General features: G+C 48.6%; 8 protein-coding genes across 23 annotated transcripts in view; 6 read left to right on the plus strand and 2 right to left on the minus strand.

Moving 5' to 3' along the window:
* stard10 (StAR-related lipid transfer (START) domain containing 10) overlaps positions 1-10,398 on the plus strand; it is a 12,196-nt gene extending 1,798 nt beyond the window's left edge. For both annotated transcript variants that reach the window (XM_048982220.1, XM_048982221.1), the window contains exons 3-7: positions 6,317-6,464; positions 6,571-6,674; positions 8,110-8,227; positions 8,611-8,663; positions 9,635-10,398. In XM_048982220.1, coding sequence (XP_048838177.1) covers positions 6,317-6,464; positions 6,571-6,674; positions 8,110-8,227; positions 8,611-8,663; positions 9,635-9,862 — 651 coding nt within the window. In that variant the 3' untranslated portion in view covers positions 9,863-10,398. The remainder of the gene's footprint in view (positions 1-6,316; positions 6,465-6,570; positions 6,675-8,109; positions 8,228-8,610; positions 8,664-9,634) is intronic.
* A 10,002-nt stretch (positions 10,399-20,400) lies between these two features.
* Positions 20,401-50,895, plus strand: LOC125712231 (arf-GAP with Rho-GAP domain, ANK repeat and PH domain-containing protein 1-like). 7 transcript variants are annotated; one of them, XM_048982050.1, is made up of 35 exons: positions 20,401-20,509; positions 23,044-23,782; positions 30,038-30,171; positions 30,541-30,629; positions 30,952-31,067; positions 31,491-31,652; positions 32,077-32,146; positions 32,360-32,480; positions 33,025-33,227; positions 33,549-33,655; positions 33,842-34,041; positions 34,324-34,409; positions 34,740-34,922; positions 39,356-39,530; positions 39,617-39,751; positions 39,843-39,978; positions 40,074-40,176; positions 40,497-40,692; positions 41,464-41,509; positions 41,963-42,126; positions 43,120-43,332; positions 43,544-43,649; positions 43,967-44,114; positions 44,201-44,284; positions 44,383-44,457; positions 44,877-44,994; positions 45,486-45,599; positions 46,168-46,313; positions 46,817-46,846; positions 47,136-47,218; positions 47,667-47,726; positions 48,707-48,770; positions 48,879-48,954; positions 49,578-49,615; positions 49,913-50,895. In XM_048982050.1, exons 2-35 carry the CDS (start codon positions 23,088-23,090, stop codon positions 49,925-49,927), a joined length of 4,491 nt encoding a protein of 1,496 aa, XP_048838007.1. In that variant the 5' UTR covers positions 20,401-20,509; positions 23,044-23,087; the 3' UTR covers positions 49,928-50,895. The 7 variants fall into 7 exon arrangements, with proteins under 7 accessions (XP_048838007.1, XP_048838001.1, XP_048838003.1 ...); XM_048982044.1 differs by having other exon boundaries at positions 20,402-20,509; positions 48,879-49,037; XM_048982046.1 differs by having other exon boundaries at positions 20,403-20,509; positions 31,494-31,652; positions 48,879-49,037.
* Positions 50,896-60,955: 10,060 nt separating this feature from the next.
* Positions 60,956-181,833, plus strand: LOC125712246 (cGMP-dependent 3',5'-cyclic phosphodiesterase). 3 transcript variants are annotated; one of them, XM_048982106.1, is made up of 31 exons: positions 60,956-61,084; positions 93,332-93,392; positions 145,924-146,013; positions 147,702-147,793; positions 155,130-155,239; positions 156,155-156,210; positions 159,313-159,372; positions 160,145-160,307; positions 161,976-162,028; positions 165,041-165,115; positions 165,260-165,301; positions 165,502-165,570; positions 167,321-167,451; positions 169,888-169,999; positions 170,683-170,722; positions 170,841-170,904; positions 171,034-171,115; positions 171,302-171,476; positions 173,381-173,493; positions 173,822-173,899; positions 173,983-174,105; positions 174,260-174,330; positions 174,747-174,869; positions 175,587-175,674; positions 177,069-177,116; positions 177,421-177,495; positions 177,677-177,776; positions 178,167-178,279; positions 178,632-178,670; positions 179,336-179,442; positions 179,541-181,833. In XM_048982106.1, the coding sequence occupies exons 1-31, from the start codon at positions 61,017-61,019 to the stop codon at positions 179,755-179,757; spliced, it is 2,838 nt and encodes a 945-aa protein (XP_048838063.1). In that variant the 5' UTR covers positions 60,956-61,016; the 3' UTR covers positions 179,758-181,833. The 3 variants fall into 3 exon arrangements, with proteins under 3 accessions (XP_048838063.1, XP_048838065.1, XP_048838064.1); XM_048982108.1 differs by lacking the exon at positions 60,956-61,084 and adding an exon at positions 90,109-90,297; XM_048982107.1 differs by lacking the exon at positions 60,956-61,084 and adding an exon at positions 92,903-93,071.
* A 1,246-nt stretch (positions 181,834-183,079) lies between these two features.
* mtmr2 (myotubularin related protein 2) lies at positions 183,080-192,590 on the plus strand. Its single transcript, XM_048982126.1, has 15 exons — positions 183,080-183,316; positions 183,709-183,799; positions 184,301-184,373; positions 186,109-186,203; positions 186,306-186,410; positions 186,651-186,755; positions 187,222-187,305; positions 187,403-187,552; positions 188,011-188,199; positions 188,880-189,065; positions 189,332-189,538; positions 189,646-189,738; positions 189,964-190,077; positions 190,176-190,352; positions 191,298-192,590. Exons 1-15 carry the CDS (start codon positions 183,237-183,239, stop codon positions 191,454-191,456), a joined length of 1,908 nt encoding a protein of 635 aa, XP_048838083.1. The 5' UTR covers positions 183,080-183,236; the 3' UTR covers positions 191,457-192,590.
* A 113-nt stretch (positions 192,591-192,703) lies between these two features.
* cep57 (centrosomal protein 57) lies at positions 192,704-197,186 on the minus strand. Of its 3 annotated transcripts, none has more exons than XM_048982162.1 (11): positions 197,029-197,186; positions 196,342-196,483; positions 195,614-195,781; positions 194,920-194,996; positions 194,639-194,755; positions 194,388-194,465; positions 194,133-194,237; positions 193,919-194,002; positions 193,579-193,832; positions 193,356-193,500; positions 192,704-193,257 (listed from the first exon to the last, which is right to left on the minus strand). In XM_048982162.1, exons 2-11 carry the CDS (start codon positions 196,463-196,465, stop codon positions 193,051-193,053), a joined length of 1,359 nt encoding a protein of 452 aa, XP_048838119.1. In that variant the 5' UTR covers positions 196,466-196,483; positions 197,029-197,186; the 3' UTR covers positions 192,704-193,050. The 3 variants fall into 3 exon arrangements, with proteins under 3 accessions (XP_048838119.1, XP_048838118.1, XP_048838117.1); XM_048982161.1 differs by having other exon boundaries at positions 193,919-193,999; positions 194,875-194,996; positions 197,029-197,185; XM_048982160.1 differs by having other exon boundaries at positions 194,875-194,996; positions 197,029-197,185.
* A 516-nt stretch (positions 197,187-197,702) lies between these two features.
* Positions 197,703-204,027, plus strand: LOC125712290 (protein FAM76B-like). Of its 4 annotated transcripts, none has more exons than XR_007383235.1 (11): positions 197,770-198,152; positions 198,522-198,586; positions 198,831-198,885; positions 199,028-199,183; positions 199,432-199,628; positions 201,100-201,147; positions 201,292-201,369; positions 201,485-201,620; positions 201,701-201,802; positions 202,385-202,538; positions 202,719-204,027. XR_007383235.1 is itself a non-coding variant. In XM_048982200.1 (10 exons), exons 1-10 carry the CDS (start codon positions 198,066-198,068, stop codon positions 202,472-202,474), a joined length of 1,014 nt encoding a protein of 337 aa, XP_048838157.1. In that variant the 5' UTR covers positions 197,774-198,065; the 3' UTR covers positions 202,475-204,027. The 4 variants fall into 4 exon arrangements, 2 of the variants coding, with proteins under 2 accessions (XP_048838159.1, XP_048838157.1); XR_007383234.1 differs by having other exon boundaries at positions 197,773-198,152; positions 202,385-202,568; XM_048982200.1 differs by having other exon boundaries at positions 197,774-198,152; positions 202,385-204,027.
* A 16,432-nt stretch (positions 204,028-220,459) lies between these two features.
* sesn3 (sestrin 3) lies at positions 220,460-233,492 on the plus strand. Its single transcript, XM_048982158.1, has 10 exons — positions 220,460-220,931; positions 228,069-228,134; positions 228,629-228,820; positions 229,140-229,322; positions 229,824-230,063; positions 230,148-230,295; positions 231,202-231,320; positions 231,396-231,586; positions 231,774-231,918; positions 232,083-233,492. The coding sequence occupies exons 1-10, from the start codon at positions 220,851-220,853 to the stop codon at positions 232,167-232,169; spliced, it is 1,452 nt and encodes a 483-aa protein (XP_048838115.1). The 5' UTR covers positions 220,460-220,850; the 3' UTR covers positions 232,170-233,492.
* An 11,624-nt stretch (positions 233,493-245,116) lies between these two features.
* Positions 245,117-264,012, minus strand: LOC125712242 (angiomotin-like protein 1). Of its 2 annotated transcripts, XM_048982095.1 has the most exons (15): positions 263,860-264,012; positions 260,724-260,846; positions 260,263-260,310; positions 257,677-257,823; positions 256,536-257,556; positions 254,829-255,063; positions 253,610-253,754; positions 253,294-253,371; positions 250,135-250,280; positions 249,725-249,874; positions 248,808-249,001; positions 248,534-248,659; positions 248,217-248,443; positions 247,334-247,591; positions 245,117-247,027 (listed from the first exon to the last, which is right to left on the minus strand). In XM_048982095.1, the coding sequence occupies exons 2-15, from the start codon at positions 260,812-260,814 to the stop codon at positions 246,924-246,926; spliced, it is 2,970 nt and encodes a 989-aa protein (XP_048838052.1). In that variant the 5' UTR covers positions 260,815-260,846; positions 263,860-264,012; the 3' UTR covers positions 245,117-246,923. The 2 variants fall into 2 exon arrangements, with proteins under 2 accessions (XP_048838052.1, XP_048838053.1); XM_048982096.1 differs by lacking the exons at positions 260,263-260,310; positions 260,724-260,846; positions 263,860-264,012 and adding an exon at positions 259,791-260,012.
* Between the last annotated feature and the right edge of the window lie 4,958 nt (positions 264,013-268,970).

Below are 268,970 nucleotides of genomic sequence, written 5' to 3' on the forward strand. Positions count from 1 at the left end.
AAATAAACTGACCTTTTTTTATATCCATCCACCCATCCACCCATCCATCCATCCATCCATCCATCCATCCATCCATCCATCCACCCATCCATCCATCCATCCATCCATCCATCCATCATCTTCCGCTTAATCCGGTTTTTATATACCTTTTTAAATTGCCCCCTCAGATTTCGCCTCAGCCCGTGTCTTGCGCTCTCCTTGGCTGGGCCAGTGGGCCTCTTCGCCGCACTCATTGCCAGTCTCAGCGCCTATCAGACCGTCAGGATTTGAAGTTGCCGACAGGTCCGGATATTTAGCCTGCTAGATATCTGACGGGCATTTGCGACTCCATCGGCATAACATTGTAAACAGTTCCCAGCCACCGCACACCAATTTGCTTCAGATCGGGGAGGTTTTGTCTGCAGTTTTCAAAAACTGTCGGCGACCGGAAAATCGGGGTTAAAATCGCGTAGTGTGAATTTAGCGTTAGATACGCTGGAAGCTGGCATTTGCGCAAACATACACCGATTCAATGGGAAAGTTGCACGAAGACAGAGCGAACTGGTACGTGCGCTTGCAGATTCATACGTATGTGAATGATTGGATAAAAAGGATAACGACCAATGCTTTGGGATGCCTACTGTGATCTAGGTTGTATGCCCAAACTGAGCAGGCGATTTCCTCGCGACTTTACTCGTCGGAGCGTAACGACCAGAGATTTCACCATAATTTTCATTGTCAACCATTTTGTTCACTTACGTTGTCGTTGCAATTTAGTCGAGAAATAAAAGCTCGTTAACAAATACTTGCCAGCAAGATTTTCATTGACGAAATCTTTATGCATCTACATGCAACGTAAACTTAACTGTACATATAGATAGGAAACGCCTTAAGGCTTTCAGAAGTGTATAATGTTGGTGTATAATGTACGAACAGCGGTCTCGCACGGATAAGTCATTGATCAGCCGCTGTCTCTGTGGGACCCTTCTGCTGGGGAGCCGTTAATAGACCAACAGCTGGAAATTGGTGGCTGGCTGATGCCCCCCCCCCCCTGGCAGCTCGACACTTGTATACTGTGTATGTTTCTCTCCACTTAAACAGGGGTGAAGCAATAACTTCTTGGCCCTGGGGCAAAGTGCCACCTTGGACCATCTCGATACATTCTGGGGGGGGGGTTCCTCCCTAACACGTTTCGTCAAACGGGAGTGGATCCCCCTCCATGAAATTCATAACTGTGTAACAAAAGTAAAGTTTTCTTTTATAGCTTAAGGCAACTTAAATTCAGCACTGTTTCCTGACCTGGGCTTGGGGGAACATACCCCACCCCTGGTAGACTGTGCTGGACTTAATACAAATGAAACGTTGTTATTAGTGTAAATATTTACTCTTCACCTGCATGACAGCATCAGCATGAGAAGTGTGATAACAGTCCAGTGACATTTTCATTCATTTTATTCTGCTGGTAAAATGCTGATAAATTTCTGTGCATGTGTGATATTAAATTTGATCAGATGCACTTGTTTTTTGACTGACAGGATTAAAAGTCCCCCCCCCCCTTTAATTGCTCCAATTAACTTAATATCACAACTGAAGATATCGTGGTGTTGACCGCCCTATTCCTGTGATGTATTTTTAATACTGTTAAATTCACTGGTTCCGGCTGCTTGCTTTCTGCAAGGGGGGTGTTCGGGGGGGCCTGACTGGGTAGCCGGCCTGTTTGCTCTCCTGCGTGTCAGGAGGCACAAGGTCACGGTCTCCGTAACAAGCAGCATAATCTGCCAATTATCTGAACGCCGAGCACGGCCGGTGGGAAAGCCTGACGCGTTTGCCAGGTTCCCGCTGGAGTCACAAGCAAGTCCTGCCTTCATAAGAACAGCGAGCTTTCGATTTGACTGTCAGCCACCATGCAAAACCAGAGACCTTGCTGTGGTGCTGGAGAGAGACGGACTGGTTAAAAATGACACAGATCAATGAAACCTTAATCAGCCTGGCTGGCTCTTGTATTTCCCCGATGAAACTGTTACATCGGTATATCGTACCAGTCAAAAGTCTCGACACGCTAAGTTGCCTACAAAATGACAGTGTTGCATCACATGACCTGGTCACCTGAGCTAAACACAATAGAAATTGTTTTGGAGGAGTTTGAGCAGGGGACGGCATGGCGGTGCAGTGGTTAGCACTGTTGCCTCACACCTCTGGGACCCGGGTTCGAGTCTCCGCCTGGGTCACATGTGTGTGCATGTTCTCCCCATGTCGTCGTGGGGTTTCCTCCGGGTACTCCGGTTTCCCCCCACAGTCCAAAAACATGCTGAGGCTAATTGGAGTTGCTAAAATTGCCTGTAGGTGTACATGTGTGAGTGAATGGTGTGTGAGTGTGTCCTGCAATGGGCTGGCCCCCCATCTTGGGTTGTTCCCTGCCTCATGCCCATTGCTTCCGGGATAGGCTCCGGACCCCCTGCGACCCAGTAGGATAAGCGGTTTGGAAAGTGGATGGATAGATGGAGTTTGAGCAGAGAGTGAAGGAAAAGCGGCCAATGAGAGCTCAGCATATACGTGGGACCTCCTTCAGGAGCTGGAAAGGGCCCAATGGTGGGGTGACCACAGGGATCTGAACCGGCAACCTTCTGAGTCCCAAGTCATAATACTTTTTTGTTTAATACTTATTAGGACAGTGCATAATTCCATATGTTATTTTATAGTGCTGATATCCTTATTCTCAAATGTAGAGAGTAGCGCAAATAACCCTTTTCTATGAGTAGATGTGAACTGTACGCGTTCTGCCGCAGTCTCTCTCTCTCTCTCTGCTTCGCTGAGTTTGACCTGAATCGGACCTAGACTGGTTACCTTCTAGGTTACCTTACTGACTTTCTGGCTGCTTCCTCCGCATTCTTGGCTGCGAACGTGCTGATGGTGTCCCAGCTCCTGTCTGCGCTGTCTGCGTCCCACGTCAGACGCTGCTTAAACGGCAGGTTATGCCCCTCGCTGGAGGTCACCATTAAACCACTGTGCAACCAGTGAGGCTTGAGCTGCCGTTTTGGACGTGAGGCGCTTCGCTCCGACGCCTCTGTCCTCAGGGTTCTCTGCTTCGGTGGTTTGTCCTGTTTCATTAAAGCTGGTTACGTCTCTATCGCTGCCGCCGACCACTTTACTGCTTTTCTTTTATGATTCTTGCCTTTTGTAGAACATGCTGCTATATGACTGTTGCTTAACACTTGGAGCAAGGCATTGTGGGTATGCTGCCGTGGAGCCATCGACATGCCGTTTGGACGCGGTTCTCCTGTGTCTACGTGTCACTGTTTGTTTTTGCTAGCAAGTTTAGATATGTAATTAGTCAGCAGATGTCCCGATTTGCATTTCGGGACGTGAGCCTGGGCAGTGGTGGGTGCCACCAGTATGGCCACCCTCATGCTGCAGGTGGCAAATGGGGGGGCTCCGTGTTGTTGGTGTCCAGCCTGGCAGAACGCTGCCTCACAGTTCGCCCTCATGAAATGGCATTTGTGCTGAGGCGAGCTGCTTTGGGCTGCTGTCAGCGCCGGCCGGGGTCACGTCTGCCAAGGGCTGGGCTCCAGCTTTGGGAAAAGCTCTCATTTGCTCCCATGAAGCCTCCAGCCAAATGAAAGGGGGACCCTGTAATTCTGCTTTGGAAATGAAAACGTGAAATGAAATGATGACGAATGGCGGCACATCACAGGCCGCTGTCTGGAGTCCGGACTCTGGACCGAAACGTGAGATGCTCTTGGCTGGGATGGAGCGGGATTCAGGCAGATGTAATGTAAGTGCTCTGTTGATAATGGCACCTAATGAGGTTATGCTCCCCCCCCCCATGCTGCAGTGATCTCCCAGGATGTACCGTTGACTTTGGATGGGGGTTATTTTTGTGGTTGATCAAGTATCAGAGTTTCTGTTTGCTTTTGGGAAAAAGAGGAACCGTAAGATAAGCCACCGAGGCCCAATAAGTTAATAAATAAGTTTCCCCTTGATTGTTTCTCCCCCCCCCACCTCCTTACCTTCTTGGTCACGTGACCGACCCTGTGCACAGCAGGGATACGGTATCCGGGGGCGGTTTGCAGAGCCGCCGACGGTTAAAGCAGAATGCTCACCGTGTTCAAGGCCAGTAAATTCTATGCCGCAGAAGCAAGCTGGTGAAAGGGTGATTCTCAGGGGAATTGTGGGAAACGCGGGGGGCGGGGGAGCTCATGGGAGCGCTGGGATGCTGGAGACCGGCTGGCAGCGGTTTCCCTGGCAACTGTTTCCGAACAATGAGGCCGTCAGCAGCACGGTTACTGTGGAGGAGGCGGCCTGCGTGGGTGGCCTGCGGAATCCTCCCCATGTGTCTGCCGGCGTCTCCCCTGAGATGGATCTCCCTGCTCTCCCTCCGTTCTGCCCCTTCTCTTTGGTATGAGGTGGGGCGGGTTGTCCTGGCTGCTGGATCAGGCCCCCTCTGACATCACCCCCCGTGCCCTCCCTCCCCCTCCTCCGGGGATGTGAACTGGCACTGTCAGTTCTGACTGTTTTGGGTCAGATTGCAGGGCTCTGCGCCCTGAGCCACGTGGCAGAACCAGGTCAAAATTTTCAATGTACCAGAAAGAACCGTCATACTGACTGTTCGCTTATAACCAAATAATTTTTTTAAAAGCCACAGAAGTCTTCTCCAGATGGGACTTTAGACGTGACTGATTCAGGGTTTCTGACTGACATCTGACATCGGCGAGAGCCTCTACCTGTGTATTGGTTACCTTTATGCATGTGGTGCTGTTTCATCGGAGAGTGAAAGCACTCTGCCAGTGAGAACCGGTTTCAGTAGCCCACCTAATGGGGGGGGGGGATCTCCAAGCAAGAATGCCTCTGCCTGCAGAAGGAGGGGCTGTCTGCTGTAGGCCGCTGCGGGAAACGCTCCTTATCAAGAGCCTAGTTTAAATAAACATTTAACTGGACTCTGCTGCTGCTTGCGTGGGTGATGAAACCTGCGTCATCTGGAAATGTCGGTACCCACAATTCCACTCGCTGCCGCCCGCTTACAGAACTTGTCAGATTAATTATGTGGGGTGGGCACGCTGAGGCACTCCGTGAGCTCTCACCCCCTCGCACGCTGAGGCACTCCGTGAGCTCTCACCCCCTCGCACGCTGAGGCACTCCGTGAGCTCTCACCCCCTCGCACGCAGGGCCACTCCGTGAGCTCTCACCCCCTCGCACGCAGGGCCACTCCGTGAGCTCTCACCCCCTCGCACGCAGGGCCACTCCGTGAGCTCTCACCCCCTCGCACGCTGAGGCACTCCGTGAGCTCTCACCCCCTCGCACGCAGGGGCACTCCGTGAGCTCTCACCCCCTCGCATGCAGGGCCACTCCGTGAGCTCTCACCCCCTCGCACGCTGAGGCACTCCGTGAGCTCTCACCCCCTCGCACGCAGGGCCACTCCGTGAGCTCTCACCCCCTCGCACGCAGGGCCACTCCGTGAGCTCTCACCCCCTCGCACACTGGAGCACTCACTGCCAACCACCAGCGCTTTACAGGGAGTGACTGTGGCCCCTTGTTTAACTGTTTGCTTTTGATTAGGCTACTTTTCAGGAGGGAAAAGCTGCCTTTTCCTCACTATGATGAGTGATTTATCCCCTTAGTTTCCTGCCTTCTCTAATTAAAGGGAAATTTTTAGGGATTCTTAAAGGTATATATTTATAAAGCTCCACTTTATAGCTTCATTGTAGATAATTTGAACACACTCCCTTAGGGAAGAGCCTCATTCATCAGGCCTCTGGTCGTAGAGAAACGGTTTCTAGGTGTCAGAAGTTGGTCGTCTTGTTAATTATAGGCATTTATTGTAACGCATAATAAAACTAGTGAATTTGGTGATAATCTGTGACCGGACTGTGTGTGTGGGAGTCGCACGGCGTGTAGGTTTGCTGTGGGTGGTTAGGGCTCCTGGTGGTTTATCCTCCCTGCCCTTTCAGCTGAGTTTATATAAAGTCTTTTATTATTCTTATGTCCTCAGGGACCTACAGCCACTCCATGCTTTTTGCTCCCTCTCAGCTCCTTTCCAGACTGTCCACATCACTGCAGAGCCGAGAGGAAGCAAAAACCTGGAGCATCTGGGTCCCTGAGGACTGCATTCTCCGGGCCAGTCAGTCCGGTGCAGAGGTGCACAGCAGGAGCGAGTCATGTGCACAGGATGTGATTTGATTAGGTGCTTCCAGAGTTCTCAGAATCTCCCCCGTGTCATTCAGGGACTCGGCGCCTGAGTCATGTGACCGCGCGTCTTCAGAAAGGTCAGCAGCAGGCTGCAGGCCGGCTGAGGAAGCGGCTGCAGAAACAGCTTATTGACGTCGGCCTGTTTCCTCTGCAGTGTCAGATGGTGTGCAAAGACGTCGCCACGGAGACCATGTACGACGTCCTGCACGACACGGAGTACCGGCGCAAATGGGACTCCAACGTGATCGAGACCTTCGACATCGGCAAGCTGACGGTCAACGCGGACGTGGGCTACTACTCGTGTAAGAGATGCTCGGTCACTCGTGACCATGGACGCTTGACCTGGAGAGGAGTGGGGGGGCCGGGGGGCTCCTGTTTTCTCATTCCGCATGTTGTCCGTCCGCACAGGGAAGTGTCCCAAGCCGCTGAAGAACCGTGATGTCATCACTCTGCGCTCCTGGTTGCCCATGGGACGCGATTACATCATCATGAATTACTCCGTCAAGCACGCGGTGAGTAAACACTACCCCACCTCCTTTGATGGTTTAGCCCTGACTTAGGGACCCCCATCCTTCACCCATCCACTGTGACCCTGAGCTCCTTGAGGAATGAGGAATTGGTTAAGTTAAGCAGCAGTCTGGGCTGGGACAGGCAAATTGAATAAGGCCCAAAGTGGAATGCCGAGTGTCCCCAAACCACGGAAGTGTCCAGGCTCTGTGCTGAGCAGCGCCTGTAACTGCGGCCTTTACCCGCGGCCTGTAACTGCGGCCTTTACCCGCGGCCTGTAACTGCGGCCTTTACCCGCGGCCTGTAACTGCGGCCTTTACCCGCGGCCTGTAACTGCGGCCTTTACCCGCTGCCTGTAACTGCGGCCTTTACCCGCTGCCTGTAACTGCGGCCTTTACCCGCGGCCTGTAACTGCGGCCTTTACCCGCTGCCTGTAACTGCGGCCTTTACCCGCGGCCTGTAACTGCGGCCTTTACCCGCGGCCTGTAACTGCGGCCTTTACCCGCGGCCTGTAACTGCGGCCTTTACCCGCGGCCTGTAACTGCGGCCTTTACCCGCGGCCTGTAACTGCGGCCTTTACCCGCGGCCTGTAACTGCGGCCTTTACCCGCGGCCTGTAACTGCGGCCTTTATCCGCTGCCTGTAACTGCGGCCTTTACCCGCTGCCTGTAACTGCGGCCTTTACCCGCTGCCTGTAACTGCGGCCTTTACCCGCGGCCTGTAACTGCGGCCTTCCAGAGGATCAGAAACTCCTCAGTTAAGTTGACATTAGAATGTAATTAGAGGCTGTGGGATCTAAAATGTTAATCCTGCTTGCGCCTCAGAATTATATTAAGACATTGATCTCTAAGGTCTGTGAGAACAAGTGACTGGCTTAATTGACAGAGATCAAACGCTGTGTTTAATCCTGTAGAAACTGTTAATTAAGGGCTGTGTGTAAAAGCAGTTGAGCAGACACTCTGCAGGGTTTGCATGTGGTGATAGATACTCACTGCTGTCTCTGTTGGGGTTGCTGTATATTGATGGTGCGTGTGCGTGCGTGTGCGTGCGTGTGCGTGCGTGTGCGTGCGTGTGTGTGTGTGCGTACGTGTGTTTACGTACAGACAGTTCCCTTCTCTAAAAAAATCTTCCAGTGCCCCCAGCCCTCCAACCACACACACACACACACACACACACACACTCTGCCTCAGTTCCCAGACCCATTTGATGTGTAATTAAGTCATCATTACTAATGAACCCCATAAGCTTCAGGGAGGCCGTGTCCTGGTACCCTTTGTTGGGTTTCTCAGCCTTGCTGGTTCTAGGGAAGGCAGAGCAGGTGGAAATGCTGAAACCTGCATGGGGCCATGTTATGCCCCCCCCCCCCCCCCCATGAAGATAGATAGCAGAGCAAGGAACAAGAAATATATAAATTCCCTTTTTTCTGCTCATATCCTTCCAGAAATACCCGCCAAAGAAGGATATGGTACGTGCCGTTTCCATCCAGACGGGCTATTTGATCCAGAGCAACGGACCCAACAACTGTACCCTGACCTACCTGGCGCAGGTGGACCCGCGAGGTAAAGAGCAGCTCGGCTCTGGGGCCGGCAGTGTGATGGGAGCCTGGTCTCCGCGAGCCTTAAGGGTCTTTCCATTGCTGCCAGTGTGATGTGTGACACATGCCACCTGTATATTAAGAGGTGCATTATAGGATTTATTATGGGATGGGGTGTATCTGGCGGGCCTTTACCCTGGGCAGAGGGAGGGCCAATGTGGGGGGGGGGGTGGTATTTTGTTGAGGATTTCATGTGAATCGTCTGTGTCAAAAGAGGCACCTGTTAGTTTGCCGCATGATGGCCGCCAGGCTGGATATACCCCCCCGGCCTGCTCCACTACTGCTTTCACCCCCCCCCCCCCCAAGCCCCTGTTGTTGGTCACTCTTCTTTTCCCGCCTCCTCCGCAGGTTCCTTACCCAAGTGGGTCGTCAACAAGTCTTCCCAGTTCTTGGCGCCCAAAGTAAGTGAGGATGCGTCCCTGTGCGGCCCTGTGCGGCCCTGTGCGTCCCTGTGCGGCCCTGTGCGGCCCTGTGCGTCCCTGTGCGTCCCTGTGCGTCCCTGTGCGTCCCTGTGCGGCCCTGTGCGGCCCTGTGCGTCCCTTGGCGCCCATGAGTGTGTCGCTGGGTGCTTAATCTAAGTGCTCATCATTACTTGGGGACTGATGCGTCTGCTTGGCAGTCTTCCTCTGCCCTGGCTGTTGAAATGCCCTCTTTGAGGTCCACTTGCAGTTTGAACAGCATTTTTTTTTGGGTGGGGGGGGGGTTCTCCATCTCACTTGGTTTGTTTCTTACATTCAGCTGTCGGTCACCTAACCATTCGCTTATTTAATAGCTCATCGTTTGAGCTTCCGGGGGAAGTGGAGGCATCCCTATGACAGCCTATTTTTGCCACGAATGATGGTAAACGTGATCTACGTGGCCCCGTCAGGCTCCAGTTATTAGAAGCTAGTGAGGCTGAACTGAAGATGGTGGCTTGTGCTGGAAGCAGGAAGGCAGGGGTGGGTGCATGTGTCAAGGGATCTGCATTTGCACACACGCGGTTCTCTTGATTGGCAGCCCACAAGCCCAAAGCTTTCTTTGACATAACGTTGGTGGAGAGCACCACCATGTGGTGACACATAGCACTGCAAGGGACTGGCTCTGACTTCTTCAAAATCAAGCACGACTGCAGGGGCCAGCAGACGATCCCAGGCTGTGCCGATCGAATTCTCATCCTTACCTTGTCAATGAAATGGGTTGACATCCCTTCGCTTGTGCCCAGCAGCAGTAGGAGGGGGTGGGGAATGGGGGAGGGGGCTGGCGGTTCAGAATTAAAGCAGTGAAACCAAAATAATGGTGCTAAAAGCCGTGCCCCTGGGGAGGATCGCTGCTGGTGCTGAGCATCTCCGAAGCCAGATTGGGTTTGATGGACAGTCTCATGTTCCCTCCACAGGCCATGAAGAAGATAAACAAGGCTTGTCTGAAGTATCCAGAGTGGAAACAGAGGCACAACCCTGGGTACAAGCCGTGGCTGTACCCTGAGCAGAACCGGCTGGCCAGCATCCCCGTATCGGAGCTGAGCATTCAGCACGCGGAGTCCTTGGAGAACATCGACGAGAGCAGCCTGAGCGAGGCGAAGGATGAGCGGGGCGAGGGCAGCGACGAGGAGGGGGGCAACTGAGGGACATTCACACACACACTCACACACACACACACACACACTCACACACACTGTCCACGCACGTTCACAAACGCAGCAGGTGTTTGAGCAGCCTCTGGAGTTGGGGTCTTTTTTTGTCCCCCCCTTCCCTTCCTCCCCAACAATCAAACCTCAAACCTGGACCCTCAGACACACGTGACACCAAACGTGCTGCAGGCGTGTAGCCATGCTTCATACGTGTAGCCATGCTTCATACGTGATTACATTACAGGTTTTGGAAAGGACTCCTAACACAACCAAATAACCACCGTTGGCCACCCTGGAGGCCTGACTTCTGCTGGCTGATCAGCACATACACTCAGTGTCTGTTTGAAGAACAATGACCAGTGTATTTGTCTGGTGTGACTTACGCTGGAAATATAGACCCCTAGTGACCCAAGCTGATATTGTGTCCCCTCCCTGTTCACCAGGCTTAATGTTCTGCCTTGTGAGAGTTTTTGTTGTGTGAATGTACGTTTAAAAACAAGTGAAAATACAGAGTATCTTGAAGGTTTTGAGATCTGGTCTTTGCTCTCTGTCTGTGAACATCTCTCTCTCTCTCATCTCTCTTCACACCGTGGTCTCTGCCTTTCGCACTGAAATGGCCGTTTCCGTCCTCACTGCTCTGAGGCCCTGTGAGGTCTCACAGTACCAGCCCATTTAACTACGATCTTAAGCGCATGCGACGTGTGAGCTGCTGCACACTCGTGAGCACTGGCCAGTGCGAAGGCTTGCACAGCTCCCAGGTGCCTCTTCCTGCGTGTTTTTGGGGGGGGGGGGGGGTGAGGGTTTCTTATTGATTTTTTTTTTTTTTTTGTTTCCTCCATGAAAACTCTGCCAATTTCACTGCGAACAGAGATGGTGGTACTGCTAGCGTTTCATACAGCATTAATAAATAGTGCTACTTAGCAGATTCCAGTGAGAGAAGTGCTAAAAATGATGAAACTACGATGACTACTGATACAGCTACTGCAGTCACATTTTCAAGGTCAGGCCTAAAGTTTGCTAAGATACCAGCTAATGCATTGCGATTGGCTTAAGGTCAAATGATTTGTATTGCCACAGTAATTGAATATGGACGTCCCTCCCCCCCCCCCCATAATAGGAGCAGGACGTCTCACACTTGTCTGCATGCTCACCACCTGAAACTGATCCAGCTTCCGGTATCATCTTGTCTTTAATGATGACAGACCTCAGTGTGGTCGCTCATGCCGTGTCACAGCTCTGCCTCCCAAAGCGTAGTGGCTCAGGTTTCCTCAGAAACAGAAGCTCTGCCGTTGCCTTCTCCCGAGCACCGTCCCTCACCTTTGACCTTTTCGGAAGGGTTTTCACAGTGGGTCAGGTGAAAAGCCAGCGACCCAGGGGGTCTGTCATCTACTGCGATAGTTTCTCTACACTGTGTACTTCTGCCTGTAAAAGGGCAGCTGGTTACAAAGCAGGTCTGCAGCCACTCTGACTGGTCACATAACTTCAACAGGTTATATTCATTTTGGGAAGTAACTTGGGCTGATTTATGCTACAGACAAATGGAACCATTTCTTTGGTTGATTAACCGCAGATGATGGATTTCTTCCTGTAACATACTGGTGAAGATGGGGCTGCATTTTAGTGCTATAGTTGTGTATCCTTCAAAAAAATGACTTCAGTGCGAATTAATGTTCATTTCCATTTTAACAGAGAAAAATAAAAGCACAGGGCCTATTTCAATTGGGTTTTAAAGAAATACGTTTATTTGTACCTTCTTCCACTAATATTTATATGACAAAGTAAGCTGGATCCACATCTTCCGCTTTCTCATTGCAACTCAGTGTTGCCAAGGCAACTAGCTTTTTTTTCTATGGACGGTTTGTCGTTGATTATTGTAGATGATGGGATCGCGAAGAAAGGGCAACGAGGGAGGAAGAGGTGCAGGGGCGCGTGAACCTGACAGCTTCTGCAGCGTAATGTCACCTGCGCAGCAGGAAACCCCAGGGTTCCACATCTGCGCATTCGAGATGTGGTTATAGCAGGGGCTACTTGCAAGGGGGTGTTACCAGTAAAGATATTAAAAAAAAAAAAAACACAAATGCACACAAGACGTAAAGAGTGCAGCCCATCACGCTTCTAGGAAAACGAGAAAAGCGTGTTTTGGACGTGTGTTTTGTAAGTGTTAAGTGGAATAAATATTATTTCCCGGCGGGCTAATAGTAGCTCGCGGTGGACGAGCTACAGGCAATTTGCCGTAAACCCAAACTGCGGAGTGACTGGCAACCTGTTTGGGGAGGGGGGGGAGAGAGATCTTTTCTTGGTATGCTGGGGTCCTCCGGGATTTACATGCACTGAGCCGTAGAAAGGTCGTGGGGTGCTTCAGTCCTCCTACATCCTACGACTGCTGTGGTGATGAAAATGACCAGTACTGTAACTGCTTTGTCTATTCAGTGCCGCTGGGGCTTCGGAGCCGATGCCGGAGGTTAGGGGTGCAAGGCAGGGAACAGCCCAGGATGGGGCGCCAACACATCGCAGCCGAACTAACATCAAAAAGGAATACATTTACACACAAAACAATACGCTATGCAGTTTCACATAAGCACAGTCCACCCTGACTAAATCACCAGGCTGCCGGGGGGATGCAAAACAGGTTCATCCATCGTACTGCTGGGTCGCATGAGTTGCATCCATCGGATAAGAAGGTCCGCTAAGCAGGGGAGTATAAACCCAGACGGCGTCAGCCTGACACTTTCGCGATCCCTTGTCTCTTTTTACTATACAGTCTTCGGACGTTCAGAGCTTTTTTTTTTTTGTCACGGTCCGGGCTGCGTTTCCCAAAAGCTCATGGTAGCGACGCCCATATACGGACCCAGTCATTTGCATGGTCCCACCAGTGTGAATTATCGTAAATGCAATCCCGTGTGAGATTAACTTCCGACAGTTAAAGACCAAAGATTTATTTGCAAAACTTTAGAAAGAAGTGTTATTTTTATACGAGCATGCAAGCAGAGCACTCCCGAAGTGGTGCTTTATATCTATATTTGTATCATGTAAAAGCTGCGTAATATCTTAGGCAAATCTATATTTTTTCAGTATAAACCTAAAGTTAGCAACATCAAAAGCGTTGGGATTTTTTGCAAATCCTACAGACTATTTATAAAGTAATATACATCTTACATACATGTAAATGCGTGCAGAGTTGAAAATGGAACTGAAAGTCTGACGCCAGCCAGCTGCTGTATTTCGGGATGAGGGAGCGCGTCAGTCGACGAATAACAAAAAACAAAATGCAAAGACAAAAAACTAAACAGAAATCTGAATGTACTACATGGAGAAACCAAAGAGAAGCGAAAACAATTGCTATGATATATCGTGTCTTCCATGAACACGGTTTTTCTGTAAGAATTGTTCGTTTTCCACGAAGACGGATTAATTCAGCCATGAATACGGTGGGTGTGATCGGCAGGGACGGCAGCGATTAGGAGGGCGCCCGTTCGCCGGTTGTCCCGTCCTTTGTCGCCTCCCTGCGGCGACTGCATTAAAAAGAGCATTATAAACTCCGGCAATTAAGTATATTGCTTATCTGCGGGCGCACAACAGTCTGTAACCCGACGGCGAAAAGAGCATCAACTGCATGGACGCCGCGCACAGCGGCTGAAGGTGCGAGGTTGCGGGCTTTAACACATGTTAATGCAGTCCAGCCACGTGACCGCCGCGGAAGCATTCTCTCTTTTTCTTTTCTTTTCTGGAGGGGGGGGTTGTTGAATTTAAATCATGTCATGACTAAGTGAGGTAAGAAACACTGCTGCTCCGGGCGAGTAAAGCGAACCAGACCGAGGAAACGCACAGCAAACACGGTACGGTCCGCTTTCCGCGCCGGCGGCACTTTGATTAAAGTTTTTTTTTAATTGTGTAAAAATGACGCCGCTTTTATGTATAGCCAAAAATATCTTTTCTTTGTCTAAGAGAACTTCAATCGTAACGCTGTGATGCTGTAGATAGTTTCCCCCAGCTCCAATGGATTTACGTAAAGAATTGCAGGAATCTGTGTTTTCTTACGTGTTTGTGTGTGGTTTGGGTTTATCTGATTTTGGTTTATCTGATTGGGAATGTAAATAAGTGTGACATTCTGTTTTTAAGTGCACGCTTGTTGATGGCGCTACCTGCCATACTAATAATTCGTATTTTCGCTTAATCAGTGCTTATAGTGGGGCGGTACTCACTGGTACATATACTTGTATATATACACACAAATATCTGTGCGTGTATTTATATATGCACTGTAAAGTTTAGAGAGAAACATTTAAAAGTCTTCCAGATTTTTTCGTAGTTTACATTGATTTAGCAGATGCCTTTAAATGTGCAAAGTGACATAAAAGTGAGACAAATCCGGTAGTACCGGTACCTCTGTTTTTCTCCAGAGTATCGGGAACATTTCTTACATACTGGCACCTCTCATAATCTAGCCACAGTGAATAATAAAGTTCGTACCATCACCTGCTTTCCACGCTTAGGTCACTGCGCTTCACGTCTCGGATTTGTTCACTTTTGCGGTCTCCGGCAGTAAATTTATAGCTATGGTGACTTGAAACGACAGTAATGATATTTCATAATTTACACATTTAACAAAGCATGTTCCACCTGCACACTACAACTGCAGTCTGAAACATTTGTATACAGTATAAGCTAGGTTTTTTTTAATTTTATTTTGGGGGGTGGAGGGGGGGGGGGGGTTGGTATTTATTTTACACCCTCAGGAGTTTAGTTAGGTGGTGCTTCCATATCATGGAGCCTATTATCTGATAATAATGCGCATCATTTATTTGTAGAATATTTATTTTGATTCCGCGACCATATAATGGTGATTCTTGTTTTTAAGTTTTTACAGGTGCATTAACTGCTTCTGTTTGGCATGAGATATACTGAAGCGCACATATTAAGTGTATTTCTGAATGTGGGCTTCCTGTTTGCGTTTTCTATTTAATGCTTTTTTTAAAACCGATCTAATCTTGAGTGGTAGTGTGGGAGGAAGTACCGGGGGCCCTTCAACTCGTAGCGCAGATGCCACAGTGGCAATCAGGGTGAAGGCGGTCGGCTTCCTTTGGGGGGGGTCCCCGCGCGACTGCAATCCCCAGTGGACCCCTGCTGGCTGCCGGGAAGCGGATAATTGTGCGCTGTGATCGGTGACTCGGTTTCCCATTTTTAAAACAGTACATTTGGAGCACAGTAGTACATGCGCGTATCCATGCGTGAAAAAGACTGTACGCTGTCAGCTGAAGATGATGCTTTACCGGCTCCTTACCCCCACACTCAGTGCTTTCATTTTACATCACGCTGTTTTTATATTCTTCACGTTCCCCTGTCTTCTGCATTTTCCCGTGGGGGTTTAACGGGCCATGCGGCATATCCGGATATAGTCACTTGGTTAATATTCTGTTAGTTACTTCAGAGATTCACCGCGTCCTTCTTTCCTCGCTCAGTTTTCCGGAAGCTGTCCTTCCCTGAAGCCCAGGTTTCGATACGTATGCATGCTGCTTCCCAAAAGGCCCCACCCCCCACAGGCTGCAGGGGGGGGGGGGGGGGGGGGTTGGCCCCCTGAACACTGTTAGGCTTCAGTTACAGTTAGAGCAGGGGGACAGCATTAAATGGCACTGGAAGGGCTTGGTTAGTCACAGCGGTGACGTGTGGCCTTGATGATGCTGTGGAGTTTGCAATTGCTTGAATAACCAGCAAGGAAGATGGAGCAACTGCTGATGAAGTAACTGGTTTAAATATTCAGAAAACACTTAAAATTGCATCCAGACATCAGGTGGTGATTCCATGCTGTCGCAGTTTTTCTGATAAATCTACATGAGATATTCGCTCTCCGGATGAGGCATGTCTGACGTTTACAGACGATAGCAGCTCGGTATGGAAAGGACTTTTCTAGAGGTTTGATATTTTAGTAGTAGTTGGTCTTGCAAGCCCTCTGGATGGAGGTTGGAGACGGCTTAGGAAACGCTAAACAGGCAAACGTAGGTGTGCATGCGTCTGTCAGATATACATTACTTTGTGAGGACCAAATGTCCCCGCGATGTGATAAAAAAATCTGTTATTTTGATCTTGTGGAGACTATTTTTTTTTTTTGGTCTCCACAAGGGGAAATTAAATTGTACAAAAATCTGTGACTGCAATTTAAAAAATTAAAAATGCCAAATGTTTTGTATTTAGTTTGGTTACTTATGGTTAGGGTTAGGGCTGGGTAGGGGTTAAGGTCCTCATAGTTGGGGTTAGGGTTTTGCCAGTATAAATGAATGAGCGGTCCCCACAAAGATCTGAGTACAGGTCTGTGTGTGTGTGTGTGTGTGTGTGTGTGTATTTGCAGCTATATACCATAAAGTGCAATTTTCAGTGAGATTTTTAAAAGCCTGCCAGAATTTCCTCCTAGTTGACATTTATTTAGCAGATGCCTTTATCCCAAGCGACATACAAGTGAGATAAATAGCACATCACAAGTACACAGCTGACAAGGAGCCGACTAGGCATAAGTGCAGCTATAGTGAGCTTGTGACATAACAAGTAACAAGACAGTTATGGTACCAAGAGCTGTACAAGTACAGAACACGAGGAGAATCTAGTGGGGATGTAGCCTAAGTGCGAATCAGAGATCTAGTAGGGCCGAGTGAAGCCGTCAATGGAGTTGGAGAACAGTGAAGGATTAATGGAGAGATAAGGGTGGTTGGGGTCTTCTCGGAGGAGACATGGGCCTTATGATGTTTCTTGAAGGGCATGAGGGACTCTGCAGACCAGGTGTAGTTGGGTTCCCTGTTCCATCTTTAAGGAACCACCCAAGAAGAACATGTAGTAACATTGTTCTTCACACAATGCAGTTCTGTATTTGGTTCAGCGTTTGGTGAGTTAAAATGCGTGTCATGCAGCTATGTGGATGGAGGTACCTGTTCTGAGTCTGGTCAAGCGAGTTACAGCAATCATCAGTTTCCTCTAACTTTCCTCGAGGGAAAGAGCATGCAGAGAGTCTCCGTAAGGCCGAGTTTATCGGAAACCCTCCTACTTGTAAATGAGCCAGCAAATAGCTGAAATGTTTTGCATCTGAATCGTCCAATTCCTGCTGCGGAGATGTCGGGGAAGTGCGAGGCTGCGGGGCTGGGTACGTGGCACGGCTACCAGCTCGCGCCATTCATGGAACATACTAGAAATTCAGATACCTTAGTTTGGATTATTTAAATTCCATCTCACAGATGCGACCATTTTTGGATAAAGTTTACCTTATTGAACAAACAAATTGTCAGTCAGTGCCTTTCCATCTCTTATTACTGTACTAGATTTTATTGCATCTTGTCGCATTCCTGTCCGCTTAGTGAAGACGCTGTCCAGCAGACAGTGAAAATTAGCTCAAGGTGTGATTTTTCGAGAAGCTGCAGCGGCTGCAGCGGCTGCGACTTTCAAATCATTGCTGGTAAAATGCGCAGACCTGATTGGCCGACGGTAAGCAACAGTATGAAGCTTATCACTCATGTGTGCCGACACACAATCGCTTCGGAAATGTCGCTGCTGTCCGGTGAACCACAGGGGCCTCCCAAATTTCACTTCTCTTCGAGAAGGTCTGTCTCCCTGCCTCGAGTTCCACGTCCACATGCAGCAGGGCAGCACCATGCTGAGCTTCACTGCTAGGCTGCTGTTCTCGTGTTGTTTTGTTTATTCGTGCATTTGTTTGAACAAATTTAATGGTGCCTGGGTTGTATAACTGAAACACTTCTAGTCGCAGGTGTTTGAGGGCTGTACCTTCTGCCGTTTTTAGTCAGTTTTTATTTTATTTTTGTTATTTTGCATTTATTTTAAGGGAATTAACTGTACAGCTACACAGTTCCCCCCCTTCCCTGGTTAAACATCTAACTGACGCATTGACTGGTTGTTCTGGCTGATTGGATGTAATCCTGACATTCCTGTACACTGTGTGGCCCCCTTTAGAAATTTGTTATGTAAGATAAAAGAAAGTTTATTGATCTCAGGAGGGAAATTCTTGTGAGTCGTCACCCTGAGTCCTGAGTACAGCTGAGCTTGATTCTACTCACTGAGAGAGCTGGAAATTCCCTCCGTGGGTGGATGCCCCCCCCCCGCTGTCCTTTGATGAAATCTTCACCACCTGCCCATTTCCAGGTCACCTGGTCCTCACATTCATTCTTTCTTGTGGGTGGACTATGGGGGTTGGTATTAACCATGTTAATCACGTTCAAAATGCTCGCTTTGGGCTCCTGTGATCGTCTTCCTCCTCATCCCGCCAGCTCCTTTTCAGATATTCACAGACCACGTTCTGCAGTGGCCTTCTGGACCTGTGGTGAAGACTTTAGCTTATAGATGCGCTTGTGTCACGTTAACCGTGGTGGTTTAAGAGCTGGTGGGGCTCCACGCAGACCTGGCTGCGAGGCAGGAAGGCCGGCAGAGAGGCCTATGTGAAGTGGGCAGGCCATGTCCACCATGCGGCCGCGTGCGTCAGGCCCCGCCCCCTCGCAGCCCCGCGCTTGCATCACGCTGGCAGTTTACGGTCTGAGGTTTCCTGCCGGCTAACGGTGTGATGATCATTCATAGTAAATAAAAGGCCACAATGGCGGGTGAAGCAGGCTCTTGGTGCTCGGGTTGCTCTCGCTCCCGGCAGCTCATCTGTGCTTCTCCGGCCGAGATTCTGCCTGTGCCAACGTCGGCATGAAACGGGATCGAGTGCATGTGAGCCAGCGCCCTGCCGGGGGGGGGGGCGCCTGCAGACCAGCCCCCCCTGTGGGCTCGCTCTTCCTGTGAAGGAGCGCAGAATCTCCATTTTCTGCATGCAGGTAAGACAGCGTGAGCTTTGGCTGCCATAAATGACCTCATGAGTGAGATCCTTGTGACGGCACCCAGCTCTCAGCACCTCTGAGCTGAACCACGTGCGAGTGCCTGCCTGCCCCACCCGAACCCCCAGACCCACTCCAGGGAAGTGATCAGCTTTGTTTAATGTGTCAGTGTCCAATTCCAGAAAATTTTGGAACTGAAACCACACATATTATGACAAGGTGATACGCACGCGTGCGCACTCACAGAAACACACACACACTCCTGTACCCATATCTTCATGGGGACCGTGCATTCATTTCTATGGCCAAAACCTTAATCCTCACAATGACACTCTTAACCCCCCCCCCCCCCAGCCCTAACCCTAACCATAAGTAACCACACAAAATACAAGAGTATTGGCATTTTTAGTTTTTTGATTTTTTTCATAAATTTTTATAAAATTGAATTTACCCTTGTGGGGACTGAAAGAATGGTCCCCACAATGTCGAAATAACTGGTTTTTATTACATTGTGGGGACCAAATGTCCCCCACAATGTAATGTATATGTGACACGCACACACACACACACACACACCATCCCCGCTTCCCCTTTCCTCCTGATCTCATTGCAGGGTGTGGTGAAAAGTAAAAGATGTACCGGACGTGGATTCTCACTGGACAGGAATGGGGGAGATTGCTGATGGAGGCCTGTAGGCATGGTGGGGGGGCACTGAGTGGTCCTTGTGCACTGTTTTGTTTTTTCTCCCCCCATTTTTTATGTAACTAATTTAGAGAGCTTTCCTGCCTGAGAGGAGCAGTGGAGTGGGGGGACTTGGGGATAAGCGGGGGCAGATGGAGCTGTCTAAATGTGTTGCTAGGCTGGTGCTGAGGTGCCGGGGGGGGGCACCTTTGTTTATTGTTGGCCTCATTTTTGTATGCTGCAGAATGGCTCATTGTCCACAGCAGCACAGAGGAATGATTATGGCAGGGTTTGGAGGGGGCTGTGATGATGTCACCGCTGTCCTGCCCACAGAGAATTGGAGGGTGGGCGGGGCAGCTGGATGACCAATAGGAAAAGCCCTTCTGTGTGTGCATTCACACGGGCATGTGCACTGGGGAGCTTGCTGCCTGTTTCTGCTCTCTGGAGGAGAATTGGCAGGGCCCCCCCCCCCCCCCCCGCTCTAAACGGGCAGCGGTGTGTAAATAGCTTTGTTGATTCCTGTCGGGTTACTCAATCCCTCTGAGAGCCGTCGGCCGAGAACCAACAGGACGAGGTGGAATAAAACGCACTGGGCATGTGCAGAGCGATGTTTGAGGAGGGTCCCGCCGTGCCGAGAATCTGTATGTTACGGGACGTACCTCAAAGCTCAGTACGCTGAAGAGAGGGCAGTTAGGGATGGCAGTCAAAGGGATGTAGAAGATTATCAGAGAATCAGTCACACTCAGCGCTGAGGAAACAGAGCGTCCACCGTTGGATCCTGTCTCTGAAGTCCATGCTGCCCTATGATTGCTGTTTAGCTGTGGGGGGGTTGGGGGGGGGAGTGGTCAACTGGAAAATTCAGGAGGCACCCCACTATGGCTCTGCCAGTGGCTGGCATGCAGTGAGCCTTTTCTACAAGCCGCGTTGTCCCCGTTCCTGCCCCCCAACGTTCCTGGCCTCATTACACATGCTTACATGAGCATACACACGCTGACACTTTTTGCATATGAAGTTCCTCAAACTTGAGAATTAGGAAGTTCTTTTTGACTGTGAGTAACCAAGCAAAGCTGCTGGGTGTCGGAGTCGTTAGTGCGGACGGAAGAACGAGGCAGTTCAAGTCGTTTCGGCACGTTCTGGAGTCATCTGCTGATCAGAGGTATAACTCGTGTGGTTTCTCTTTTTTTTAAGATTGTAACTGTCCAGGGCAGGTCATGTGACCTGTTGGTGGATGTCGGCATCCCTGCCTTGAAGCCTGGTCTGTGTGGCACCAGCGATCCCTGGGTGGGGGGAGTTTCAGGAGAGCTCGGGTGTGTTTGGTAGTCAGTGTATCCTGAATTGCGCATAACCAGGGCAACAGGAAAAGAGAAGGCAGAGATTGGCAAAGGTGCTGACCTCGGTTTCATTTTCCCAACAGGGGCATCAGTAAATTGCACTGGGACACTTATCGTTTTGTGTGGTTCGTGTTACACAATCGGCTTTCATAGACTCTTCGCATAATGATGTACCCGCTGCAAGGTACAGGGAGAATCATCTCACAGTCTCCTTTTTGTCATTGTTCACGTTACTATTCATGCCATTGAGTTGTTTTTGTGTGTGTGTGTGAGTGAGTGAGTGACTAGTTTCTCTCATTCGATTTGGTTCCTGAGAAACAGACCAAAGGATGTTGTCGTTCCTCCTGGTTAATATTGACCTTTGAGTTTTGAAACGACGCTGGTCTCATGTTGAGGCAGCCATTTTTAATATTTAAATTCTGTTAAGCCTCTGCAAGCAGAAAACTGTAGCAGAATCCTTGTTTTGTGTTGGGTGACAAGTCAGCCCAGTCGTCCACTCATTTACTAGTACAGGAAGCCAGTAAGCTGACTGTATCTGTCCTTGATCACTGATGTTTTCCAGTCCTTTGAGTGAGCAGCCTCTGCACAGGATGTAAAGTTGCAACCTATAAGCTTTCAGGTCCAGGCTTCTTTAGATAAAATTAGTCAGAATTAAGCCACTTCTCCTCAATTTGCAGGGAAAACATAAATAATTTTGTTCCTCAAATCCCGGACTCCTGCTACGAGCCGTTGGATGACGAACCTCTTCCAACTTGGTCACAATTTTCCAGAAGGGGGGAGTTTTGGAGAGTGACCCATTAATTAAGCGTATTGCAGCAAGATCAGAGGAAAGCTGTCGATGTGTAGGACGAGTTTGCCGCAGTCATAACTAATAATGAAGCTATAATGAAATGTTGCATAGTCACCTGATGCTATCTGCTAACCCATGACCTACATGCAACCTTATCAAGAACCACCAGGGTGCCATGTGCCACATATCGTCTCTCATTTGACCATCCACATCCACAGGCTGCTCTAGTGCAGATCTTGTGATCAGAAAGTTGTCAAGTGACTTGCAGTATGTGTCTTGTCAAGGCTATGAGTAATGATCTGGCCCTTTGCACAAACCCTGTGGGCTCTTGTGTCATGCCTGGGATGGGCTGCGGTGCCCTGTGTGTACAGGGCTGTCTGCCTTCACCCGCCTGGGAGGCGAATCATCGCCTGGAATCCCTGCATGGCGAAAAATGGTCCGATTAGCATGTGGGGCTAATGGCTGGGAACAAGTAAAAGAACAGGAGGGTAGATTGGGAGGCCAGGAGAAGCTGGATGAGGGCTGACGGTGTTCCCCACCCCAGCCCACCCCCTACACTCTGCTGAACAGCCTTTCCAGCTCCTGGGAGAACTCCGCTTGACCCTCTGATTGGCTCGGCCTGCAGTTTGAGTCTTTCTTTTACTTCACTGTGTGTGCAGAGGAAAGCAGAAATGAAAGGTGGTTTTTGTGCTTGTGGAATCAGGGATTGAGGGACAACAGGTGATCTTTGTTATTAAAGGTATATAAAGGTGAATATATACCAAATAACCGGCTGGGGATCGGGAGCTGGGTGACACTGGCAGCCTCACTGTGCGGAAATCACCGTCGACCTAGAAGATCCTCAACCCCCCATCGTTGACCAGGTTTCTTTGTGCGATGCTTTTTGTTAGAAATTAACTGTGAGCTGGAGGGGGGGGCGTGGCCATCCCAGGGGGTGGGGACAGGTGATGGAGGTTTGTCGCTATTAGTGTGGATTAGTTCCGCCTGTTCCTCGTACCTGCAGCATGTGTATCTTCATGCATCACGCTTCAGTCCCAGTAATGCCACTTGATTCCCAGTAACACTCCCAGTTCTCGCATGTGGTCTCCTGTTTGGTTCCTGACCCTCCTTGACAGAGCTTGTTTGGTTTTGTCTGCCGAAACAGCTTCCAAAAGGTGTCCTTTTGTAGGTCATTGACCCCACCCCCCCAGAAAGGGAAATTCCCATGAACTGTGATTCCCTGTCAAACCCTTGTGGCCCCTCGCCGAAGGCCCGTCCTCCGGTTCTGTTCATACCTTCCGTTTCCTGTGAGGTAACACTGGGGCTTCTGTTCCTGTTCACTGACTGGTTACGGAACCACCGGCATCTCCTCCAGAGTTTGTTTGAGCTGTTTGATTTATGACTCACAATCCATGTGCCGTTGAGTCAGTGTTTGTGGTATTCAGCTCAGTCCCTTGGTATGTAGAAATACAGTATTTCTGCGTGCTGAATTTTTTTGTGATTATCTGCTGCCAAATGAGATGCATGTACGCTATACGCTCTGGGCCAGATCCAGACTCGACTCTGATGGTCACCTTTCCTCCCCTCCAGGCCCCCGCCATGGAGTGATTTCCTTGCTCCGGTCACGTCACACCATGTCCTCCGGAGTGACACCGCAGCCCGTGTCTGAGTGGCTGGCCACGCTGCACCTGGAGCAGTACGCTGGGGCCTTTCAGGCCGCCGGCCTGGGCCTGCTCCCCGCGTGCCGCGGCCTGGACGCAGGGGACCTGGAGCGGCTGGGTGTGGTGCTGCCGGGTCACCAGCGCCGCATCCTGGCCAGCCTCCTGAAGGCCTTCCCTGTGGGCCCGCAAGAGGTGATGCCCGTACCACGCGAGAGGACCCGATTCCGTCGGCCACTTGAGTCTCCAGCAGGGGGCGCTGCTGAGCCAGGTGTTCCCTGTAAGATTCAGGAGAAGCCCCCTCCTCCCATCCCCCCAAGAGTGACTCTGAACCGGCCGCCGGTGAGATTCACCCCGACCCCCGTCCCCCGCATGCGGCCAGAGACACTGTCCCTAAAGCCTGTGGAGCCGCACCAGCAGCTGCTTGGTGTGACGGTCTCTCCGGTGTCCCCTGTGTCCCTCGCTTCCTCTTCATCTTTCTCCTCCTCCTCCTCCTCGGCCACCGAACAATGTCTCCCTCATGAGCAGTGCTCATCCCAATCACATAGAGATAAACCCACCCCCCCCCTGCCGCCGAAGTCCTACCCCCTGGGGTCTCCCAAGGAACCATATGCCCCCCCTCCTTTGCCGCAGAGGCCCCCTGTCCTGCCCCAGAGGCTGCCCTCCCCCAGGTAAGGAGGCCTGCATTACAGCCGCCGTCGAAATCACTTCTCGTATTCATACCACAAGAACCCCCCCCCACCAGCGTACCCTTGGCCGGGGGCCTTAACCTGGATTGGCCAAGGATGTATAAATCTGCTGGGGTATTTGATAGTGAACAATGCAAGATTAGTTTCCTGCGGCAGCTTTCACAAGCAAGAAACTTTGAGTTAATTCACAATTGCAGCAGTAATATCCGGTTAGAAAGAAAGAAAAGCCTTGAGCCTTTTGGAAAGAATAAAGGAACTGGAAAGGGGTAGCAAGCCGATGATCTGAGAGCCTGAGCCGTGCGTGATCTCTATGGGACGCTCCACACTCACAGCACTCTTAGCAGAGAGCGCCCCCTGCTGGTGTAGCTGTTTGCTGGCATTTAATCGCTTGACAGAATAGTGACAGTGACTTAGCTTGTTGGCTTCGCATTGGCAGGATGTGTTAGAGGCGTGACGCGACTAGCAGAAAGTCCTCAGAAATCAGGCCGATGCTCCTCAGAGTCGATCGGTCAAATCTAGTGGAAAATATTTGGAAAATACGGAATGTGAACGGAATGTGGCAGAGAGCTGCTGTGTTTCCTGCGTGTTCAGTGATGAACCGTGTGGGATCTGGCTCCTTGTCTGTTAGGTTTAATCGTTTGCTTCCTAAGCTGGGAATTCTGGGCCAAAAAGCAGTTGATGTGTTTGTGTGTTTAAGGCTGCTGGTAGAATGAGACGACGCTGGTTTCAACCCATAGCACACGGCAGAAAAAAAATATTTAGTAAATTTTAAGTAATTTTTTTATGTGTGTGTTTCATATTTTTATTTTGCATGTAAGTTTTAAAATTTACATTTAAACATCTAATTGATACAACAGCGAATACCCAATCAGCATTTGTGAAATGAAAATAATATCTTTTAATGACATTATAATATTTAATTTAAAAAATATACCCTTGCGTGGAACTGTGAGTAAAACTAAATGCATTAGCAATTAAATGAGAAGAAACGCAATTAACCATAAACTAGCTTAGCAAGTGATCATTTTAATCTCGAACAATCCTTGGTAAAGTTTTATTAGTCAAAATGAGTCGATGCAGCAAGTGGATTAATGCAGTGTATTAGCAGTCAGTATGCTATCTGCTCATCGGTATCCCTGTAAAATGCTATCGACAGTTTTAATGCCAGACAGCCCGGTGGGTGGACGCTGTTTTAGGTACAGTTTCGTAATACATAAACATACGTTATATATATACATACTGGGTATTGCGGAAAAAGCCTGTAGGGCCGATGTGCTGTGAAACAGTGACCGTCAGAGTTAAGTGAAAATAAGCAATAGCATGAATGAGCTAATATTCTGATAAAAAGATGACAGACTGCAGACCTGACAGCAGGTGTCAGTGTTGGCATCCAAACAAAGGGCTACAGTGGATTCCCTTCCTTTCGCTTTTCCTGAGAAAGTTTGAGGCGGCGAGTTAATGTGCGTCTCTCTTTGCAAGTCTTTTATGCGTTTTTGTTGAGTGGCATTTTACAGAATGGAAGGAATTCCCTTTGCATGTGGAAACTGCGACTCTCGCTGAAGCTGTGCTCTTCCCCTTCGTGCAAATGCAAAAAGATGCTGAGATTACCCATGGTGCATTGCTCAGGCTCGCGCTGAATCACACTCCAGCCTTCCGAGTGTCTTAACGGTTCTTCAGCTTGATATGAAGCAGCCACTTCCCTGTAGAATCTGGAGGTGAAACAACCGCAAGGACCGGACTCTTCGTGTTTTGGGAGTTTTAACCCATTTCAGCCGATTCAGGAAAAAAATCTGCACATTCCTTGTATCTCAGATTTATGCCATCAGCAGTTAATTTGGGGGAGGTGGGGGGCGGTGGAAGGACAGCACTTTGTCAGTACACTCATATTGTATTTTGGGAGAGTAGTATTGAGAGAGAGAGAGAGAGAGAGAGAAAGAGAGAGAGAGAGTGAGGGGCAGAGAGCGAGACACCGAGTGAGCAGGCGAAATACAGGAAGTTTCCCCTCGAGCTGCAGAGCTTACGTTTCTAAAAATGCTCTTGGCTTCCTCTGTGTGGACCGTTTAGCTGGGGCAGCCAGCAACCCTCACGGCTCTCCTCCTGCGGGAGAGCTGCCCCTCACCCCCCGTGTGTTAACCACGAAGGTTTCTCTTTGTCTCCGCTGATAATGGGCCTGCTGGACGACTCTCATCAGGTGAGCTCTGAACTTTTTCAAGGCATCTCCAGTTAATCCCCAATGGTGAATAAATGTTTTTTTTTTTCTTTGGTAAAGATGTGACAAAGTTTGTGTTGCAAGGGGCAAAGAACTTCCTTTGTGATCGTTTCAGGGAATATGAGAAGCTGAGGTGAGTGACGTTTAACATTTAATGTTGAAACTCGCATGGTGATGGAACATCGCTTGACTTTTGTCAGGGGACACTGTGGGGACTGAAGCTAGAATAGCCAGCAGTTTGGTTTCTCATATTATAATGGCTGGTTGTTACAGTGGAGCGATGCATTTGTAATTGATTTAATCAGTAAGCTTTTCGCCAAATTAGGTTAATGCCAAAACCGGTTGTGCACAGTGCCTTGGAGTTTGGTTCCCGGTCCTAAGTTCCTCTTCTTTTGGGCTACAAAGGGACGGGGGTTTCTTTGGCTGCCTTGCATTGTTTCTGCTGTTGGGGGGACAAGTACCTTACAGGGATGTGTTTTCGGCCAAAGTCCTCTTTCGACAATTTGCATTTCATCGTCCTCGGGGTCCTGTTGTGTCTGCAGTGCATTGTGGGAATGACAGTGACAGATTTGGCCAGATCACCATGGCCAGAAAAGGGGGAACGTATCGGCAGACCTTTAAGCCAGCGATGTTCTCCTGTCATTGTGACCGGTTCACTTTTGAGGATACTTCCCTGTCATGGTTCAACACGGAACTTGTTTTGTTCCACGTCTGTGGAGCTCAGTCTATTGGGGACGGCTGATCAGTTATAGGCATTTGATGCTAAGCGGGGCAGCTGCAGTTTACTCAACTGCCATGGTAAGCAAGTGTAGGTCATCTGATTGGCAGGAGGAAGTACGGTTGTCATGTGACCGAGTCAGGTGGGGAGGGTGGGAAAGACCCCCCCCCCTCCACGTTCATGCATCTGCTGGGTTCGTGGTCACGGCGAGGAGAGAATGTCATCACGCTACATGCCTTATTTATTTATATACATGCTTTTCGCACTTAATGACACACCTTATCGAATGTGTTTTCTTCGCGTTGTCGAAAGGCGTTGTGTGCCAGTGCCTAGTGGGGTGGTGATCTGACACGAGAGTGGAGCGCTGATACGTAACAAAGAAGGGCAGTAGTGTTCAAGCAGCCAACTTTAGAGACTTAAAAAAAAAGCAGAACTTGCAGAAGAGTTTGGCTGAAGGTCCTAATGCAACATTCATTTCCCCATCTCTCTCCCATTGTTCAGCCATTATCCCGAAAGTGGCCCGACTGACATTATTTACACTAACGGGTCAGCCTGATGAAGTTTGACTGAGTTTCTTTGCCCCCAGTGACTCATTGGCTAAGGGCTGGTGATCAGTCGCCATGGAGACGTGCTTGACCAGTCCCTCCCAGCCCCACACTGTTCCTGCCTGCTCATTGGCTCACATCAGTTCTTTACACAAGACCAATAACAAGTTGAGGAAACGTGTGAAAAATTGTATAGTTTTATCTTATGTTTTATCATTTAGCAATAACTAGAACTCAAATAGCCGTTAGTTTCCTTGAGCCGAAGACCCTTTTGCTGGAGTTTGAGGCCTTTTCCCCCTAAAGGAGCCTTGTATTGTGTCTCAGTTTATGTGCTAATACAACTGGCTGCTCCTGCAAATGTTTTATATACGTTTTATGTTATTTTATACGACTTATGGGAATCTGGTCTCTGGAGTTCAGGAGTCCAAGTTCTCCGCAGTGACCACTGACCTACGTTTGTGTCCGTGACTGAAAAGAGCCCGGAGCGGGCAGGCAGTTTGGGGCAGGACGTGCAGCTTGGGCCCGGATGTGGGGAGGTTAATTTTAGCCTGTGTCTGCGGCTCCAGAGCTGCCCTTTCCTGCTCATGACAATGTTCCCAGGTTTCTCTGGGGCATCAACCTGAAGAGCCGGGGGGGAGCTCAGGGCCTGGAAGTACACACGGTCAAGAAATGGGGAACTAAAAAATACCAAACTGAAGTAGACCTCTGGACACGTGGGGTGAGAGAGAGCCGTGGGGTGAGAGAGAGCCGTGGGGTGAGAGAGAGCCGTGGGGTGAGAGAGAGCCGTGGGGTGAGAGAGAGCCGTGGGGTGAGAGAGAGCCGTGGGGTGAGAGAGAGCCGTGGGGTGAGAGAGAGCCGTGGGGTGAGAGAGACCCGTGTGGTGAGAGAGAGCCGTGGGGTGAGAGAGAGCCGTGGGGTGAGAGAGAGCCGTGGGGTGAGAGAGAGCCGTGGGGTGAGAGAGACCCGTGTGGTGAGAGAGAGCCGTGGGGTGAGAGAGAGCCGTGGGGTGAGAGAGAGCCGTGGGGTGAGAGAGAGCCGTGGGGTGAGAGAGAGCCGTGGGGTGAGAGAGAGCCGTGTGGTGAGAGAGACCCGTGGGGTGAGAGAGACCCGTGGGGTTCGGAGGGCCTAGGGACCTTCTGAGGAATGCTGAACAGAACGTCCTGCAGCTTTCAGCCCGTCGCATTAAGGCGGGTTTGGGGGTTCTGGCAATTCGCCACTGCAATGATGCTTCGTTTGCCATTTGCAGTACAAGCGCAGGTTAGGGAGACAGGGGAGACCCTAGAACGAGAATTTAGTGATCAGTTGTTGTTGTTGACACAGCAAACGAAGTGTGTTCTCTGCATTTAACCCATATGTGACGATGTGACATAGCAGGGGGCAGCTAATTCAGCGCCCGGGGGGCAGTGCCTGGGGGGGTGGTACCTTGCTCCGGGTACCTCAGTGCTGCCTTGCTGGGCAGGGATTCGAACCTGCAGTCCATTAGCCATTAAGCCACCACTGCCCACAGAGCTATAGCAGTCTGAGAGCTACCATTCCCATTAAAAAGACTTGGATTTAGCTTTAGCGCTGAGTTCTTGCTGTGCGCTGACACACAACTTGGCTGGTGGAAGCTGTTCTCGGTACAGTTTCGCTGTATGTATCACAGGGCAGTGTAGTCAGTCTCCTATAATCATGCTGGATGAGTCTTCCAAGGAAACTAAGCAGTCAGAGCACAAGAGGAACTGAACTATTTAGCCCATGGTAGCCTTTCAATTTTAAAGTAGATTATAAAACCTGAAGTAGCCCACAGGGCACAGTGGAACGCTTTTCCTATATCCCATCATGCTCTTCTTTTAAAGACGTACACACACATAGAGGTGAGAATGAGGCTTGGGGTCTGACCCCAACTGCCATGTGACTATTCTGCCGAGCATGGGGTTCGAGCCTCCTTCTGATCACAGGTACAGAGGCTTAACCTGCTGATCCCCCCCCCCCCCTAAGCCTCACTTCCCCTGTTTGTTTATAACATCCTGGGAATCTCTGTGGGAGCTGCTCTGTGGGGGGGAGGGGGGGCTGCTGCAGATTCACAGGCAAGGATTAAAATATTTAATATATCTGTTATGAAAAACCAGTAACTATTCCTCTTTCCTGCAGTGGATGCTGGGTGATGCACGTCATATAAAAACAAGAATATCCGATTCTGTCTGATACGGCAAATACCAGGTAGTTCATGAAAGTTAGGGTTGAGCAGTTTTATCCATTTGAACATGCTGCTGAAATAACTGCTGTGTGTTAATTCGGCCCAGACGAGGGCAGTGGCGCTGGGTACGTCAGTGGGGACATTCTCACCAAGGCCAATGCTGCGAAACTGAAACGCTGACTCTGCGGATTTCGGTGGTCTGACCGCTTGCGCGGTTTGCTGGGCTCTCCGTCGAGGTCTTTCCTTCCATGTTCAGCTGCTGGTCTTTCCGGGTTCACAGCAGGTCTTTGTTGAAACTTACAAATCCCTCCAGATTTCTCAGTGGCTCCAGCAGACGGCAGGTATTTCCTGGTGAATGGCCTCAGGATCTGTTGTGCCCTGCGCTGATATGTTTTTTGCTGCTTAAAGATTGACCATCCAGTTTGTCACTGAAGACGGTCGGTTGGTGAAGCGTCCACGGACATGAGTCACAAACCGTTAGAAAATGGACATTCTATTCCTGTCAAACTGCATCAGCCTGACGCGCAGTGCGGTTGGGTGAATTGGTGAGATTTTTCAAGTGTCCTAATCCCCACCCTGCTGACAGCACATCTCCGGTTGACGACACTCCGGAGTCCGACAGGGTTCCAGATATTCCGCCCCGGACCGGGCTTCCCAGTCAGTCCCCAGCCCAGCCGCCCCTACCGAAGCGCAGGGTCCTGCAAAAGCCCCCCAAACCCAGTGAGTGACCTTTGCAAACGCCCAACATGCCCGATGTCATTGTGAGTTGTTGTTCAACTTCCTGTTAACAACGCTAATGGAATAATTAATGATTTGCAACTTGTACACTTTGACCAAAAGAAAATGCTATGATGACAGTATTAAAATATGCATGTGGAAATGCGGTTTCCTTGCGTAACCAGTTCTGTGAGGGTATTCCGATCTGCATCCTCCTCCTTGCCCATTTCCTGTTAGGGCACTTACTCATTTACTCACATCTCCTCTTACAGCCAGGCACCTGACTTGCTGTCCGTCCCGCATGTTGGGGCTTGTGTGTGTGACTGGTCATGTTTGTTTATTTTTGTGTGACGATTCATTCCTCTCTGTCAGGATCCATCTCCATCAGCAGCTCCGAAGATTATGAGGATTTGGATGCATTTCAAACCCAAGTGACTGAGTCTGCAAACATGGCAGAGAAGGTCTGTGTGTGGGAGTGTGTTTGGGGGGGGGGGGGATTTTGTGGATCTTTAACCAATGCAGTACGTTTAAATGAAAGACAAATCCAGTCAATGATCACATCTGTTCCCGAAACAGTCCGGCAGTGATTAATGTCACCCTCTGCCTTCACTGACATTTTAACAAGTTAAAGCATGAGCAGAAATACAAGTTTTCCTGCCCCTTGGACTCAGTATTACGCCTCTTTTCATTTGACTAAGAAAGAAAACGGGAAAAAAGCTTAAAAGCGATCTGGGGTTGAGGCTGTGGTGCGGCGCTGAGCCTTCGGCCTCATTTTATGTCCAGCAGGACGAATTCCTGACCGTGCCAAAGCTGGATCACCGGCGCCTGGACAGCCTGTACAGTGACGACGAGATCCTGGATGACGATGGAGAGGCGGCATCCGATCCGGCAAACAGAGTGTGAGTGGACATGAGCCGGGGGGGCAGGGATGTTCTGTACCGCGTGCCGGCATTTCCGACTGTGTTCATGCCTCCTCTAGGCAGTAGGTGGTGCTGTGCTTAAATAATTGAAATTGTAGCCGCAAGATTTACAAGATCTGAAATGATGTTGCTGGTCACTACAGCCCCGTTTAGCGACTGAGTTCCGTTCCAAGGACCAGGTTGTTAAGCAAAATGGTCACCAAGTAATAACCACAGTATCCTAGTCATGTCCATGGCTGGATCACTGGTTGGCATGTCTCGTTCAGATAAAGGTCCCGCGCAGTTACGTCAGCATTCCTCTCACCCCACCATACGTTGCTGTCAGGCATACAAAATTTTGTCTTATATGTATGAATTGGGCAGAAATTAATGAATGAGCCTGCGATTCCTCTGCCCTGCCAGCAGGAGGCACTCTTGGAAGGACTATGGTCTGAGCACGCTCCAGGACAGCGTGTACCTGCCCTCCTTCGGCCGCATCACCTCCAGTGCACGCAAAGAGGACCCCTCCCCTCCACTTTCCCCTGTCATTAAGCAGGGCTGGCTGGACAAGAACCCACCCCAGGGGTAAGTCACCCCCTCCTCCCCCTTTAGCTGAAACCCCCAGCACAGTATGTCCTTAATGAGTGTGCACCACAACGAAATGGGACAATTTTAGACCAGTGCACGGTGACGGAGGTTTGTATTTGCTGGACTGTCACAACGCTAGCGATCTTGGGAGACGTTCAGAATGTTTGGTACGATCAGCTCTCTTAGTCGCTAAACCTCATCTGTGTGATTCCGCCATGCTGATATGGGGTGTGTGCTCACACCATGCAGTGAGATGCCCAGGCCCTGTAAATGCTGCAAAAAAACCCCCATTCGTGTCATTCATTTTAACGCTGTTGTTTGCACAAACGCAGACTGTAATGACAAGCGAGGCTCAGTCCAACAACCTCTTATCTTGTTTTTTTTTTTTTAACCTGACCGCCCCCTACCCCCCCCCCGCCAGGTCTCTGATCTACCAGCGACGCTGGGTGAAGCTTGACGCAGACTATTTGAGATACTTTGACAGTGAGAAGGTGTGTTTCATTCTCTTGGCTTGTTCTCATGATTTAATTACCTGGAATTGAGGACCGTAGCAGGTCAGGCTTTCCGTGGTCCAAAGGTCCGTAGATAAATGAGTTTTTTTTTTTTTTTTTTTTTTTTTTACAAGATTTTAAGATCAGTGTTTGGAGGTTTAGGGCTTAACCTTGTAGTCTGGCAGAAGAACAAAGATTTTCCGGCTCTTTCAGGACATCTACTCCAAGAGGATCATACCAACATCGTCCATCACCAGCATATCCAATGTAGGGGAACAGAAGTTTGAGGTTGTGACTCACAACCGGACGTTCGCCTTTCGAGCTGAAAGCGACTGTAAGTCCTTGGGCCTCTTGAGTTGGGAAGCACCTGGTGCCCGTTTTGCAAAGTCATAATTTATCTATTTGTTTGTTTATACAGTGTTACCTGTGTATGTGACATCATCTACACTCTTAATAACCAAAATAAAAAAATTCATGTCAACAAGATAATGTATTAAGTAAAAAGTATAAGAAGTTAACAATGGTGGGTTGGCCTTTAATCTGCAGTTACTCATTCAGATGGATGGTGATGCTAATTGCGGTTTCGGAATGTAATTCTGCACCACTGGGCCCCATCCTCACTGAATGAAACGGTGGAGCCCTGGATACATTTAAATGGGGGTTACAAAGGGGTGAAACTTTCCAGAAATATTCCAAGATGGAAACTTTCCATGGAAATATATGGGAATTAATGGGAAAATGACCAGAGTTCTGTAACCTTAATGGGGACCAGGCTGGTTAAGATCCTGTGAGTTTTCAGATGAGGATGTTCAGTAAGACTGAGCACCATGGTCCACCTGTCATGACTGTCACCCACCCCACTGATGTCTGTCTTCCAGTGGAGAGGAACGATTGGGTGTCGGTCATGCAGGATGCTATGGGCGACCATCGCAGCATCGGAGACGTCGCGGCCCACTTGCTGGGTCCTTCCTCCGTACCACCCATAGCCGAGATGCAGGGCTACCTGGAGCTGAGGGGTCTGCGGTCTAAGCTCTATGTGGTGGTGTCTGGTGACAAAGTCTTCCTGTATAAAAACCTGGAGGTGAGCAGCAGTTTTGACTTGTGAATATGAGTCGTGTTCAGCCAGACAGTCCTGTAGATGCTATTTGATTCTCAAAGCTATATTCCTGACTGCAGACCAGTCAAAAGCGACGGTAAAACGTGGGGCTTGCCATGGTTACTGCTTCTTCTGAAACAACTTGTCCTTCACGAAGCAGAGTAGGACTCCCGTTTATGAGAAAAGGTTGTTTGTCAGATGTTTTCTGCGTGTGTGAGATTACCTGTCTGTGATGGTTTCTGCACCTCGTCCTGTGAGCACGTTGCTGCTCTCATCTAACATTTCCTCTTTTCTCGCTGGTGCCAGGATTACAAATTGGGCATCGGAATCACATCCATTGAGATGAACGTCGGCAACGTGAAGGACACCGACCGGAGATCCTTTGACCTCATCACCCCATACCGCATCTTCAGGTGAGGCTTCTGCAAGGCACTATCCTAGGGCCACTGGGGAAACCCCGATACACTTCTGGGGTGAGACACCACAGCCTGCAAGCCATTTCACATGCAAGCTTATTTTTACATTCTTGCGTTGGATGTCATACAGGAAGTTGACGGCCTTGAGGTTGAGCTTCAGTGACCATTCATACGTTCTTACAGCTTTGCGGCTGAGTCAGACCAGCTGAAGGAGCAGTGGGTGGAGGCCATGAGGGAATCTGTGGCAGAAGCTCTGTCCAACTATGAAGTGGCCAAGAAGATCTGGTCTGAGGAGTCCAACAGGTTCTGTGCTGACTGCAGGGCGACCATGCCTGAGTGGGCTGCCATCAACCTGTGTGTCGTGTTCTGTAAGCGCTGTGCAGGTGAGTAGCCCAGACTCTCACCCACTACGGATCATTCCGGAACATACCTGGAGTTAGTAGCACACTTTCATTTTTCAGTTTTACCATAGAGAGCTGAATGCAAAGATTTTATGTTCTTATGGCTTTGCTTCTGGTCACACTCCTACTTCCTGGATTAGGTCACCTTCCTGCTGCATGAGCCCAAACCTTTAGTTCCTCAGTATTGTGAGGCAGCAGTCTGGGTGACTAAGATCGACAATGCAGTTGTTACCTCTGCTAGTCATTTTGGACTTCTTCTCCCAGGGGAGCACCGGGGTCTTGGGCCTAGTATCTCTAAAGTACGGAGTCTGAAAATGGACAAAAAGGTCTGGACTGAGGAACTCATTCAGGTATGAGACATCAACTCTAACACACACTTACGTCTCTCTCTCTCTGCACTTGATTGGTGCAGGTAAGAGTGAAAGAGTGATGTGTGTTTATCTGTGTTTGTGGTTAATGCTAAAAGCCACAAGGAATAATGGAAATAAAACAATGAAGAGGTCACATGACCATCAAAGAGGAATTTGGTTCACTTAGGAAAGGTTTTTTTTTTTTAGTAATTATTAAGCAAATTATTCTGGGGTCTTTCCCATGAAGTGAAGTTAACTGATATTTTCCTCATATCTGTACACACTCAGGGGGTCTAAGGTTTGTGTTGCCTCTGTCCACCCCACCTGCAGCTGTTCATGGTCCTCGGCAACGAGCGAGCGAACCTCTTCTGGGCAGCGAACGTGCCCCCCAGTGAGGACCTGATGCCGTCTAGCTGCTCAGAGGACCGCCGGCGGTTCATTGCCGCCAAGTACCGCGAAGGCAAATACCGGCGTTACCACCAGCTCTTCGGCAACCAGCAGGAGCTGGACAATGTAAGTTTGGTCCAAGGGACCATGGCCGCCGCTGGGCTTGTCGTCATTTTACGGTGTTACCGAATTCGTGAAGGACCTGCAGCAGTCTAGAATCGTCCGATTGGCCTGATGTTCAGACGCTAAGTGCTACCTATGAGCAGGTGTCATTCCGGAAAGTCTGTCAAGGTTTCCAACAAGCGCTCACCACCTTCCACGTGTTTGCGTGTGGGTGTCATGTTTTTTCGGCCGTACGGCTGGGCCACCTTCCCACATCTCTCTTGGGTCACACCACGGCCACTCGAACCCACCAGAGGCTTCCTGTCAGAGACGGGGTGGCTGCAGTGACGATGGGGGAGGTTTGAACAGAGCGAGAGGCAGATGGCTGTAGGAGTTCTTCAACTCTGTACTGTTATTTACTTCCTTCCTTCGTCGGCGTGGCTCACAGCAGCTTTGGGGCTTTTGTGCTCATTGCTGTCTGCTGATGTAACCTGAGCTGCCGGGCGAATGCACTTGGGGGGAGGGGGTGGCCCCCAGAATGCTGGCCCCAGTCAGTGGGACCTTTCATTCCTCGCTTTGTCCCGTTTTGTTTTGTTGTGGGCTGCCGGGCAGCGGGCCGGCACAGGCTGGGCTGGACTCTGGATAACCCCTGACCGAGCTTTTCAGAATTCGGTGCTGAGCTAGTGACAAACATGAATCCGCGTGGCTTTGCTGGAACCTGAGGACATCTCGCACGCCACGACTCAGAACCTGTGTCCACGTCCTGGAGCTGCGTTTGGCTGTGCCGGTTCTGCTGTGCCGGTACTTTGGCTGGAATTGTGGGGCTCGAGATTCCCTGTGGCTCTGATGGAAATAAAGCGTATTTTTCTGCCAGTTCAGCTTAACAGGGTTTTTTAAACAGTTTGCCAGCCAGAACAGCAGAAATTTTCAGCTATTTTCAACCCAACTGGGACAGATTGAATTTCGAGATTTAAAAAAGTTTTCTTGGTGAATAATGTTGGATATTTGGGAAGGTTTTTTTTTTAAATTGATGTTAAATATTCCTCTGTTCCTTATATCCTGGATATTCTTCCTCTATCTGTGTACTGTGTACATTTTGATTTATTCTCACTGCCTGTTGTTTTGTCTGCATTTTTCCTTCCTCACTTCTTTATGCACCAGAATTTTCCCGTAGAATCATAAAAATAATCTTTATATCGTCATAATTTTTTTGCTGACTTACTCTGTTACTGTTAAGTTTCAGATTATTACATAACTACCAGCCCGTCGATTGCTTTAATCAACTTTAATCTGTGAACGTCCAAGGTCTTGGGGGCGGGGGGGGGGGGGGGGGGGTTGTTACATTAAAGGCTACTGGGAGAAATTAAATGTCACAACAAATTGTGAAATGAAGAGCAGATCTGTATCTTTAAAAAAAATAAAAAAACAAACCATCATCTGGCTGATCTGGCTGAATGTGGCCTTTGTTGTGAGACTCCGCCCCTGTGTCAGGCCAGCCTGCTCCTTGGACTCCTTCATTCCCGTTACCAGGAAGATCTTGCTAGGAAGTGCTTCCCTGAGCCCCCATGGAAAGAGAAATGTGCCCCCGCCTGCCCCCCTCCCCCCCCCCCAGATCTGTCTGCACGCTGGTTTGTTTTCCCAGCTGCGGTAGGCTCTGCCTCTCCCCGCCCCTCCTCCCGCCTCCTCCTCCCGCCCCCTCTGACATCACCAGCTCAGTGCAGGAATGTGCTGTGGGGCCGCCTCCCTGCCCCCACCCCCATTGTTTGGGTTTGGCTGTGCGGGGGCTGCAGCGGAGCCTCTCGCTCTGTAGCCGTGGGTCCAGGTTGTCGCTGTGTGACTCCGCGTGCGGGACGGTCCCAGGACGTGCCGACAGACGGTCTGCTCCTGCTTTCTGCTGGACTGTGAGTCGATTGCTCCTGTCTCGCTGATGGACTGTGTGTGTGTGTGTGTGTGTGTGTGTGTGTGTGTGTGTGTGTCTGTCTGTCTGTCTGTCTGTCTGTGTGTGAGGTTTGGGGTTTGGACAGATCCTCAGAAATGCTTTTGGTATGTTCAGGATTGTCAATGTCAGCATAAATGCTTGGTTTGCTGTGTGTGTTTGTGTGTGTGTGTCTATACACCCATGGGGGAGGTGAGTTCTGGTCCCTCAAGCAGAGAGTGGCTCACACCCCCGTCTGTGTGCAGTGTGTCTCTGTGAGAAAGTCAGACCAGTTTTTACTCTTTTGCATGGGAATAAATGAAATCTGACCTTTTTTTCCTGGGAAACCAGCTCAGCCTCTCTCACCTGTTCCTCTTCTAAGGTAGCTCTCCCTTTTACTCTATTACATTGTCCATCATTTATTGTACAGGCATTTAGCTTTATTGCCAGCGGTGTTTTTTGTCAGATTGAACGTACCGATCTTTAGACTCCACTATGGTGGGAAGCAGCATGATGGGAAACCCTGTACTGGTTAAAGTTTTGGACGCTACTTTTTAAACTTTATGTATGTGCTGGTCTCTGTTATGGTAACAGTGGTGAGTAAAGGCCTCAATATATTTGTGCAAAGGAGAAAAATGTATCGCCCCCCCGCTAAGATAATTTCTCGTGCGATTAGCAGGGTCTGGGGAACATTTGCCAGTGTCTTTGTGAGTGGGAATGGTGTGGGACTGTCACACATGGATCATGCTTATACATCCAGCTATCATTAACCCTCAGAGGACTCCAGGAATGTGCCCCGCTGTCCTGCTTTCGAACCAGGGGTGCAAACTGGCCCCCGGTTTAATGTGTCTGAGTGAGGTCATCCCAGAGCGTGATGATTACTTTTCCAGAGGTTTCTGGGTGAAGACAAGCTCTGCGTGTGCTGACCGCGTCTGTCCCGAAGCCCTTGGGAATGCTGCAGTTGGCGCGGGTCGCTCAGCGCAGCCGATTCCTCCTGGTGTCTGGATTTTCAGGCCGCGCCCGTCGCGAGGCGAGTTTGGCTCCAAACCCCGTTAAGCAGCTCCTCCTTTTCTCCCCTCAATGTGCAGCTTTGCGTCATTTTTTTAACCTCTCGCTGGTGTCGCGTGAGTCACTCTCGAGGGCAGCAGGCGTTACGAGCCCGGGCTCCGTGATCCTGCAGCAGGGCGTGTTTCGCTGAGCCCAAATCTCCTGGCAGCACCTCTCGCGGCTGCCACCCCCCCCCCTCCTGATTTGAGCCATCTTTGAGGGAGAATGCAGTGCTTTCCCAGCTGCACGAACTCCCAGCTGCACGAACTCTTACCTCGGCTCAGGCTTGTTTTCACACCGCTCTCCTCTCCCTGTTGGTGACATGATGGTGTCGTATTTAGTTCAAAAGAGAGAAAGTAAACAGCAACTCCTGTGGTCGGAGGCGAAGAACCTTCTCAGGGTGAAAGGCCGACTCCCTTGAGCGTGATGGTTTCACTGGGAGCCGAGTGAATCTTCTGTGTCGACTGTTCCCACCCTCCTCTCGGCCTTTTCCGGAATCTGATGGCTCAACAAGCGCTCATTCATTCATAGCCCCGTGACACACGTCCACATTGGTGTTACGGCTTGCGCTAGGAAGGCACGTTCGGTGGCCAGTTTGAATAAATCAGCACACTCACTCTTGGCTGTCATCTTTACCCTTATTGTGGGTATTTGCCCAGTGAAAGATTCTTATTGGAAGTTTGCCTTATTGACTCCATTGGGATGTGAGGCATTTAAATTAGCTGCTGGCAGTAAACTTTCATGATGTTTTTCATGCAAGCCTGGATCAGGAATTCCTTCTGGGATTCGAACTTACGGCCTGCTGGGATTCGTTGCATAACTATTGCTGAGTGCAAGGATTTATGGGCGAATCTTGGCATCAGTTAATTTATGGGCTAATAATCTTGGCATCAGTTAATTTATGGGCTAATCTTGCCGCCCTGCCTGATACTGCCTGTGACTTCGAGGTGACGTAATGAAACTTCTCTTTGCCATCCGATTTGCTTGTGGTGTCATAATGGGTGCATGTGCAGTACAGTGAAGACAGTGGGTCCGCAGCCGTGTGTGAGCTTATTGTGATCGAGTCGTAATCCGTTTGACCTGTGAGCTGCACTCACAGACTGAGGGGAAATCAAACATGAGCTTGTGTGCGTCACTCATTAGATATCGTGGAATGGAGGGAAGCTGTTATCACTCCACTTATGGAAGCATCTTACCCCTGTGGTTTGAATAAAGTCGCTTGAACAAATCTAGAAGCGGAAAGTGATTTGTTTACTATTGTGGGGGCCGTACATAATTCCCAGGCCCACGACACCACCCACTAGGGCCTTCTTGTCCTCCTCGATGGGCCTGAATATCAGTGTATGTCAAGTGTGTTTCCAGACAATTTTTTCCCATATTTTGTAGAACTGGGAGGTCCTGAGCGTGTACCATGCACTATGGATGCCGGGTAAATGTCTCTCTAGAGAAATGTGAGAAGCATCTACTTCAGGATGTGCCTGCTCTTCACCGCCAGGCTCTGTGCATCAACGTGCAGTCCGACGACGTTCTTGAGACCCTCTCGCTGGTCTTCTGCGGAGCCAGTGTGAACTGTGACACGGGCAATCCTGAGTTACCTACTACCATTAGCCTGGCCCAGAGCTTCAACCAGAAACTGCAGGTGGAATTACTGAGCCAGAACCGGAATACGGGTAGGTGGCCTTCATGATGCCTCTTCGGGTTTGTACGAAAGCTAAGTGATTGGTGGGGCGTGACAGACCTGTCTCTGACCTCACAGAGATCCCAAGGTCGGAAGTGGGAGGTCCCATGGACACAGTGCATTACATGGCCCCTCCCTCCATCACTCACAATGGGTTCCTCTTCAAGACAGCCTCAATGGCACGTCCAATCACAGAGCGGAAGTCCAAAGAAGGTGAGGCTTCCAGGAAAGAGATCCACCCTAGCGTGCTCTCTGCTGATTCCACGGTGAAGCGGAGTCTGTGATCTGTGACCTTCTCTCCCAGAGTTCAGCCGGCGCTGGTGCACGTTAAACGATGGAAGTTTCCACTACTACGAAAGTGATAAGAACGCCACTCCCAATGGAGGGCTGAAGATGAAGGAGATCGTCTGTCTTGCAGTGAACCCTCCAGAGAGACACGGGTACGGACATCCCCAGACCTCAAAGAGATCCCTCTGTTTTTTCAGAAAGGTTCTCGTTCCTGACTCAAGATGTTCTCCTCATTATCTTCTGTAAGGTATGACTACACATTTGAGATCTACTCTGACTCGGAGCGGCTCTATCTGTTTGGCGCGGACAGCCAGGAGGGCGTGAAGGACTGGGTGAAGTCCATCACTAAGGTAGCTCTGCCCTCAGCGGCTCTCACATTTTGTTGCTGTGTAGCTGGTTCTCTTGCTTAATGTCCTGGACGCCGTTGCTCAACATGAATGAAATGTGATGAAATCGGAAACATGATCCTGCTCTTTGCCTTTTGGGTCCTCATCTGTCAAAGCGTCGTTCGCGTAAAACCATGTCTCCTTTGCTCCTCATCCTTACAACTGTTTTCTGGGTGGTGGTTTTGTGTTATAAAGAGGTTTGCATTGAAGCAGCTCTTGCTGTACTCAGCTGTAGTACTATTTGATAATTGTCCCCTTCCTGTGTGGACCCACGTCCCCAAAAGTCCTTCATCCCAGCCTCCGCAGAAGACCTGTTGAACCGAGACTTTGAGCGGATCGGCAGACTGAAATACAAGGATGGCCTGAACCTGCAGAGCTCCAGGGTGGGCTGGTTCGCCCTGGTGGGCTCCACGCTGCATACCTGCTTTGAAGACAGCGGGGGGGAGGAGGTCATTCACCTGCGCAAGCTACAGGAGCTCTGTGAGTGTGGGGCTCTCGGGGGAGGAGTGACTGGAGTTTGGGGCTGAGAACGTGGGCTGTTGGGGTGACTGCTAGTGAGAGTCTCTACTGGGAAACAGCTCTGGAAAAAATGAAGAACCACTTCATATATATACACATACAGGTAAGAGGGCAGAAGCAACTTTGTAATGCCAGAGATGATCACCCACTAATCTGGCAGTGCCTCATAAATCAGAGGATGACCTCAAGCGACCTTCAAAAGGAAAGCTGCACTGCTAGGACAGTTCGTATCAGGCTTCTAAAAGAACCAAAGATCCATAAAACAAGGAAGAAGCCCTTCACTAATGAGACACAGAGAAGAACCAGGCTGCAGTTTGCAAAAAAAGAGACATTATTCACAGGCGTCCACCTATAAATTGAGAAATTAGTGAAACAAAAAATCGTGCTGTGGTCTCTTAATTTTTTCCAGAGCTGTGTACTTCATTTGATTCAGGGAAGGTAGGTCTCTCCTCTCCTCTCTCTGTCTCTCTCCTTTCCCGAGAGTATTCCTTCCATCTCGCCAAATGTGACGTAAAAGTGCAACTTAACACAGTATTGAAAAGCAGATTGTTCATGCCATCGCTCTAGGCTCTCCGGAGACAGCGGTGAGCCAGTGTCTTTTGGCTGGACGTGAAACAAATGTGATAATTTTCTGCTTCCATGTGGAGATGATGGCATCTGCCGGACCTGCTGCGTCCAAGGATGTCGATGTTCGAAAAATCGAGTAACGCCGCTTGTTTTCTCTTCTCACAGCTATCCAGCAGGAGAACGAGGTTCTCGTTTTGGTGGAACGAGGAAGGTGAGCTTCATTTTGTGTTCATGTGACCAGCAGCAGCTTGGATATTTCTGAAAACACAATGATTTGGTGATTTAAGGCCAAGGAGGTTTGTTCAGCAGCTCTAATTGCCAGGTGATGACGGATGTGGTGGGATAAAGGATAATGAATAGTTACCAAATGACCCTGAGAGATGTCATTGTAGAATAAAAGATTCTGGGTAATTATAAGATGGTGAGAGATTTGACAGTAGTGAGGAATGGGGTTGGGGTAAGAAGTAGGAAGTTCTGTGGGATGAGAAACCCATGGGGGGGGGAGATCATTTTTAGCTGGGGGGGGGCGAACCAAGCACATAGGGATGTGACCAGCCGTGATGTGACTGGCCGTGATGTGACCGGCCGCGATGTGACCGGCCGCGATGTGACCGGCCGCGATGTGACCGGCCGCGATGTGACCATCCTGCCCGTCTCCCTGTAGGACGCTATACATTGAGGGTGAGCGGAAGCTGGACTTCCTGGGCTGGTCAGCAGCAATCCAGCAGGCAGCCAGGAGCTCCGGTGACACGCTGTGGCAGCAGCAGCTGACCGAGTCCGACATCCCAGTCATCGTGGACCGGTGTGTGGACTACATCACCCAGTGCGGTGAGTGTGAGCACTGGGGAGGCGGGGAAGGCACACGCCCGTTCTGTGACGGCTGGTTTGGTGTTCTGTAAGTTGTGTATGGGGTTCAGAGACCTGAGCCGTCACCATTTTGGCAGAGAGGTGACGTCACCATAGCTGAGGGGAAGACGCCTCGAGGGCTAATCACACCATACTGATTTACCCCCCCCCGCCTCCCCTTTCCCGTGGACTCATGTGACCTTTGTGTGACCTCGGCTTGACAGAATGCCCTGCTGGGCTCCCGGCATCCAGGGCCCAATCAAACAATTTTCTAGCAATAAGCCGACTCTGTTCAGTCTGAGAATCACGCGCTGACTGGCTGCGTTGGGAAAAACAAGTTCGCAGGTTTTGACATGTAGATACTTTGAGAGGCAGGTGCTCGAACGGGGGGCATAGTTGACCAGTACTTTTTGCCAGGTCCCCTCCGTAAATTTACATGATCGGGGAGGGGGGGGGGGGATCTCCCTCTAAATTTTTGTGAAGATTTTGCATGATTGCTGGTTATTGAAAAGGGAACTTGGAACATCAAAGGAGGTTATTTTCATTCACTCAAGAGCATGTGCTCAGATTCCACCAGTCCTGCATGTGCTCAGGTCCCACCAGTCCTGCATGTGCTCAGGTCCCACCAGTCCTGCATGTGCTCAGGTCCCGCCAGTCCTGCATGTGCTCAGGTCCCGCCAGTCCTGCATGTGCTCAGGTCCCGCCAGTCCTGCATGTGCTCAGGTCCCACCAGTCCTGCATGTGCCTGAGGAAGTCAGATGAAATTTACATGTTTGGAAGTATAATCAAATGCACTATCAGTAATATAAAATGTTAAAACTCTCCTTTCTCACCCAACTGTGATATATAAAAGCATTGTGTTCAAAAAATTGCTACACTGCAACTAACCGTGGCATAAACGTGTGTATCACGCCTTTGGGTGACACTCTTCCCCCTTCCACGCCCCAACTGACGTTACGGTGCCTTCGTCTCAAGGCCTTACCTCCGAGGGCATCTACCGCAAGAGTGGCGTGAACTCCAAGATCGCCGCCCTGCTGGAGTCCTTCCGGCGAGACGCACGCAGTGTGCGGCTGAAGGAGGGGGAGCACCAAGTGGATGATGTGTCCAACGTACTGAAGAGGTTCTTCCGGGATGTGGAGGGGGGCATTTTCACCAGCGAGGTTTCACAAGACTGGCTTAGCACCACAGGTACTGAGAGGAGATTTGCTGGCCGGGCTTTTGTCCGTCTTTTCTCATGCTCCCCGCTATACTCATGGCTACGCTCAACAGCTACGCTCAACAGCTATGCTCACCAGCTGCTATTGCAGACAACTCTCTCTACTTCCCTATCCTAAGACCTCAACATAGAAACCACACCTGAGAATGATTCCTCTTTTGTCCCCTTGCTGGGCCCCAACAGGCCTCACTGATGAGACCCAGAAGATCAGCCAGTACCAGTTCCTCCTTGGCAACCTGCCCAGAGTCAACAAGGCTACCCTGCGGGCCCTAGTCAACCACCTCTACTGGTGAGATGCCCCTGTCTTCTCCAGGAGAAGAAGGCCTTCACTCGTCCTCTCCCTCTGGACCTCTGCATATTCCCTCTCCTGTTGTTCTCCTCCATCTCCTCTCCCCCCACCAAAGCCGACCTCTCCTTCTTCCTCCACATTCCTCCCCATGTAGATGTCATCACATTCTTGGTTGGGATTAACCTTTGGGGTGATTAATTGGTTTGTTTTCATGCAGGAGGGTTTCATCCTAAAGTAGTAAGAGCTGTTTCTCGTTAGTCTCAAACTAACGGCTCCTCGCAGCCACTCAGTTATAAGTTTGTTTTCTTCTCTCACAGCATCCAGTGCTTTGCGGACATGAACCAGATGAACCTTCACAACTTGGCCATCGTCTTTGGCCCCACCCTCTTCCAGATGGACGGGAAGGACTACAACGCCGGCCGCGTCGTCGAGGAGCTGATCGAACACTACGTGGCCATCTTTAACGTGAGCCCCCTGAAATGGTCGCCTAGCTAATGTTTCGAAATCCCAGCATGCACTGCTGCTTAGCCCTCTCCCTCGGTCATCTGCAGGTGAATGAGCAGCAGCTACAGAAACAGCTGGATGAGATCACGGTCATCATCAAGGTGCGAGAGAACCTGAACACCAAGGTCCCGGTGAGTGTAGCGTCACACATGCCTTCTGGAGGATTGTGGGTATTGTGGTTTCTGTGGTCTGATTGGGTGGTGGGAGACACTGATTGCCCTGCCTGCAGTCCTCTGGCTCTGGGGACTTCATCTGCACAGTGTACCTGGAGGAGAAGAAGGAGACCGCAGAGCAGCATGTGAAGGTAAGTTTTATGCTGCTGTTCCGCCTTTGTCCTGTGGGCGACAGTGTTGTGCAGTGGGCTGTATTTCAGTGCACCTCACCACACTTGCGTTTTTTTGTGTTTGTTGGTTTTATGTAATTTCACAACAGCATATATCTTGGAGACACTGTAATATGGTCATTTTAATTCTCTAGCTATTGTGAGTTATTTGCCTGTAAGCCTCTTGTCTTTTGATACAAAATATGTTTAATGTTGTGACAGTTTAATCCCAGCAGACCTCATAACATGTACCGTAATTTTTGGCCTTTCACTGCATGAAGTGACCTTTCCAGCACTGGGCACTTTACAGTTTATAGGATTTGTAAATCAATCAGCTATTTTTGTGTGATGGTATGTTTGGTGCGGCTGTGACACCCGACCTCCCGGTTGGCATTTTTCAGATCCCGGCCACCATGATGGCGGCAGAGCTGACCTTTGAGATACTGGATCGGCGGAAAATCTCCGTCCGCGACAAGGACTATTGGTGCTGTTTTGAAGTGAACGAGAAGGACGAGACAGGTTGGTGTGGCGTCGGGTTAGGATGTTGGGTTAGGGTGTTGGGTTAGGATGTCGGGTTAGGATGTTGGGTTAGGATGTCCCGCCAGCCCAATGAGGATGTGACCTCATTCACAGCTTCGTCTTTGAAACACTGCCTGCTTAAATGAAGGCTGGCAGGATAATGAGGGAGAGCTGTGTCTCAGGGTTAGGGATCTGTGTCTCAGGGTTAGGGATCTGTGTCTCAGGGTTAGGGATCTGTGCCCCTGTCTGGAAAGTTGTGAGCTTGAATGCTGAGGTGGGCATTGTAATCGTGTCACTATTGGCTCCTTGAGCAAAACGCCAACGGTTCCTGGGCTGTGCTCCAACCCACAAACCCTATCTCTCATGGAGGAATTTCTTTGTACTTTGTACAGAAGGCAAATGAAGTCTCTCTCTTCTTGTATCTAATGGATAATTGTGAATACAGTGGTTGAAAAGTGCTTGTGCTCAACTTGACTTCCTGTTTGACCTAGAACGACCTCTGCACTACCAGGAGAAAGTTCTTCCTGTCCTGCACTCCCTGGGCACGGATAGCTACATGGTGGTAAAGAAACACATCTCCATGGAGGCTATGTTAGTCTACTTAGGTAAGAGAACACAGTGGACCCAAGTGGTTGGGATCTTAATGTACAATTAGGAGGGTTTCTCCATTTTCGGTGCTGTAGTTTCAGGATGGTCACATCTCTCTGTACATTGTGGGTAGAGAATAGTAAAAAAACAAAAAAAACTTTTCTCTTATACTTTTTTCTTATTCGTTAAAAAGAAAACAACGCATCAGCCTTCAGGAATTTAATCTTTTCTTTTTGAAAAGACTATCCACTCTCATTCAGTGCACCCACTCACAGCCCAGGCTCCGTCCGGTCATAGTTTATGGCTGAAGTGAGAAAGAGGATTTCAAAAACAGACCAGCCCTTGTTGAAAATTCACACAAAGCCTGCAGTGAGAGGAACAGGAAGTCAAGAAGGTCGTCCCACCTGAAGCGTACAGATTATGTACCACAAAGCAGACGCTCCTCTTCCTGCAGGAGGGGACGCTTGGCTGGATGTGTGTTTATAACACGAGCCTCCTGTTAGTTGATTGAATGCCCGTTTGCTAGGCGACCACTCGAATGGTTCAGGCTGGCAGCGTTGACCTTTCCTACCCTCACCCCTCCAGCCAGCAAAGTGGAAGTGTCCAAGCATGGCATGATGAAGTTCCGCGAGGAGCGCAACCTCCTGGGCCTGGGCCTTGGGGCGGGCAGCTTCCATGACCGTTATTTCATCCTGACCAGCACCTCCCTCAGGCTGTACAAGGAAGTTCGGGTAAGACTTTGTCAGTGTGCGTGTGTGTCTTTGGAATTATTACTTTGTGGGAACCATATTTAGAATATGGAATTATAATATTTCCCCTCACTGTAATACAAATATGTGACTTTTTATCTTGTGGAGACATTTTTTCAGTCCACACAAGGATAACCTCAATTTGGTAAAAATCTGTAGAAATAAAAAAACTAAAAATGATGAATGTTTGGTTATTTATGGTAAAGGTTAGGGCTGGATAGGTGTTAATGTTGTCATTGTTGGGATTAGGGTTTTTCCCATAGAAATTATGGATGGTCCCCACAAACATATGAATACAAATGTAAGTGTGTGTGTGTGTGTTTGTGTGTATGTTAAGCGTTAGGCATAACAACACTAATTATAAGCACAAACATGAGTCCGGATGTTTCTGTGATACTGAATCATAAAGTGAAAACATCCTGACCGGCACCAAATTAACAAAAGGAATCTCCGAGTTGGTGATCTTAAATAATTTTTACTCACAGAGCCTACAAAGGTTTCCTCAGCAGCAGTGTGTAAGTACTGTTGGATTGTCAGTCTCTCTCTCCCCCCTCCCATAGGGGGCGCTGTGGGGTCTTCCCTGAGATCTCTTTAGTGGAAGCAAAGGGTTCATCTAGTAAATTAGATTATATTGGATAAACTTTATTGATCTTAGGGGGAAATTCTTTGCGTGACTCCTATGGGGGGAATCATTGTGCATGTTATCTTGTTTAAAGGAAACCTGTCCTCTTATCTGGTGGGTGGGAGCTGTGTTTTCACCCACTGCCCATCAGTCTGAATACCCCCCCCCTCCCATCCCCACAGAGCAATCGACCTGAGAAGGAGTGGCCTGTGAAAACCCTCCGGGTATACCAGGGCATCAGGAAAAAGCTACGCCCACCTACATGGTGAGAACTGGGACTGCTGGGTCCCTCTAGTGGCAGTACATGGGACTGCGGAATCTTACATCAGCCTCCGCTAACCTCCAGGAAAACGAGGGAATGGGTGAAGCTGGTCTGACTGGTGCTTTGGCTAGGACAACATGAATGTCTCGGATATTCACAGTGTGCGGTCATATCCTGTCAGACAGATTTCCTCTTAATACTTAACTGAGCAGTAAATGTACGTAATTGTTACAGTGGCCACATGGGGGCAGTACAACCAAGCTTTGCTTACCATTTGACTCTAAGAGAATAATGTACTTTGTTCCTATGATGAAAATGAGTAATGAGTGTATCTGCTTTACTTAATAACGCGTTGTGCTTTGTCCCATCGCGTACCCTTCTGCGATGCTGCTCCCGAGCTCTGGCTGCCCGTGCCGTGACCCTTAGCTAACCAACAGCCTCCTTGTTCCAGCTGGGGGCTGACTGTGGTACATGAGAGCGAGAAGCACGAGAAGCCCGAAAGGCAGCAGTGGTGAGTCATGTGACCTGGGCGGTACAACGGCGGCCCTATCGCAAGCCGGCGCCCTGCATGGCCTCCCATTGGCTGCTCATGTGTATTTTCATCTGATCATTTTTTGCTTCATGAAGCTCTCAGTCACGTACACACGCACACACACACACACACACACACACACACACACACACACACCGAGCCATAATCCCCGCAGACATAGGGTCCGTCACATTGGCCCATGTGCTCTTGCCCAGCTCCTTTAGCCCTTTAGACTTTAGCCCAGCTCCTCCAATCACAGGGAGTAGTATGGCGGGGGGTGATAGGTGGGGTGTGCATGACCAGGAAGCGCGTGAGTGTGTGAATGGTAGCCGCTCACCGTACTGCGGACCGGAAGCCATCATTTTAGTTTTACGGGGAAACTTATCTGCAGGTGGACAGACAGGGAGGTGGCGGTGAGGGCAGTCTGTGAAGAGTAAGCGATGATCTGGAATCGCTAACCTCAGTGTCGGGGTGGGGGGGAAGCTCAGAGTCGAGCAGCCAGATATGCGGTAAGACCGAGCGCTTATGACAAGTTCACGAGTACAGGAAGTAAGCCAAGCCGCATGAATATCTGAGAGTGACGTGGCGCGCGGTTCCTCGCAAGCGCAGAGACGCTCATCTGCCAGGGTGCCTGTCGACGCGCGGTGCACCGTTCCCTCTGAAGCACGGCGGCTCAGGGGCAGCGAGTCAGGGCTCACATGGAGGAGACTGTGCCGACATGCACTGTAAGGCCGCGCTCTTTGGGGTTTATCCTTACGAGTGGTGTGAACATGCCCCTTGGCCTGCAGTGGCCCTTGTGGTGGGAGGAGGGATGAAGCACTCAGACTAGGATGCCCCCCCCCCAGGGTACAATCAGCCAGATTCGGCCCCTCTGTCTCATCCCAGAAGGTCAACATTGTTATACTTGTGGGAGAAAGCCGAGAGAATGGCTCACCATGGCCCATGCCGTCTGCCCACAGGTACATGTGTTGCGACACGCAGGCGGACATGAGGGAATGGTTTGCCACCTTCATGAGCATCCAGGTGAGAATCCACACCGAGACACAAGCCACGGCTTCAGGAGACTCGCATTCTCGTGTCACCTGACCCTTTGTGTCCCCCCCCCCCCCCCAACCCCTCCATCTCTTCCAGCATGAGGGCAGCGTGTGGCCAGCGGACACCATGAAGGCGCGGGCAAACCGCACAGCCCCGCTGGACGTCAGGCTGGGTAACGTGTCTCTGATCCCGCTACGCGGCAGCGAGAACGAGATGAGGAACAGCGTCGCTGCTTTCACTGCTGACCCGCTGGCCGTGAGTCCAATCAGCCAATCAGAGAGGCTCTATACGGACAGGGTGGGCCGACCGCAAACGGAGCCCTTGGGCCTGAGATTATCAAGGCCGATTCGGCTCCCTGCATCTACTGACCTGTTGCTCCATATGCGCGGTCGGCCATCTTGTCAGTACAGAGCACGGCGTTAATGATTGATTGGGTGTTCAATGCATCCTGCAACTGGAGCACAGATTCTGCCAGTTGAACTCTGGATCCAAGAACACTGTGATTCCGAAACGCAAGCCTTACCAGTTGGGGTGTTATAGGTTCCTGTTATTACTGGCGAATCTGCTACGGAGTGATCCAATCCATGTATGTTTGTATTTACGTATGTATTTTAATATACAGATAAATACAACATACAAATACACAACTTTTGATCAAATGCTTCAAACTTGCACTGGGGAGGGGGTTGTGTTGGTTTGTACTTAACTTTAGGTCAGAAAATTCAGTTCCATGGGTATTTTGACAAATTTTTCAAGTTATCAGTTTGGTTAACATACCCTTCTTTTCACTCTTAGCTTTTCAGAAATGTATGACGGTACATTCAAGCCGTAAGGTAAGAGATTTGGGGTGTGTGTGTGTGTGTGTGTGTTAATAATAGCCCGAGAATACAGTCACCAGTCCAGAAATCTCCTTTACTGCAGAATTAATCTTTTGTATTGTATTTGACTAGGTAGGACAGGTACCCTCTAAATTGTCCATAATCTATGATCTTATGTGTGAGTATGTAGATGTGCCCTGCGATGACCTGGCCTCCTGTCCAAACCATATCCTTGCCTTGAGCTCCAGGGCTTCTCATGAATAAGTAGATGGAAGATGGGTGGATATTTACTATTTGACTCTTTCACTACAGGTCAAAGACCAGTAGAGGGCAGCTTTGCACAATGAAGACATGTGAAAGTCAGACCACCAGAGGCTGCACAGCCAGACTGGATCACGTCAAACTGCACATGGTCCCCATCCCCCATTAATGGAATCCTGGATCTCCGTACCACTGGGAACCTACAGCCTTTCACAGGAAGAACGGGATGGTCTCCGTTGGAGGAGGAGCTCGCAGCAGCTGTCATGGAGTATGTGAGGATGTCAGAGTGGTGACTCTGAAGTCTGTCCATCTGGACATGAGTGGCCACTGCAGGGTTTGTACTCCACTTAAGCTGGCCTCCGAAGGTCGCACTGCGTTTTCGTGTTTGAGACTCGATCAGTGAGCGCATTATCAGGACAGACTGTACTGGATGACTTCCCATTTTTCGCCTCACTGTGACGGCTACGGATTCGGCTAGCCTGTGTTCTTTTTGCTCACGTGACCTGCTCATTTCCCTGTGACCAAACAGTCCCCCTTATCTCAGACCGACTCTTTCACACACTTTAGACCGTGTGGGCTGAATGTCTGCGGAGAGCAACGCTCAAAGGTGCTTAGCTGAATTTATTTCTGCCAAAAGGCAACTCTTTAACCTTTTCGTTTTTTACTTAATTGCAGAAAACACAAATGGCTCCGTAGAGGAGTCCAAAGCTTGCGTGACTGTACCAGTTACTAATGTTAATGTCTAAAAGCATTTATTTTATGACAAGGAGTAACACTTTTATTCCTAGTACAATATTATTGCATCTTAACCTCCATCAGGTGTGCACAGCCTGCTCTTCTGTTTAATAACATTTTTTACAGAATATAAATTATTTATTTTGCACCAGCTGGACTTCATCCCTCTAGCATGCAGTTGAGAATTAAGATTTTCATATTAAAATGTGTTGAATCCTGTTTGTAAGTGAATATCACAGGTTAATTCATTTCTCAATGTAAATTCAGCATCAGGAAAAATAAAAACTTACTATTGTGAATTTCTCTTCAGAAAGAAATAAAAAATAGGTTAAACAAAGACAAGAAGGTTTTCACCACTTGGTCCTGAATTACACTGGTAGCATTTGTGTGCTTAATAAAAATGAAGGAAGATGGATACAGTTTCACATGTAGGTAAGACATGGCAGCGAAAGCTGTTCTTGGTCTGAATCTAAGGCTGCTGTAAGGTGAACTGACCTTTTTTAAAAACATTATGGACCGCAGGCTGTTTTCCTGGCTTCTCAGGCTTGTGTAGTTAACCTGTCACCGTGACCAGACTCTCAAAATTCACAAGCGCACCGTTACCTCACAAGTCTTCCGCATGTACCCTGTTTTGCGTGGTTAAAATGTACGATCCCGCAAAATGCAAACCCGAAAGCTGACATTTATATTCCGTTATTCCACTCATTTAGCAATTTCACCCATGCACACTCCTGAATATTTTCCCGGTGTATTCCCGGTGTATTCCCGGTGTATTCCCGATGAATTCCTTTACACCTTGCGTCCCAGCGATCACGGAGCAGAAGAGGTTCTGCAGATCAGCCCGTTCTGATCCCTGGGCTGCGTGCCAGTATCTGTCGGATTTTCCTACCTGGTCAGAATTTCCTACCGCATCATATATTTATATGGGCATTTATCAGGTTTTGCTGCCCTGTCAAACTGTCCTGCCACGGGTGTAGCTTACTGTAATTCCTGCTAGTTTGGCTTAGCAAGTAGAATGGTACCCAATAGCTCACTCTGCAAGTGTGATGTGCAAATGATACTCTGTAACTCTTAAACCATCGAAAGAGTATTGATATCACTATTTAACCTGCTTAGATATTGTAAATTATGACACTTCACTTGACATAAACCACAGGTAGCATATTATGATAGCCCAAAAACACGTATCAAATTATCCTACCCTATCCTTGAATTTAACCGGTTTATATAATCTAACCTTCACAGCTTCAGTTAAGGAAAAAATTTTTTTCCCCCTCTATTAAACTATAAAAAATACTTGGTGCTATACTTGCTGTGTTCCCATGGAACTACTTCAGACTATTCGTCTAGAAGCATGCGGTGGTAGCAAGAATTTATAGGCACGTAGCCACGGAAAACAAATATGGCAGCGCGCATGGCCCTTTGGTAGGACATTTCGATAGTTTGGTTGGAGATGATGGAACACTCAGTCCTTTAGACTCACCTGTCGAGTGGCCCTCACAATCGCCACTTCCCTGCTCGCAATCTGCTCCGCAACAGTAATTACTTTCAGCAGTACTGCACCAAAGGACTTTCGATCGGGAAATTAAGTTGATTAACGGGGGACAGGCGGCTCGGATCCGTCTGATTTATGTGCAGTCTCAGGTGCGTTTCCGCTGTGCCTGGATGTTCCGCTGATTAGGATGTACAGCCGTCTTCGCACGATAGCGCTAACAGTTAAAAGGTGGAGAGAAGGAAATGACAAACACAAAAAAACACGATACTCTGTGTGCGGGGAGCTGTTTGTTATCTGCTTGGATATGGGCTTTGCTGGTGACAGCAACCTTTTAATAGTTTGGCTCCTAAATCCCATCCTGACCATTTCCTTCATATTTACCATTCTATCTGCTCAGTAGTGGTCGCTTGATGTTCTCTCACAATTAGATGATTCTCCACCTGCCCATTGTCCAGGATCTGACCCAAAGCGCCTATGGGATGTTTCCGCTTGGCCTTTTAACTGCCACGCAGCCATTTCTCAGCCTGTTTGTTAGACGGCATGATGAACTTGGTGACAAACTCAGTAGCAGTCTGGTGTCTTTCTGCTCTTACTGTGAGATAAATGGATGTTTTAGCTCTTGCTTAATTGGCATTATGTCACCATAGGACTTTCCAGACTAAGTCACCTCTGGGCAGCTGGTTGAGCTTGTATTTTAGACCATGAAGCTTTCCTGAGAACACCTTCATCATCATCATCATCGTCATCATCATCATCAAACCAACAGCCTTGCACCGCTCGCCACTTCTATAGAAGTTCTTTTTGCCTTTAGGTGGAGCCCTAAAGGTCTGATCTTTCTACAAACTTCCAAGGTAGCTCTCAGCTAGCGGGGGGCCAGTTTGCACGAGACAGAGGGAGGGGGGCAGCTTCCTCAGAAAAACATCCCCAATCCCTCCGTGGGTCATGAGTCAGGTACTGGTGAGCTGTGTGACTGAAGAGTAGTACGCAAGTTACATGTTGATTTATTTTTTTTAATAGTCTCCTTCTTGTCTGCTTTGGGGACCCTTGGACTTACAAGTGAGGTTAGCTTGTTAGAACTTTGTGAAACTCCACATTAAGATGTGGCACAACCATACTCTCTGACTTTACTAATGATGAAAAATATCTTAAACCTCTTATACTGAATGTGACCATTCCATAAATTACTTTGAAATCCTTCATTGATAATCTGATAATTTGTCATCTACAGGAACGTGAATCGGGCCCTGTAACGTAAACACATCAGTTCTCTGTCATATAAAGTCGGTTGCCAGGCATTGTGCTCCTGTAGCGGATCTTCCACCATCACGCCACATTGCCATGGTGACGCAGCAGCCTATGTTGCTGCTCTGCCTCCTGGACTCAGCTCCCTGGTGGTGGGGGGGGGGGGGGTCTGGATTCTGGGGGGACTGAGTCACTGTGGCTCCCCTGATCGGCGAGTGCTGTGGTCATCCTGGATAGCATGCTAAGCCCTCAGGCTGCATGTGATGTCTCTGAAGGTGGTGGGAGGTGGTTTATATTGGTGGTGTACAGGGTTCTGAGCCTGGGGGAGGGTCCAGGGCGCAGTGTCTCCTGACTGTAAAATGTTGACACTTCCTGGTTCCAAGCTGATGCCCGTGGGTGGAGGTTTGAGACCTGTGTGGGATTGGCCTTTTGCTCATTCGTTTGGGGGGGGGGGGGCGCCTGGTGGACACCCCCGGTGGGCTTGAGCTGCTGCTCTTTGGTTCCTGCTGTCAGTTCTGTTGCTGGTGTAATTTGGAAGTGGAGTTCAGCCCCGGGTTCCTTTGGCTGCCTAACCCTAACCCTAACCTTAACCCTAACCCTAACCCTAACCCTCACCCTAACCCTGGCCCCATCCATACATTTCTGTTACGGCTGCATGTGCAAGAATTCAATGAGGGCAATCATACGCCATGTGTACGGCCTGCCAGCGGAATCAGGGTCCTTCTTACTTTTCAATACTCATTGACTGGGTGGGGTGGGGGGGGCTTGCCCTTTCTGCCCCTCATGCCCATCAGTGTGACTATTTGTTACGCTGGTAGAACCTGGTTCCTCTGAGTTGGGTAGATACGCACCATGACATGACAGGGATCTGACGGGAAGGGAGATGGGGGCTCTTCAGCGTGACTCCAATTCCCTAGCCTGGGCTGTGAAATTGCACTTTTTGTATGGGCTCTTTCAGTTTAGCGTCGTTACTTTCTCCATTTCGGTGAGGACGCAGTGAGCAATCGCTAGTGTTCCTATGGGAGGGGGGTAGCGGAACGGGTGAGAATTCCGAGTATTGAAATTCCGGAAGCTTCAGGACGGGTGTGTTTTGTTGAAGGTTATAGGCTTGGCGTACTGTTGATGAATCCTCTCCTACAATGTGTGAAGCAAAGTACTTCAGATGTTAGATACTCCTCCACTGAACAGTCTTCCTTGGATTTTTTACATGCTTATTATACTTAAATGTCATGATTAAATGAATTGTGGTACCATGAGATTGTACACAGCCTGCCGCTAGTTTGACAAAACAGTGGTTTTCCTGGTAAAAAAAAATTATATATATATATATATTACATGCATATACATCCAGCAGCTGAGTACCCCCTGTGTAGCCTTGGGGGGGGGGGGGCACTGACTACAATGTGAGGTTTGTGTGTTGGGGTGCTGGGACACCAGGAGTCACATGGTTCTCGACTTGGCGGCATGGTGGGAAATGCGTGGTAACTGTGGTGTGGGTGTGAAGCGTCTACCTGCCACTGACATGTCGACCAGAAACAGACCTGCCCCCTCCTGTGGCCCCCTGCTGGAAGCATGTGCTCCTAGGGCACCCCGTAAAAGCATTTCCATGGAAACCCCACCCTTCACTGCCATGGTGATGGGGGGGAAGGAGCCAATGAGGAAGCTGACGCACTTTGACGTGGTTATTAGTATATTTATTTTTGACCTTAGGGTGCCTCTTGCCCATGATGCAGCGCGTCTGAGGCACTGGTCAGGCCCCCCCCTTTCGTTAGAGCTGCTGCAATTACGGATGAAACAGAAGCTGAATGTGGGGAAAAAAAACAATCTTCACTCTTGTAAACAAGAGTTCTGTTTATGCACCTGCCTGAGGGGATGAAGGGGGTGGAAAATTGAACTTGTGTGCCCCCTACTGAGATTGTGTGGATACAACAGGCATTTAATTAAACCTGGTCCCTAGTGGTGTCACACCCAATGAAATTCAAACTCCATGTACTGTCGCAGAACGGGTCTCTTTTGGATCGGTTTGCTCCCTGTTTATAAACATAATGGAGCTTTTTTCGCTCCCCCAGGTTAGACCAACGTCCCTATTGATGTTATGTACACCCCCCCCCCCCCCCCGAAGCCTACGTTGTGCATGTGCTGCAGTGCTGCGTGTGTGGTACTCCCTTCTCCAGGCCTTGCAGCCTGTCCTGATGCCACGTGGATCTGAGAGGTAATGATAAATGTCACAGTGTCTATCTGCGAAATGATGATGATGGTCAAACTCTTCCGGCAGCTTCTAGAAGCAGGTATGATCTGCTGATACAGACTGCGGCACATTTCATCTTCCATGTAGGTTAGTGATGTAATTGTCACTGTCTCAAATTACACTACACTTTTTTTTGCAGTTCCTGTCAGAAGGGGCCACACAGTACTGCCCCGTTTATCTTCTCTTTCCAGAATATTCATTAACATAACACTTCAGAAAGGAGGTGAGAGTGGGGGGGGCAGCCATTTCTATATCCTACTAAATATTAATTAAACTTGACAGGTAGTGGGACTGAACACCAGCTCTGTCCAGGTATAACACATTTGCACAATTCTCCCTTTTGTACCCTGCCTTGGGTGACTGCCACTGCCCCCTACAGGCAGAATGACAAAAGCCTCCCAGAAATTGCACCTAACCTATGCATGTCACATTTCCTGCGTGGCTGTAAGCCTCTGCAACAGTTGTTCTTGCCTCAACATGGCCTGCCCCCCCCTTCCCCCACACCCCCCGCCGCCCCCACCAACTCTCCTGCACACCCACATCTGACCCACACAGCACTGATCTAAACTTTGCTTTTTCTTTTCTGACGCGTGACTCAGAAGGCGTGACTCCCCTTGCGAGTGCGTGTCGTTATGTGACTCACTCGTCTTTCTCTTCCTCCTCTGCCTCGTCCTCCTGTGGTGAGAAGTTCACATGAGCAGATGCATAAACACAAAAGCCCCCAGCAGTTAATAATGCGACGCAGACGCCGGAATTCATTGATTGCGCCGAGGCTTATGTTATGCGCATTTGTATATTTACTATCTGCGTTATGTAACGCATATAAATAACATCGTACTGCAGAATTCTGAACCTTAATATCCTCTAAACTCAGTCTTGCGTGAATCAGTTCAGTGAAAACGACGGGGAAAAGTAAACAATGAATGATACTGCATGGTCCTTTTGGAAATAACCTGCCTCATCTGCATAGTGCTCATTGACAGAGATTAAAGGTATTTTGTCCCTTCTCTCCGCCGTCCGAGTTAAGCGCTAAATCAGCATTTTAAAGCGGCGCGGCAAGGTGGCCGGTAGAGAGCCAGATGCTGCAGCCTCCTGTATGAAAGGAGTGAATTATGCGTGTTATGCAAGTGGTTCGGTGTGGAGAAGAGCTCCCTGATGTCTACTTCAAACACCCATGTTCAAATATCCAGAATACTTTGTCAGAATCTTAAGAAGGGACGTCCTCCACCGGCAAAAGAGAATCAATATATGGAAGGTGGAGAGTTTTGATTTGAACTTTAAGTCCAAGTGGGAGCCAAGATAACCACCAAACTGAACGTCCTATTTTGTATCCCTGTGGAGTCCCCCCCCCCCCCATGGAACAGTTTGCCACGATGTGTATTTTGGGCATGTAATCAGCAGTCTTACTGCTGCAGTTATTGCCAGCATAACGGATTCTAATTAGCACTTGATTGCTTGGAGTTTCTTAGGTGTTTTGTTTGGCTATTGAACTTGTTTATTTCCATTTGCACTGGGTTCAGTTGTGATCATTGCTATGATGTCGACTGGTTGGCTGCTCATAGGTTCCCATTCATTGGATGAAGACTTGATTGTCGCTAAGGATGGACATTTGAGCTCAGCTTTCTAAGTTGGGTCGCTGCTAGAATGCTGTCTTTTATTTAAGCGATGATGTATTTTGTCTGGTTTCATTTCACAATGCTTGTGTCACTGTGTGAAATATATTTAGTCAGAGGCAGGAAATGTTGGTGAAACGTACAGAAACTAAAAGTTAAAGTTAGCCTGCCACTTCCTATAAACGGACCCGGGGTGCTGCCTAAGCCACATCGTGCTGCAGAGACACTGTTACAGGCACCTCCGGGCACCTGAAAATAAACGGGTGAAACTGTGATTAACTTTTTTTAGGCATTTTTGTACCTTTGCCTCCATTTATTTCCAATGCTGCCTTTGAGCGATAGTGACACATGGCTCTTTCGGGGAAAGTGAGCACAGCAGTCATGGGCTATCAATTTGTTCAGCACGCTTGTGTTTTTTCTACTGCCAGGCCTGTTTCACTAGTACCTTCAGACGTCCGGTCCAAGGAAGGAGCAGGGTGATGCTAATAGCATCACCAGTATTTTACGAGCGTGTGACTAGTCCCCAGCTTGGGAGTTCTTCGACATTCCAGTTGATAAGAGGCTTGGCATATTTTGTAGAAAATTCTATATAATGTGACCCTTTCATCGTTCATCAGTATATGTTTGTGACGAAAAGGAAAAAATAAACCACAAGCACCATATTCCATCTGGGATTTTACATTAACTCGGGCCAGCCATAACCCTGCCCTGATATTTGCATTTTCACCATCAAACAGACTGTGGTGCAGCGGCAGGAACATAACACCGCTCCCCAATTTAGTAGCAGAAATCTTGGTTGCTCCAACACAGGTGTACAGTGTACGGTTTAATCAGACTTTGGGCTCTCCGCCATGCATGTGTCTCACCTGCATGGAAGGGGAGAATGAGGTTTGAGCATGGGATGAAAAACGGAGCAGACCACCACACACAAATAGTGTTTCAGAGGTGAGAGTTAATACAGGAAAGACAAACTTACTTATCACTGCTTATTAAACTAGTCATCTGCTATGCATGGAGTTGTCAGACTATTCGCTGATTATTTTAGGGAGAAGGAGGTGAAAGGCAAAAACTCTGAGATTTTAGTTTCACTTAGCAAAATGGGAGCAGCGTCTTTTTGTTGTCTAAATTGATACAGATTCACATCCCAGTCAGTTTCCACAGCCCCTGAGCAGGAGCAGTCACTGCATAAGCGTGTCCAGCTATCTACTGCAAACTGAGGCAAACTGAAGGTTACGTGGGATGACAGAGGACCTCGATAAGGAACTGGCAGGGAAAATGCCAGGGAATATGTATGTGAAAGAATCAACGGCTGTCAAAATGGGAAAAAAATGGAATAGATTGTCAAGAATCTAGAAGATATTTTATCATCTTAGATCATGTTATGAAAACAAGAATAATGCACTAATGTACATTTTAACTTTAATTCTTGCTGAGTGTACTGCTTTGAAGATTTTTTTCTGAAAGGTCCTCATTATGAACTATATGTCCTATATCAAGGAACACAGACACTTTAGCAATGTCTGGGGGATCCGGGATGCTAATGCCACAGCCATTTACTCAGTGGTGGTGTTTTAGTATAATGCATCAAATATATTGAGCTTGTTAGAGAACTTATGCAAAGAGAGTGATTTATTTTTTAACAATTTAATAATTGTTTGATGTACTTTCCTCTTCTGGCATACCCCCTTGTACATCCTTTATGCAATAATGAATTGAGGTTTACATGTCAGTTACACGCCATTCCTTTGCATAGTTAATGTTTGTACTACACACACCTGAGTGTCCGATTTCTTAAAAACAGCAGGTCTGCTGGACGACAGCCTCCCACGTGAACGTGATGTTTTGCAGCGATTTGGCATAGTGAATCCATTACGATCACCGCGGCACAGAGGGCAGAGAAGAGTAGACACTCTAAACTGGAAAAGCTTTTCCTCGAACAGTCCGAGTGCCGCCGAAAAATGCGGAAGAGGCCAGATGTGTGATAGCGTTCACTGGCACCGGGGAAAGTGGGTAATTTGTTTAGTATGGGGGAGAGCTCAGCGGTGAGAGCTCTGACTGGCAGTGCTCAGATGACAGACCTGCATCAGTCCTGTTGCATTTTTAGCATCTGATTGCGGTCGCCAACTCTACAGCACAACTGACTGACTGATTTAGAATTCGGACATTGCGGATTGCTCAGACTGTTAAACTAGGTATCTGACTCGCATGACAAAAGTACTGCCTGATCATAGAAACACGGTGCCTTCTTTAGCCAATATACATATATTTTTAGGTACCACATCAATACACTGATTAGCCCACGCATCATCCATCTGCAACACTGCCTTGTTCCATGAGCCTGTTTAAAATGTTGTTTTATTAATCGTATACTACCGATTATTACCGTATTATACTATTAACTGGGCACCCCTAAAAGCGGCCTAATAGTATAGTAGTTTATACAGCATTAGGACATGATTAATGCAGCACTGGGGAAATAGGCTAAAGTTTATGTAGTATTAAGGTCATTGTTAAGGCATTAGGGCATAGTTTATGCAGTATTAGGGTAATTATTGGGGTAGTCATAGATCAAAATCTTCATTAGCGTCGGAAGCTTGGGCAGCTCGTCACGCGCCTTACGAAACCTCTGAGGTGAAATACGTAAGAAAATCTAAAAAACCTTTTAATTTAAGTATGTAACTATAAAAATGCCGAATCAACGGCCGCTACACCAAAGCCATAAAAAGACCGTATAGGGTTAGAAATAACGACCCAACAATGTATATATACTTACTGAAAAAAGTAAGGATAGTATTTCATACAAGGCAAACACAGTAAGTGGTATTAAAATGTATTTAGAGGTGTCACGTACTGCAGTATTACACGGTTTTCAGACTGAAATGATATATAAATATCTACCACTGAGATTAAATATGGTACGTAAACATTTTTACTGCCTGAGGTGAATGGATTGATTCCTGAGCTTAGCGTCTTAATTCCTTATCGCTCACGATACCTAATTAACATATAAAAATGAAGACGGGTTAATATTCTATATTTTGTTAATATGTGAATTATTCCTACGGTTCCCCAGCACTGCTTGCCGAATTACCGCGGCGTCGTGCGCGTCCTTCGCGCTGCCCAGCATCAGACTCCGCTACATTATCACTCTTCATAATAAAGCGTAAGTAATCATCGATGACTCCACGGCACGTCGGCGCACAGTCACATATCTGACATGTTTGCCAAAGGGGAGTAAGTACCTTCATCATTCTCTACGCTGGCAACTGTTACCATTAAGTCGGTTATATTACAGTCTAACACCGGCAAAACGGCAGCTCCGTTATTCCATGAGACCCGGGGCAGCCGATCATTTGCTCTTAATGTGGTAATGATACGTGTGCAAATACGATCCACCACTTTGCCTCGTAACATCGCTTGTTTACTAGGCACAAATCCCAGTCTCTCATTATTATCCATCAGACGCCGGTACATGTGGCATATAAACAGCAATCGGCGCGGAAAGCTCAGCGCCCGTAGAGAATGAGCCTACCTTTAGTACACCGGCTTCGGACCGCATGGCCGTGACATGAGCCATTAGTGTCTATTACTGCTTTCTCATTCAATCCACTCCCCCTTTCCAGAGGGTAGGGGCAAAATAAACGCGCACACCCATACGATCGCCGTGGAAAACAAGTAGCCGGCTGCCCCCCCACCCCCGCTCCCCCCTAGCCTCCTGTCACATCCCACACCTGACGGGATCCGCTGCTGACTCCAAGTGTCGGTCCCGCGGATCGGCGTGAACTCCCTCCGGAACCGGGCCTCCGCGGGGCACCATGAGAGATGGGCCAGGCGTGCGGACACTCTTTCCTGTGCCGGAGCCAGCAGTATCAACCGGCGGCGTCGGAGATGTAAGTGAGTCCAGGCGTCTTTACCGGTAGGAATAAGTGCATAGCAGTATCAGAGGACCGGTGCTTGGTTCACGGCGATGAACGCGAGCAAACGTGCGCAAGACGAGATGCTCCTTGAATAGCAAGCAGTACAAGATAGATTAAGGGGGAGCGTTAACGCGGTATTAATGACGGCGTTTAGGGTGACCCCGCTGCTTACCCACGGATTTGTCTGCGTCGGGGCATAGCTGCGGCTCTCATCCCAACTTCAGCAGCGGTGCCTGAGCTGGTCTTGCTCCACGTGTGAGCCGCTATCTTTCTTTCAAGCGTACTTCTTCGTCTTCTTAAATAAAAAAAGACTCTCAGTTTAAATCACGGGTGCGTCGTGACAAATAAACGACAAATTGACGGCTTCCCTTGGAAACACTGAACTTGATGCCCGTTCCATTCAATACGTCACGTTTTGTTGTTTTAAATACGAATTAAATACTGTGGGGACACCTGTGTATTTATTAATTTGTACAAAACAGCGTTCAGTTCCGTGGAGAAACACAACAGCAGCAATATTTGTGGTTAGAATTAAATCATATTTTTTTTAGCTTTCCGGGACTATGGATTAGACACAAGGGATGGCTGGGAGATAATCTGAAATTTGAATAATGTGCAGGGATTCGGGGTTTTAAGCAGAGTGATTTTCTGTCGGGCTGGCTTGATGCCATGGTTGCAAATGAGCATAGCCGGCAATGCTTTACTGGACTTCAGCTGTAGAGCAGCACTTTCACCTGAGCGGCTGAGGAACCCTGTGTTGCCTGATGATAAAGTTTAATCAGTTGGCAGGCGCTGTTGCAGTCATAGTAACTTAGTGACCTTCTCAAGTGTTTTATTAAAGTCATATTTATGTGAGCAGTTAGCTTGTGCTGTTCTGGGTGCTGAAGTTTCAGCACTGAATCTATTCAAGTGTAGCACGCATATCCCATTTTCTAACAGTCCTTCTTACTACAGGTATGTTTACCTGTAGCTGTGGCATTAACAGTATTAACTACAACTCCGCTGAGCAGTGGTCTTGTGTGCTGTGTACTCTTCGGTCCAGTGAAAAGAAATAAAACCAAATAAACCCTGCATGGACTTAAAAACAAGTGAAGCAATCGATCACAGAAAATATTTGATGTTGAAAAATTCAGTTTGACGGGATAGCTTCAATCATAAACAAAATTGAGAAAGTTTGGGTTAATAAACAAATTATTTTCGCCTGTTGGAATGAGCAAAAGGATGCTGAACAAACAGCAGCTTTGTTTGTTTGGATGTTTTCAGTGCACTCAGCATGCTCATTGACATACAGTGTGCAGCATTACTTTGACTGATATCTCTGTCGCTCACCCTTATGTGACAGCCCACTGTCTTTGGCTCCTCTCTGTTAAAGGGTCCCCCCTGTTGCAGGTCTAATCCCTGCCAGCTGAGAGCCTCAGAGCACTGGGCTTCGGACACATTTTCTCTTCTGTCATCCAAAACAAGCTGTAATAAGTTGACTAGTCGTCCTAGTCTGCAGGTGCTTACTCTACTGCCATTTTTCCTCTTTAGGTTGATTTTAACGAAACGTACCTTCCCAGCTTTCCAGCTGTGATAAATTTTGCGTGTCGATAGGGAGACAGATTGGGGTCCAAACTCCAGATGTCGGGGCATGGCGTCACTCTTCCTGAGATGACCATGGCACCGCGGAAAGGGACTCGTGCGTTTGTCCGTCTGTTTGGCTCCTCTCGTCTGTGCAGCAGTATCACAGCTAATTGGCCGGGCAGGAGAGGAGGAGGAACTCCCTGGAGATGCTCTCCAAGGTAGCCGGCACCTTTGTAGCCGCCATTGCATGCAGCCAGCTTTCTGGCAAGAAGGTCTGCATCTCATGGGTCGCAGGAGCCCCTGTCCGCCGTGTTGGGTCCCAAAAGCCAGCCAGCCAATGGGTGGTTGGTTGGTGACTCAAACTGCACAGCTCTCTCAACAGCAAGGTTGACCATGCACCTGCTGCCTAGGCTGTCTGTCCTTTGGAAACATGTAGCACGGGGACCCCGGGATACCAACATATGATGCCTGGTGCTAGTTATTTAAATGCTTGCTATTCCATAACAAAGCTAAATTCTTATGTTTTGGCATCTGTAATTTTACCTCCAATTACTTCTTAGCAAACCATTTGTATTTGTTGCTACTAGCTTTTTTTCCCACAGTCTGTTTTTTGAAAATGTATTGGTAGTAAAGAGGAGCCTGTGTCGCACACATATTTATATGTGTAGTGGGGTGAAAGATAAGAGGCAGGCCCTTTGCTGCAGTTTCTGCAGTTCTGATTGGAGTGAAGAACACAGGCTGTAATCCAGAGCGATTTCTCAGTTATTGTGCTGCATGTTTTCCTCAGTGCAATGTCACTTTGCATGTGAGAATAAAAAGTAAATTAATAAAATGCGAGACGTAAAACATAGATCCAAAGCAAATATTGAACGTCTCAGGAACCTGCGGGCCCTTTGATTAAGGAATGCGATGTGGCAGCCATTTGGAAAGCAGTGTTCCAGTCTGTGCTGGTGACTTTTACTTGAGTGAAGCACTTGCCATTTCAGTGAGAAGGGTAAATAAGTGGCTCAGCTGGGAGATAATAGTTTACTCAGTATGTGGAGAATGCTGTCATTCTATGAGTCACTGTTCTGAGCTTCCAAAGCCTCCTGGGCTGGTAAATTACACCGCTATTGTCCAGGCCCTAATATGTGTTTATGACTCCTCCTACCAGCATTTTCACGGTCACAGGTTATGTTTGTCTGTAACTGTGCAGCCAGGCTTCTCCCAGTGAGCAAGGATGAGGACAGTGAACTGTAAAATTAGCTCCTTCAAATTAATGGAATTTAGTGGCACTACTCTTAGTTGACAGCAGATATATACAATTAAAATCATTGCGATTAAAACTGGCATGTTCCCTAACATATGCTCTAAAATGGTGTTATCCAAAAAAGTAGCAAACTTAGCGAGTAAATGTACAACATACTACATTTTTACCAATAGACAATATATGGATTTAGCTGTATTATTTAAAAATGTTACAACTATTCGTCTTGTAACTGTTTAACCCTCTCGAGATTGTGGGAATTTTTTTTATTGAATAATTCAGCACGTTTGTTTAATGTTAAATCACTGAGATCCTGCGTTGGTCATAATGCATGTTTTTGTTAATGCAGAGCAAAGATGTGGGTGGGAAAAGATTCTGTTGGCTCTTCAATTGGATTTATACAGAGAAAATGTGATATTTGCTGGTTGTTCACTGTGGTTTTTAGCATGTGATGGCAGCTACATTGGAAACTGAAACTATGTGAAGATAAAAAAAGAAACAGCTACTTGAAATGTAAGATTAGACAAGAGTGAGTTTTCCTATGAGGACAGAGCAATCAGTTGTATACAAAGGCATGAAAATACTACCACAGTTTTTTCTTGTTACCATGGGAATTCATGAAATACTGTTATAAAAAATGTATTTATTTGATATTCCTGTTCCGAGTGACTTTACAATTGATGCATTTGTTATAGGAAAATATATTTAATATTTCAGAACCAATTTTACTGGCAAAGTATTTTCAAACACATTGGGAATTTGTCTCCAGTTGTCTATTCACATAAAAACAAAGAGACGAGTTGGTAGCGGACAAACTGTATGCATCTGAAGATATGTTACATTTTTTCATGCTGCTTTTCTTCTGTCCTGTGATAGCAGAAAACTTGAGGCTTTCACGCTGAAAGCTCACAAATCACTAACATTAACGCCAGCAGTACAGTTAATCATTTCTCTGGCCCGCTCCCGTTCTGCATTGTGTTTGCTGCGTAGCTAAGTAGTCAATTTGTTAGTCAAACCATTGACCAAAAAGAATCCCAGAGGGCCAGCGGCATTTAAGTCATAAACTCAGCACTGGGTGCGTGTCACATGCACACTGTAAGTTCTGAGGACAGAGATGACCTGTATGCAAGCTGTAAGGCATCACCCGCTCCCTCTGAATGGGCTGTCCAGCGCTCTTTAATGGTAATATTATTCTTGGCTTGCTTGCTTGTTGAAAACTCTTGTATGGTTGAGTATTTCCGTAAATGCAGAATGCCGTGTTCTGGGGGTGCTTTTAGACCATCGTTACTGTGCTGGAGGCCGTACAGTTAGAAGGTTCACAAGAGTCACTCTTCTGTCTTCGTCTCTAAATGGAGCTCTTCCTGTAGGCGGAATATGTGCTACTCTGGTGTCCTTGTTTTTTATCCTTGCTGTGGTGACACCTCAACGTTCACGAATGCCACCTGAACAGGGCAGGAAGGAAACGTGCCTTAGGTCCAGAAGTGGTGGAAACACGGCCAATTTGATTGTCCCCAAGCAGTACAGGATTCAATCATTTATTTAATATATTTTTGCTTTCAAATTGGCTGTTTAGCATGCAGAAGTAGGTTCTCCAACAAAACGGATTAACGGTAAGTTCAATGCTTTATACAAGTCTTATTTTACAGTCCTGGGCATTTAGTATTCTCCTTTCATTTACGAGGTATATCTTCTCTTTCCGAAATCATCTCTTTTTGGCAACCTGAACTCCCTGCAGGATTTCTTTAAAACATCCGCATTAGTAAAACAGGCATGTAGGGGACAAGAAAGGACCTGTGTTTACACCGAGTCTTTATGTCATGAAGTGCGAAAGCCTCTTTCCCGTGTTTCATACGAGGAGACGTCTCTATTTAGTAGAGTGATGTATTCCATTTGTGCAACTCAAATCAATATGTCCGAAGTTCCTCGTGTGAGTCTCGTCGTATCCGTGTTTTCTTTATTTGCAGTATGACATCAAATGTGCCGGGAAAACAGCCATCTAAATCTTATAGCTTCTTCCTCGAGTGCTGGGGTTGATTGGTGTCAAGGGGGGACAGTTAAGGGGAGAGCAGAGAATATTATTCCCCAGCAGGCTGTAAGGTCAGATGCTCTGGAAAGGTCCATTTTAATGGTTCCGAAAAGGCACCTGCGGCAACCTGGTCTTACGGTCTTTCTGTCCAGCATCCTGTGCTTATTAATTATTAACTCTGCTCGGAATGAATACCATAGAGTGAATGAATACCATAGAGTGTGTACCCCAGGCCTGTGTCTTGGGCTGCCTAGGCTAAGCTCCAGGCTTCCCCCATGATCCCGACCAGGATAAGCTGGCAGAAGATGGACTGGTGTTTGTAATGAAATCATGCAGTGTTTATTGGTATTACGCCCATAATTACAGTATCCCCCTTTTCCCTCTCTACCTCTCTCTGACTTTCTCTCCCTCGCTTTTTCATTCTGTCTGTGCCCGTCCTTCTCTCCTCTCTGTGTTTTTTTGCTGAGTTAGCGTGTGTTCATGAATATTGAATGAGAGATGATATGATGCACTTTCTGGGGGCTGTGGTGAAATTGGCACTCGTGTGTTGGAGATTCGCAGCGCTGGCACGGATGACCCCTCTAGATAAAAACTCGGATGTTACCAAATCCATGACTGTCATGGTGGCAGTCCTAAGGGAGGTCGTACAGGTATAACAATCACGTCTTATCATGAAACGTACTACTGTCTGACTCTGTTGATGGAAAATAACAGTGAGGTAGACAAGAACAGCATCTTGGATTAACATGACAGCAGGAGTGGAAAGAAGGGCTCCCATTAGTGTGAAAGGGGGGAAATCCTCTGGCAGTATATAACACCCCCACGGAACAATTACACTGCAAAAATGTGTGGTTCTGGTTAGAATGGAGGGATAAGGAGTGAAATAACAGAAATGAGGAGGTTGGATGTGGTTCCCTTTCAGCTGGACATACAGAAACCTGTACCAACATCTATAATGTCTGCTTCTTCTGTCTATTATAATACAAAAGCCAAAGTTAAGGGGTGGCTGGGGGTTTGCATGTCTGTGTGTGTGTGTGTCTGTGTGTGTGTGTGTGTGCACGCACAAATATTATCAGGGTATTAACCAATGGATTTAAAGCTGGAAGTGACTGGTCTTCACAATCAACAGATCTGACGCACGTTTGAACTTCAGAGGGCAAAAATGTCTTGTTGGCATTTGCTGTGTTTCTCAGGAATCTATGTACTTCCCATTTCTTAAACTGTAACAATAAACTTCAACCAGGTGCCGTTTAACACTCATTTACTCATTTAGCTCATGCCATCGTGCCTTTATTTGCAAATCGCTCAGTTCAAACATAAATAAAAACCGTAAACCATGAACAATATGGCAATATCCTCAAAGATAGATTGGTAGATATTTGTATTTGCTTTATGGATAGTTGCATATGCTTGATGAGTATTACTTTATTAAACAGATTATTGTGTTTGCTTCATGTATAATAGTATTTACCAGACTAATACGTATTTGCTCCATACTCTGCTGTTCACCAGCTTGCTAAGCTTTAGTGTCTTCTGCACCTTCCTTTTTCCGTATGATATCTAATTCTTGAGCTGACGCTGTCACTGGCTGGCTGCTTGTGGTTTCACTTCTTTACCAGAAAGCCTTCCCAGAATTCCTAATTCCTCAAAGGATGTCCGGCATGAACGAGGCTCCATTTGGAGCCGAATAGGATTTCAGTCTCCCATCGTTTTCGCATCCCCTAAAATACAATGGTGTTATCCGTGTTCTACGGAAAACAGGAGGCTCCTGTTTTTTGCATAGGACTGCTTCTGGAAATGAGTGTTAGAGGCCGCCTCCCCAGCTGGGAAATGTGGGAAGCAATTACATTATCTTCATTCTGACTTACAGAAAATGAGGGAGAATGTCTAATGTCAAGACACCCAGGCCTGACTTCTTCCCATGTTGTTCCAGTCTTGATGATCTGCGCTCTTGCCTAATGCTGCCTACTCATTTTCTTACAGCATGACTTCCTCGGAACATACATACATATATTCCACATTAAGGACGCCACAAGAAAAGGGTCAGGGAGTGGGAGGATTATGGAGGTCTCTCCCTTTTTGATGCCTTTTCTCCTAGAATTAACCTGTTAGAGAAACGTAAAGAAGGTACAGGCAGGACCTGAACTTGCTGGCCTGCCTCATTGTCTCGTGAAAAGGTTTCTTCTTTGTTAATTCCTTGTATTTCTGGTTCTTGAAAAGATTTGTTAGGCCTATTACCTGCCCACGATCCTGAATGAGTAGTAGTTACAATCTTCTGATATAGCCAGCACAAAGTTATCTACTCACCTCTTAAGTTTGTAAAATGTGGTATTTTCACTTACTGTTTTACAGTGAGGAGCCAGTGTCTGCCTGACTCAATTTAAACCCTGTAACTTAACAGCACAATAAGATTCAGATGGAGGCCAATTTTGTCCCCCATTGTTACAGTGGAAGGCTGGGGGCTCCCTACAAAGCCTTTTAAAATGCCTATTTTTGCTCCATTTTTACCTGGGGCTTACCCACTCAGAAGGTCGGCTGCTGTCGTGACCATGCTCACACAACACTGTTTCATCTTTGTGCAGCACCTTGTGCAGCACCTTGTGCAGCACCTTGTGCAGCACCTTGTGCAGTACCTTATGTAGTACTTTGTTCAGTACTTTGTGCAGTACCTTGTTCCAGGGACGGGTTATGGGTTGTGTGGGCCCTTGGGCAAAACGTTCGCGAGGGCCCCCTTGGTAGCCAAACGCCCTCCCTATAGGGTCAGGGGCCCTTGTAGGCAGAGGATCAAAGAATGTAGGCCCTTTAAAATAGACAAACGAAAATACATTGTTGATAAGCGTTGCAAATTGTTTTGGGCTAGGGGCCCCACGCGCCCCCTGCACCCCAAGGGCCCCTGGGCAGCGGGCCCCGCTGGCCCGGTCCGTAATCCGTCCCTGCCTCGTGCAGTACTTTGTTCAGTACCTTGTGCAGCACCTTGTGCAATACCTTGTTCAGCACCTTGTGTAGTACCTTGTTCAGTACCTTGTGCAGTAGTTTGTGCAGTACCTTGTGCAGTACTTTGTGTAGTACCTTGTTCAGTACCTTGTGCAGTACTTTGTTCAGTACCTTGTTCAGTACCTTGTGCAGTAGTTTGTGCAGTACCTTGTGCAGTACCTTGTGCAGTACTTTGTTCAGTACCTTGTGCAGTACCTTGTGCAGTACCTTGTGCAGCACCTTGTTCAGTACATTGTTCAGTACCTTGTGCAGTACTTTGTTCAGTACCTTGTGCAGTACTTTGTTCAGTACCTTGTGCAGTACCTTGTGCAGCACCTTGTTCAGTACATTGTTCAGTACCTTGTGCAGTACTTTGTTCAGTACCTTGTGCAGTACTTTGTTCAGTACCTTGTTCAGTACCTTGTGCAGCACCTTGTTCAGTACATTGTTCAGTACCTTGTGCAGTACTTTGTTCAGTACCTTGTGCAGTACCTTGTTCAGTACCTTGAAGGTGTGTCTCCAGGTTTCTGCTGGCAGTTGACCTTCTGCTTTCTAGAACTTCTGGCGGTGACTTTTTTCCGAAGACGTTAGCCTCCCACTGTAAAACCGGCCAGTGCTCACATATCTCAGAGCTGCTGCCGTGATTTGTGAATGATGTATTTCTCTTGGAGCGGCCCTTTTGCCGTTCCCCTTGCCTGTTTCTATCCATGCTAGGGGGAGCATCACCCAGGTACTGGTCTCTCCCAAAAAAGAAGCTGATGTTACATATGATGCTTCCATAACAGCATCACACACAGACATCAGGGTCCCCTGGGAGATCTTCTGGGAGTCAAACACAAAGTGAGAATGCAGTTAATCTTTTCAGTGTTTTTGTAACATTGAGACGATTGGCTAGGTCTACAGAACAGTTGTATGGCAGGTCAATGCCTCACTATAAAATAGCTAATTGGCTTTCTTGGGTGACCATTCTATAATCATATGACAGGTTCCCTATCATGATGCCACTGAGGAATGGCTCAGAAACGCCGTTGCTAGGTTCCTCACACATTTGGTGCTCACTCAGTGCTGGGCTGCGCCTTTACATTTCTCATAAACTTTTACAGAGCCTTTCTCTGCGTTAAGTGCTTCTTGCTCAATAGAACCCTATCATCTAATAACCTTTATTTCAGACGGCCATCAGCTGTTAAGTTTCAGGCCCTGTGGAAATGGATTTCCATTAGCGTTATGCCGGAGGAGTGATTGGGTCGCTGTGGGAACGCTGCAATGCCTCCTCCTCAGCTCTCCCCTCCCCCGCCCCACATCCTGGCTTTAGGCTGCGATAGTATATTGGCAGCAATGTGGTGGTGTCCATGGCTGCGTGATTCTGGAACCTCAGGCCACTAGGGACAGCATCGTGTTTTGCCTAATCCTCTTGGAGGGGGCGGATATGTGGTCGATAATGACTGAAGGCATAGGTCCTTGGTGGTGGGGGGTGTTATTCTGTACATGAGTCTGTGAGTGGGTATCTGTGAACAGAAGTGGGGTTTTTATCAGCCTTTTTTTTAAATCCATATATCCTCCCCTCTCTTTTCATCTCATCTAACATTTAGTGCTGTTTAGAGCCAGATGTGAAAACGATAACCACTTTTAACATGAATTGACTACTGGCTGTATATTGTGCTTTGATCTATTAAAGATTGCTGCAGTTTCTCACAAATACACACACACACACACACACAGCTGTGGCTCCTGGTCATCAGCAACCAAGCATCTTCCTGACCAAACCCTGGCCAAAGAAAGTCAACAAGTGTACAGGTATTTGAATTTGAATCAAAGTTTTGCCAATGTTTTCTTTCTTTCCTGCTCCACCCACAGATGTGCCGATCAAGTCTATATGAAAATGTATAGAAGCCCCCTGACTTGGGACGTTAAAAGTTCTTCAACTCAGATTAATGAAGGCATTTTTTAGGTAATGATGTCCTGCTTCCTTTGATGGCAGACAACTGGAGGGAATAATGTTCACATTTCATTGCAGTATCTCCCTACACTCATTGTTGGACCTGGTGTATGAACATGCTGTTCCTCTGAACTTCTTAGTAGTGGCATGCAGTGAAGTGAAGGACCTCCTCAGCTCCAGGTGGTTTTTCTGTTATCCTGTGTGTGTCCTTCACCCGCAGGAGATGGAATGTCATGAATCCAGTGCTGTGTTCTGTGTCTTGTGCCTTCCTCTCCAAAAAATTGCATGACTGTGTGACGTTGTGATGTCATTGTCCTGTAAATCGACAGTCACTAAAAGTATGATTAATCCTCAAGCAAATATAAATACCTGCCAGCACAGTGACCTGCAGCGTAATCTTGGTTACCAATAATAAAGTAACACCAGTGTTTCACACCTGATAAACCTGTATGTGTTGGTGACCCCCTCACCCCAACACGTATATGCTTCGTGTTAATCGTGGTGGTGTGTCTGTTGTGATGGTTTGTCGTAATCCACCTGATTTCTTGTTTCCTATATTGTGACATGGAGAGCATTATATAAAAATAATTATTAATTTTGTTTTTCTGAGATTCTTTTTTTCCTTTGCATTGTGTAGCAGAGGGCTGGAGAATTGTAGCTCTGATTAAATCACAGCCCTGAGGTTATTTCTGAGCGGAGAGAGAAAATCGATGTGCGCCCGGAGTGTGGGGGTGCGGGGAGCCGGAGTGGGCAGATAGAGTTACTGGTCCTCAGAGGTCAGCGGGGCGTTTGGGTGGGTGCGTGCACGGTGCTTCTCATCCCACAGAGGCCCACTCACAATGGGTGGAAATGTTTCGTGGGGTATGTCAGAGTCCCTGCAAAGCCCTGTGCGCCAGAGATGGAACTCAGCAAGGCAGAAGAGTTAGTTGGTGTATTTTCCCTCACATTAACGCACACTGGTATGTAAGAAAGTTCTAGTAAAGCAAACATGAGCTATTGCTCTTTGCATAGTATATGCATATGACTCTGTGTGTGTATTATTGGCTTTAAGGTGATGTCCCAGGTCTTGTTCCTGGGCAGGTTTTGGTCCCTTTAGATGCAGTTCCTTATATTCCCGATGAGTACAATGTCAGCTGGGGGGTTAGGTGAACTGCTGACACATCAGTCGGGAATGTCCTGGCCACCTCACCTTGTCATTTTAGCTTTTGATGATGTGCACTATTCTGCAAATACTTACATGACTCAACTACATATCTCAATTGTCTAACGTCACTACAGTCAGTCCTGCTACAACATGGCCAATGCGTTCCGGTTGTGATGGACTTAATTAATACATCGATCGCGTTAAAGCGGTTTTGCGGTGGGTTATCACTAGCAGGACTGATTGTTCTTTGTATTTAAGGATAGGAATGCATTCATTACAAAGAGGCAATAGTTAGATCTGTCTGTAGTCAAACATATATATATATATATATATATATATATATATATCCGAATCTCTATCTGTATCACAATCTCTAGCTAGACTGGTATCTATATCTCCAGCTGTACCATAAAAAAATCTTGGTTTCATCTCCACAGTGTTGAAAATGAAGAAGCTTATTTGCTCAATGGAAATAGTGTAGCTTTCAATATAATCCAACTTTACAGTTAAATATTCACAGAAACCGCCCATAAGAGCTAATTATCTTGTGCATTCAAACGCATTGCCCCTGTTGTTCAGCAAACACATCTCTCCAAAGTGGCTTGCAGTTTTATATATTTATGCATCTGGAGCAATTCAGTTTAAGTACCATGTCCAAGGGTACAACAGCAGAGCCCCTGTTGGAATCTGTACCGCTAAAGGTGGTCTATGCGACTTTAATTCGATATACTCTGTGTCACTTCATCTAGCTAATTTCTCCGCACAGTGTGCTAGCTGTCCATTCTGTGTGTGTGCTGAAATAAAACCCAGTGTTTCTCTGCAGCCCCGGTTCTGTGAACGGGAAGAAAACAAAGTGGCTCGGACCAAACGGCACAACACTGTTCCAGCCAATCAGCAACGGGGGGCGTTCATGCTGATGTAGACAGGGGGGAGGGAGACAGGGAAGAACAGCCTGGAGAAGTGGAGAGGAGAATGAGGAGTGCTTTCGGAGGGGTGCCTGCAGCGAGGGGTGGGATTGTGCGGCTTCCGAGTTACTTTTTTTTTTCCTATTTACAGAGCCAGGGCTGCCCAGGAACACGGTTTTTGATGAGCTCACACACAGAACGGACAGCTAGTAGACTGTGAGGAAAAATATGCTGAATTTCACAAAAAGTATATCAGACTAAACTGGCATACGCTACCTTGAATTGTCACGTTAAAACTCCATCTCCTTGACCACCTGGCGGCCTTAAGTTGTGGGCAGTTACAGATGCTCCCTGCCTCTGCCTGAATCGTATGATAATTTTAATGCTGGTAATGAAAACCTTGCTTCTTGTCTGACTTCAATGCAAAGTTATCTGATGTCAGTGAGGAAGAACGGAGGCCTTAGTTTGTATCACTGTGTGATGTGAGATAGATATGCACATCACAACTGTCATTAGATTTATTAAAAGTGGTCATTGGCAGATATATATGTTATTTTGAGCAAACTATATAGTCTTTATTTGCCCTGTGTGGTGGGAGGAAATGCTAGTTTCTTAAAACATCAAGGATTTTCGACTGAAATGGTTCTCTGCAGATGGCAGATCTGAAAAGTCTGGTGTGGGCTGTGTGCCGCCTGATTCCATTACGTTTGTCTCCTTTTGTCATGACACACACAGGTGAGGCAATGAGGTTGTCAGGGTTATGCAGCTGACTTGCTGTAAATATCTGTGTGGCAGTGACACTGTACTGCACCAAGGAATTAATAATTGCGCTTTATGCTGCAACAGAGCATTAGTGGCGTGAGTGACATGTTCAGAGTCAGGGACCGTCGCGTTTGTGTATGATGTCTGCTGGTAGCCTACTGTTAATCAGATTCTGCTCCATCCCCTTCCTGAGGAAGCCTACCATCATTTTGGTCGAAGAAGCCTTTGATTTATCTGTGTACAGCGTTATGAGATATGGTGGCTCATTTGAGACGGGCCTTGATTTAAACATCGACACAGGATATGAACTACAGATGTATAAATGAACATTATAACAAGATGTGCATTGATAGCCATAATCCATTTAGCATGTGCACATATACATCACATAGCCTTTGGTGTGTCCTTCCCACTCAGCTCTGGGTGTCAGCAGTTCAGTGCTGGAGTTCTGACAAGTTAGGACACAAGTTAGTCATATACATTGATAAGCTATTAGAGAAACCAGCCCCAAAGGTCCACCAAGCATGTTGGTGGCTGCAGTGCGGGGGACAAAAAGGGAAGAAGATGCGGGGAATATGCTGGGGGTTGAAGCCTAACAGGACTCCATCGCTGTGGGGGGGGGCTGTATATGTGGCAGTGATGCTGCTGGGAACCATCGGCCATATTTCTGTGAGTTGCAGCAGGGGGCCAATTTATTCTGTTCCGGAAGAATACATTAATTTCCTGAGATTTAGAACTGTTATACACTATTTTAAAGATGAATGGGGCTTGCAAAGTATTTCACTCCCGAAGTCCCTAGACCATTTTACAGCATTTTCATCCTCCTTTTAAGATGTCCTGGCACGCTGTAAGAATTCTGGTCTGGGCTTCCTTAACAGAGCTGATTTATACCAGTAGAGGTGACATCATCAGTGCTGTTAAGTGTAGTTACACTGCCATTTCTTCGCTAATGTGAAAGTGTCTTCAGTGTGTATCACTGAAACTGGAACGTGCAGCCTGTGATCCACTAAACATGGTAATTACCCATGTGTCTACGCTGATGACGTGTAATTTGAAGTCCTCACTCCTGGTATGATAACTAGCGCGTGGAACGTGGTGCAGCCATCCACTGTTCCACCTCTGAGGGTTTGTCGAGCGTGCTGAAATCCTCATGGGCGAAATTGAATCAAATACAGATTACCAAGCGACCAATGAGATTAGCTGGAATTTGCTGAGGTAATTGCTTTTAAGTAATTCCTTCTGCTAGCCTAAAATCTAGTGTCACTAATGCAAAACAAATAGCTTTGTCAGGATAATGCTGCGATCACTGGCTCCATAAAAAAAAAAAAAAAAAAATCTTGATAAATGTCATTATATTTGGCATTGAATGAAAGTGTTGTCAAGGTGCTTATTTTAAAAAGTACTTGAATTTAAATTTAGTACTTGAGTGTTTAACTGTGTGCCATTTTTTCTAGCTTCGGGATCTGGAAGATCTTGAGGCTTAGCTGGACCTGAAATGTGCAAATATATTCAGAGTTACGAGATTATACGGAGGAAAGTGTTCTGTGGGAGGGACTTGTGCTGGAAATAATCCGGGGGGTCCTTCTGACATTGTGGCAGGTTGAACAAGTTCTTCAGAACATGTAAGCAGCAGATGGACTTCTGACTGTCATGTTTCACAACAGAGATGACAGGAATGTGTATGGTTGATGTTTAAAACAGTGTAGGAGTAGAGTGGGTCAAGAATTAATAAAGTGCTGTACTGGTAAGTGTATAAAGAGTGACTGGAGGATTTTATAATATATCCAACACTTCTTTTTGTTTATTTTGCATATTACTACATAATGTCATATGAATCCAGTAGAAATTTCTCTAGACTTTGAATAAAAATTTTCCCAGAAGTTACCATAAGACATTTGCTTTTGATATTAGATATACAAGGGCAGTAGTATTTGCCTGTGCTCATCCATTTTCCCTCTGGTCATCTTCTGTCATTTGCAGCATTAAAGTTGTTTCCAAAATCGTTTCAGTTTTTTAATCTTCAGTTTCCCAAGAATTTTTGGTGATGCCTAAAATATTCAACATCAGATTTTCGGGGCCCGGGGGTCACCTCATAGCACCGGCTTTAACCCCTGGCCACTTCTAGGCCTGGAGATCATTGGGTCACCTAGCTGGGGGTGCTATTAACATTATTGTCAGGGAATGTCTCCCCTCTGAGGGAGATTTCCCTGCCTTGACTGCGGAGCTTTTGGTCAGATTAGTTTCACCAGCAGTAGTGTGATATTACCTAAATGGTTTTGGCAGACAGTGGCCCAGGGAGGAATGATATTCGCATGCGCCTGGCTGTTGTTATCTTACTTTTCTAGTTTATGTGAATTTTGTTGTTAGCTCATGCTAACACTCCTCACAGCTGTCCCCTGGTATCCCGAGTCTGGTCATGTGTATCTACCCTTTGCATGTCTCTCTGTTATGCACAAATATTGTGTCAAGGTCTGCTTCAGTGCCTGCTGATCCTGTCCTGTTGTGTGATATCCAACTGATGTAACCGGAATGAGATCAGAATTTGTTAATAATGATTATAATGACAGATTTTCTGATCTTTCAGCACAATACAGAGATTTATACAATTATTCCATGTTTAGCTTTTGTTGATCTTCAGAGCTTTTATTCGCTTCAGGCTATCCGGCACCTTTTAAGAGGTCTGAGAATTTTGTAGCTTTCCCCATTTATATCTTTTGTTTTTCCATACCTGTGATGAGAAATACTGTAGATTACGGTGAAGAATTTAGCATGTACTTATTTCTGCACTGTGTTCAGCTACAATAATTTAACTGGTTGATTGCTGTTCCTCAAAGCAAATGTAGGCCTAACGCCTAATTTCTTTTCATGCTTGGGTGGGAAGTGGCCAGCTGCTTCCCTGCCCTGATGACCTTCTCACAGGCCTCTCTGACCTTTCCTGTGTTGCTCTTACATCTCCGGCATGACTGGCAGGTGGAAGCTGCCCCCTGCTGAGAGAGAGATGCTACAGACTTCTGTGCTACTGTGCTACTTTTAAAAGGTTTTCTTAACATTCACGGGACTAAGGATGGATCTTTGTGGTACTGGCACTTCCTTGGGAAACACTGGTATACTTTGGGGGCGGTTTGTCTGTAAATCACCCGCCAGGCAAAGGATATGCTCTGTGCCTGGTTAAAATTCTAAAGACAAAGTCGTCATCTCAGCCCATGCCTGTGTTTGCATACGGGGCAGTGTTGGCCAGGATGGCTGTTGCATGCTGTTTGTTCTGTAAATGTTAACTTGGTTTTGCTTTGAGGCTTCTTCTGCATAACATCCATCTCTGTATGTGTGCTCCTGCGTCAGCCCGGTGCTTTCGTGTTTGATGGGCCACGTTTGTGATAAATCCCTATCTCGCGTCTGTCAGGTAAACAACCGTAAAGCAACAGCCGATAGAAAAAAGGAGCCCCTTTTATCAGTCAGACGCCAGTGATTGTTTGTAGAGCTGAAATAATAGTAAAAGAACGAGGACAATGGCACCTGACATGTAAGCATTTCGTCTTCTGTGTTTCTTGGAAGCCCCCCCCCCCCCCCCCCCACACTCTCTTACCATCTTTAACTGGAACATGAGAAGCCTTCTGACTATCGAAGTGCAAACTGCTCTGCGTGCTCCTCTTCCGAACAGAATCAAAGGACTATTTGCGGACCCTCCTGTATCGCAAACAAGTCTTCTCATGTTTAAGCGGATGAATCATGGTAAATTAATTGGACTTTTATCCCGATACTGGAATTGAAAATGCATGATTGAATGCACATGATCTAATCAGTGCGCCCCAGTGCAACAATGGTCACACTCAAGAATATGTGTGTGTTGTCTTACTCAAGACAAGTGTGTGTGTGTGTGTGTGTGTGTAATCAATGCCTGATTAAAGGGAAGATTAATTGGGGCTGTTTAACACAGATGTTAAATACCAAGTTCTGGCAATTGGCTCCTTTCTCTCTGATGCGTCATTATGAGATTCTGCATAATCCTGCGACTTTGCAGACAGTCCCTGAGTCTGAGCCTGGTGTTTCATTACCTTTAATATGTCTAGTGTCTAACCTCGCTGGAGGCGAAGTGAGACCTGGGCCTCTGTTGTGGCTCACATTCACGTCAACTTATCGTCTATTCAATTATGTTGAAGACACCAGTCTGCAGATCATGATTTTTAATGTATTTTTAGAGATCAGTTTGGTTATATACATGGATGCCAAAGGATCTTCTTCAACAGTGATTTAGGTCCTTTGGTATTTACATTCCCGAAATAGACGCCACCATCATTCTGTTTCAAGCTTGCACCAAGAGTTCAGTTGATATTCAATCTCTTAATTCTTTTGATCGATGGGAAAATGGACGGCCTTCATCGCATAACATGAGATTTGCACGACAGGATTTTCTGCAGCGGAGTGTCAATAGGACTTTATGTCATCCACCATTCTGGATCGGGTTTAAGTATTTGTTACGCCTGTTGCTAATGGTTTACAGGATTGGAGGACCTGACATACAGACACAAGCTAAATTAAGATATTTCTTTTATTGTAGTATTTTTAAATAAAACTGAAAATATTAGCATAAATGGCCCGTTTGTGACTCATCTACTAATTGCCACAGCTGCCGTGAGAATTATCGGGAATCCCCTTTTCATTGGCCTTAACATAATGGATGTTGACTATGGACAGTTACCATATGATGGTCTTTCATTTAGCCCATAAATCACTGAAAGGTCGGGGATCTAATTTTAGTGTGTAGGTTGATTTATTTTCTCAATTTTATTTTCTTTGTCTGGCTGACCAACACCGATAACGATCTCATTTGGAAAAAGAGCAGCAGGGAAGCGAAGGCTGATCAAAAGATGTGTCACAGACGGTGATCCGGAGACTAGCTCTGCTCTGTCTTTGGGTTTAAAGGTTAGGTGTTAGAAATATTAAGACATCTGACCATCAAAGAATGTGAGTCTTCTCCTCGATTCACAAAGAGGAAGGGATCAGTGGAACAATGTAACCGCTGGTGCAGACGGACTACAGCCTGGGGTGGGAGAGTTAGGGATGTTGCAGTGATAAGTGTCGCAAAGGGAACCGTGGGACAAAGACGGGACAAGCACGTCACGAGGGGCCATGGCAGAGCGGCGTTATCTCGCTGAATCCCCAAAGCTGACGGTGCTGCTAGTGGACTTTAGCATTCTGCTCCCTCCCTGATATCCCCTCAGACCAGGGAACAAAGCCCAGCAAAGCTTGGGTGTGTTTGTGTGAGATAAAGCTAACGGCTGTTCGGGGAGAAATGAAATGCATGTCCTGGTGTTGGAGCACTACTGCATACTGGAGTGGTACCCGAAGCGCAGTGGTAGCATCGTTACCAGTGAAGAGAGTAGCAACAGTGTTAGTAGGTGTAATGAAGGTAGTAAAATGAGTCGGATTCGTCACATACTCGCAGAAGTAGTTAAATCTGGTTTGTTAGTAGTAGAAGTATTATCAGAAGCATGCATATGTATAGTACTTGTAACAGCAGTAGGTTTCCTATCAGTTACAGTAACACTGGCTGTAGTAGTTGGTCTTGTAGTAGCACTAGCAGTGGTTCACATGGTGCTATATTTCATTGCTGTGTTTCCATTCGTCTCATTCTCAGTTGCTGAAGGTGGGGGCCTAGTGGTGTGGGGGTAGCGGGGGTGTAGCATAGCACTTCCAGCCAAAGCTTAAAAGGCTTTTAGATGTTTTGCTTTTCAATTCACACAGAATCACAGAGGCTGCTTTCCTCCAGCCTCGTACTCTGCCTGGAGCAGGTTGTTGTTGCAGCAGAGTGAACTAAGATATAGAAACAGAAAACAGCTTTTTTGGTTTCAGTAAATGTCATGCGCTGGTGCAACAGCTTCAGCTTCAGCTCAAAGTGGCCCCTGGAACGGGGCAAGAAACGCTCGGAGCTTTAAGGAATTTGAAAACAGTCATTCTGAAAATTGCCGTTGGGAAATTGTTTAAATTACTCCTTAAATTATGAGTTCCAGTTCTTCCTCTCTATTTGAAATCAATATAAAATGTGAGTGTGTGTCCAAATGATAAGAGACAGAGGAAGAGGTGATAATTGTGGGAGAAGTCGTTGTGGTGTTGCCATGGTAATACCATTTTTATAGTTCTTTGTGCCTCCTCTTACTCTTTCTGGTTATTGAGATGTCAGGGGCTTTGTTAAGCAGCATAGTGCATCTTCACAGCTAAATGCATCACTGATTCGCTGAAGCAAATCACTGAGATGAGGGACCATGGCTTTCTGCCACACCTCTCTCCTTGGTGCGTACCATGCAGATGGGAGATTTCAGCGTCTATTCCATAGTGTAGCATAGTGCCTTCAGGGTCTCCCTGAAATTGATGTAAGGAAGGTGCCTTACAGAGTGTTATCTCAGCCGGACAGTCTCTAAGAGGCTAACTTTGTGCTTATTTTGTTTAAGAGAGAGCCTGAGTCAATAATTTCCACTTCAGGGATAGATCCATATGGATTTCCATTGTCGACCATTGGGCATCACATTCTCTCCTGCTGTACATTCCACAGTCCTGTAGTGCATTAGATATCGATTGCCCTGTCACTCATTCTCTCTGTGATCTGATTAACCCCTTAGTTTCCTTTTTGGGTGAGTGGGCGGTCGCTCTAGGAAAGCGTGCTGTGGCATGCTGGGAGATGTGTCTGTAGTTACGCAGCAGCGGATTCCAGTGTCAGGTTCCCTGTTGTGCTTCTCATTGTCATCTTTTAGGAACACAGGCTGGCACTGAAGAACCATACAAGTGCTGAATTCAGTCACAATTCTGGTTAGTCGTAGGAGATTTTCCATTAGTTAGAAATGCTTTATACGGGAAGTTATGCTGTGTCCCCTCAGTCAGAGTCTGCAGCAATTACAGGAGAACATTAGGACAGATGCTATTTTGACTCGTGGTATTAGTTTCATTAATTAAACTATTCAGTTGTATTTATAACTGTTGAATTTAAAAATGCGGTCGATGTGCTAATGCAGGGTGACTTACAATGCCATAAAAGTAAAGGACAGTAATTGATTTTAGTAGTAATAATAATAGTAAACAAGGGGGGTGATGTCGATAGAAACCATTGCCTAGACAAGCTGTGATGTCATTTCCAAGGACTAAATGGCATGTTGTGGCATTGATTTTTGCTGCCACTCCCAGACAATTAGGTGAAGGCAATCAACTTGATTGTGTGCTGTGATGTTTATTGCAATAACTGGAAATAGAGAAATGCAGGACCAATGGAAAGGTCAGATCTGGCCGCCATTATAGACCACCAGCATAAAATATTCACACATCAAAGACAGCAGATAAACCCAAAGGACCCCCCCCCCCCCCAAATGACTGGCCTTTCCCATTAGAAAGGCTGTGCTGGACTAACTGGCCTGATACCTCATACCAGTATTTCAGGATAATTTTCCCTATTTCCTCTCCTGCTCTGCCGTACATCTAGTAAGGTCTTACGTCATTGGCATATGGACAGAGGCACTCATTCCACTGGCCATTTTTGTCTAAAATGGGATTCCTAATTTCACCTAGAAGTGAGCACATGTAGCCTGGGACTGTGCATTTGTTTTTCTTTGATTAGGTCCTTTTTATACCTTGGACGTGACGTCTGTGCACTGTTGTGTCAGGAGTCAGTTCTGTGCCGCCAAGGAGGTGCTTTATGAGATTCGTCACCTTTTCATTGCTGTGGACCTCCAGAGGGGGAATTCTGGAGAGCACAGGGCCCCCTTGCTGTTGGGTGACACATCATATGAAATGATTGTTTTTGACTCATAGGCACCAGAGGCTGAAATGTAAGGGAAGAACCCATATAAAGAAACATCTAGTGGTTGAGCCTGAGCGTGGCTCATTCTCCCCATCTCTTGACTACTGTGTCACTCTTCTTCATGACAGTATCAGAGTTGTTTGTGCCAAACTCCTACATTTTGTCCCCTGCCCATTCTGCAAGAAGATTTATCCCTGGTCATTTCAAAACCTGGCTGAGATCATTATTTGTTCAGCTGGTTAGGTTGTTTTTTAAGTGCCAGAAGACAGTAGCGGGCCTGCATCACTCACACATAGGTCCTCCCAGAATGCACTGGTGCCTGTGCCACCCACGTGCTGCGCCTCATGTGAGGGCTCATTTTGCCCCCTTTCTGTTCTTAGTAGGTGGGCCTGTGTAGTTTGTAGGGATTGATTACCTTTATTCTTCACTTGGAGGAACTGAGGAGCTGTGGGTTTCAAAGCCAAACACTTCAGGACCATAACCATGGTAACAAAATGGAAATCGCAGCTTCTGGAGGGCAAAGAGAGAGGACTGGAATAGGGTGAGAAGATTTCTTTCCAAGTTTGCAGACCATCACATGTAATCATCACATGCCTGAAGTAACAGGAGTCCTGTCCCTGGTCTGAACTAAAAATTACCCTTGGAATAAAAAGTCCTTGCTGACAGATATATTTGCATCAGCTTTGACAAGCTTTTGTTATTGTCATTGTTGTACGATTTCTACAAGATTCTGGTGCCGTGTGATTGGACAGCAGTAGCCTTGAGCAGTGGCAGCTGTGTGAGGACTAAGGAACTTGAAGGCTAACACATCCATTCAGGAAATGACACTGAAATGGAGCACCGATTAAATTCATTTAGCCTCCCTCAAAGATGCAGCGACAATGAGCAAAAGGGAGCCAAACGCTGCCGATGAGAAGTGCCAGGAATGCCGTCGCATTCGGAGCAGAGTCACTGCGCGGCATGAGACGGACAGAAGGGCCCCGTATGAGGTGGAGGAAGCCTTGTTATGTTTGATTTATTTGCTGAGCGGCGAGGCAGCCTAATGACAAATGCTGTTGCAATTCCTGCTGCTTCATTAATTCTGCATTGTGCACTTGCAGGTGTGCCTGGAACAGGCTGGGAATGTCCAAGGAGCGGGCGGGTGTACTGGGAGAACGGCTTCGTGGCCAGTATGGAAAACAGCACCACATGGCGCCCTCTGCACTAACACCTTATTGTTTACAGGGACACTTGTGTCCAGTGGTCATGTGACTAGACTGCTGGGAAGTGTCATGTTAATATATGGATTCCCACCATGGAACACCAGTCAGTTATGTGTCCATACATTGCCAGTGGGGTCAGTCCACAGGCCCTGGCTCCTAAAGTTATTCATGTCCTGTTGTGTAGCACCTTTTATTGTAGGGGCTGTACAGTTAGTGGAGGGTTTTCGTGCAGCTAGATTTTAACCCTCCATCTGATTTTCTGAAGTTCAGTTCAGCATCTAAATAATGGGTTGTGGGGGCATTGAGGCTTTAAGTGTTTATTACGCCTGTTCACATCTCCTGTGCTGGTCTGCACCCTGAAACAGAATCGAGGAGGAAGTACTTTTTCAGTCTCAAAAGCAATGAACCCCCCCAGTTGTTTCTTCTGAATAATTTCTCATCCCTCTTTGAAAAGCAAAGCAATTATTATAATAACACAATTCATTTTTTAAGATTATGTAATGTTGTTTTTGCAACCGTATTTATGCATTAATTTGTGAATTATGTAAGTGAAAAATATTCACAGTGTTGTACTGTAATTTGAGTGCGGCATGAGGGCTGTTTCAGTGTGTTTGGTTAGAAACTCTCATATTTAACAAGCACTAATGCTGGTGTTAAAACTTATGTACTGTTTAAAATCAAAATGTCAAGTCCTACAATGAATGCTGGCCAGAGCATTCTCCAAAGCCTGACTGCGAAGGGCACCTCCTTCTTCCCAGAAGGAGGAGCAGTCCTGCTTCTGCAGGTGGCACTGCCTCTCACATGCCGTGCCTGCTACCCTGAAGGGCAAGAGGAAAGGGCTTGGACTAACGAATGCCCCATTTCAAGGCAGATTTGCCCAGGTTAGAGTTATGGATGTCTAAGCGTATTGCAGAGCTGGAAGTTAATATGAGGGTGAAAACTGGACACGGTGTTTAGAGGGAAACTTTCATGCATATTTTGAAATGACACCATCCACGCTTTGTTCTTGCTGTGTTCCCAGGTTTTCCAGAGAATGGATGCCATATGTGACAAGGCCTTTCAGGTTCTTAACTGGGTACTGTGAGCAGAAGTGGAAATCAAGCCCTATTAACTTGTAATTAATTGCCCTAGACAAATGGATTCGGCACCGGTGGAGGTGCTGCTTATTCACTGCAGGGATCCCGCACATGCTTTTATTTGGGGTCTTTCCAAAAGGATTGAGTCTTTCGCTATTACTCATGTGGGAAAAACATCCCTTCACTGTTACTTCACTGGGGAGTGAGTTACTTCACTCTGTATTTCCCTACACATACATTCCAGTGCTATGTGTTACTTAACACCACTGTGCAAGCTGGTTCATTGCAAATTCATCAGGGAAACTGCTAAAATTGCTAAAATAAAATTAATTAACTGTACAGAGACATTTTCCTGCGGGGCGGCTCTCACCTCGATAATATCCCTGTAATGAATTTGCAGACTCTAGCAATAACATTTTTCAATATTTTAGAGATGTTAGTACTGGAGTTTCAAAATCCATCCATCCATCCATCCATTTTCCAAACCACTTATCCTACTGGGTTGCAGGGGGTCCGGAGCCTATCCTGGAAGTAATGGGCACGAGGCAGGGAACAACCCAGGATGGGGGGCCAGCCCATCGCAGGGCGCACTCACACACCATTCACTCACACATGCACTCCTACGGGCAATTTAGTAACTCCAATTAGCCTCAGCATGTTTTTGGACTGTGGGGGGAAACCGGAGTACCCGGAGGAAACCCCACAACGACATGGGGAGAACATGCAAACTCCACACACATGCGACCCAAGCGGAGACTCGAACCTGGGTCCCAGAGGTGTGAGGCAACAGTGCTAACCACTGCAGTTTCAAAATCCAGAATTATTCTAAAAATGGAAGGACTATAATTTTAAAAAGTACATCATTTCTTTCCCTTTTTTTTCTTTATTCGTATTCATTTTTTTGTGTTGCTTCAAAGCCTCCTGCGTGTTCTCATGTTGACCACTAGATGGCATTATGAGCAAGAACAAGCTCATGGAAAATCATAGTCACGCACTGGTGCAACAGTGTACGCAAAGCAGTCTGCATGGTGCGATGGCCAGGCTCCTTCAGCCTCTTCCATGGGCGTCCCTGATGGTCCAACTTGTGGGAACAGCGATGCTCCACACAAGGCCAAGGGCTACTCTCCCCCACTGAGACCACGTTTGTGGCTCATCTCTTGTCCTTCAGATTTTCAGTGAAGGTTTTGTGGTGAACTGGGAAGCCGTGTAGTGCTTTGAAAGAGAACTCTGTCGTATGAGACAAAAATAAACGAATGGGCAGCATCTCAGTTGATTTGGGCATTTGAGCACTTTTCGCATTAGTTGAGTTTGTCAAGGTGCCGGGCTGCCTTTGTGACCAGTGGGGCTCAGTGCCTTCTCACCCCTCCAGGCCTTGAGCTGCTGCCTGGTGTTATTCCCCAGCTGTAATACAGTGGACCTTTACCTGGGGGGTTCACCTGGCTGACTTTCATTTGGCCCACCTGTTTCCACCAGCTGAGTGAAAAGCAAAAATAAAGATCTATTTTTATAGCTTGAAAAGAACATAATTCAAGTATACGTGAACCAACCTGGCCGAACATGAAGCCAACCGACACTGAGAAAAGTGTAAGCCAAAGAGAAAAAAAATAATTCACAAATATTGAACATATTTCACAAATAATGAAATATGAATGAGCTGAGGTATTAGGAGGTATTAGGATTTTTTTTGGGGGGTGGGGTGGGTCATATTTTGTCCTTAAGCTTCTTCTCAGAAGCTAACATATTGTCTCTCAGTCTCTTCCCTCTCGTCACACATGATGCAGCCCTGACCTCCTTCCTAAGAAACTGAATATTTATTGTTATATGCAATGAATATTAACTTCAAAGTGTATTCATATTACTTTGGCCAGTCACTCTCTCTGTTTCTGCAGATATGGAATACATTTTTCCATTTCTACTCTTTTCTGGTCTGAAAATCCCCATCTTCCCCCTTGACCCTCCAATAACCCTATCAGCCTTTGAACAGGCTCTCAAACTTCAAGCGCCTTACTGGCTCTGTTGATGTCCCGGCTGAGTTTCCAGTGTGGGTCCCGGAGACCAGTGTCCACTGGAAGCTGCAATCTGCAAGCAACCATGTAGTCGGGTTCTAGTGATTAGTGACTCGAGGTCTAAAAATAAAATGGTCTGTATGGAACTTAAACCACAGAGCAGGAGGTCTCCAGCTGTTAGAGAGGAATAAAAACAAATTCATTGGACCAAAGCCCCATTTGGCAGCATGTTCTGGGGGAATGTGGTATTTAAATACACATTTCTCTTTCATAATAAATGAAATGTTGACTTTTGCAGAGATATTAGTAGGTCCACAATGGATCGTTTTGGCCTAGTCTAGTTGGCCTTTGGCTTTTAGGTATTAACTACAGAAAACAAGAGCGGGTTTGGGTTTGTGATGAGGAGAGGGGAGCAGGAAGCCTGTTAATGCAGATGCTGTCCATGGCGCTCAACGTGGGCTCTTGGGTCTGTCCATTATAACAGCCTGGGTGTACTGGGGGCAAATGCAAACAGCTCATCTGTGCTCCTCAGCATGCTCAGTGATATGTGACCAGCCCATCAATAGTGCATTTTCACAATTTTCCATTCTGAAACGAACTGGATTATGAGTGTCGGGGAAGGCTGGTTGAGGCACTGTATTGGTGGAAGACAGTGTGAATGAGTGATTAAGTGCTCTGCACTATTCAGGGAAAAAGGGAAAAGAAAAAAAGTGAGCGCAGTCTCCTGTGGAAAAATGTCCACGATTCACCCAATGTAGAAGGGACCTGTGAGCACGGAGATATGGTGCATTCTGGGAAGGCCTGTGCCACGACTCGTGTGATTCATGCTGGAGCAGGAATTCGGGAGCTATTTGTCATGAATGAGTCAGTGGTATCCTTTTGATGTTCTTCCACGTTAATCTGCTAACCTGTCACCTTACCTTAAAAACAACTTTTTACTTTTACACAGTTGGGAACGATACTGGAACAGTTCAATTTGAGTACAATGCTCAAGGGTCTAACTGCAGACCCTGCATGGTCTTCACTCTCTGCAGCTTTCAGATTATGAGCCCCTACCCTTTAATCATTATACCTCCTGCTGCCTCTATCTGGAAGCAGTTATTCAAAGCTTTCAAAGAGAGAAGCTCAGAGTGAACTGGATGCAGGGGGCAGAGGTGTAGGTGCCCAGACCCGCAGTCGGCAGCCTGAGCCACTCTACCACCCATGGCTGCCCAGTCCACACCCACGTGCATTCGGAGCCCCACAGTTAACTTTGGGCACAGTGCTCAAGTGAAGCTCAACAGTTTGTCATGTGGGAGATGATTCCGTGTCCCTGTGGATGGGGGGAGGACAGGTGCACCTCACAAATACACTAACTTGTTTATTTTGACAGGATTAAATTTTCCCTTTTGTTACCTAGGAGCGTAGCACACAGTGACAGCCGTGCGGCGTGTAAGATGTGAGGAAATGCTAATGATTTGGCTAAATGGCTGCCAAAGTATGATCGGGAAATGCAATGCAATTTGCATGCTTCTAAACACCATGGCAACCGAGATTCTGTTTTCTCAATATTGTCTAAGCCCATCTATTTTTAAAAGGTCGAGAGTTACAAATCGCCTATAGGAGACCAGTCACAATGCGTGTGGTAATTACAGGGCACTGTCACCTGCGTTGCGTGTAAGCGAATGTGAATTACATGGAGAGCTGTGCCAGAGCTGTTTAGCGGTACCCTCCTGATTCTGATGGCCACTGGTGTAGCTTTAAAATTAACCAGAAGATGAGTGAATGCCGCAGCATTTGAAGGCGGTCTTGGACGGAGGCTGGGGCGGTCACAGCCACGTTTCAGGTGCGGTCTGTTTCTGCACTAAACAGTCTGTCAGCGATAACACGTTATGATAAATTAGCACTGATATGATAAAAAAGAAGCAAGATTTTGGCTGTATAAAGTCTTCAAGGAAAGCAGCAGCTCAGAAGCGAATCTCTGTCTCATCCGATCCACGGGCTACACACTTCAGCCAGCATTCTTTACACTCGGCAAGGCAGAAAAGATTGCCGAGAAGAACGGATTCATGCGTGGATCTCAGAACCCCGATCAGGTGCATTTTCAGCATCTGTGTGACGGCTCCCCAGCACATTTATGTAGAGACATCAAACACAAAACATCAAGCTTTGTGTCCGACTTAATTTCCATATCTTGCTTCAGCTTGTACACAATTTGGGGATAAATTGTTCTTTTCAGAAACTGTTTGGATTTTTGCAACTAATGTGTACAAATAGGAGACAGCTCAGTTTCTATCACCATGCCTTAGGATCGCTGTGCCTCATTCCCCGTTCACACAAGTTGAAACATATAATGTAACACAGTGTTTTTATCCAGATAACAAACCTTATTTCATACAGAAGTAAGACGTCCTAATTCAGAATCACATTATGAGCTTTTTTTGCGGGTTCTGTTGCTGTGCAGATCCATTTGGACATTGCTTTAAATGTGCACTTCTCATGCCGCAATCATAAATCAATATCAAGACATCCTGCAACAATGCAAGTATTTAGAGACATGCAGTAATCTTGCGATGCTCGTGTAATAATCTAACCCCCATAGTGACCACCTGCGCTCTTTATATGCAAAGTCCTGTTTTACATTTATTATTTTTTTAATTTCCTGCTGACGCATGTGGCTTGAAAGGCCTGCTACCTATTGTCATTAAGGCTTTTGATGCAGACACTTGTGCTCCTGTCCCAGTGGTAGTGAATCGCTGATTAGATGGCAGGCACCTGGGGAGGCCTGGGCAAGGTGGCTAGAGGAGACATACTACCAGCAGGTGTGCAAGGCTCCACACTGCATCAATTTAGTCGCATTTTGGGACCATTTTTGGATACGGTGCAACTAAATGCTACAACTAGGCACACCAGTGCAACTCGCAAATATGCCTCCCATTTTTAAAGCGTGAGACCCCGGCGTTGCCACGTTAGATCATGCCAGATTAGCATTATTGTCCATAATGAACACAGCACAGGAGTTTCACCCTGGTGACGAGTCCCTGTGCTGGGATCTGCCCTGAACTTGGTTATGCCTGAGGAAGTTAAAGACATGAGTCTTAAACTGGTGAGAGGTTCTGCTTCTCCAGTGCTGCAGTCGACAAGGAGCCCTTTCCAAGTCAGCAAGCGTCTCCAAGAAGGCGAAGGGCAGCCCTTCTCTTATAAAGTGGTTGCCTTTTCCAGAATCCTCCTGTGTTTGTTCTTTAGCTTAATTTCTATTGGCTTGCTAAACAGCATTCCAGCATTCTTCACGAGTGAGGGTAACGCTTTGAAGTTCTCCTGATCTTGCTCTTCTTTTAGCTTAGGTTAAGGCAACCTCTATGCACAAAACATGCATCAATAATAGGATACATTTCCTTCTTAATCGTGCACCATTGTAATGTGAACATTCCTAATATCCTTTACTTTCATTACTTTTAAGTCATATATATATATGTACACAATGTGTGTGATTGCATATATATTAGTCTTAATAAACATTTAATAATAATCATTCCTTTTATTCTTTGCTCCCACATGCCCAGATGTATAATATGATGAGGTCTAAAATTATTGTGAAGTACCTCACTGAGACAAAAAGCAGCCATGTTACAATGGTGATTCTGGGTGTCGAAGGTCGAGGGACGTGGATCAATCCATTATGCATGCTAGAACATCTGGAGCTTTAGTCAGCAGTGAGGTGATCACCAAGTGAGAGTGTCATGGTGTTGGGGCTGGATGAGTATGTGGTAAGTGATGTCTACCTGCCTTGGGTAGCTATCATGGAAACGGCACACTGAACTCAGCAGCTGGTGGGCAGCCTGCTATTCAGCAGTGACATCAGAGAAGTTTTACACATTAACTTTGTGAGGATTACAACCACACCCAAGAGGATTACCGAGCCAATGGCTTGTTCAGCAATACCTCGATATCAGCTCTGATACCTGAAGCAGGCTTATCTGAAAGCTGCAGTTCTCTTTTATGCACTGGGGCCCTTTCCTGGAGATGTGGATGAATCTTTGGAATGAGGCTTAGAGGATAGATATGAGGTTCTCCATTAATGTCAGACATACTGGTCAGCAGAATTTCATTGCAAAACTTTGTTCATGTGACTTCTTCTCCAGACAGCTTTGATTGATCTCCGGACACAGTATCCACTTCCTGTTGAGCTGTGGTGACTGACACCATGACCAAAGGAAGTGTCTGTATGAGGAGTGTAAGATAGAGAGAGAGAGAGGGAGAGAGAGAGAGATAGAGAGATGCTCTGTGTCTACGCTTGTGTTTGTATGTCTGTGAGGGAGAATGTGTCAGTGGGATGTAACTTCCGTCTTCCCGGTTCTGCCCTACCCTCTGCCCTTCCTTCCCTATACTTTCACACACACACGCACGCACGCACACACACACACACACACACACACACACACTCCCCTTGGATCCCCTGGACAGCGTGCACTCGCTTCTCCATCCCAGTCCTCCCTCCAGCGATCGCACACCACCGCCTGCAAACCTACCTCGGACACGACGCCACTGTGAGGCTAGTCACCTCCAGTCAGCCCAGCATGTCAGCGTAAGTGCTTCTGTCGCGTCGGGCTCTGGCTGTACCTCTCAGCCATAACCAGGTCTCTAGCCAGTTCTCAGATCACTAAATCTACACTGAAGTTCTCATTTGCCTGCTATTTATCTTTAAACTACTGCAGTCGGATTTTCCCACTTACACAGAATTTCTAATATGTGCAAAAAGCCAGTGAATGTGAGGAGCCCCATCATTCTTTTGTAGGGAAAACGTTTGGGAGTCAAGAATTTCTTGTTGTTTTGATGTTTTGTTTTCTGTTTACTTGCACCCCAGACCCAATTAGCTAGCTTTGCTTCTGCTTAGTGTCGTTTTGCGTTCTTGAGAAATTCCACAGGAGCCTGACTCACGGAAATAACGAGCCCATGACAAAATTGTCTGTCGGGAGGGGCAGGGGGCAGATCATGGAACAGTGTCACAGCAGAGCCACGATGTGTCTCAGTTGCAAAGAATCCTGATTGTGAAACGGCGACGTCCCATTTGTGGCGAGCTTTGCAGAACATTCCCTGCTTGTCAGGCAATTAACTGAGGATAACCTAGCAACCCCAGACCTCTTTTAAAGAAGGTGGGATGTCTTCTCTGCTGCGGGGAGATAGTGGTTTATTGAGCTGAGACCAGTATGGGATGTTTCTTTCGTTACGTGTTTCTGACTTGTCCCCACAGGAGAAGGACATGGCAGATAAAACCTACCACTGTTTCCTTGTCTGAATAAATAACACAGCAAGATCTGATAATCGAGAGGCAGGTTGTGATTCACCACATGCTTTTTGAATGTTTCCCTGACAACTGAATCTTTTCAGAGATAAGAATTTGCTTGCGAGTGTGAGGCTTCTCGTTAACACTGATCATATTGCTGGATGTTTTTTTGAAATGTGATTAATTGACACTGTAATCTCGTTACCGCATCGTATCCACTGTGGTTTCCTTACATTTTCAGTTAGACGCTCTCTTTCTCTATTTCTGCCTTTCATTCTGTTTTATATGTGTGTGCTCTTTGCCTCGCCATCTGTCCATATATGGTGAGGAACTTTGGTCTGACAGATCTGTCAGGTAACGGCTTGCGTTCTGAACCCCCGTGGGCTGCTGTGACACCGTCATTGTGCAAAACTTCGTCCCTCTTTTCTTCCACGCGCCACTTAATTTAATCCTTCCTCAGCTCGCTCATTCTTCATACGCTGTCATGGCATGTGATGATGGCCTCCTTATGTTTTGGTCTTTTGCAGTGATGTGTTTATGAAATTGTGGCTATTTTATTCTTTTCTTTGTTTAACTTTTGCCTGCTTATGGAGATAGAGGATAAAGCATCCTTCAGTAATTAGGGTACATGAGTATACATTCATATTTTGATTAGCAAACAAAAAACACCTGCAAGCCACTAATGAAATGTTCTGAGAGCTGTAGCACTTGGGCCTTTTCCATCAGGTTCTCTGGATCAGTTCTGCTTCCGCACATTTCTGTCCTTGAGCTCGTACAGACAGCAGCCATGTTAGCCCATGTCTTCTTATCAAACTGGGCCTTTTACGGCTTTGCAGATGTGTTTGCGGTACTGGTGTCTTTCCTCACTAATTAAGCTCATTTCCTACTCATAAAGGCATATTGACTCGTGTCATTAATAAAGTGCCTGTTCATCGGGGACTGTGCAGCTGTGAAATATGTTGTGGTGTCTGGAGACATATGGTGAGTGCTTGGGAGTTACAGTATGATGGCAGAATAGACTGTAATTTGACTGTAATTTCTCTTATTCGCACTTTGGGATGGAGTCTTGTAGGTGTAATTTGCTTGGTGCTTTTCTAGTCGCAGTGTGTTCAGTCCGCTCATTTTCTCCCTGCTGTAGCTTAAACCCTCGTTTGACTGAGCGCCTCCTAAACTCGTGCCTGACACAGCTGGCATATCGCGTGGTGGGGAGCTTCCTGGTGCAGCTTTGAGGCCTTTAGGGCGCAACGTAGCAGAGGAACATGAGGCTTTCCTACGGGAGATAAAGAGGCGTCGGGCATGGGGGACTCATGCATCTACCATTTAAGCGTTTGTACATTATCATTTTCAAAATACATTTTCAAGCACTCCTTAAAACGTCAGTTACGCTTCACTGAAGCACTGAAATATCAATTTGTGGTCTTTTGGCGTGTGATGGGCTGCCCCCCCCCGTCCTGGGCTGTTCCCTGCCTCGTGCCCATAGCTTCCGGGATAGACTCCGGACCCCCCGCGACCCAGAAGGATAAGCGGTTTGGAAAATGGATGTATGGATGGATGGTGTTTTGGTGATTTTTTTTTTTTTGTCAAAACAAATGAAGAAATATTCTATGGATGCTGTGACAGTTAAGAGGGAATGAGGACATCTGTGTAGGGATAGTTTGGCCTCAAATTGTTTCTTCAAATACTCCTGAAAGCCTCTTAATTGGGGATAGAGTCATTGCCTGAGAGTGGCCTGATCTCAAGGTCTCTCTTGTGGGTTAAACGTATCTATGCTTACGCCAGGGTGCCTCTAGATGGTTGGTCCTTGTGTCTACACTCAGAGCAATTGCAGGCTTTGAGACCCTGAGGAGCTCCAGCACAGACCCATGTTGGAGTGAGGGAGCAAGTAAGTGAGAGAGGAGGAGAGGCAATGAGAGAGAGGGAGAGAGAGAGAGAGAAGGAGAAGGTGTCTGGAGCGGCAGCCTCACTCAGTCCCTGTGCTTCTCACACACGCCTCTGACAGGAGGGAAGTCCCCATCGCGATGGGCGGCAGGTGGAGGTGACATGACAGCCATGGAGACAGGGACAGAGAGGCAGCAGTAAGCACCGGGGCGAGCCTCTGTGAAGCACAAACAGTCTCACACACATAGAGAAGGGGGAGGAGAGCAAGCAAGCGAGAGAGAGAGAGCAAGCGAGAGATAAGCGGGAGAGTGTGTGTAGATGTTGGCGCTTCTGTGGGCAGATACCCGGAGCACTAAGTGGGAGATACCGGCACGGGGCAGGACAGCTGTGAGGGGAACAGCTGAACCATGGTCCTCAGCCTGCAGCACATTCTAATTGCACTCATTCAATTTTTCAGAAGGGGGCAGCAAGTATTCCTGAGGGGCGAGGACCCATTGCCGCATTCGGACGCCTTTCAGGTAGGACAAGAGCCCGCTTTCTTCCCTTCGTTCTCAGCTCCTCTCTCTCTTTATATCCTTTTCTCTGTCTCATTCACTCTCATGCTTTCTTGTGCTGGCCTTGTGAGAAAGTTGGAGTAAACTTTCTGCGCCCCCACAGTGAGGGGCAAACGGCCCATTAAATGAGTAACGCCGTCCCGGGCTTGCCGATGGAATTGCTTTGCACTTGGAAGAGAAGGGGGTGAAAAAGTCCGCTGAGTTTGAAGTTAAAGTGGCAGGCAGCGTAGCAGGCAGCCGTTGGACTCTCCGCTGTTAACCTGTCTGTCTGCATTCCTGTGCTGTAGCGCATAGCACACGCAGACAGCACTTAAACCCCATTCAGAACATCTTCCACCTCTCAGTCTTTCCTACTATGATCCCTGTGTTTGATCCACTGATCCATCCCCTTTGACCAGGTGAGGGCACCTAATCTTTACGAAGCAAGTGGGGATCAGCGAGTTCGACGTGAACACGCTTTGTCTGCTGAAGTCAATCGGCTGAAGCACTGCTTGTTGTCTCCTGCTGGGCGAGGTGGCTCTTTGAGGAAAGGGCGTGTAGAGTGTGCTTTCTCGTGCCAGAAGGAGTGTGCGATTGATTCAGAAGTCAAATGCTTACAGGCAGTTTACAGGCATTATTTACAGGGGTAGCATTTCCAGGTAGGCAGGTACTGGGCGGTTGAACTTTGCTCTGTTTAATAGTACTTGCCGCCTTCTTTGACATATGTCAGTGTATCTGTGTGCTGATCCTCGCCGCTTGTGGGAAGCTGACATTGGGGGATTTGGGTTCCTGTCAGAGCTGCGTTCTTTTGGGAGTCTTATGTTATGCGTGATGATTCCTGTTGAAAGTAAAAGCCTGTCGGTCTAAAAACACCTCTAAAGGTTTCTGCTTTTGTGCCTCATGCCAGGATACTCACACGAGATGTTAGGAGCATAAATCTGTCTCCTGGCAACAGACACTTTTGGAGAATCAAGTCCTTATGAAGCTCCTTAAAAGCTTCTTCTTTGGCGAATGCTGGTGGTTTCTCTGCACCTGGGGAAGTGTGGAGACAATATTGCAGCATGTCCATCACAGCGGGATGTGGCTGCGGCAAGCGACCGTCATGACATTCAGGTGTTCGGATAAGGGTCGGGAAAATTGTGTGATTGAAGCTAAAATCGGGGAGGAACAGCCGTAGCAGTTTGTGAGTCCTGATGACTGTCCTTTGATGAAGACAGAGAGAATCCTTCATCTTGTAGGAATACTTTCAAATGTTTACTCCTGCTCTGAAGTGGTATGAAGTCTAGGTGCTCTGGGTTCATTATATTTCTCCTGATGTCTATATTCCGCCCAAAAGATGGCCTGGCCTTTATGATACGCATCCGGAATGTTGTTTCTCAGAACCTAAAGATAACTGACCAAGAACGTACCCAAATCGTGCGTGTCCTTTTGAGATGTGTTTCAGATACATTTCGGAACTTTCTTGTCCAAGTTTGGGAACGTTTATCCCCTTAATTTATTACAATTTTCTGCCTTCACGTTGGTGTTCAAAGTACTTTAAATCTTTTCAAGCATAGTTATGATACTGTAGCAAGTGTGAAAAAAAAAACTGCATTGAAAACGTGTGTAAATAAAAACAGTAACAGCTGTTAGTATCATTGACTTGATTACAGCAGCCTCTGAGCTGAAACTGGACCAGCAATGTGACGTGGAGCTTTTCTTTGCAGGAACATCATTGTATTACTCCATATTTTGTTTTATTGAACTGTACTGAACTCAGTTAAATCCTTTTTAGAGTTTTCATAGCTATCCGAGAAATCACAACCCCCCCTCCCCCCCCAGGAGGGAAGCTTGACTAGACCTGACAAATAGCCAGACCAAAGATTTAAAAGCACAACTAAAATGTGGATTCTCTCTTCAGAGTCTGTTCTCTAGCCATTTTGCCGAAGACCTCTCATGTGACTGTGTTCATCCTGCATCGAAAAGCGACATTTTCCTGCACGTTCATAATGCCATTAGCCTAACATTTCTTGTGAATGTGTGTAAAAAGTGTGCTTACGTAAAGAGCATTTCATGTTTTCTGGTGGAGAAATGAAAAGATGCTTCGTATCGCTTGGTGCTGAAAGCCGACAGGAAAATGCTTTTTGTATAATCTAATTAACCACCCCCCCCATCAAAGAAAAGAACAATGGCTCAACAGAAGTCTTAGAAAATTAAATTAATCTGACAGCTCAGTACAGAATTATTAATAAGAGAAATGTTTTGGCGGGTGACAATATGTGAGATATTCTGTGAGAACGTGCGCGTAATTGCCGAGCTCAATCTCAAAAAATAGTTCTATGCCATATTTCTCATTAGCTTTTGCCATTGAGTCGCAGGGAATAGAAACTGATGAGTAATAATGTGACACAAGTGTGCAAAAAGTAGTTTATGTAACATCTGTGAATCAGAGCAGTGACCCACTTCTGCATTGTTTTATGAAGGGCTTCGATCTTTGCTTTGTGACTTTTCGCACCAGATGTATTGGGGAGTCTGGAGTTTGCAGGGGAAGAATGAATTTGGAAGCCATTGTCAGAGCCGGTGACCCCTCAGTGTGCCACTTGTGGTCTCGTGGGTTTGTCGCACGTGCACTAAGCCTGTGGCCTCACGTCTGAGAGCTGGATAAATGTGGGCTCCCTCAAACATTTTCAGCATTTCAAATCCTCCAGCCCTCCTTTTCCTCTCTAACAACAGCTGTTGTGACACGGACAGGCAGCTGATTAACATACACAGTGTCTTCGTGCTGCTGCCCATTTTTCCTCCCTGTTGGGTGGCTGGGTGGGGGGGGGGGGGTCCTACAGGGCAAAGATTAATCCCCCTTATGGTGGACAAGGAGAAAGAATGAGGCAGCAGCATGTCTGTGTGGCTCCTCTTCATTAGCAATGAAAGGTTCAACAGGTGAGCCCCTTGAAAGTGGCACAGACTGCCCGCCGCAGGAAGCGCTTCCTGAGACATCTGCGCCCAGTGTCCCTCCTCCCACCTTCTGAAAAACAAACCCCTCCCCCATAAAGGCATTAAAGCATCAGGAGCTGCAGGCTCAGGAAAGGTGACGCTTCCCTCCCCATTCTAAAGCACCACTTGCTGCGGTTCTGTACAGCTATATGACGTCACATTTCCCCGAACACGTCTCCCACCAGCCGTATCTCTCAGTGTTTCTCCTAGTTGTGTTTGTGTGCGATTTGCTACCTTTTGCTTGTTGTTCAGTCCAAAGCTGATAGACAAACGGGTTTGTTTGTTTGACGTGCTGCTGATGTGTGGTATTTCGTTCCTTCAGTCTGCTGTCGCAAGCATGAAAGGTGTCTGTGGGGGAAGGGGAGGAGGGGAGGAGGGGAGGAGGAGAGGAGGAGAGGAGGAGAGGAGGAGAGGAGGAGAGGACTCGGGGGAATGAACTGCCTTTCTTGCTCTGATTAAGTTATCCTACAGTCGTCCTTTGTCCATCATTGGCAGTAATAAACTTTGAATCCTATGATTTCCGTTTTGAGATGCTGATCATGCCTTTTCTAAGAGAAGCAGGACCTGCACTGCACTCCCCTTCTGACATCTTCTCATTGGGGTGGTTTGCAAATACCCCCTGTCACTCTCTAACTGCCCTGTGGGGGGTCTGCCTCATGGCCGCTTAATACCCCCCATTCCTATTCAGTGGAGTGAGGGCAGATGTATTACCCCTGTGAAAGAATGGCATGTCATTGTGACTCTCTTGGTCCCTGCCATTCCCTAATTCTCATGAACTCATTTGTCGCCTAACAACGGTGTTGTGGCAAGTGCTAAGTTCATGGGCAGGATAAAACTGTCATTTTCGCTGACTTTATCCGGCAGCATGTCAGCTGTAAGTAAACCACTGCCTTATAATCCATGTGTCAGCAGCAGGCTCCTTCATCAATCTCCGTATCGACACCCACACTGTCACAGATGCTTAATGGTGACCACTTAACAACCACTGCACTTATCCCAATAGCCTCAGCTCTGAAAGGACTCAACGATGCCTGCCTTTGCTGTCACATGACCAGTGCTGTTTTGGAGGGGAAACGCCCCCCCCCCCCCGCTATAAAAAGGCTTATAGTGCACAAATATGCTAGTACTGTGACTCCCTGACCTGCCTCGACAGTGGAATGAGTCTTTGTGGTTCAATATTACAGGTTGTGGGATAGAGCAGGGAATGGGTGATATTCCAGGAATAATTATATTAGTGAGGAGTGAGCAGTGAGTGGACAGAATGTACAGTATTGATTGGGCATTGGGTTGTGAACAGTGGGCACTGAGCAGTGAGTAATTGGGAGTGCAAATATGTATAGTGAGTGGGAGTATGATTACTGCGAGATAAAGGTCTCCTGAATTTGTTTGTGTATGTGAATGAGATGGCACTGTGCCCTCCAGTTAATGCCACCTGTCCTGCACATATGCTGTCCTGTGCCCGCATGCCGGCACACCAGACATGGACGTGGTGCTGGACGACACTCCCCTGACGGAGAAAGCCTTGTGTGTAAGAACCATGTTTAGGGGGAGCAGTGAAAATGCAGGATCTGTGTGTACATTTGACTGACATCCCCGATTGCTCTCTGGTCTTGTTGAAAGGATGCACCGCGTTGTAGGAACACATCCGTGAGCAGAATACAAATCGCCAATCTGATGGAGCTTTGCCGCTGAGGGGGAGTGGCAGTCGGCCCCTCGTGTTCAAACCGTGGACCATGGAAGATGCTTAGGAAGGTCACAGTGACCTGCTGCTGAAGAGGGAGGGGAGTGTTGATTGGGTCTGCCCCTGACTCCACCCCCTCGAAGTCCCACCCCCTTCCCAGAAGTGCAATTACCTAACACTTTTATTTATGCCAGTCTCTGTCACTCACCCTGAACAGAGCGTTAAACAAATTGCTGTGCCACATTATCAGTCAGTAACTTCAGAGCCTGTCTCCTTTAATCAGGGAGTCCTTGGATCTTAAGGCGTCTTATGCGAAACTGAGTGAAAACAGGAAACATTCTGTTTTTCTGGTTTGTTTTTGTCTCTCTGCACACATAAGACAGTTGTTCGCTATAGTAGTTCTTCCTCTTTTTAGCTCCTGGAACACTGTTGAATGTAATCATCTTCACCAGCTGTGGGGATTGTAAGCGGAGAATTAAGATGCAGTCAGTGATGGGGAATGGTCACTAGATGCTCTGCTGCCTTCTGAAACTAAAGCATGTGTAAAATGCCAAAGACACGATCAGTGGGATATCGATTATGACGTCAAGCTCTCTATGCTCTGTGGTTACCCCCACTCCTCTGGCACTGCTCGGTCTTGGCCTGTACTGCTTTCCCAGACCTTTCTACTCCCTGACAGTGGGCATCGGCACCATTCTGGGTCCATGAGGAGGTTCTGCTTCCCCACGTGGGGTGGTTCTCAGGAGGTTGCTGAAGTCGGGAGTCATTATCCAAAGGTCCAGCTTCTAAGAGAGACGTGGTGAGGCAGCTAGGAATCAGCCCTCAATGCTATTGTCCAAAGTGAACCCTACGATGGAAGATTTCTTCACCTGAATCCATGGTGCTTTTGAATCCAGGTCTCTGGAATGTGCAGCAACAGGGGAGGTGTGAGAACATAAATGTTCAGATAAGCAGGTGCCTTCAAAGAAACCTAGTCACAGAAACAGCTTGATTAGTAACCTGGTGGTTTGAGAACAGAATGTCTTTTGCTGTGTGTCTGCATGAAGGGAATAATGTGTGTTTCTGTTTCTGTGTCTGCGTGCCGATGCCGAAATACACGCCCCTGTTTAGGGTTCAGGCCTGCCTTCCTAGTCACTCTCACCCTATCAGGTTTAATAGATCTTTACCAGGAAGAATGGTTAAGTGCAAAAGGAAGAGATGATTTCTAAGCCTAGCTCACTGAAAGGTCAACGCACCCCCTTTCTTTGACATAGTACATCCCAATCCCACAAATATATAGCCCTTCAATATGTCTGTAGTGTGTCTAAATCACTTCCTGACATCAGAAGCACCCTCCAACCCTCTCCCTAGCTCCCCCCCCCCCTCTGTGAAAGCAGAGTGGGAGGGTTAGGTCTGAAGGCAGGTGTAAATGCAAAGCGATGCCTCACTACTGCTGTAGTGTAGAAACTTAGTGGTGATGATGGGATCTGCTTTAATGTTGATTACTTAGTCAGCAAAACACATTAGTTTGCAGCTCCCCTCTCTCAAGGTCTGCCGGGGCAGTATGTGCTTCTAGGAGAAAACCAAAAAAGTCCCTAAAGTGGTTTAATTGAACAATCTGTTTGGCGTGTGACTGCGTCTCCCTGATTTGGATGTGAAGGACGTGGTGCCCAGCCCTCTGGCTTATCTTTAATAAGAGACATTGTTGGTGAATTAAGAGAAAGAAATGGTCATTGATGGAGCTCATGTGCACCCAGGGGTGGGGATTCTCATGACATCCAGAGTGTGCTGCATTTGATCCTTCTGTGCTGGGTGGGAGAGGCAGGGACTGAAGGAGGCGCAGCTGCAGAGCTGCTTGTGGATGCCGGGATAATGGTGTGATCTCCGTTCTGCCTCCTTCTGGTGGGGTCACACTGGCTTTCTGCGCCTTTTATACCCCTAGGCTCCACATTGACAGTTAACCTTTGGCCCTGGTCTCAGGTCAGGTCAGAGGTCATGTAAGACTTTGTGCTGTAGTGTTACGATGGAGAAGGTGGGGCAGGTAGCCAGGGAATGTCTCCCCTGCAGTGGGGGTTAAGCCCCTGCTGATGCACTCAGAAGGGGACTGTCAACTTGGGGGTGTCCCACAAAATCACAGAGGACAGGAAGTGGTGCCTCGCATTGCTCTGCTTGAGTAATATCCAGAATGTCACAGGATGCCAGTGGACCGGTGCCGGCTACGTTTACCCCCCCCCCCCCCATGCCCACATGCCGGCTCGCGGACTGGGGGAATTAAAACCTTCATACTGTGACCTTGGCTGATCTCAGCATGACGTTAAACACTGATGGTCTGGAACAGAGAACAGCTCCTGCAGGAACGCAAAATTACCACTAGGAATCTCTTCAGACAGTCCCCTGTCTCATCAAATTAGGACCCCCACTGGGACAATGGATCGTTTTTGCTTAATTAGTTCATCCTTAATTGGCAGCAGTGCCCTTTGTTTCTGGTGTTCATCCAGCTTGCTTCTCTGCTAGTTAATATTCAAACTAATTACACCAGTTGTCAGCTTTCCGTCTGTCTGATCATTTTGCTTAATGCTCATTTGCAGTAAACTGGCAACAGCTGGCTACAAAACACAAAGCAGTGAACAAGGACAGTGAGACACGATTCTTAAATTGAGTATCGATGCAGTGATACATATACGCGAATACATATCTGCATATTTGTTAAACAAAATGGACAGGAATTTGTGTGTTTTAACTGGAATCATGAATGTGTGAAAAAAAGTCATTTCACATCTGTGAGACCCTCTGAAAAGCTTGAGGATGGGAGCTTCCTTGGAAGACAGTCTTCACACTGCGGTCCTAAATGCGACAGAGCAAGCGGAGACGCAGCATGCCACAGCTGACTCTCTGCAAGGCATTTCTGTAGGTAAACACCTCGAGGCTAACTGACACGTCTGGGACCTGGACAATCTGGCATTATGAAGCGCTGCAATACCAGGCATTAAAATACAAAAATGGTGGTGTGGCGTGAAGTAGTGTAGATGCAATTGAGAGATTAATGACATTGTGGCATTGCCCCCAGTTAGTGGACACGGGGTGTCTGACTCTCTTGCAGGCAGACTTTTCTTCCTGCCGTGACCCCTGCAGCTGCTGCTATTTCGGGGAGGACGATGGTGGGTTTCTGCTCTCGAGGTGACGTCTCATTCTGCAGCTGGCCTAGTTAGGACTTGGCCCGGTCGCGTCAATATTACGTGACGTATCGCCATGAGGCACAGGGGGGTGAGGACACAACAAAGGAACAAGAGGCAGAGAGAAAGAAAATGAATAGAAGTGGGTTATTTTGCTGAGTATGTCTACAGATGTAAGTAACGGGTGTGGTAGGGGACCTCAAGGCCTGCAGTGAATTCATTCTGGGCCTCTTGCCAGGGGAAGCCCCACACCCAATTTTTTCCATGGCTGTGGGCCTACATCACTGATGTGGGTGGTCACGGAGTACAACGAGGGCCCCGGAAATTTCTGATAATGTGAGCTTGCACCCTGTTAGCGTTAAGGCAACAAACCCCAAGAGATTCACGCTACTATTATTGCTACCCTCATTGGCTTCCTGCGTCAGTGCCTCATTATGCATTCTGAAAGGTGGGGTGTCAAACGTGGCAGTGAGGATGGCTGGTGTGTGGTTCAGTGGGTTCGGTACTGTGCCTGTGAACCAAAACTCAGAGTAATGTCACTTTTGGGCCTTTGACCCACAGTTACTCCAAGGACTGTCTGGCACTGCTTTCAATTGTATGCTGCTTTGGGTAAAAACATTTACTAAATAAAGAAATCATAATTGTTTGCGGTGTCGGAGCTGTTGGAAGTACTACGCAATGTTAGTGGAAGTTCTGTTTGGATACTTTGTCATAAGCAGAATTAAATACAACTCTCAAAACTGCCCAGAAAGTATTTCCACAGGCAGGAGGTGAACTTCAGTCAGCGAGGCCTTCACTCAAGTAGAGGACAGGGAGTGACTGTCACTCAAGGAGAGGACAGGGAGTGACTGTCACTCAAGTAGAGGACTGGGGGTCACTGCCACTCAAGTAGAGGACTGGGGGTGACTGTCACTCAGTGAGAGGACTGAGGGTGACTGTCACTCAAGGAGAGGACAGGGAGTGACTGTCACTCAAGGAGAGGACAGGGAGTGACTGTCACTCAAGGAAAGGACAGGGAGTGACTGTCACTCAAGGAAAGGACAGGGAGTGACTGTCACTCAAGTAGAGGACTGAGGGTCACTGTCACTCAAGGAGAGGACAGGGAGTGACTGTCACTCAAGGAGAGGACAGGGAGTGACTGTCACTCAAGGAAAGGACAGGGAGTGACTGTCACTCAAGTAGAGGACTGAGGGTCACTGTCACTCAAGTAGAGGACTGGGGGTGACTGTCACTCAGTGAGAGGACTGAGGGTCACTGTCACTCAAGTAGAGGACTGAGGGTCACTGTCACTCAAGTAGAGGACTGGGGGTGACTGTCACTCAGTGAGAGGACTGGGGGTCACTGTCATTCAAGTAGAGGACTGGGGGTGACTGTCACTCAGTGAGAGGACTGAGGGTGACTGTCACTCAAGGAGAGGACAGGGAGTGACTGTCACTCAAGTAGAGGACTGGGGGTCACTGTCACTCAAGGAGAGATCTGGGGGTGACTGTCACTCAGTGAACGGACTAGGGGTGACTGTCACTCAGTGAGAGGACTGGGGGTGACTGTCATACAATGAGAGGACAGGAGATGACCGTCATTTGTTACACAATGAGAGGACAGGAGGTGATTGGCACAGAATGAGAAGACAGGAGATGACCTTCACTCATGGAAAAGACAGGAGGTAATTGTTGTACAATGAGAGGACGGGAGGTGGCCTACACTCACAGAGAGGACAGGGGGTGACCGTCAGAAATCTTCATATTTAATATCTGTCTACCTTGTCCTTCATTATTTCTGAACTAGAGGGAATGACAGAAAGTGTGAATACTATTCCACTAATCATAGCGTGTCGACACAATGGATAGACTGAGAACAATGAATATGGGCAGAAGGTGTTAAGAAATCTTGAAGGAAAAATGCAGACTGCCAAGGTAATTGCACGATAGCAAACTAACACGTGGCTCTGGCACTGAGCTAACACTGGCTCCTGTTAATAAGAATGATGTACAGTATGTTCATTGTAGAAACCATTGCCAAGTATCTGGACAAGATATTTTTGCTCTGTGATACAGAAACAAGTATCTCCACACACATGAATTATATGCAAGGCCGTCTGCAGTGTCACCCGGTGTTATTTTTAAATTGTCCAGACTGTTATGCTTATCATGTACAACATTTTACCATCATTAAACTACAGTTTTTCCACAATGATTATCTGATTTTTCCAGCAGATGTTCACAGGGCAGGACAAATGGCATTTTAAGTGAGTTGTGTGTCCCCTGCTATACTGTAAGTTGACATTGCGCCTATTTGGACAGCACTTTCCAACCGACTATTCAATTGCCTACAGCCATCATCCACTTCACGCAATGCAAAAATAATAATGACTTTAGTGGCCTCTGCCTCTACATGCACATTGGATTCCAGCAGTTCCGCCTTGGATCATTTTCAGTTTTGAGAAGCTTTTGTTCATGGCCTATTTACTTCTGCAACCCCTTGAAACTTTCCTATTACGCCCATCTCTTTCAGTTCAGAATGATAAGCTGGTGAATGGTCTGTGTGGTTGGCGATTTTTCTTAGCCAGTGTGCGGTTTTTCACAGCTCCTACGGTTTTTCAGTCAACGGCCTCGTTCAGCTTCCTGTGCTAATGATATTATTGTTATTTTGGAATCCCGTGGCTGGAAGTGGAGGCCTGCCTGGTAGGCAGGTAGATGCTTGTGTTGCTGATACCCAGTACCAAAAGACAGGAGATGTTTTAGGACATTGGATTTTTGTGGAAACAACACAACCGAGCCACTTCTTCTGGTGCCCGAAGGCCAGAATAGTATGGTTGTAGGCAAAATGGCCAACGTGACGTTGGTCTAGTGCTGCACATGCACATGCATGCATTGTAACTTATGCTTGTGGATTTGGGCTAGTGCTGTCTTGGGTGGCCTCTATTTTTATTGGAAGAGAGGAGATGGAACAAGGAAGAACTGCTGTATGATGTTTGTTTGGCAACGGAGGCTACCTGAATTAACAGGTTGGTTATTTGGTCCCAAGTCACTCATGGGCAAACTTAAGCTCTTTATGAAGATGGATTACCTCAGCCTGATCTGAGCAGTGGCACAGTGACAAGATTTAATTTTGAGCATGGAGTTTGCCGGGGGGCACCGTTGCCGAGCGGTGCTGACTCTGTCAAGAGGCCGCTTGCGTAAGGACTGGGTGGCATCTTGACAGCCTGCATGTTGAAGCAGGAGCGTTGACGTTGGTGGGTGTACGAAGCCGGAGATTCCCGCGAGGGAGACGCTCTTACCCCACTGCAGCTTTCTAGATACAGCAGTCAGGTTTTGGCCTTGACTGGGCGCAAAATGGCTGACTTGGTGCCGTCTGAACAGTGCTGGCAATCCAAGGCTGAATTAACCCGCATCAATCATGCCCTAAGGAAATGTGAATTAGACGTGCACCACGGCTGTCTGTCCTTAGCATCTAAATGGACATAATGCATTTGATGCATCTGCTGTGCATGCAGGGCTGCCTGTGCCCCTCTAAAGCCGCTGCTCCCGTCACAGGAAATGAGTCTGACAGTGTTTATCCACCAGCTTCAGCTTTGATTTACTGTTCCACTTGTTGCTTTGCCGCTGCATCAGGTCACATTTTTTCATGCAGTTATCTCCTCTATCTCTTCCCTGCTTTCCATGCTGCAGTCAGTGAGACGTTAACCCCCTGCTTCCTGTTAACTTCTTCTAGGGGACTGTGAAGCTGTCTCATTATATTTGAACTGGGTGAATTTTCCTGCTGTTTCCAATCAGTTCATTTGGACATCAGTTGCTTGAGGAACAAAAATGTATTTTAATTGATATATTAATAGCAACTGAAGGGATGTTTAGTCTGAAATCAACCCTGGGGCCATCGCACTCACAGAACAGACTCACACCAGCCACGGGGGTTAGGGTCTCTCTCTAGGCTGAAACTGTACCCACTGGGTTTGGTTCCGCCAGTTCTACCATCTGCGGTGGATCTGATTTCTGCGCTGCTCCACATGTAACTGTCACTGACTCCCCAGGAAACGTGGGTCTGGGAGGGACGACAGTTGCCCACGCCATTAGTGCCGATGCTAACTAGCCAAGGCTACCTCTCCTCCTCCTGCTGATAGCCCTCATAGCTATCAGTGCCGATGCTAACTAGCCCAGGCTACCTCTCCTCCTCCTGCTGATAGCCCTCATAGCTATCAGTGCCGATGCTAACTAGCCCAGGCTACCTCTCCTCCTCCTGCTGATAGCCCTCACAGCCGTCAGCCGTAGAAGGCAAAACATTACGAAAGAGTGTCCTAAAGACCAGCTGCTCAGACGGGAGAAGAGGGCTTGTGCCGTATCTTTGTGAGGAGCCGCCTTCCCTTAGGCGCTGACAAGATGACACATGGGAGTTATTTTTAATTTTAATCTTCTCTCCTTTTAATCTGATTGGGTTTTTGTTACGGTCCCCAATCTTGTGATGTGCCTCATTAGCATATCGACCGCAGCACTTGCTTGTGTGCCGCTTTGCCATTGATTTATCCAGCTGGTTTCTGAGCTCTCCCCGCCATTTGCATGTCAATAAACTAATTAATAACACAGAATGGGCAGAGAAACCCAAGAAGCTGAGGATGGCACCTCTTCAGATGCGGCGATGCCGGCGGAGAGGGGTTAGCGCGAAGTCAAGTGATGATCGCGCAATTAATATTTTAGTACATTCTGACAGGATAATTATTTTAATGATCATTGTTTTTCAGATTAAAAGCCCGCGTATATGCACTACTCTCGCCAGTTAAGAGCATGGCGCAGATAATAGCTAATAAATATGACAACGGCAGCAACGAGGGCTTAAGAAACACTTTCAGTGCCGTCGGCCGACAGTTGGGGTCTCCGTGAATAGAGCCTGAGCTGCAATTAAAGCTTCGCGCTGCGGATAATTGCAGACGCCTCAATGCCAAGGGCCCCACGCTGAATTTATCGCAGCAAGACTGTTGAATCAGCGTTGAGTTGTCCTGCAGTGCCAGAAAGAAAATTCCAGAATGCAGAATGCAAAAGCTGCTTTTTATGTGTGGCTCCTGTGACGAATACTGCAAGCTGAGGTAATTATCGCACAAATACCGGAGTGGAAAATGTCAAAATGGGAATTTGTGCGAGTCATTGGGAAGTTCCATGCTGATCAGTGCCCTGGGATTGATGCGGATGGCGCCATAACGGGTCATGTGTCATATTTAAAAGAATAATGCTGTTGTGATCCCATGGACACCTTGCCTGTGTCACTCTCTATGTCGTGTGTCCTTTTATAGAAGCTGCTGTCAGTCTTCAGGTGTTCAGTTGCAGGGCCCATGAATTCACTCCTTGTTGGGTTTTCTCATTGCCGGCTTCTTGGCACGAGCTCCTGTTACCCTTCAGTACAACACAGACAATTTGCTGCTTCCTTAGAGAATGTCCTGTGTGTCATTTTCTTTAAGCAGGTGCAGCAAGTGAGAGCACGAGGTTGTTAGGCTGTGTGTGTTATGTGAGCTGTGACAAGCAGGGAACACCATTACGAGTGTGTGTGTTACTTCACCTCTTACCTCATTCTGACAGTCGCATTTTATTAATGTCATTTTAATGTATCTGTGATTTTTTTTCCCATTAAATTCTTTCCCGAAATGATTTGGTGATACAGTTTCACTCTCAGAGCCTTTAACTCCCAGTGAGCTCAAAGCATTCCCTGCTTATGCCCTCCGGAGAGTAATGGATTATTTTTCTCTCCGTGTGCAGCATCAGACTGCAGAAATGTGCGGGTTTATTTACAAATGCGATGGGTCTCATCTCCCAGCCAGCACGCTCGGTCCTGGCACAGACTCAGATAACTCCAGGTATCACGTAATGAATAAAATGGATGTAAAATAACAATGCCCTATTCATACAGATATGGAGATAGTGAGGTCTCACAGAACATCCTTTAAGTGAAACATAGGATCCCTGTCACATCACAATTTTTAACAAAAGAATACTTTACTAATAGAACCCCTTACTTGTGAGACATAATCATGAGTTTGTCAGTAATGCTGCCAGTAGCCTAACCTCCAATAGACAGAAATGTAGTAGTGAAAAGATAATACATTCAGGGCCCCCGAGGTAGAATCCATGACCATCATGCGAGAAGGTCTAACAGAAACTGTCACACTGCCGGTGTAGATCCAATCTAACCCCAGAGAGCACCAGGCTGTACATGGCATTGTCAGTTCAGGCATCTGTGCCCACGGCAAGTGACATTATGAAAAATGGATCCTGGGTAATTCAGATAAAGCCTTTGGCCGCTTTTGATACAGCGACGTGATGTACTAAAGAACTGAAGGTCATGTGAGAAGTTTAGAAAATTGTAATGGGTTTTCACCGTGCCTCTGCCATTTTGCATGTGATCCCAATGCCCCCATGACACCTTGGTCCATCCTCTGTAATTTTTTTTACAGACCTTTCAGATTAGGCTGGTGAGGCCCGGCTGGGTTTTTAGTCCTGGTGCTGACTAGGTTGTCCGTCTCCCCCCACCAATGCTGTCTTGGGCAGAGCGCCCGTTTCACAGCCTGTGTGTTCGTCCAGGGCTGCAATATGCTAATGTGGCATGGCTGAGTCAGACGCCCCCATGGTCAAATGAAACGGCCGTACCTGGTCCCCAGTGCCCTGAAGAAAACAGCACCTCAACACACAGCCTGAACAAGCGATGTCATCTACTGGGATTTGCTCCTGGGCCTAATTTTGGACGGATCACTGTAGAAATGCTGCTGGTGTAGCAAAATTATGTCACAGAGGTAACCGAGCTTTGGAATGGGGGCAGAGATATTTATGGCTTCTTTTTCTCCCCTCCAGAACGAATTAAATTAATAGTCCATTGATTACGTTCGGATGTCCATTGGATCCTAGCAGAGGTGTTATATATGGGAAAGTTAATGGAATGGATGATTTTGTCCTGAGCTTTGTTCCCCAAAAGCCCGATTCTCACACCTTTTGGTAAAGTATATCCCAGATCCTGGGGCACAGTGAAGGCCAGCAGCACCGGTAGGTGTCCAGCTTTTTCGAGTAGAACTGTGTGTCTGCAATACTGTTTATTGTTAAGTTCTTGGGTTCTCTTTGTGGCTTGTCAAAGCGGTTCAGCGGGCCGAATGTTTCAGCAGCAGTGTAGACCCGTCGGTGTGCGTATGAACATAACTGAGGCTCTGCTCGCAAAAATGTGAATTAAAAGGCGTCAAAAGGTAAGTATGGAGATGGAGCAGGCTGATGGCTTCAAAGCGGGCAGCCCAGGAAGCAGTAGGACTGGGTGGCCCTAACCCACCTTGTGTTAAAGAATCAGTCTTAACAAGTCACCACTGACCAGTGTTTTTATTGGAACACGGAATATTGCAGCAATGGAGAGTGAAAAAAGTGCTGCCAGGAACCAAAGAAATTTACTGCTGCTCAGACACGCGACAAATTAAAGCAGCGTAACCAATAAAAACCTTCAAAACAACTAAAATCACCAGCCTAGAAGCCCAGCAACCGGTGCTGTGGCCCGACCTTCCACACGGCGTGGACGGTATGTCACATTTCTGCATGACACCCAGAACAGAGAGAACATCTTATCAGTGCTGCATTCCAAAGCATCCATCCACACTTGCTGCATGGTCGATATGAACTTACCCACCGATTCGAGCCCACGTGCTGCTTGGGGGGGGGGGGGAGGCTCCTGTGGGGGGGCTTTGTCCCAGTGGAGCACACAGAGAGGTGTTTATTATTATTAGGCTGCAGGTAGAAGTCGTCGTGCTGTATCCATGGCAACAGAATGAATTAAACTGATTTGTGATAAATGACACACAGAGAAGGAGGGAGGGGTATGTGATGGAAGGGAATGAGGAGTCTGGATAGGAAGATGACAAACCTTCAGTGTGTGTATATGTGTCTTTGTGTATATGACTATATGTGTAGTGGTTGACTGCTCTCAGCTGTAGATAAGGACAGGGTTATCCCAGGCAGGAGCAGAAACATCTCTCCCTAATGCCCCTAAGAGGTCTTTCAATGTTCTCATTGTTAATATTTTGCTGCCTAATGTGGGATTATATGCCCAGAGGATCACAGGAGAATGGTTTTCATTGGCACTGCAGACCTTCCGGTCGCCGCTGCTCCTGGCCAGGCACAATGTGCACTCTGGAAACATTTTACCGCAATAAAGACGGTCCATTATGCCTGTGTGACGGCACCCTAACGCCGCGTCTGCCTCGTGCCCATGTCTCCGGGGCCCTTGCCAAAGTCCACACAGCCATAGTGACGAGAAGGCAGGAGTCACTGTGATGATCACCAGGGATGCATCTGAGGTTACAGAACAAACTGACTCTGCATATGTGTGCATCAGTGCTATGTCTAGTTAACATATATATATATATATTTAAATGCCTTGAGCTTTAAACAAATCAAGCCCCTGAAACTGACACATGGATCTCGATGACAGACCTGAGACGCGTCAGTGTGTCTGAGCATCTTCCTGGTTCTGACAGTGTCTCTGTGGACTCCAGCGTAGAGTAACAGTACCACCACACTGAAATCCACAGTGGGTAGAGTTTACCACACATCTGTCAGTCACGGCCAGGTACAACTCAACCGTGACCAGGGAGCCTGAAGGCACATGACTCCCAGGACACGCTGTGTCTGTGTGGAGCCCCAGAGGTCAGCTGAGCTGGCCATGCTCCTGCTATGGGGGATCAATCAGCGGTTTTTCACAAGGCTGGGCCGTGACGTGACACCCTGTGACTCAAAGCCGGGCACTTCCAAAGAGCCCTCTCTGGAAAGCACCCGGCTCTCAGTCCTGCCATAACTACGTTCTTAACATTGGGGTTACGTTCTGGGATAATTAACATCAGTCACCATAGTACTCTTCACAGGACGATGACTGGCTGAGTCAATGCAACTGGAGGAGAAAACCATTTGCTTCTCCATATATCCCTCTTTATGGCCTTATGGATGTTAAAAGAATGTTACTTGCTCAAAAGTTCGGAAATAAGCTGCATGCAGCGATTCTCGGTGATCCAACATGCTGGCACCTTCTCTCATGGTGCCCTGCTGCTTATTTACTCTTGTGTCTCTAATAAAATATTTACTGACTTAAAATGGCAAATCGCATCATAAAAGGCTTGAAATAAAAGGCGCCGTAAATCAGCTAGACAGCTGCGGCATTTGTGGCTTATTTATGGGGACCAATTAGAGACAATTATGCGCAGCTTTACCTGCTGTTTGATGGTCTTCATGAGTTGCGTATGTTTGGGTCCACAGCTTATGAGAGATCATTCTGTAAAGTGTGTTGGGGGTTAATGTCTGTTATAAAAGCCGGGGCTGCACTTCTGCTAAGCTCTGTGCTGTGGGCTTACGTAGAACTGATAGCCACTTCCCTTCGTTCGACACCCGCTTCTCCGATCTCATCTTCGGCGAACATGGTGCACACTTGTTCTTCAAAGACACAGAAATGCGTAAAGCTCTTTCACCTCTCTGCACCGGTAGGAGCATCTGGACTTCAGCTCTTAAGAGGAGGCCAGAGAGGAGTTCGTCTCCATGGATTCATGAGATACTTGGAAATCTTTCCATCTCTGGGTGGGCGATGGGTTGGGGTACTGCTTAATAATGCATCTATTCGTTTACTGCTTCTTCTCACATGTCCCTGTTGAGAAGGAGGAGGCGGCAGGTGAAGATAGGTCTGCTGAAAGCGATTTCTCATATCAGGGTGGCGATGTAGCAGCTCAGGGTGTAACGCAAGGCTGGGGCAGTAATTTACAGCACTGACACCTCTGCTGTGGTTAGCCTTTGATACTGTAATTATCATTATTTATTGTTGTTACTATTTTGTTAACCAGCATCAAGTCTAGTTTTAAATTAGCCTTTACGTAATGGGTGGCAGTCGGAGTCAATGCCAAATGCATCTTTGTATCTTTTTTATACCTGCACTGAATAAATAATTCCTTCAGTAGGGTTGGGATTAAATAGGTAATTGTATTTTGAACTGAACTGATGTTATCGTGACTTAACAGTGAAAGGGTTTAAGCTTGACCCTCAAAAGCTCATTCAGGAAGCCTTCTCCAAAGACCATTTCATTGTTTGACAAAAACCTTGAAAATGATTTAAATGTTGGCTCCACATCCTGAGCACTGAAAGTTAGAAAATATGTTCGATCTGTTCAAAAATATTATTACATGCGTTTAACACGGCGGATGTGGGAGACGACAAAATGTAGCTGCAGCCTCCACTTTTCTCTCCGGAAGATAATTAAGCTGTTATTTTCCAACATCGCTGCGAAGTAATAACCGCAATTATACAACGTATAAAAACAAAGACTTTGGCACAGCGAAATAGGCCGTGTTAGTGTTGGCGACCTGCGGTGTCAATACAAGGTGCAATTTGGAGGTAAATTACAACATTCATACGTGCCTGGCCTTCCTGACCTCTATGACATTTGAATTAGTCAAATCAGTTTTGGGAATTTGGGTATTTATAAATGTAATCTTTTGAAGATATGTAAAAGACACCTTCAGCACAGTCTCACGCTGGCAGGACAGAATGCCCATCCATAAATTTAGCTGTGTGTATATGTGGGCCTTGACCGCTGTGTTTGCCTTTTGAATTTAATTTCTTTTAGACGTAATATTTTGCCAAACCCACTTCAACCAGGGTGGATGTAATGCAGGCTGAGTGCAATTAAGTTATGAAGTACTTCATTTACGAAATGAAGTCTGCTTGGTGCTGGCTGTACGATCCTCCACTGCTTGAAGATGACAGGGCGTAATGATAGTTCTTCTTTTGCAGTTGAAAAAAAAAATGTGTCAGAAAAGGCTTAGAGCTTAGAAGTTAAACCCTTTTATACATATTTTTTCATGCGAGCTGTTAGAAACAGACCTGCCAAATTCTGTACTGAATTAAGATAAACTGCTGAGTTTGAGCCTCTGATCACTTGCAGATTTTTTTATTTCCTCTTTGTTTTCCTTTCCACGTTTTTTTTGAGTGAGGCTCTAATTGTTAAACTCAAACACGCCAGGCGACTGTTAGCAGGATCCATCCTTGGTGGAAAATTAACTCAATTATTTGACTGAACCTTTTTTTTTTTACAATTTATTTAACTGTCTCTCCTCTCAGAAGACGGACCAGTGCTGCCATTTTGTGACATCTAACAATAAATAGAGCCCCCCCCCCCCCACATTGAATCCTTCAATGGCCTTTTGAAGGTAAGGGGTCTGTGTTGCTGAACTCAAAGGGTCACTGTTGTGTTATCACCCCGAGTGACCCTGATTCTCAGAAGTGCAGGCATAGGTTTGCCAATGCCTGCGACATCACCCCTGTTACCCGTTATTAAAGGTCAGCCAATCAATGCGATGGACAGCCCGAGTCATTCTGGGTATGATTCACATTCCAAGGGGAGCCTGTTCCATCCACACTAATTAAGAAGGCAGAGAGGTATGTCTGGTCTTTTTTGCGCCAACCTGTTTTGGCAGACAAAGCTTGCATGCTCAGTTCCAGGAGAATAGACGCTGAGAAATTATTTCAAAATAACCTTTTACCTTCAGCTGCATGTCATATGCCCATAAGTCAGGCTTATGATGACCAAGCCCATGAAGTTGCAGACCATCCAAGTCACCGTCTCCATTCCACAGCACGTCTGCATTGGCTGGATTAACAGTTTGAACAGAATAAACAAAGTGCTAAATACGGAGACTGTGTGATGCTAAGTGGTCGAGCAAACCGGCTGATTTAATTGTAGTGGAATCGTTGAGGCACAAAAGGCTAACGTGATAAAATGTATCGATTTTCTCCTTTCGAACGTGGGCTTATTGCTAATGTGATAATAGAACAAAAGCTCGTTAACAGGATCATCAGAATGACCATAGAAGGAGCTCAGTTCGTCTTTCTAGAGAAGATTGAAAGCAGAGGAATGCCTAATTGTTTTGCTTCTTTAGAGCCACGTATCAAAGGTGACCATGGAGATTGCTGGCTTTGACTGTTGGGTACCTTCATTGTTGCTATAGAAACATGGGAAAAATTATATACCACAGCTCTGGCTAGCTGGACAGGGTGAAAAGTACACCTTCTGTGGTTAAGAACACCCAGCTGCAGCTTTGATAAAGCCATCGCAAAATATACCATTTCAATTGTGGTTTTGTTCATCAAGAAAAAGTAATGACGTTGGAGGCAGTTTGGTAGAAAAATTAAGCAGGAACATTAAGCTTGTTCAGGCTGTTTGTGCACGAAGAGGGATAAAGATATATGTCGATGTGCAGTGATTTGTCTCTGTTATATTCCAGTGTTTCTCCAACAGGTCCTCTAGGTCCCCCGTCAGTCCATGTTTGTCTGCCCTCCTAGTTCCCAGAGCAAAAATGTGGACTGTCTGGCAGGGAGCTAGAAGGAAGCTGGAAGGGAGCTGGAAGTGTGCTGGAAGGGTGCTGGGAGGGTGTTGGAAGGGAACTGGAAGGGAGCTGGAAGGGAACTGGCAGGGAGCTGGAAGGGAGCTGGAAGGGAACTGGAAGGGAGCTGGAAGGGAGCTGGAAGGGAACTAGAAGGGAACTGCAAGGGAGCTGGAAGGGAACTGGAAGGGAGCTGGAAGGGAGCTGGCAGGGAGCTGGAAGGGAGCTGGCAGGGAGCTGGAAGGGTGCTGGCAGGGAGCTGGAAGGGAGCTGGAAAGGTGCTGGAAGGGAACTGGAAGCGAACTGGAAGGGTGCTGGAAGTGTGCTGGAAGGGAGCTGGTAGGGAGCTAGAAGGAAGCTGGAAGGGAGCTGGAAGGGAGCTGGAAGGGAGCTGTAAGGGTGCTGGAAGTGTGCTGGAAGGGAGCTGGCAGGGAGCTGGAAGGGTGCTGGAAGGGAGCTGGAAGTGTGCTGGAAGGGAGCTGGAAGGGAACTGGAAGGGAGCTGGAAGGGAACTGGAAGGGAGCTGGAAGGGAGCTGGAAGGGAACTGGCAGGGAGCTGGAAGGGAGCTGGAAGGGAACTGGCAGGGAGCTGGAAGGGAGCTGGCAGGGAGCTGGAAGGGAACTGGCAGGGAGCAGGAAGGGAGCTGGAAGGGAGTGTCCCCCAGGACAAGGTTGAGAAATACTGTTATATTTCTTACAATTATAAACCTTTATCAAACTGATTGTACTCTGCCACGAGGCACAATTGTTGTTCACAGCCCCCTTTTGGGTGCCGGTTGTCTCAGTCTCTTGCACCCAGTTCGCTTGGAGCTTTTGCCTCCGGCGTCTTATCTTCACAGGTGCTGTCGTTTGGGCTGCCTCAGGGATAGACTGGTCTGAGCACACAGCCCAGACCTTAGTCGCAGATCACGCCTTCAACATCTGAGATAATTCTACATGCACAAAGAGTCCATACCACAGAGACCCCCTAAATGTGGTTTTAAGAGCAAAAAATGGAAGACGCTGGTGAAACTAATGACAAAAACCATGATAAAACTGGTAAAATATCAGGGAAATACTAGCTTGAATAGGTTTTCCAGCAGAACTGTTGGGGTGTCAGTGCTGTACCACGGGGCAGCCCCAGGTTGTCACGGCTGGGGGCTGATAAAGCCACTCGGTCGCATCTCCCTGAGGCCTGGAGCTGTGCTGCCTCACTAACATATCTCCTTAAACATGCACAAAACATTCATCTCTCATCCATCTACTTTCTATGCAGTTTTATGTATTCAGGCTCTGGAATACACACAGATCCTGTGCTGAGCACATAGCATGTGGCAGGGCTTCGCCGCAAACATGGCTCTCGCTGGATTACATTAAAATCCATATTATTATAGGTTTACTTTTTAAATTTAGTTTTTAGCTTTATATTGTTTTCAGTTTTCATGCTGTTGTAGTTTTTTTTTGTGTGTGTGTTTTATTTCAGTTAATGAAAATGTTTTCCTGTGATGGGCTGGCCCCCCGTCCTGGGATGTTCCCTGCTTCAACCCTAGTTGAAACACAAGGGAGTAAAAATTCAACGTGTGTATTCAGCCGGAAGTAGGTTCTGTCTGTCCTCTTACACTGAATAAAGGTGTGACGAGTCCACAAAAATATCTGGGTTCGATGTGTCATGTCTGTGTTTAATGTCCTGACTCCTGTTAGCAGATCGTCAGAGATTCCTGAGTACAGTGACTCCTTCTTTGATTAATAGGTGCTTGGGACAGCACCAGGGCTGCCATCCACAGAGCTGCCCATTATCGTAAAGTGTACGCTTGACTAATTGGCAATGAGGTCATGACACATTCAGAGACTTTCAGATGCAAGATGTGGCAGTTCTTTTGATTTACCTCTGGAAAGTTCTCTCTCACTCAAACAAAGTCTCCCCTCCCATGAAACTTGAAGTTTGTGACAAATAGGGAGAGAGAGAAAGTGTGGAGAGGAATGTGAGGGGGAACAGCAGGAGCATCAGGTATGATTAAGGTAGAATCAGATACTAAGCTGCAAAAACAATCTTGACTCCGGTCAGCTAACTCAAGGCTGTAATCCTCCAAGCATTTGTGCTGCCATCAGTAAATCAGTGGATCAGAGGTGTGTTCTTTTCGGGGATGACTTTCATATCAGTATGAAGAGTGGGTAATTGTCCAGGCAAGATCCTTGAAAGCGCAACGGCATCTCCTCACGGAACGGCATCTCCTCACGGAACGGCATCTCTCACGGAACGGCATCTCTCACGGAACGGCATCTCCTCACGGAACGGCATCTCTCACGGAACGGCATCTCCTCACGGAACGGCATCTCTCACGGAACGGCATCTCCTCACGGAACGGCATCTCTCACGGAACGGCATCTCCTCACGGAACGGCATCTCTCACGGAACGGCATCTCCTCACGGAACGGCATCTCCTCACGGAACGGCATCTCTCATGGAACGGCAACTCTCACGGAACGGCATCTCCTCACGGAACGGCATCTCCTCACGGAACGGCATCTCTCACGGAACGGCATCTCTCACGACTCACACGCACATGCAAAACGCTGTCAGCGAGTGTCATTCCCATCTTTTATGAATTCAAAATAAAGAGAAAAGCAGAGAAAAAGAATGTCTGACTTGCCTTGCCCAAGCTCGAGGCCAAACACAACAACACAAGACGTTCTCCTCTCCGAAGAGGATTTTTCATGCTGCGGGCCGGACTTGACAAGGAATACTTTCTTTTCCAGGGAAGTCACTGTGACATCTCGGTTTAGCTGCTTTGCCTCGGGGAATGGATTCATTCTCTGAAACCGTATTTCATTGTAATGAGTGTGGAATATCTTAGCATAGTGATGTTATGCCAAAATTTTAACCCTTTGTCTGAACGAGAACGTGAATAAATGTTTCCGGATTTAGTTTAAGTTTTCATGGTCAGTTCTTTCTTTCCTAGTTACCCTGAAAATGTTTGAGACCAACATACTCATAAGAGCTAATGACAATCCCCCCTTTATAGGAACTTTGAGTATGAAATGTGATTCTTGGCAGAATATTGTCTGAATGATTGAGATGCAGAAATAACCCACTTAATGGACAGTCGTGGGAGATCGTATTCCAGGTCAGGCCATTACCGGTGACTCTTTAAACTTTATTGAAGAACCGTTAAACAGACACTGACAGGCACACGGAATTCTGCATGTTCCTTCTCAGATTTGGATGGAGGCTTACATAAACATACTACGTCTGAAACACAAGAAACCTTTTTTGGAAGTTCCCAGACAAACCAAGGAGCTTGCTGAGGGGAGTCCAAATTTGAACAAAAGGTCTGTTGATTGATTTTCCATTATTCTGCTAATTATTTTGCCAACAAGAAGAATGAAAATATCTGGATGGATTCTGCAGCCTTGAGTCGTCCCATTCAAAAGAATCACATTCACTGAACGTTCAAACAATGTTCTGCTCAGAAAGGAAAGGAAGAGGGATCTGTTGCCATGACAACTAACCACACACTGCAGCTATTTAAATATACTTTTGAAGTGCATTCAAAATGTACATTTTCTTAATGTATGTAGATATGTATCATTTTATTGGCCTTTTAATAATATATATATTTTTTAAAAACTTACTGACATTTTTGTTTTTATTTTAGTTTTTTTTGAAAGCAGACATCCAGAATGGCAGGTGTTTAGGTTGTTTAGTCTATCAGGGCTGCAATGATCACCAATGTTGAGCCTCCTCGCGTAACCTGGTGCACTTCCGCAGCATCAGCATGTCATCCTTATGCACCTGCATGTGTCCTGCTTGGGAGGCTGACACTCGGCATTGGAGCTCTGCCGTGCATTTGGCTCCAGTGCCATCGTACAGTTACGTAGCAGTGAGTGACCGACACGGAGGTATAGGGCCTCCCAGAGGATGCGTGTGTTTATTCTTTATGGAGATTTCGCCTTCCTGTTCAAAGCTTTTTTATTGAATTGCTGAGCGCCCAATGGAAAGGTCTCTGTAATTATGCCTTTTTGAAGCCCCACTGATCAAATCCACATAGACATTATATGCTGTTACTTCGGATGAAAAAGGGTTAGTAGGAGTGAGAGACAGGGGAAAGCTTCACCTTTGATTACTGTTACTATTATGGTGAATTTTCAGGTAGACTTTGAAGTCTGTTTGACGTCACGTAGTGATTGATCTATTCTTGTCCCGGATACAGTATTTAGAAGCAGTGTTCACCTGTCTGTGTGTTTACAGTGTGTGTCTGTGTGTGTTGACCTTTATTGGGGGGTTTTCCTGAAGGTCTCTCTGCCTTTGCTTGGACTTTTGTGTAGATAAAGTTCTGAGAGAGAGCGCTGATCAGTGGAACATGTGAAGATCAATAATTGCAAGCTGCAGCATTTGACAGGTTTATTAATTAATTCATCTGTTTCTGGTGGAATCTAATCATTCAAAATAGATAATGGGGTCTGCATCTCCTAGAGCAGATGTCCTGGCCCTCTTAGTGGTCATTAGTTTTACATCGATCGCTTTTCTATTCTCATGTCCTTGTCGTTCAAAGAAAGGCCTAAGTGGTAATAGTGTAGGGCATGTTATGTTGGTATTCTGAAAGAAAAATCAAGGTTCACTGCTAGGAATTATGAGTTTGAGAACACGGTTGAAGTTTGCGATCTGTTTCTAGTAATCTTTGTTCCTCGTCTCCAAGGAAACCAGTAACCCTCAGGTCAAAAAGTGCAGCGCAACAGAACCAACTTGCTCAGGTTTGCTCAGACATCATAAAACATTCAAACCAAATCAGGCACACAGTCTAGAAACCAGAGATGGGTCTTTATGGACCCTACGGCAGTACTAAAAGTTCATTCTGTGCAGACTGAGAACCTCCCTTAGTCTACAGAAGAGAAAAAAACTGTTTAACTTTCATCCCAGTAAAAACAGCAAAAAAGGAAAGACCCAAACTTTGGCCCCAGCCAAAACAGGCCTGTGAATTGAAGGCTCCCGGTAAAATGATTCTCTTCTCCATTTGCGCGGTGGCTTTGTGCCCACTCCCAACTCCAGGCGAGAAGACCGGCGGATATCTCAGTGGGAGATATCAGCTGCATCAGCTATTGTTTCAGCTAGATCACTATTCAGTAGACCAGTTAAGGAAGGGGGAAAATGGCAGTATCTCATCAGCTATGGTCCTTCTGCTCTTCCAACAAACTGATTTCCTCTTTTAGTGGGTTTATAAGAAATCAACCAAAAGATGCAGTTTAGAAGAAAGGATCTGACCCTGAGGACCTTCATGGTCTCTGAATTATATAGTTAAAGTATCTTGTAGAAGGTTCACTTTGACTTGGTCACAAGTCCTTGAGTTCCTCAGAGAGAAACTCATCAGCTCGTGACTTTGTCTCTCTCTTCTTTATGGACCTTTTTTTGAAAGATTATTCGCTCATTTTCCCGATATTTCTCTTGGCACTTCGTGGTCTCAAATCTGCTTTGAGAAAAATAATTGGTTTTGCTGTTTAATCAGGTTTTCGGAGTTCATTTTTGTTCAATACAAAGCAGTTTTTTCCTGTGAGCTTTATTTTTCCAGGTGCTGTTGTCGTCTATTATGTTGGGTACAGTTTTATTTTTGTAAACGAGCTATGGAGAGACCATTCAGTTGCCGTTGACCCTGACTGAGCACCGAGCATGTTCAGCAGACGCTGCCACCTGCGCCAGGCGCATTTCCATATTATGAAGTTGCAGCTGCCTTGCGTGTATGAAAATTGATTCCCCTTTGTGCCCACCTGTGTATCGCATTGTCTTCAGGGTCTTGCAGTACCAGAGGCAGGCCTTGTCTGGTAGATGCAGGCCTTCATCTCGGGAGGAGGGAGGGCGGTTGATCTGAAAGTCTGGCCATTTTTCCACTGGCGAACAGTTTTGAGCGATTATCCATGTAAAAATGGCTGCTTCATGCGTGTTTGTGCACCTTGTTTGATGGACAGACATTTGATCTGTGGCAAGGCTGACGCAGGCTGGCAATGAGGGGGGGGGGGGGGTCCTGCCGATACACGTGCCTTGGTTGAAAGTTAACCATGAATGACTTGTGTGAAGTATCTTGCTGAGTAGATTTAAGTGTGCGTGTGTGTTTTCCTGAATAAGGAATCTGAAACTTGGCTAAATGGGAAGTGGGTGCTGCTGGTGCTCACCTTTCCAAAGGACTCTCAGCTGCCTCGGGAACTCTGCAGCTTATAATTCAGACTGAAATTGCCTCTCTGCTCTTTCTAAGTAAAGAATAAACTGAATAATAATATCATAGTAGGCATTTTAAGCTCCTGATCGTCACCATCAGCATCGATCGGGCTCTCGTGGGACGGGTGTTGAGCCTGGGCTGAACATGAGACAGCAGCATTACGGCCGGGAATAGAGAGGAATGTGCAATGGGTGCCTGTTTTATGGCCTGGAGACCGTTACTAAGGGTGACTCGAAAGATGCGCCAAGCATCGCACTGACTTTAGCTGAAATCCAGGCTGACTCGTTCACCATCCAGTTGTTTACAGGATTTCATGAAGGTCCCTTGAGCTTAAAGAGAACACGTGTCTCTGGGTGTTTATGGCTGTACACGTGAGTCACTGTGTTTGTGTGTGACATGCCAGTGTTTGTGCAGGAGAATGTCACAGTCACTGTTTGCTGAATAGGGAAGTTGGTGTACAGTGTGTGTGTGTGTGTGTGGGAGTGTGTGTGTGTGTGCGTGCACGCGTTCTTGTGTGTGTATCTGGTTCCTCCAAATCCATCTTTGTTTGGTAACGATTTAGAATTGACTTGTATTTAAAATTTGTCTGTGGTTAATAATAGTCATGTCTCTCAATGCGTGCATTTTAGACAATGAGCACACGCTTAGGATAGCGTGTAGGAGATAATGCGCTAAAAGTCAGGCGTCCAGTGGACATTGTTTGCAATGATCTCAGCTCCTGTTTTTTTTTCAGCAGGAACAGCAGCACAAACATCCTTCTCCGTCAGTTCTCTCTCACACCTTAAAAAAAAACCTGCTCGCTCCTTGAATTCTCCAGAAACTTCCACTGGTACCGGAGAGTCTGTACAATTCAAACCAGCCTGTCATCGCGGTTTTAAATTTCAAATAAACACAGGTCTAAAAGTTCCGACTTGTGGATGAAATAAGGCGTGAAAGTATCTGGGTATATTTAACCTGCGATAGTTTTAGGGGTTAGTGTCCGTCTGTGTCACGTTTTTCATCTCTATGGCTTCGAGACTAAAAGCCATTATCAGCTGTTAATGAAGCTGTTACATGTTTAGCTGCAGTCCGTACAGTATGATCCCCACTGATACCTTGTGAAGCTGATAATTAAAAAAAGAAGAAACATGTTTGTTGTTGTGGATTTGTCACATCAAGCAATATATATACTACATGGACAGGGTTAGGCTTAGGCTTAGTCTTAGTCTTAGGCTTAGGCTTAGGCTTACTTCATAGCCTGCGAAGCAATCCGTACTCGTGACCGGTATGAAATGATCTGTGTCTGTAAGTCAGCTGAAAACGATAAACCACTGGCTTTTCCTGGGATACTGGGCTGGGTTAGGGGTTAAGGTTTTCATTGTTGGGATTAGGGTTCTGTCCAGAAATGAATGTATGTTCTCACAAAGATATGAATACAAACATGTGCATGTTTGTGTGTGTGTGTGTGTGTGTGTGTGTGTGTGTGTGTGTTTGTGTGGGGAGGGGGTAGAACTGTGTGAATGTATTATGTATATGAATGGGGGAGGTCGATGTGGGAGCATTGCGTTTGTTAGTTGTTTGCATTCATGATCACTGCCTTCCCTTCATCTGTGACGATATGGGCTCTCGCTGATGCTATGGAAACTGGCTGGCGGCGCCCGCTGTCAATGTCATTCTGTAATAACATGGTTAAGGCGGTTTTTTTGTAATGGGCTGATTTTTTCTGATTATCCCTGGCTAAGGCAGCATGTGAACTTCCCAATCCCCAGGGCTAAACGTTTACCATGGGAGCAGAGGGTGCGGGGTCACGTCTGCAGCTGCCTGGCCCAGTGTCGCGTGACGGCTTTTGTGGTTCGATATGCAGCATTCAGAGAATCGCTTTGAAGTTCATGTAGCATTAATGTTAAATGCGTTGAACGTCTGACTTTATTGTGTCTGTGATTCAATGGAAGTCGTCCACTTTCAGAACCGCGTCACGACTCGGCCTTTGTGACGACAAGTCCTGCGGAGTCCTCAAGGTTACCGTAATGCCTGGGTGTGTTTGTCGGCCTTCAGGAGATGGAGGTCTGCTGTGTGCTGACAGGATTTCCTGCCCGCTGCTGTTCTCGGTTCCTTGCGGAGGTCAAGCCCTTCCAAAGAAGCTTTACTTGACGCTCCTGTAAAATCCAGACCGTTACAAATGTTTAGCGAATCGTCCGTTTTGGCGCCGATTCCATCTGAGGAAGCGGAGAGGCAGTGTGACCCAACTGCTGGGACCCCCCCGGTGAGCAGCTGATAAACGCAGCCGGCGAAGGCGGGGTCTTAGGTCAGGCGGGTCATGGCTCCTTTACTTCATTAGAAATGGAAAAATCACACGGATGGGCCTGAGAAAATAGGAGATGTGTTGCTCACCAGGGATGGAGAAGGACGACACTTAAAAGATGCCGTGTGAATGAAATCACCATGTGTCATTTTTAAACTTATTACACCGGGCAACTAATAAAAGGGAGGATCTTTCCTGTGCTTGTTGGGATTGAAGATGCAGCATTTCCATAAAGCTACGCCGTAGATTATGGCCTTTATAAATCCGGCAGATTATCCGTCTGGTACTTGTACTACACACACGACACAGCTCAAGCCTTTCAGCAGTAAGTAATACACTGTCATTCGACTTCAAACGCTACATTTGCTCTTCTTTAGTGTATTGTATCAGTGCATATGACAGCACATTACTCTGTCAATATGACAATCTAATGTGAGGTTATTTTGTAAATGTCCTTTCTAGAAGAATTATGTGCTCCTGCCTGTATGACTCTGGAAAGCAATTTTGCAGACTCACTTATTCGAAAGGAGGTCATATGAACACACAGAGTCTCTATATCATTGAGTTGGCCTCCATAGTGAATATTCAGCATAATAATGTATTTATGAAATACAAGAATAATGTATGCAAAGAAAGTCAGTATAGTGGACGTTCCTACAAAGACCCCATAATTGCAGTTAATTACTGTTCTCCATGGAGATTTTCTGAAGTTGAGAATACCTTCCACTTTTTTTTTATAGAATTTTAAAACAAAGTGTAAAGTTAGTCTGCCAAGAAGAGAAAGTTTGGTTTGCTGCAGTCCCCCTGCTGACAGCAAGAAAACGGCACTGAGTGAAGCAGAATGGACCGACCGCTGCCATTGTCGCTCCGTCGCCAGGCAACCTTCCCCATCCCGTAGCGATAAGCGGGAGCCGCCACAGACATTAAAACCCGCATTTAATAACCTGCAGCGAGCCGCATCCCTGTCCTGAGGAGATGACATCACTCCGAGTGACCGTCTTCATTCCAGCATGAAAGCTGTCAGAGTGCAGACACCTTGAAGACCTGAACACCCACAGTTGCACATTCTTAGCACGGCTTTCGAAAGGGATTCAGATTGTTCTCTGTGAAGCCCGAGATTACAGGGAAAAATGGTGGATAGGCAGATAGTGGAACAGCTAATTAAGGTCGCAGTTATACTGTCTGACTTTTAATGTAGCATGGCTCGCTTCACAGAGGATGCCAGTTGGCTTAGTCATAAGGTGCACGGCTTCTCTCCTCCTTCCCAATGGAAAACAGGCCGTGGGCTTTTCTGGTTGGGTGTTGTTCTTTAGCTGACGTACTTGTGCAGGCAGGAATAGCAGACCGGTCATTTAAAAATGCTTTATTCTCTGTTTCATTCAGCTAATTCTCAGCTAATATCCGTTTCACACACACACAAAAAAGACCCCCCCGGGTTGCAGTTTAGCCATCTCTTATGGGTGCCCCCTGCATTTAGGCTGTGCTCAAACTGACAGCGACTTTGCTTAATCTGCAAATGTCCATTTTGGGAAAAAAAAAAAACAGGCTGGGCGTTGGAGAGGTCGCGCACCCACAGCGCAGCTCGCGGAAATCCTCATGGCAGCGGCAGGATGTCACCATATTGTGTTCTGGGTGCAAGCAGGGAACATCAACAGGAATCAGCCCGACCCCTGAGTTTATAAACACAATGAGCCGTCGGGGATGAGAGGAGCCCCAGGCACTGGTCTGCGAGAAACTCTGACCCACACAGTCCCCCTGGCCATGTGACTGCAAAGTGTGTAAATGGAAAAAATGTGGGAGGATCCACCCCACTGCTGACCTGAAGCTGTGTGTCTGTGCGCATGTTTGTGTGTTTGCATTTGTCATAGTAATGTATCTGTCTGTCATACCTGTGTGTGAGAATGTGTGCTTTTGCTGTATTTCTGGGCTTTGCCTGTTTTATTGCATATCTTGCATGCCTCTGTGCCCGTGTGTTCATGTGGGTCCTGCCCTTGCCTTGTTCTGTCCTCCTTCTGGTGCCCTGAACTTTCATCATTCATAGGAAGGATTATGAGTACTTGACTCAGCGTTTTAAGGATGATATGAGTACTTGACTCAGCGTATTAAGGATGATATGAGTACTTGACTCAGTGTTTTAAGGATGATATGAGTACTTGACTTAGCATATTAAGGATGATATGAGTACTTGACTCAGCGTATTAAGGATGATATGAGTACTTGACTCAGCATATTAAGGATGATATGAGTACTTGACTCAGCGTATTAAGGATGATATGAGTACTTGACTCAGCATATTAAGGATGATATGAGTACTTGACTCAGCGTATTAAGGATGATATGAGTACTTGACTCAGCATATTAAGGATGATATGAGTACTTGACTCAGTGTTTTAAGGATAATATGAGTACTTGACTCAACGTATTAAGGATGATATGAGTACTTGACTCAGCGTATTAAGGATGATATGAGTACCATGTATGCTGTCCCCCTTAACCTCTGACATCACGTCCCAGTTTCTTCTAATCACCTCTTCTGCTGGTCCTTTCAAAACTCAAGTTGCTCTGGACTTTAAAGAAGAAACATGAAAGAGGTGGATTGCATTTCAGCTGCTTGCCTCTGCTCCCCGGCAGGAAACTCCATCCTTTGGGTTATTGTATCTTGCTCTTCCTGAGCTCGCCGGCCGCCCGGCTTCCCGCTGTCACTCTGCACCCTGGAGTGCTGACGCCTCCATGTGGACCTGCTGCTTCTCAGTCTTGGGCATTTCAGGTCCAGAAGCTACAGATCCAGACCAAGACCAAAATGTTTGGTTTTACCAACCAGCTGAGCATGAAGCGTCACAGTCACAGAGGACTCAACTGGTTGGTAGAAACAAAATCTTGGTTTGGATTTGTAGCTCCTGAACCTGAAATGCCCAGCGCTGCTGCTCTAGAGTGTTAGAGTGCTGCCGCGGTCGTAACATCGAGATAAACGCTGAGCGATCCTCCCTCTGCACCTCTGTGAAGCGACATGTGCTGGTTTGACTTCAGACAGTACTACAGTATTACCCTGCCCGTCGTCCCTCCAACCCGGGAGAGAATCCGCACACAGCACCGTCCGTGTTCAGCATCTGGGGCATGCAGGGCAGGTAAAGAGGCGTTTCCTGGCTTCAGCTCCACAAGCCTGCGGAGAATTCCATTCTTTAATGGCATCCGGATTGCAGGTTAAGTATACTGAACAAAAATATAAACGCAACACTCTTGTTTCTGCTCCCATTTTTCATGAGATGGACTTAAAGATCTACAATTCATTCCAGATACACAATATTACCATTTCTCTCAAACATTTCTCACAAATCAGTCTAAATGTGTGATAGTGAGCACTTCTGCTTTGCTGAGATAATCCATCCCACCTCACAGGTGTGCCACATCAAGATGCTGATCTGACATCATGGGTAGTGCACAGGTGTACCTTATACTGCCCACAATAAAAGGCCACCCTGGAATGTGCAGTTTTTTGCTTTATTGGGGGTCTGGGGACTCAGAACCGGTCAGTATCTGGTGTGACCACCATTTGCCTCATGCAATGCAACACATCTTCTTCGCATAGAGTTTATCAGATTGTCAATTGTGGCCTGTGGAATGTTGGTCCACTCCTCTTCAATGGCTGTGCGAAGTTGTTGGATATTAGTGGGAACTGGTACACGCTGTCGTATACGCCGGTCAAGCACATCCCAAACATGCTCAACGGGTGACATGTCCGGTGAGTATGCTGGCCATGCAAGAACTGGGACATTTTCAGCTTCCAAGAACTGTGTACAGATCCTTGCAACATGGGGCCGTGCATTATCTGTCTGAGTGGCTGGTCTCAGACGATCTTGGAGGTGAACCTGCTGGATGTGGAGGTCCTGGGCTGGTGTGGTTACACGTGGTCTGCGGTTGTGAGGCCGGTTGGATGTACTGCCATATTCTCTGAAACGCCTTTGGAGACGGCTTATGGTTGAGAAATGAACATTCAATGCACGAGCAACAGATCTGGTTGACATTCCTGCTGTCCGCATGCCAATTGCACGCTCCCTCAATGCTTGTGGCATCTGTGGCATTTTGCTGTGAGACAAAACTGCACATTCCAGGGTGGCCTTTTATTGTGGGCAGTATAAGGTACACCTGTGCACTACCCATGATGTCAGATCAGCATCTTGATGTGGCACACCTGTGAGGTGGGATGGATTATCTCAGCAAAGCAGAAGTGCTCACTATCACACATTTAGACTGATTTGTGAGAAATGTTTGAGAGAAATGGTAATATTGTGTATCTGGAATGAATTGTAGATCTTTAAGTCCATCTCATGAAAAATGGGAGCAAAAACAAAAGTGTTGCGTTTATATTTTTGTTCAGTGTACAAAGACTTAATGACTGCGAGAGCTGTAGGGTGTTTACGCTGATGTGTGGTGGCTGGATGTCACTCCCCTGTGTGTCTGCATCTGTGCGAGTCCTGCAGAGACATCCTCCTTCCTTCCTTTTATTCCCGTGCTGTGTTTGCAGGAACTCCTGCCCTCGTTTTTCCACCTTTCTGCTCGCCTGAGGCCCAGAGGCCTGGTTTAGCTAATCCTTCCTGGTGTTTGGACGTGTAGTGGCTGCGGCAGCCAGCAGACGCGGGAGAACCATGTAGGGCCCAGGTGAAGGCGTCCATGGCCCAAGCCCAGAAGAGGCATCTTTGGTGTCCAGAGATGACACAAGCAGTGTCTCTTTGTGAAGGGAGCACTGAAGTGCAATGCTGTTCACCACAGTGATTACCTGTGGCAGCTTGTGCTGGTCATTTGGGTGGAGCACCGATCTTTTACCTGCGGATGGCGCTCCTTGCTGTTCACTGGTCAGTAGGGCAGTTGCCATATAGCTGAGGCAGAAACCATACAGCTGGAGGCGAGATTGGGAAATACAGCGAGCTGCGAGGGTCTTCCTGCAGAATTGTGCGAAACCTGCCGATCGACAGATTGCCTTTATCCGAATAACAAAATAACAGAAGTTTTGAAAGGCTCGCGAAAATGACTGTTTGCGCTAATTGGATTTCATTGATTGAATCAGATAGACACCCCCTCTGGTGCTGGGGGACGGCATGCGATTTGTCCCTGAGGAAATCTGAGCTCTTTTTTCAAGAAGAAGATGATGGGATTTAGCATTTTTTAACACACCGATGGAGTGAAAGGCCCCTCTTTATAAAGGCCTTTTCATTAATGTGAGCCAGCTGCACGCTCGCCTCCAGTCGTCATGGTGATGTCCAGGCTTTTAAGAGGCCTTTCAGCGTGCGTCCACAATGGAGCCTGATGGCGTTAATCACTTATAATAACCATTGTGTGCTCTCGCAGTTTGCATAGGGCCTTTGCTAATTATAATTTCACCTGTGACGTGAAATGCTTGTGAGATCGGAACACAGATACGAGGGAGGAACAGAAGAGCACCAAAGCGAAATCAAGGTAGGAGTCCTTGAAATATGGGGGCTGGAGAGCACTTGTGTTTGTAAAGAAATGCGCCGCAAAGCACGAGTTGCTCAGTGTTATTAAATAGCATTCCAGCAGGTAAATGCTTTGCCTCTTTCCATGAATACCCTGTATTACTTTCTGAGAAAATGTACGTATATATTTTTTTTAAAAAAGCATTCTGATAAAACAACTGCTTGTCATCAGATTTAATGGTACCCCCCCCCCCCCATACCCCCGACACTTTTGTGAGGTTCACGCACATCGCCTTTCCACATCTGTGCTGTCAGCAGTTACTGCCCTCCTCTCTGGGCTTGGTTGCATCAGTAATGGCCACATGGGCAGTTCTGCGGGAGGTAGGGGCACCCATGTTAATCCGCAACATGACATGAATGATGAGAACCATGTCAGTAGAGCCAGTCAGTTCCCATCATAGTGCAGACAATCACCCTCAGGCCATCTGCAGCTACACGATACCCAATGGGTTACACAGCATGATAGCCCTCGCGAGCCTGGAGGGTCCGGTGGATGCACTGCCGGCTTCTCAGACCACCATGCTGTCATGCCCACTACCCTGAAAGACAAAAATGTGTTACATTAACAAATGTGTTCACTAACAAAGGCTCCCTCCTCCGTATGGGCGAATGATCAGGCATGTTTTGGGCGCTCGTCATAATTACGTCCCCAAGATCAAGGCAGGTGGCCCTTTTAGGTATGAATATAATCATTAACATTCCCGGCACCATGATTTTAATTAACGTCAGGCAATAGATTTTGCTAATTGCACGTTGTAGTTTTAATTGCATTTGAACCCCCCCCCCCCCCCCACATAATTCCCAAAGATCGACAGTATCACGATTCCGGTGAATGGATTTTGTGTGCAGGTGTAGCACAGGCTAGGAACAGCAACAGGTGGCAACATTGTGCTTCCTGGTTATGTCTGTCTGTCTGTCTGTCTGTCTGTCTGTGTGTCTGTCTGTCTGTCTGTCTGTCTGTCTGTCTCTCTGTCTGTCTGTCTCTCTCTCTCTCTCTCTCTCTCTCTCTCTCTCCCTCTCTGTCTTTTCATCTCTTTCATTCCTGCCGCTTTCGCTTTCTCTCCTCTCTTATTCTCTCTTTTCTTCTGTTCCTTTCTGCCTTTCTCTCTCCCTCGTTCTCTCTATCCCGTGCTCCATCTCTTTCTCCTCTTCCTTCCGTCTCTCACATTCTCACGTTTTTCTGTCCCCTGGACAGTCTTCTTATAAGACGCAGTTTGGTCCGATGTGACGGTTCTCAGCCGTAATATTTGTTTATAACTGTTCCCAGCTGTAATAAATGCAGAGCGAGTCGGTTCGTCACACCTGCGTCCCCAGGCTCTGCGTCACTCAGTGTCCTGTTCCCGAACCTCCGTAACAGCCCCACCTCGTGAAAACATGTTTTCCAGAACATTCCATGGCCGAGACAAATTTAAGAAGGACCACTAAAACCTCCATATATCTCTTCCTGTTTTTCCTCCTGGGCACCATTTTTGACTGCCTGCCACCTTTCTTTCGGCAGTTCAGGAAATCTTCCTTCCTCTCCTCCACACTGGCGGCCCATCTGTGATGTCACGCCACATAACCATCTGATAAACAGAGGAATGGCATGCTGTCCCTATTTAAAATTCCTGCTGGCAGGAAAAGACTTTCTCTTTCTTGAATCATAAAATGCTGAACAGAAAATAAATGGTCACTTCTGTTTCATATATATGAAAAATGTGCTTCGCCCAAACCAGATTGCATCTGCTTCTTAATGGAATATCTCCAGCTTCCTGGGCAGTGACAACTCTGTAGCCCCCCCCCCCCCAACACCTTATCTAGGAAGGTTTTATTTGGGAGGCTTCTGTGGCTCAGCGCAGAATGTGTGAAGACGAGTCGATTAGAAACCATGTGGTTTCCGTATCTGGGTTTTTGAGGCTGCGGTGTTTCAGGTGACCCTGAAGGGGTGTCAGCTGAGATGTCAGGTGACTCTGAGGGGGTGTCAGCTGAGATGTCAGGTGACTCTGAAGGGGTGTCAGCTGAGATGTCAGGTGACTCTGAGGGGGTGTCAGCTGAGATGTCAGGTGACTCTGAAGGGGTGTCAGCTGAGATGTCAGGTGACTCTGAAGGGGTGTCAGCTGAGATGTCAGGTGACTCTGAGGGGGTGTCAGCTGAGATGTCAGGTGACTCTGAAGGGGTGTCAGCTGAGATGTCAGGTGACTCTGAAGGGGTGTCAGCTGAGATGTCAGGTGACTCTGAAGGGGTGTCAGCTGACATGTCAGGTGACTCTGAAGGAGTGTCAGCTGACATGTCAGGTGACTCTGAAGTCAGGGTGGGTGTTTGCAGAGTGGGTGTCAGGGTTTGCTGTCCCACGCCAGTGTCTGCGAGGTGATCTCCAGGTTTCTCTTTTGTAGAGCATATAGAAGGTAATAACACCTCCATGCTTCTGAGACATAATAATAGCATTGGCTTCCCACCCCTCCATGCATACATTCCCAGAACAGAGAAGGCACGATCACGGAGAGGCACTATCAGCGCCTGGTGGGTAATCAGCGGGTACAGGATCTGTTAATGAGACACCCGCTGTCTGGCTATTATATATTTTTTCCCTCCTTCCTTTCGATGATTAAAAATGTTCACCAGGTCCTTCTGGTGGGTCTGTGTGCTGTGTGAAGTTTGCTGCTTGTGTGGGTGGGCTCTGCCGCCTGCAAGCTGACTTAAGCCACACGGGGCTGCCTCGGTGAGATCTGATTCATTTCTCGGGTGTGGATAAATGCCTGGCTGGCCTCCCCCGCCCTCTGTGGGGCTGAGATGGTGGCCGGCGCTGATTCAGGACTGAGGATACCAGAATTCTGCATGAAGCAGATGTAGGAAATGCGCTCAACCGCTCCATCTGACAGCTTTGAAAAATAGATTCCTGCAAATTACTGATAAGTGAGCAGGCCAAATGCGCAGACTGCATTAATACCCTTATTTCTGTTCCCAAATGCTTTCTTTTCTGTCAAACAGGCAACTTTAGTGCAGATTCCACAGGCTCCTCTTGGCCTGACACAGAAGTGGGGAAATAAAAATGCGCCGGTAAAAACATTTGGTATCAGCAAAGCTTGCTTACATAATCTAAAAACCAGGCCGACGTTCCACCGCTTGGGTCACTGTGGAGAAGCATGCCAAGGAGACTCATCACTGTCAGAGGCCTTTCACCTGACTGCTGAAGGCACCAGGAGGGCGGGAGGAGTTTTACCCTGCAAGGGTAAATTTCCTATATTCTGTAGGTGACGTGAAGTAACAAGCTGTCTGCAGCGTCCGCCTGTTAGTCAGGGGTGTTTTCACCTCAAGCTGTGCGCAACGATTTTCCTAAATCAATATGGAGATAGAAAATACATCTAATTGTGTCTTAAAGTCCTCCAACATTCAGTTATAATTTGCTGATTTCTTTAGTAGATTTTCAGTGACTCTAAATTAGTTTCAGCTCAGTGTGAAAACTTTTGGCACAAGAAACATGTCAGCTGGAATATTCAGGTGCTCTTTCCTGACAAACTGTGGAGGAGAGCATTCTGGTCCGCGGTTTGTGTATATTTAACTGGGCACCTGTGGAAGTGACAGGATTGATCCCTTTTTTTCACAGAGCTTCGAATTTAATTTAGAAAGGAGAAACAACGGCCACCCGTCGCAAATTGCCAGTCAGCACGGCCGATTTTGTGAAGTCAGATTCAATTTCCATTCCTCTCTCCAGAGCGACACCAATCAACCTAGATAATCCCACATTCTGTGAGGAAGTGAGCAAACACAACTGCCTGGTGGAGAATAACGGCACGGTCCATTAAGCACGCGAGGTCTGGCGCAGTGCTGAGGGGGTCAGGAGGGTGTGGCACGGCTTCCGTGAGGCATCGGCTCCTTTCATTATGCGTGACTTAAGTTTTTCAAGGCAGAGTGTCCTACTGCTCCCAACTTTATTAAAGGCATTTTTCCACTGGGGCTCATGGGAAAGACCAGGCTGTCTGGTCCTGGTCCGTCCTATTTAACCAGCCGGGGAGGTGATGCAGTACATTAGCAGACCCCCGCAGGCACCAGCTTGAGGTGCTCCTGCATTTCTGAGTGGACTCCGTCTGACCTACTGCAAACCTGTGAGAAGAGATGAGAAGACTTGTGTTTGCTTAGGTTTTGGAGCCCCCCCCCCCCCCAGTGCACTGTGAGAGGACTGAGTTTATCGTCCTCCAAGTGATCTGGGATGAACTGTCTCTCTGCTGCACCGAGGGCGAATGGGACGGGCGAATGGGACGGGCGAATGGGACGGGCGAATGGGACAGGCGAATGGGACGGGCGAATGGGACGGGCGAATGGGACGGGCGAATGGGACGGGCGAATGGGACGGGCGAATGGGACAGGCGAATGGGACAGGAGAATGGGACGGGCGAATGGGAGAGGCGAATGGGAGAGGCGAATGGGACAGGCGAATGGGACAGGCGAATGGGAGAGGCGAATGGGAGAGGCGAATGGGACAGGCGAATGGGACAGGCGAATGGGAGAGGCGAATGGGAGAGGCGAATGGGACGGGCGAATGGGACGGGCGAATGGGACGGGCGAATGGGACGGGCGAATGGGACAGGCGAATGGGAGAGGCGAATGGGACGGGCGAATGGGACGGGCGAATGGGAGAGGCGAATGGGACAGGCGAATGGGACAGGCGAATGGGACAGGCGAATGGGAGAGGCGAATGGGACAGGCGAATGGGAGAGGCGAATGGGAGAGGCGAATGGGAGAGGCGAATGGGAGAGGCGAATGGGAGAGGCGAATGGGAGAGGCGAATGGGACAGGCGAATGGGAGAGGCGAATGGGAGAGGCGAATGGGAGAGGCGAATGGGAGAGGCGAATGGGAGAGGCGAATGGGAGAGGCGAATGGGAGAGGCGAATGGGACAGGCGAATGGGAGAGGCGAATGGGAGAGGCGAATGGGAGAGGCGAATGGGAGAGGCGAATGGGAGAGGCGAATGGGAGAGGCGAATGGGAGAGGCGAATGGGATTGCACGATTTATCCCACAGAAACTGCTTCCCCTACCAAGGCAGGTATGCCGACGGAGACTGAACACATCAAACAAAATAGATCTCAAGCTATTAGCGATCAATGGCTACAAAGACAGAGAGGCTTCCAAGGGCTTGGCGGGTTTAAACAGTGGTGTATCCCAGGCCCAAAGTCTAAAAGTATCTGGCTGGGGGGCCCTCAGGTCTGGCTGGGGGGCCCTCGGGTCTGGCTGGGGGGCCCTCGGGTCTGAATGGGGGGTCCTCGGGTCTGGCTGGGGGGCCCTCGGGTTGGCAGCATGTCTCTATCACCATGGAGACCACAGAATGGCTCAGCAGCAATTGCCAGAAAGAATGACTGAATGGGGAAATCGATGGCGGTAAGCTGGGCCACGCAAAGCCGCCGCCCCGTGAGCCAAGAGCCTTTACGCTAAGTGCCCCCACCTCAACGGAAGGCCAGGGCATTGCTAAGCAGACGGCGGGATCTGTGGATTGGGGGGGGGGGGTAAGGCAGTGTGACCATGTGCTCTTGGCTCCCTTGGTCAGAGTGCTGCCCCCCTGCCCCCCCCCCCCTTAACTGGGATTCCCTTGGTGAGAATGGATCAGTCAGATTTCCCTTGATCAGATTGAAGGGAAGGTGTGGACACCGTGGTTTCATTAGAAGGTACAGTATGGCACTCCCCACCCCCCGGAAGACACCCCAAGCCGCTCGCATTCAGACGGTTGTTTGAGCCCAGCTCTCGACATCTCGCCGTGACATAACAGGCTTTGAGGAAGATGGCGGTGAGAGCTGGTCCATCGCTGACCTTCCAGCCCCGTTTCAGTTTGAGAGCCTCCGTTGTCTTGGAAACTAATCGTTTGGACGACCTTGTCAAATGGGGATGAGCAAGAACCGGTTTTAAGATGCCACTGTGGTCAGAGAGATGGAGTGAAAAAGCAGAAAGCAAACTGCTGCCTGAACCTTTCCAGTTTTCATGAGAAAAAGGGCTGAAATAAGAAATAGATGATTGAAAGTCATCCATCTGTCTCTTAACCACACTAGGCTGTGGGTGGGGCTTATGGTAGGTGTACGACATAGATGGGATGCCAGTCCATCAAAGGACACACACACACACACACACACACAGCGGCAGAACACCCAGTAAGTATTCGTCAAAAATAATTTTAAATAAAAGCATGCGTTTCTGCACTGCCTGTGTTGGGCTGGGGGGGGCGCACTCTTCAAGGTCGAACCTGTGACTCACCTCCAGCAAGATCAGATCTGTAACTGTAGGTTGGTCCTGCTTCTGAGGTGCTTTATCATCGTAATTTATGGCGCGTCGCTCGGACAGCTTCTGCGGAAAGCCTCGCTCGCCTGGACAGGAATTCTTTAATGGAATTTATTGAAGCCAGAGCAGTAAGGAAATACAATTAGGCCACTGGTTGCATCTTCCTGAGAGCATTTCCATAATTGCGGAGACCCCTCTGGGCCCCTGCCAGCAGCAGATACCCACTCTGGGTGGTGCTGAGAGCACCAAGGGGGCTGCCTCTTACAGGATCTGCTCCTGGTGCCCACGGATCTCGAGCCTCTAGAGTAAGGAGTGAGCGCGTTCCGCTTGGAACAGAACGCCACCCATCCTCTCAGCTTCAGACGCACCGGCTTCTGTTTATCGCCAGTGTTTTCATTACACATTGGCTGTAAACATTAACCAGACAATAAACCTGTTAGATGGGATCGTGCCCTTGGGGAGATTGTTAGTTAATTTTGGCTCCGATGGGAATTCAAAACCTCTACATTCTGGCGAAGGGAGAAAATACAAATTGCTTTTCTTTATAAATCATCTATTTATTTGCAACCGCAGATGACAGCATATAAGCTCTATACAGTATATATACATAAATGCATAAACAAAAGGTGAAACATTAAGCCATGATTTTGCCTTTGTATGGTGTGTGCTTATGGTACGCAGTAGGAAAAGTGTGCCAGGTCAGTGAAGTGTGTCAGTGAAATGCAGTCCGTGCGCCTTCATCCGGCAGTGCGCACCCCGGACCCCATCCTCCAGCAGTCGGCAAGCAGAATTGCGGACTCGTCAGATCAGTTAGCTAAAGGCAGTGAGGCTGTGTGAGAGCCGCCAGCAGTGACCTACCCAAACCCCACCTCAGGATCGCGTCCTCGATTAGGCCTTTTGGGACAGTAAGGCTCCATGAAACCTTAAGAAGGCCTCCCTCTGTGATGTCAGCTGGGGTGAGCTGCAGTACTGAATGGCAAATATCCGGTCTAGTGATGCTGAAGACCAGCTGTCTATGCGCATCTGGACCAGTGCGGTTCCAGTCGCTTTTATTGTTAGCCAGGTCAATTTTGCATGTCCACACATGTGTCTGCCAGGCTGGGGGACCCTCCTGCTGCCCCGGGGTCTGACAGACCCCGGCAGCGCCTTTGCTACTGCTGCTGTTAGCATACCAGTCAGGCAGCGAAGAGCAGCTCCATCAGATGGCAATTTTCCAGCCGGCTCCTGCCTGTGTGTCGCATTTTGCATTTAATTTCCTGTCCTCTGCTCCCTGTCTCTTAACGGAGCTGACAGGTCTGAATAATAGAGGAAAAGGGTCAAACACTGTACAGGAACTTCATTCACCTCGTTTTTAGCCTCCCGCCACTCATTTTGAGGTAATAATTATTATAATATTTTTCATTTATGCAGCATGCATATCCTTCGTATTGGTCACATATCTTAGTGCAGTGTTGAGTGGAAGGTAAATGATGGGGGGGTGGGGGGGGATGGCTGAGCTGCTACCCCTCTGGCACTAGAGAAGTTGTTTGCAGTGCTGGCCAATCTATTAGGCGACATAGATGGCTGAGGGGACTTAGGCGACTTAGCAAACCAATTTCACTTTGCCTATCGGGGGGGGGGGGTTAGGGTTAGGGGGGGGCTGGCGCCAGCAGAGAAGCTTGCCAGTTGGGCTGGTCGTGTGCAACATGACAGGCAAAGGAGTAGCTGAAAGCATAAACTCCGCAGCAGCTGATCATTGCCTTAAACTCCTGCAGACAGCAGGCAGTGAGCAGTGGCGACGTGCAGTGATGTCGGACCCATCCAGTGGAGGGTCGTCGATGTTAAGCCTGAGGAAGGCCTGCGTTATGCTTTCAGGCTGCCTGCAGAACGCAATAAAAAGGCCTTATTGATTTATTTCAGGCCAAAGAGACACGCAATCTGCTTCTCTCTCCATCTTTAATACATGGTGCTCTTTCCTGTCCACTCTGTCCGCTTTGGCCACTCTTTCATTGAAATGGCTTTTCATAGTAGCACGTGTGTGGTGCTTGGAGCAGGGGGGAAGGCGGTGGGGGGGGGTTTATTTACGTGAGGCCCGTTGACGGGGGTCTTAACCTTGCCTCTGGCACTCATGCCCCTGGCCACCTGGGTCTCCAGCAGCTACCCGAGGTCTGCAGTGAAATCATATTCCAGGAATGACAGATCCCTCCCCCGTCACCATGGAGCTGCAGCTCAGACCTGTGGCCCCATCTTCTGCTCAATGCCATTAATATCAGAGGTGGGCTAATGGGGGGGCATGTAGGAATGAGTCTCTGATCAGCGGCATTGAGCTCAAGCCAAAGATAGAACTTGAGGCTTGAACCAGCAGATGTCGCTAAGGAGACTTCGGCCCGTTAGCATTAGCAACAGGTTAAAGGAAAATGCGATCGCAGAATTCCCCGCCCCGGTCTGTGAAGAGCGAGCGCAATGCCTGCACCATTAGCATGCGGCCTCTGTCACTCCTCTGGCTTGCCTGGACGCCCACGTGCAAGCCTACAGCCCCTCCCCTCTCCTTTAACAACAGCCTGCACATCTGCGTGGGTCACATGCACACGCCCTGACAAACGGGGAAGTGCGGTGGGAACAGAGACGCTGCTATTCACAAGACTGGATTTTTGCAGTTAGATCCAGTTATACCAACAATAGGCCGATGTCAAAGCTAGACAATTTTCATATATGAGAAGCTTCCAGATGAGCTAATGTTTGTTTTGTTTTATTCCTTGTAAAGGCCATTAAAGGTTATATAAATTAACACTTGCATATTTATAACAGTTGAGTTTGTGTAACTGATGTTTGCTCGGACAGGATGGAGATGCCCTTCCAGAATCTCTCGTCCGGTCTGTGTCCCTTCCTTGTAATTTTCTGTTTCAGCTGGTAGTAAACGTGTCTCTTTGGGTTTTGGTGTTAATGTCTCCTGCATTTCACATCCTCTGTGCTTCTGTGTGTTGTGAGCTTTAAAGCTCTGGCAGCCTATGGAACTGCCCCCTTACTCTCCTGGACCATCCAGCCATGACCCCCCCGGCCCCAGTCTCAGAGGAAGTTGTTAGCTGGCAGAGGTGTTTGTCCTGGTTCTCCCGGTTCACGCTCCTTCTTTTTTCAGTGGGGTCTTTATTCCATCCGTTCCAGGCGCGTCCTTGAATACCTTTCACTTGCCTGTTATTCAAAGTCCGAATGGGGACTTAACTTGAAATGGATGCAGTTGACTTGTATTAAAAATAAAAGTAACCAAGCGAAAACGTGTGTATCGACGCACAGTCCCTGCTGGAAAATGTAGCGTGTCGGCGGGCTGACCTTTAAAGTGCGCGCCGCTGTTTGCTGCCCGTGCTGGAGCCCGCCAGGTCCCGCCAGGTCCCGCCAGGTCCCGCTGCTCCCCGCGGCGGCTCGCTCGGCTCGCTCCTCTCCTCCTGCGCCATTAACAGCCTGTAAATCATGCCGTCCAAAGGCATGTTGCCTCCTCCGCCCGACAGCTGTCTTTCTCTCGCTGCCATTTTCTGCACCTCCCCACCGCCCCCCATGTGATGCTCTATTCCTCTGGTGCACTTGAGTCAGCAGTGCGTCTCGCTGCGGCCGTTTGGGAAATTGAGAATTCCAGCTTCTGACTGGGCCACATGCTAATGTGACTATCTGTGTATTTTTGCGCAACCTTCCATTAGAAGGAATAGATGGAGTAATATTTGATGTTTTCCGGGGGAAAACTCCCTGCGTTCCAGTAGCATTTACATACGATTAAAAAGGTGTGTTTCTGTGTAACTTCTAACAGAAGAGCTGAGCTAAGTCATCTCAGTCCTTCTCAGCCACTCCTGAAACTGGATATTTGAAGTGAGCTGTGGGAATGTCAGGTGTCTCTATATGGGTATTCAAGCCTGAGGCAAATGAATGTACAAGCAGGGCTTTGACCAGAATCATGTGGCTTCTTGTTAACCAACCCTTTCTGTGTTGCTGGGGAGCACGAGACAAACCAAGGGTGTTTGAAGTAAGCTTCTTGTCCTTGATTGCTATGGCAACCTCATAGCGCCTATTATATGCGCCGTTTCCTCAAAAAGACCTTCTTGATATTGGGGGATTGTGGGAGGTAAGAGCATGGGGAAGAGTGTCAGCCTTATCTTCTCCAAATTCCTTGTGTCGGTAGTCTGAGTGACGACGGTTTATGTCAGGGGCGGACAGTCTGTTCCAGGGGCGGATGGTCTATGCCAGAGGCGGACAGTCTGTTCCAGGGGCGGACAGTATGTTCCAGGGGCGGACAGTCTATACCAGAGGCGGGCAGTCTGTTCCAGAGGCGGACGGTCTGTTCCAGGGTCATACGGTCTGTTCCAGGGGCGGATGGTCTATGCCAGAGGCGGACGGTCTGTTCCAGGGGCGGACAGTATGTTCCAGGGGCGGATGGTCTATGCCAGAGGCGGGCAGTCTGTTCCAGGGTCATACGGTCTATACCAGAGGCGGACGGTCTATGCCAGAGGCGGACGGTCTGTTCCAGGGGCGGACGGTCTATACCAGAGGCGGACGGTCTGTTCCAGGGGCGGACGGTCTATGCCAGAGGCGGGCAGTCTGTTCCAGAGGCGGACGGTCTGTTCCAGGGTCATACGGTCTGTTCCAGGGGCGGATGGTCTATGCCAGAGGCGGACGGTCTGTTCCAGGGGCAGACGGTCTGTGCTAGAGGTGAACCGTCTGTTCCAGGGTCAGACGGTCTTTGCCAGGGGCAGACGGTCTTTGCCAGGGGCAGACGGTCTTTGCCAGGGCTACTGAAATGGCGGAGTCTGGACTCCCTAGCCCCCCCCCCGTGACACATTGGCTTGAACCTGCTGGACACATGGTTCTGGATTTTGCAAATAGGCTGCTATGAATGCGGTTTACAAGGCCTACAAGTGAAGGAACTCATGTGAAGGCTTTTAGAATAGAAGCCAACTGGCTGCAGGGAACCAGTCTGATTTGAATGTCCCATAAGTATGGTTCATTCTGCTTAATTCTGATGACCTGCATTGCTTGGTAATAAATAATTGCCATAATGGGAGACAGTATAAAGTAAAGATGTGATCCAATTGTTACACAGTACTAAGAGTAATAATATATAATTTTGGGGCTGCAGTGTTTACTGCAAACATACAAAACAAGATATTTATGACTTTCACTGTCATTCAGTCTTTTAGATGTACCTAAGGGGACTGCAGAGGCTCAACACATTCCTCTGTACTGCTGAGAGCAGAAGCAGAACATCAGAGAAGGCCTGGCAAGTGAGCCAAGCTCCTAACATGCAAAGTTCATGGCTTTGGGACGTGTCGAGGGTTCTTGTGTTTTGCAATGATTGGTCTAAGTGTGATCTTCAGTATTCAGTGTGTACTGTGTGTTCAGTGTGTGTCTCCAAAATCTACAGCCTGCTCTTCACCACGGTGCCCTAATTGCACTCTTGCTGTCTGGTATACTCCAGTGTCTACGCTCTCTCAGTCTATAGGATCTACAATCTGCCTTTCATCATACTACATGATCTATACTCCTGCTGTCTGGTATACTCCAGTGTCTACGCTCTCTCAGTCTATAGGATCTACAATCTGCCTTTCATCATACTACATGATCTATACTCCTGCTGTCTGGTATACTCCAGCGTCTACGCTCTCTCAGTCTATAGGATCTACAATCTGCCTTTCATCATATTACACGATCTATACTCCTGCTGTCTGGTATACTCCAGCGTCTACACTCTCTCAGTCTATAGGATCTACAATCTGCCTTTCATCATACTACACGATCTATACTCCTGCTGTCTGGTATACTCCAGCGTCTACGCTCTCTCAGTCTATAGGATCTACAATCTGCCTTTCATCATACTACATGATCTATACTCCTGCTGTCTGGTATACTTCACTGCCTATGCTCTGGCTGTATTCTACAGTGCATGTGTCTCCAGTGTTTATATGCTACTGGAGATGCAGCCCTGTTGGAATAACATCCAAGGGCCACAGCATCTGTCCTGGAGAAGCTGGGAAACACAGGCAGTCCGTGGTGTTCTTGAATATGTGTGACCCGTGTGTGTATATGTGTGTGTCATTCTGCTGAGGGCATCAGTCTAGATGCTGGTACTGCCAATGATATGCACTGGCAGCTCTCAGACGCGTTCAGATTGGGCCCAGAATTGTTGCCCGATTCCCCCACAACTGTAAAATCATTGAGGAAAACTGTTCAAAAGGAGCGGCTCCAGCAAAACGTATAGCTTTGTTACTTGGACCAATAAGCAAAGCAGACCCCCCCAAATGAAAACAAAGCCGACCCCCCTACCATGTCGATCACTATGTGCAGTGAAGATATTAGTGATTGTGGTGCATCTGTGATCCACGGAGGATTGGTCTGGCCTACTTGAGTGGGCAGATCTAAGCATAGCTGGCTGGCACCCTGTGAATAGCTTGATGAAGACGAGGTAAAGATGTCTCAATATCATTAAGAGGAGGAGGAATGCCGTGTGGCATTCTGGGATTACTCGTTATCTCTCTGGCTTGGCAGCTGGCTCCCTGCCGTTAATAGGACAGCTCTGCCCAGGGCCTTATTATTTGATGTTGAATGAGGTATTTGTGTGTATAAACCACTAAGAAAAATGAGCCTGCAGGTTTTCCATCCACTGTTTTACTGTCAGTAACAGGCTTGAGTTAATAAAACTGGAGTAAAGCTGCTTAACCTTGCTGGATGCAAGACAAATGGATAATTAGGGTGTTTTTGCAACAAAAAAAAAAGATGGATGCAAGCCAGACTCGGGCATAAGGATGGGCATCGAGAGCCTTCAACAGTAAGTGCCCGTCCAACAGGTGGCACCAGAGCAGCGGCACTGACTGGTGCGGATGCTGGCAGATTGGGGGAAATTGAAACTGGGGGGCATACCTGTTATCCTTCAGAGCTCCTGTTCCCATCACAAAAACACTCGGCGCCACTCGTCTGAAGGCGCGTGGCTTTATCAGACATGCCTGTTGTCATGGAGTCTCTCGTTTCCTAGGGGGGAGGCAAGGGGGGGCAGGGGACTTGTGGCTGCTGTTGTGACATCCAGCCCCCTCTGACATTTCAGTCCCCCTCGCTGCGTTAATTAGCAGAAAAGGTTAATAAACCCAATGGGCAGCTGAGGTTTTATGAGTTTTATTTATTCAAGTGCCAATATACGTCACCCCCTCCCCCTTCAGACCCCCATTGAGCTAGTTGTGTTTCTACCTTTATACATTTGCTCATCTGAAAGTCGATGTAAGCGTGAGCGATTTGGGGGTATTTAACCATGAATGATAATCGCTGAGTGTGGCGGAGGTGAAAACCCTCCCTCACATTTCTTGTCAGTGCTCGACTTGGTATATTTACCAGCATGCGGCTGCACCTTGACACCAGTAACGCAGAACGGCAAATACCACTCCACTGCAATTACCGCGAGACTCCGTTCAAAGCCGTGCGCTGCCTGTGCCGTCGCCTTAATTACGCTGTTTAGATTAGAGTGATGCATGATAAATCCATACCGTAGGCGCGCCGCGTCTTATGAAATATCGACTGTGATCGGTATCACGACGCACAGCCATGCAGGGATCTGCCCTGTGAAGGTGAAACCAGTTCCGACCATTTCATATGGGGGAAGAATATGAAGATTTCAGGGGAGATTAGGTCCTCTTATCGTTTTCTTTGAGGGCTCTTCCTCTCGTCTCTCTTCTTTCCTTGCCGAATCCCTTTGCCTCATTGCTCCTCCCTATCTGACGCTTCTCTGCCAGAGTCTGCAGGTGAACCTGCTTATCACACTTGGTCTTTCTCTCCCGCTCTCTTTCCCTCTGCATGTTCATACCTATTTATCTCCAGTCATATGTCGATGGGCAACGCGAGGGGAGCTAAACCCAGTTATCACGATGGCGGAATGCCCGTCCGTGATGTGGCGCCCACACCAAGCATGGAAAACATGGAGATGCCTGCTAATCTAACCACACCGAAGCTTGCAGTGCACTGCTGCATTCCCCATCTTTTAGATACTGACTGGAAACTTGGACGGTATTAAGGTAACAGGCTGTTCTGAAATCTGTGTGGTTTTCCATGCCTTTCTAAAGGGCAGTCTGGTTCATTTTAGTTACGAAACCAGCAAACTAAAGTAGCCGTTTGAGGTGGGTTGTATTTCATGCCTCGGTCCGCTAGAGGGGTGATAGCGCAGTGTAGCACCCAGTGATCAGCGCAGTTGTTTCTGTATGCAGCATTATTTAAAAAATGGCGAGCGAAAGTCCTGCCCTCTTCTCTGGTGGAAATCCAGTGAAAACTGCTTGCTGTTGTTTTCAAGTGTAGCCCGTAAATACGTGTGTGTCTGTGTAACATGTGCAGCATCCGAGCAAACAGTCAGCAAATATTCAGCACAGCAGGGAACACGGTCACCTTGCAGCTCTCACAGCTGAAGCCAAACAAAGTCCACATGCTTTGGATCCAGCAAAAAACCTTGATTAGATTGGTGTCTTGAACACGCTAAACCAAAGGTCATGCACCTTCATTTGAATTCTGTTCACATTGTTGAAATTGTTTTGTTTATTAAATGTGTATTGTAACTGTAGAAGCCATTCATTTAATTTGTCTTTTAAGTCAATTCAATTATTTTGTAGATCTGAATAATAATTATTTTTAGATGTTTATAAAAAAGAAAGAAAAAAGAGAAAGAAAAAGAAAAAAAAATATGTTTGTAATGTATTTTATAATATAGCTGTAATATAGTTTATTGTTCATTTACCATTCAATTATATCCTGTTTAAATTCAATTCAGTTGTTTTGTAAAATGTTTGTACAAGACCATTTGTAATAAAATGGCCTTGAGTAAATTAATCGATAAATTTGATCAATGAGACAACTGATTAATTGACAAATAAACAATTGAGGCAATTATTCTACTCGGCAACAGCCCCACCTGAAAAGCCTTGCTTTTGAAAATACCGTAAAAATACCGTATGGCTGGAAGGTATGAAAAAATAGGTACCGCCCGAGTCTAGCTGACTGTTCTTTGACCTGTTTGGTTACTCTAAAATAAGGAGCAGCCATATTACAACACACCTGGCTTCCCAAAAAAATCATTCACCGAAGTTGCAACCTCATAATCATGACCTTTTTCCTTTTCTCTCTCGCTCTCTCTCTCTCTCAAGAAAGATCAGAACAGTTTTTTCATTCTGAAAATGTACTTTTTGTCTATGGTCAGATTTAAAAACTTCACTTCGGGGACCCCCACGGTCCACCCTGCTGAGAAATTTGCATTCAGAGCAGGAGAATGTGGCTGCAAAGTGCAGTTAATAAGACATCTGTCCGGGATCAGCAGCGTGAGTAAATCCACTGGTGAGATGCTCCCTGCCGGAGATTAGCGTCCGCAGACACGAGCGCAGAGCGGCTGAATAGACAGAGAAGCTGTCGCCATGGCAGTGTCTGGTTCGGGGAGATAACTCAGCAAGAAAGGAAGGGGTTCGCATCATGTAAATCCACACCATGCCAGTATAACTGCCTTCTTACAAATACCATCGTTTCCCCAGTAATGGATGCTGCATGAATTAGGAGCCCTAAATGTGGGCCCTCAAAAGCTACTGGTGGCAGTAAGTGACTAGGACCCTGATTGAAACTTTTGAGCATCTGATAATGAGCGTGAAGTGGGTTATTGTTTGCTTGTTTCCGTATTTATTTACGGTCTGTCCGCCACAGCTTCCTCGCAGCGCGCACTTCTCCTCCGTTACCACGGCGGCTGACATGGACCCGCTTCTCTGCTTAGGGCGACTTTCTCGCCCCCATCCGCTGCTCCACTTACCGCTGTCTCTGAAATGCAGAGGATGGCGAAGTTTGCTTTTTGTTGGCTTTCAGTTCTTCCCACCTTGCCGCATCCCACCGGCCGGGATCAACGTCACTGACAGAGAGAGAGGGGGGACAGAGAGACCCGCTGCCTTTGCTTTGACTCTGGCTGGTCCCTCAGGTCGTCCCTCAGGTGGAGCTCATGTGAGGCTCAGAGCCTCTTTATTCTGAGATGGATGGTGCCTAAAGGTGCCCGCGGCCCCCCCGGCCATCGTGCTGCGCTGAGATCTCTGCAGCGATGCGATGAGGCGCTGCGATGATTTTACCTCCTGCTTCTGGGACACCTCCCGCCTGACCTTTTCATGCTCTTCCGGTAAGTGCTCTCCCCACTGCAGCTTTCCTGCTGAGCTGCTGAAGTAGCAAAGCACCTGAAGTGAAAGGTGGCACGTTTATCCCCACAGGGAGAGTTTGCGGAGGAGTCTGGCCCCGTGCTGTGACTTGACCGGCGGCGTGCAAACGCAAGCCCCCAAGGGACGAATCCCGTGGGGCTTCTGGATAGTTTGGTCGCCCCCCAGGAGACCCGTGCGGACGTCCCTCTCTGTGCTGATAGGGCAGGAGCTTCTCAGAGTTTGGGTCACTTTGTAGCCATATGCAGTAGGCAGACATGTCCTGTTTCTACTCCAGTCCAGGGACAGGACACCGGCAGCTCTGTAATGGACGAACACGGCTGCCGTGTGCAAGGGCAGCGCTAGAGATTTTGGCCCCCATGAAAGCATATCACATTGGGCCCCCAACCCACATCAATCCAATTATATTCCAATTTTTTTTATGGTTTGTGGAATCGTCCTAACCTCTCCCTCATTATGGCTCCCCTGCCCCTGTGAAGTCTTTCCCCATATGAATGGTCATTAAGTACATTCTTCCAGCACAAATAAGCCTTTAGTATGTCAGCCCCCTGTGTGCTGATGATTGTTATCTTTCCATCCGTGTGTCAGCCAGCTGATTAGTCTCCATCATCCAATCCGTCATCCAATTAAGGGTGTTCTGCTGCTTTCGCCGTGTTTTGGGATGAAAGCGTTGACACTGGTCATGTTTGCTTGTTGTCCTTTAGTTCTCTGCTGCATTATTGGCTGACAAACAGCTAAGGCTCCTCATTTAGGAGCCTCGGTATCCATGACGATCCCCCGCTCGACGCGTCATAAGCGTAATTGTGCCGTTGGGGCCCTGGGGCTCTGTGAAGCTGGCAGCCCCCCCGTCTGCCTTTCTCAGGCTTCATCATGCCAGTGTGTCAGGGCCCCGCGTGGGAGACGTGCCCCACGGCAGCCGCACGCTATTTCCGGAGCAGTGGGGACGACAGTCACAGTGAAACCGCGGGCAGACGCTCGTGTCGCTCGCGTTATCAGACGTTCTTTGGAATCTGTTTACTGTGCCAATGCTATGGGAGAGACTCAATTTCATCCCGGCTTCTGCCTGGCAGGCAGGACCCATCTGATAACCACTCTCAGTCTAGTGAGCAGGAGCGATTATGGGTTTGGCCAGCCCAGGTTCAGCGGAAGAGTGGTTTGGCCCAGGGCAACATGCCGGGCAGGTCGCTGGGACTATCGGGTCCTGCCAGTATTATCTTACAGTTTAATTAATTTTTAGTAATGGTGTTGAGGACCCACAGAAGATGGCCTGCTTTTTCTCTCTACTGCAGCTCATTGTAGGTTAGGGTCTTGCAGATCATTGAAAGCCCCATTTGAAAATGGCAAATTGAATTTCCTTTTATCCTCCTTTGAGTAGGAGGGCTATTGTGTCCCCAAAATAATCCTCCGTAGAATATGAGAGGGTCTTTTTTTCATACCATATGAAAGAATCGCACCCCCCACAGATATAGCTAATTTTCCCCTTTCGGCTCCATGTTTGCATTAGCGTGTGGTCGCTAATACTTGGCGATGCTGCTCCGTGGCGCTAAATCGCAATGCCGATCCAGGCTGGTTCTCCCACATTTCATGGGACTGAGCTCTCGCCCCCGCTGTGCCTTTCGAGCGCCCCTCGCCCTGCGTGAGACCGTGGCCCGGGCGGCGGTCAATCTGTCAATGCATCTCATTCAGCTCCATCCTCATCGCTATGGCAACGATGCGGCCGGCTGCTTCTATACGGATGGTTTCCTGGACAGCAGTTAAAAACACAATGTGGGAGTCAGTAAGGTCAGTTGTCAGAGTTCAGAGTTCACACATGTGTCAGGGTCTGGTAGGCACCACGCGTGTACTTTAAAGCTTAAATAACAAAGCTTTTATGGTGGGGGTGGGTTGACATTTTCTACAATCCCATGAAATGGTCCATTTGCTGGTGTGCGGTAATGTGGAATACACATCTGTAATTTTCATATTTTTTGCCTTTTTTCCCCAGGATGCTTTGCTCCGGCTCGCCTCTATCACCGAAGCCAGTTCCCTGCGGGATGTCATTAAGGAGGTTCTGGAGGCCGTTCTACCCAAAGTTGTACGTACCCTCCTTACGGTCTACCCGTACGGCTCCGCCCCTCTGTGCATTTGAAACTGTGGCTTCTGTGTGTCGTTTCATTGCTAGACAGCTGACTCATTGTAGAGCTTAGCAAAGCTAGCTGGTGGATTATGAGAATATAGTGCTTCTGGATTCCGGAGTTGTGTTTGGGACGAGCTCCAGGACATTAGGACATTAGGTAGGGAGGAATCATCTGGTAACTACTGGGTAGGTGAAAGTAAGTTCTAGCATGTTGCACGAGATTTGAGTGAGTCTCTCACGTGGAAGTTCATGTCTACTGTATGTTCTTCAAATGTGTGATTCTTTCATTATTCTGATGTTGGACGTCCTCACAAACCCTGCACTTTTCTGCTCATCTGTAGCCGAACATGTGCAGGACCTAATTTGATGAAGTTCTGGGGATGTTTGTAGGACTGATATTTCATTGGCACCCAGGTTTCTTCTCTGTGGGCTGACAGATCAGTCCCCTTTCAGCAGCCTGGTTCTCCTTCTTGAGAAGTCTGATAAATTAAAAGTCCCATGTGCGGCTTCCCTGCCTCGCGTTCTCCTGCAAATGGACACCTCAGCAACCGAGCTGGGAAGTTGCAGCCATGTCACGCACACACATGCATGTGCGCATACACACACACACACACACGCACACACGCACACACGCACACACACACACACACACACACACACACACACAGGCTTTGGGGGCTTCATTCAACCACACACTTGTAAGCTGATTACCGGGTGGCCCAGGAACTTATGGAGAACTTGCACATCTGACCTTGCGGGGAGGTTAGGAGCCCCACCCCCACCAATCCTCATTATACTGCTTGCCGTTTCGCTGCCTTTACCCATGTTAGGAGTGGAAAAAGAGGTAAAATATTACATTTTCTGACAAATGTGGAGGCTTAAGAGTAAAAATAGAGAGGACTGCTTGTGCTCCAGCTGGAACGGATCTCTGCTCATTATTCTCATCACCGGCGTCATTTTGTCAGCAGGGGGCGCTGGGGTCACCGCTCTTGGCATGGGTTATTTAAGGAGTGGCCCAAGCGGGTGGATTTAGTGGGCTTGTAGCACCTCCCACGGGGACAGTCCATGAGGCAAAAGAGCCAGGAGCTGCATCCCCCGGCCTTGGGTCAAATTAAAGACCACGCCTACATGGTGCATATGGTGGACACTGCACCTTCATATCCAGGTCAGGGACTGTGCGTTCCAGCTAAATGGACACTTTGTGTTTGACGTCTATGACCGGGAAGGGTAGGTGGGGGCGTGAAGTCAAAGGGTGGTGTCCCAGGAAACTGTAACGCATGGGTTAACGTCCCTGGTCCAGTTATAAGTATCTCAGAAGGTCATAGTTGGATGGAAAAGTGAGACCTGCTACACGTCGCACAAGCCCATGCCAAGCAAATCCGATAAGCTGCATCACTTCAGTTTCAGATCAGTACACAGAGGGCCGCTGCAGTTGGAGCTTCTTGTTTTTCCGTGTAATTACCACGGGTGCCGCTTCTCGCTTTCTGCGGCTTTCCGCATAGTTAAAGTAATATTCATGTAGACGGCATTGTGTTTGTTCCCGTGTGATGCTACTCAGTGTTCATGGTGGATTTGCGTGTGTGATGCTGCTTCGTCTCTCCCCGTTCTTGGTCGTCACGGTAACCTGAAACATACCTCTGTCACAGGAGAGCGTGTTCATCTACCTTCTGGATGTGGAGAGCGGTCGGCTGCTGTGTGACAACCCGCCCCACGCTCTGCTGGCTGAGGGGAAGCTCAGGTGAGGATGCTCCTCTGTCTCCTGCAAAGGAGGTGAAAGGTGTCGCGGTCAGTACAGCAGCTGGGGCTGTGGTTAAGCCCTCGTACTGCTTCTGGTCCCTGGGCTCATGGGCAGAGTGGTCACCGGATGCATCGCAACAAAGGGTGACCTGGGGTTTGGAATCCACTCCGTGTGGTTTCTCTCTCCAGGCCAGTATCACTCTCAATGACACCAATAGCTTTCATGTGATGGCTGTCTTAAGTAATCAAACTGACAATCTGTGATGGAGTTTTGAGGAATGATCCCATCTGAAATCAGCCTATTGTAAACTACTGGAAGCTAACTAAACAATAATCAGTGACTGCTGAAAAACTACAGCTGGATAACCATTAAATGACTACTGCATGCTACCTGAGTGGCAGTTAAGTGACTATAGAATGACTACTTAACGGCTATGGCATATTGACTGAATAACCATTAAGCAAGTAGTCAGTGGTTGCCGCCTTTCTCCGAGCTGCTGGTAATAGTGGGTCCTTCCTGCATCTCGCCTGGAGAAGCCCGCCAGACTGTCTTCTGTCCCGGTGCGGTTGAGCACCACTACAACAGACGGCCAGAGAACAAGTGAGATAGAGCGAAATGGGTCCGAAAGGAGAGTTAGACGTAATTCCACTGCACCTCTGCTCTTCTCATGGCCCCCGTTGGTACATCTGTCTTAATTAGCTGAACAACAGATCCATACATTAAGTGAAGCCACTGCAAAGCAGCCCACCCCCATTATGACATTAGTACACAGATGGACATGGTAGGTAAGACAAACAAGACGTGACGTTGTAAGACGTGTGCAGATTGACTTGGACAGACAAGACTAAGCATAGCTACACAGAAGGGACACATTTATCTAGCGGTTTTCAGGGAGGGAGGGGGGTCTCCTTTTTAATTTCTCCTTTTCTATTAATCTAAAACGCGAAAAACTCAACAATTCCTCCTTTCCCACCTGTGCTGGCAGTAGGAACCAGTCCCTGCCAGCCCATCAGGTTACAGTCGCACATTCTTTTATTCAGGAAGAAATTTGGGAGGGGTGCATTTCTGTAGCATTTTCTTGGTGGACTTCCATTCTGAGCTCTAATCTCACACTGAAAAGAAACTCATTTCAGAGTTTGACATGTTCGGCACCGGGTGCGGTTTGCCGAATGACAGTGACATCGGCATGTTCGGCGCCGGGTGCGGTTTGCCGAATGACAGTGACATCGGCATGTTCGGCACCGGGTGCGGTTTGCCGAATGACAGTGACATCGGCATGTTCGGCGCCGGATGCGGTTTGCCGAATGACAGTGACATCGGCATGTTCGGCACCGGGTGCGGTTTGCCGAATGACAGTGACATCGGCATGTTCGGCGCCGGGTGCGGTTTGCCGAATGACAGTGACATCGACATGTTCGGCACCAGGTGCGGTTTGCCGAATGACAGTGACATCGGCATGTTCGGCGCCGGGTGCGGTTTGCCGAATGACAGTGACATCGACATGTTCGGCACCGGGTGCGGTTTGCTGAATGACAGTGACATCGACATGTTCGGCACCAGGTGCGGTTTGCCGAAGACAGAGCCGTTGGGATGGCAGCAGCAACAAGTCTTTGTGACTAATTTGAGCAGCGGCACTGCCATCCCATCAGGGTACTGCGGTCATTGCCTTTTCCCGTTTGCGGAACCTTCCGGGAACTCAGTGGAGATATTTCCACTCGAGTCATCCAGTGAGTTAGCCTTGCTTTTTTTGCCGTGGTGAGATGTAACCCCGGAGTACGGAGAATAACTCAATATTAGCAATGCCTTAAGGAATACTCACTTCCCTGTTTAAAACTCTTATACACAAGATTCCTGCCTTTCATGTGTTTTAAGAACGATTCTCAAGCTTCTAAAATGAAAGAATTAAGATAAGTAAAAATAGTGTGAGTGATGTTCCGTGTTGTTTCACAGTCTCCTTTCAGGCTCCACCTGTTTACACTGAATAGCATCTAAAGGATTAACTGCTAAGAAGTTAAAGGAAATAAGTGTCTCTGAAATTCGCAGTTTTTTCGAGGAGCGGACGGCTTTCGGCAAGAAGTACTTCACAGGAAATACCCTCGAAGAGCGTGTAAATGCACGCATGCGTGTGCCTGTCTGTCGTCTGAGAGGAATAGAGCCCAACCGGGCCCCATCCTTTGATGTTCCATTTCCCAGTCGATTCAAGAGCCCTGCATTTAGCAGTCAGTCTGCAAGGTACCGAGATGAAAACCCAGATGGTTGAGTTTTATCTAAAACTCCTTGAAGATGCCGTATTCTGTCAACAATCCACCACTGCTTCAAGCTGAACTGAGTCGGGATTAAAGTCTAGTTTGTGCTGGTTTTCCCTCATCCATTCATGTAGGACTGACTTCCAATATACGGCATTACCGAACTGGCTGACTCTTGACACCCGGCTCTCCGGCAGGACCCTGGGGTCCAAGGTTTCACAAGTGGGTGCTGAAGGAAGATCTCAGCTACATTGTAGTGGACTTTTATGATCCTTCTGAAGGATGAAAAAGAATAAGACCCATTCTTTCTGAGGGGGGATCTGGATGTACTTGGTGTACCGTGTCTCCTGCATTTTTGACAAAATGAGCTATAATGATTGCTATAATTCTCACTCATTTCCATTCCAAGCCATCGTCTGTGCTGTTTTGCAGCTGTGGGTTTTTAGCAAAATAATAAGAAGAACTGGATCGTTTTAAAAAAACGAAAATAGGATTTGAATACCTTTACTGGGATGTTCACATGGAGATGTGCCAGTGTGGGCCGGCGGCACCGGCGGGCGCGAAGCTCCCGTCCATTTGCATGTAAATAACACATTAACATCTAAGGAGCATCGGCAGCAGAATGGAAACGCGAGGCAGGGCCTCCTGTCATCACATCTGCTGCACCATTGTGTTCATGCTTTTCAAAGGGGTGCCGGTGTCCAGCGCATCCAGCGAACATAGAGACGCCATTTCCATAATGCCGGTGTTCATCGAACCACAGTGAAGAGCTTCACTCTTTGATCTCCTAAAAAGAACATAGTAGGGTCATGGTGTTAAGCTCTGATTTCTCCCAGACTATGTGTTTGTGGCACGTTGATGCTGGAGAGGTGTCCTGCTAAAATGGCAGGCCGACCTGCTTACGTTTCCATCGTTTTCCTTCCTGGTGCACCGGAACTCCACCTCGCATATTGATGTGAGGGGTGTCTGCGGTGGTTCTCTCTGTTCTGTGTGGTGGAGGCATGAGGCGTTTATTCTGGAGATCCCGAGTCTCTACGACTTTTTTGGAAAGTTGGATGTGGAAACCCCATCTCTCTCAGCTAATTGGCTGCCTCGTTGGGGACAGGTTCTTTGATTGGTTTGTATTGGTTAAAGACGCAGTGTCTAGCTGAACTGAAGTCCAGCAGACTGAAGTTGTCAGTTGAGTCGAGGCTGTGTGAGTCTGGCCCAGATGCCTGAGTGATGATGAGGGCCGTGCAGTTTGCCACAAGGCCAACACCAAGGCCTTTCACCAATTCCCACTGCAAGCAGCGGATCCCTGATGGCGCCGAATCTATTTCCAAGTGGGGGCTTCAGCCAGACCATTCTGAGGGTCCATCCTGAATTGCCTCGCCAGAGAGAGATTGACTCCATTAGTGGCTAATTAGCATGGATGGAGTGCGGCTCTTATGTAACTCGAACTAGTAGTAGAACAGCTTAATGGAGAATGTTCTGCAGTGCATTGAAGCCTCATCCTTGGTGAATTACAGAGACGTGTGGGATGCGGGTTGTTATAGGAGCCCGCAGATCGCTGCTTCAGATCTGCACACGCGCCCGCTGACGGCAGCCTAGCAACACAAAGTCTCTCTTTTCATGTTGAGTGTTTTCAACTTCATGAAAACAGGAGAGTGAAACACACATTCTGCACTCTTGTGACTTCATAGCAGCTCCATTACTGACTGCCGAAATAGAATCTCCATGAAGTTGCGAAAAAACCCAGATGGCTTCCATATTCCTTTCTGATATGTAGCCATTCATCTGGGCATTTTGCAGGACGTCTGTGGTCTCCAAGCTGAACAATGGAGGGTCAGAACCTCAATGCCCAGCTCAGCTAACAGAACCGCATCCACCCTTTGGTGCCCGTGCGACTGCACTTGCACCACCACCCTTTCTTAGGATAAGAACAGTAGAAGAGCATGGGTCACTGATTGCTACTCTCAGAGATCTACTGTATCCATACTGGGCAGAAGTCCTTCCTCACCCAACCAACCCTCACCTTCCTGTCCCATCATACTGGAGTCTTGGCTCTTCTCAGTGAAGAACCAGACTCCAGAAGAGGGGCACATCTGGGCACTACCCCGAGTGAGGTACTGAGAGTCTGACTCAGACGCCACGGCTTTCGGCACCTCGCTGGAAGGGCAGCATTTTGGCTCGTCTCCTGCACAGAGACTGTTGTCTTTTTCATTAGCGTACAAGCGATCTCCCTGCCAGGGGGCGCGACGCCCCAACACGTCTGCTTTTCAGTTCGGGATCTCATTCCCCTGAAGGCTGCGTGGCACCAGACAAAATCTCATCAATTCGGATAGCTACAAAAACAGTAGGTTATAGTGCAAGATATGAATAAACAGGCAGATTAATAGTTCAAATTGCTGTAAGCGCGTTTGCTGGCGTGTCCCCGGAGATTCGCTGTGCGCTGATTTCCCTTCCCGCCAAGCTCTTAATTAATTCCACTCTATTGAACTGTTGATTGAATTGAGACCATGACCAGACATATCTTAACTTGATTAATTCTGTTTGAGAGATTTTTGCAGGTGTGTTTGCTCTGATAAAACATAAAAGTAAATCTCATTTTGGCTTTTGCCATTTTTTTTTTTACTGCTCCTTAAAATTATGTGTGAAACCTAATGAATAATTTTGATTAATTAATGATTAGGCCTGCTTATTTCCAAGCCCCTGAATAATTAGGTAACTGTACTGCTAAAGAATCCTGCAATTTGTTTTAGTTAATAATCAAAGGAACCTGTTTCTCCTTTTTATTCTCTCTGTGACAAACACAAGGTCTGTAGCTGATAAATATTTTTAATTTTCTACAGCTAACTGTATGAACTACCACCAGCAAGCTGTCAGGGATAATGGCAGCGAATATGACCCAGCTAACAATTCTAGTTCATTTTTCTGTGTTGTCATTAATATTGTAAGAGATGCACTTTTGCTTGGTCTCACTGCTCCGGTATCAGGAAGCTGAAATTGATCAGTGTGTAGAAGAGCAGCATGACACCACGAGTGACGTTACAACTTTCTGCTTAAATCTGAGGTGTCAGCATGAGCGCGGGGGGGTGAAGTGACACGGGTCTTGAAGCAAGACCTCCTCGGACTCCTCTCATTTGATACGCTGCTGCCCTGCGGCATCCCGGCATCCCAGTGGCCACAGGAAGCCGCCTGCATCCCAATCCTAGCGGCGCCCAGTCACGTTTGTCACTCCGGCCTTTGTTTTTGCTGAACAAATTGTAATTCCGGAGATTATGGGACCATTGGGAGGGTCACACCCCCCCCCCAGCCCAACACTGCAGAGAGGATGGAGCATAGCATAACAGACGTGTGAGGGCCCCCCTCTGGACAGGCGTAATTAAAAATACATTGCTTTCTGCTGTTGAAATCCGGCAGTTTCTGGGAATGGTGCTTTGGGTTTGCCGGAATCTGGCTCTGAGGTGTCCTGGGGGGTTGGGGGCATTGCGGAGATGCCGGCGAGTCGCCCACACGCCTGGAGCATGAGCTCGTCCTCTCAGGGTGACATTGGGTTGTTGTGGCCCCCGCCGTATCCGGCCTGTACCGTATCAGCTGGCTCCAGCTGGGTCCTGCACACCTCCCGGATTCCACACCCCCTCACAGCTGTGAGACGCGCATAGACTCAGTTCTGTGAACACCCCGATAAATGCAAACTGGAAACGTGCATCCAGCCAGGGCCCCCAGAGCGCACCCCCAGATTCTTCCCCTAACCCTCAATGCCGTCACAGTCCTGTTCAGCGAGGCGGTCAACTGTCACACTGCCCCCCAGGGAGAGCCTCCAAACATGTTCCATCTTCCACAGCTGGCGATCACTGTCCCAGAATTCCCTGCACGGCAGTCAGTCCCCACACGTGTCACGTGGTCAGGGCTTGAGGGAGAATCTCTTTCCACAAGGAGTGAGGGAAGATAGATCGTCCACAGTGATCACTTTGGGACAACCTATAACTCATCTAACGAGCTTTGAAAGGTTCTCCTCGCGGTCCAGCCTCAGCGTGTACCTTTGTATCTTTTACATTTGATTGATTTTTCATTTTTGGGGGCCTGAAATAATTTTATATGCAACATGAAATAAAAGCACAAAAAAATGACTGAAATATTGGCTTCATGCTCTTTTATGTTTCTGAAGGAAGCCTGTAGCGTTTACCTCTCTGTCCTGCGTGATACTTTTTCAGGGGAGGGCAGTGCAGACGGGTGGAGTGAAAATGATGTGACTGGCGTTCGGCCTCATTGCCCTCCCTGCTGACGACAGCCAGGATGATCACCTGGGAGCGTTACGTTGTGGGCCCATGGGTTTGGCTGACTCGAGGTTTTGCAGTGCTGTGCATGCTTTTTGCTGTTTTGTAGGGGGGGGGGACATTTCTGGAGCGCTTTTGGACACCGGCCTGCCAGCTGTGCCCCCTTTTTTGTGTTGTTTTTTGGGTTTTTGTTCACTGCGGGGACCAGATCTGAACCCCGCTGAGCAGGGCTGCCGCTGTCCTGCTCCATTAACCCCGGGCATCGCCTGCTAGGGAACAGAACGAGCAGTTTGTTCACGTTCCCGTCCGTGACAGCAGAACGGCCGCCACGAGCGTCGTTCAAAGTGAACATGGTGCCTTTGTATTGCTTCTTTGCTGGACAGACCAGTTTGAGTCCATCTTTGACCGTCGACAAAGGGATTTTTTCAGCCACAGGCTACAGCAGCCAAAACAAAGCTGACCCCCCCCCCCCCCAAACTTGCGGGATTTATCCTGTTCTACACTGAGAGCCCGTGACTCATAGCGTGAGGCCCTTGTGAGCGGCCTGCAGTGCAGCCCAGCCATCTGCCCCTGCCCTCCCTCTCAGATCAGTAGGGAGTATCGCCAGGGCTCCCTGCCACCATGTTTGTTTCAGTGAATGTGACATGACATGGACCAGAACACCTTCCTTCCCTCTGGTTTCCAGTTCTTCTCCTTTCCTTTCTCTCTTTCAAACTCCACACCTCTCACTCTCTCCTTTTCTCCCTCATTTTTCCCACCTCTCTGGGGTTCTCTGTGATCACATGGACCTTTTCTCTGCTGAGACTCACTGCATGCTCTGCTTCTCCACAGGGAGATGGTGACCCAGCAGAGGAGGGTGCAATGTGCTGGGCTCCCCCCCTCGGAGCTGCAGGAGAGGCAGAGGAGCAGCTTGGCCATGCCCCTGGCGCCAGACAAAAGAGGTGAATGCTGGGACAAGGGACGTGTCGGTGTGTACAGACGTGTGAATGCGTGTGAATGCGTGTGAATGCGTGTGAAAGCGTGTGAATGCTTGTGAATACGTGTGAATGCGTGTGAATGCTTGTGAATGCGTGTGAATGTGTGTGAATGCGTGTGAATGCACATGAGTAGCAGCAAGTGAAACAGAAGCTTGGAGCTGTAGTTAACGGGGAGGGGTCATCGTGCTCCTGTGCTCCTGGGTCTGATTTTCTCCCAGGACGGGCTGTCAGCCCGGTCACGCCCCCTCAGGTCCACCCTCGCTGACCACCTTATGGGAGTGTGGAGCACGACACTGCAGCTGCACGACACTGCAGCTGCACGACACTGCACCTGCACGACACTGCAGCTGCATTCACTCAGCCCAGCCACGCCCCCTCAAGTCCACCCTCACTGACCACCTTAAGGGATTGTGGAGCACGACACTGCAGCTGCACAACACTGCAGCTGCATTCACTCAGCCCGGCCACGCCCCCTCAGGTCCACCTTCACTGACCACCTTAAGGGATTGTGGAGCACGACACTGCAGCTGCACGACACTGCAGCTGCACGACACTGCAGCTGCACGACACTGCAGCTGCACGACACTGCAGCTGCATTCACTCAGCCCGGCCACGCCCCCTCAGGTCCACCCTCACTGACCACCTTAAGGGAGTGTGGAGCATGACCCTGCAGTTACATTCACTCAGCTTAGCTCCTCCGCAGTCTTGCATTACTATTACTTATTTCTGCAGCCCAGGCGGGTTGGACTTCATTGAACAGTGACGCATCATGAGTCGCTCTCCTGCAGCTCTGATGCGTTTGCCTGTGCCCACTTTGTCTTTGAACCTTGATTAAACATAGCGTCTTCTGTCTGCCGTCCTCCCCCCCCTCCCCCCCAGTGTTGATCATTCCGCTTGTGGACCAGGACCAGGCACTCGTCATCGCCGTCATCTTGGTGAGTGGCTTGTGCCTCCGTTGCTATGGCTTCCACAGTCCCTCGCTCCCCTCCCCCACAGCACTGCTACTCATCCACCAGCAGCCTCCAAATGGAAACACCATCTTGGGAGGAAGCAGTGGAGATGCTCTGATATGTCCCACCCTCCAGCCAGGAGACCACAGCGGGGTGGAGAAGAAGGGCCTGACCCAGCATCTCCTGGACTGTTCACTGATTGGCTGATTTGACAAGGCTTAGAAGGTGCTAGAAGCAGTTATGGGAGGTTACCTGTCAGTCCCAGTAACCCAGTGGGAACCAGTGTAGTATGGAGGGGTTGCACGACTTCAGATTTTTTAAAGTGGACTGTTTTGTCGTGAACATGTAGACATTGGCAGATGACATTGACTGTTCGCTGATGACGTCATTAATAAAACCAGGGGAGAAGGGAGAGCTTTGCAACGCCCAACAATCTGTATTCATAAAAGTTATTGCCTATGCTGACAACAGGTTGCAACTCAGCAGCAACAATTCATGCGACAATAACGCTGGTGTGGTGCAACTTCCATTTAAGTGTGAAAGCAGAATAAAATGTAGGTGTAACATTTGGGAGGAAAACAACCCAAAATCCAGCCTGTAAGTCCTGCTCCTCGTGGTCCTAAGGCGCTTTCCCACTCTAGTTCAGGAAGTTCTTCCTCATCTTGACCGGGAACTATTGTAGGTCCTGGCCGCAATCCTGTGGCGCATTCCCACCACGCAGCAGGAAGTGTGACCTTTATGCTGAATAAGCACGTGATTTCTTGGCGGGGAACCCCTCCAAAGCAATGGAGGATAAACAAGTCATTTTGTTAATTGTTTGTTAGTTACTGGGGGGATGGATCGCTATCATAGCAGGACTCAGCCTTTTATTTGTATTTTATTTATACGACCTGCGACACGTTCATAATTCATTATGAAATCTGGCCAGCAGATCGATCTTTCATTTTCCACTGAATATAAAACGATATAATAAGCGCTTGACGTTTCACCTCCAACACTGGCAATATGAGACAAAAGTATGTCGTTATTGGTCAGATTTTCCCAAGCAGAAATAGAAATATGCAAGCGAAAGGTTATTCATTAATGCCTTCAATGTAACTGAGGTACAAACACAATTCCACCTGCTCCGTTTTGGCTCTGCTGCTTCAGCGTCTCATCCCCTCGCTTCCGTGTAGCTGGTATTCTCTGACACGCCCCTGTCGTTACTGTCATAATTACGCTTAAAGCATCATGACAGAGCAGTGAAATCGACTTGTCGACTAATTGATTAGTATGTGCAACCCCTGGCAGCACCCAGAGACATGTGACGCTTTCAGAGCCTCCTGGAGGGGTTAAGGTAGGACATGGCCTCCGGCTGGGCCAGCTGACCCAAAAAAGGCGAGATTGGTCAGGCTGTAGTGAGGTGGGGTGCGATAGCTGCGAGAAGGAGCCTGTGAGGAGTTTCGGAGGAGATTCGTTTTAGGAGCAGCGAATGGGCTCCTTTGTTCCTGCCAGTGCGTGCAATCTGCAGAGCTTCCAGCCTCAGCCAATGGACACAGGCGACAAGAGACATTTCACATCACACGCGGCTCTCTCCCGTGCCTTTGCTCAGCGGACACAGGCGATGCTAATTACAGCCACAGCACAGAGACGGAAAGGCCGCCCACCTGCTCTTTGCTCCAAACATGTCACCATTTAGTCAGAGCAGGAGCAACACGCCTCCAAACTGCCCCGGCGCTGGAGGCCTGTCTGCACAGCGGCACTCGGCTCCTGTCCTGTCAGACACTTATGTGGCGATTGCAGAAACCGCCACTGGAAATGGCCAAGTTTCATCCTTCCAAGCCTTTTAGGCGCAGTTAGCTTGGTACCATCTCCAGTTACACAAAACATAAAATCTAACACCGGCAACAAAAACACAGAAAAGCAGTCTTACAAAAGTGCTTGCAGTGATGTCACAGCTTGATTTAGGCTCTCCCCCCTCTCAAGCTGTCCCCACCCCGCTCAGCTGCCAGCGCCCCCCTCTGCTCAGTCTGTTCCAAAGCAGTTTGCCATCTGGTCCCTGCAGAGGGAAGTCATTGCAGAAATGCTCCCGAGCGCCTTAAAAAGCCCATACCTCCTCTATCATCTTGTCTGGGAACATATTGCATTATTACTTTTTTACTGGAAGAGGGCAAATCTTAATGAACTCCCCACTTCCCCTTCGTTTTGTTATAAACGTCACCGTGGGTCCTGCCTGTCCCTTGACGTGCTCCACACGTGACGTGTCTGTCATCGGTGACAGGAGAGAGCGGGCCAATCGCACTGCGTGCCACTAAAGATGCTGGCCACGAGACCGGGGCATGGCGACGCCTTGCTGGGTGATACGTTTCAGCCTCTTATCTGCGCGTCGGCGCCCGTCTGATGTGAAGGCGAGGGACATGTCTGCTGCCGCCTGCGTGTCAGGCCTCGGTCCCCCCTGGCAGATGGACCCCCCTGACAGGGCTGTGACAGGGACAGACGGGCTGTGCTGCGGAGGAGAGAGAAGCCGCGCTGCTCTTTTTTTTTTGGTCACATGGGAGGACTGGTGGTTCTGGCCGGGAAGCTGCAGCGCCCCCTATGGGTCTGGAGGCCCTCTTCTGCCTGGCATCCGTGCATTACCACCAGTAGTAGGAGATCATTGTGACCAGGGCACCCAAAGTGAAGAGCAGCTGAGCTCCAGCTGGATCAGTCACAGGGGCGGGATGGAGGCGGAGGTAAGCCCACGGGTAGAGAGTCGGCAGGACACACTGTCAGCTGCCAGACCTGGGGGAGTGAGCGCCCCCAACCCTCAGGAGGTAGGAGGACAAACGGAAGCCTCTGCAATGACAAGGGGAGACTGACTGTCTCACAATGGGGGGTGGGGAGGGCATCTGAGTCAACTGCAGCTTTTCATTTCATTCGGGAGTCCTGCCCGATGACACTGTTGTGTGCTGCTAAATGCATCTGCTTGTCCCAGCCAGTAGGGCTCATGTGACCCAGTGCGAGCCCCCCCCTCCCCCCACCATGGTCAGAGTGGTTCAGCCCGGCAGAGACCCTAGACACCCCTGCATCCCCCACTTTCTCATTGCTCATTTTCATCCTGTCATGCAGGTGGCCTGTAAGCAGCTGGGAGACGCAGAGGAGCAGCACCTCACTGTCCTGGAGAAGCATGTAAGGAGCTGGTGGGTGGTTGATGTGGGGGGGGGGGGGGCAAATCCCCCCAAAACAACGTCCTCAGAAAGGGAACAGTAACAACTGTTCATACTTTCATTAAAATCAGTCGTCTTCAAAATTTAACTCCAGCCCCAGCTTGATCACAGGTCCTTCCTCAGGTGGTGGTGGGGGGGGTGTTCTCCCATCTCATTCCAGCATAATAATCATGGTCTTGTAGCTAGATGATGAGAAATACAGCCAGACGATGCCCTTCAGATGGCATTGAAGGAATGCGTGTGACATAAATATGACTCATCATGTCGGGGAGGGGGGGTCACCTGATGAGGCGCACAAAGGCCGGTGATGCGGGTGGCGCTGCTCCCTGGCGACACAGAGGGCAGCGGGCGACTGCTTCTAGCGCTGTCCAGGTGGCTGCCTGTCCTGCCAGATCAGCTCAGATAATGAAGTGAAGCAGAGGTGGCTGAGGAATCACAAGCAAAAAGTCAATGTCTGGATGCCGTAATGTGCAAAGGGGCCACCGGTCTCATCTCCACTAACGTCCACCGGTGATTTGCATGCTAAACGCACTCATTAGCCTGTCTCCTTGGTAATCAATGGGCCAAATTTTCTCCTGCTCTGTCCTATCTGATCTCCAGACACAATGACTCTGGGATGCAGTTATCACAGGACTATCTGCAATTAGAAGGTCCTGTTCTGACGTGGTACCTCCCCATCATCCTTTTCCAGCTTATTCACAGATTCTTGCTTGTGTGCCGTTTGACCTCTACAGGTTACCGTGGCTGTCAGGAGAGTCCAGACACTGCAGAAGTCTTCGCAGTGGCCTCCGCTCAGCCCATTGCCTGGCCTGTCCCACAATCCCTCTGCAAAGCCCAGTATGATGTTTCCGGATGACACGTACAGTGAGATGGACCGCAAGATCCTACAACTGTGCGGTAAGGACACTCTGGAAAACCATGTGGTTTATGTCAGAGCCAGTGCAGCCTTTAATGCTATGCACACTGTTCACTGCTCGCTTTGAGCGATTACCAAACCTCTTACCTGAAGCAAATAGCAGAAAACTTCTGAATCAAGTTGGTAAATGCCAGGGATGTTGGTGTCTGACAGGTTGAAAAATGGCAGAAATAGGTTAATGTGGCACCATCAGGTTGGACCTGTGACCCATGGAGTGAGCTTTGTTTGCTGTTAATATAGGAGTTGGCAAGGTCACTGAGTCAGAGCTCAGCATTGTCACTGGGTGAGAGGTTAGTGAAGTTCCTGGGTGGGTATTAGTGAGGTCACTGGGTCAGAGGTTAGTGAAGTCCCTGGGTGGGTATTAGTGAGGTCACTGGGTCAGAGGTTAGTGAAGTCCCTGGGTGGGTATTAGTGAGGTCACTGGGTCAGAGGTTAGTGAAGTTCCTGGGTGGGTATTAGTGAGGTCACTGGGTCAGAGGTTAGTGAAGTCCCTGGTTGGGTATTAGTGAGGTCACTGGGTCAGAGGTTAGTGAAGTTCCTGGGTGGGTATTAGTGAGGTCACTGGGTCAGAGGTTAGTGAGGTCTCTGGGTGAGTATTAGTGAGGTCACTGGGTCAGAGGTTAGTGAGGTCCCTGGGTGAGTATTAGTGAGGTCACTGGGTTAGAGGTTAGTGAGGTCCCTGGGTGAGTATTAGTGAGGTCACTGGGTCAGAGGTTAGTGAGGTCCCTGGGTGAGTATTAGTGAGGTCACTGGGTCAGAGGTTAGTGAGGTCCCTGGGTGAGTATTAGTGAGGTCACTGGGTCAGAGGTTAGTGAGGTCCCTGGGTGAGTATTAGTGAGGTCACTGGGTCAGAGGTTAGTGAGGTCCCTGGGTGAGTATTAGTGAGGTCACTGGGTCAGAGGTTAGTGAGGTCTCTGGGTGAGTATTAGTGAGGTCACTGGGTCAGAGGTTAGTGAAGTTCCTGGGTGGGTATTAGTGAGGTCACTGGGTGAGAGGTTAGTGAAGTCCCTGGGTGGGTATTAGTGAGGTCACTGGGTCAGAGGTTAGTGAAGTTCCTGGGTGGGTATTAGTGAGGTCACTGGGTCAGAGGTTAGTGAAGTCCCTGGTTGGGTATTAGTGAGGTCACTGGGTCAGAGGTTAGTGAAGTTCCTGGGTGGGTATTAGTGAGGTCACTGGGTCAGAGGTTAGTGAGGTCTCTGGGTGAGTATTAGTGAGGTCACTGGGTCAGAGGTTAGTGAGGTCCCTGGGTGAGTATTAGTGAGGTCACTGGGTCAGAGGTTAGTGAGGTCCCTGGGTGAGTATTAGTGAGGTCACTGGGTCAGAGGTTAGTGAGGTCTCTGGGTGAGTATTAGTGAGGTCACTGGGTCAGAGGTTAGTGAGGTCCCTGGGTGAGTATTAGTGAGGTCACTGGGTCAGAGGTTAGTGAGGTCCCTGGGTGAGTATTAGTGAGGTCACTGGGTCAGAGGTTAGTGAGGTCCCTGGGTGAGTATTAGTGAGGTCACTGGGTCAGAGGTTAGTGAGGTCTCTGGGTGAGTATTAGTGAGGTCACTGGGTCAGAGGTTACCCTGCACCCCATTAAGAAATATCACACCTAGTGCCAAGGGCTTTGAGCAGCGTGTAGGATAATCACATGGTCTCTGTGTCTCCAGGTGAGCTGTACGACCTAGATGCTGCCTCCCTCCAGCTCAAAGTCATCAATTATGTAAGTATGTGAGAGGGCACCAGCCCCCCCACGTCCTCCTTTACTGTCCTGATGGCAGGCCTCCCCCCGGAGACACAGGTGCTCTTACCCCTCTCCCCCCGGGCCACATCCTCCACAGAGCTGACATTTACAAGAGGGCTGATAGCAGAGCAGCGTGGCGTTCCTTCCCTTGTGAGGTGACGTCCTCACAGGCCGCATTTCTGCAGCTTAATGCTGGTTTTCTAAACGGAGTGCTGACATTTGCTCGGCGAACTGTTTAATATCCATGGTGTCTGGATATGAAATTTCTGATGAAAGATAATACAGGGAGTCTGGTCTACAGGCAGCTAACAGCTACTGGATGTTTCTCCATATCATAGGAATTAATATATTTGGGAGGGAAGAGAGGAATGCCCCTCTTTGCAAACCATTTGTTTCACTCACACATCCGGAGCTTTCCGAGCCAGACAACAGCGCACAGTGTCACAGTATCATGGGGCTTAAATAACAAGCCTCAAAGGAAGAGAGGAGCGTTTATACGGAGCGTCCCATTTCTCCGTGGAAACATGAGCAGGGGCTTTGGGTAGCGGGGGGCGGGGGGGGGGGGGGAGGCAGCCCTCGACATGAAAGGTGTGAAGAGGTGTGACAGTGATCCCATGTCGCCGGGTACTAACAGGGTCTGCACTGCTGTCATGCCTGAGAGTGTCGGGCTGTGTGACCCCAGGCTGGAAGCCTCTCCAGCTCCCTGAGGTCCTCTGCCTGGCAGCCTGCCACTCACACACACACACACGCGTTGGACCTTTCATTTATTTGTATGGGAAACACCCTAATCCCAGTTACGACATCCTTAACCCCCACCCAGCCCTAACCTTAACCTAAAGTAACCAAACAAAATACAAGTTTTTTGGCATTTTTATGTTTTTGATCGCGTTCACCGTTTCGTAGGTTATCCAAATGATGACCTGAAAAATGTCCCCAAAAGAAGTTTCGGGTTTACATGGGAGCTGGCTGGTGCACATGGGGGCAGGGCGGCGCTCATGGGGGGGGCGGGGCGGCACACACGGGGGCGAGTGGCACACAGGGGGGAGGGGCTGGCGCACACGGGGGCGGGGCGGCACACAGGGGGGTGGGGCGGCACACAGAGGGTGGGGCGGCACACAGGGGGGCGGGGCTGCGCACACAGGGGGTGGGGCGGCACACAGGGGGGCGGGGCTGCGCACACAGGGGGGCAGGGCGGCACACAGGGGGGCGGGGCGGCACACAGGGGGGCGGGGCTGCGCACAGGGGGGCGGGGCTGCGCACACAGGGGGGCGGGGCGGCACACAGGGGGGCGTGGCTGCGCACAGGGGGGCGGGGCTGCGCACACGGGGTGGGGCGGCACACAGGGGGGCGGGGCTGCGCACATGGGGGCGGGGCGGCACACAGGGGGGCGGGGCGGCACACAGGGGGGCGGGGCTGCGCACATGGGGGCGGGGCTGCGCACACGGGGTCTGCTTTTACCGCTGCATTTTTCTGGGCTTTTTCTGTCTTACATGGACATTGTTGCTAATTACCTTGAATGTGTGACAGTGAGCGAACCCCATTGAAAGGGCTATCATAATTTAGTGCTTTCACAGCCGGGGGGCGAAACTGCATCATTGCGTATCAACTTAGTTACAGTGAGCATTACTATTTTTTCACACTTGAAACAACCACTGAAACAATTCCAAAAATCCATTTTTTTGCTCAGTGTTTTAGCTCAGGAGGAGAAGCAGGAGCCTTTTGATAAATTCCTTGATGAAAGGTCACTAGTAAGTACATTTCCTGGAGCCTCCTGTACTTTATCAGGCTGCTTTTTGTTTTAAGCTGGTTTAAGTCCAGCTGCAGCCATTTTTCAAAACAAACCTTAAGCATGGGGTTTCTTTATGAGAATCATTGATTCAGTGCCTGTTGGTGCTCTGGGTACTGATACTCTGACAGACTGATAAACTGACAGACTGATTCTCTGATAGACTGATGCTTTGAGAGACCGATAAACAGTCTGATACTCTGACAGCCTGATGTTCTGACAGACTGATACTCTGACAGCCTGATACTCTTACAGCCTGATGTTCTGACAGCCTGACGTTCTGACAGACTGATACTCTGACAGCCGGATGCTGGGACAGTCAGATACTCTGACAGACTGATACTCTGACAGCCTGATGTTCTGACAGTCTGATACTCTGACAGCCTGATACTCTGACAGTCTGATACTCTGACAGCCTGATACTCTGACAGACTGATACTCTGACAGCCTGATGTTCTGACAGTCCGATACTCTGACAGACTGATACTCTGACAGTCTGATGTTCTGACAGTCTGATACTCTGACAGCCTGATGTTCTGACAGCCTGATGTTCTGACAGACTGATACTCTGACAGCCTGATACTCTGACAGCCTGATGTTCTGACAGTCTGATACTCTGACAGCCTGATACTCTGACAGCCTGATGTTCTGACAGTCTGATACTCTGACAGCCTGATGTTCTGACAGTCTGATACTCTGACAGCCTGATACTCTGACAGACTGATACTCTGACAGTCTGATGTTCTGACAGCCTGATGTTCTGACAGCCTGATGTTCTGACAGACTGATACTCTGACAGCCTGATACTCTGACAGCCTGATGTTCTGACAGTCTGATACTCTGACAGCCTGATACTCTGACAGCCTGATGTTCTGACAGTCTGATACTCTGACAGCCTGATACTCTGACAGACTGATACTCTGACAGCCTGATGTTCTGACAGTCTGATACTCTGACAGCCTGATACTCTGACAGACTGATACTCTGACAGCTTGATGTTCTGACAGTCTGATACTCTGACAGCCTGATACTCTGACAGCCTGATGTTCTGACAGTCTGATACTCTGACAGCCTGATACTCTGACAGCCTGATACTCTGACAGCCTGATGTTCTGACAGCCTGATGTTCTGACAGACTAACTGATAGACTGGTGCTGTACACCGATAGACTAGTACTCTGACAAGTTGATCTCTGTGTTTAACAGCTGCAACAGGAGACCCAGTCACTCTGCTGCTGTCTGCTGCTAGTGTCAGAGGACAACCACCAGCTTTTCTGTCAGGTGTGTGATGTGTGTTTGAGACGCATACACACACATGCGCATGCACACACACACACGCTCACACACACACACATATAGATATGGAAACACATAATGAATGGCACTCGGCCTCACATGTTGGTGCTGCATTCTCCCTTCCATTAGGTGGTTGGCGACAGGGTCCTGGAGGAGGAAATCAGCTTCCCAGTGAGTTGAACAGCAGCGCCGTCACCAATGAATGAACCAGACTGCTGTTAAACTCAGGAAGAAAAAAAAAACACCATTCACCATTTTATCTCAGATGATAAAAGTGGAACCATGCCTCTCCGCTCCCAATAGTTATAGCTCTATAATCTATACCGGCTAAATCATTATCTCTAACTCTCTTCCTTCTCATGGCCTCTCAGCTGATGTTTGGCCGCTTCGGTCAGGTGGTGGAGAAAAAGAAGAAGATTACTCTGCAGGACGTCAGTTCGGTAAGGATCTCTCTGTGTCCCTCTGTATTTCCGTGTCCCTGCGTCTAACTGTGTCTCTCTATGTCCTCATGTCTCTCCGTCTCTGTGCCCCTGTGTCTCTCTGTGTCCCTGTGTCTCCCTGTGCTCCTGTGTCTCTCTGTGTCCCTGTGTCCCTGTATCTCTCTGTCTCTCTATGTCCTCATGTCTCTCTGTCTCTGTGCCCCTGTGTCTCTCTGTGTCCCTGTGTCTCCCTGTGCTCCTGTGTCTCTCTGTGTCCCTGTGTCCCTGTATCTCTCTGTCTCTCTATGTCCTCATGTCTCTCTGTCTCTGTGCCCCTGTGTCTCTCTGTGTCCCTGTGTCTCTCTGTGCTCCTGTGTCTCTCTGTGTCCCTGTGTCCCTGTATCTCTCTGTCTCTCTATGTCCTCATGTCTCTCTGTCTCTGTGCCCCTGTGTCTCTCTGTGTCCCTGTGTCTCCCTGTGCTCCTGTGTCTCTCTGTGTCCCTGTGTCCCTGTATCTCTCTGTCTCTCTATGTCCTCATGTCTCTCTGTCTCTGTGCCCCTGTGTCTCTCTGTGTCACTGTGTCTCCCTGTGCTCCTGTGTCTCTCTGTGTCCCTGTATCTCTCTGTCTCTCTATGTCCTCATGTCTCTCTGTCTCTGTGTCCCTGTGTCTCTCTGTGCTCCTGTGTCTCTCTGTGTCCCTGTGTTCCTGTATCTCTCTGTCTCTCTATGTCCTCATGTCTCTATGTCTCTGTGCCCCTGTGTCTCTCTGTGTCCCTGTGTCTCCCTGTTTCTCAGTGTCTCTTTGTCTCTCCATGTCCCTGTGTCTCCTTTGATCATGCCTTTGTGGCTGAGGCTTGTGAATATTGGCTTCTAGTCGGAGCACACATTTCTGGTGGGTGGGGGTGAGAAAGCCCCAGTCGGCGCCCCCACCTGCCATCTTCTCAGCAGCCAGCAGGGCCGAGTCGTGCGCCTTTGCCATCGACACGATGATCTGTGTCATCATCCCACGGCTCTGCAGCCACTAATGGCATCTGTGACACCTGGGAAGAAACACGGAAGCAGGGTCACTGCTGTCATTCCCATAATTCCCCCATTGTCGAAATCAGGCAGCTTCCCTGGCTTTGCTTGGGGGCAGCAGGTGGGGTCGTTAAAGTCACCTGTAAACACTGAGTATGCGCGGTACTTCCTCTTAAACATGTCTAGCTCTCCAAATGGATCCTGACTTGAGCTGTTAACTGTGTGCCAGTGGCTCTGAGTAACGAAGCTAACTAACCTGCTAGTGATACTCAGGTGGCTTTGGAGCACGTCATTCACCGCGCCAGGTGCCAGGGGCCAGGTGCCAGGTGCCAGGGGCCAGGTGCCAGGTGCCAGGGGCCAGATGCCAGGTGCCAGGGGCCAGGCCTCAGCTGGCCTGTTGACATACAGTATGGCTGGTCCAGCACACAGCTGCACAGGATCGTACACCTAATTGGTCTTTGATAGAACACGCTGGATGTTTTTACACACAGCTGTTGCCAGGTGTACACGAGGGCCCCGTCATTAGTCACATTAGCCGGGGCGGGGGGCGGGGGGCGGTGGAAGGGTTGCCTGCCACCCCCCCCAGGGTTTGGCTGATGTGTTAGGCTGAAACGGAGTGTGGGGAGGGTAAGGCTTCGCCCCTGACTGCATGCATGCAGCATCACGGCTGCATGGCTGAGCTCTTCTCATGCTTTCGTTTTTCTTTCCCTCTCTTGTTTCCCTCTCTCCATCATCCATCTTTCGCTCCTGCAGGAGGAGCACCGGCAGCTGAACAGCATGCTGGGATTTGAGGCCCAGTCCATGCTGTGTGTCCCTGTCATCAGCCGCGCCACCTCACAAGTGGTGGCCCTGGCCTGCACCTTCAACAAGACGGGCGGGCAGAAGTGAGTGAGCGCCCCCTGTTGGGCATGTGGAATCATGTGTTTGTCGACCCGCTCGATGCCGCGACCACGAGGCTCGGACAGTGTCTGGTCGGCTTGGACTGGAACTGCAGTACCTAAGATTCCCTTGGCACTAAAAAGGCAGCATCCTGAGGAGAAACTCATCTTTGCAAACAAAAAGTCTTGAAGAAGAAGCTGCTGTGATATTGTGGGATGGTATGTGTTCCACTGTCTGGTGTGTTCTGAGTTTATAACAGGACTCTGGATACTCTCTTGCACTTCATATATTAATGCTTTTATTCAAGGCAGAGGTTCCCAGACCACAGGCAGTGGTCTGCATGGGTCCTCTGTGGGAGTTTTCTGTTGCCCACAAATCTGGGGGTGTCTGTAGCGGCAGAGACTCGGGTTGGTCTGTCCTGCAGGCCGCTGGGCAGTGGGATTGTTGTCCGGAGGAGCTGAGCCCGCTCTGCATCGCCCAGTGGGCGTCACTCCGCCTCTCCGTCCCGCCACATGGGCGATTTTACGAAGGCAGCACGTGTCAGTCCCTCTCAACGAGGGGCGCAGGCTCTGTGTTCCCCTCTCTGACTTTTGTTTCCCTTTAGTCTTTGCGAGTGTGATCAGCATTTCTGAACAGCGGGAAGCAGTCAGGGCTGCAGGTGACGGCAGCAGCGATTTGGGGCCAGTTTTATAATCATCCAGGGCATCCTTAGAGTGCTATATCACCCTCTTTTTCTGGAGCACGCCGCTGCTGACGCAATGTGCTGCACGTCCGTTACTCAGCCAGGGCTGTGAAGGGTCGTGACCAGTCACGTGCTTGACCTGGAGCTGGACAGCAGTTGAGCAGTTGGCAGTGGTCCAGTGGAATCAGCCATGACAGTGACCCGGGTCCCCACTGCATCCCGGCGACGTCCTGATCGCGGTCTGTTTCACTGCTGCGTCCTCGCTGCTACCCTTTTCCGTTCCAACTCTCCTTGTGCTGTGATTGTATGAAACACATGTCACAACTTATGTTTCGCATTAAGCCGACCCACATCTAATCACCGTATCGGCTTTCTGCGGCGCGTTCCACTCCTGGATAAAAATGACGTGCGAAGGGATGAAATCATGGCACGGCTTCTGCCAACGGAGCCCAGAAACGTGACCGGTGTTGTGCTGGGATGCAGACCGGCGCAGCCTGAACATCAGGGACTGACAGGAACGGGCCAGTCAGGCGGAAAAGATGCTCTCCAGACGTTTATCTTTCTCTTGGAGCTTCGTGTCGTCGTTTTCTCCACCCCGGGACTGTAGCCCTGAGGCTGCAGCCTATGACTTGTTTTTCAGTTGCTTTTGTTTGTTCGCTTTGACACTTTGATGGAGAACAAATGTAATAAAACAGGAACTTGTGTGGTGAAGTGATTCACCCAGCCTCAGAGGGCAGTGCAGGGCCTGTACACCAGGGGGCGTAGTAATTAACAGGCCATGCATGTGTACGGCCGTAAATAGACATAATGGCTTAATTCAGCTGCTGAAGGGCTAAAAAGGCTAAAAATGTACTAACTCTAGTTCTCAAGGGCCACGGTTCTGTTCCAGACAATGCATTTTAATTAATGACTTATTTACACATAAAACAGCAGGTGATGGAACTTAGTATTCAAATAATTAGTACATTTAGGCAATTAAAAAATGAGCCGAGTAAACAGCAGCCAGTTCAGGCTGGAAGCCCAACCGCTGACATACAGCTAGTAGATTGGAAACGATTGATAATGTGGCAAAACTGCTAGCTGTAGGGCATTGTGGGTAAAGCTGATTATCGTCCCGATGTAGGTGCTGATGTCTTTCTCACTCGTGCTCAGTGACAGCGTGTTGGGGGGGGGGGGGGGGGGGACACGACCTCCCTTCCCCAACGTACAGCTGAATGTGATATTTCAGCTTTCCTACAATGCAGCAGGGGGCCTGCTTGCGTTGATGAGTTTCTGCATGTCCTGGGGAGACGTTTAATGGCCAGACAGGGCCTGACTGCCACATTTCGCTTGTGCGTCTCAAATAGAAACCGTTTGGGGGGGGGGGGGGGGGTGTGGCTTCAAGAGGTATAATTATGGTAGAGGCTCAGGATCTAAAAGTCTGTATATGAAAGATTTGAAGGTGCAGACAGTTACTCATGGGTCACTGTAAGGGTGACAGAATCACAGCAACTGGGCTATTGCATTTGGGGCGTTGACAGTGCAGGTCTGTGGGGGTGGGCATGGCTTTCTCCTGCTTCAGTTCAGCTCCCCCCCCCCCCATGCAGTGGAGCATTGACACTCATTCCCACCATGTGCACCCCCAGAAGTTTGGGGCCAAGTGCAAGAGTAGGCATTCGCGTTTCCACGTCCCAGTGAGGGAGTGTCAGGAACTGCATCTTTCCTGCTCCATGACATATAACAGATCGTCTCCCTCTGTCTCTCGCTCTCTCGCACTCAGGTACACGGAAGAGGATGAAGAGAAGATCCAGCACTGCTTCTGCTACACGTCCACCGTACTGACCAGCACCCTGGCTTTCCAGAAGGAGCAGAAGCTGAAGTTCGAGTGTCAGGTGAGGAAGCCCAGGTTCCTGCTTATACTCGGCATGGCGCACTCGGACCCCCAGGGGGCGCAGAAGAGCAGGTGCCACGGAACAGCGGATGTATCTACCAAGCAGATAGCCGGCTTACAGCAGTGGCTAATGTCAGACCTGCTGGGCAGCAACAGGAACAAGATGGGAGAGGGTGACCTCTATAGGGCAGGACTGGGATGACATGCGCCAGTGGCCTTCTGCTTCGCCTGTTTTTTGCAGCCACCTTTAGCGAAATTAATTTTGCTCCATCACCCAGATTGGAGACATGACAAGAGGGTTGGGGGGGGAAGGAATCCTTGGAGGCTCCACGTCAAGATTTGCCTCCCCAAGGAGGGGCACTGAGGGCTCGCCTGCCTACGCTTCAGAGAGGCTGTGCCCATTAGTGAAGTTTCCCATTGCTCCCAGTCCTCTGCCCTGTCAGGGCCATCGTTACCACAGCACATGCAGGCTGTGCTGTCACAGTAACCCCCAGCAGGTGTCACTGGCAGTGCGGCCTGTCATGTGGAGACAGGCATGACACCCTCAGCAGGAGAGTGTCCATTTTTGGCCTCCAAATATTTAACCTCACACCTTACCCTACAAAGGTCCAACAATGGGTCACACCTCACCTTCCAAAGGTCCAACGAAGGGCCACACCTCACCTGTTTCTTTCTGTTTGACAGGCTCTGCTGCAGGTTGCCAAAAACCTCTTCACCCACCTGGGTACGTACTTACATCCTTTATCCCCAAATGCGGGCCAGGATAGTTTGTGTTTTTACGAGTTTGACAATAAGTAAAGAATTGTGTATTCAGTTAGAATTTATGCTGTCCCCCCACCCAGACGACGTTTCCGTGCTACTGCAGGAAATCATAGTGGAAGCCAGGAACCTGAGCAATGCGGAGATGTGAGTGCATTCTGTAGCTCCGCCTCGCGTCATGTGATCAGCGTTTCGGGGGACGGGGGCTGGGGAACGGGGCGACGGGAGGAGACAAGATGGCGATGTGAGCGCTCTGCCTGTCTCTCACACGTCTAGCTGCTCGGTGTTCCTGCTGGACAGAGTGAGTCACGAGCTGGTGGCCAAGGTGTTCGATGGCGGGGTGGTGAATGACGACGAGGTACGGCAGACCTGCCAGCTCCCTGCCGGCTCCCTGCCGGCTCCCTGTGCCGTGAAAAGCCTTAATTAATATGATGCCTGTTTCAGTCACACTATTGGATAGATAGTCGGTTGTGTTTACACACAAGAGGACAGGGCCTCATGGGAATATCTCTTTTGTACGTTCCTGGTCTTGCCTGTCCCACAGAAGGAGTTCCGCATCCCCGCTGACCAGGGCATCGCTGGTCATGTGGCCACCACCGGGAAGATCCTGAACATCAAGGACGCTTACTCGCACCCGCTGTTCTACCGCGGCGTGGACGACAGCACCGGATTCCGCACGCGCAACATCCTCTGCTTTCCCATCAAGGACGAGAATAATGGTGAGGCCTGTAACCATGGGAGCCGGGGGGGGGGGGGGCGGGGGGGGGAGTGCGTAATCAGAGGAAGATCAATAATAAGTCACATTACAGCGCTTATCGAGCGGCACGCATGTGCTTCACCAGAGCACCTAATTAGTTCCATGGAACGGTATGGAAAATGTACAGAATTCATATTGAAATTTAAATGGGAATTCAGGGAAAATCACATATCTCATTGTACAGCTACACATTAAGAACCTTAATGCAGGATTTGAACCCCCGGACCCCAGTGGAGTGGCCAGGGTGGGACCAGAGGTCATTTTGGGGCTAAATATGCATATAAGGCATCTAGAAAATAAGGGAATATTTAAGTTACCTAAACTCTATAACTCCACATTGTTTATAATTCAGACAGTGGTTATTATCAAATGCTCATTTAATATATCAATTTCTTACAGTTAACTTGCCACAGAAATTGCAAATACAACTGGTGGGGGGCCATGAAGTTTCAGTCTAGGGTGGGTCCACTCCTTGCCTCCCCCAAATCCATTTATGCCTGGCATCCAGGCCCTCATTCAGGGGGAGAGCTGGGCTTGCCAGTGCAATAATGGATGAGCCCCCCCCCCCCCCCCCCCCCAGCTTCATGAGCAGTCCTTCCTGGTTACGGAATTAATCCCTTCTCCACAACAAGTGCACACGTTCGATAAGCGCCCGTCCGTGCCAGAGAGCGTCGTCAGTCCGTGACAGATCGTCCTTGTTGCTTTCTGCTTGTTGGGATGAAATGAGTTCAAAGGGATAGTTGTGTGTGTGTATGGGGGGGGCAGCAAAGGAACCTAAAAGGAACCTAAATCCATCATTCCCAGAGCCGACCACAGGCTCTCATTCATAGATTATTGGGCCAGATATAAACAAAGTCTCGCTCCAATAACGGACGTGAAAGACGCAAAAAACAGCAGCTGATCCATCACTGGGGAATCGTTTGCAGGCCGTCATCACTCAGCATCAGCAGGCCTGCGGCGGCCTGCAGATACTGCAGACGCCACCCTGCCTGGCTCGGCTCCCGGCGCCAAGGCCTCGGCTGGCTGCACACGTCTGCTTCAAAATCTTTGTACTGCTGGCTGACTAAGATAGTTTAACGTGATATTTTCTGTGTTGACGCATGTTTCCATATTAATTAGATTTGCTGCTTCTAATCTGTTCCTGATGTACTGTGTTCTGTACGTACCTCTAATCCAGTGAGAGGATTAGCACATTTTAAATGCTCATGGAGTCCTGAATAAACAGGGTCACGCTTCACAAACGTACCTGCAGTCCGCTACAACTTTTGCCTGCAGGCCTTCATTAATTATTCATAAGGCTTTTATGTCGTTCATGGGATTGGACATGGGGGGTGTGGACTTCTTTCTCAACTCACCTCTCCCCAGTAAACCCATCCAGATTCCTGGCACCAGTCCTGAATCCTACTGTCCTCTTTTCTCTTTTCTTCCTCACTCTTTCTCCCATGTTTACATTCCATGTCCTTGCTCAGATAGGGAGCCCCCCCCCCCCCCCCCCCCCCCCCCCTGAAGTGCTTCTTACACCATGCTGTAGAAAAGCAGATTCTGGGCGTAAATAAAGTGCCTGGGCCCTGCTTTGGCTCCGCCTCCTGTGTCATGGCGTCTCGAGGTCACTTGCTTACTTATGTTGCTTAGCTCATGCCAGCGGTGATTGTTTGGAAGACAGCGGGCGAGGCTCGGGTGGATATCGTCCACTTGAGTGTGATGGATGTTGATGTGTTGACAATACGAAAGTACAGGACTTAGTGTGTAATTCACCTGGACCCCAAAAATCAGGGTCAGGAAAGCAGAGCTTTCATCTTGCTTAAAAGCATGTTCACTGATCTGTCACCCTCTGCCGCATCCTCCCTGTTTCCCCCCCCTTCTTAGAGGTCATCGGAGTGGCTGAACTTGTCAATAAGACCAATGGACCGTGGTTCAACAGGTTTGACGAGGACTTGGCCACTGCATTCTCCATATATTGTGGGATCAGTATTGCTCATGTAAGCACAGTTGAACATCAAACGAACCCAGTCGCCCTTGGGTATCCTCTGTGTTGTAAATAAGACAAATATATGTGAAATTTACTGTCAGGCTCTGTTAGGAACTAACATCTGCTCTGTAGTTTCACTGAGCCCTTTAAGGGCAATAAGTTAGCACACATAGACACGCCACCAGTAAACATCAGATCATGTGTCCCAGTGCTCAAGTACTCTTTCACTATTAAATTATTTTTACAGTTTTCACAATAACAACAGGTCTTGCGTAAAGCTGATCTTCCTTCTGTTACCTTCTTGAGATCATCATTGATGTTTGCCTTCTATCCTGTAGTCTCTCCTGTACAAGAAGGTTCACGAGGCTCAGTACAGGAGTCGCCTGTCCAACGAGATGATGATGTACCACATGAAGGTAGGGTGACGTCCTCATGGTTCTCCCCCTGAGGCTGACACTGCAGCATGATGGTGACCCACTCGTGACCCCACCCCCACCAGGTGTCAGATGAGGAAGTGATCAAACTACTTTCCAATGGGATCGAACCTGTGGATGAGATAGACCCCAGTTTCGCCGAGTTCACCTACACCCCCCGGTCGCTGCCGGATGACAGCACACCCACAGTCAGTTCCTCTTTCTTTGTGCCTCTCCATCCCATTCTTTGACCCCAGCCATGCCACTGTAGCTGTTAGTTGCTCTGTTCAGCAGACTCTTTCTATCCTGAACTTTTTGGCAAGTGTTCTGTGTTTGGTATCTGATCCCCTTCCTCTCCTTCAGAGCATCCTAAGCATGTTTGAAGACATGGGTTTTCTCAACACCTACAAGATTGACCTGCACACTCTGGCCAGGTGAGCTCAAGATGCTTCCAATGAATGATCGGAATGGTCTCTGTTGCCACACTCAGCACGCCAGATTCCACTGCCCATCTTCATGCTGCAGATCCAAGCATGTTTATAAATCTGAATGGATTGGAAAAGTAGTTTGTGCCCTTAGTTTAAGTGAAGGTCGCCTCACACATTAACAGTTGAATTAGCGGCTAACAATAATAGCAGCGTGACTGCTAGTGGTATCAGCAATGGTGCAACACTGCACTGCACTGTCATACTGCATTGAAATATGAATACTTACATAATTGGTGTTAGTTTATGATGTCATTGATGATGCATTTGGGATGTGACCTGGTACTCTGGGTAGTGATTTCAGTACCCATGTAGCTGCTAATGGCTGTGAGATTTCTAGTAATGATGCATTTCTGCACCTGCAGGTTCTGCCTGATGGTGAAGAAGGGCTATCGGGATCCTCCGTACCACAACTGGATGCATGCCTTCTCCGTCTCCCACTTCTGTTACCTCCTTTACAAGAACCTGGAGCTGGCCAACTACCTCGAGTAAGATGTGGACATCCAGTGCTACTCCACTTCTCCCAAGCCACCTAAAGTAAAACACTGGGGCTCTATTCAAGCATATTTCCTAATCCAACAGTCCTAGTTTATGCACTATACTGCCCCCTACAGACCATTATTTGGATGCACAATGAATTGTGATTTATTGGTTGGTTTGCTTTGGGCTGCTGATCTGTGACCATGCCCTCTGCCTGTTTGGGGGGGGGGGCATGGGACCGGAGACGATGACACCGCGTAGCTGCCACTGCGAATGCCCACTGCCTGAGACATCCTGCGTAATGTCCTACGAAAGCACAGCAACACGAGGAAGGCCCTGTTTTAGACGGAGCGCTGGAACTGTGTGATAACAAGCTTCCCTGGCTCATTTTGGGGCGTTTTTGGAGTTAACCCGCTGTGGACTTCATCTCTGACGCGGGGGAGGCTCCGCAGCGCTTCAATTCAGAGCGGAAGTCTCTGACAGCATGGCCACAGGAAACCCTTTCCTTTTCTCTCATCTCCTTTCTTTCTCCCACACTCTCCGCCGGCAAACAGGCACCGGGCCCCCCCACCCACGCTCCACTTAGCTGCCGGAAATTCAAAACCGTGTGACGAGACGATAGAATGTCAGACAGCGTCACCGTTATATGTAGCGAATTTAGCTGCTGGTGAGGATGGACGATGACGATTCTCACGAGCCTGTGGCTTCACTATCGCCCCCTGCAGGGACATTGAGATCTTTGCCCTCTTCGTGTCCTGCATGTGCCACGACCTGGACCATCGAGGGACTAACAACTCTTTCCAGGTGGCCTCGGTAAGGACCTCTGCCGACCCGATGGTGTCACCGTGGTTCCTGTTGGCCTAATTAACATCATATGTAAGCTATGTATTCAGCTGAACACTTCCACTCAGTCCTCTTCTGAAACCGCTTGTCTTATTCTGGGTCGTTGGGGGTCTAGAGCCTCTCGACCAAAGCAGCTTCCATCTCAGCTTTGGTCCTCTTAGCCCTGTATCTCATTCCTGCGCTAAATCCAAGTCCAGTTACGTCTACGTCTACGTCCACGTCCGCATGCCTGTGCTGTCGCCTCGAGCTCCTGCCCAGCCATCCATCATCCGGGGCAGCGGTCTTTAAAAATAAACGCTTTATTTAAAGTATTGGCAGCAGATATAGCTTTACAGAGTGCCGGGGGTTGTGCATCCTCCAAGGGCAGGGGGAGGCAGCCTTCCCTAACCCCCTTCTGGGGCTTGTCTTTTATCACGATTTCCACTGGAAACATATGTGACCTGTCTCACCAAAGAACTTCCAGGCTCCTCTAAGATGCTGCCCCCCCCCCCCCCCCCCCCCCCGGGCCTGTGACTGCGCCAAGCGGCCGCTGCTTCTAACCGCAGCTCTGCTCTGCCTCAGGGTTTATGAATATTAACGGGCTTCTCAGTTAGAGAGGCTCAGCAACCACAGCCAGTAGTCATAGATGGTAGATGGTTCTAAAAGTCAGGGCCATCAAATGGAGACATTCTCATTCTCGCATGGCGACTATACAGCCACTGCTTCTGTCTTTGTTGGTGCGTGGAGGCTGGGGAATGGCGGGGGTATGATATTCCCTGCTGAAGGGGGATGGTGGTCCCTGCTAAAGAGGGATGGTGGTCTCTGCTGAAGAGGGATGGTGGTCCCTGATAAAGAGGGATGGTGGTCCCTGCTGAAGAGGGATGGTGGTCCCTGCTGAAGAGGGATGGTGGTCCCTGATAAAGAGGGATGGTGGTCTCTGCTGAAGAGGGATGGTGGTCCCTGATAAAGAGGGATGGTGGTCCCTGCTGAAGAGGGATGGTGGTCTCTGTTAAAGGGGGATGGTGGTCTCTGCTGAAGAGGGATGGTGGTCCCTGATAAAGAGGGATGGTGGTCCCTGATAAAGAGGGATGGTGGTCCCTGCTGAAGAGGGATGGTGGTCCCTGTTAAAGAGGGATGGTGGTCCCTGTTAAAGAGGGATGGTGATCCCTGGTGCAGGATGTCCGTGCTTTGACAGCCTCAGCATAATTAACATATTTAACACTGTTACTTAATCCCACACTGAGCTGCCACTACAAAGAGCTGCTAATTTAATACCATCCACAGTTGTTGCTCGAACTTTGGTTAAAAATCAAAGTATGTGGCCAGACTCACAGTCCAACGGTGCGATTGTCAAGTGATTTTCTCTCATTCATCCCTTTGCCCAGGAATCGGTGTTGGCAGCGCTGTACAGCTCAGAAGGTTCTGTGATGGAGGTGAGTGTTTGTGTGCCGTTATCTGGCCGTATAGTGTGTCAGTCAATCTTAGATGGTAGTATATTCCACACTAGCCCCATTTTCAAATCTAACTCGCTGCCAGATGATAAATCACCCACAGGAGAAAGATTAAGATATGCGAAGCATTTGTTGTGGAATGAACTGTTAAAGATGCTACTAGGAGATAGAGGGAGACTTATCTTGATATAATGTCCTGCACAATTTTTCTGGTGTAACTCTGTCGCCACCTGGTGGACAGCAGTAGCCTCGCGCCTTTAATCCATTCCCTGCTTTGTGTTTACAGAGACACCACTTTGCGCAGGCAATTGCCATTCTGAACACCCACGGCTGCAACATCTTTGACAAGTTCTCCAGAAAGGTCAGCGTGAGGCACGGCACTCTTTATTCAGTGATGAAACTCCCAGGACAAATAAGTAAACAATCATTGTGGCTCGAATTCAATACAGGAGTGAACAGTGTTGCTTTAACCTCCAAGAATGCACATTGTACTAAACAATGATGTTTGTACTTCATGTTTTTTTTGTTTTGCTCGTTGCCAGGACTACCAGAGAATGCTGGACCTCATGAGGGACATTATTCTGGCCACGGACTTGGCTCATCACCTTAGAATCTTCAAGGACCTGCAGAAGATGGCGGATGGTAATAGCCGTGTCCACGCCGTTTCCATAGTGCCGTGTCCATAGCGCCGTGTCCATAGCGCCGTTTCCATAGCGCCGTGTTCATAGCGTCGTGTCCATAGCGCCGTTTCCATAGCACCGTGTCCATAGCTCCGTGTCCATAGCACTGTGTCCATAGCACCGTGTCCATAGCGCCGTGTCCATAGCGCCGTTTCCATAGCGCCGTTTCCATAGCACCGTTTCCATAGCGCCGTGTCCATAGCGCCGTTTCCATAGCGCCGTGTCCATAGCGCTGTTTCCATAGCACCGTTTCCATAGCGTCGTTTCCATAGCACTGTGTCCATAGCGCAGTGTCCATAGCGACGTGTCCGTGTCTGTTGTTCATATGTTTGTGTCCCACTGCCTTTTCCAGCGGGTTACAGCCCCAAGAACCACAACCACCGCAGCCTCCTCCTCTGTTTGCTCATGACCTCCTGCGACCTCTCAGACCAGACCAAAGACTGGAAGACCACCAGGAAGATAGCGGTGAGCTACTCCTCACACAGCACTGCGGCAAATAGCTTATCGGCATAATCATACCCCGAGGCTAATGCGCCTTACTGACTACTGTGTAGGATGGCTTCCAAATTTCAAAAGGAAGGGGCCAGCGGATTCGGTGCGGCAGTTTTCCCTTTGATTTGTTCAGTCATTGTCTTTCTTCATGAGGTCTTGCTATGGTTACCTTCAGAGCTGCGGTGTTGGCCTCATCGCCAGGCCCCTTATCACCAAGTCTCTGTTTTTTATCAGCCGGTTAAAATGCAATATTTGACGAAGGAGATCTCAACGCAAGAAGACATTTAAACCAGCCTTACTCACACGGCTTCTCCTCTGTCTACAGGAACTCATCTACAAGGAATTCTTCTCCCAGGGAGACTTGGTTCGTCCAATTTTCCATTTGTTTTCATTTTGAATTATGCATGAACAGCATAGTAATTATTGTTCTGTGTTTATTAGATGCACTGGAAAACTCATTTGTGTAAATCAACACCCATAAGGTCAAGGGCAGACTTTTAAAATCATTTCTGCTTGAGTCACGTGAAGATGGAGGATTTCTGCCCCATTTTTGTCTGTGGGTGTAGATGTGTGTTAATGTCTTACACGTGTGTGTGTGTGTGTGTGTGTGTCTGTGTGTGTGTCTGTGTGTGTGTGTGTGGACGTGCGGTCTGGACCACATTAACCATGTCCCCATAAGCGTCCCCCCCCCACCAAATCCATTCACGACTGCCTTTTAACAAGTTGACGTGATTTAATATCCAATTATGTAATATATTTCATATTTAATTTAATGTTACATCTTTCTTTCAATATGGCACTGGCTGAAAAGCCTGTGTAACATTTTCCCTGGCTTGGGTGCATTTCTGAATTTTGTGAGCCATTAATAAGCACCAATCCTACTGCTGCCCAGAGACATTTAATGCTGCAAATCCAGCCCAGTCTGTGGTCATTTTGAGAATGAGTTTCCACTTGCAGTAGTTGACCCTTATGTGCGTGTGTGTGTGTGTGTGTGTGTGTGTCTGTGTGTGTGTGTGCTTCTGACTGCAGGAAAAGGCTATGGGAAACCGGCCCAGTGAGATGATGGATAGGGAGAAGGCCTACATTCCAGAACTTCAGATCAGCTTCATGGAGCACATTGCAATGCCCATCTACAAGTAGGAGTCTCTGCAGTAGTCAATATACATGACTGGCATTCCCATACCTATGTGTTACTAACCCCCCGCTTCTCTCTGCCCATCCTGTGCCCAAATAGACTGCTTCAGGATATATTCCCGCGAGCATCGGAGCTGTACGACAGAGTGTCCGCCAATCGTGAGCAGTGGACCAAGGTCTCCCACAAGTTCACCATCCGCGGGTTGCCGAGCAACAACTCATTAGACTTCTTAGACGAGGAATACGAGCTGCTGCGGGCGCAGGAGGCGTCGAGCGAGGACGCGCACGGAATGAACGGCTGCGTGGACGCGGAGTGACAGGCGGTGCGGAACCGGGCACGTCCCGTACCACTGCCAATAGAGATACTGCCACAGGACAGCTGTCTGCCACCGCAGGGCGAATCTTAAGTTCTCAAGATGTTAATAGTGTAAATCAGTGGTGGCTTTTACTGACATTATATCTTGTGTCGTTCTTCATTATGGTGATGTCTCAGGATGGTAATTCCAGTTCTGTAAATCTGAAGTGTGTGTTTATTCCGCTTTTAAACGGCAAGATGTGGCGGCCGGAGGTCCCGTGTCTTTTTATTGTACAGAATATGAAAACCAGACATTTCAGGGTCCGTTTACTCTTGTGAATTTGTACACGTACATTAAAATGAAATATTTCGAGCTGAACATCTAGAGATGTGCACAGTATAGAGCAGCTTGAAAACATAGATAAACAAAGATAGACTTAGAACTTGGGGTTTCCCCTGATTATCAGTTATTACGGCATTACTACGACATAGTGATCGTGTTACATTTTAGTATGGATCTTTAACGGTCGGATTGTTTTAGAGAACATCACTTTTTTGTATTTTTCATACATTATTATACATTCAAGAGAATTTACATTTAAGAGAATTTAACTCCTGTGCCATCTTTCACGTAAACCTTTAGTACTGAAAACGTGAATTTGTTTGTTTTCGTTGCTGAATGAGTACATTTTTCTTACCTCCTAACCAACACAAAAAGTAGGCAAGTGGGGAAGGGAATCACATTATTGTTCTTGCTCTTACAGTACACCGAGTTTGTGCATTTTGTACTTGTTTGGCATACGTGTTACCATTTCTCTCTTTTTTGGTTTGCTAAAACCACTCAGTGCGACGAAAGCCCTTTAAAAACCTCCTTTAACGTTGATACCAGCACATATTGCACAGTGATACTAAGGCGTCGCAGCGATGACATCCCCATCACATGCGACGTGGGGCGACACCGACCCACATGCAGAAAAAACGTACGTCAGCTTTACGAGGCATGCGGATGTGTAGATATATTTATGAGGATAAGGGCTATGACGCTCTTTGAGGCATCACTAGTCAGTACCGAAGCCTGACAAATTGTGTATTATATTGATTTGCCTTATATCTCAGTTGCCTTTAGTAAGACGTCTTACTATGTACGAAATATACTTTTACAATGTACCAATGTACACTTTCTGTTGGCGCGGGTAGGTACTGCATGTATAAGCCTCCATGCAGTGTTATAAAAAACATCCCAGTGAATTGAAACCTTAACAAATGCTATATGATTAAAAAAAAAAAAACAATGAAACTTAGCGCGAAACACTTCCAGATTAAGAAATACTACTGATGTTTTCCATTCAGGTAAACTGGTCGCGCTAATTTCATAATGATGCGTGTGGTAAGAGTGGGATTTCGAGGCTGTAGGCCCTTTGGCACCTTATAAATCCCTTTAGGTATCAAATCTTCTCATAGCTACTCCCATGCTTAACTGAGAACATGTGTCACTACTGTACTGTCAACCCTGCTGACATTGTCAAGACATGTAGTCACGACATTACAGCTGTTAATATAGACTCCGTTTTCTATCGTGGTCAGTACCAGAATAACGGGATTATTGAAAATGTACATAGAACTTAAATTGTTTGAATCAGATTCAGGTAGATCTCTAAGAATATGCTCCTGTACTTTCATACTTGTGGGTTGAGCTTTGATTTTAGTCCAAACTCGGTTTTTCTAATTCATTTGGCCTCGTTATGTGTAATCACGCGTTTTCCCTCGTGCAATACGATGTTGCTGCTTTCGTGGGTGTGTTGTGTACTCCGATGTAAATATGATTTGTTTTTAAGTTATTCATTTTCGAGTATTTTCATTTATGAAATATATATATTCTGGTATTTGTAAGTTTATATCTATCTATACATGTTAGCTTCAAATTATTTTCCGCCCTTAAAACAGGATGTTGTTGTGCCAATCTCAAAGGGTTTGTACATGGAGATTTTGAACCTGTACCGAGTGTCTAATTGTTCTAAGTGGCAAATATACATACATGTAAATAGTAATGAAATGTTTCTCAGTTATACATGCTTATAATAAAACTATCAGACAGGAAGGCTATTTTTGCTTATTTACGCCGACGTGGTTGCAATACCTGTGTTTTAAAATCCTCCCGTTGCGCATTTAGCCTCCTTTTCCACAGATGTAACTTATGCCCAAATAATTAATAACCGACTAATATCTGAATAAGACGAATATATTTTGATGATTTCAGAATTATGAGGAAGTAAAAATAAATGCCAAGAACCGACAAAAGGTATAGGATAAGGGAGATTGTCCTCTACATAAAGTTCAGCGGACTTTCTTCCTATACTGCACAGCTGTAGGCTGTATGAGCAGAACCTTTATGGCCCAGTGAGGCTTTTGACTCCTTTCAATGCACAAACCTGTAGATTCTGTAAAGGGCGTGTCTCAGACAGGCTTTTAAATGCAGAAGGTATGATGTCTGTGAAATGGACAAGACGAAACGGATGAATTTTTATCTAAATAAACATCGTAAAGTGAATTCTCATGTTTCACATTTCACTATGCTGAATGTTACGCATTTAGCGGTGGAAAACAACACAATTTTGCTACATCATCAATAATCTGCAAATGCCCCAATATATATAATATAATGTTTATCAGCTAAGTTATTAAACATTATTTTTTCTAATGAAGAATTACTTTCCTGTAAGATAAGGAGATTTTTCCTGTAGTCTATCGTTTAACTGCTGAAAAAGCATAAGTATAACTTATTCAACCAGTAGCAAGTATAGTTGTTTAAAATCCCACACAGGCAGCCTACATTATCATTAAGTGAAATTTTGCAAGACTGAAATGAAATCGCAGCATATACAACTCTTAACAAAGTACGTTTTATATGCCTTTGAAATTTACCGCGTTTGATTATTTGTAGAACAAAGCAGATTAAATTAATAATGCATGCACATTATTTCAATACAATTAAAAATTATGGTAAGTAGTTATCTGCTGCGTACGAGTCAGCGTGATTTGCACATTTAACGCTGTTCAATCATCAGCTTAATAAATATGAAGTTAATTATCTAAACAAGAGCTTGTTCGGCGGCTTCCTAACGGCTTGTATTCAATCACTGGATTCATTCTACTACACAACAGCACGAGAAGCGTCCTCCACACAGGCGGGAGGGACCACGTGTCTTGTCAATCACTGCTTTTCTTTTTTTTATCCAATGAGGGATCGAGAAGCGGGTGATTGACAGCCACGTCAAGCCGGCTTCACAGTGCCTTCCCGGGGCCCCATTCCTCCGGACTTTCCATGGGCTGGATCATATGATGAAAACAAACCCCACCCCTGGAAGTGGGGGGAAAAAAAGATGGATGCCTCCTGTAAGACTTCCTTACGCTTGTGAGCCCGGAGGCCGAAATGTGTCAGGTGTGATCCTGTGAGCCCCGGTCCCGCATCGCTGCGCTGCAGCACATTTACCCGGCGAGAGGATGGAGAAGAGCGGCAGCGCCGACAGTCTGGGCTCCAAGCGCTGCTCGTCCCGGCAGCCAAGCGTGGATTCCCTGACCAGGTGCGCTCCGGGCCAGGCGTGTTTATCTGCCTGCTTAGGACCCAGTTTGCTGTATCTGGGTCAGTAACAAGGTGGACACAGTTTTTTCTAGTTGGGCTTATAGCTAAACTCTATTACATGAAGTGCACGTAGATTATTTTGGGGAGTTCAGTCCATTGCCTGAACCGTACGATCGGCGCTGAAATAAATGCAATGTCATCTGAGCATCAACGTGTTAAGTCGCATCTGTCAGAAAGCCACGTTTTTTGATGCGATGCTTTAGTTTCTTTTAACGTGCGCGGACAGCAGCGGTTGCCTTTGCATCTGTACAATACGGAATGCGACTTTATGCGCTGTCGTCTGTGTTTATTACGAGCGTGAGTATGTAAGATCGTCCCTTTGACTTTGGGCAGCACCAATACATCCCGGTCCGAGCGCTCTGCGCACCTGAGGTCCCCCGTGTCCCCGGACGCCGCGTCCGCCCGCGCCGACCTGGGCTCCGAGGTACAGCCCCGGGCGCTGTGGAGGTGCCATCCTGCACATTTAAATACCTTGTATGCCATCATATGAAATATATATGAGAACATCTAAACATATATGCATGTATTTATATTAGTAAAACATTTAGGTATTTGGTACATTTATATTTACGTAAGCCTATATATAGGCCTTTCTGCTTATTTAAAAATTATGCGATGCCGTTTGTCTTGAAAATTTTAATTAATTGACTGGCAGGTGAATAATCCCAATCGTATACATATGACATATACACTGGCCAGTCACATTCCGCTCGTTATTTTTCCTGATTTTGCCACATTGCTGTTTTACAAAGAAAACAACGCTTGGTGTGAAACCGTCAGTATTCCAAGCCTTCTGACTTACTTATTTTAGAAGAGCGATGATATAGAACCCGCAAGGTGGCAAAAAAGCCCCATTCCGTGCTTATGTGACAGTTTCACTTTAGAGATTCCTTTCATTTTGTTTCCTCTGCTGGTCTGTTTAAAGGTGCTCAGGGAATCGAGCAAAATTGCCGAAGGAGAACTGCAGTTACTACCGAAGGAGTCGGTGCAGGACACGGGTGAGCAGCCAGCAGTGAGGGCCTGTCCTGTATGTCGGCTGTTCACGACTGGAATGAAACATAAACCCATAACGTCCCGGGTGATACGATCACAAACGTACGGCGCTAAATACGTCCATTGACGGCCGTTGACACGCGTCTCCCGGAACTTTTTTATAAGCATGTAAATCACGTCCGCATGCAGAATCTGCCAAACATTAAAAGGAGGAGAACGAATCAAAAGCTACTGGCGGATTGCAGGGTAACCAAAGCGCCTAAAATGTTTGTATGGGACGCCATAATAATCCAAAATGAAATAAATAAAAATATCTATAAATTAATATTTCAGTAATGTCATTCTGTTTTAAAATGTATTATTTCATACTGTTTATCTCCTACGTATGTATACGTATCTTTAAACTGTATTTCGTAATAACGTTGCGACTTTCGTTAGTCATGAGAATTCAAACTATATTTCACAAAAAGTAAAATTTTTTATGTTGTAGGCATGCATTTTTATACCGTGTCAACACCGAACAAACCTACGTGTTTAAAAAGGTCTTTCGGTGCTAAGATGTACCTGGACTGGCAGATACCGATGTGGTCCGACGACACATACACTCATCCAGGGTGGAATGAAAAAACAAGAATTGGGTGCACAAATCGGAATATGTTTTGGATTTTCTGAAATCCACAGGAGGTAAAAATTATACATACAAATTATACGTGTTTTTAAAAACCATTCCACCCGGGAAAAAGAGCTAAATTAATGTGACATTTATGCCCCTGACGAGTGCACTTAACTTCGGGCCACAACTGTACTTTTCTATTCAAGGGAAAAGTTTTCAGTCTGTAATATATAATATTGGTTACAGTATTATAATATTTCATCTTTCAATCATAGCCAGTGAAAATTGTTTTACTGGAGTGGGATTGAATTTCGGACCGGGAGTTCAAGCCCCCGGACAGCTCGATATAAAACAACCTAAACAATTACTCTGTTATTATATGTTTCTATTAACATATACATTACCTAGGCTATTGAACGCACATTCTTTCCTACACAATTTAATTTTTCGTTCATTTAATTTTTACCGACATGCTTCAATATTAATAAATCATGGAGCAGCTTTTACATAAATAAGGAAACGTCATCAAAGTTCTCATTAAATACAATCTGTGCAAATTCCAAAACACCTTTAATAAATCACTTCTCGCCCAATTTATTTTTCCCAAATTTGCACGGAATATTAATGACGCTGATGTTTCCGTGCTAATTGATCGTGACAATCCGATATTAAACCAACGTCCCAGTAGATTCAAACTTATTTTTTAGTGTTGTAGAAAAAAGATGCGTTGTTATTCATAATGCAGTTTACTACACAGTGGTCCATGTTACACTGACTTGCGTTCTGACATAAATCACACTGCTATAAGAATGTGGCTGTATGTGTCCCAGACCACCTCTGAATGTGGTTTGAGCGATTGGATCTCAGTGCCTCCTCAGTCTATTTAGGGTGCGTTCACACCTGTATTCAGTCCTGTCCTCTTGTGATCGGATCACCCAGGATGCACGTTAGAAGCCAGGTGTAAACAGGGCCTAAGTGACAGCGATGTTTGGGAGGGGTTTTGGCGTGTAGCTGCTCTCTGGGTGGTGTCTGCAAGCGTCAGCGGTGCTGATGTTGGGCTTGCGGCATTGGGGGGGCAGATCGCTGTGTGACTGTGACATCCGTTCCCCTTTCTCTTGGTGCGGCAGCCAGCGATGTGACGTACATCTGTCCCTTTCTGGGTGCCATTCGGGGATCTCTGACCGTGACTAATTACCGGCTTTTTTTCAAATGCCTGGACAAGGTGAGCATCTCTTCCTGAAGGTACCAGTGGCCTGCATGCCAGTGACATGAGCCCATCGCACTTTTAAAACCTGTGTAATCCGGGCGTGTGGTTGTGGCTCAGGATCCGGCGTTTGTCCTGGACCTTCCGCTGGGGGTCATCAGCCGGGTGGAGAAGATCGGCGTCGTCTCAGCGCAGGGGGAGGTGTCCTTCGGCTTGGTCTGCAAGGCGAGTGCCTCTGCCGCCCTTTTTGGACCTTTCTGCACACCATCCTCCTGATGATGTCATTCAGGCACCGAAGTGTAAATAAGTGTTTCAGGGGGGCCGTTACCAAGACCAAGAACTTAACACTGCTGGTTTATCCTGTTTGGGTTTACTGACCTTTATAAAGAGAATATTTGCTGTCGAACCTCGTTTGTGTCCCTGTGTCACTGGCATTGAATCTCGTGCCTCGCTCTCTCCTCGCAGGACATCCGTAATCTCCGATTCGCACATAGGCACCAAGAGGGCTCCCTCAAGAAATCCATCTTTGAGGTTGTGAACAAATTTGCCTTCCCCGTCTCGAACGCCTTGGTAAGCGGCTTTAGCTCCATAACTACCCGCCTGCCTGTACTTTACATGTAAAAATGTGAATGTAATGATTCAGCAGACGCCTTTGTCCAAGGGGATCCACAGCAAGCAGAAGTTATTTTTTTTAAGTGCGTTGCAGCACAGTATATTGAAAATTCAAAATGAATGCGTACATTAAAAATGTAATATCTGTATTACGTTTGTCATATCAGATATGCAGCAAACATGATGCTCACACATGGCAAGATTACTGGAAAGAAAAATCCACTCCTACAAAGTCATAAACTGACTTTTATGAGCTTTTGAAAAAACATTTTCTTGGGGAAGTTTGCCATTGCCTCTCCCCCCCCCCCACTAGTAAAGAGTCTGCCCCCCTATCAGTTCATCTCTAACTACACTCCTGTTCACTAATGATAGGAAGCGTAACCAAGGGTAGCTGTGATCTGTTATTGCGGATCTTCATTTCCAGCGAATGTTTGCCTTCGAATACGGGCAGCCCTTCCCTGAGAACGGCTGGAAAGTCTACGACCCGCTGGCAGAGTACAGGAGACAGGTAGCGGCCTGCTTCCCCTGCCCTCCTTCACCTTCACGTTTTTAAAGTCTGTCTTGCTTTGTTCCTGACGTGACGCCGTCTCTGTTTCCATTAACAGGGTTTGCCCAATGAGAGCTGGAGGATAACGAAGGCGAACGAGCACTACGACGTGTGCGAGACGTACCCTGCCACCCTGGTGGTGCCTGCCAACATCCCCGATGAGGAGCTGAAGAGAGTGGCGGCCTTCAGAGCCAAGGGCCGCCTTCCAGTGAGTGATGCATCCTCTATCATAGCGCCCCCTACATCAGGGGTGCGGAACTGCAATTCCCAAGGGTTGTGGCATCTGTTTGCAAGCTACCTGAAAATAAGTTTAAATAGTAAGTTTTTTTTTTTTTTTTTTTTTTTTTGCTTATGTATTTTGAGAAATCATGGTTAGAAAGTTTATGGAGCAGCTGGGATTAAGGGCCTTGCTCTTGCTAGAGGGCCTGATGGTGAAATAACTTTACTGACCACTGGATCTAAACCAACAACCTTCTGCTGACAGACACCACACGCTAACTCACTGAGTCACGCACCACCCTGTGACTGTCTCTAATCTTCGTTTTAATGTCAGCAATTACGAGATGGATGAGCTCAGACTCCTGTACCGGCAAACGTGCTGCCTGTCTCGAGCGGCGCGGGAGATGCGGCGCTCGATTGAGTCTGGCGACTCGCCCGCAAACACAGGTGCTGTCCTGGATCCACCCCGAGACGCAGGCGACGGTGACGCGCTGCAGCCAGCCCATGGTGGGGGTCACCGGCAAGCGCAGCAAGGAGGACGAGAAGCACCTGCAGGCCATCATGGACGCCAACGCCCAGTCGCACAAGCTGTTCATCTTCGACGCGCGACCCCCCGTCAACGCCGCCGCAAACAAGGTCCTCCGCTCTCCCGCCGCCCCGTCCTGCTGCTGCCTACTTCAAGCTGACTTGCCATTTTTCTGCCCCCCCGGCGTGTGAAGCCCCTTTTCCAAAGGTTGTTATCATATTGTGGTGCCTCTCCGCATATCGGCAGTGTGATCTGTCCCATGTACAGCACTGTGCAAAAGTCTTAAAGTTTTAAAGCTATTTATCTGGGTAATAATTGTACATTTTACTTGGAACAAAAGCACGATACAGTATTAGAACATTAAGAATTAGAACAACAATAATTAACAATAACACAATAAAAACTAGTAAGATTTTTTTCTGTTCTGCAAAAAGTTACTGATATCTTGCTGAATGATTAGATGGACACCGCTTCAGTTCCCAAACCTCTCCTCAGGGGCACCTCGGCCGTTCCATGTCACTACCAGCTCACGTAATTAAATAACTTAATTAGTTTAAAAAAAAAAGTCAATGAGATTGATTTGCTATATGAGGTGTGTTAGTGGTCAGAAAACACATGGTTCTATTTGTAGGGTTGCTGGAAATAATGGGGTGATTTTAGCAGACGTTCTGAAAGCTGACACACTTTGACAGGTATAGCAGCGTAGTTTTACACCAACCTGAAGATCATTTAAAGGCTTTTTTGTTTTTTGCTGCCTAAGACAGTGCTGTACGTTATCTCTGATTGGCAGATGAAGGGAGGCGGCTTCGAGAGCGAGGACGCCTACCAGAACGCTGAGCTGGTCTTCCTGGACATCCACAACATCCATGTGATGCGTGAGTCTCTGCGCAAGCTGAAGGAGGTGGTGTACCCCAACATCGAAGAATCCCATTGGCTCTCCAACCTTGAGTCTACTCATTGGCTGGAGCACATCAAGGTGAGTAGAGGAGAATGAAGAGCTGGAGGAAACGGGTCAAATATTTTGGTAAAAAAGAAACAAGTGGTGTTGCTTTCAAAACATGTGACTGGTCCTTTTGCGGCCAGTAAGTAGACCATTATGCTAAGACAGGAAGGTTGTGGGTTCAAATCCTACAGAGCACATATAAATTGTATCCTTTGTACTGTAAGTCACTTTAGATAACAGCGTCAGATAAATGAATTAAATATTAATCTCTCTCATACCCCCTGTGACGTTTTCCCCAGCTGATCCTGGCGGGGGCGCTGCGTATTGCCGACAAGGTGGAGTCGGGGAAGACGTCGGTGGTGGTGCACTGTAGCGACGGCTGGGACCGCACGGCCCAGCTGAGCTCGCTGGCCATGCTGATGCTGGACGGCTTCTACCGCACTCTCAGGGGCTTCCAGGTGCTCGTGGAGAAGGAGTGGCTCAGCTTTGGACACAGGTTCCAGCTGGTACGCGGCCCGGCCGGCCCGTGTGGGTCTCACTGCGTTGGCAGTGTGTGGTTTTATACGCTGAGCCTGTGGAAGCTGCCACAGTTGTTTCGCTGTTTGTCCTGCAGAGGATCGGACACGGGGACAGGAACCACACGGACGCCGACCGCTCGCCCGTCTTCCTGCAGTTCATCGACTGCGTGTGGCAGATGACGCGGCAGGTGGGTGGAGCCTGCGTTGGCCACGCCCTCCCCCCGATGCGGTTCACAGGGAGAGAAATCAGCCCTGCATCTTCGTACTGGCGTTCGTGTCCTCAGTTGCCTGGAGACGGTTGACCTCTCACCCTCTCCACGTTGAATGTTTTGAGGTTGGGAAGATTGTCCTAGGAGGACAATCCCCCCCCCAATCCATCTCACCACAGTCTTGTTCCCCCTCACCCCCTGTAGTTCCCCGCAGCATTTGAGTTCAACGAGTACTTCCTGATCACCATCTTGGACCACCTGTATAGCTGCCTGTTTGGGACCTTCCTGTGCAACAGCGAACAGCAGAGACTGGAAGAGGTAGGGGACCCCCCCACCCCTGACCCCCCACTGCTGATCATCGCTGTACTATGGAAATGTCATCATTTAGCCCCCCCCCCGTGTCCCCATTTTGCCAGGACCTGCCGAAGAGGACGGTCTCCTTGTGGTCCTACATCAACACTCAGCATGAGGAGTTCACTAACCCGTTGTATGTGGACTACGCCAACCATGTACTGTACCCCGTAGTCAGCATGCGCCACCTAGAGCTCTGGGTCGGGTACTACATCCGCTGGAACCCCCGCATGAGGCCTCAGGTACCCAATCCCGTGTGACGTGTCATGAATTCTTAGTATTTGTTGTTCTATCCATCTTCCAATTGCTTAATCGGGATTGTGGAACTCTAGACGGCACAGAACGCAAGGCTGGAGTCCCCCTGGATAGGATGCCAGTCCATCGCAGGGCACATGACACTGACACTTATTTAGTACCAGCTAGCCTGACTGCGCGCCTCAGGTCTGCGGGAAGGAACCCTCACACACCGAGTAGAAGTGTGATTTGAACTTGGGACGGCCTCTTGGCCAATGCCGTGTTGCTCTCAGACAGAAGTTAATTTTTTACTACAGTAAAAACCCATTATAGTGGAGTCGCCTATAGCGGAATATCGTCTATAACAGACGAGGTCCACTGGTCCTGGACGTTCGTCCTTTAAGAACATGCAGAGAAAGCAGCGGATATAGCGGACTCGCATATAACGGAATTTAGCTTATAACGGAATATCGTCTATAACTGACAAGGTCCGCTGGTCCTGGACGTTCGCCTTTAAGAACATGCAGAGAAAGCAGCGGATATAGCGGACTCGCATATAACGGAATTTAGCTTATAACGGACAGACAATTTGGTCCCCAGGGCTGCTTTTAGCTGTAGTTTTGTTCGGCCATAACAGACATGCAGGCTCCGCCTACAAGGTGCCTGGCGTGCCGGTGATATCCAGCGCAGATACGTAGTCGGGATTATTAATAGTCACGCATCTGGTCAGGTAAAGTTGGATTACTACATGTACAACATAATAATCTATACCACAAGTGTGTCTGCTGGGGTGTGGCATGAGTAAATGGTGTCCTGAAGTTGTGTTCTGGACATACAGCAACTCTGGATATAACGGACTGTTTTGCCAGGTCCCTTGAAGTCCGTTATAACTGGATTTTATTGTATACGTCTTGGCTGTGATTGGCTGGTTACTGCTGTGCTCCTCTGTCCAGGAGCCACTGCATCAGCATTACCGGGAGCTGCTGGGCAAACGGGCGGAGCTGCAGAGGAAGGTGGAGGAACTCCAGCGCGAGGTGGCCAGTCGCGCAGCGGCCCCCACCCCAGAGAAGGCGGGCTCCCCCGCAGGCTCACCAGTGCAGACTTGCGTGTGACGGACAAGGTGGGCAGGAAATGGAGGGGTGGAGCTACGTGCTGTGGGCTCACCTGTCCTCATGTGCCGAATGCCGCCATGACGTTGAAGCTGTAGCCCAAAGCCCAGGTAGGCCCATGGCTCCGCCCCCCCACAGCCGGCTCCGCCCACCACTGATTCTACCTGCTGCCTCCAAATACCTCCAAGAAGAGACGGGATAACAGCCCCTCCTTCCTCTACATTATACACTTGATTTTAAAAAATGATCTGTATACACAAACTGTAACGTACTGAAGTATCTAATCTTACGTTAGTGAAGGCCTTTTGTAGATAAGCAGAGACTCTGGGACTGGGAATATGAAGAGGGTTCGAGTCGGAGAAGGGGAGGTCACAGGGGGCCGAGCCCTCTGGATCTGTCCCTTATTCGGCTGATGGTGGAGCACCTGCAGTGCGATGAGGGACACAGCTATCAGGACACTTTTTTCCACTCCCTCTGTAGGGCCGGACTATTTAGGGGTGTCACACTCTGCATGTAAGCCTCCCCCCATGTAATAACCACATTATCCTATAAGCCTGTATTAAAGATCTGATTGGGGTGACCCCCTCCAGCCTGTACGCCACCCTGCTTTTAACGTTGACGTGTGTCAGTCATCAAAGGTCGCTCCAGAGGCCCCCACGCTGAATAAGCCCCTTGTCGGCTCCCCAGACAGCTCTGCGCATCGCCCGTTCATATTGGCAATGTTCTCGCTATCGGTAACCATTTACTAAGCACTAGCAGCTCTCGCTAACAGCCTGTCAGCACATTAGCGGCTCTGCAGAGCCTCGTAGGCGGAAAGCTTTAGGTTGCACTGCTCATCTTTACCAGTGTGGCGTAACGAGTCCAGTTTCACACTTACCACTGCACTAATTTACCTGTGAGGTAACTAATATTTTATTGCGTTTTCGGGTAAGACTGTCAGAAACAAAACATAAATGTCTTTATGTTCATCCTGAACTGATCTCGCTTAGTTTTTTAAGGTCTGTCTTCCTTTCATGGATTAGAGGATTTTTTTTATTGGAAGTTTTATGCGGAGTTTAAAGGTCGATGTGAAGGTTTTTGAATTGAACCAGTTTAACATTTCCCTGACAAATAAAACACTCACTTGTTCTAAAAGCACTGCTGTCGAGAGGTGTGTTGACCAGCACGTTACCCTGAAAACCTAATGAATCGTGTAAATATAATTTGCGCCATTTTGCTCTCTGCTGAATCAAACTGCTCTGAGGCAGGCGTTAAAAAATAAATATTTATTGGTACGATTGACAGCAATTATGCAAAAGTAAACATTTGGAATTTCAGCTGATGCTGACAAAAGGACGTGTTAAAAGCGCAGGCTTGTGATTCTCTGTCCTGGGGGGACGTACCCAGAGCTTACACACTCCATTATAACTCACTAAATCCCCAGATTTCCCAGCAGAGTTAAAATACATATATATGTATATATATATACCACCACCCCCCGCCTTTAGCACTCCTGCCCCCTGGTGGTAACGAGTGGGCAAAAAATAACCACCCTGCAGGAATGTAAACAGCCAAGGTCACATCCTTAATGCTGGTTTCCAGACCACCCCACCCCTCCTCAGTGGTCCCAGCTGATCTGCTCCCTCCGCAGTGACGTCTGCAGGCTTCGCATGTCCTTTAGCAGTTGCAGGCTGTCCCTGCTGCGGTCCCCAGGTTTCGCCTCCGCCGCCTCCGCAGCCCGCCCCCGTGTCGTCACTGTGGTGGTCACCCTGACCTCGCTGTCCCGCCTCCGCCTGCCCCTCGTCTCCTTCCAGAGTTTCGCCACCTGCAAGGGGTTGAATCCACTCATTGTACCTTTTGGGGGTTAAACACCACCCGTACCGGTGCACCGTCGGCCTTCCACGCTAACGTTCTTAGCCTCACCTGCGCCTGGTGCCGCCGCACCTTCCCGATCTGCTCCCCCTTGCTCTCCATCCTCTTCACCAGGCCCTCCAGCTCCCTCTCCAGGTCCTGCCGCAGTCGGTCGGAACGTGCATCCTGGATCTGCTTCACCATCTCCTGGTGCTCACTGCGAAGTGCCCCGTTCAGTCAGAACAGACGTCGACACAAATAGAGGAAGCCATTCACCCCGAGGCAGATGACTCACAAGCTCATCTGGCCGAACTCATCCTGGAGGGTCAGCAGCAGCTCCGAGAGCTCGTCGCTACAGGAGGAGGAGGAGGAAGAGGCGGAGCCACCTGTTGAGTGACAGGCAGCAGACTTCCTCCGGCTGGCCTGGGACTTCCCGGCCATTGGCGTGTCACTGAGCACGCGGTCGTTGCACAGCTGCCGGTTGTGCTGCTTCATGAGGTGTAGCACATGCTGGACATTGGCGCGAACGGAGTGGCTGGTGCCCGTCGACTGGAAGGAGGGAGGAGAGGACTAAGAATGCAGCCTTGAAGTTCTTAGCCAAAAAGCTATTTATGATACTATTGAGGCGGCCCTACCGTCCCTGCCACAAAGGGCACGTCCCCAAGACACAGTCTGTAATGGGGCTGCGGACGGGAATGATGCTGATGCTGCAGGGGCTTCTGGGTAAAAAGAAGTTTGTTTTTTTTTTTTAAAAAAAAAAAAAGGCCTGAAGTTTTTGAGCTTTGAGGATAATTACATGATTTCTGAAAGAATAAAAGCAAAAAAATTGGGGCCGTATTGCCGATTTACCGAGGTGCCCCCCTTGGTCGACTTCTTCCTTTTTTTTGGAGCTTTGCTTGGTCGAGGAGACACAGACTCCAGCAGGATCCGGTTGGCTTCCAGGCCCGTCTGTAACTGAAGACACAGCAGCGTTAAACCCAGAGAGCCAGGGATCTGCTTGTAGAACCTGTCCAGAGATGAGGCCACCTTCACAACGAGCTGGAGCTCAGGCAGTGGCATGCGCAGATGTTTCAGCTGACGCTCCCTGCTGGCAGGAGGACCTACCTGCGCGGCCTTGTCCTGCACTAGCTTCCGCTGGTGCTCTTCCTCCCTCAGCTTCTGCTCCAGATGACGAATCTTGCTCTACAATTGTGTCAAGGAAAGAGAAATCAGCCAGTCTGGCCATTTGGGTGGTTCAGTAGCTTTATTGTTCTGTCCTGCCAGTGAGACTCTGGGTCTTATTGGCATCTGGACTGAAGGGCCAATGAACGAGTCACATGTTGCCCCTAATGCTAATGCCAATGATCCTCTCCCACCTCAGCCAGACTCTGGGTCTTCATCAGCTTCAGGTACTCCTGCTCCAGCAGGTCTAGCTTCTCAAACCTGACCTGAACTTCGGTGTGACTGGTCGCCTTTTCCTTCTCTAATGATACCTGCAGGGGGGGGGGGGGGGGAGGGAGGGGGGGGGTAAGGCGAATGTCTGTCAGCTGCCGTGAGCCCTCCCCTGACCACCAGCAGACAGCAGCGTGTCCCTCCCCGGGCTAAAAGCCACCTGCTCCTTTAGCATGGCTGTCCTCTCGCTCTCCGCGTTCCTCACCATCTTCTTCATGTACTCCAGCTGCTTCTCCAGCAGGTTGCAGCGCGACTCTGCAGCGGCGAGCTGCGAGGACAGTTCTAGGGCAGCCAGAGAGAGGTGAGCAAACGAGTCACGTCTCCGGGATAACCTCAGCAAATCGCGGTCACGTCAGCGCATGTCAAACAGCGCAACACACTCAAGATCAGTTATCAGTGTACTTTTTAGTATTAATACTGTATTTAACGTAGTTATTCCTGCAAACTAATATTGGAAATTAGCTTTGGAATCAGGTTCCATTTCAATTTTTATGCAGTTTGAGCCTGTAATTGTCTATGATGTTACCCTATTAACCACAAAAAAAACAAAGTACTGTAAGACACATTTAGCACTTTTCCTGATGCTCTAACCTGCAGCTCATGGGAGGTTTAGAGGTACAGAAGCTGGGTACAAGCAACTATGGGGTGGGTACAAGCAACTATGACGTGGGTACAAGCAACTATGAGGTGGGATCAATCATGTCTTCAGCTCACCACTTCTGCAATCTGATTGGTTATCTCTCTAAACCAATCATTTTTCTTTCTGCCCTTAGAACATTTGTGTTGGTAAAAATCCCACAAGCTCATCTGCAGTAGCTTCCATATTCCTCCAGGGGTCACTCACATTGTCTTCCTGGGAGGTCACAGACTCCAGATTACATCATGCTACTCTCACCCACCCTGGCTCGTCACTCTGCCCCTGCCGCCGTTCTCCGCCCTGCTCTCCAGCGCCCCCCGCGAACGTGACGCCTCCCTGCTCAGGTGCTGCAGCTTCTTCTCCGCCTCTGCCCGCTCCTTCTCCAGCCGGCGGATCTTCTCTTGCAGGTTCCTCAGTGCCGAGAGGATCGCTGCGAGCGACAGACACATCCAGGGTCAAAAGGCCACCTTCTGTTCACCTTAATTTCCCTCAAGCATCACGGTCTTTAAGGGATCAAACGAGTGATAAGATGTCATTTAATCCTGATGTCATTTTGATGGTGCTGAACTGGAATGAGGACAGTAATGAACGACTCGGGTGGACTCAAGGAACTGATGTGGTTTGGGACACAATGCCTTAACCCCCTCCCCCCAGCATACATTTACATATGTGTGGTTTGCACGCTACCCAAGGAGCTGCGGGATCCGGTGTCAGTACCAGCAGGTTTGATGTTGCCATGGCGAGGGCACGCAGGGTGAGAGCCAAACCCCGGACTCTCAGCCGAGATCCGAAAAGCACCGGCAAGTAATCACAGACCCTCACGCACCAGCATTTATACATGCCCTGTCCTGTATCCAACAGATTAGTTGGGTACACAGCCGTGGTCCATTTAAACCGGCCAAATCTCTCCTCTCTTTGCACTTGGAGTAAATTCATCTTTACACAGTGTAGAAATCAGTGTACCGTGAGGTACCCCTGTGTTACCCATACCTGCCCCGCTGCTTTCGGGGTATGCGTTGACGGGCTTTGCGGGGGATCGGCGCAGGTTAGAATTGAGGAAAGGTAGGTCGAGGGGATAGTCTGTGTAGGACGGCAAGGATATGCTGTCCGACATGGCTACTCCAGGCTTATACTGCAGAAGACAGACAGACAGAAATAAAAGTTAGAATCTACGGGGCTGACATCCTAACCGTCACGCCAACCCAGCTCAGCAGCACCAGATGCCACTTCCACACCAGTGCCGCACGTCGCAAAGCTCAGGCCAGAGGTACCTCTAATACACGCTGCTTTCTCTAAAGGGGTCGCGCAACTTTTATATAATTATAACAGCAGTTAGTAAGCTGGCAGTCCTTACTGTATGTACTGGGACTGACGGAAGTGACCACTTTCTGCAAAACTAGCAGGATCCCTGCTTTGTAAAGACCACTGATATTTCTACGTCTTGGTGGGTAACAAACAAGCAAAGGGGGCAGATAAGCCAAGCGTGGTAGGCAGGGCCGTCGCCAGCCCGGCCTCCAAACACGCGGAACACGGATCATCTTAACGATCGATAAAGCGCGTTATTTAAACGCTGTTTAACTGCGATCAGTCGCATTTGGATGCCAGCTCGGCTGTTACGGCTGGTTGCGCATTAAATCGCCATCTGGAGTTAAACTGCCGCCCGGTAGTTATATCTACCTTTGCTCCGCCGTCCGAATCGGCCTTGATGAGCGCCGGATCACTGAATCCCCGCCGGCTTTTGCAGCCCTTTCATCCTTCGGAGCTGCACTGTTATTTTGTTTGACGGCGAACCGCGTTCATCGCGCACATCCCGGGCTGCAGGAAGCGCGGAGGCGCGGGACCGCGCAAGGAGGGGGCGGCGTCACGTGCGGAGCTTCTGTTCCTGGGACAGATCAAATTTGCAGGATTAACAAAAAACATCCCGAAGGCCAGATACTGCAAATACATCTTTTACAAAGTTTTGCGTGATCAGCAAAATTAATAAAACGTAAGAAAGTAAAATAATATTAAACTCTCCGGATGGGAGGAGCCAAGCTTCGTCATCACGTCATGGGGGAGGGGGGGGGGGGTGAAAACGTCAATAATTATTTACTTTTATTACTTATTATTTATGAGACTATAACTGAGATTAAATACGTTTCCCATATTGTGAAAACAAACTTGGTCAGAAATATCACACGCATTTAGAGAAGCATTAAGGTGTTTGCGTTTACAAGGCAGCGCGCCGTCGTCCATTGCGGTTATTTAACATGAAATCGGTGGGGCATTTAGCGGCGCGGGGATCCCGGGGGCCAGGGGCCGTGTACTCCGACATGTGTATATTAAAATAACCATTTCTTCGAGCGCCAGGCCGTGAGAAGCGAAGCGAAGCGGCGTCGTGGATCCCGCCCACCGGCGCCCGGCGGCCCTCCGATCCGCTCCCTTTGTGTTCGTGCGCATCCGGTCCGAATGATGACGCGAAAAAAGAAAAGAAAAGAAAAAAAGGAAAGAAAGACAAGAGGCGAAACTCCTCATGAGCGCACCCCTACAATATAGTCGGGGGGTTTTATGAATGTGCGGATATTGGTGACAGATGCGTGAAGCTGATCGCCTGCATTTGGAGATACTTGAACCACTCGGGATTGTTTTATTTCTCGCGTTCGGGGTGGGGGGCTCCGCCGCCCCTCGGTCTCTCTCACAGCCGGCTACAGTGTATCTCCCTTTGATCCCTGACGATGGCCACGCCGGCTCTGTACGCCTGCACCAAGTGTAACCAGCGCTACCCGTTCGAGGAGCTTTCCCAGGGACAGCAGCTGTGTAAGGTGTGCCTCCGCACCCCGGACCGCGGCGTTCCCGTCCCGGGGAGGGTGTGTCGTGTGGCCGTGATTGCGGGCCACGTTTCCTTTGTTTTGCCCACGCATTTTGTTCGGCACCCAAAGGGGAGCCTGACACTTTGGGGACCGATCGTGACGAGCCGGCATTCGTGTGGTTGTGGATGTCAGACTAGCGGATTACCGTAGCGGTCTGTGAATACAGCAGTATGTGAGAGGATAACGTCATTATTGCTGTCTTCGCGTGCATTTGCGTGTGAATTGCTCGATACGCGAGTATGTGCGAGTATATCTGTCATAACTGCTATCTTGATCGCCACGACATGCGTCGACTAATTCTTCTTAAATGTATTTTATTAGGAGTGTCGGATAGCCCACCCCATAGTGAAGTGCACATATTGCAGGTCGGAGTTCCAGCAGGAGAGGTGAGTAATTTCCTTGAACACTTCAGTGAGTCAGACGTCTTGGGAGCATCGAGCGTACTCGTAGTTCCTGTGGTAGAAGGTATTTAGTTGTAGTGGCAGGATTTCAAAGGATTATAAGTTTCATGGTGGTATCTGATTTTGTTTCCTGTTCATGTAATGTATATTTATGCCAGTTCGGGTTAATGCTGTTCATTAACACGTTGTTTCTCGTTTATAAAATGCTGTTTCTTTTTTTTTAAACCAGCAAAACAAACACAATCTGTAAGAAGTGTGCTCAGAATGTCAAGCAGTTTGGCACCGTAAGTGTTTTATACTTCTTCTTTAAAACCTTTAATAATTTTAATTACTAACTTGCGCTGGGTGTCGGAAGCGCTGGCCCGATTAGCGGACACCCACCTACTGACAGATTCGGCCCGTTGTTTGTCTCGTTTGTCGGCGCAGCCCAAGCCGTGTCAGTACTGCAACGTTATCGCCGCCTTCATCGGCAGCAAGTGTCAACGCTGTGCCAACTCGGAGAAGAAGTACGGCCCCCCGCAGACCTGCGAGCAGTGCCGTCAGCAGTGCGCCTTCGACCGCAAGGAGGAGGGTCGCAGAAAGGTGCCGCCCCACCCAAACTCCGGGCGTCCTTTTGGTTTTCAGGGCGTATGACTAATACATCTAAAAATGCAAATCAAGGGCTTTGGGGGTGGGGAAGCTATTCCAGGTACCCCCTCTGTTACCTCACCCACCACACAAATATCTGACTTACAAAAATTAGAATGACCCCCCATTTTAAAGAGATTCTGCTGTTTCGATTCAGCTGCTCGCCTTTGGGAGTCAGTGTGTGTGTGTGTCTCTCACCGCAGGTGGACGGTAAGCTTCTCTGCTGGCTCTGCACTCTGTCCTACCGCCGTGTCCTGCAGAAGGCCAAGGAGCAGCGGAAAGGCCTGGGCTCCTCGCGGGCCAACACCTCCTCCCTGAGTGAGAAGGAGCCCAGGAGCAAACAGCACCGCCGTCATCACCAGCACCCACATGAGCACCAGCATCGTGGCGGCTCGCACAAGTAGGCACCTGGTGTTGGAGACGAGCTTTTATATGTGAGACAGGGACGGATTATGGGTTGTGTGGCCCCTGGGCAAAACGTTCGCGAGGGCCCCACCACCAGCACCACCACCACAATTCAAGGGCCCTTGGCAGCCAAATGCCCTCCCTATAGGGTCAGGGGCCCTTATAGGCAGAGGATCAAAGAATGTAGGCCCTCTAAAATAGACAAACGAAAATACATTGTTGATAAGCGTTGCAAATTGTTTTGGGCTAGGGGCCCCATGGGCCCCCTGCACCCCAAGGGCCCCTAGGCAGCGGCCCCGCTGGCCCGGTCCGTAATCCATCCCTGATGTGAGAGTATACTATCAGAAAAAAGAGTACCACTTTGTACCTTTGCTTGGCACTGGGGCTGAACCCTCAAGGGCCTGCCAATTATACCCTATGGTTATAGTTAATTGTACCTTTTAAGGTACAGAGAGGGACTCTGGAATGTTTTTATACCATTGGTGGTACATTAATGCTGCTTGTACCTTGAGGATGTTCTTCAGAGTCCATTCCTGTACCACATGTTAGATTAAAAGGTAAATTTACCAACAGCCAGGGTACAATTGGCAGCCCCTTGAGGGTACAGCCCCAGCACCAAGCAAAGGTACAAACTGGTACTATTTTTTTTTTCTGATGCTGTACATCAGGGGAAGGTCAGCCTCTTGGAGCAGTGGGGGCTGAGGGCTGTGCTCGAGAGCCCAATGGAGAAATCACTCATTCGGCCTTGGGATTTGTACCAGCAACCTTCAGAACACAGGCTTGGTCCTGCCATGTTTAGCCACTCCTTGCCCCCCCCCCCCCCCCCCCCATTGATAAATGTTAAAGATTTTAATGAATGTTTTATGTTTGTGACATTAAAGGTCAAGCCGTGATACACTGAAATGTTTATGTCGCTACCAGCAAATAAGCGAGAGGCCCGAATGGAGTTTGCTGTTTGCGGTTTAGTCAGGCTGAAGCAGAATAACCCCCCCGCTGTTTGAGGTTTGGACTGGCTGAAGCAGAATAACCTCCTCGCTGTTTGAGGTTTGGACTGGCTGAAGCAGAATAACCTCCTCGCTGTTTGAGGTTTGGACTGGCTGAAGCAGAATAACCTCCTCGCTGTTTGAGGTTTGGACTGGCTGAAGCAGAATAACCTCCTCGCTGTTTGAGGTTTGGACTGGCTGAAGCAGAATAACCTCCTCGCTGTTTGAGGTTTGGACTGGCTGAAGCAGAATAACCCCCCCGCTGTTTGCGGTTTGGACTGGCTGAAGCAGAATAACCCCCCCGCTGTTTGCGGTTTGGTCAGGCTGAAGCAGAATAACCCCCCCGCTGTTTGCGGTTTGGTCAGGCTGAAGCAGAATAACCCCCCCGCTGTTTGCGGTTTGGTCAGGCTGAAGCAGAATAACCCCCCCGCTGTTTGCGGTTTGGTCAGGCTGAAGCAGAATAACCCCCCCGCTGTCCCACAGGTTAGGAAGCTTGAGCCCAGAACAGGAGCAGGGACACTGGAAACAGCGGTAAGCCAGGCCTGCTTTTCACATTCGCTTTTAGCCCGGTTCTGAGGCGTCTGGGCCTCATCTGCTCCTCTTTTGGAACTGGTGCTGGTTCTGAGCTTCACATTTTAATACATTGTCTTACATTTATCTTCTCCCCGTGTTCAGCCATAAGTCATCCTCGATCCAGAATGAAACCCCAAAGAAGAGACCCAACCTCGAGATAAAGCCGTCCAGTGGGGACAGGTATTGTACATCACCGCCATGTTTTGTCCTGAAGTGCCACTAAATCAATGTGGATATGGAAAGATATGGGGGAGGAAATACTGACTTTCTCCTGATCTCCTAATTGGATGTACAGTAGTTCCATTAGCCAATCAGTGGACTCGGGTGGAACAGACCATTTCATTCTAATCAGCCAACTGAAGGAGGAAGTGATGTCATTGAAGAGGTTGCTGCAACAAAGAGACCAGATGATACTAGAGAAGGAGAGAAAGGTTAGTCTGAAGATCCTGGTAATGTCCCGAAACCCTATACCACATAGGTTTCAAACTTAGAATGTTCTCTTCTTCTCCAGCTGACAGAGCTGAAGGCAGACTTCCAGTACCAGGAGACCAACATGAGGTTGAAGATGAACAACATGGAGAAGATGCATAAGGAGGCCATGGAGCAGCAGCAGGTGAGTGGCCAGTAAGGAGGGACACACACTGGGGGCTGCCATCTTTTCTGGGGAGCAGACGAGCTGGGAAACCTCGTGCTGTCCACCTGCGTCTCGTTCCTCCTCATCATTTTCCTTGGTTTTAATGCCAAGCAGAATAACCAGACTAGTGCCTGGCCAAGTATAATCACAAGGGCCCCTAAGATGAGCCCCGGGTGACGACCCCCCTCCCTCATCTATAACCCACCATTCATCCATTTTATTAAAATAATTTTCACACTCCAGTGAACTTCCGGAGCACTGTAATTCCTTGAAGCAGAGGCCAAAGGGGAGTTTTTCTCCTTTTGTTTTCCTATCTTGGAAACCCGATTTGAGCCGACACGTCAGAACAGGCTTGGGCATGTCAGGGAGACAAAATTATGGGATACACAGGATTCACAGTCATGTGATTATGTCTATCTGTCTAGTGTATGTTTATTGATAATGAAGAAGCCCAGTGTTACGGTCCAGCCACTGGCAGCTGAAGAGCTTGTGTTGATATTGACACATAGAGTATCATATACATCATTTCTGGTGCGTTTTCCTCCTGTTGGGTCTCTGTAGGCGAAGAACCGTGAGCTGATGAAGCAAGTCGCCTCGCTGTCCAAAGGCAGGAAGCTGGAGAAAGGCTCGTGCACGCTGATCTCACCGTGAGCAGGCTCGTGCACGCTGATCTCACCGTGAGCAGGCTCGTGCACGCTGATCTCACCGTCAGCCGGCTCGTGCACGCTGATCTCACCGTCAGCCGGCTCGTGCACGCTGATCTCACCGTCAGCCGGCTCGTGCACGCTGATCTCACCGTCAGCCGGCTCGTGCACGCTGATCTCACCGTGAGCAGGCTCGTGCACGCTGATCTCACCGTCAGCCGGCTCGTGCACGCTGATCTCACCGTCAGCAGGCTCGTGCACGCGACCAGCTCCCCTGCTGTGCTGCGAACGGCTCAGCCTTCACATGCAAACACGCGACTCGTGTGCATCACACAGACCCGCAGAGCTTTCTCTGAGAAATGGAGCCACCGGCACAGACTTCATATGCAAGCTATGAACATAAGCTTCCAGACTCCGTCTTACAGACTGCAGTATGGATGCATTTTAAAGTGTTACCCCTTTTATAAAGAAAAGACTGATTTCTTGTGTGTACAATTTACAGGATATTATGTTCAGAGCAATGCAAAACTTTACTTTTTAAATGCAAGAAAACATTTCTGGTGGCTTGAACTCTTTCCTTGTTGTTTTCATTTTGTATTATTTATTCAGGTTTTTTCCATCATACCCCCCCCATGGGCAGATGTGCTGTTTCTCATTTCGAGGGGGTCTGAATATGCATGTGCTCGTTCTGTCTGCTGGAAAGCTGACTCGATGTGCTGCATGGATGGGGTGTGCTGTTACCCTGGAAACACAGGTCACTCCTGGGTGCTATCTGGGCGCTAGTATCGTGGGATGGGAGCAGGTCTCATTTTCCTGCCCCCCCCTCCTCCATGCAGGGTGTGACTGCGGTGCTGTGCAGAGGCCTGCCCGTTTGGCTGTGCAGAGGCCTGCCCGTTTGGCTGTGCAGAGGCCTGCCCGTTTGGCTGTGCAGAGGCCTGCCCGTTTGGCTGTGCAGAGGCCTGCCCGTTTGGCTGTGCAGAGGCCTGCCCGTTTGTGCCTTACAGCAAGACGCCATGAGAAGTGGTCAGAGTGACTGTACCGTCCCCCCCATCCAGGGATGGGAGTCCCCCCCCCCCTCCCCCCCCCCCAATCTGCAGCCAGCACCTCAGGTCAACGAGGAAGTCAACTAGTGTTTTTTTCCCGTTTAAAATGTATAGTAAATGGACGTTTACAGAATGGACTTTTAAATTTCAGTGTTTATATTTTTGTATTGTCTATCTCTGTAGCCTGTCCTTTGTTGAATGGATTGGGCTGGGTGAGTCATCTCATGTACTGTATGGAACCTCTTAGGCGACTTTAGAGGGACTCCACTGTAATTTGTTTTGGTTTTTATTTGTAATGGAATATTTGTAACGACCTGTTATTGGTGCGTAAACGCGCAGATATTTTAAATTTAAGGAGAAGTTTTAAAAACGATGCACCGGTGTGTGAATGACAAACTCAAATACACTTCACACTTATTAATTACTTACGTCCAAAAATGAGTCTGTTGTTAAAATCCTGAAACAATTTATGTGCATACAGAATAATAAAGAATACCTGTGGGTTTTTTAAGCGAAATTGGTCGAAATGCCAAACTCCTTTTGTGACTGTGCTGCGTTTTTATGCTTTTTTTCATTGTATGTCTGAAATGTCTGTCATCGGCCAGTATTGGTTCGCCACTCTGCGCGAGAGTAATGCTGTCCATATGCCAGATCTCCTGGAGCGACGTTATAACGTGCTTCTCTAGAACAAACCCGGAGCATCGTGTTTGTAATCATTCTCGGTTTGTTTGACTCTCTGGTATCGGTAATGCAGTTCCAGGTGGCTTATTAAACTTGGGCTTAAATTGTGAGATTACGGATTAATAGTAGTATATCCATGAGTACTTTTTTTTTCATTCCAAAATATTATAATGTGGTATTCGAATGAAACAGTGAAGCGCTCAAACTAGGCAAGTTAAATCCGGCTGTCGAAACACGTCTTTCCTACAGCAGTTTCTTAGTTTAGGCCACTGGGGGGCAGCACACTCAAGCGATTTCCTCTACTACCAAGTATGTTTTCTGTAAACTTAAAAATACCTCCATTATTTTTATATTGTCTTCTGTCTTCCTCTTTTATGAGTACACGTGCTGGTTTACGCCCTGAACTGGAACATTAACTTAAATTCTCCAAAGCCTGAATGTGGGAGAAGGTTTTAACATTTATGGGTTTAATGATTGATCTTATTTGGCTTAATTGTTGTCATTTACACATTACAGAAACGGGTAGCTTACTGTCCCCCCTCTGCTATTTATAGTCTTTTAATGCAGGGGGTCCGTCGTGGCTCCTGCCCTTTTCCCGCCCTTTGGAGCGTGCTGGACTCGCTGTTTTCTTGTTTTCTCTTCTTTTACACCATCGGAATGTAACACACGCTGTTTCTGTCAGTGTTTTATTCGATGCATCAGATATATTTGCATGTATTTACTTCGTAAGGCATGTAATAGGGATAATTTGAATGTTGTTTAAACATTGTGACAAAGATGCATTTGCAAGCAAATTTTCACTGACTTTGGCTCTTTATCCATGGTAATGTTTTTAAAACCAAAGTTTTAAAACGAACACAGTCATTGCAGATTCAAACACCTACTAAAGTTAGGAGTGTTTTCCTTGTACTTTTCTTGCACTTTTGTTATGGTGGTTTATCTGATACTATCCAGATAAGGCTAGAAGGCGTCTGCCCTGTGGACGCAGATGTTTTTTCACTGTCGCCACATGATTCCTGACGTATTGATTGATTGATTTTTCTTGGCAATCAGTCTTGCTTAATTCCCCTTCAATCGAGACGGTGGAAATACAGCATACACCCGCTCTCCTATTTCGCGGAAATAAGCAGATTTTTGCGCCACCTGTTGGCGATCAGAGCTAAAGGCGGCGAAACATGTGAACTTTCCCCCACTTTTCCCAGGACCGCGCAGACAGTGAGTTGTGTTTGGGGCTTTTCTGCGAGCAGCAGCCCCGTCTCGCGGCCCCTGGCGCCGACCCGCACAGTTTGCAAAGTTTGAAGGTATATTTTGGGTTGTTTTTCTTCTTTTTCAGCTGCATGCACGTGTGATCCCCCTATAGCAGTGCTGGGCAACCTTCCTTCCTCTCCTCTCTACTTTATCTGGCTGCTATGTTTCTTGTTTTTTTTGTACTTTTTTTCATTTCTGGAACTGATACGCCTCAGTTCTGCCAGATATAAAGACGTGTCTTCAAAGAACAAGCGCTGGACGACAGCAAAGACCCTTGTGCAGACAGCGTCAGACTTATGCAGTGTGTGTGCGCTCCCGGCACTCTCTCGTTTGCTTGTGTATGAGTGATCACGCGCAAGCCCTTTCCATTCCGTTTGAGGGGTCTGGATGTGGAGCGTCTGAAGTGCTCGGCCGACCACTGTATGCTCTCCAAAGCCTATTTACCCTGCTGAAGGTTTAAAGCGGGGGAGGGGGGTAAGGCATGTAGGATAGGAGGCACTAAAAGTTATTCTGATGAATTTTAGCTGCTCCTTTGCTTGCAGAAAGACCTTCTTCTGAGCTTCCTGTTGGCTGGCAGCCTTTGCCATCGCTCTGGCTGAGTAGGATGTTCCGTCCACCCGCAGCGAGCGCCACTGCTCCTCATTCACAGCGTGGCTCGGCTGGGAAGGAAGCCCAGCAAAAAACTGCTTTCTCAGCAGAGTTTTAACTCCAGTCCCCCCCTTGCGCCACCTCCCCTTTTGAGGAATGCTAGAGACTCAGATCAGCAGCCGTGTCTCTCTTGTGAGATGTTCGCTCTCTCTCCCTGTGTTCTTGTCTTTTTCTTCTCCACTGCAGGCCAGCAGGATAGATGCACAGCTCCTTGGTAGCTACCCCCCATCATCCGTGTCCGTCTCCAAAACCGGCCGCTTGACTGTCCCAACATGCTAAAACTGGCACGTCGGAAACTTGCGGTCATTTAAAACTATTTATTTTCTAGTAAAAAAAAAAAAGTAAACCACCCAATGCTTTGTGCTGCAGGGAATATAATGCATCGTAAGTAGGTATATTTGGGCATTTGATGTGGCTGTATCGTGAGGTAGCCTAACACGGCGCTGTTGGATCATTCCGGTCTGTTCCGGAACTACCCGAGTGCCCGCGGCCGGTTCCTGTATCGTCACAGCTCCTTTGCGCTTCAGCACGTTACCGCCAGTCATGTGACCCTTTTAATCTGTGACATTAAATCATCATCTCCGTGCTTTTCCCTTTAAGTTCACCTTAATCTCACTTTCATTTCTTTCGAGATTTCACTCCCCCATCTCACTTTTTCTCCTAATTACCGTCTGACAGGAGAGTGATGGGGCGGTGGCTCCCGCTATACGCCCGGGTAGATTTAAAGGCAGCGGCCATGCCGCCACCATGCCCCGTGCCTTTACACCCATGAGCTGTTAGCGCCATTATGTCGCGCTATTTTTGTTAGCCTGTGAATGTGCTGTGACCCGGTCCGGGATGGGCGCTTGTGGAGGATGGATACGTTTCCGTTAAAATAATCTAATCAGTGGTGGTGGCCAGCGTGTGGTCGGGAAACATCTGCACTCAAATCAGAGTGACATAACGCTGACACCAGCTGAAACATTCAAGCTGTTTGAAGTTTTAACACCAATAAAGTAAATTAGGTTTAACCGTCCGAGTCTGACCACGGTCCGTGATTATTGTGGCAGTTCAGACCTGTATTTCTGTCTAATGAAGGTGGCAAAGGCTTTGCGGATCAAGCTGGAGGTGTCATTTCTAGGGGGAAAACTCTTACCACAACATGATGACCTTAACCAGCCCTAACCTTGGATTCCTTTGTGGGGACCTGGGAAATGGTCTCCACAATGTCAAAATAATAGGTCCCCAAAATGTAATATAAACTTAAGTCCCCCCCCATGTCTGCCTTAATCCCACAGAGTGCAGCTCCAGCCCATGAAAACAGGCCGAGCCGATGAACTTCAGTGTGGTTCAGATGGTGGGTCCAGTGGACCGGCCGGCCTCCTCGTACCTCCCTGTTGGAGGCCTGATGGATGTTAAAAGGCCAGTGGCCGCCGCTCCTCCCCAGGGCTGCTTCAACACCATGTGTTTCTCTTAATCGCTTCTGGACTGTTGATCTACCTGGGGCACAGGTGGAGATCCTGAGACCTGCCAAAAAACTGAAGGTTATGCCCTCCCAGGGCTTTCCAGTGGGTTAAAGAGTAATCCAAGCTGGCACACACACGCACACGCGCACACACATACACGCGCACACACACACACGCGCACACACACGCACACGTGCACACACATACACGCGCACACACACGCACATGTCAGGTAAACATGTCTTTATGGGGCCCGCTCATTCATTTATTTGGGAAAAATGCTAACGCTAACTATAACAACCTTAACCCTAACCCAGCCCTGAGAAGAACTATAAGTAACCAAGCCTTCCTGCAGTCACAGATTTTTATTAAATTCAGTTTCCCCTTAAGGAACCTGGTGCCCATAAAGGGGAAAAAAACAGATATTCATCACATTGTGGGGTCATTGTGTCCCCATAAGGTAAGGTCTCACACACACACACACACAGACGCTTTATCAAGCACTCTGCCTCTCCTCATGCCCACGTTGCTGCCTTGTTTTTACTGGTTTACTTGCCGCTGGGTTATTTTATTCTCGTGTCCCACCCATGCCATCATCCTAATTGGTCCAATTAGCCGTCCATTATGCCTGTGGGCTGTGAGAATATGCAGCCTTCACTTTCTGGGAGTAATGAATGCTCTGCTAAAGGTGCCCATAGGAACAGCGCTTACAGGAGCACGGCATGCTGGGAACCGATCTGAAAACAGCTGTCTAGAGCTGTCCTCTTTTAAGTGGAGCAGTGGGGGACTGGGGGAAAAGGCCGGGGGTGGGAGGGGGGACTGTACAGTGCGATCTGGTGATTTGAAATGAAAAGAAAATGAATTAAATTAAATGCAGAGGCTAAATATAATTTTTCCATGCAAGTTCAAGTCATAACATACCAGTATACCCTTTCAACCATTTTGTTTGGCCTTAAGGTCTATTTTCTTTGTTCAGTTTTTTTTTAAAAAAAGATCTTAATGTAAACAAGCCGTTTGCATCCGTGTTAGAAATTGTGATTCACACACTTGTCTTTGAAGTGCACGAATGAACCCGTCAATCCCTTCGTCCTCCATTCGTCTAATTCCCTGGAAGCGCCGCTTCCTCCTGTTGCTTGCGTGTTTGTACGGTGTTCAGAGGATTTTTCCAGAGAGGAAACGCCCACTGTCAGATCCTGTGCGCGGATCTGCCTTCCTGTGCGTGTCTGCATTTCAGTCCCAGCATGTCACTGTGGCGTGACTATGGTGCCCAGCAGCATGTAGCCCGAAACCCTTCTGTGTTGAGTTTTAAATGCTGTTGAGATACATATGGATATGCAGAAGCGTGAAGCCGTCACGGTTTAGCTAGAGGGGACTGGGGCTATCAGGGTACGACCCCCGTGGTCCGTCTGTGAGACTCGGTTGTCCCTTGTTGGTGATGAAAGGTTGATTGAGGTTTTTGCTCTTTCGAGAACTGAGAGGGAGCAAAAATGTGAACTGTCTGCCGGTCCCTGAGGACTGGGTTGGGAAACACTGAATTCTCAGGGCCCTCCTCCAATCAAAGCCTTGGTCCCTCACTGCATTGCTCTCTTCCAAGACCCTGTGAGTCCTCAACATTGTTGCTCCCTCCTCCAGTCACTACAGCAGCTGGCCCCTTCAGCAGATGCCTTTGTACCTGAATGAATTGGTCTTGTATATATATTTCTTTGTTACGTCCAGCACCTGGTGAGCCCTGCTTTGTCTGAGACTCATATGTCTTTTATCAAAGTTATTGTTTCCCATCCTCTGGGGAACAGGTCATGGACATCGGAGCAGATACGGAAGTTCTGGATCTCACTGGGGCAGAAGGCATCCTCTGGAAGACCTGTCCACCTTCGGGGCCCGAGGAAGGGGAGTCTGCTTATGTCAGCCGTGGGGAACATGAGCCATACTGCTGTGTATGCTCTGCTGGAGGTCGTGGGTCACAGAGAGGTGGAGTGTTAGGGATAGGGTTAATCAAAGGAACAGCAGGGCGGTGGAGCTTAGGTGGAGCGTGGATAGGGATAGGCTACAGTGCACAGCTGCAGTTTTCAGAGCCCAGGCTCTACTTATCCAATAGAGAGGGAGCAGCAGGCCTCAGCCAATCAGGAGTCGGATCTGCTCTGCTCAAGAGCACAACAAGGAAGTGATACTTTCCTCATAACCGCTGGTATTTTTAACGCCTTTGCTTGCTCAGTTCTGGTTTTTCCACAACATGCTTCACTGAACCCTTGCAATATGAAAACTTAGTTATGTCCATATTTTTATTTACATTCTGCGGGACATCAAGTGATATTTGTTATCATGGCTGCTGTCACACACATCTTTATCACACTTGTGGGAAATGCGTGTCTGTGTTTGTGTCTGTACCCATGGTGGGGTTAGGGTTAGGGTTAGGGTTCCTATGTCTCCCTCACACACACTCTCTCTCTCTCATACACACACACTCTCTCTCTCTCATACACACACTCTCACACACACACTCTTTCTCTTTCACACAAGCACACTCACACACTCTCACACACACTCTTTCTCTCTCTCACACACTCTTTCTCTCTCTCACACACACTCTTTCTCTCACACACACACACTCTCTCACACACTCTCTCATACACACACTCTCACACACGCACACACTCTCTCTCACACACACTCTTTCTCTGTCTCACACACACTCTCTCTCACACACACATACACACTCTCTTTCACACACACACACTCTCACACACACACATACACGCACGATGAAGTGCAGCTAGACCAGGTCCCAGAGTGACAGGCAGGTGTTGCAGGCTGTGTCCCATTGAGTCTTCTGACATCATTAATCTGCTGTCGGGTGTGAGATGAAGCTGATGCCTCCTTATTTACCAGCTCCCTCTGTTCTTTGTGAAGCTGAAGCTTTGATGTTTCTTCTTCTGCAGAAGGTGACGAGGTCCAGCCCTGTGTTGGCTCCCTCCCGAATGGGCCGCCTTTCTTACAGGGAGGTGCTTTTCATTTTATGATGTGGGATCTTGAATCGACCAGTTGCTTTGTTGTGGGACTGATGATAGTGTGAGTGAAGGGGTTGGGGGGGGGGTCTCGTTGTCCGTGTTCCTCGGCGCCGATCATGTATGGATCACACAGAACCTCAGGAGGTGAAATATTTGATCCTCTGATGCTCATGGAATATGATCACTGCTGTGAAATCAGGTTGGCTGTGAGCAGCACATTAAAAGCTGGGGGGTAAATCGGTTGGCATGGCCATGGGGGGGGGGGGGGGGGTAAGGGTGACACCCCTGAGAGTGGAGGACCAAACGCAGCCTGAGAGGTGAATCATGTCTGCGGACTGGATAGCAGAGAGCTCTGTCTCCATTTAACACCAGTCGCTGTTTCTCCCCGTCTGCAGGTTAGTGGGGCCTCAAGTCAGAAGCCCCCCCCCCCCCCCAAACTAAACAAATGCAGCCCATGCCCAGTCCAGCTGAAAGGACCCACTTGCTGCCATTTTACTGCCAACTGATGTTTCATTAACAAGTTACAGCGGATGACATAATGTACAGAAACCTTTGTACTTGATAAGTACTTAATATCCATTAGTATTTAAAGACTCCTCATTTGAATATGCACTCTTTCATTCATTTATTAAATAGAAATGGAATCACAGTACCAGGTCAAAATGTCAATGTGTGAGTGTGTAGTGAAATGAGGTATTTACATCTAAACGGTCCTGTTTACGTCTGGCCCTCTGGTGCTCTGGGCCTCGTTCTCGGGACGAATGCCACTGCATTATCAGCTGCATTCTAGCAATGGCCAGTTCTCCTCGGGGCCCCGGCTGGCAGTGGGTCCCAGTAACAGCTGGACCATGGGCGGGAGAGCTGACGGAAAGGGCAGGAACACCGGACAGGTCACGTGTCACCACCTGTCTGCCTTGTCTTCCTTTCCTCCCCTCCCTGCCCCTCAGAGCTGAAGATGGGGCTGTTGGACCCCGTGTCTGAGCTCCAGACCTGCAGCACCGATCAAGGTCCTCCCTGGCTCCAGGGGGCAGCGTTGCCCTTTTAAAGAGGAGGTCCTAGAGGCATGCTGAGCACTGGAGCGTTTACATGCCCGTGATGAGGATCAGGTACAGAGCACTCCGCAAATACAGCTGCAGGGAAGGTTCCAGCATATATGGATGGATGAATGGAGGGAGGGGGGTCAGCTGATCACTCCCCGCTGTGACAGCTTCTTCTTCTGGAATTATTCAGCTTCTCTCCTGTTCTTCAGCCATCAGCTTCTCGTTTTCTTGTGCTGGGGTATCAAAGTCCATTCTGTGTCCTCCAGGAAATTCTTCCTGCTGACGTCTCTTAAGGAGTGTTCAGTTACACACTGAACGCAGTGCTTGACAGCTGCAGTTCAGTGAAGGTGAAGGTCCCCTGAGTGGCATGCATGAGCTGAGCTGGGAATGGGGGTGTGACAGAGTCGGGCTAGTGCCCATCACCCAAATCCCCCCCCCCATCACCACCACTACCCTGTTTGGGAGGCACCTGCTGAAGAACAGCAGAGCTGGACTCTGATGTCATCTCCAGAGCCTCCATCCAGATCCTCCATCCAGAGCTTCCAGACGCAGGCCGACAGGTCGAGGCAAAGAAGGACAGACTGGAAGGTTTTGGAGAATGAAGATCAGCTACATGCGTCACCTTCCCGCCCCCCATGGCCGGGGGGGGCATGCTATTTGGAGGTTTGAAATGCGATGGAAGCTTTCTGACATGATGGATTTCTGGATGGAGGCCCCCAGTGAGAGGGGAATGTCAGCCAGGACGTCAGTCACACTGTGCACAGAGATTCTGAGGGGTTCTTTGGCCCTTAACGTGTTGGCGGAGCAAGTCGTGACAAGCCCTGGTCCCCCCTCCCCCGTCGTCTTTGAAATGCAACAACCCACTCTCCCCACTGGGGGGAAATGGTGCGGTTCCTGCGGTTGGTGGTATTCCCTGTATCTGTGCCTTTTCTGAACACCGTAACTCCCTCCCCCCCCCCCACACACACACTGTGTTCTGATTGGTGGATAGACATACAATAGGCAGGCGGACCCATGCGGGACTCGCAGATTATGATGACGGTGTGGAGTCAGCTGTGGCATGCAGGAATAAGTGGAAAATGTGACCCCCCTCAAATATTGCAGATACTTGTCAGCAGAGGCCGCTTAACCAGGCCGGGGGACAATATGCTCAGCCACTTTGTCATGCTGGCCAACCCAACACCGGGTCTCACGTTCATCTCCGTCACAAGCCGAGGCTCCGGGCCTCACGTTCATCTCCGTCACAAGCCGAGGCTCCGGGCCTCACGTTCATCTCCGTCACAAGCCGAGGCTCCGGGCCTCACGTTCATCTCCGTCACAAGCCGAGGCTCCGGGCCTCACGTTCATCTCCGTCACAAGCCGAGGCTCCGGGCCTCACGTTCATCTCCGTCACAAGCCGAGGCTCCGGGCCTCACGTTCATCTCCGTCACAAGCCGAGGCTCCGGGCCTCACGTTCTTCTCCGTCACAAGCCGAGGCTCCGGGACTCCCGCTGCCACCGCATCTGGTCACAGGTCAGAAAAAAACATGCCAACTCATCCTCAGATCATGGACATAAATGAGATCCATTCTGAGATTGTATTTTCGTCTCTGATCGTCATTGTGGTTATGTTGGTTAATGACTCAGCTTAAATATGGACCGAAGATCCAGAGATCCAGCTGCGAAAAGTCTGTCTGTTTTTCAATACTGATTGATGTCAAAATCCAATCAGTCAAAAGTACAACCAGGAAGACCAAGAAATAAGCTTGTCTCATAACACTATGACTGTGAGATTGTGTTTGTCAAAAGGGTAACGGCAGATGTGAAGTGGCAGCTAACATAATCTCTTTGAAGTAGCCTGGAAACAGCTGAAACACCGTCCGCCAATAGGAATGTGGCTTCAGTGGGTCACATGTATTAAAACAGACTGTTCATTGGCTGTCGTGAGTAGGAGCCAAAGGCTGCCCTAGTTTTATTATATGAGCAAGATCTCCAGGTTTGATATGACAGAGCTGTGCAAAGGAGCGTAGGCTGTTTAATTACATTGTGAAACTTTGCCCTGCCTATAAAATCATGTTTTTCATACCATACAGTCTTATGTCAGCCTTGCTTTTTTTAGAGCACTTGAGCTGATCCTAATCGCACACCAAAGCTCTGAAAGTCTGTAACGTCCCGCAAACGGAGCCCTTTCACAATAAGTCTCCTTCCCACCTTCTGGTTTCATAGAGGCCTACGGGTTCGTCCTGCCAAGAAGATGTTCTTAAACCTAGATGGTAGAACTGACTGTCTTATAACTGACCAGTCTGCCTCTTCCATGGCCTCCTCCCTTCCGAGAAGATCCATACCCTCACGTAGACCAGGAATTTAGCTTATGCATGTCCTAAAACAAGATGTGTCCAACTGGGGGGACATTTAGTATCAACTACCAAGTCCAAGGCAGCTTTGAAAGCACCTGGGTATCTTCCAGGAATAACTTAGGTCGGGTACTTTGGTCAAAGGTACAACAATGACCCTTAGCAGGTCTTCAGGTTATCAGCCCACATCCAGCCCTGTGTTACCCCAGCTGACCTCCTGCTTCCCTGTTAGCTAGTTTAAGGGAGGTCTCCACTCCTCCAGAATTAGCCGGAGATATATGACTGCTTTTATTTTTTCAAACCTACTTCCCTTTCAGCAGTCCCCCACTGCGCAGTAAGGCACTGATCGCCTGTTGCTTAATACTGTCCCTTTCCCAGTCACCAGTACAGCTACATGCCTGAGTTCCCCAGGGGCTGCGTGTGCAGGTCCTGCCGCCTGCTCGGCACCTGGGCTCCTCTGCTCTTTTTATAGCTGTTTTTTCCTTTGAGGGCTGAAGCTGACAGCCATCGTAACAGCAGGTTTGAAGCTGAGAAGCACAGGGTCTCTCTATCTCCCATTCTCCTCTCTCTCTCTTTCTCTCTCTATCTCCCTCACTCCTTCAATCTTTCTGTCTCTCTCTCCCTGCCTCTCCCATTCTCCTCTCTCTCTCTTTCTCTCTCTACCTCCCTCACTCCTTCCATCTTTCTGTCTCTCTCTCCCTGCCTCTCCCATTCTCCTCTCTCTCTCTTTCTCTCTCTACCTCCCTCACTCCTTCCATCTTTCTGTCTCTCTCTCCCTGCCTCTCCCATTCTCCTCTCTCTCTCTTTCTCTCTCTACCTCCCTCACTCCTTCCATCTTTCTGTCTCTCTCTCCCTGCCTCTCCCATTCTCCTCTCTCTCTCTTTCTCTCTCTATCTCCCTCACTCCTTCAATCTTTCTGTCTCTCTCTCCCTGCCTCTCCCATTCTCCTCTCTCTCTCTTTCTCTCTCTACCTCCCTCACTCCTTCCATCTTTCTGTCTCTCTCTCCCTGCCTCTCCCATTCTCCTCTCTCTCTCTTTCTCTCTCTACCTCCCTCACTCCTTCCATCTTTCTGTCTCTCTCTCCCTGCCTCTCCCATTCTCCTCTCTCTCTCTTTCTCTCTCTACCTCCCTCACTCCTTCCATCTTTCTGTCTCTCTCTCCCTGCCTCTCCCATTCTCCTCTCTCTCTCTTTCTCTCTCTACCTCCCTCACTCCTTCCATCTTTCTGTCTCTCTCTCCCTGCCTCTCCCATTCTCCTCTCTCTCTCTTTCTCTCTCTACCTCCCTCACTCCTTCCATCTTTCTGTCTCTCTCTCCCTGCCTCTCCCATTCTCCTCTCTCTCTCTTTCTCTCTCTACCTCCCTCACTCCTTCCATCTTTCTGTCTCTCTCTCCCTGCCTCTCCCATTCTCCTCTCTCTCTCTTTCTCTCTCTATCTCCCTCACTCCTTCAATCTTTCTGTCTCTCTCTCCCTGCCTCTCCCATTCTCCTCTCTCTCTCTTTCTCTCTCTACCTCCCTCACTCCTTCCATCTTTCTGTCTCTCTCTCCCTGCCTCTCCCATTCTCCTCTCTCTCTCTTTCTCTCTCTACCTCCCTCACTCCTTCCATCTTTCTGTCTCTCTCTCCCTGCCTCTCCCATTCTCATTCCCCTTCTCTCTCCCTCCCTGTTTCTTGCTGTATGTCCCTTCCTAGCGTTCCCTGTTTCCTTCCCTCTTTCTCTCTCCCTCCCTCTCTCCTTCCCTCTTTCTCTCTCTCTCCCTCCCTCTCTCCTTCCCTTTCACTCTCTCTCTACCTCCCCCTCTCCCTCTCTCTATCTTTCTCTCTATATTTTTTCCTGAGTGGTTTGATGGCCTTTGTGTGAATAAAGATGGTTTTAAAAGTCTCTCTATCGCTCCCTCTTTCTCCCTCTCGCTCCCTCTTTCTCCCTCTCCCTCCCTCCATCTCTCTCTCTCCCCCTTTCTCCCTCCTGTGGCTTCATCCATGCCTGTATCGCTGTGTCGTGTTTTCCCGGTGTGCTTACACAGAACTGCTCGGGGACAGGAGCTGTCATCGCGGGAAAACAAGTCAGCCACCCCCGCATACACTGGAGATACTATCTGTCGATGATGGGGGGGTTCAGTGAAAACAGCAGGACATGCCTGTGCATGACTTTCCTGCAGAGCAAGAGACAGTCACCTGTTGGGGTTCATTGGCTAGGCGGCCAGGAAAGCGACCATCTCCAGACACTGGGGGTCACTCTCCCAGTCAACAAGAGCTGGGGCCTAGCAGAGGGACAGGCATTCCACTACAGATTATTTTTGACTTTTTGAAGTCAAATAGGAAGGCAGGGAATCCAGGACACGCAAAGCTACATGAGCCAGAGAGCTCACCCGTTAAATAAAGTGAATTGTCAATCAGGATAATCGCAGACTCTGCATATTTACTCCCAGCATTCATTTAGGGAAGATAAAGAGCATCTCAGCTGACTTCTCCATCAGCGGCTCGACGATGGCCGTTTGTTTTTCAGGGAGTGAATCCTGGAACTGTGTCTACAGAGCGTGTGGATGAAGGCTTCACTTTCCTCAGCATTTATTCAAGCCTGCGCAGGACTCTGGGCGGTTATAAGCTACGTGTGTAGGCATCAGGATGGCAGCTAACTAAAGGAAAATTTGTTTTTTTTTTTGCAGTGTCACGATACGTAGGTGCTGGGATCCGCCACTCGAGGCACTGTGGCTCGCGCGTTCAGCACGCCCCCCCAGTTGGGTAGGTGGGTGGGGATGTTTAATTCCGCGTGCTTGGCGTGTGCGTACCTGCATCTCTGTGACGGTTCATGAAGGTGCTTCCTCGTGCCAACGATGCCCATGCCTACCCGCTCTCCCTCCCCAGCAGTGGCCTAGCCTAGTGAGTGTGCACCTGAAGGATGGTGACGCCCACTGGACACCCCTGACTGCCCCCAATCTTACCTCCAACCTCACCTCCACCTGGGGTGGAATTTGACCCCTCTGCTAAACATCAAACCCCATCTTTTCCTGGAAAGAAAGTCACATCGACACACGTCTCGAATACAGGAAATGTTTCTTCTGACGCTACTTATATTACTCTGCATGTATGTCTGTCACATTGAAGATCTGCATGATATTTGGCTAAAGCACAGGCCTCGTTTATCTGCAACCATCAAACGGCATCGGTGGATGTGATGTTCATCACTCGCTATTATTACCCATAATGCCGTGTGCATCTCTAAATGATGCCCGCCTCACCCCCCCCCGCTGTGAAATGGCACTGTGAAGGACCAGAGACGCTCACAAATGGCACTGTGAAGGACCAGAGACGCTCACAAATGGCCTGTGAGACATAAAGTGCCTCGTCGAGACCAAGCTACAGGGAGCTGACATGAACCACCTCCGGATGTTACAAACTCACCACCTACAGGCATCTGCCATAGCTGAATGAGTGACCTGTAGCTAATGGCCAATGTTCTGTAAACACAGCCATAAACCCGTAAAAACTGCCAGTACATGGTGTGTCTAAGGGGAAGATGTAATCAAAGCACTTACAATATAACTCCACAGGAGCCACCGCTCCACTAGGACGTTCTGTGGAAAGAAATGTTCTGCAGGTTAGGAACTGCAAGAACTTAGAACAAGAGAAGATTCCAGAGTTTATGAACTGACTCTTTAATGTACATAGAACAGTAAACTCTCAGATCCTGGATCTTGAACCATGTAGGTATCAAGAATCAGTTAAGAACCAAGAAATTCTGGGACAGGAAAACATCCACAGGAACAGATATGTTGGCTATACACAAGTCCAGTGTGTTTCGTCTCTCAGTTTTGTCTGGGGGGGGGGTTCATCTGCTCTCGAGGGCCAGCGAACTCGCTTCCGCGCTGGCGATCCATCCTCCAGCGTGTGATGTTTGTTTGCAGAGATCCCTGAGGTGATTTGCACAAGTCTCAGCCCACGTGTAATCTGAGACACAGATTATGGTGTTTTAAACAAACTAGGAGTGGCCCAACCACGGTGGGCTAGAGCACCAGGGGGAAACGTGAACGTTCACATCTGTGATAATGCAGCTTTCGAAAGGCAGGGCCCACGTCTTACAGCAGGAACACAGACACCAGGAAAGGGAGTAGAAATTCCTTTTGTATTTGACCATTTGCAGAGCTGAAATTTCCATCCATCTGGCCATCCATCCGTCCGTCTATCCACATCTATCTGTTCATCCAGGTCAGGGTCATGGTGGGGGGAGGGGGTGGAGCCTATACTCAGCTCCATTTTTCTGTTGGTCAGCTTTATAGCAATGAAGGGGTAGTGGTGACAAAATAAGATATAGTAATCTAATTCTTTAACGGAGCGGATGCTACCAGATCTGAGGGTGAATGAGGGTGAATGTGAGTCTCACACACACGCGGCAAAACGACTCTTACAGCACAGTGATTATCTGGGTCATGATCTCAATTTTGTTCGGCGTAACTGGCACTGAGATGGATAATAATTAACACATGGAGTGGATGCGTCTGCAGTCGTTAGCGTGAATGAGGGCCACAAGCCAGCCATCCGAGAGGCAAGAGTGGGTCTCATGGCTTCACCGAGGTTTTGGATGATCCGTGGGCGTCAGGGAAGGTTATAGAAAGAGACAGAGGAGAGAGAGAGAGAGAGAGAGAGAGAGAGAGAGAGAGAGAGATCCAGTGAGAGATACAGGGGTAAAAACTCCGCATGAATAGATGTTTTCTTAAACCTCTGGGAAGCTCATTAATTTAATTGTGTTATGAAATTCTTTCACAACCTACTGGGCCCACTATTGTTCTGATACATGCTGAGTTTAGAGAATCCATCAATGTCCCAGTGGGAGAGATGGTGGACTGGGTCGGACCTCGCCAAACAGCAACTCATTGTACAGCTCCTCACCCTGCCTTCTTCCCACCATCGCCGATCCTCTGTTTTTACTGTTAAAAGTAAAAAAAAAAGTCCAGCTGAGAGGTTCTCAAAGTTTGGACAGTACTGTCACAGCAGATTTGCGCTGCGGCATGCAGCCGTCTGGTTAAGCTGCGAGTTGCAGCTCATATTCAGAGCTGTTCTGTGTTTCGGAGAATTCAGGCATAGTGCCGTTGGCTTTTTTAGTCTCTTTTCTAAATGCAACTACAGTCACTTTTGAAACTTGCTGAAACTAAATTTGCTGTTTTATGAGGCTGATGTTTATTATTATTATGATTTCCTGTTAATCGCAGGTGGGGGGGGGGGGTCCTGCATGAACACGCTCTGCCTCTCAGGATACACGCCGTCTGTCCTGATAGCTCAGAGGAAGTGCACAGCGCCATCAGGTTTGACAGACATTTGGCCATTGCTAGGATACCGGTGTGTGACCTCACTCCTGTGCAGCGGACGCTGTGATTGGTCGCATGCTCTTTCTGCTGACATCACGTTGTTGCTGGGTGAAATAACTCGGGAGGCCCTGAAATGTTGTTTTTCAGTTTGCTGTTTAACTATATGCTGGTGCCTGACTGTAGCTGGGAGCTACATTGATATTCTGTGTTTGTTTTTAATCAGAGTTGTCTTTTGAAGTCATAATTATCTCATCTAGTCATACCTTTTGAGATACACTTTTACAAACAGTGCTTTTTTTTGTCAGGAGAGACTTTGGTAACAGTTATTTTCTTTAACCTAATTATACAAAGTAATGGCACATTAATGGTAAGTCTTCATAGAGAGATCGTCGCTATTAGTATTTCACTGGCAGCTGCTGATTCAGCTGCTGAACTGTCCTCGGGTGATTAAGTATATTGGCTGCGTTTACTGGTGTCTTGTCATTCATGTGTTGCTGGTTTGTTCTATGTAATCTGTACCACCTGGATCATTAACATGCAGCAAGATGAATCGTATGCACCTGTGGGAACACAACATATGCATCGCCCTGTTAACGATCAGGGAGGAATGTTTCTCCGGGGCGAGCGAGGGATTGGGGCATCTGCACACAGGCTTCTTTCCTTGACGGGTGGCTGGCTGGCTCACGCCCAGTGGAAGGAGACTGAACGCTGACCCCCGGCGCGCCGAAACCTGGCTCCCCGTCCTCCCGCGTGCACGAGCATAACACGGCTGTGCGCGTGTGTGTGTGTGTGCGCGCGCGCGCGTGCCGCTGCGCACGTATATTATTTTTCGGTGTTTTCTTTCTCAGGACAGAAATTAATGCAAATATCCAATAAAAATATATAGAGGCCAAGCTACGTCAAATCTAATAAAAACGAGCCGCGTACAACTTATCAGGCATTTCGCAAACATGCAGTAAACGGTTAAGAAAAAATATTTTTATATTCCTTCGACTACCATAGCGATAAGGAGGGTCATTGCAGCTGTTTTAAACATCTGCAAATGGCTGTAACGACACCGACGATAAATAGCTCGTTTTCAAATAATTGCAGATACTTGGCAATTTTACGACCATATCGGTAATTTCTACAAACTTTATTCGGGTTGTCAATAGTTTAAGAGGTTAGCTTGCATACTGAACAATTCTAACTCATGAACTTTTGGCTGGATTAACTGATTATTGTCGGAAAATGTTACAATGTCTTTTTTTCTAATAAGTATATAAGTGATCGTAGACAGTCCGTTTTGGTGACAAATTGGACTGTTTGATGGGGGAAAATGCCAGTGTAACTGGGAGACCACTGAAGTTATGGACAGGGGTACGGCGTAAGTGGATGGGCGTCGCCGAGTCGGACACACCCCCGCCCCTTGATTGGCCGCCGAACTGCGCTCCGGCTAAAGTTGGAAAGTCGCAGCCCGAGAAGTGCTTCTGTATGGGGATCCAGGGCGAAGGGGAAGGAGCTCGGACAGTCGACAGCCTGTGGCCCTGCTCTGAACGGCCTGCCGGACCGCCCCATCGTCGGAGCTGAGGCTGATTCCTCGGACCCCTACAGGAAAATGTCCCTCTTTGCCTGAGAACAAGCAGCTCGCCAGCTTCCACCATGAATGTGGGTGCCGATTCCCATCCCGGCGCCGGCCAGTATCTCATCTGTAACAACTGTCAGAAAGTGATCAGGAAAAAGGTATCGTCCTCGACTCAGCTTTGCAGTCCGATCTAGCAACTGCGGTCGGCGCTTTTCCCAATGTTACTGTCCTACAGATTCTCCAGTAAACGTGTCATTTCCCAGTTGCGCTGTTCCTGGCAAATCTGCGCTTTGCAGGTCGCATATTGACTTCTTAATTAACATCTGAATTAAAATGTAATGTCACCGCCAGTTCAGCGGAACCTGTTTGATCAATCTTAAACAATGTTGCCTGATGTTTCCAAAAGCGGATCGTTAGCGGATGATCGCGTTTTGCGCAAGCGATGGGTATGAAACGCTGCTTTTGCGTCTTCGATGTAAAAGTTACTGGAATACTGTAGTGTAGCGCTTAACTCGTCGCTCCCTTTGCCGACTTTATGAATATGGAAGTGCTTACGAGGAATCGATCTAATTTTAGTGGAATAAAAGCGAAGGCCCGTTATTTTGCACAGATTGCAGCACTGGTGACGGTCCAGGGATTAGTATGATCCGCTGCCTGCACCCCCTCCCGTTTCGCATGGCTGCACCGACTCTTATATGATATATCGTTGTGTGTGTGTGGGGGGGGGGTATTGATGTTTCCAATGCATTTCAATTCTTTTGAAAACTTCTGGGGGCGATACGTTCGACCTGGCTCTGAAGCGTGAAGCTCGGAATGGTTCGAGGGTAATGGTGTGAATGAGCCGATGAAAGTGCGCCAAGGAGAGAGCCTATCGGGCTATTTTTAGCTGCCATTACTCATCCGCAGCACACATGACCCACTTAGTTTCGGGACAGTCTCCGCACGGCCGGGGGGCCTCGCACCACCTCGGACTGGCCCTTCCAGCACAGCAGATTAATCGGAGCCGGTCGGGGTTGGGTTCGATCCATGACATTTGTGCTTGATCCCTGCCCCCTTCCCCGGTTCTTTCCAAACTTCCTCCTCATCCACTCACTCTGGTATGAGGGAGCTGCTAGACCTGGAATTGTGCCCCCTCCCTCATCTGGGGGGTCCTGCTCAGGGCTGTGTAATGTTATCAGGAAATACCTTCATTCATAAAATATCATGATTTGTCCATGGCTGAATGTTCCTTGATGTTCCCCTGCCTCGTTTGTGGAGCTGGTGTGTGTTACATGTTCTCCTACGCTGGTTATTGGCTGTTGGTGGAGGATCACTGGTCAGCCAGCTTCTTATTCAGTGTTGGCCCGGGGGTGTGATTCTGCTGTGTGTCCAAGGCAAGGGCAAAGTTTTCATGTCCGAAGAAGGGGAAGCAGAGTTGGCCTCACGGGGGCCTGGGGGGTGACGGGCCACTGCTGCTGGTGGTTCCTTAGCTGTGCGCCTGCCGCTGCCTCTGGATTCCTCCGTGCGATCGGGACCGTGCACCTCGCCCCCGATCGCTGGGCCTCTCAGAGGGGTTCTGCTGCGAGTCCAGATGCAGAAGAGGAACATTAACTCCTTGTGGTTTCCTGCAGCCCTCATGATTCCTCTCGTATCTCCAGCGTAAAGGTTGGGGTTGGGAGGGGGTCGGGCTGTCCTCCCCACCGGGCTTAAAATGAGAAGTTTTTTTTTTAATTATTTGCACTGGACACTGTACATTTTTACCCCTGGCCCCACCCCTGCCTCTCTTTGTAAAACTTCCATTGTCTGTCTGTAATCCTCGTGTTGACTCTCTGCCAGGCTGCAAATGGAGCGCGGACTCAAGTTGCTGATTCAACACAGGCTGTCTGGCTTCCTGCTCCCCCTGCATTGACGGGAACGGTCGGATGAAATGTGAAAACCGCCTAGAAACAGGGAGGCAGGTTAAGAGGGTGGACTTGGGGGGGGGGGGGCAGCTGGGCTAGGATTCAGATCCCCCCCCATGTGGAAATATGATGGCAAACTCACCAGGACGGCACCCTGTTTATACGCAGGCCTGAATGGTTTGTGATATTTCCCAGCATGCAGTGGGGTGCTTTCACGACCTAACTCGCGGCGAGTGCTTCTCCCGTGACCACAAACGCATTCCGTAAGGTGGCGTAGGTGCCATCCTGCGAGGAATGGTGGGCACGGCAAAGATCGACTCCCAGAACCGTGTTTGCATTTCCACGGCCTCCGGTTTTTGGTTCCGTCTGGCCCAAGCAGTGTCCTGCTCAGCAGGAATGTTACTGTGCAAAAGTCATAGGCAGTCAAAGGAAATGTTGGAAGGTATTTATCGCGATAGTACATGTATATTTGCTCAGAATGAAAAGGCTCTTTAACATTCGAGCATCTACAAATCGCGCGTAACACAACGAGAACTGAAAGGAATGTTTTCTCTTCTCCCAGAAGTCACAGATATCTTGTTGGATCAGCACCACTATGGTTCCCTAACCTCTGGTCAGGGACACCCCAACCATTCCATGTTTTTTTTGTTAAATTTCAGCTCCTGCTTACTTAATTATTTAATTGAAGTCGATAAAAAGTTAACGAGGTGCTGATTAGCCAAACATAGTGTGCTGGGGGTTGAGTCAAAAAATATATGTCTCAGTGCGTTGGATGGATGCTGCAGCTGCTGGATGGTTTCAGGGGAAACAGCTGCTCTGACTCACTCTGCCAGGCAGAATATTATCATTTTACAGCAACATGAAGGTAATTTAAACATTATTATCTTTATCTGCCTGAGACTTTTGCACAGTTCTTCAGTGCAGTGGGTGCTGGGGGGTATTTGCTGAAACTGCCCACGCTTTGGTCCAGGAGTGAAGGGGGGGTCTCACAGCAGGGGGCAACGGGGCCCGGGGCCAACCCAGGGAGGGGTGTGTTCTTGGTAAATTGTTGCGAATTTTGCGTCTTTTATTAAACCGGGGCACTTGGTAATATTTTCCAGCTCAGGGGGTGTCTTCTTTTTGCATTGGGCCCTCTGCTGTGGTGAGCAGGGCGGGGTGGGTGCCCCCCCACCGTCCCACCTCCTCCGCTGCTGTTTTGGTCCCTGGTGTTGGAGCAGATGGTCACACGGTCTGAGGGCGCCGCCCTGGAGGTGATAACATGCTTAAGCAGACTCTTCAGTCAGCTCATTGTTGTGGGACAGGGGGAGGGTGGTGAAATGTCATCATTGGTAGAAGATACAACTAGATGCCCTAATTGGAACCTAGTGCTGTTTTTCTAACATGTGATGGGTCAACGTTGGCTAATCTGATCAGAGCAGACCGTCATTTTTGGAATAAGCATAGATTTTCATGGAAATAATTGACTTAGCTGTTGATTAAGTAGGAAAGACTGAAATGCTTGTTACAGATGGGGGCTATTTTTGTCTCTGAGACTGGGCTTGGAATGTGACCTTTGCCCTGGTCTGGCTGGGGAGGGCACTTTCCCCATCTCCATCTCCCTCTTCAGTCTTGTGTGTTGGGGGTGCAACTGGTAGCTGTTCAGCATCTAGCACATCTCCCTATTCCTCCACTGTATCACCAGTGACAGCAAATATACCCCCAAACTACTTGTATGAGGGGGATTATGAAAATCAAGGTGTCACCTCAACTGTGTCACTGAGATGGTCATGGGAGTTTTACTTGCACGAAAATATTCTGAGGGCAGAAGGAAAGACGATTGGTTCAGAGAGATAACCAATCAGATTGTGAAGGAGGTGGGACCATAACATGAAATTGGTTGATCCCGCCTCCTCTTGTTATCTCTCTGAACCAATAATTTTTCCTTCTGCATGATGTGAGTTTTAAGGCACGACTGTGGCTCTCTGCCCCAGAGACTCGGCCCATGCGTCAGCGTTGGTTCCTCTTTCTCGGGATTCGGGGCCGTGGAGGTGACAGATCACAGACTCACCCATTGTGTGCTGTGTGATCTCTGCTCACTGCCAGACTGGAACCTTCCAGATGCCTGATTTATGTTTTACCGGTGCGTCATGTAAACACTTTGCCCTGGCTGTTTTCGCACTTTCCTCCAGAACATTCCGCTTTCATTAGTTTGTCTCTTCCCTGTTCTCCTTTGTCGACAAGCCTTGTCGATTGTCAGTGGGTTAGACGCTGTAAGGATGGACCTGCACACTGCCTGTTCGCTCTGCAGACGCCGCACTGATGTCCGTTGTGACCTTTGACCCCTAAATGAGGCCCCTCCATGCCATCGGCATCCAACCCCATCTACTGCTGCTTTGTCGCCGGGGTGAAGCTGATCATTCGGAGACCTTCCTAACGACACCTTGCGCACGCTGCTGTCAGCTGACCCATTTCACCATCCTCTCTCCGCTTACGGAGCCACATGGGAAATTTCTGCATATTTGGTAGGTTTATCTCTGGATGGCCAGAGATGTGTAAACATGCAATAATCTCTCTGCAACCTGAAACCTGCTAATCTTTAGGGAATCATAAACTTCTCTAGGCATCCTGACCAGGGCAGAGACACCAATCAGGGAACGGGGGGGGAGTATTCAGATTATTCAGGTTGTAAATGTCTGTGGGACGGCAAGCGGCCGTCGGCGGGGAGGGTCAGACAGCCTGATTCTACTCGCTCTTCTTTAAGCAAGTTTGTTTTGGTGGAGATTAGATTCTGGGTCCTGGGCATCAGTTTGGAGAAACACAATCCATCTACCGCATCTGACCTCTCACCGCTCTGCTGTTTTCTCCAGCCACTTGTTGGCCAGGGCTGATGTTTCTGGGGGTGGGGGTGCCATGTCAACTGTCCAAAAAACCAAAAAAAAAAACAAAAAACAATTCCTAGGAGTTTGGATGCTTCTGGTTAAAAAAGGAAAGTGCGACAATAGGCCAATGTTTCATAAATGGACGTCTCTGCTTTACCCCAGTCTGCTGAAAGTAGGATAGGCTGAGCTGGTCATGTGACTGGGTGGGTCATGTGACTGGGTGGGTCATGTGACCAGGTGGCCCTGCTCTTTCCTCGCTTCTGCTGTGTTTTTATGCAGCTCAGTCCAACTCACTTTGCTGAAGCAACAGGAGTTAATCTATCATTTCATAGTGCAGAAACAGATAAATTTTTTTCTCCCCAACCTTTTCTTTTTGTTATTTAATTTGTATGTGTATGTATTTCTTCAGTCCCCATTACCCACAGTTTTCTGTGCTGGGTGGATAGTTTGTATGCAGAGAGAACTCTTGGCTGTATGAATCATTAAATATTCTTAGTTTACCTGCATTTTTATCTTAGGAAATTTGGTTACCTGTTGGTTGACCAACGATGTACTTTTTTCAGAAAAGGGATAGCGTGGGGCTTGAACCAGCAACCTTCTGGGGGAGGGGTCTCGGGTTACTCCACCTGTAGAGTGTCTTGTAGGTAATGTAGTCACATTCCCAGCAATGCTCTGCTCTGTGTAATTGGATATTGGCTTTGAAGTCTGTGAGGAGTGATGAATTGGACTAGGAGAGAGATTCAGCCCCCTCCATTTGTAAATCTCCCTGTTGAAAAAAACTGGCCCCTGCCCCCCGCACTCTTGGCTGGGAATGAAGAGACTCTGTCACCTGACAGCTGTGCAAAAAGCCAAACACCAGCCAAGGAAAACGGGAGAGACTGGGACTGATGTCCAGCAGGCGAATAAGCAGGGGAAGGGAGCAACTAGCGGTAGTCTGTGGCTCGGCTGGTTGGGACACTGTCCCTTTGATCAGAAGGTCAGCGGTTCAAATCCTGGGTCGGCAGAGTGATGTCACTGTTGGCCGCTTGAGTAAAACCTTTAACCTCCATTTACTCCAGTGACGGTTTGACTTTGCATTCCCAAAAATGTACGAATGAATGGCTGTGAGACGCGGACGCTATCCAGTGATCTGAAACGAAGACTGGACTCCTTTGTGTCTCTTTGGAGAATCCTTGGGTACTGCTGGTTTAAATGAGTAAAGAGTCCCGAATGAGGCACATGACCTTCATTGTGAGGGAACGTCATGTATGGTCATGTGGAGTGATTCTCTGAGGGTGATCCGGCTCGCAGGATCCTCATTGCTGAGGACCTAAGTGGCTGGACCAGGCCAAGGGGATGTCCGGGTAACACATGGCTGTGGCAGATAGACGTTCATTTCCGGAGGAAGGGACTGGACCACATTTCGATCTGGATCTTGAAGTGTTTCATCTTGTGGTGGCTACGGCAATGTGCTGTACTACTGCATGCTCCCTGACCTGAGCTGACTTGGCAGTGCTCCCCTGTGTACATGCACACATGCTTGTGTGTACGTGGATGTGACCATGGATGCGACCTCTAGACCTGCAGGTTCTGCAGTTATGTCAGTAGTTGACTCATGCAGGTGCTGCGCCTGTTGGAGTGTGAAGGAGACTGCGGGCACTACGATAGCTTTCTCTGGGAGCGGACGGCAAGATCGGCCAAAGCGATATTAGGGTTACCCACTCAGCTGGGTCAGATACCCACAGAACATTAATTATGTCATTATGGCACATTTCAGCCAGCTAGGATTTTGTTTTTGTGAGAGGAGTTGTAAAATGCTCTTGTGGAATGGATTGGAATGGAATGTAAAGTACTGGATTACAATGGATTGGATTGGATTAGATTGGAATGTAATGTAATGTAATGGATTGGATTACATAGGAATGGGTTGGTTTGGATTGGATTGAAATGAAATGTACTTATTTGGAATGGATGGATTGGAATATAATGTTATGGATTTGAATGAATTGGATTAGAATAAACACCTCCCTCCCCCTGTCTGCATAAACACCTCCCTCCCCCTGTCTGCATAAACACCTCCCTCCCCCTGTCTGCATAAACACCTCCCTCCCCCTGTCTGCATAAACACCTCCCTCCCCCTGTCTGCATAAACACCTCCCTCCCCCTGTCTGCATAAACACCTCCCTCCCCCTGTCTGCATAAACACCTCCCTCCCCCTGGCTGCATAAACACCTCCCTCCCCCTGTCTGCATAAACACCTCCCTCCCCCTGTCTGCATAAACACCTCCCTCCCCCTGTCTGCATAAACACCTCCCTCCCCCTGTCTGCATAAACACCTCCCTCCCCCTGTCTGCATAAACACCTCCCTCCCCCTGTCTGCATAAACACCTCCCTCCCCCTGTCTGCATAAACACCTCCCTCCCCCTGGCTGAATGCGTACAAGTAGCTTTTGCTGAAAGGTACAACATTCAATGGGACCTTCCTTCCAGCTACTCTGGCAAATCACCTATGTGGCTTCAGTATGGGGGCTGCCCTGTCAGCCTGTGGACTGACTCCTTGTCCCCCCCCCTCTCTGAAGGAGCAGGGTGTGAAGCGTCCGCAGCTCCACATCATCGGCCCCAGCTCCTTCATCCCAGAAAATGAGGTTTGTGTCAGTCCTTTCACCGCCTTCCCACAATGCATCACAACCATTTTCTCGGGCTCATAACTCAGCCCCCCCCCTAGCCAATACATCCTGATGTTCAACGTTCCCCCTCCCTGCATTCTTTGAACACCCCCACAGTTTCTCCTGGGATTCTTGTAGAACTTGGAACATTTCAGACCAAATGAATTAATCCCAGAGCCCATTTCCATCCACTGAAGGAGTGAGGCTGTGGGTTTGATTTGTTGTAACACATACATGTCACCCCCCCACCCCCGGGGGGGGGGGACTTTCCGTCGACTCTGACTGCAATGCAGTTAATCATTATTTAGAGCCTCATAAAAACAGATAACATAAGAACAACAGACGGATAACGACCAAGACTGTCTGCCGCCCCCCCCCCCCCCCCCCCGGTGTCTGCCTGGGGACATTCAATACATAAACCTGCACCCACAATAAAAAGTAGTTGATCTGTAAGGGCTGCCCCCCCTCTGTAGATCCTGTCCACGGAGAACAACACCATCTTGCTTCTGGCTGAAGAGTTCTCCACCAGCGGCCGTGTGGACCACCTGACCCAGGTGATGGGTCTGCACCCTCAGTATCTGGCCTCCTTCTTGGAGAGTCAGTTCTACCTGCTGCGCATGGATGGACCCCTGCCCCTCCACTACCGCCACTACATCGCCATCCTGGTGAGGCCCCCAGCATGCAGTTCTCTAAAGGGAAGCAGGCGGGAGCAGGCAGATGAGTCACAGTCAAAGGGAACTGATATATCAGCTCCCATATACATATATATATGCCCCCCAGTTACTGTGTGTGTATGTGTGTGTATATATACAGTGACTCCACTTTAACTTATTGTAAAGGCGGCATCCTATGACAGTACGATGATCCATCCTTTCACAGATATTTATAATCCTGACTGGCAATGGGTCTGAATGAAGCAACCTGAATTCAATGACTGTGTCCCAATACTTTGGTTCTGACTCAGTCCATCCCGGCTCTGCACAGGCCGCCGCCCGCCATCAGTGCTCCTTCCTGGTGAAGATGCATGCACGAGAGTTCTACCAGATGGGTGTGTGTGTGGAGTGGCTGAAGGGGCTCCAGTACGCCCCCCAGAGGCTGAGGAATCTCAGTGACATCAACAAGATCCTGGCGCACAGGCCCTGGCTCCTCACCAAGGAGCACATCCAGGTAGAGAGCGTCTCCCACACACACACACACACACACAGGGATACACACACGCACAGGTTTGTAATTATATCGTTGTGGAGACTTTCCATTGCATTGGTATGGGCGTAACCCTAATCCCAACAATGACGACGTCAACCTGAACCATAAGTAACCGAACAAACACAAAACTTTTGGAGTTTTTAGTTTTTTGATTGGAGTCACAGATTTTTATAAGGTTGAGGTTATCCTTGTCAGGACCGAGAAGATGTCCCCACAATATTAAAAGTTACAGGTTTTTGACACATTGTGCGGAAATCTGTACAGACATGCAAACACACTCACAGAATTATAATGAACCCTGAAGTATCACGATTCTGCTCTTTATCTCGTTTGACTAATCAAATATTAACCTGCTGTGTCACCGTCTGTCTGTCTTTCTACCCCTGATCCTGCTCATTATCTGTTCCCTCTCTCTCTCTCTCTCTCTCTCTCTCTCTCTCCCTCTCTCTCTCTCTCTCTCAGAAACTGGTGAAGACTGGCGAGAGCAGCTGGTCCCTGGCCGAGCTTGTGCACGCGGTCGTGCTCCTCGCTCACTTCCACGCTCTTGCTAGCTTCGTCCTCGGCTCTGGCGTAAACCCCCAGCAGGATGGCATGGTTCCGGACGGCTTCACACACACAAGTGTCAGCAATGAGTGTGTGTGTGACTTGGACAGCGACAGCAGCCCAGAGGAGACATTCTTCAACGATGCCGGTGGTGGTGAGGTAAGGGTGACACGGAGGTCATCTGGGGCTGCAGCCATGCCTAGTGTTGGAAGCTCTGGTTAACTGCAGCGCTGCCCTCTGCAGACGATCGACTCGGTGAGCGAGCTGGAGGCGCTGATGGAGCGCATGAAGAGGCTGCAGGAGGAGAGGGAGGATGAGGAGGCATCGCAGGAGGAGATGGCCACGCGCTTTGAGAAGGAGAAGAAAGAGAGCCTCCTGGTGGCCTCCACAGGTACACGTCCGGAAGGTTGCTGGGTTATGAACCGTAGGGCGACGCTTATTAAGACGGGTTGTTTTGCGGGCAGTGAGAGAATCATGCCATGCGCTGTGCACACGTGTGTGACATCACGCACCCCCCCCCCCCCCCCCCCCCCGGCAAGTCCGTGGCTGTCCAAAGGCCCACTGGCGTCCCTGACGTCACTCTGACAGATCCGTCAGCCGGGAAAGTGCCGGTGGGGGGGCAGTGATGAGAGTCCCGGGCAGGAAGCAACACGGTTCGTCTCGCGGTTCAGCGGGTTCTCCAAGACCCATGAGGCGTCAGCGGCACAGAGCAAACAGACGCATGGCGACGGGGCCGTTGCCGAGCAACCCGGCACTGACCGCGAGAGACCTGGATTGCAAAAGTCACTTCTACGGCGGCCCGGGGGGGGGTGGCGGCGGCATTGTGTAACAGCGTGGCAGCAGGGAGCACCAGTGGGCGCGTGTGTGTGTCTGTCTGTCTGCGCATGTGTACGTGTCTGTGTGTGTGTGTCTGTCTGTCTGCGCATGTGTACGTGTCTGTGTGTGTGTGTGTCTGTCTGTCTGCGCATGTGTACGTGTCTGTGTACGTGTCTGTGTCTGTGTACGTGTCTGTGTGTGTGTCTGTGTGTGTGTGTGTGTCTGTGTGTGTGTCTGTGTCTGTGTGTCTGTGTACGTGTCTGTGTGTGTCTGTCTGTCTGCGCATGTGTACGTGTCTGTGTGTGTGTCTGTGTGTGTGTGTGTCTGTGTACGTGTCTGTGTGTGTGTGTGTGTGTGTGTGTGTGTGTGTGTGTGTGTGTGTGTGTGTGTGTGTGTGTGTGCGGCTGCCTCGCAGCTTTAATTGCCCCAACAGTGTTGCCTTCCCATGGATCTGCTTACTCCAAGCTCTTTATCTCAACAGGCTTCGAAGACGAGGTGATCCCGACCTCCCAAGTGTCCCGCTTCGTGGAGGATGCGACCTTCGGCTATCAGGACTTTGCCAGGCACGGGGAGGACAACCCCCCCACGTTCCGGGCCCAGGTAGGTGGAAAGCAGTCGAATGATCTGGGCTTTGAAAGCATCGGATCCGGGTCCTCATCTGCGTTCTCCACGCAGGACTTCTCCTGGGAGGTGCACGGCTTCTCCCTGGTCAACCGGCTCTACTCGGACATCGGACTCCTGCTCGACAAGCGGTTTTGCACGGTCTACAACCTGACATACTACAACATGGCCACCCACGAGGACGTGGACACCACCATGCTGCGGAGAGCACTCTTCAACTACGTTCACTGCATGTACGGCATGAGGTGAGCAGCCCTCGGTGAATGCACGTCAACCATGCCGAGAAGCACACAGTGAAGCACAGAGAAGCACGTTTACTGCAGGTCACCATAGCAAAGGGACCCCTCCCCCTGAGTAGATTCTCATTTTTTACTCTGCATGCGTTTGGAGTTGCTCCACTCCTCTCAGTATGAATGCCCTCCTCGTCCCCAGGTATGATGATTATGATTACGGTGAGGTGAACCAGCTGCTTGAGCGAAGTCTGAAGGTTTACATCAAGACCGTGACCTGCTACCCAGAGCGGACCACACGCCGCATGTATGACAGCTACTGGCGGCAGTTCCGTCACTCCGAGAAGGTGCGTGTGTGTCATTCTGCGTGGAGCGTCGATGGCAGTTTCCTGTGTTTATGCCAGTGATGTGTGGTAACCCTGCCTGCTATGGGGGCTGTGGAATATGTCTCTTATGCTTTCTCTCTCTCTCTCTCTCTCTCTCTCTCTCTCTCTCTCTCTCTCTCTCTCAGGTCCACGTGAACCTCCTCCTTATGGAGGCACGGATGCAGGCTGAGCTTCTCTACGCTCTGCGTGCCATTACCCGCTACCTGACCTGAACCCTCCGGCCACCAGGGGGTGCTCCTGCGCTGGGCCCCCTTTTGGCAGACAAAAGGGGTTGTGCTTGTGTCCCCATGACTCCCCTCACCCCTGGCTCTTCTCCTTACCTAAGCACCAATATCGTGCCTCAATTTGAGCAAAGCCTGATCTGCCCCCAACCGCCCACCCCCGCCCGCAGATTTCTGGAGAGTACCTGAGGGAGTAGCGGCCGTTTTAACTGGCTCGGTGGCAGTGTTTCATGCATTGTGTTGAGAGGTGTTTAACCTGGGCCATCTGGAAAGCGGATCTCGATGATATTCAGGGCAAAATCGGTGTGTGTGGAACACTGCCGGGCCCCTCCGTCCATCCGCCGTTAGGAAGTGCTCTGAAAATGTGAAAGTCACTGAAAAGTGGGAGATGAGTACGTAGAATGTTCTGGCATTCTGGCCAAGTAACCTTTATGCTGAAAAATATATTCCGTTAGCATATAAATAACAGGTGGGGTCACACTCCAGGCACGCTCCTCACAGGCTCCCCTCCCCGCGAGAAAGTGCCTACAGTCACATTAGTCAGCCAAGCCAAACCCAAGAGTATTAAACCAATTTGGACGACATCCCCATCCTTGAAATTGAGAGATTCCCTCTCAAACCCCTGCACCAGCATTTTTATATTGCAAATGACAAATGTGTGGCCTTCTGCTGCCCTGGAACAACCACGTTCTCCTCGGAAGTCAGCACTGGTCATTCCTACTAGTGCCATTGGTTCGGTTAGGTGAACCCAGGAAGTGATGCAAATCCTTGTGTATCCCAGAATCCTCCGCTTCCGTGGCCTGAAGGGTGGGCGTGCTGCCCCGGCCGAGGACGGAGTTAGCGACATTGGGCTCAGGGGAGCTGAAGAGGTAGGAAATTCATCTCCCAGCTCTGTGTACCTTCAGTGGACAGTTCCTTAAGTGCAATATTCATCTCCTCTATTTTGTAGAAGAGTTTTACAGATAGAAATACTGTACTAAAGTATGATCCCTTTGGAGAATTCAGCTGAGTTGCATGCAAATATATATAGTTTTCATATTTGCAAAGATTTTTTTGCACATTTGTTGAGTTTCAGGACTTAAAGATGCTTTGTTCCCTTAACGTCCGTGTCCCCGAGCGTGCCTGTGACCGTGCGGCGCCTCTTTCAGGACCCGTGTCTTTTTGGCAGTATGTCACAGACTGGTTTTGCTGGTCCCCAGTCTCAGCCATTCTGACATGTTCTGTTCAGTATTAAATACGTATGCAAATTCCAGAAAAAAAAAACTGAATAAGTTCACTTAGTGCTCTGGAACATACCCCCCCCCCCAAAGGAAATTGATTTAAACTTGAAACCCTCACCTAAGCCTTTGCTTTGATTGACCCGTCATATGTCTTACGATGTCAAGAATGTATATATTTCTACTGAAAGTTAAATATAGAAAGAGAACCTTCGAGGAGGAGGAATCCTTCGCAAGCTTTTGATTCTCCTTCCCAGTCCTCGGTTTTTATGTAGATGTTTACTAGCAGCTTGCCACGGGCCATAAATGTATCATACATGCCGTACCTTCTCTCTCTTGCGATTCTGTCTTGCTCTCAGTTCTGACACCTCCACCTTCATCCGCTCAGTCCAGTGTTAGTAGTCATGCAGACCACCTGGTTTTGTCTGTGTACCTGCCTTCAGCCTTGTGATTGGTTACCTTACTGTCCAATGGTGAAGCCGATGTGCTAACGCATGTTGGCATAATCCAGCTGAGGACTTGAATAAGAGAGCCTGCGTTTAAATTTTGGAGCAGACTGTTGGCTGTGAGAGCTGGGACTGGCAAAGGGCTACTTAGGACCCCCCGAGTGCCGGGTACGTTTGCCTCTGTGGTGGGGAGGGGGGTAGCTGACTTTCCGGGTCGGAATGTGAGGGGTCTGACGATGGTTGGTTCTCCTGCAGCTCTTCCATCTGAGCACCCTGGTGTACAGCAGAATGCTTAAGGGGTCACGGCTCCCTCCGCCCTCGCCGCGGTGTTTCCGGCCCCCTCCGCCCTCAGCGCGGTGTTTCCGGCCCCCTCCGCCCTCGCCGCGGTGTTTCCGGCCCCCTCCGCCCTCGCCGCGGTGTTTCCGGCCCCCTCCGCCCTCGCCGCGGTGTTTCCGGCCCCCTCCGCCCTCGCCGCGGTGTTTCCGGCCCCCTCCGCCCTCGCCGCGGTGTTTCCCGCCCTCGCCGCGGTGTTTCCCGCCCTCGCCGCGGTGTTTCCCGCCCTCGCCGCGGTGTTTCCGGCCCCCTCCGCCCTCGCCGCGGTGTTTCCGGCCCCCCTCCGCCCTCGCCGCGGTGTTTCCGGCCCCCTCCGCCCTCGCCGCGGTGTTTCCGGCCCCCTCCGCCCTCGCCGCGGTGTTTCCGGCCCCCTCCGCCCTCGCCGCGGTGTTTCCGGCCCCCTCCGCCCTCAGCGCGGTGTTTCCGGCCCCCTCCGCCCTCACCGCGGTGTTCATAATGTCGTGACCCCCATCTGATACAGATTACACGCAAAGTTAGAGATGAAACCATATATCTTACATAAGATAGACTTGAAATGTGAATGTTTGTATAATGTTCTTGTCTTGCATTACATGCAAATGTTTGAACACACATTAAAACAGACTCCAACCTAAAGTCTCTCAGTTCTGATGTACACCAGCGGTTTCAGATGAATCACTAAGTAGGTAGTTTATGAAAATTTAACTTCTACATCTTTTTTATTTACAAAGTCGTATGAGTTTTTGGTTAAGATTTTGTTTATTTCTACTATAGGTTTAATATTCTTTGTCATTTCAATGAGCTGAACTTAACTGCCTGCTTTTGGACAAGATGAATGAATTTCCCCAGCTGTTCGACGTGATTGAGGGTCATGTGACCTTCCGGGAGCATGTGCTGGAACGACTCTGGTTCTGCTGGTCTGTAGAGCAGCCTTTGCACCGGGAAAGCAGTAAGAGACCACAGTGCCTTGTCCCAAGTCCGACGCCCTGTGATTGGGACCCTGTGGGCAGCACGCGTTTGTGTCTTGGAAGGTCTGTCGTCAGTGTGGTGCCTGTATTCAGGCCCTACTGAAACGAAACTGTGATTAAAGATTTTTTTACATAATTAAAAATTAGAAACGCAAACATATGAAGATGCTTACCGCAGTAACTCCTACGTGAGTCAATCGGCACTTTTTTTCTCCCTCCCATAAGCTTTTTTTCGTTTTTGTTTATTATTTTTTTTACTACATCTTGGTACGGAACAATGAGGTCGGCATTTTTGCGATTATAGTTATACCATATTCAGCCAGATTGTATTTTACAGCTGCTCGATGGAAAAAAAATAAGAATCTCATTGTTTCAATAAAGCTGTTCAAACAAACACCATTTGTTTTTTGTCACTATTGTTGCCTCTTAAATGCACAGTAAGAACGTGTTGAGAAGGTCATTTGATATCCTTCAGGATCAATGAAGTTTGTACGTATGTATCCATCCATCCATTCATCCAGTGAATCTTGTCCCATTCAGCATATTAAGGCCAAGCACGCTGAGGTATCACACACTATGATGACGTGCTGATGAGAGACAAAATCCGCAAGTGTTTGTAAAGAGCCCAAGTGTCCAGGGATGTCTTACAAAGAATGGGACACACTTGGTACTGGAAGAGGTGAACAACAGACACAGTACAACTATGCTGTCAGTTGTGTCAGTAACGCTTGGAGTCATCCTTCACTGTAGCCCAGGTTATGTAAACATCCGTTATACAACTTTGCGCACTTACATGGAAACTTCTTCGAAGGCAGGTTTGACCGATTAGCTGATTAACCGACTTCCTTGTATTCAATGTCACTGATGCAGTGCATTGTGGTATACATACACTTCGCCAAAGAATGCTTCTGTGAAACATTTGCCAAAGTGTGGATAAAGTGTGGGGCGGCATGGCGGTGCAGTGGTTAGGGTGGGGGGCGGCATGGTGGTGCAGTGTTGCCTCACACCTCTGGGAGACCCGGGGTTTCCTCCGGGTAATCCGGTTTCCCCCCACAGTCCAAAAACATGCTGAGGCTAATTGGAGTTGCTGAAATTGCCCATAGGAGTGCGTGCGTGAGTGAATGGTGTGTGAGTGTGCCCTGCGATGGGCTGGCCCCCCATCCTGGGTTGTTCCCTGCTTCGTGCCCATTGCTTCCGGGATAGGCTCCGGACCCCCCGCGACCCAGTAGGATAAGCGGTTTGGAAAATGGATGGATGGATAAAGTGCACATCAAGTGTGTTGCACTTGGCTCATTTAAGGAATGGAAAACCCTTTAATACTCTGCTCTTTTTTTTCAAACACAAATAATAGAAAAAATTAAGGAATTGTGCCAAACTGCGAAGCACATGAATCCACACGCCAAGTGGGGCTGCATCCTTTGTATGACGCCGTCTATGTACTCCTTATGGACTGTGTCCTTCAAAAAATCTTACACGATTGGGGTTGATCTTGGGATATATTGGACCACGAAAGATCCATTGAGCGGATACTTCACACCCCGGGAAAAGAAGGATGCATTTCTAGGCTGCAATTGAAGGAACCTTCGAAATGAGACAACCTTGTCACGTTCGGTCTTTGAACGCGGCGGAAGGGGGCTGCAGCTCCTGGACTGGGACATAGCTATTGTCTTACCTGCTCTCCAGCACGTGCCCAGGAGGCGTGTCAAACAGCGGTCCCATGTCAGTCTGCAATACTGCCGCCCATGTGGTTCAGTCTTGCTCAAAAAAATACTGGACTGCTCACGATGGCGTGGCCTGAATCCAGCCCAATTTGCTCTGTCCTTGTTGTGGCCCAGCATGACAAAACGAGTTAGAGAGGGGAATGCGGACACTTTGTATGCCAGATGCATTGTGGTATAGAGGGACGGCACGTTTGACTGCTTCCAGGCGTGAATGATCGAGCTGTAACGTCTTCCTCTCTTACTTTTTAGTGAATATGGAAACTAGGTTTCACTTCTTTAACTGTCCCTAAACGTTTAGTTCTCAAGTGAGTTTATGTTTGTGTGATAATAAAATTATACTCACTGTTTTATTAAGCACGACATAATTTCGCTGAAAATCTTTTACATCACAGCAAAAACAAGGCGAGTCCGTTCACGTGCTCCTCTTGAATGTTTTAATGAAGGTTTCCGGTCGATGCTGACACCTTGTGGCGAAGGTAAGGAGTGTCGCAGGTCTAACCCAAGAACATGACGGTAAACACTTGGCTTGTGACCCACCTCGGGTGGTTTTAAATCCGACAAGGTAAGAAAGCCATTGAGTTCAGTATCCGCCGTGCGGGTGTAACGCCGTGGTAAAGATAGTTTACAGTTAGCGTTTCGGGATTCCGTTTAATTTATATCGACAATTATAATACGCGCCTTTTTTCCCCAAACGCGAATAATAGAAAAGAAGATGAAGGAATTGTGCCAAACTGCGAAACAAAATAAATGAAGGCCTGTGTGACAGCAATCACGGCTGACATCACGTAATCGCAAAGCAAATGGAATCTAGACTGGGTTCTTTCTAATGAAATGAATTTCATGCAGTCTGTGCTCTAGAGATTTTTGTTTCATTTATGTGGCTTTTTCTCCACGTCCAATCCTGTTTTCATCAAATTACAAAAATGTTCCACTTTCGCAGTTGATATGTAGTTGTACCACGAGAGGGCAGCAGACGCCGCTCTTCGCGCACGCTTAATGCAATGCTCTTTAATGTTATAACTTGTACGTGAAACACGTGTTTCATTTCAATAAGTAGATACGCTGTAATATTTAAATTAATTTACCAATACGGTTAGGATGTTAATGTTGCAATTTAGCCAGGGGTACAATTTTAGTACTCTGACTACCTTTATTTTACTGGGTAAATCCCACAGGGGGTCACAGAGAGCTTTGGGACAAGACGGAACAGGTATTAAGACACTTTAAATTAAAAAATAAGTTTTTTATTTTCCCCATGACGTATTGAACGGTACAGTATATATATTTTCGAAATTCAGTATATTTTAGCAAACTGGCTGAATTGTATTTCAGTTGCAAAGGTACAAAACCCAAACTGACATGCTAAGGGTGCATAGGCTACTTAATACGCTGCACTGAATAAACGTGGACTGTCAGAATAACAGCGAATGAAACGCAGACGAGGTGCCTTTCTGTGATCGCACCAGCAAATGTAAGAAAACCAGTAAACATAAAGCGCAGAAGGGCAAAACGCTCTGTCTGTGGTGATGAAAAACAGGACCATCGTGAAGCGAATTCCCTTCTTGAACAGCAAGTGGCTTATGTTTGTGAGGGTGCAGCGTCTTTTGGCTCGAGCTTTTCAAATCACCCGGTGGGCCTGCAGATTCCTGTTTGGACTCTGCGGTGCCAGCTTCGGTCTGATGTACTGCTTCTGAATATTATCTGCGGGCTCCGGGGTTCTGTTTAGAGAAACAACGTAACATATGGGCCTCATAGTTTATGGAAACCTCCAAAAATATGTCTAACTTCAGAAGGGTACACGACCTTCTGGCTTCTGATGTTCAGATCGATGGAGCACAACTGTCTGTGCGCGTGTGTGTATGTATGTGTGCGTGTGTGTGTGTGCGCACGTGTGTGTGTGTATGTGTGCGTGTGTGTATGTATGTGTGCGTGTGTGTGCACGTGTGTCTGTGTGTGTGTATGTGTGCGTGTGTGTGCGCACGTGTGCATGTGTATGTGTGTGCGCACGTGTGTGTGTGTGTGCGTGTGTATGTGTGCGTGTGTGATTATGTTATGTATTCTAGGCCACAATTGAAGGAACCTTCGAAGTGGGACAGCCTTGTCACGTTCGGTCTTTGAACGCAGCAGAAGGGGGCTGCAGCTCCTGGACTGGGACTAAGGGTTATGTATATATTACACTGTGCAGGCCGAAGGCACCCAGAATTTTATAAAACCTTTGATGTTGTAGGGACTATTTTTTCGGTTGCCACAAAGGGATCTCAGTTTTATGTAAAAAATCGTGACTGCCATCAAAAAACTAAAGTAGTGAAAAGCCTGGTACAGCCCCCCCCCCCCCCCCCCCCCCCACCGTGAATGCAGTTCTCCTAACCTAACAAGCATCATAGTCTATCCTAGCCTAGCTTAAAATGCCATGCTTAGAACACTTACTTTAGCCTACATGTGGGTTGCAGGGATTACGGTTTTTCCCCATAGAAATGGATGGTCTGCATGCATGACACCGACTCGCGTCAGCTGACCTCCACATTGACCGCCGAAGCAGACCACTGAGTCGGCAAGGACCTGAGCTGCTGATGGCTGCAGCTTCTGCCCCTGGAAGGTGCATTGCTCTGGTCCTCCGTCAAAATACCCATAATTATCGTACATTAAAGAATTCTTCCCTAGGATACAAAATAATAAAGTTTATCTCATCTTTCATTGACCTGGCAGAAGGTCTATTCCTAGTGTTTGATCTTTTGTTGAAGCCTCTGGGGAGAGTTTGATGGGAGGGGCTTTATAATCTCATCTCTAAGCCCCACCCAGTCCTTGTTGGCTCAGGTATGAGGCTTGATATCAGGCATGAGCGCTGTGGATGGTCCACACACACACACACACACACACACACACACACAGACATACACACACACACACACAGACATACACACACACACATACAGACATACACACACACAGACACACACACACAGACATACACACACACAGACATACACACAGACACACACACACACACATACAGACATACACACACACAGACACACACATACACACACACACAGACATACACACAGACACACACACACACATACATACACATACAGACACACCCACACACACAGACACACACAGACACACACACACACACACATACATACACATACAGACACACATACACACACAAAGACAGACACACACACAGACAGCATCCTTCCATTGGCAGCATTCCATAAGTGTAGAGGTTTGGGAAAGTCCCGCCCATTAGTGGTGATTTGCTTTTCTTTTTCACCCCCATATCCACCCACTGCAACTTGGGCCCTGATTGGAGCACCCCCCCCCCCCCCGGCGTGAATTAAAGCTTGAAGAGCTGTTTGGTTGGCTGAACTGAGATAGGGTATGTGTGTGGGGGGGGGATGACTGGGTCAGCTGAGGGTTGGGGGCTCTGTCTCTTCACTGATGCTCGGTATACAGCCCCCTCTTGTTACCACATGGCCTAAACTGGGATTTCTATGGTGGGGAGGAGAACCTCACCTTCCAGAAGACGAGTTGCAGCAGCCCTGGTCGTATCCCCAAATGACAGGAAATGCGAAGGAACCCATTGCAGAGGATTCAGGAACCCTTCAAGCTGCGTGTGACATGGAGTGTTTCTGCTGTGGGGGCGGCATTTCTGAGGGAGCTCCCCAGTGACAGGCTCGTATTGGCTTCCCGCTCCTCCCGCGGTTTGGGCAGGACAGAGCAGAGTGGAATTCCAGTTTTTGGGTGTATAACTCAGGATATTTCATGAGCAGATGAACTCCGAGAGGCAGGAAACATGCACAGCCGCTGCCCTTGGGGATTTGTCAGCACGTTCAGCTCTGAGTGAGAGCAGAAACTTGGCCTCTTTTTGTTAGTTCCCAGCCCCCTTTGAGGTGCGTCGCTTGGGGTCTGTTCGTCTCCGTGAGTCAGTGCTCGCATGCAGTCCCTACAGCGCCCCCTGCGGGGTGGCAGTGCAGCGTATGCTGTTGCTGTTCAAACCCTGGCCCTTCGCGGAGGCTGCCGGTCTCCCGGGGCCGCGCTTCTGAACGCTGCCTGCAGTCGCTGAACGGAAACAGAAGGGGGCGACGATCTCTCCATACGCCACGCCCCTGCCCCGCTGGCGTGCAAACCGTGGGGGCCCCCTGAGTCCGGATAACAGCTATTAGTCGTGTAGCACAACTGGAGCAACATGGCAACACAAACACATGAAACCTTGAATATACAGACCTGAAAGACTCTACAGGGAACCTTTAACACTGGAGTCTGCAGTGCCGGTGTTTATCAGCACTCAAACCACTCTGTGAGCCTCCAAGGTTTGGGTGCCCCCTGTTGGCCACAAATGTTCGCTACACTAGGGGGGCCTAAAAACGACAGGCTCGACTCGACTGAGTGTTTGGCCCACAGTTGGCCAGTGTGACAGTGGCTTATCCGAAGGGTCATGGCAGTGTGACCTCAGATTGACCTTTGACCTTTCTATGCGGTGACAATATTCACATTAAAACTACGACTTGTTTTGAAAGTATCCATTAGATGTTAAAACCTGTGTGTGGAGCTGCAGTGTTACATCGTTGCTGTGTTTGAGGCTCCAAAGGGATTGGTCATGTGATTCAGGGTGCAGGTCACATGATCGAGGGGGAGGTTACTCAACTAAATAGCAGGCTTGTGACAGTTTATAATGTAAGACAGTGAGAGGAGTGTGTTTGTGGATGGATGGATGGATGGATGGATGGATGGATGGATGGAAACTTTATTAATCCCCAGAGGGAAATTTAGCATAGCAGAGCATAGCAGCCAGGTAAATTTAAACACAATAAAACACTGAGGCAAAACAGACAAAAGTGCAAAAATGCATGAATTTGGGGTAGAAAAATAAATGAATAATTAGATAAATCAGTGCAGAGATGCAAAGGTAAAAGCCAACTGAGGTCACTTAGTCGGGTTCCATGACCACAGGTTAGACATGGAGAGTTGAGTTATAGTCTAATGGCATCAGGCAGGAATGATTTCCTGTATCATTCTCTTGAGCAGTGGAGCTGAATGTTGCTGAAACTGCTCTTCAGCTTGTCCAGTAAATGGTAAATAGACTGCATCTATACAGCGCTTTTCTACTCCTACGAGCACTCAAAAGTGCTTTACATTTCATGCCTCACATTCACACATTCATACACCGGTAGCGGAGGCTGCCATGCAAGGTGCCAACCTGCTCACCAGGAGCAATTTGGGGTTCAGTGTCTTGCTCAAGGGCACTTTGATGGGGTCAGGAGGAACCAGGGCTCGAACCTGCAACCCGCCGGTTCCCGAATGATAGCACTACCTCCTGCGCCACCATCTTCCAGTATCTTATGCAGGGGGTGAGAGACACTGTCCATAATAGCCACAGGTTTGCCAGTATTCTGTCCCCGGCATCCCCTTCCAGAACAACAAACCCGGAGCCAACAAGACTCTTTTGATGAGTTTGTTCAGTCTGTTGGCCGCCTTCGCTTAGATGCCGGGCTCCCCAACACACTACAGCAAAGATGGGGCTGCCGACAGCACACTGATAAAACGTCTTCTATGTGTATTAGGGGCCGATGACCGCAGACGGGGGACTGCAGTGCTCAGACTACATGGGCGAATACAAACCTACCTGGAGGGTAACTCACTCTTTAGCGAGTCATGTTCAGTACTCAGAGCTCATTAACAACTGAGCAGCTACTGAGAGCTATTGTGAAAGACACTGAAAGGGGGTGGAGTGGGCATTAAACAATGACTGCCTGCCTGCATCTGTAATTAAAGTACCCAACGGAAAACTTTTATGAAGCTTTTTGTTTTAAACGGCACGCTTATGCCCATGTGGAAAAACCATGAATCAGAGCTTTGAGCACCTGTGATTTGAAAACAAACCCAGTTGGTGTTCAGTCTGAGGGACTGTCCTCCCATCCATTGTTCTGATTCATCTCTTCCCAAACCCCCCTTGCCTGTGTTTTTTTTTTTCTCAGACCTGTCAGGGGTGGTGGGGTCACCTCCGTGCTCCATCCTGCACCATGCTGTCGATGCCTGTCGGCCATTACGGCACGCCGCCTGTCGCTGAGGATTCTGGGATGTGTTTTGGTATGTGGGTGAAGTCGCCACATGGAAAGGAACATGTGAAAACTGTGCATCGTCTTGCTGGTTCACACAATGTAGATTTAAGCCCTTGTAAGTTGCCAAACTTCTGTTTCAAAAGTTAAAAGCTTGTAAATCATGTGTAAATAAGTTCTTTAAGGGGAAAACAGCAATTTGGGTAGACTTATGGTTAGCATATTACTGCTTTTACATGAATAGTTTTAAGGGCTTTGGTAACTTGCTACATTACTAAAGGCAATCACTCAGTTACTGCTGAGGATACCGGTCCAGGCGTCCTGCGGATGGACAGGCAGCCTCGTTCCAAGCAGCTCACCCCCTGCTGATACCTTCCAGGCTTTCTGGCCATCACTGAGCTGTCTCCATAGCAACAGGGCACTTGGGTGCCAGGGGGAGCTCCGCCCTCCTACCATGGGAGGGGGTTCTGCTCTAGCATGTTCTCAGGAAATCAGCGCTTTGTCAGTCAGAGAGAAACTCGATTTCCTGGGTGGAGTCGCCCCACTGTGACACAGGTGGGCTGTCTCCTGGCTGTAGTTTCTCACGATGCCATGAGGTGTCGCTGTCCTGTGGGTGTTAATTTCTTTGCTTGTTTACTGGGCCCCGTCTCCCGCGTTATCCTGCTCGCGGTGGCATCTCGTCCCCGTCATCTCAGTCACGCCGTGATGATGCGAAGCCTGGCAAACACGCCGACGGCGGGAGAGGCCCCCCAGCGGGAGAGGCCCCCCAGCGGGAGAGGCCCCCAGCACCGCTGCTGAACGCCGATCACGCCGCCGTGCTGAGTAATGCACCAGGAATAACCCGTCCAGCCGAAGCAGAACCGGCCGGCCGGCTTTTCCAGACCCGGCACGTGTATGGCAGCCACCGTGAGGCCCTTGGAGCTGGTGCAGGCGGGGGATGGGATGGAGCCATAAACCCCCCCTTCCCCATTCGCAGGGGGACCAAGCTGCCAGGATGGTAAGATGGCACAAGACATCGATGCTCCAAAGACATAATGTGGAAACTATGAGGGAGGAATTTTATTCATGTGGAAGCTGAAGTGGCTGCAATGCGCGGGGGGGGGGGGGGGGGGGGGGGTTCAGGTATCCGTAATGGACTCTGTTCGCAGTACAGCCAGTGCGCTTCGCTTCCAGCCCTGTAGAGCTGCATACCTGTTACATTTCTGTCTGGGCTCCTCGTAAAATCTGCTCGCATTTGACAGCTTAAGGGGCGGTCAGTCAGCCGGCCGTGCCCCGCTGTCCTGGGGGGTCCTGAGAACGGGGAAACAGGAGACGCACATAGCTTTATGCTTTCTGGGGCTTGAGCTTAAATTAGCCCGACGGGGTCCGGAACAGACCGTGAAGGCATCACCGCCTCAGACAAGCCGGGCTCTTAAAGACCTTGCCAGGCTTGCTGGCTCTCTCTAGTACACTGGAGATGGTTGTGCAGCTTCACTGTATGCTGTACGGAGTGAAGGCCATACTGACCAGTGGGGCAGCCCCAACCAAGACAGGCTAACCAGGCACCCTGGCCATGTGACCATCCCTCTGACCATGTGACCATCCCTCTGACCATGTGGGCATTCCTATGCTTGTACAAACAGGTGTGGTGTAATGCGGTGACCCTAGTGGAATCGGGGGGGGGGGGGGGGGGGGGGGGTTAAGCAGAGGAACTCATGCCAGGCATAATCTGCACACTGGCAGTCACTGGAATGCGAATCAGGACTTTCCTAATGAAATATCCCAGACACCCTAAACCTATTAATAGCAGGCTGGGGGTGAGGTGGGGGGTTTCTGCTTGCAGCTGAGCCCTGAAGCCCCCCCCCCCGCCCCCCAAGTGTAAGAACATGCTAAGGCTGACTGGAGTTACTAAAATGCCCATATGTGTGAGTGGATGGTGTGTGAGTGGATGGTGTGTTAATGTGCTCTGCAATGGGTTGGCGCCCCACCCTGGGTTGTTCCCTGCCATTTGACCATAGGTTCCAGACCCCCCTGTAACCCTGAATAGGACAAATGGTTACAGAAAATGGATGGTTGGGATTGAGTTTAGGGTTAGGGTTAGGTTAGGGTTAGGTTAGCAGAAGCCTCTGGCCACCAGTGAGTGAACAGCATTACTTAGTAGCTGTGTTTACCCAGACGCCTGTGAAATACATCGACAGTTTCTGTTCCATTAAGAGAGAAAACGAGATGGTGAAGGAGGAGGAGCTCAGGTGTCATTTAATCCAAACTATACACATTAAAGGCACAGTCTTACGCAGCAAAAATAGGAATCTCTTTGGTTCAGGAAATCACTGTCTACCATCAGCTGGGAACAAAAACCTGACCTGTAACACACGAAAGTCACAGCAGCACACAGCTCTGTACAAGCAGCCCTTTGCTGCCGGCGCGGGCAGCCACACCGACGTCTTCTCATCTTCACGCAGCTGCTTGGAATGAACAGAAAGACAGGATGCTGGATGGATGGAGGAAGAAGAAACTAATGCAAAGCTGGAGTGTGGAGAAGTAAAATAACCACGGCTCCGCATATAGCTGTCTGCGCACTGCTAAACGTTTAAATAAATAATAATAATAGTATTTTTATTTCTTTAAGATAAAGCTGGCATTTTCGGTGGAGACCCGCATTCAGCACTTCTGTCCTGTCCACGCTTTCAAACACGCTGTGTATGTGAAATAAAGCTGATCTCAGAACAGCAGAACGCAAAGAAAATGACAGCAAGCTTTAAATAGACAGGAACCCTGTTAGTCTGTATTGCACAGCAACAAAGATCAGAACATAACAAGCAGGTTCACTCATCTCGCTCATATTTAAGGTGGTTTGTGGGATAACCTGAACACTGAATATTATTATTTAGGATAAATTAATGGCATTTCAAAAATTACAAATAAAACATTTTTAAAGTTGGGTCTGAAATGAGTTCATGTCCCCGGCTGCCCCGTTCTGGCCAACAGAGGCGTGTAACACTAACCCCCCCCCCCCCCCCCCCCAACATGCCGTGTTTCTGTTTCTCTGTCTCCTTCAGTGGCTCCAGCAAGAACGGAGAGACCGGGGGCCTGTATCAGGACGGGGTTTGTCGGTTTAAATGGGTTTATGTTTGTTCACTTGTATTTAACCCAGACTACCTTAAATCCCACAAGTTATCTGGCTAAGCAGGAAATCCTGCTTTGTTATACGGGCCCCAGAAGGGGATCCGCACAGAGAAATATATACATTTGACAGGCAAGACGGACGGGCTGACAGTAAGGGGGGAGGGTGATGTTGGCGGGACTGGCAGATGATGGCAGCCTGTTTTTGTCCAAAGACTGCTGGTTGCCGTCTCCGCCATAGAAGTGTCCGGGGACAGACCGAGGTGCTGGGGGGGGGTGTGGGTCCGCCTCGGCTTCTCTCCATTGACACCCGAGACCCCACCCTCTCTGAGCACGGGGGGGGGGGGGGATTGAGGGGGAATTTGGTGTCAGGGTCCTGAGCAAGTCACAGCAACACCTTCACATTCACTGCTGCGCCCACCAAAGCCGTGTGCAGGCAATCTGCAGAACCCGCTTCTCTGTTTTTACTCCTGCTTTGGACTGTCTGATGAACCCACATGACCCACTATAACCCCGCCCTAACCCCGCCCACCCACAGGCAGGACGTCCCGCCTGGAGGCGGGGCTCAGGCCTGACCGTTTAAGAATGCTGTCACTAAGCCAAAAACAAGTGTTTTATGACTGTCCTAAGACGCACCACCTCCTCCCACACTGCTTACTGTCCTTGGGAGAGGAGACTCCTTCCATGGAACTTTCCAGAAGCCTTTCCATTGGGGCCAAAGATGATGTCACAACCACCAGTGCTCTTCCAGAACTGACTCAGAAAGGAATATAAACCCTTTTCCTGTCCTGGGGATGCCCTTCACTGCACTCGTCCTTCTCTCTCTCTCTGTCTTTCTCTCTCTGTCTCTTCATCTCACTCGTTCTTTCCCTGTCCTTCTGTAAGTGCCTTGTATCGCAAGGTTGGGCAGCAGCTCAGATCAGTATTTCCACCACCTCTGTATCCGGCAGCTCCGGCCGCTGACCTGCCCCACTGGGGGGCTTGAGGTCCGTGGGCTTTGTGATGGCAGTTGGGCTCTCTGTGGGGAAGGACGAGAACGTAAGCTCAGACACCCTTCAAGCCCGCAGAATTCACATGAGGCTGCCAAGACTGTCCTCTTGGCTCTAGGGCGAATCATTATCCCATAATGGAAAAGACCAATACTGTTTCTGTTGTAATTTGTCCAAAGCTATGCTGTATTCTGAATGCATTCTCTGATTGGATACCTCACCAAAGGAATGTCAATGTCAGCCCCACCCACATCTCTCCTGCACACTCTGATTGGATAAGCAACTTGCTAAAGGAACAGACAATGACGAAGCTGTCAGCCCCGCCCACGTCTCACCTGTGCTCTCTGGCCCACCCCTTGGTAAAGTATGGTGGAGGACAGGGCTGCCACTGGGGGTGTTGCCCAAGCGGGAACGCCCCGCAAGGGAGGTGGCCCTTTGCGTCTCGGGGCTCCTTTCCGTCTGCGTGCAGCTATCCCGGCTGCCCGTCTTCGAGTGGGCGGAGAGCAGCGGTGTGGCCGGCAGTGAGGATGCGGTAGCGGGGGCTGGCAGGGGGGGCGGGAGGGCCTCCATGGCCTCTTTTCCAAGGAGGGCATCTGAAAAGACATTGAGACATCCTCAATGAAATTCCCTGCTCATGAAAGACCTCATCTGTAGCATTATGTCAGCCTTACATCAGCATTATGGCAATGTTACATTAACGTTACATTAGCATTATGGCAAGATTACATTAACATGACATTAGCATTATGACAAGATTACATTAACGTTACATTAGCATTACTGGTGGCTTTACATTAGCACTATGGCAATGTTACATTAACGTTACATTAGCATTATGGCAATATTACATTAACGTTACATTAGCATTATGGCAAGATTACATTAACGTTACATTAGCATTACTGGTGGCTTTACATTAGCACTATGGCAATGTTACATTAACGTTACATTAGCATTATGGCAAGATTACATTAACGTTACATTAGCATTATGGCAATGTTGCATTAACGTTACATTAGCATTATGGCAATGTTACATTAACGTTACATTAGCATTATGGCAATGTTGCATTAACGTCACATTAGCATTATGGCAATGTTACATTAACGTTACATTAGCATTATGACAGCATTACAGCAGGAAATGCTTCCGGGACAAAATCCCCCAACATTATTATTTAACTAAAATATTGTGTAACTGAAGGGTCTCCATACTCACTGGCACTCCCCTTCCAGCTGCGCCCCTCCCTCCTGTCCTCCGGACTGCCAGTGCCCGTCTGGGATGCTTGGCGTGGGTGGAGGCCAGTCGCCGCGGAGATGGAGGGCACGGAGCGTGCGGGCCGTAGGGGCGTGGCCTCCGCCTTGCCTTGCTCCTTGCGGGAGCGCTGCTGTAGCACCTTGATCATGGCATCCTTCTCGATGATCTGGGCGTGGAGGTTCTTGATCCTGTGCGGAGGCAGTGAATGGAAGGGTGACCATGCGCTCGCTCCGCCCCCCTGCCATGCCCAGGCCACCCCACCCAGTCCAGCCCGGCACCTGTGCTCCATGTCCTGGCAGCGCCGGTTGGCCTGCAGGATCTCCTCCTCCTCCTGCCAGATGCGGGCTTCCAGGGAGCCGTCGCTGTAGCTGCCGTCGCGGGAGTGGTTGATGATGGTTGTGTCCCTGCGGAGTGGCGCACCCCAAGGTTGTGGGTTCAGGTCTCAGAAGGACTGCTGCTGTCGAACACTCAATTCAAGTCTGAACCCCTGGTTTAGCCTCTGAGGCTCACTGCCCGCCACCCCCCGGCCCCCCCCCCCCCGCCCCCCCGTACCTCTGCGCAGCGGCGGTGGCGGCTGCGTCCATGGCGAAGTGCCGCATGGCACTCTCCTCCAGGTACTTCTGTTCCCACCTGGTCATATCAGCTTCCAGAGCCAAGATGCGCTCCTCCTTCTCCCTCAGGAGCTCCATCAGGGCAGGGGCACTACGCCCCGAGGGCGCGGCGCTCTGTGACACCCCGCCCAGGCGCTGCTCCACAATTTGGGAGGGGGGCAGAAGAATGGGAGGGAGGGGAGGACGAAGCTGCTGAAATGGGCACTGTGTTCATTTAGCTGAGAAGAACGGTGACGCCTCTGGGAGATGGATTTAAATTCAGGAGGAACAGGGACGTTCTCCCTGAAGGTTTATCCCGGACCATCAATTAAAGCCCATCTTCCCAGACCTCGGGAAGCACAGCGGCCTGTCAGTGTGAGCCAGTAATCCTGTCTGGGGGCCGCAGCATGGAAAGCTGAGAGAGGGGCCGTGTGAAGCTCCCAGGCCCCCAGGCGCTGGGTATTTCCCACACAGGCGCGGGCTCTCCGGGCTTGGCGTCACCCGACCTTAAACACACTGACAGAGGCGTTTGGCCCATACAGTGCCTTCCTCTCGCCACATCCTTCCTTTGTGAGGACCCTGCAATCACAGCGAAGGTTGACTGCATAATTGCAGGGGGGTGGGAGCCAAGGAGTCAGCCATGAAGTTTCACTGCACCTCCGGCTGGACAATGACCCCCCTGACCTCATACGGACCCTGCCAGACCCCTTCAGCTATGTGACTGGTGTCCAAGGACCTACTAGCAAGAACCCTAGATGTGACCTGAGGGTGACTGGTTTGAATCCCTATGTCTGAGAATAACCCCACGCCCACACGGGCTCACATAAACAGCATCATGAAGGGGAACTGGGGGAGCTGGGGGGGGGGGGGGGGTCTCACCTGCTGTGTCCGCAGCGACTCCAGCTCGCGCTCTAGGCGTGTGCGCAGACGTCTCTCCAGCTGCTCCCGCTTCTCGCAGGCTGCCTGCAGCTGACTGAGTGCCTGCTGGAGCTTCTCCACTCTGTCCACGTACACCTGCTTCTTCCGCAGCTGTGGGGCACCCAGGGGGAGGAGTCAAGGAGAGAGAGACATGCCCACTCTATCTTTTCTCTCCGACTATTTCGAGAAATTCTTCTGTTTGTCATTTTCTCAAACTGCTAAGACATGTGCTAATGCTGATGGAGAACCCAACTGACCTGAATGTTGTACATGAGGGTTAGTTAGGAGCAAAGGGACGGCCAAATCAGACACAACCAAAGCAGTTCGGCCCCTGACCAAAAGGGGGCGAAGGGCAAAGGGATCTTCTGTACCTCCTCCTCCAGCTTGACCACTCTGCCCTGACCATTGCTGAGCGCCTGCTCCAGGATCTCGATGTGCCGCCGTTGGTCCTCGTTGGCCGACCGCAGGGACGCAGCCTCCATCTCCAGCTTCTCTCGCTCTTTTGCACTTTCCCTGCCTGGGGGGGGGGGGGGTGAGGGAGCGGGAGGGGTGTCAAAACAACTCACAGATGCAGGGCCTGCAGTGCCACATGGTCTCGTTGGCTGCGTCTGGGCGTGAGGCTGCAACAGGGAGCCCAGCGCTGCCATATAATGCTGGAGTAACCCTAATGCAATACTAATGTAAAGCAACTGTAATGTTAATGTATCACCGTCATAATGCTAACACAATGCTGCTATAGCGCTAATGTAGAGTCACCATGCTAACACAATGCTGCTATAGCGCTAATGTAGAGCCACCATAATGCTAACACAATGCTGCTATAGCGCTAATGTAGAGCCACCATAATGCTAACACAATGCTGCTATAGCGCTAATGTATCACCGTCATAATGCTAACACAATGCTGCTATAGCGCTAATGTAGAGCCACCATAATGCTAACACAATGCTGCTATAGCGCTAATGTAGAGCCACCATAATGCTAACACAATGCTGCTATAGCGCTAATGTATCACCGTCATAATGCTAACACAATGCTGCTATAGCGCTAATGTAGAGTCACCATAATGCTAACACAATGCTGCTATAGCGCTAATGTATCACCGTCATAATGCTAACACAATGCTGCTATAGCGCTAATGTATCACCGTCATAATGCTAACACAATGCTGCTATAGCGCTAATGTATCACCGTCATAATGCTAACACAATGCTGCTATAGCGCTAATGTAGAGCCACCATAATGCTAACACAATGCTGCTATAGCGCTAATGTATCACCGTCATAATGCTAACACAATGCTGCTATAGCGCTAATGTATCACCGTCATAATGCTAACACAATGCTGCTATAGCGCTAATGTAGAGCCACCATAATGCTAACACAATGCTGCTATAGCGCTAATGTATCACCGTCATAATGCTAACACAATGCTGCTATAGCGCTAATGTAGAGTCACCATAATGCTAACACAATGCTGCTATAGCGCTAATGTAGCGCCACCATAATGCCAATGTAACATTGCCGTGGCCCTAAGATAATACTGCCGTAATACTGTTTTAAAGCCACTGATAACGCTACTGTAACGTTGATGTAACACTGCCGTTACACTAACATGATACTTCCATAATGCTAATGTAACGTTAATGTAACACTGCCATAATGCTAATGTAACGTTAATGTAACACTGCCATAATGCTAATGTAACGCTGACATAATGGTACAAATGAGGTCTTGCATGAGCAGGGAATTTCACTGGCAGATTTAGTTCCATAATCCATACTGATTATGATACACGGAGCTGCTGCTGCCACACAAGGACAAATTCACAGACTGGCCAGCAGAGGATGCTAGCTTGAGCCCGGCCCTCCTTTTTCAGGCACACGTCTGCTCCCTCACCCCTGGAGGCGGGCTACCCTCAGAGCGCAAGGGCGTGTTTCCTGGCTGAAACCACAGAGTCTCCCCGGGAATCGCATTACATGCATTCCTCCCATGCGCTTGTGGGACTTTCAGACGCGTAACTGCAGCACTGTGTCTGCTGTGCCCCCCCCGCCCCGCCCCTGCCCCCCAAGGTAAGACCTGTCCTGAGACCTGACACCGGACCCCTCGGCCGGTAACCACGCGGTCACACGGCCAGGCCCCTGAGTACCACGCCACCTGCCGCACCTAATCTCCAGGCTACCGCGGATTACCACTGTTATGTATGGAATGCCAGCCGCGGGATTTATTTTTGCCAAGGCATGGCAACTTGTCCGAGCGAGCGCTGGCACGCCCACCGGCCTATGGCGGGGGCCCCTCCCTGACACACTGGCAAGCATGAGGGTCATGGGTGTGGCAGAACCCTCCCTCCCACCCGAGAGAAAGAGAATGTGTGTCTGCGTGTGGCTTGTAGCTGGGTGTGTGTGTGTGTGTGTGTGTGTGTATGAGGGGGTGCTCAGGTCTGCCCGGGAATCGTGCCACTTGCCAGTTAAGGACCAGGTGCGTAAAAAGCCAGGGCAGCTGAGGTTAGGTCAGCCCTGCCACTTCCTGCCAGCACTGAAAATGACATGGAGGCCCCACAGCACACGCCTCGCATGACATCGACGGCCAACTCCAGTCAGGAATAAACTGTCATAAAGCAACGTACAACATTCGGCTTGATGGACCGTGGCTGATATTTCCCACAGAAACCAGAGTCTCCAAATTGCATTATGGGAAGATTTAACAAGCCTTCTGGGACTTCTGGGACATAAGATGTCTTCCCCAGTTCAGTGGAAACAACAGAATAGTTTGGTTTTCATGTGGTGCAGAGATTCATTAAATCACACAGCGAAATGCACACTGTGAGTCACGCAGCCTAACACCGGTGCTTCATTTGTGCCAGAACTCAGCTCTGGGACCCCTGGCTCAGGGCCGCCTGCCCCCCAGCATCAGTCAGGTGCACTCCTAAGCTCTGACTAACATCTTAATATTACTGAGGGTTTAGAATTTGAACAACAAGTGACCAGCAGCCCCCATTGGAAGCCAGCTCCCAGGTGGTCAGGCTGTGCCCAATGGGAGGCATCTCTAAACCAGACCAGCAACGACCCCACTGGAAGTCACACACCTCGGGGGAACCTGAAAATACGATGGATGCCCAGTCTAGGTAACACACTGCATATAACCCTCGTTAGAACACGACCAGACTGAGGGGCTGCAGGAGCCAGAAGGTTATCTGACCACCGGCAGCGAGAAAAGTGAAGGGGCAGGAAGGAAACTGGAGGCTGAGGCTTGGAAACATTTTGGACAACAATGTCCATCAGACATTGGAAAGAGCTCCATGGAATGTTCTAGACGTCTGCAGTGGCCTCCATTAAACATCTTATCAAACTCGCTGTGTCTGGCGGGAAACAAACAGCAGCCCACATATCTCTCTTTTTTTCTCCAAGGCCAGAAGCAGCATAATTTTGTCCAAACCGTTTTTAGAGGGGGGGGGGAGAAAAAACAGGAAGGCCCCCTAAGTGCTGGGTGTGGAGGCCCCCAGAGCCTAAGTCTGGCAGGCCGTCATACTCACTCTGGGGGACTGAGGGCCAGCCTTCATTGGTCTCCAGGTCCCGGCTGGCCAGCTGCCGATTAGCTGTCTCCAGGCGATCTACGAATGGGAGATCATGTCAGAAAACCGGCCATGGACAAGTGAGACATTCAAAGAGAAGGTTACGTACACATTCCTGGAGGTGTGTAATTGATTTATAGAAGTGTAACAGAGGATGTAGTAAAAGGTAATGCAAGAGCAAGGTCAGGAGATTAACCTGCTTGGGCCCTTCAGAGACAGATCTGGTTCCATCCCATGTGTACAGCATGAGTGAAGGTGCCACACAAACTGTCCTGACCTCTCAAGTCCCTGTTGAAGTCATGCAGTCTCCGGATCTCCCCCTCCAGCTTGTTCTTCATGGCCTTGTCCAGAGACTCCCTCTTGGCTGAGCTCTTCACCAGACCCTCGTAAGCCTCTGAGATCTTCTGGATCTCACTCTCAAGCTGGAAGACATGATGGCGGCTTCTGTGAGCTTGCGGCCAGGCTCCTTCCGGAGCGCTGCTTCGCACGGAGTTTCACACATGTGCTACCCGAGGCCTCGGAGACCAGAACATAAGGGCGGAGCCTCCCAGCTGTACAAACAAACCTATATCTAGGGAAGCAGTTCGTTAGAATTCACTCATCCATCCATTTTCTACACCGCATGTCCTATGCAGGGTCACAGGGGACCGGGAGCCTATCCTGGAAAGAAGGAGCACGAGGCAGGAAAACGACCCATGGCGGAGTTTCTGAATTTGCATCTTCCCCAACCTAGTCTAACATAATGGTTAGAGGAACTGGTCTGTTTGCTTGGACAGTAAGTAAACAAGTAAACACTGAAATTCATTTCACACCAAAGGTCTACTGGTTTCAGATCAAGATCCACTACGGATTACCGTTACAGCCACTCTGAATAAAGATCCATCAATTAGCACTGCTAAGTACTTCTTAGTGCCAGATTAACTTTGGGGGTGAATGAGCAGCTGGCCGCCGGGTCCAGACAGCTGCCCTTCCCAGGCACCACACACACGTGCCTCCCTGACTAGGGCTCCATGCTTCTGCTGGAAGGGGCCAGTGGGGGGCCCTATCAAAGAGGGTTTTGTTTTATTGTTTCAATGTGTGTGTGGGGGGGGGGGGGTCACCGTGGCAATTCAAGCTCAGGTTCCTGTTTATGTGCCAAGGCGCCACCAACTCTCTTCACAAAGCCTGCCCCCCCACACACACTTCACCCTTCTCGATTCCAGATGCCCTCCGCCCCACCCCCAGACGCCGTGCTGTGACCTCCCTGCCTTAAAGAAAACAACACACCTGTCTTTTGTCTCCCCCCAGCATAGACCGGTGATATACAGGCTGTTCAAGCACAGCATCACTGGGAAGAACCCATTAAACAGCCGGGGGGAGGGGGAGTGGCTACTGAAGATGTTGGAAAATGGACTAGGCCAGCGGCTCGGACGCCTGGATCACAGCTCCTACTGGGCCCAGGGGCTTGGTGCGTGTTCCTCGGGCCCTCCCTCCGGGGGGCGGGGGGCACCCCTTACCCGCTGAAGCCTGCACGCCTTCTCGCTCTGGCCCTGCATCTCCAGCCTCAGCATCTTGTTCTCCTCTGACAACATCTCCACCATCTGCTGTGCTCGGGCCACGATGGCGAAAGCATCCCCGGGGAGCTGCGGGACGGCGGGTCCCAGGGCCGGCTGGGGGGCCAGCGACGCCGACAGGGTGGAGGCCTGTGAGGATGTTGGGCTGTGCTGCTGTAGAGGCGATACCGGGAACTGCCTACGGGGGGGCAACGGGGGGGCACCATGAAACATCTCCCACTAAGACCTTCCAACTGAAGTTCTCAGCTGCTAGTGTTTATTTAGGAGAAGCTTTTATCAGAATGCAAAATGTCTGAGAAAGGAACCCTCCAGGCAGTCTGTCCCAGGAACAATTTTGGAAAAAAAGGCCTTGTCTTAAGCCCATCACTCTGCCAACCACAGGATTTGGACCAACAACCTTGCGATCACAGAAACACCATGTCAAGCACCCCCCCCCTCAGGACGCTGTCTCACTCCTCATCTGCCTGAGAGCATAGGGGTGTGATCAGATCTCTGAGCACCAGTGAAACAGCTTATAACCAGAAGGTTGCTGGTTCAAGTCCCCTGAGGGGCCCTGCTGAATTACTTAGCGGTGTTACTCAAGCGGAAAGTATCCAGCTATCAAAATGATACGTGTCAGCTGAATGTAAATTTAAATGTGCCATAACTTGCATTGCTACCCCATGCAGGATGTAACCCAGGCTTGTGCCCTGCAGTGTTTGGGACAGGCTCCAGCACCCCCCCCCCCACTGACCCTGAGCAGGGTAAACATTTTGAAGACAGATAACTTTGTTTATACTAGTTCTTTTAATGCTGAATGCTGTTCTGAAAAATTAATAATTAATAAAACATTTACATCTGCACAATACCAGTGAAACGCTGAAAATGCATCACTGCAGGGCTATGAATGTGGCAAAGCAACACGATTTATATCAGTCGAGAGACAGGATTTCGGAAGCATTCTGATCCCCTTCAGTCAGGCGCCGCTGCGACATTCCAAGACTGACAGCACATACAGAGGGTGCCGGATCTCTCTGCACGTCACACCGAGAGTCTCTGCTCAGCCCCGCATAATAAAGGCTCCGTCGCATCTCCCCTCCTGACCTGGTGACACTCACGGCCAGTGCCATCGCGGCAGAACATGCATTTGGGACGCTTTGGGCTAACATCACACGCCCCCACGCTGTCTGCAGAGCTCCGACCTACTGCGAGACTGTGCTGAACTTTACTGGGTGTCACGCTGCTATAACTGGATGCTTCTAATTAAATGTTCAGAATTAACAAGACGGCGCCAGTCATTTTCTCAGGACTGGTGCGAATGAGACATCACTTTATAATCTCTTCCAGTAATACCTCCACTTGCACCTACACCAGCCCATGCTCCCCAAACGTTCTTAAATGTTGTGCTTTCTGCTCATCTGAATAGCTGTCTTGTTAGGTTCTTGCTTAGTAGAAAGGTTGTCATCTAGCTCCTGCTCCTATACTGCTTACACTCATATCCAGACATTCATCCGAAGCTCAGCTTTAGCCGCACTTATGCCCTGTCGACTCCTTGACAATATGTTAAATAAACTAACCTGAGTTACAAACCTAATAGCAGATTTAAGCGCATCCTGCTGTGATCTCAGAACACTGGTCTGATCTTCGCACCTTCAGGAACATGGGTCTCACCTGGTGAAGTACTCTGGGGGTGAAGCGTATCTCACGTAGGTGATCTCCGTCTTGGTGGGCTGGGGGCGCAGGTAGGACTTGGGAAGGTCCATCACGCCACCCGCATGGGAGTCACTGACGATCAACCCGTGCTCTGTGGGTGAGGTCAGCGGGGCTTTTCCCGTGGAGGGGAGGGCCTGCTTTGACCTGAAGGGGTATTCCGGTGGGGGGCCCCGGGGGTCTACCGCAGCCTTGGTGGGGGGTAGGCCAGCTTTGGGGGCCCGGCCGGCGGAGGCATGGCTGGGCAGGCTGCCACAGCCGGAGGCCTGCTGCCGGCCTCCATTGCGTTCCAGCGTCATCTGCATGATGCGCTCGCTCAGAGAGCGAACGTGACCCTGCTTCAGCTCCAGCAGCGCCTCGTCACGATGCGGGGGGGCCACTGGGGCTCCGCGGCTCAGGGACGCCCGGCCTTCTGTGCGCACCTTCTGGGGGGACACGCAGGGCAGCAAGGAGCTGGGGGGGGGCGGGCTGGGCGGGGCTGTGGGGGCCACGGCCGCCGGCACGTAGTAACCCGGGCCGACAGACACCGGCTGCTGACTGCGGAAGAACTGCGACTGGGCTTTGGCTTCCTCGTAGCTGGGCAGCTCCTCCATGACCTGTGGGGGGGGCTGCTGTCCCGGGCCGGGTGGCGGCAGCGGCCCCGAGACCCGACCCCCCTGCTTCTCCATGGTGGTGCTGTCCACCTGGTGCTCCTGACCCTGAGGCTCCTGCCGGGCCGACTGCTGCACCATCTGCGGGTCGTCCTGGAGCGGGCCCTCGGAGGGGGATGGGGGACCGGGGCCCGGGTGTGAGGCCTGAGCAGCGGGGGCCGGTGGCGGGGGTGGCAGACCGCTCAGAGCGGCGCTGTCTCCAGCCGGGCTGCCATAACGCAGGTGCTCCTGCATCAGCCGCTGCAGAACCGTGCTAGACGACACATCCTCGGACCCCCGCATCTCACTCTCGGGAGGGAGCACGGTGGCTGGGCCGAAGCGGGACTCCTCACCTGGGAGGAGGTCGGGAAGGGTCACACGACAGGCAGGAGAATCCACACAGCAGCACAAGGCTAACTCAGTGAAGCGGAGCTGAATGAAGCATTTGACCCTGACGCCATCGTGACTCGTACCTGATTCCTGGTCTGTGCTGATGTAGTACTGGCCTGTCAGAGGAGGCGGGTCACAGCCGTCCCCCTGCACCACATGCTCCTGCCCGCAGTAGGCGTAGCCCTCGGACCCTCCGAGAGGGACGTACAGGTGGCAGTAACCAGGGCAGCCTGGGACACAGTCAGAGGGGGCAGCGGTTAGCCGTGCAGGAGCAGGACCGATATCTCATGGCTGCCTTGTCACTTTGACCATAACATGCAGTGCCCACCTTATGCAGGTGGAGTTTTCAGGGCAGTAAACGCTGTAGCTTTTTATCACAACTACCGACGTCACATTTCTCCAGATCAGCTTGTCAGCTGGGGCTGATGTTCAGGTTACGACTGTATTACTAAGCGATTCGCTAGCAGGAGAGCCGTCGCAGATGACCGGAAGAGATGGGAAACTCTGTCTGCACATGAAGAAAGTACCCCCCCACCCCAAAGACCCCTCCCTTCTCCCAGGAAAACCGAAATCTCTGCCAGCCCCGGGACCTGCTTGTCTGAGGCATCCACGTCTCGACCAGACCTCTCCCTGCGTGCTTTTCCAGGTACCATGTGACTGGATGTGTCTGAGTGTTGAAGTTCCGCACTATCCTCTTTCGGGCTGTGTTGGGATGTGAGCAGGACTTTGTTCCCGCTGACATACTTTCTCTCTGCAGAAATACTGACCTCAAATCAGATATGTTCATTTTACTGTATATCTGTTATGAAGATGCATGTCTTGTCTCTAAGTGGATTAAATATCGTAAGTTAAGGTGACATGGTGCCCGTTATTAGAACCCTGGATCGTAATGCACAGTGAACGGCAAGATCTAGCAATGTCTAGAACCTATTCTACTCGGTTCCTCTTCTTCAAAATAAACACGTCTGAATGGCTGAATGCCAGTACACAGCATCCGGAAGGGGGTTGGAGTGAAGAAGAAATTCTCAAAACAGCAAATCGCGCCATCTGGGGAAACCTTGGGGAGGGGTCACGTCAGGAATATGCCTGTCGTGCCTTTAAAGATGACAACTATTTTTACGTATTTTACCATGACCGTCCGTGTAATTGCAATGTCGAGATATGTGAGAATGTTTATATTTCAGCCCACTTTTCCCATCCACGGAACATTTAATTAGTGGTATTTCTGCCACTATAATTTCAGACCATGGCCTCGTCAGTATTTAAAACCGATTCATTGTTTTTGAAAAGCCACTGAAAGATTCAGCAGGCTACTGCAGATCTCACAGCGATCCACGCTGTCTGGGAGAAAAAAAAAAGCTTTATGATGCGGCAATTATTCTCGTCTGCCTGTAATTTATAACTTTTAAATATATATATACATGCAAATCACCATAAATAATATAAGCTTATATATAGCTTGACAAACAGAGTAAATAATACAAGAGTGTATATGTCACTTGGAATAACTTTCAAGGATATGTTAACTGGCACAGCTGTGAAATACATTTCATGTCATCCTGAAATCCGACCTGTAACGCTTCGAGTGTCGCCATCGCGCAACCTTAACTGTGAGCAAAACGTGCTGCCTCTCAATAACAATAAAACTTCCCAAAAAGCGAAGCGCTTCTAAACCTACACGTCAACCCAGAAGACCGGCCAGGGAGCTGCGGGGCTCCAGGGTCCCTCACCGTCGCACCCGAGCACATCAACCCCGCAATGCGGGGCCCTTTAAATAGATGTAAATAGCGGAGATAAAACCAGTCAGTACCTCAGGGCAACTTATTCGCAAGCGCGTTTAAACTCGTTTATATTACGTAAGTATGTGAGTAATGTTCATACTTGGTTAAAAATACTTTAGTCGCTTCTTAGTTCTGTTATGTTGTATACAGCGCATACTTAAAAAAGTACCCAGAAGATATTTAAGGTTATTTGTCAGATTGGTACAAGTAAAGACACAATTGATATGAGTCTCGATAGCGAATATAAAACTTTTTATGCACTTTTCCTTCCATTCTGCTCGCCTATAGTGTTGAGATTTTATACTTCGCTTTTAAAGGCTCGCGGGCAGGCGAACGCACCGATCGGCCCCACCAGCGCGAGGCAATGCCAGCGGTTTAAGCCGCTCGCGCGTGTTACAGAATACCTTAAATCGTACCTTTTTCGCGACTTTTTCGGGGACGGAGCCTGAAACGTGCAGATGCGAGCTTCTTTCCCGAGCAGAGTAACCCGGAGGCGCCTCCTGCCTCTCCTCGGAGAGGAGGTTTGACACGGAGTTTAGAGACGGGTCCGGTCCGGTCCGGTCTGGGACAGAGCCGTGCGGGGCTATGCGGGGCTAAGCGGGGCGATCCGCGCGACAACAATCACTCCCATTCATAAAGGAATGAGAGGAATGCCGCCCAGCCCCCTATGGCGCGCCCCGGGTCCTAGCGCCCCCCTTCTCCCCACCGGTCACTACGGCGTAGTACTCGCACCTGCCATCCGCTGCTCCCGGATTCTTAAACATACTAATTGCCTTACTCTCAACGTACTTCACTTAAAAGCCCATCAGATTCACTCTCTAAATATCTTCCAATCTAAAACTCTCTCTACCCACATATCCACACACACAACCCACGTGTTGACCGTACCCATGTCGTCTGGGAGGTATTGATGCGGAAGATGGTCCACTTCATTTTCTATAGGGGGAAAGCAGCTGATCAAGCATTGGAAACACTTAAATGAAACTTTGAACAACAAAGAACACTTATGCATAGCATCACAAAGCAGTCCCCTCAGGAAAAACATCGAAACTAACATCAAGGCTCCTAAAAGTTATTCCAATTACATATGACAGGAAATTAAAAACAAATGGACCGCTGATTTGGTTCTGTGACTTACGGCATAAATTATTTTTACACTAAAGGACCTTTTTTTATTTGCAAATGTGCAATTTTACATACATTAAAGCTTAGTTTGACTACAGTTATAACTAAACAAGATATTATTTAGCACATATTAATACAGTCTTTTAAGTGCAGCCCAGCTGAGAGATCGCTGTGCCCTAAATCCTGTTTATGGACAGGATGAGAAAATTAGCAGTGGGACTCACCTCTTGGGACATTTGTTGACTGATTCTGAACACCGATGTGATCCAGCCAGCGGGCCACATCCTCTGGGATCCAGTTATCATCGGAATCCATGTCCGGGAATGTGCTGCACGGATAACGCAGCGCTGTAAGAACAAGCATGAAGAAGCCTAAGTGAGGAATCCCTATTACTATGGAGAGCTGTCCTGGAATCAGGGGCCGAAGTACGCGTGAGGTGAGTTTAGGCAGCCACCAGGGGCCCCAAACCACCAGGGGCCCCCAAAAACCAGGGGCCCCCAACAATTAGGGGCCCCCAACAACCAGGAGCCCCCAACAGCTAGGGGCCCCATGAAGATAAATTCCAGAAGTTACATTTATGGGTGTAATATAATGTGATCATTTAATGTACAGCAACAAGTCAGTTATTTGCATTTTAGCGACATTTTTCAGGACAGACAAAGTTGCCCGCTTCCTAGTTGTAATGGACCGTTCCTACTTTGAGACTTCAGCAGACTAACCTTAGCCACAGGGGCAGTGTGAGGGATCGCTTATCCTTGGCTACCATGGCAAGAGAAGGAACTTCTTCGATTTGCCCGATCGATCCGCTGGCGCGATGCCCCCCTCCCTCCAATTGGTGAATTGTCCTGACAGCACCGCCGCCCCCACCCTTTTGATTAGCAGATTATTGATGTTCCAGCATTTTTGATTCCCTCTCATTTCTCTTTTGGCTCCAACAAACAACTCAAATGGCTCACTTAGGGCCCCCCCTAGGGCTCCCAGAAAAGTTAGTCTGTCACTGCCTAGGGTACAATTCCAGTGACCCCCCTCCACCACTGAAACGAAAATATCTATGTTGCATTACCTAAACCAGCATGCTACCCCCCTACCTGCTGATATGTCCATACTTTATATTTACAACTGAAGTTCTAACACTACACTTGTTTACCCTTGTCCTCGGGGGGGAGGGTGTTAGAGAATCTACTTTTATGGATGTATTTACTCCATCCGCCAATATGCTAAAAGGCTGAGCTCAGTGTGTCCCGCTGGTGCCAACATTTCATCATTACCAGGAACGAGGCTCTAACACAGAGTATATCACAATGCTTACGATTGTGTGAAACATTTTTCCTTTAACTTTTATGACTAATTTTGAGGTAATTTAGCATTCTCCAGGCAGAAACGCCGTCCAACCATTACATCCACTCTCCTGATCCCTGGTAATCAGCTCATTGCATCATTATTGTTGATGTGTTGTTTGACTTCATAGTTGTTATGGACATACATCAATGCACAGTTTAAATTCCTTACAGGTCAGACTGGTGTTAATGCTGTATTTGAGCCGTAAGATCCGTTATACTGATATGAGTCTGCACAGGGTCGCTTCTAGGTTATCCGCCCAGTTTGTATGGAATCAAAACATGAGAAATAAATTATGAAATTATTACATCTGATGTAGTGACGCAGTTATGTTGGAATCATCTTAAATTTGTCTATGAAACTCTTTAAAAAATATTTTAGTAAAATGCAGTTTCTACTAACATCTCTACAAGTATGGTTATTTAAACGTATGGAAATACACAGATATCTGCCATAAGAGGTATATGAAAACTTACACACACATGAGCATTTAACAGTTTAAAATGAAGGTCAGTGAACTTATGCTACTCAGCTTATATAAGTGCTGTTTTTCTTACAGACAAGTATCTTTAAAATGTGTTAAGTATGGAGGGTGTCTTGTGACAATATTCAATAAATAAATGTCATTTAAATGTTTTAATTATAATTAAAATGGTCATTAAAATAATTATTTATAAACATGTTATTTAAATGATTATTCAATTTACAATTCCAATTATATCAGCAACCATTAAAATTACCTGTCAAAGTCACCCATCAAACTCCGTGGGCGGGCTCTAAATAAAAATCTAACATCTGATTGGTTACTTTGCAAACTAAGTCTGAAAAGATCGAGCTGTCCTAGTCGACTGAATTCTCATTTATGACTGCGTTTTGTCTGTTCCGTCCTGGTCCGTATTACATCATAATTCCCCAGAATCGTAAAATAAACTCTTCTACATTTAGGATTAAGCTGTTCTAACTTTCACTGGCCACCACGTAGTGTTAGCATAGCTAAACTTGTTATCGTTATGTCATGAGCAGGGCTGCGTAATTATCCTAAATGGAGAAAATAATTTAAGATTTGGGAGGTTAGAGACCTTGTGTAATACACTTCTCCTATCTTAACTTAGGATAGATATAATGACCTAGGAATGTTCACCTGTAACGGCTTTTTTCCTAAACCGGGTCCTATCCCGAGTTACCATGGTCACCAAACAGTTAAGACTGGATCTGCAGGAAAGGAAGGACCAGGACGGAACAGACAAAACGCGACTATAAACGAGAATTCAATCGACTAGGTGAGTTCGATCTGCTGTGACTTAATTTGGAAAGTAACTACTCAGTTCATGTTGGGTTTTTCTTAGATCAAGCCTCTGATTTGATGGGTGATTGACAGAAAAATGTAATGGTTGTTGGTATAATTTCAATTGCAATTTAAATAATCATTTAAACAACAATTTCAATTATTATTTAAATAATCATTCAGTAGATGGTTTAAATTATCATTTAAATAATAATTTACACGACATGCTTATTTATTGAATATTGTTACACAACACTCTCCATAGCTAAACACACTTAACAAGTAATGAAAAAATGCATGCCCTGGGGTTACTAGTCGCGGTAAAGCTTACGACATCGGTCTCAGCTTTATTTGCTGGATTCATGCGCCAACGTGTCACGAAATATTGTAGGCTTTGATAAGTATACTTCACAATTTATTAAAAAATCTGATTTTTCCTTTTAAATCTATACCTAACAAATGTATGCATCACCTGTAATATACAATTAAGCACGTATGATTGACGTTTGAAAGTGCAGAAGGTGAAGGTTTCAAAAAAATTTTGCAAAGCGCGGCATTTGTTCCAGTTGTGAGAACTAAAGAGGGTAAGATGCCCCTGACAACTCTGCAGCTCCAGACGTTCCTTATTAATCGGACACGAAGGTACCTCGCTGTGTCCCACCCCCCAATTTACCGGCACACCTCTCTGTGCCGCTGTCTGGAAGCGGGTCCTCGGCTCTGAATGGACTGTGCCTTACCTGGGTTGCCTAACGGGCGATGTGGCCGATAAGCGAGGCTCGTTCCTCCGTCCTCGCCGCTGTTATGAACAAAGAGGGAGTTTTCTGCGTCGGGGATGCGCCGTCTGGGTGACGCCGGTGTCGGAGGTATGCAGCGCTGCCCGGACTTGCAGGCTTTCGGAGTCACACTCCGGAGGGCCTGGAAGTGTAAACTTGGAGTACAGCTTTCTGCCAGGAGTTTGCTTCTTTCCGGGTGCATTCCGGCACCTCGTCAACACTGGAGGAACAATGTCTGGCCTTGCACGGTTTATCTCTGTAACGACGCTGGCCGCAGGGACGGTACATACTTTCCCATTGATGTGGAAGTGCACGACTTCGTTATACTGGGCGCTCCCTCTGTCACCAGTTATGTGTGTTTTATCACAAAGTAACGGATATTGCACTTATATGGCATACAGGGAGCGGTGCCGTCTGAACTTCAAGTTGTTACGACCCCTTATTTGTGTGTGTGTGTGTGTGTGTGTGTGTGTGCATTACACTGCTTTATGGGTCAGATTCAAGCCAGACAACGTGTTATAAAGACATAAAGCAAACTAAAAAACTTTCGAGGTCTTCAAGGGGCGATGAGGCAAACAGTTACATATCAAGGTCTGATGAGAGATGAAGTCTCATTTGAGCTTGTAGACGAGTCTAATAAAATGAACGCGCTGAGAGCCTTTGAAAAACGGATGGAATGTCTACTTTTTTCACAGTGACGGACAGACGGATGACATCAGTCTGGTTTTATTGGTGGTGGACATGAGGTGCTTTTGAGGTTTTTGCAAACCATGCAGAGTAATGTGTGAGGAATGTGGGATAGTGGGAAGATAATAATACAATTCTTTGTTTATCATCTAATGGAACGAAAAGCTCTGTGGGTAACCTTTTCTTAACCTGTGGAAACCCATCAATTATTCCTCAGTATTTGTTTGAAATTTATTTTCCATCAGTTTAGGCAGACTGGTGAAAATGTTTAACTCGAGTTCATTTAACTCGCATCTAGAGGTAACTTTTTCCGTAGCTAAACAGTTATGAATTCAGTAAGACGGTGATGAAATGTTTATGTGTGAGTCTGGGGAATCCTGCGCTTGGCCGGTCGTCATCAGTCTATTACTTATTTATAAAAAGCTTCAGGCTTGGTTTTTCAAATATGTGTTTTAGGTCCCGGCGTGGTCTCCAACAACTATATTTCCTATCTTTCTATTTGAGCAGAGGCAGAAAAGTGAGGTTTAACCAGAACAGCCAGTAATCAAAACCAGTCAATACAACCCCCTTAAATGGGGCAGACCTCAACCCCCCACCCCTTGCAGGGAGTAGCACTTCCTTCCTTTTAAAGGGGACGTCACCGTTTCCCAGTCAGCCTGGGCCTCCTCTCAGCTCCCAGAATGCTCAGTATTTACCCTAGTAGTCCCCCCCAACCCCCCACCTTAGGATGACCATCCAGCAAAGAGCAGCAATAGATACAACACCGACGTTGCTCATGCGTCACCATTTAGCACTTAAAGGTCTTGTAGCAGAGACATAAAACGTGGAATATAGCAAACTGCCAATTAACTATGTTATATGGTATGAACTTACATATAAACTCGCAATTATTTCCTGAGCCCCTGTAAAGGTGCACAGACCCTACAAAGGCATCTTGATGCCAGTGCACTGAATAGATGTGACGAGATGCACTAATTATATGTGCTAAGAATTCCGGGATAGGACAGGCAACATGCTCAGTGCTACATCAGGATCCATATGATGATTAGACCAGGCATGACTCTCAGTGTTAATTCCACATGTAACACTTTAAAACTGAAGATAAGTGATTCCCACAGAAGGCATTTGGGAATGTTTCCGCCTGCATCCTGTTTTCCTTAATCTCCTTTATGATTCCAGTGATGATCACAGACACACGGAAGCAGTTTCCATGTAACTGTCACGAGTGACGTGCACAGTGAGGATGATGTGATGTGTATGTGCGGGTGCAGTGCTGGAGAATGCCAGCGCACGAGACCTGTGTGCAGCAAAGACCAGTGAATGACTGGCACACCTGGGGAGGAGGGGAGGGGCAACGTACGCTCAGTGTTCTGTTTACAGTCTCTAGTCCTGGTGTGGCTTCAGCCCAGAGGATCAGACTGCAGGAAACAGCACAGTCATTGTGTTCTGCTGAGGAGCATTTGGGATGGGGGGGGGGGCACAGCCAAGACAGAATATGACCATTTGGCAAAGACCTTGTGATGTTTTCCATGAACTGCAGACCTGATCTGCTAAAGTCTTCTTACCACAACACAATGCAGCACATTATTTTGGATTAATAGATTAACTTTGACTAACAAAGAAGGATAGTGTAACCACAAAGGAACGCCCAACATCCGGCTTACAGTCTCTCTGACTTGTTTACCTATTAATGTACATGTATTAGCTGCTTACCAATATTGTTTTATAATAGTTTTGTTCAAAGCAGCAAGCACTTAAGGTGTCAGAACAAATAATTGTGTTGCAGTGCATTTACTTAGAACCTTTCACGTTCTTAGAACATCTGGAACACTGCAGTGCATTTACTTAGAACCTTTCACGTTCTTAGAACATCTGGAACACTGCAGTGCAAACGAAAGGCAATTTTTAGCATAAAAGTCACTCCCAAAGTGAATAAGGTTCAGACGGGTGGGGTTTTGCCCAAGCTGTTGCTTGGCTTGACGTTACCACCCGCAATGACCCTAACGTTCTGGGGGGGGGGGGGGGGGGGGGGTAGCTCCTACCACACAAAAACAACACTGAGGGTGAGTTACTCCTTAGATATTCCCTCAGTCATAGAGATCCAGACGACAAGGGACCCTGCAGAACCAAAATTACACGTTTAAAGTGACGGCAGTCCTGTCAGCAGTGAGAAACGTGTGTGTGTGTGTGTATGTCTGTGTGTGTGTGTGTGTGTGTGTCTGCGTGTGTCTGTCTGTGTGTGTGTGTGTGTGTCTGTTTGTGTGTGTCTGTGTGTGTGTGTCTGTCTGTGTGTGTGTGTCTGCGTGTGTGTGTGTGTGTCTGCGTGTGTGTGTGTCTGTCTGTGTGTGTGTCTGTCTGTGTGTGTGTGCCTGTAATGAGCACCGACGGTCGCTGTCTGCTCACTTCCACACCCTCCACTCCCATTACACCGCTGCAAGCGGAGGCCAGACCAAAGCCAAGGACTTGATCTTCTGAGATGTATTTAATGCTCTTCCTTTTGCAGCTTGTACCAGTTTCATAGCAACAAAGGCATCTGCACACCGTGACCTATATCTATATCAAACACAAACTAGAGGCTTTGCAGGACTAGACAAGCAGAGCTCCTGTGAGCCAAGTACCAGTGAAAAAAGTGATCATCCTTGATCACAATCAGTGTTATTACACCGAAAAAACATACAGAAGAAGACTCCTGCTATTAAGCCCATATAAAGACTTTGTGGAAGTACATGCTGACACTGCCCCCTAGTGGCCATTGCTCTCAGCACTTTTTTTTGCAGCCTTTAACGTTCCACAGACCTGATTTATTTTGTGTAGTGGATGACGTGCTGTGCCACCAGGTAGCACTGTCACCATGAGGCTTTGTAATTGAAACGTAGCCCCAAGCTTTAGGTGAGAAGGCATGGAGTTTACATGCCTCTTCCCCTTCTTCTTTAGGCTGATTTATAGCTGTGCCAAGGATCTCTGCCGTCTATATGGCATAGGGGCAGCCTAACCCTAACCCTAACCCTGACGTGCACCTCCCAAAAATGTACCCGCGTGTTGCGATGATGCAGACTGTGCACAAGACCGCACACTTGCGATGGCACAGGCCATGACATATGCTCTGCAGAGGCCTGAGGCACAAGTACAATTTAGCCTATAGTGCTGACTAACCCCTCCCCCCCCCCACACACACAGTCTGAAAATATCTGTCCCTGTTGATCTGGTGTGTAAATTGCCGCTCTCTGGGAAAATGAGTGTCTGTATGACACAACCAGTTTGTATGAGCTGAAGAGAATGAACAGGCTTCTGTCTGCCTGGGCTGTAAATGAATAAACAGTTAATGAAAACATATGTGCTAGACAGAAGTCTCTAGAACATGTGCAGATTTAAGCATGAGTTGTTTACTGTTTTATGCTCAGTTGGTGTTTCAGTTTGTAAACTCAGGGAATATATTTTTTGGCCGTCCTTAAAACACCAAAGCTAACAAAGGGGACTCTGACCCAAATGCTTAAATACCCCATTCACAGTGTCCTAGAAGGTCCCAGGGGGCTAATGGACATGCCTGACCCAATATCCAGGTGTAACTCCTGAACGAGGCCAAGCTGAAGACCACACCATTCTCAAGGACATACACTGTGCATGTCCCACTCCACTGAATGACTTCTGTCTGCTGAATATTGTAAATACAAATATCCTCTGAGGTCCAGACAGTGGGGGGGAAAAAACCAGCAAGTGGCTGTGAGAGCCAGATCACGGGATGTAAGTAAAGAATATACCTCCAGGCGTTTTGGGGTTCGCCAAGCTGAAGATCTGAGGCATCTTCATAATTTTAGAAGCCTGGGGTCTGTTACATCATAACACAAAATGAAAAGCTGTTTCATTTCACAGAGGCACCATATTCCCCCACCTGGGAGTCACTGGGTGGGACATACAGAGAGGACTGACTGTTTCTGAGGCAGATGAAGTGTACCCAGCAAACAGGGGGGGGGGGGAGAAGAGGGGGAGGGAAGCACACAGGAGCATCTGTCCCTGACCACTGCCTCGGGCAGACTGAAGGCGCCCCGCAGCCATGCGATCTGATCCGAGGACGATACACATGAGCTCATACATTCATGATAGAAATGTAAATACAATCATGTAGACCCTTCTTTGGCTGGCATCTCCGTATGCCAGCTGCATTTACCGGGACCTACCCTCCTCACTGACCTTGCCCCGCCCCCTCACTGCTCTCCGACCCCCTGCCACTCCCACAGACTTGGCTCCGCCCCCTCACTGCTCACACTGGCCTCACCCCCTAAGGGACACCCACCCCCTCACTGCTCACACTGGTCTCACCCCCTAAGGGGACACCCACCCCCTCACTGCTCACACTGGTCTCACCCCCTAAGGGACACCCACCCCCTCAC

This window comes from Brienomyrus brachyistius, chromosome 17 (genome assembly GCF_023856365.1).
Source record: "Brienomyrus brachyistius isolate T26 chromosome 17, BBRACH_0.4, whole genome shotgun sequence".
NCBI lineage: Eukaryota > Metazoa > Chordata > Actinopteri > Osteoglossiformes > Mormyridae > Brienomyrus > Brienomyrus brachyistius.

Bases quoted from the DNA above. Each gene is read 5' to 3' on its own strand.
- LOC125712231 (XM_048982044.1), top strand. From the start codon at position 23,088: ATGTCCTCCGGAGTGACACCGCAGCCCGTGTCTGAGTGGCTGGCCACG. The intron at 32,147-32,359 runs GTGTGTTTCATT...CGGCTCTTTCAG, and splicing joins GATACTTTGACAGTGAGAAG to GACATCTACTCCAAGAGGAT. The intron at 46,847-47,135 runs GTAAGTACTGTT...CCATCCCCACAG, and splicing joins GGTTTCCTCAGCAGCAGTGT to AGCAATCGACCTGAGAAGGA.
- LOC125712246 (XM_048982106.1), top strand. From the start codon at position 61,017: ATGGGCCAGGCGTGCGGACACTCTTTCCTGTGCCGGAGCCAGCAGTAT. The intron at 170,000-170,682 runs GTGAGGAAGCCC...TCTGTTTGACAG, and splicing joins AGCTGAAGTTCGAGTGTCAG to GCTCTGCTGCAGGTTGCCAA. The intron at 171,477-173,380 runs GTGAGGCCTGTA...CCCCCTTCTTAG, and splicing joins CATCAAGGACGAGAATAATG to AGGTCATCGGAGTGGCTGAA.
- mtmr2 (XM_048982126.1), top strand. From the start codon at position 183,237: ATGGAGAAGAGCGGCAGCGCCGACAGTCTGGGCTCCAAGCGCTGCTCG. The intron at 187,306-187,402 runs GTAGCGGCCTGC...TTCCATTAACAG, and splicing joins TGGCAGAGTACAGGAGACAG to GGTTTGCCCAATGAGAGCTG. The intron at 189,739-189,963 runs GTGGGTGGAGCC...CACCCCCTGTAG, and splicing joins TGTGGCAGATGACGCGGCAG to TTCCCCGCAGCATTTGAGTT.
- cep57 (XM_048982160.1), bottom strand. From the start codon at position 196,465: ATGTCGGACAGCATATCCTTGCCGTCCTACACAGACTATCCCCTCGAC. The intron at 194,756-194,874 runs GTGGCTTTTAGC...CCCCCCCTGCAG, and splicing joins CAGCCATGCTAAAGGAGCAG to GTATCATTAGAGAAGGAAAA. The intron at 194,238-194,387 runs GTAGGTCCTCCT...CTGTGTCTTCAG, and splicing joins TGCAGGACAAGGCCGCGCAG to TTACAGACGGGCCTGGAAGC.
- LOC125712290 (XM_048982200.1), top strand. From the start codon at position 198,066: ATGGCCACGCCGGCTCTGTACGCCTGCACCAAGTGTAACCAGCGCTAC. The intron at 199,629-201,099 runs GTAGGCACCTGG...GCTGTCCCACAG, and splicing joins CATCGTGGCGGCTCGCACAA to GTTAGGAAGCTTGAGCCCAG. The intron at 201,803-202,384 runs GTGAGTGGCCAG...GGGTCTCTGTAG, and splicing joins AGGCCATGGAGCAGCAGCAG to GCGAAGAACCGTGAGCTGAT.
- sesn3 (XM_048982158.1), top strand. From the start codon at position 220,851: ATGAATGTGGGTGCCGATTCCCATCCCGGCGCCGGCCAGTATCTCATC. The intron at 231,321-231,395 runs GTAGGTGGAAAG...TTCTCCACGCAG, and splicing joins CCCCCACGTTCCGGGCCCAG to GACTTCTCCTGGGAGGTGCA. The intron at 231,919-232,082 runs GTGCGTGTGTGT...TCTCTCTCTCAG, and splicing joins AGTTCCGTCACTCCGAGAAG to GTCCACGTGAACCTCCTCCT.
- LOC125712242 (XM_048982095.1), bottom strand. From the start codon at position 260,814: ATGGATTCCGATGATAACTGGATCCCAGAGGATGTGGCCCGCTGGCTG. The intron at 260,311-260,723 runs GTGAGTCCCACT...TTCCCCCTATAG, and splicing joins GTCAACAAATGTCCCAAGAG to AAAATGAAGTGGACCATCTT. The intron at 249,875-250,134 runs GTACAGAAGATC...GGTGCCCCACAG, and splicing joins TGGTCAAGCTGGAGGAGGAG to CTGCGGAAGAAGCAGGTGTA.